Raw genomic sequence first — 272,290 nt, 5'->3', positions numbered from 1 at the left:
ACCTTTCCTGTATAATATTCTTTATCCATCTTTTTGCATTTCTCTAATCAATAGTGATTTAGAGCATTTTTTCATATGATTGTAGATAGCTCTGATTTCCTCATCTGAAAACTGCCTGATCATATCCTTTGATCATTTATCAATTGGGGAATGACTTGTATTCTTGTAAATTTGACACAGTTCTTTATATATGTGAGAAATGAGACCTTTATAAGAAATGGCGTGCTGTAAAATTATTTCCCAACTTTCTACTTTCCATCTAATTTGGTTATATTGGTTTTGTTTGTTCAAAACCTTTTAAATTTAATATAATCAAAATTATCCCTTTTTAATCTCAAAATGTTCTGTATCTCATTTGGTCAAAAATTCTTCCCTTTTCCATAGATCATACAGGTAAACTATTCCTTGCTCTCCTAATTTGCTAATTGTATCACCCTTTATGTCTAAATCATGTACCCATTTTGACCTTGTCTTGGTATATAGTGTAAGATGTTGGTCTACACCTAATTTCTGCCATATTGTTTTCCATTTTTCCCAGCAGTTTTTGTCAAATAGTGAGCTCTTATCCTGGAAGCTGGAGTCTTTGGGTTTATCAAACACCAGATTATATAGTTGGATTTTTCAAAGTAACACAACTCTATATTTTCTTCTTTTTAAATTCTAGACTCACATGCTCCATTTGTAGTATCTGTTCTTAGATGTAGGTAGTGATGGACTAACTTAGTTGACTACCCATCTAACTGTATGTCATGATGTAGATAATAATCATCCTTCTTGCATGTGTGTTTTCCTGTGTAGATTATTAGGGTGATTTCTTTCAACAGTAGTGTACCACATTTTTCACAGCTTCACAAATGAATTAAAAATATAGAGAATATAAGGCCCCATGATGTTAGTTATTTTAAAGAACATTCACTGATTGGAAAAAAAAAACCTTTGCATCATATATTCCTGATGAGAGTCTGATATCCAAGATGTTTAAGACCAAGATCCCCAGTGGATAAGTAGTCAAAGGATATAATCAAATGGTTCTTTTTATTTATTTATTTTTTATTTTTTGTTTATAACACTCAGTTCCACAAGTTTTTGAGTTCCAAATTTTCCCCTCTCCCTTTCTCCCCCCATCCCCCCAAGATGGCATGTAATCCAATATAGGTTCTATATATACCTTTGCATTAAATTTATTTGCACAATAGTCAAGTTGTAAAGAAGAATTATAACCAATGGAATGAATCACGAGAAATCAAATAGTTCTTAAAAGAGTAATTATGAACCGTAAGAACTATAATAAAGACTGTTCCAAATAACTAACAAGAGAAATGCAAATCAAAGAACTTTGAGGATTCACCTCACATCCAGCAGGTTGACCATACCTGCACAACTTGGCAGTAGGTAGGGACCAAAATTAAAATAGGCTAAACCTCTCCTGGTCGTAGATAGGTTTTTAGTGGCTCACTTTCCAAGTAAAGGTATAATTGATGATTAAACAATTTTACAAATAAGCCATATTTAAAAAAGAAATTTCAATATCAATTAATTACATTTAAAAAGATTTTTATTTATCATGAAGTCACATTAATGTTAAAAAATTTCTTTCCTAAGTGGTACAAATTTCAAGACATTTTGCAGGTTTTCTTACTGTTTACACTTAGTCGATAGGACATATTAAACATCTTATCAGCAATCAGTTTATCATACTCCCTAATCATGTGTGAAATAGCTTTCTTTAGAAATCTGAAAACTAGTAGCTGCCTCATTTTGAGTTTACTTTCTTAAAAAAACCATTGTTTCCCACTGAGATTTTTCAACAATTTGAACATTTTAATTTGTTTTTCATTGGTGTCCAATTTGCTTAAGTCAGTGTGTTTTTGTTCAAAATGTCAACAAGATTGTAGTCCTTTGGAACAGCTATTGCTTCTCGTGTAAGTAAATAAATATCTATTTTTCCACTTCAGATTAAATACTATATTCTGATTCGATCTTCCATTTCTTTTTATCACCCATTTTACAAAGTCACCCCCAAAACTTTAGTGTTAAAACCAAAAAAATCTCCACAACTGCTCACATACAAAGAAATGCTCAACTGAGTGTCTGACGTTGGAGGGAGCACCAGACACTCATGTAACTTGGAGGGTGGTCGCACAGCAAGGGAGGTGAGGAAGCCTTCACATTGTTACTCATCCCATAGTGGGTGTCAGCTGCATTGGCACGAGGCTGAACTTACTTTGTCCCTGTTCAACACCAGTAATGACCAAAAACACAGCGAAAAGATAGAATTCTTGCTTCTCTCAGACTAGAGACAGACTGACAATGGTTGGTTGCTGTGGGTCACTTGACAAACAGGAGAGAGTGCGCAATAGAACCCACCTGCCAAGTTTCATGGCAGAGTTTCCCAGAAGGTGAGTTAAGCAGGGCACGGACAAAGCGCTCATTGCATCTTTACTTTCTTTTACATCCGCTACATTTTTCGCAGGCTGCCCAAAATCTCTGACAGGCCACAAGTGGCCCATGGGCTATGTGTTGTGCAGGCCAGAAGTTGACAAAGGTAACAAAAGGTGAGAATAATTGATGTCAAAGAGGCTACAGGAAACAAGGTATTAGCATCGACTAATGCTGTTAGCATCTTGATTTAGTCTAAGCTTTCAGCAAAGCAACTTGAAACAAGATGAGTGCCTTTTGACTGAGGAGTACCTAAACCAGTTGTGGTACATAAATCTCAGGAGATCTCAAATTTGTTTTTTGAGCTCCAAGGATGTAGTTGGCCTTTCCTTTCCTCTTCTATGTACATCAGTGAGTCAAAACCATTTACTAAATGCTTACTGTGTCAAAGCCATGGGACACAAAGAAGGGTAAAAATAGCTCCTGCCCTCAGAGCGCTCACATTCTAATGGAGGAAATAATGGAGGTCATTTCAAAGGGAAAGCCACTAACAGCTGGGGAGATCAGGAAAGACCCCTTGCATAAGGTGCCATTGAAGGTGAGACTTGATCCGGGGAAGCTAAGTGATAGACATCAGGGAGGAGGACGGTCTGGGTATGGAGGGCAGTCAGTATGGTGGCATGGAGGTGGGAGATAGGGTGATGTGTTCGAGAAACACCAAGTACGCCAATGTAGCTGGATCATAGGGTCCATAAAAGGAAATAAAGTATAAAAGACTGGAAAGAAAGGAAGGGTCCAAATTATGAAGATCTTCAAATACCAAATAGAGGACTTTATATTTGAGGGGAGAGTGAAGGGAGAAATGACATGACTAAACTTTAGTCAAAATAACTTCGACAGCTGAATGGAAGGTGGCTTAGAAAGTGAGATGAGATTTGAAGTAGTGAGACCAATTATAAAGCTAAGACAATGGCCCAGGTGGGAGGGGGTGAAGGCCTGTACCAGGGTGGTATCCGTGTGCCTGAAGTGAAGAGGATGTGTTATGAGCGTAGAAACAAGATTTAGCAACAATAAATGGTCTATATGAGGAGTGTTTGAGAGCGAAGAGTCAAGCATGGCCCTGAGAGTACACGCCTAGGCTACCTGGATGATGCTGGAGCCCTGGACCATAACAGAGAAGTTTGGGAGAGTTTGGAGGAGAAAATAATGAGTTCTGTTTTGGACATGATACATTAGAGATAACTATGGGATATTCAGTTCAAGATAGCCAAAAGATGGTGATGCAAGTTATAGCTCAAGACAGGATCTAGGAGTCATTCAATTCAATTCTATAAACATTTATTAAGTACCTACTTTGTGTCCCATGCTGTGCTAAGTGCTAGGGATACAAATAAGAAAAAGACAATCCCTGCCCTCAAAAAGGGCAGGCTGAAAACAGGAGGCTGAAAAGCAGTGGGGGCTCTAGGGAGTACTTGACTCTGGGGTGCGGAGTTGAAACCAAGCAAGAGATGCTAATAGGAAATGGAGAGTTCCCCAGAAGGTTCAAATCCCAGCCCTTGGGAAGAGTTTAGTGCTCCATCCCTCTAATCAGTCATCCGCATGATTACTGATTCCCCAAGCTCTTGACAAGGGCCGAGTGTTTTCTCTGCCATTTCAAATGTACCCACTCCCCCACCACCCACCCCACTGTACCTAAGCCTAAATAAATCAGTATCCCTCCCACCTCCTCTGCCTTATTTTCTCTCTACACTCTCTGGGTGAACCCACCAGCTCCCATGGATTCAGTTATGGTTGTTATGTAGATGATTCCCAGATCCATATATTTTGCCCTAGGCTTTATCCTGAAGACTAATACCCTTATTATCAAATGCCTATTGAATATTTCAATGTCAACATGTCAAAAATACATTATCTTTAAAAAAAAAAAAACATTCCCCCGCCTTTCCCCAACTTCCCTATTACTGTCAGGGGCACTATCATCCTCCCAATCACCCAGGATCATAAAGTAGATGTAATCCTTGACCTCTCATTCTCACTCACTTAACATACCCAATTTTTACCATATCTTGTTTTTACCTTTACAAAAAAATTTTTCCTATATGTCTACTCCTCTGCTCACACAGCTCTTGGCCTAGTTAAAGCCCTCAAAAGCTCTCCTCACCTCCACCTCTTAGAAATCGTGGCTTCCTTCAAAGCTCAGCCCAAGTGGCATTTCCAAGAGACTTTTCTTGGCCCCTCAAACTGCTAGTGTCTTACTCTCTGAGACTACTATCCATCACTCTCTACTCTTCACAATGCTTAGGGCACAGCAAGTGTTTAATAAGTGCTTGCTGCTTAGTTGTTTGTTCAGTAGGTGCTAAATTCAATTGATTTTAAAAGGAAGCATAAGGCTCAGAGTAGTTTCTCTTTGGTTATAGCCTTCACCTATATCAAGTAGGTGGCATATGGGGGTTTAACATTTAGATCAAACTGGATCAATTAGGCACCATTGGCCCTAACACTGAACATTTACAACTCTGATTTATGCAATTATCAGAAAGTAAACATATGGTACAACATAAGTGATGAGGGAGAAAAAAAAATAGAAACCTGTGTTTGACTTCTCTAAGTGTTATCTCCTTAGTATATTCTTTTCTAAGTAGCCAGTTAGCCCAGCTGTTTGGAAAGTGATTTTAGTGAGGCTAGGTCATGGGGTTCAGTCCCCATATGGGTCAATTGTCTTAGCTGCATTCTGTAGTTACAGACTGCACCTTTAACCCCAGCCAGCTGTTTTATGAATGCAAATTATTAGTCATAAGAGAGATCAGGCAGAAAATTCGTGGCTGTGTCAGTTCAAATCAAATACACCACTGGAAAAAACCAACTCAAAACACATATCTTTTGTAGCTAAAGATGACATAATTATATCAATAGATTCACATTCCTATACTGAGAAGAGCCTTGTTTATTAACAACATAAAAAACTTGAATGCAGCTACTTTTAAAATCTTCAACACACTATCTAACATTGGTAGTAATGCTATCATAAATACAAACAAGGCAGTTTTGTTACTAGCATGTTAAATTTAATACATACTTTTTAAAAACCTTTTCAAAAAGTTCACAGTTTCATATTCAAACCACTTTCTCTGTTCTTTTAATATTAAAATATTCATATTTGGCGATTTCGAGTCCATACGAAAAGAGAAGATTTAAAAAAATAATTCTAACATAAAGCTAGACTATCACTTTAGAGTTAATCTATCTAAACACTTGAACCTGTCACAACACATTAGATATTAGCATTTTTTAAAAATCATTTTAAACAATAATATTAATATATAGCTATTTTTTCTTTTTTCTCCTGAAGCAGTTAAAAGTCAACAGCTCTCACCAAGTTAGGGTTTATGACTTTCAAAGGTGTGTGCTATTTATCGCTGGAAAGAAGAGTGCTCCTTAATTTCCATCCTTCTAACTTTTAAAGCGCAGAGGATCATATATTTAAAGATGGAAGAGGCCTCAGAGTCCATTGGAGGCAACAAGGTGGGTCAACACACAGAGTACTGGACCCTCAAGAAATCCAGAGTTCAGATTCAGCCTCAAGACACTTCCTAGCCCTGTGGCACTGGGCAAATCACATAACCTATATAGGCCTCAGTGTCCTCATTTGCAGTATAGGGATAATAATAGCATTTACATCCCAGAGTTGTTGTAAGGCTCAAATGAGATACTTGCAAAATGCTTCACAAACCTTAAAGTGTGATATAAATGCTCACTACAATTATATTATTTCAACTGTCTCATTTTCCAGATGAAAAAACTGAGGCTCAGAGAATTTAAGTGAATTGTCTAGTTAGCTAGCTAGTAAGTCACAGAGCTGGGATTTAAACCCAACTCCTCTATCCTCAAATCTAGCAGTAAATACTGTCTTGGAAAATTTTGGATTCTCTCAAGGTAATAGAAGAGCTCAATGAACACTTGACAATTGATTCTGATGAGAACATTTCACTAAATAAAATTGTATGGAGGTGCCCTGAAATAAATTGCGGTTGATAACATTCTTCACCACGTTAGTATACGCTATATCAGGGGTGGGGAACCTGCGGCCTCAAGGCCACATGTTGCCCTCTAGGTCCTTAAGTGTGGCCCTTTGATTGAATCCAAACTTTACAAAACAAATCCCCTTTATGAAAGGATTTGTTGTGTAAAATTTAGACTCAGTCAAAAGGCCACACCCAAGGACCTAGAAGGCCACATGTGGGTGCATTTGGGGTGCATTTTCCCCACTTCTGTTCTATATTATCCAAAGTTAAATGGAACTGAGGATATTTTGAAAGATTGACTAATAAAGAATACCACGAAATAGGGTTTTATTTCTGAGAGAAAAATTTAATGTTATTTTATACTCATGGAAGTAATTTAATTTCAATTTAATGTGAGGCACTTGTTTCTCATCTAGACATTTGCTAAGATATGGTATGGTTCCTATACTTTAAACATTCACACATGAACTTTTGGTACCTTTGAGGTCTGAATAAATAAATATTTTAACTCTCGAAATATTTAACTTTTTTCTAGGGGGAGATCTGGACTGAGTTAGCCTTTCTCATTACAAGTGGACACCTGTCAACATAGCATTTTAGAGACACCAGGGAAGTTGACCTTCACCCCTTTCATATCACTATTTTATCTCCCCTATGGCCTGTGATTGGTACCTGAAATTCCATTCCTTTGGAATTTAAAGAGTTTCGTTGTTGTTGTCTTTTGGGGTTTTTTTTGGAGGGGCGAAGGCAGGGCAATTGGGGTTAAGTGACTTGCCCAAGGTCACACAGCTAGTAAGAGTGTCAAGTATCTGAGGCTGGATTTGGACTCAGGTCCTCCTGACTCCAGGGCCAGTGCTCTACTCACTGCGCCACCTAGCTGCCCCATGGAACTTAAAGAGTTTTGAATATTTAAAAGTCCCTTATTATGATTGCCCTGAAATATATGTGCTGAAAACATACATTTAATGCCAATATTCTCCCTGTGATGCTATATGGCTGTTAATCATGTGCCACCACAAACTTGGAAGAATCAGAATTACTTATAAAAAAAAAGTAAGGGAAAGACATATGGCATATATAAGTAGGCCATAGAATGACTGTCACATGAGAAATGGTGTGTAAAAACTATCATCAAGAACATGTAAGGCTAGAAAATGAAATTGTTTACAAGTCATGTAGAAAGAATGTGCAAAGTAGGTGGCTAGCCTGAGTCAGAGGTGTGTTGGAGCTAGCTTGTGCCATCTTAAAAGGCTCAATTATTAAATTTTCAGTGTGAGCACTGATATTTCAGAAATCAACAAATTTCAAATCAGTGCTTGATTTATTGTTTTGTTGATTGTCTAAACTTCAAAAAGTGATGGTGAAAATGTTAATAATGCAGATTAAACTTTAAAATGTGTTATATATATTTTGCTTTTTATTTTGTTTTGTTTTCCTAGAAACCAGTTGTTAAACATTTAGCAATACACCCCAGGTCCAAGTGCTACATTGGTAACAATCAAATATCAAAAGAATGAGAAGTAGCCCCCCACAGCATTTGGGCTGAATTCTTTTATAAAGAGAGATTTTATGGAAAGTTGTGGACAAGAATCATATAGGGTTTGCAGGCTTCATCTGTTGAAGGGATATCTATCCTGATTAAATCATAGACCTACTAAAGCCCAAGTCAAAGGGGTAAGACTTGAAACCAAGGTTTCCATGCTTTTTGTAGACAACATTCCTCTCGTCTTTTTTTTTTTAACAAAACTTATCTCTTGACACACTTTTCATAAATAATCTATGTACAAAATTTCTTATCCCATATTTTATTAAAGTAAAATTAAGAATTTCTCCTAATTTTATAAAATCATATGAATACATCTTAAAATAAAGATAATATATAGCTATTTATATATTGATGAAAATCCTTCATAATTTTCTATTTTTTAAAAGACCTGTGATTTTGTTGATATTGGGAATTGCAAATGAGGAAATTCCATCTGCCAATTCCGATTGCCCCCTGCAAAGTAACATATAGTCTTAGGGAGTACATTCCTAATGAATTAAAAATATAATATTAATATTATTGCTGTGTTGAATGAGCTTGTTTTTAATTGCAAAGATTCTCAAATCATGGTAGCATTAAGGTGAAGTGAGAAGAACTAAGAAAACATTGTACACAGTACCAATAATACTGTATGATGAAGAACTGTGAATGACTTAGCTGTTCTCAGTAATATAATGATCTAAGACAATCCCTAAGGACTCATGATGAAACATGCTATCCGCCTCCAGAGAAAGAACTGATATTGTCTGAATACACACTGAAGCATGTTATTTTTCACTTATTTTCTTTCTTTCATTCTTTTTTTTGTTCAAGTCTTCTTGTACAAAATGACTAATATAGATACGTTTTTACATGATTGCATATGTATAACCTTTATAGGATTATTTACCATTTCAGGGAAGGGAGAGAGGAAGGAGAGAGGAAGGGATAGAATATGGAACTCAAAACTTAAAAAAAAATGTTAAAATTGTTTTAACATGTAACTGGGGAAAAAATAAAATATAAAAAGCAAGTTAAACCAATTCAAATATTTTTAAGCCACAAAATATGGCTGAACTTTTTATTTTAGGATTTTAGTGATAATATAAATTTCAACAAGAGAGACTTATATCACCAAAACCTTTGGGTAACTAAGAAATAAAACATTATTATATCTTAAAATGCCAGCATTGCAATTGTTGTTTGCTATTTTGCTTCAAACACTAATTGAGACTAATACTCTTCTTTATAACAGATACTCTTATTTTTTCAGAGTTGTTACTCCTGTAACAACTTGAAAAGCTACATATGGCACTTTATTCATATTTCTTTCTATAAGCTACTGCCTGTGTGATTGCCATAGTGATCGACTTTTCCTAACTCTGCAGTCGGTCATCTTTGAGGCAACACCAGTGGCCAATCAGGAGCAGTCGCATTATATCAAGATGCATGTTGCTCACATTACCCTTATTACAGTTGTAGCATCCCCAAATTTCATGAGACTACATTTATAGCTAGTGCTTCTAGACTTGCATTTTATCCTGATGGCATTTGAGCTCCTTCAAATTCCAATACAATTTTCCTGACTTACGTAATTTTCACTTTTAAAAAATCAATCAACAATGTATTGAAATTTTCTCTTGCCATTAGTAGTTTTGCAAAGTAACAGATCTTCCCTAAGATCATATTCAAAATATTACATACAATATGTAAGCAAATGAGCATCTTTAATAACTCCATTGTTGCTTCATCCACTTAGAATACAAAATAGATTTTAGTTTCTTAATTGATGAAGAAAGTCCTCAGATGTATGAGCAATTCTTCTTCTGACCATATGATCAGCAAGTATAACTTTTTGAAACTTTTTAGCATGATTCAAGAAGCATCCTTGTGACTTTCATTGATTTTCATATCACTGGATAGACACCCAGTGCTTCTTATTGAATGCAAGCAATCCTTGTGTTGTTATAGGCATGATTTGTTGGGTTTTTTTAAGTTTGCTTTTGAATATTTAAAGCATATGATTTCCTTTGGAAAAATTGTCTTGTCAACTTACTATGCATGTACACTTTTAGGATGTCATTTCAATTTATTGGATTTCATGCTTTCCATAGGTAAAGCATTTTTAGTAAGTAAGCACAGCAGTATTTCCTTTTAAGTGGTACTTGTGAATTCCAGTAATGAATAGATTAGATCTTATTTTCTAGTTTTGGGCTTTATGACTTTTATGTTGCCATAGTTCTGCCTTGTAAATTGTTTCTCTTATTATTTTTGCTTATACTAGTTTCAGTGGCTGCAATGGATTTTTCACACTTACTATTTTTCAAGCTTATCCATCACAAAAGAATGTTATTAGACTTTTTAAAAATTAGAGATGATAAAAAATTTCAGACCATGCAAAATTAATTGATGAATTTTCAAACAGTTGTTTATAGCCATTCTTGAGTTATTTTAGTTCTTTAAAAGTTACTATTTCTTTCTGGAAACTAGCTTCTTATAATATACTTAGGAAAGTGAATGATGTGGAGAAATGTAGCAGATATGGTATTTTTAACTTTCACATAAAGACTGACTTCAAGTTTACACACTTCGCACTCAGTTGTAGCAGTTGGTATGTTAACACAACTCATTTTTACATACCACTCCTCATACACTGACTGATAGTAATTTGGACAGATTATACACACCAGCTCAAATCTGAGTCCCTTTGGGCATATTGTATTAAATAATTGCTATGTGGCATTCACTTTGTATTATAGCAAATTTGTTATGTTAGTCTCACTTTTATGGGCTTTGATTTGAACTTCATTTTCGCTGAAAAAAGATGTGTTTACATAGTTGTTATACTTGAAAGTATCCAATAATTTTGGCCATTACTTTATGGGGAAAATGAGACAGGTTAGGGATTGAGGTGAAAAGAAGGGAGAAGTAGGGCCCTGAAGTTTGGAAATCCTTCCCTAAGTAATTAACATTTGGAGACAATTGACAATTAGTTGACCATTAGCTAAATGGCAAGGTCTTCTTTTGAAAGTGGAATGCAGGAGAGAGATCTCCTTTTTCTTTTCCTTAAGTGGGTCTTATCAGGTCTGATGAGTTTGAAATATGAATAGTCAGGTCTGCCTTTCCAACACGTCTAAGAAAAAAATTTGTTCAAAGATGTAGGATTGTATTTCAACACTTCAAGGATGTGTGTTTTCATTGGTGTGGTCTTGGGTTGCAGTGACTGGAAAAAAAAAAAAAACAGCTTGATGGCCAAGCTTCTAGGGATGAGCCTCTGCAAACTTAATTATGTTGATCTTTTAAATGGACACGCAGTTCATCTCTGGGCCCACAGTCAAAGCTGGTCCAACTTGGATCTTCAACGACCCAGGCTTCTACATCTTGATAGATTTTAAGAGTAAAACATAAGTAAAGGATAAGATTTATAATTTAGTTTAACATATTTATTGTTTAGTTTATTGTGTTTCTAGGAAACAATCACATGAAGACTTTAAATTCACTCTATTTTCTTATAGCTATAGTCAGATGTATTCTATGTAGAAGAACACTTTAGAAATAAGAAAATTATTTTTCTATTTATGATATAGAAAATCATCTCAAGATGAATCAGGAGCTCAGGATTGGAAATCAAGAAATCTGGAATTTTGTCCTAAATCTTTCACTAACTTGTCGTACAACAATTATTTCCCCTCTCTAGGCTTCAGTTTTGTCATCTGTAGAATGAGAGTGTTGGAAGAGATCAGGAACTCTTCATCTGGCATATGTGAAGTTGTTTTTGAACTATGTTTTGATACCTGTATTTTAATATAACTGGTTTCCTTTGTAATCCACTGTTTTTTATTCTATGCATTTGAAAACATTATTCTGAGCAGGGTTTTATGGCATGGACTGCCAAAGAAAGTCCATGACACAAGAATGATTAAGACCCTTGACTCTCCAGGGTCCTTTAGAACTAACATTCTATGGTTATATGGTTCAATTGGATTATCATTCTCCTTGGGAAAGAGCCAGTGATGATGAAAACTGCTACTAGAAGATAATTTCTTCACCACAATCCTCATCTGATTTCTCTTCATGCCGTGGAGATAATTCTGGTTTCTTGAGGGTTATGTCGATGGAGTGAAAACTCTTGACAGGTGCCACCAAATTGAATAGGCTTCAAGTAAAAGTCTACTGATGAATAACAGGTATATCATCTATATCATCTGAGGACCAGCATAGCAAAGTATGGTGGGTTTCCTCACCAGCCTGGCAGTCACAGCAAGTCTGGAAGACCTTTGACTAAGTTGTAGACAGGCTGTAATGTGTTTCAGTGAAGGGTCAACTCATACTGACTAAATCACAGATCCACCTTTAAGCATTGAGCATTAAAGAGATAATTCTCCAGAGAAAACAAAAGGTTTTAAAAGATCATTTTTTTCCATTACACAATTTAAAAGCCAAATACATCACATAACATTACAGTAAAAATTCCAACTTTTTTCTTTTATTCATGAAGTAACCCAGGAGATTACAGGGTACACTATATTAAAACATTAATGTTTTATGACACTACTAAGCCATCCTTATCACTTTATTAGGAAACAATTATGTTATTCTGTCTTTCCAAAAAGAATCAATTTCAATTTAATGAAACTTAAAAAATAATCCCGCCATGTATTTTTGGCTTTATGTCATGTTTTTTGTCTAGATAGCATATATACACATAGAAATAGAGAAAGATCACATCAGTCTGAAAACCATACAAATAGTTTAATGGTTACACAATGCGTTCTCAGAATAAACATTTTCCATTCCCATAATTATAACAGGCTTTATTAAAATCAATAGTTAGAAGTCAGTTTTTTATGCAGCTATGAATAATAGAACTAGCCAGTTTTATGATTGTAGTGCTTGCTTCTTAAAGAATTTTAAATTTGTCTTTACGGAAATTTTAAATTTGGAATGTTCATAGAAATTATACTGATAATTCACGACTAAATCATGATGGCTCAAATTAAATAATTTTAATACATTATATTTCAAGCAAAATTAAGGAATCTGTTGCTAGGTTTCTTATGTAGATATGCTAAAGAGTTTTCCCTTCTACTTGCACTAGGGCCCAAACTTATTGAACCTCTGGACTTTGTCATAAGGCACTTACTTCAATATTTCATTGGATCTCTGATTTTATCAATGTTGATATTCTCTCTAGTAGTACAGATCACACAACCTGCCTGCACCTCCTGAACCTATACAGCAATTACCCATGTCCCTGTGTGACCTTGAGGAAGTCACCTAATTTATCTGATTATATATTTTGATAACTGTATTTTCATTATCCTCATCTATAAAATGAGAAGAGTGAACTAGTTAACCTATAAGGTTCCTCCAGATGTAAATCTTGTGATCTCATGATCTTTGAATGAATTCTCCATAGAGGATCTATGTAACATCATTTAGGCCTTACTCTACAGTTGTAGGGTTTTTTGTTTTCGTTTTTTAACATTCTGTGAGTACCAATATAAGCGTGTTCCTAGTTTTTTTTCTTGCTTTTACGTGTTTGTGAAACTTTCTTTTGTAATTTTATTTTTTCTTGAATGGTATCTTTTGCAAAATTTCTTGGGCACAAGTCATTGTTATTCAATCAACAAGTATTTATGAAGTACCTACTGTATGCCAGGCATTGACACCCGGGATACAAATAAATGAATGAAACAACCCACTCACAAGGAGTTTGGTAGGGTTTTGGAGAGCAGTGTCTAGTAGCATATACAGAGTACTCATTGTCTATCCATATGTACCCAAAGGAGCCAAGAGATCTTTTTCTCCTTCCATTCTAAAGAGAGGGGGAGAACTGAAACCTCTCGAGAAGTGAAAGGCATGTGCATGTATTGAAGGTGTAGTTGAGAACAGAGAACTCCCTGCTACTTCAATGAATAAGAATGAAATCATAGCTTCAGTAATACATAGAGGCAGGGAGATTGTTTCTAGCCCTCCTTGCCACCAACCACAGGGGCCACTGTAGGCTGAGTGGTGGACAATTTCTTGGCACCATGAAGGAGAGACTCTTCTTTCCACCATGAGGGAGATATCCTGGAGAAACATCTAGGGCTGACCCCCTCCCACTCCTTACACCCTTGAAAAAATCAATCAACAAGCATCATTTAAGGGTTTACTGTGTCTGTCAGGTAGTGTGCTGAGGATAGAAGATACAAAGGAAAACAAACATAGTCCCTAACCTCAAGCAGCTCAATTTTTTTTTAATTCAATTTTAGTTTCAGTTCTAAAATAGCTCTCTTCCTTGTCCGTTCTCCAATCCTTTGAGAAAGCAAATAAAATGAAGTCCATTAAAAATATATATAGTCATGCAAAACAAATTCCTTCATTAGCCACATTCCAGAAAGAAGGAAATAGAAGAAAAAAGGAAAAGAAAATACACTTTGATTTGCTCTATGATACCATATTTCTTCATGAATCCTTTAGAATTATGGTTGGTTGTTTTGTTGACCAGAGTTTCTAAGTCTTTCTAGGATGTAATGAACAGAGTTGATTGTCTTTACAGTATTGTTGTTATCATATAAATTGTTCTGATTCTGCTTACTTCATTCTACATCAGCTCATACAAGTTGTCCCGGGTTTTTCTGAAACCTTCCCCTGCTTCATTTCCTACAGCACAGTAGTATTCCATAACAGTCATATAACTTGTTCTGCCATTAACCAATTGATGGGCATCCCCTTGGCTTCCAATTCTTTGCTGCCACAAAAAGAGCTGTTATCAATATTTTTTGTACATGTGGTTCCTTTTCCTCTTTTTTTGGTCTCTTTGGTTTTTTAAATTTCTTTGAGCATAATAGTGGTGTTGTATGCCATTCATTTCAAAGAGGACCAATGACATCACAGGGTGATGTCTTGACTGGAGCATAAATTGGGTTTAAGTGAGGCAGAGTTGCACAGTCATTAGCCTCTCTCTTTCAAGGTCACAGAAGTCCAGTGGCAGGACAAAAGTTAGGATGACTGGTGATGGCCCAGGATGCAGTGGATGACCTTGGCATCTTCGACATCTGACCAAGTTCTAAGCACTCCACAGTCAGCTGCCTTGCTGGCCATTGAAACAAATTGTTCTCATCTACCCATTCTACCAGGGGAAGTCTTCACATGCTTGGGTAGATAGCCCCCTAACTCACCAGCAGGTTTAAGGCCTGTCAGTTACCCTTAATCTGGTTTAGCCTATCTGCTGAGATGATTTTACTGGGGTGTGGACGTCGTGCATGCTACAGCTTCTTGGAGCCACAAGTGAGAGTTGGGTAGAGGTGGATATGAAAAGTCAATGAGCAGCCATGAACAGGGCTCAGCAAGCGCTTGTAGCAGAGATGCTAGTCTTCATTGAACACCTCACGCACCCCTAGTAGTGGTATTGCTAAGTCAAAGAGTATGGAGAGTTTAATACATTTGGGGGTATACTTCAAATTGCTTTCCAGAATGGTTGGATTAGTTCACTGCTCCACCAACAGTGCATAAAAAGTACCTGTTTTCCCACTATCTCTCCAGCATTTGTCATTTTCATTGCTTTGGTTGACTTAGCCAATCTGGTGGTTATGAAGTGGTACCTCAGAGCTGTTTCGGTTTGCATTTCTCTAATAGTGATTTAGAGCACCTTTTCATATGGCCATTGATAGCTTGAATTTCTTCCTCTGAAAACTGCCTGTTTATGTCTTTTGACAACTTATTAATTGAGAAATGATTCTTGACTCAGTTCCCTGTGTATCTTTTTTTTTTTGGCAAAAAGTATTTTTTTTTGACATCTGAGTAAGTGTTGACTCCTCAATACACGGCCTATAGCATTTTTTCCAACTTATTCATCAGCTTGTTGCACTGCGCCTTTCTCAGAAACAGATGCCATCCAAAAATTTTCTGATATCCTTGTTTTTGACTGTGGTGGCCTGTTGGATCAGGGCAGCTGAGCTTGAAACAAGTTCAATATCATTTCCTTCAAGAATTAACTCATTTGGGGGGTGGGGCTTGAAAAACAGCACAAGCAACACCTGGGCTCATGTGCATTCTTCAGATATATTTTTCACCTAAGAAATTTCTGATTTCAACAAGTGAGCCATTCTCTTGAATAACAACATTGATGGGGGAAGTGAGCATACATAGACCTCATCATGTAACGAAAACCCAGAGTAATGCCTTTGATCATGTTTTGTACATGACTATAGATTGTGTGCATGGTTACAAGTTCTTTTCGATTTCCCCACCACTTGTCCACCCAGAGCAATTTTTTTTCTTTCCAAGGAGACTGAGCTCAACATTGATATGGTTGAAATCCCTATGGAGGATTCCTCTGGGCCCCTTCACAATAACTGTGTGACCCTTAAGAGAGATGTCAGCATTTTCTGGGATGTCTATGGTCTGGTGGCTTAGAAAGGTCTTCGTTCTGTTAGTGAATGGGCCAAAGAGAGAACATCTTCCAGTTCCCTGTATATCTTAGAAGTAAGACCTTCAGACCTAAAACAATTCCAAAGGACTCATGATGGAAAATGCCATCCACATCCAGAGAAAGAACCATGGAATCTGATTGTAGAGCGAAGCAGACTATTTTTTGTTTTGTTTTGTTTTTTCTTTCTCATGGTTTCTCCCATTCATTATGATTCTTTTTTACAATATGACTAATGTGAAAATGTGTTTAATAGGAATGTATTCGAGCCCATATCAGATTGCAGGCTGTCTTGGGGAAGGAGAGAGGAGGGAGGGGGAGAAAATTTAAAACTTCAGGAAGTGAATGTTGAAAACTAAAAATAAATTAACTAATAATAAAAAAGTAAGACCTTCATCAGAGAAATTTTCTCTAAAGATTTCTTCTTAGTTTCCTGCTTTTCTTCTAATTTTAGCTGCATTGGTTTTATTTGTGCACAAACTTAAATTTTATATGCTCAAAATTGTTCACTTTATCTGCTATGAACCTTTCTATTTCTTCTTTGGTTGTGAATGCTTCCCTTATCCATATATAGATCTGCCAGGAGGTTTCTTCTATGTTCCTCTAATTTGCTTATGATGTCATGTCTAAATCATATATTCATTTGGAGCCCAGCTTGATATTCGGTGTGAGGTGTTGGTCTATACCTACTTTTTGCCAAACTGCATTCATGTTTTCCCAGTAGTTTTTGTCAAATACTGAATTCTTGCCCCAATACCTAGGATCTTTGAATTTATCAGACACTAGGTCAATGTGCTGAGTTTCTTCTATATATTGTGTACCTACTCTATTATACTGATAAACCTCTCTATTTTTCATGCAGTACCAATTGTTTTGAGAATTACAGATTTGTGGTATAGTTTGAGATCAGGAACTGCTGGGCTACCTTCTCAAATTTTTTTCCATTTATTCCCTTGATATTCTTGACCTCTTGTTTCTCCTGATGAACTTTATTATCATTTTTTTCCAGCTCTATAAAGTAGTCCTTTGGTAGTCTGATTGACATGGCACTGAATGCGTAAGTTAATTCAGGCAGTTTTGTTATTTTTATTATATTAACTCAACCTACCCATAAGCAATTACTATTTCTCTATTTAGATCTGCCTTTATTCTTGTAAAGAGTATTTTGTAATTGCATTGATATAGTTTCTATTTGTGTCTTGGCAGATAGACTCCCAAGTATTTTATACAGTCTCTGTAGTTATTTAAAATGGAATTTCTCTTTCTATCTCTTCCTATTGAATTTTTTTGGTGATATCTAGAAATGTAGATGATCTGTGGGGGTTTATTTTATATTCTGCAACTTTGATGAAGTTGTTAATTGTTGCAATTAGTCCTCTAAGGAAGCCATCATATCATTTGTAAAAAGCAATAGTTTTCGTAGAAATTTATCTTGACCTACAAGAAAGGAAGGGGAAAGGGGATGGGAGGGGAGTGGGGGGACAGAAGGGAAGGCTGACTGGGGAACAGGGCAACCAGAATATACGTCATCTTGGAGTGTGGGGGAGGGTAGAAATGGGGAGAAAATTTGTAATTCAAACCCTTGTGAAAATCAATGCTGAAAACTAAATATGTTAAATAAATAAATTTTTTAAAAAAGCAATAGTTTTGTTTCCTCTTTGCCTATGTTTAGTCTTTTAATTTCTTTTTCTTATTTTATTGCTATAGCTGCTACAATATTGAGTTATAATGGCGATAATGGATATCCTTACTTTAGTCCTAATCGTATTGGAAAGGCTTCTACCTTATTCTCATTACATATAATCATGGCTTTTGGTTTTAGATAGATCCTACTTATCATTTTGAGAAGAGCTCCATTTCTTCCTATGATTTAAAAAAGTATTTTTGATAGGAATGGGTGTTGTATTTTCTCAAAAACTTTTTCTGCATCTATTGAAATTATAATATTTGAATGATCTTTGTTATATATTGCTGTAATCTCCTTGTTCATATTTTATTTAAAATCCTTGCTTTAATATTCATTAGGAAAATTGGTATATAGCTTTATTTCTGTTTTGACTCTGCCTGTTTTAGTTATCAAGATCGTATTTGTGTCATAGAAGGAATTTGGTGGGACTCCTTCTGTACCAATTTTTTCAGATACTTTATGTTGTATTGGAATAAATTGTTCTTTAAATGTTTGGTAGAATTCACTTATAATCTATCTGGTCCTGGGTTTATTTTCTTTGAGAGTTTGTTTATGGCTTGTTCAGTTTTGTTTTGTTTTCTTTTTTTTTATGAAAATGATCCATTTTATTAACACTAATAATTGAACAGTACATAAATGCATTTTACAATTCAATTTCTCTTGATATGAAACCAGAATATTGTGCTTAGCATATATCTGAAATTATTTGGCAGATATACAACCGCTTTTTAAAAATTTTATACTGGATGTCTCAAAGACATCTTACACTCAGAATGTCCCAAAATGAACTAATTATCCTTCCCCCAAAACTTTTCATTTTCCTAATTTACCTGTTATTCTAGAGCAGGTGTGGGGAACCTGCAGCCCCGAGGCCACATGTGGCCCTCCAGGTCCTCAAGTGCGGCCCCTCGACCGAATCCAAATTTGTTCCATGAAGTTTGGACTCAGTCAAAGAACCGCACCTGAGGATCCAGAGGGCCAAACGCTGCCACAAGGCTGCAGGTTCTCCACCTCTGTCCAGAGGGTATCACCATTGTCTTAATCACCCAGTATTGTGATCTAGGTGTTATCCTTAGCATCTCATTCTAGCTCCCCATAACCAAATTGTCACCAATTTCTTTAGTTTCTACCTCCAAAACATAGGTTATGTTATGGAGCATAGGCTTCCTTTTCCTTTTTGACACTAAATTTGACACCTACTGGTATAGATGAGACTCCATAAAAGCACGCATAGACTATTGCAGGAGCCTGCTGGATGTTTTTCCTGACCCAAGTCTTTACTCACTTTATTTTTTTTTTGTATTTTTATTTTTTTTAAATTTTTTTTAATTTAAATTTATTTATTTAAACATATTTAGTTTTCAGCATTGATTTTCACAACAGTTTGAATTACAAATTTTCTCCCCATTTCTACCCTCCCCCCCACTCCAAGATGGCATATATTCTGGTTGCCCTGTTCCCCAGTCAGCCCTCCCCTCTATCACCCCCCTCCCCTCTCATCCCCTTTTCCCTTCCTTTCTTGTAGGGCAAGATAAATTTCTACGCCCCATTGCCTGTGTATCTTATTTTTTAGTTGCATGCAAAAACTTTTTTTTGTTGTTTTTGAACATATATTTTTAAAACTTTGAGTTCCAATTTCTCTCCCCTCTTCCTTTCCCACCCACCCTCCCTAAGAAGTCAAGCACTTCAACCTAGGCCACGCATGTATCATTATGTATAACCCTTCCACAATACTCATGTTGTGAAAGGCTAACTACATTTTGCTCCTTCCCAACCCATCCCGCTTTATTGAATTTTCTCCCTTGACCCTGTCCCCTTTCCAAAGTGTTTGTTTTGATTACCTCCACCCCCATCTGCCCTCCCCTCCATCATCTCCCCCCTTTTATTTTTTTTTATCTTCCTCCCTCTTCTTTCCTGTGGGGTAAGATACCCAACTGAGTATGTATGGTATTCCCTCCTCAGGCCAAATCTGATGAGAGCAAGGTTCACTCATTTCCCCCTCACCTGCCCTCTCCCCTCCTCCCACAGGACTGCTTCCTCTTGCCACCTTTATGAGAGATAATCCACCCCATTCTATCTCTCCCTATCTCCCTCTCTCAGTATGTTGCTCTCTCATCCCTTAATTTGATTTTATTTCTTTTACATATCTTCCCTTCATCTTCAACTCACCCTGTGTCTGTTCTCTCTCTTTTACATATATATATATATGTATATACATATATAAAAACACACATATATACCTACATACACATGCATACATATACACATAGATACATACATACACATTCACTTATATATATACATAAACATATATATATGCATATTCCCTTCAACTACCCTAATACTGAGGTCTCATGAATCATACGCATCATCTTTCCATGTAGGAATGTAAACAAAACAGTTCAACTTTAGTAAGTCCCTTGCAATTTCCGTTTCTTGATTACTTTTTCATGCTTCTCTTCATTCTTGTGTTTGAAAGTCAAATTTTCTATTCAGTTCTGGTCTTTTCACTGAGAAAGCTTGAAAGTCCTCTATTTTATTGAAAATCCATATTTTGCCTTGGAACATGATACTCAGTTTTGCTGGGTAGGTGATTCTAGCTTTTAATCCTAGCTCCATTGACCTCCGGAATATCGCATTCCAAGCCCTTCGATCTCTTAATGTAGAAGCTGCCAGATCTTGGGTTATTCTGATTGGGTTTCCACAATACTCAAATTGTTTCTTTCTGGCTGCTTGCAGGATTTTCTCCTTGATCTGGGAGCTCTGGAATTTGGCGACAATATTCCTAGATTTCTTTTTGGGATCTATTTGAGGAGGTGATCGATGGATTCTTTCAATTTCTATTTTGCCCTGTGGCTCTAGAATGTCAGGGCAGTTCTCCTTGATAATTTCTTGAAAGATGGTATCTAGGCTCTTTTTTTGATCATGGCTTTCAGATAGTCCAATAATTTTTAAATTATCTCTCCTGGATCTATTTTCCAGGTCAGTGGTTTTTCCAAGGAGATATTTCACATTGTCTTCCATTTTTTCATTCCTTTGGTTCTGTTTTATAATATCCTGATTTCTCATAAAGTCACTAGCTTCCACTTGCTCCAATCTAATTTTTAAAGTAGTATTTTCTTCAGTGGTCTTTTGGACCTCCTTTTCCATTTGGCTAATTCTGCCTTTCAAGGCATTCTTCTCCTCATTGGCTTTTTGGAGCTCTTTTGCCATTTGAGTTAGTCTGTTTTTTAAGGTGTTGTTTTCTTCAGTGTATTTTTCAGTATTTTTTTGGGTCTCCTTTAGCAAGTCATTGACTTGTTTTTCATGGTTTTCTCGCATCCTTCTCATTTCTCTTCCCAATTTTTCCTCTACTTCTCTAACTTGCTTTTCCAACTCCTTTTTGAGTTCTTCCATGGCATGGGACCAGTTCCTGTTTTTCTTGGAGGTTTCTGTTGTAGGCTCTTTGACTTTATTAATTTCTTCTGTCTGTATGTTTTGGTCTTCTTTGTCAGCAAAGAAAGAATGCAAAGTCTGAGACTGAACCTGGGTGCGTTTTCGCTGCCTGGCCATATTCCCAGCCAACTAACTTGACCCTTGAGTTTTTCAGTGGGGTACGACTGCTTGTAGATTACAGAGTTCTATGTTCCATGTTTGGGGGGGAGGTGCCAGCTCTGCCACACCAGCACTGCTCCTTCCCCAAGAACCCCAACCCGAACTGGGCTTAGATCTTCGGCAGGCTGTGCACCCCTGCTCTGATCCGCCACTTAATTCCTCCCACCAGGTGGGCCTGGAGCCGGAAGTAACAACAGCTGTAGCTGCCCCACCTCCGCTGCCCCCCGGGGCTGGAAGCCGAACCACGAACTCCTTGAACTCCTTCCACTCCCGCAGCTTTTCCCACTAACCTTCTCCGCAGTCTTTGGTGTTTGTGGGTTGAGAAGTCTCGTAACTGCCGCAGCTCACTGAATCAGGGCGCTAGGGCCCCCTCCGCCCGGCTTCTGGTCTGGATGGTCCACGCTGCTCAGGCTGGGCTCTGCTCCACTCCGTTCCCAGCACCCAGCTCCCAGCTCCGAGCTCCGTGTGGGATAGACCTCACCCAGAGACCATCCAGGCTGTCCTGGGCTGGAGCCCTGCTTCCCTCTGCTGTTTTGTGGGTTCTGCCATTCTAGAATTGGTTCAGAGCCATTTTTTATAAGTTTTTGGAGGGTCTCCGTAGGGAGCTCACACTATCCCCTGCTTACCAGCCGCCATCCTCAGTTTTGTTTTCTACAACATGTTATTTAAGTATTCTGTTTTCTGCTTTGTTAATCTGGTCAATTTATATTTTTGTAAACCTTTATCTATTTCATTCATATTGTCAGTTTTATTGGCATATAATTTCATGAGAAAGTTTCTAATAAATGCCTTTATTTCTTCTTCCTTAGTTGTGAATTCACCTTTTTCCTTCTTGATATTGGCAATTTGATTTTCTTCTTCTTAAAAATCAAATTAGCTAATGACTTGGGTATTCTATTTGTTTAAAAAAACAGCTCCAAGTTTTATTAGTTCAATGGGTTTTACATTTTCAATTTTGTTAATCTCTCCTTTGATTTTTTGAATTTTGGTATTTAATTGAGTATATTTAATTTGTTGTTTTTCTAGGGTTTTTAGTTATGTGCCTGATTCATTGATCTGTTCTTTCTTTTATTGATGTAAGTATTTAGATATAAATTTTCTCTTAAGTACTGCTTTGGCTGTATACTACATATTTTAGTATATTGTTCATTATCTTTAATGACATTAATGATTGTTTATATGATTTGTTCTTTGACCTCTACATTTTAAGTAATTTGGTTTCTAATTAATATTTAATCTTTACTTCAAAGCCCCCCTTTTAATATAATTTTTATTGCATTATGGTTAGTAAAAGATGCACTTAATATTTCCACTTTCCTGCATTTGTTTTAGGTTTTATGCCCTAATACATGGTCACCTTTTTGTGAAGGTGATATGTACAGCTGACAAATACTCTTTTGTTTTCCTATTTAGTATTCTCCATGGGTCTATCTTTTCTAAAAATCTATTCATCTCTTTAATTTCCTTCTTGTTTATTTTATAGTTAGATTTATCTAGATCTGAGAGGGAGTAAATTGATGTCATCTGCTATTTATACTTTTATTGCCTATTTCTTCTTGCAACATTTAATTTAAAAAATTTAGATCCTATGCCATTTGGGGCTTATATGTTTAGTACTGGCATTAATTCATTGTCTTTGTTACCTTTTTAGCAAAATGTAGTTTCTCTGTGCATCTCTTTTAATTAGGTTTATTTTTGTTTTTGCTTTTTCTGAGATCATGATCTTTTATCCTGAAACATAATACATTCTGTGCCATCCTCTTATTTTAACTCTGGATGTATCTTTCTTTTTCAAGTGTGTTTCTTGTAAATAACATATTGTTGGATTCCGGTTTCTAATCCAATTTGTTCTTCTCTTGTGTTTTATGACTAAGTGCATCCCATTCACAGTCACAATGATAATGACTAATTGTATATTTTCCTCTATCCTATTCTCTTATACTTTTCCTTCTCTTTTTCCCATCCTTTCTTTAAGAGTCTCTTTTCCTTCTGACTACTGCTTCTGTTGGGGTGTACAGGTATTCAGGGAAGATGTTTTTTTAGGGATGTTTTCCATCTTTGGTGTCCACCAGCCACCCAACTCTCACCTATGACTCCAAGAAGTTGTAGCATGCAACAGAGCCACATACTGGTAAACTATTTCAGGCTAAACCAGATTGATGGTAGCCAAGCCTGTTGGTGAGTTAGAGGGGTATCTATCCCAAGCATGTGAAGACTTCCCCTGGCAGAATGGACAGATGAGAACAATTTGTTCCAAAGGCTATGAAGGCAGTGGAAGCAGGTACTGTGGAACACTTAGAGCTTGGTTAGACATAGAAGAACCACTGCCAGTTGTCTTGTATGACTCTGCAAGACAGAATGAGGCTGATAGTTTTGTGCAACTGTGCCTCACTTAAATTCAATTTATGCATGAGTCAAAAAATGTCACCTATATCATTTTACCATTTTTACCTACCTCAGAGTCCTGTGACAACAGGCATGTGATGAAGCAGCAGATGTGGTTACACTGGGAACTGTAGTCACAAACTTGTGCACAGGTGGCCCAGAACATAGGATTATCTCCTCATTGGACTGAAGTGGGATTTGGCAGCCCCTTGGCTATATGAACAGCCTTTTTTAAGGACTGCACAGCTCACATCCTGGTAAGATAATTTTCTCCGTTCTTCCTCATCCTTCCCTTCTCTCTTAATGCATTCCCGTTCTTTATCCTTCTGTTCCTCTTTGGAGATCATCCAAATGTAATAGAATCACACCCAGGGCATCTGTCTAATTAGACTCCTTGAATCCCGGGGTCTGAGATCCCTAATGATGATAAAATTCTTGTATCATCTCCCCATGTAAGAATGTAAACAGTTTACCCTTGTTTAGTCTTCTATGGCTGCTCACTCATGTTTTCCTTCTTACGCTTCTCTTCAGTTCTGTGTATTTCAAATTTTCTACTCAGTTCTGATCTTTTCATCAGGAATGCTTGGAATCCTCTATTTCATTAAAGATCTATTTCTCCCCTTTTGGGTTATATTCACTTTTGCTGGTAGGTTGTAAGCCTAGACCCTTTGCTGTCTGGAATGTTGTATTTCATACCACAGGCACCCAGAAAGAGAATTTAAGCACTGAAAAATCAGAGTCAGTACCACACAAGATTTAGCAGCTACCATCTTATAAAGGAACAGATACCATAGAGTGTGATATTGCAAAGGCAACAGATATAGGTCTACAACCAAGAATAACTTACCCAGCAAAACTGAGTGTAATTCTGTGAAGGGAAAAATAAACTTAGAATTAAATAGAAGACTGTTAATGCTCCCTACCTTTTAACAGAGAGATAATGGACTTGAAGTATAGAATGAGACATATATTTTTGGATGTAGCCAGTATGGAATTTGTTTTGCTTGACTATGCATATTTGTTACAAGGGTTTTCTTTTTCCTTTTCAGGGGTGGGGGAGAAAAAATAAATTACTTGAAAAAATGTTGAAAATAAATGTTTTAAATTTTAATTTTTTTTATTTAGTATTTTATTTTCCCCAGTTACATATAAAAACAATTTTCAACATTGGTTTTTAAAACTTTGAGTTCCAAATTCTCTTCCTCCCTCTCTCCCCACACCGCCCCCCCCATTGAGAAGGCAAGCAATTCGATATAGATTATACATGTGTAGTCATGCAAAACATATCCATAATAGTCATGTTGTAAAAGAAAACAGACAAAAACTCAAGAAAAACAAAGTTAAAAAAAAAGTATGCTTCAATCTGTATTCAAACACTATGGGTTCTTTCTCTGGGGATGGATAGCATTTTTCATCATAAGTCCTTTAGAGTTGTCTTGGGTCATTGTATTGCTGTGAATAGCTAAGTCATTCACAGCTGATCATCTTACAGTATTGCTATTACTTTGTACACAGTACATTTCACTTTGCATCAGCCCATGCAAGTCTTTCTAGGTTTTTCTGAGCGCGTCCTGCTCATCATTTCTTGTAGTACAATAGTATTCCATCATAATCACATACCATAACTTCTTCAGTCATTCCCTAATTGATGGGCATGCCCTCAATTTCTTTGCTCTGACAAAATTGCTGCTAGAAATATTTTTGTACATATAGGTCCTTTTCCTTTTTGTTTTTTATCTCTTTTGGGATACAGGCCTAGTAGTGATATTTATAGGTCAAAGGGAGTATGCATGATTTTGCAGCCCTTTGGGCATAGTTCCAAGTTGTTCTACAGGAAAATCATTTTTTAAAAGGGAAAAAAGTAGTAGGATGTAAAGTAGTAGGATGTGAGCTCATCTTCTATAGATTCACTGAAAGCATCATCTGTGTAACACCAGTAGCAGTAGTAGATAGAATCACAGGAAAGAGATTCACCTCATCCTGTTTCCATGTGATTTTGATCTTCTCTTTTACTTCTCTATATTTTGAAAGCTTTTTTTTTGTTCTGCATAGCTTGTATCGTATATGTATTTAAAATATTTATTTATTATATTTAAATATAATTCTTAAATTTTTAAGGATCAATTTTTTTTCTGTGATAATGATCCAGTTCTAGTACACTATTAGTTGAGTTCTCTAGCATATCTTGAGTGAATTTGTAGAATGAGAATTTGTCATCTATCAGTCTATGAAAGATAGTGAGCTTCTGATGTATGATTCTAGCTAACAGGTCAAGTTTTTCTGGGTATTTGTTAGGTGATAAATTTTTATAGCCTGCAGTGATACTTTATACAATTTGTCCCATTTTTTAGGTGATCTACATTGGAGACCTTAAAAAAAGTTTTTTGCAATTTCTGTTGTCAATGACATGAGCCCAAATTATGATCATAAACCCCTCCATTTCCACAAGCAAATCTGGATGACTCCACCATTTGCTTAATATTTATTTCCTGACATATTGTTGGTTGATTCACCCATGAAGAGCCTTTAATTCCATTCTTGTACTTTAATCCTTTCATAGTCTCCGCCCATATCACTGTCATTGTTATATTTATTGTTATCTTTCAGCTACATAAGCATTGGTGACATATATGCCTCGAAAGGAGGTGGTTGTAAGGAACATCCCTGTTGAAATGAAAAAAACCCATGTGATTGTTACATTTGTTTGAATAGGTCAGGTTGGAACTGTTTCAGTTGCGTGCCAAATCTTTGTCTGATATTTCTCTTTGCTTCTGACTTGGTGTTAATTTTTATCTTTTCTCTGATAAGTCAATGATCAGACTCCACACAAACTGCTGACTTGGAAATGACCCTTAGGGTGATAACCAGTCATTTCCTGTATACTAAGATAGTTAATTTCATTTTTAGCATAGCCATTTGTGATCATCATGCCTGGCATCTTCTGATGCCTCTTTTGGCACTTTCAGAAAGCATTAATGATATACAGGCATGAGGTTTCTAAGTAGCCTCTTAGCGTTTGGCATCCATTTATTAAAACTCAGCTTAATAAAACAAGATGATCCAATGTTCCATAAAGAGATGTTTTCTTTTAGTCTCATTGTATCATAGATCTGTAGCTGGAAAGAACTTTAGAGGCCATCTGATCAGGCCTATTCACTTTTATAGATGGAAGAATTTAGGCTTAGAGAAGTTAAGCAACTTACCTAGTATTACACAGTATAGGAGGCAAGTTTGAACCTTGGTTTTGCTAACTCTAAACCCAACATTTTATCCACTATGCTACACTGGCTTTGGGACTTTAAAAAAAATTTTGTCAGTTCCTTTATTGGACTCTCCAAAAACAATCCTTCCATTTCTCTGCCATTTCCTTTTGACTTTTGATTTCATTTACCATGAGAGTGCAAATATTGTTATAATATAGTGATATAGCAGTCCATGAGATTTTAGACTAGGATCTCATGTTTAGAGTACCAGTAGTATATTCACTTCTTCCTTAGCCAGTCTCTTCTAAAGTCTTCTAAACAAAAATAATTATAGCAGCTTTTTTTGTTATTAGTAAACAGCTAGAAGCAAAATTACAGGATTATCAATCACTTGGGAAGTGGCTAAACAAAGTATGGCATATGAATGAAATAGAATATAAATGATGAAAAGAACAATTTTAGAGAAACCTTTGAAGACTCATAAGAACTGATACAGAGTGAAGTAAATTATCATTTTAGATAGTATAAAATCTATGTGATTAGCACCCTCTGCCTCCTTTTCTGTCATTCTGCTACTGTCTTTGTAGAAGAACGGTGTCATGTAGGAATGAGGGTCATATTTTATTTGTCTGTGCTTAATGGTGTTGCCATGGCCAAAGAATTAATCTCCCAATGGTTAGCCTAATGGTAATGAGCCTTTCTGTACTTAGATGTGCTAGTCCTCAGAAAGTACAGTCCAGTTTTGTACCTGTACTATTAAAAAATACATGGTATGCAAATAATAATGGCTATATATATATATATATATACACATATATTTCACTTTATGGTCTACAAAGCTTTACATATATTATCTTGATCTCACACACAAACGTACACATATATACCTGTATATCGACATACATATGTAATTGCCCTTCATTTTGTCTTACTCAACAGACATTTCCCCTTTAGATCTCCCCCCATTGATCCCTCCCTTATTAAAAAAAAAAGTTAATCAAAGCCAACTAACCCAATGACCATATCAGACAGTGTGCCTTTCTTATTCAACAAATATATATTTCTGTCCTGTCATTACTGAAAGGAGGGAGGTATGTTTCAGCATCTATTTCAGAGGCCAAGATTTGACCTTTGTTTTTTAAAAAAATGAAAGTAAAAATTGCCTGCTGTTAGTTCAAGGGTACATCAAATAAGACATTTCTCTAATTTGCGCAATGATCCCTAATGGGAAAGAATGCTTACAGAACACTTTCTCATTATGAATAGATATCCATCTTTGAGAAATCATACATTTTAAACTATAATAAATTGCTTACAAATAAAAAATATGTTCACACCTTAAGCTTTATCACAAAATTGTCTTAAATAAAGAAATAATTAAGAATGAAGTAACATACCCACTGTGTCCTGTTTCCATTTGCACAAAGTCACAGACATCTTGGTTGATTTAGACTTTGGAACTTTAGTCTTCTTATCCTGTTTGATATGCCTTTCTTTTTTCTTTTCTTTTCTTTCTTTTTTTTTTTTTTTTTTTTTTTTTTTTTTTGCTGTGGCACAACTCTGCTGTATTATAACTTACTACAAGCCTGCTTTTGTTCTTAGCAAATCATCTTATCAAATAGTAATTTCAGACCTCATTTATCCTATTGTAACAATGTCAAGCTGTGAGTTTTAAACAGTCCTTCTCAGCAACTGATCATTGTTTCTATCCAATCATTGCCATCTAGTCTTCCTCTCTAGAACTAAATGCCAACATTGTTGGAACTCCATACTTACTGGTGGTTACCTAGGCAATTTCACAATGCTATTTTTTAGAATGTTTAAAGGTTGACATTCTTAATACTAGATTCTTTTTTAAAAAATATATTCATCTCTGCATTTTTGTAACAAAATATAAGTCTTCATCCTGATAATAATAATAATAGCATTTATATAATGCATTAAGGTTTGCAAAGCACTTTAAATATGTTATCTTGTTTGATAATAGACTAGGTAGTAGATAGTAAAAATAATTCAAAAGATTTGCTAACCCAGAATATAAAATTAGGCATAAAATTATTATTTTTGATCCTTTGCGATTTTTAGTATTATTTAATCCATTTCAACAAAAAGTTAAGTGTCAAGGAAGGCTTTACAAAAATTGATCACGGGCTAGGGTGTAAAGAACTTATAAATAAATGTAGAAAGGCAGAGACAAACACAAATAGCAATCTGTAAAGGAAACAGGAACAAAAGTTATAAACCTAAATGGAGACTAAAGACCCATATCTCATATAATGAGTGATTCAAAGAACAAATCAGTGAAACAAAAAACATTTATAGCTTTATATTATTATATATAATATTATAGTATATAAAATTATATCATAGTAAAGATATTGGCAATAGTAAGTCAATATACCAAATAGATAGGATGCAGAAAAACAATCTTTAAAGGAAAATGTCTATCTCTTGAAATTTGGTAAAAGAGAGAACTGCTTTGTAGAAACTGCTTTAAGTTTGAATTAATTCTCCCTAGGGGCTAAGATGGCATAAGGCAGAGTATATATGACCCCAGGTATTGGGGAAATATGTTTATTTGTACTTGTATTCTTGTTATATCTCCTCAGTAAATATCCCTTTGCAAGAGCTAATTAATGTTAATGCATAAAATGATACTGGGGCACTAATCGCTAGTGACTGATATCGGGGAGAATATATCATTCCTCTCCACGCTGCATGGCAGCTTCTCTTCCCAGACTTTCTCTTCAGTGCCCCAGAAACATTTCTACCCTTGACATTTACTCTTGTCCTGAACTTTATAGTGCCCTCCACCCTCAGGGTCCCTTTCTCTGAATGGCTGGTTCTTCCCAGAACCTCTATTTTAAGGAAGATGCCCAGGGAACTCACTTTTTCCTTCCTCTCCAGGCCTCACTTTTTACTCCTCCTGGACTTTCTCTATAATGTGCACACTTCTGGTATCTTCATCTCCATCCTCCACCATCTCTGTTTCCTGCTTCTTTTTATGTATTGATCTTCCCCCATTAGAATGTAAGCTCCTTGAGGTCAGAGATTGTACTTTCTGTTTTTATTTGTATTCCCAGCACTTAGCACAGTACCTAGAATATAATAAGTGCTTAATACATGCTTGTTGACTTTACTGACTGGAAAAGTTTCCTTTAGGGGGTGGCGATTATTAAAATAAAACAGGCAGAGGTTAGAAGGGAGAGTATTTCAGGTGTGGGAGACAGCTCTTATAAAGGCACAGGGACAAGAGATGGTGCATTATGTGTGAGTTTACAGCAAGTAGACAAGTAAGGTTAAACCACAAAGAGTGAGGGAGGGGGAAGGGAGGGGTCAATAAAATAGAAGAAAACTGGAAAGGTGGTATGGAGCCAAAAGAGGAATTTATGCCAAACATTTTATATTTGCTCCTAGAGGTAACAGGGAGCAAGACTGGAGGTAAGCAGATAGGTTAGGGCCGATACAGGTAGATTTGAAAATCATAAGTATAGAGACAATCATTGAATCCATGGGAGCTCACTAAGTAAATTAATGTAGAGGGGAAAATGAAGAGGTCCGAGGACAGAACCCTGAGAGACACGTTTGATTAGCAGCCATGACCTGGACATAGATCCAGCTAAAGAGACTGAGAATAAATGGTCAGATAGGAGATCAGGAGGAGAACTGGTATAGTGTATTGAAAACTTAGAGAGAAGAGGCTTATCATGGAGCAGAGTGTGATTGACAGTGTCCAAAGCTGCAGAAAGGTCAAGAATGATAAGAATTGAGGAAAAAAAGGCTATTAGATTTGTCAACTAAAAGATTATCAGTAAATGACGAATGCTGGTGGAACTGTGGGAAAATAAGTATACTAATACACTGTTGGGAAAGTTGTGGGCTAGTCCAACCATTCTGGAAAGCAAATTGGAACTATGCCCCAAAAGCTTTTAAATTTTTCACACCCTTTGCAGACCCCACTCCAAACCATTTTGAACCCCCAAGACCTAAGAAAGGCCTAAAACATGGATTGGTCAATCAGGAGAGGCATTTCGACCCACTCTGAACTTAACCTACCATAATACTTCATGTGCTCTGGCATAACAGACATGCTTTGCTCTCTGAGTGAACCCAAAATGCCCCTTCCTGTGTCAGCAACTACGAAGCCAGATGAAACTGACAAAGCGCATTCTTCAGTTTATGACTACCAAGGACAAGGCATCTTGACCCAGACACTGTCTTGAATAATGGGATTTTTCTTATGTTATATTATGTCATGTTAATGGTAAAAGAAACACAGACATCCTGGATCTGTAATTTCAATTGACACCTTGACATTCTCCTGTCTTATTGTATTTACAACCTATCCAATTAAGAAATTTCTCATATCATGGTTTACCATATGGAGACTATAATTTTTGCCTGACATAGGCATCCTGAACCAGGAAGGGAGGAATGGGTGAGAGGGAATTGCTCTGAAGATATAAGGCCTCTTGTCTGTCCATTCTTGGGTTCATTTTCTTACAGTGAGCTCCCATGTGTATCTTATATGCATGTTCTACAAACTTTGAGAGAAATAAACACTCACATGCAGCCTAATACTGTTTGTCTCTAAGAATGAACTTAGTAATGGTTGACACCTTTGACCCAGTAATTCTTCTACCAGACCTATACCCCCCCAAAAGAAATAGGGAAAAGACCTATATATACAAAAATATTTTTTTTTGACAGGCTGTCAAGTTTTATTGTATAAGCCAAATAGAAGGGTACTATGTACAGAGGAGATAGGGGAGGATCATTTCTTAGTCTCCTCCTCCTTAGACAAAGTCTTGATGATCTCCTCTTTCTTAGCCTGCAGACTCTCTTCCCAATGCTTTCGTGCTTCCTTAGTCTGGGACCAGCGAGCTTCAGCCTGGTCAGCCAAGAGCTTCTTCTGGGCCTTGTCTGCCTTCAGTTTATGAATGTGCTCCATGAAGATCTGCTTATTCTTGAACACATTTCCCTTCACCTTCAAGTGCAGGCTGTGGTACATGTGGCAGTCAATCTTTTTGGATTCCCAGTATCTTCAGAGCAGACAGTACAGAATCCACATTAGCCTCATCCATGTCACCTTCTCAGGCATACGAGCATTGGCAGTACCTTTTCTCTTACCAATACCCATGTGCCTGCCCTTCCGCTGAGCCAGAGTATTTTTCCAGCATCTGGCATGAGAGTGCACAGTAATGGGCTTCCGGATGATCAGCCCATCTTTAATCAGCTTCCGGATCTGCTGACGGGAATTGGTGTTGGCAATTTCATTGGTCTCATTGGGGTCAAGCCATACCTTCTTCTTTCCACATCGAAGGACACTAGAGAGGCAAGCCTCTTCTGAAGCCTGAGCATACTCATGGCTGCAGCCGCAGAGTGGAAAAGGAAAGGTGAAAGAACTCAAAAATATTTTTAGTAGCTCTTTTTGTAGTGGTAAAATATTGGAAACTGAGTGAATGCCCATCAATTAGAGAATGACTAAATAATTTATGGAATATGAATAGTTCCAGAAAAACCTGGGAAGGCTTTGAATGAACTGATGCAAAGTGAAGTGAGCAGAATCTGGAGAACAATTTCTACAATAACAATAATTTAAAAGACTTAGTAACTGATCAACACTATGACCAACCACAATTCCAAAGGACTCATGGTGAAATAGTCTGTGCATCTCAGATAGAGAGCTGATGTACATAAATTGAAGATTGAAGCATTTTTTTTTCATTTCTTTCTTTTTGTTTCTTTTTTTTTAGAAACAGATAACATGGGGATTTATTTTGTATGACTATACATATTTGTTATGGGTTTTGTTTTTCTTGCCTTCTCGATAGAAGGGTGTAATAGTAATTAAGGTGGGACTTTTTGCTTTTCTTCTTTTAAGTGCCTTTAATGATTCTGGCCTTTGTTTGAATGGGGCAGATAAAGTGGGATCTTTTTGTCTTGGTTATTTCTGAGCACAGAGACAATTGGGAGTCATTTGTATGTGATGTGGTACTGGGGATGGGGAACTATCCCACACCCAGCCTGGGTGAGGTCAGAGCCCTCAGGGCTCTGAACAGGTTATAATTGAGGACAGCTTGGTGTTTGACTTGGGGGACACACTCATGGAAGGAGTGTTGAGACTGGGTAAGCAGCTTTACAACTTGGATGTTGGTTCTTCTCTGGTAACTATGCATTGTGATTTGAATCAGACAAGATCTGTCTGTTGACATTTGTAATTTGTTTGTATTTGCTCTGAAGTTCAGGGTGCTGGCTTTTCCCCCTGAACTAAGTGAATGATATTTGTGTGTTGGTTTGAAATAAGATTGCTAACCCCTTAATGCTACTTTCCTGAGTAAAGCAGATCAAAAGAACCTGTGTTGGCAGCTTTCTGGGTGCTGGTTGTTGGTGGATCTTACACCCCCACAGCAGCTGCTAGCAAGATTGTTACTACAAAGGGAGGAGGAAGATAATTCAGAACTTAAAACAAAAGAAAATTGGATTTGAAAAAAAAGAGAGGTCATTAGGAAGTTTGGAAAGAGCAATTTTGATGGAATTATGAGGTCAGAAACCAGATTGTAAAGAGAGTGAAAAGAAAGGAAGTAGAAGCATCGATTATAGATGGCCTTCTCAAGGAGTTTAGCCACAAAATGGAAGAGAGATATGGAACAACAGCTAGCTGGGATGGATGAATCAAGTGAGAGTTGTTTTGAGGACAGGGAGATGTGAGCATTTTTGTAGGCAGTAGGGAGGCAGCCAGTAAATAGGGGAAAATTGAAGATAAACAAGAGAGTAGGGATGATAGAAGGGGCAGTCTGCTGGAGAAGATAGGATAAAATGGGATCACTTCCATGTGCAATGAGGTTTGTCTTGGGGATGTGAGAAACGTGGTTTTGGCGATCACTGGACTTCCTAGGCAGGGCCAAAGTCCTGAAGAAGAACCCTGTGATAATCCCTAGGGAAGGCTGTACAGACCACAGGCCTCCCAGAGGAAGACCAAGTGGTAGCCATCCCTTAATCTGTGGGGATCACAGGGCCTCCTAGGGGTCAGACCCTAAGGAAGACCCAAGTGATGGCCCCTTAGGATGGCAGTAAGATCACAAGGCTCCCGAGACAGGGCCGGAAGTCCCATGTGACGTCCCCTTAAGAAGGCCATGCAGACCACAGGGTTCCCCAAGGGAATCCAGAGTGGTAGCCCTCTTAACACCGCAGTGGGGATCACAGGACACCCCAAGACAAGATCCAGGAGTAAGCCTGGCGAGCTTCCGCTGCCTGTTGCTTCCCTTCACTTGACCTTAGGAAAATCCATGTGATTTGCCCATTTGCACCCGAAGAATTCAGGACCAGAGTGGGCAGAGGAAGGCATTTTATTACGCTCCCCGGGAGAGCGGGTGTAGTGCTCGCGGGAACACTCACACTGATACAGCTGCAGGAGCAGGGGTAACCATTCCCTCCACTCCTGCTAGAGTCATGGTTAGTTTACAATCTTTGTTTTTTACATAGTTTTCCTAGGTTATACAGTTTATATAAATAGGGTAATAAGGATACAGAAGCAAAAGTGAAGTTAATTAGATTTTCCTTGTCTTAGTTTAGGATTAAACTATATCCTTTTACTTCCCCTACTTTCCCTCTTTAACATATGCAAGTGATGCAAATCAGTAGGCCTGGATTCTTGACCAAGACCAGACCCTAGATAAGCTTGAACAGGTTCAAGTGGGTTTGGCCTCTCTAATTCCCCAGACTGCCTTCTCAAAAAGTATGCACATGCGTACAAGCCTCTGACCTCTCACCTGACCGACCTTGAGGCCTGGTCTCTGCTAAAGCTGGGGTGGGGGAGGGCAGGGAAGCACACCTTTACTTCTGTGGAAACAAAACTCCTCCTCCCATTTCTTACAGGGAGAAAAAGGACCACCTCTTCATGTGAAATGGGTGAAGGTGGAGATGGAAGCAGAAGGTCTCTTAGGGATGTGACATGAAGAGGAAGAGGTTAAGGGCAAGATTCTCAGTTGAGAGGGCGGAGGGAAACTATGAGAGGTTTAAGGAGGAATGAAAAGGGTTGGAAAAGCCACTCTAGTGAGTGGGATAGTCAACTAGGGAAGTGTAAAAGGATTGCCTGGCTACGTTGAGGGCCCAGTTGAGATTACATAGCATAAATTTGTAGTAGATTTAGCCAGTAGCATTTTATGAATTTTCTCCAGCTTTGGCAGCTTGTTCGTGGGAACAAAGGCAGTTGATGGTGGGAATAATCCAGGGCTAAGACTTGGCAGGACAAGATTAATGATAGAATAAGGGGGCAAAGGAATCAAGAGAAGAAGACAGAGTAGTGTTGAACTGGTTCATCATGAAGTCAAGATTGGGAATGGAGGACAGTGTAGACAGTACAAGGCCTGGGAAAGAACTACAGGGGTTGAATGATTGGAGGTCATAGTGAGGATAAAGAAAAGATTTTGAGGTTGTAAGGCAGAGGAAGGGTTGGAAGGACAATAAATTGTGATCAGATAAGGGAATTTCAGAAGTCATGAACATGAAAGTGGTACATTTGTGGGTAATGGAATCCAGGGTATGCCTACAGAGGTAGGGTGGAGAAATAAGATATGGGAAATGAGAAAGTTGAAGAATTGGGAAGTTAGGATGTTTGAAGTAATATGAATATGTATGTTTATGTATTTTGAAGTTCCTTAAGGAACTTCAAGGGACAGCTAGGTGGTGCAATGAATAAAACAGTGGGCCCAGAGTCAAGAAGACTCCTCTTCCTGAGTTCAAATCTGGCCAAATCTTACCAGCTGTGTGACCCTGGGCAAGTCACTTAACCTTGTTTGCCTCAGTTTCTCATCTATAAAATAAGCTGGAGAAGGAAATGGCAAACCACTCTAGTATCTTTGCAAAGAAAATTCCAAATGGGGTCACAAAGAGTCAGAGACAACTAAAAAATGAACAACTACAACAGAAGACTCCTGAAGGCAGTAGTTGGGGAGGAGGGAAAGATTATGAACTTGTTGAAGAAAGAAGGAGTCATTAGGCAAAAGCTACAAGAGTGTTGATTGGATGATGGATATGAATTGAGTGAACCTTAAAGGAGAAGTTGCTGAATGATGGTGGTAGAGAGTGAGTTTGGAAGTGTCACTGAGGAGCAGAAAGTATTCCAACTGCTACACCTCAACAAGTAATTTAGGCAGAAATAGTGAAAGTGCAACCACTGCTAGAAATGGTGGCCAGGGAGGCTATGTCATCAACAGGAAGCAAAATGTCCATGGTAGTAGCAAGGAGTGGTAAAGAAAAAGATTTATTATGAAGCAATTAGTATTGTGTTACCTTTGGAGCAAGCATTCCTGAGAATATAATATAGGTTCTATGGCTTGCAAGTGGGGAGTTGGGAAGATTGGAGGGATAGGAATAAGGAAATAGACTGGGGGGACAGGGAATGGGGCTTGAATAATGACAACCAAGAGTTTAGATCACAAGGATGGGAAGGGTATGACTAGATAGGAGTTTGTTAGTTATTGACAAATGAGTTCAGGTGGGTTATCAATGTCACTAGAGCCTTCACCTCAGGATGGAGTTTTCAGGGTGTTAGGCAACTCAAGCAGGGGACCAGTGGTGGGAGCTTATGGAATGGAGTTTTTCTCCCTTCTCTGCAGGCAGGCCAGGCCAGGAGACAGGCAGAGAGATAAGGATGCAATGGCATCTCTGTCCCGTGCAGATAGGAAGACACCAGCCTAGGACATTGACACATGATGGTAAGAGCCAGTTTTCTCTGAGCATTAGAAGATGGAAAGAGATGTTAAGATGATGAGATATAGGAGGAAGGAAAGACTCCCCTTCCCCTACCCATTCCAAGGGGAGATAATTAATTCAGTTTTGGAGCATAATTGCCCTGACTGTATATCAACCATATTTTAATTTCTATAATCAGTGGGTTCCAGACTTGTACCTCTTTCTACCCAACTTCAAGCTTAGAGCACTCAAGAGATTAAGTGACTTGCCCAGGGTCTTAAGCCAGTATGTGTCAAAGGTGGGACTTGAATCTAGATCTTTCTGGCACAGAGGATGCTAGGTGGTACAGTGTATAGAGCACCGGGCCTGGAGTCAGAAAGACCTGAGTTCAGCTCTGGACTCAGGTGCTTGTTAGCTGTGTAATGCTAGACAAGTCACTTAAATGCTGCCTGCCTCAATTTCCTTAACTGTAAAAGGGTGATAATAATAGCACCTTACTCCCAAGGTTGTTGTGAGGATTAAACGAGATAGTAGTCATAAAGCATTCGGCACAATGCCTGGAACATAGTACTATACAGTAAGTGCTTAATAAATTTTTATTTCCTTCTTATGGCCACCTCTTTGTTTAATACTCTGTTCTGCCTCTTCTTTACTATCTTGAAAAATCAGAATGATTACTATACGGAAAAGAGGTTTCTCTAGTTCATTAAATAATCAATATTAAATAAACTAAAATAGAGACTTGAGCCAATTAATTAATGAAGAGGATATTATAATTTTATTAATAAGAAATAAATTATCCTAACACACCCCGGAATCACTCTAGAGCTTGGGAGTTAATAAGAGAGACAAGTAGTAAGCCAAATTCACAAGCAAGAGCAGCTAACCTATCCATTAAACATTCATTACATTAACATAAAATAGTTATGTTGGCCATTTCCCAATGGATGAGCATACACTTTGTTGCCAGTTGTTTGCTACAGTGAAGATTGCTTCTGTGAATATATTAATATGTGACACATTGTGTTTCTATTTTTTATGTTCTTGAGGTACCGACTGCTGACTCAAAAGTTATGGACAGGTTCATGACTTTTTGGGTATTGGGATACATTGTTTTTCACGATGGTTGGTCCACTTCCTAACTTCAACAGTATACCAGTGTGCTTGTCTTCCCACAACCCCTTCAACTTTGATCATTTCCATATTTTTTCAGCTTCGTCAGTTTGCATGGAATAAGGTAAAAACTTAGAGTTGTTTTATTTTGCATTTTTCTTACAATTAGAAATATGGAACATGTGTTTTTGTGCTCATTTGTAGCTTACAAATTTTTTGAAAACCATTTGCTTGTGACCTTAGAGGCATCCTTCACTCTTGACTCTCACCTTCTCAGTACCCCTTTATAGTCTTTAAAATCATTTAGGAAAAAAAATTTTTTAAATCATTTAGGACCACACAAAGAATTTTCGCTTATGTGAGGTATATGTGTGTATGTACACATATATGTGTATATGTGTGTGTGCATGCATGTATGTATAAATATATCTACACAATACATATATGTGTGTATATATAATGTATATAGCTATTTACCATATTAGAGATTAACACATCTTCATATTATTATAAAAATAGTTTGTATCTCATGGACCCCCCTGAAAAGGTCTTAGGAACCCCCAGGGGCCCCCAGAACACACTTGTGGAACTGCTGCTCTAACTTTTCTCTTCAGGCTTATTATCCGTCATTTCCATTCCTGTACTTTATGTTTCAGACAAAATGGCCCACTTGCCAGCCTTCCTATATAACATTCTGACTCCTACTTCTGCCCTTCCATAGGCTGTGTACATCCATGTGATGTTCTTACTTCTTACCTCCATCTCTCAGAGCCTGTCGCACCCTTCAAGGCTCAGCTCATATTCTCTCCTTCAAGAGGCCTTTCCTGATCCCATTCTCCCCCTCCAATTAATGACTCCCAAATTACTTTGTATTTCTTTTGTATATATCTCATGTTGACTTACGTGTAAATGTGTTGTATGTCCCCGATAGAATGTAAGTTCTTAATGGCAGGGACTTTCTATTTTTTGTCTTTATATCTTCAGGAACTAGCACAGTTCTCGACATATAATAGGTTCTTAATAAGTGCTTGTTGATTAACAGCTAGTAAATGGCAGAGCCAGGGTCCTCTGACCCTAGATGTAGTGCTCTACCTACTACATCATGGCTGCCTCTTTTCACATCAGTCTGGAAATCTGACTCGTCAAATATTATACTTTGACCCTCCTCATGATGAAATGTCTCAAAGTGAACTGTTTGGTTGGAAATGATAATATAATATATTAACCGGATAGATGAAATATTTTCAGATAATTTTAAAGTTTTAATTCTTTACTAGATACAAAGATGAACAGTGATTAATTTTACAAATTAAAATATATAAAATATATCTTGACAATGGTTGGTAGATGATGTGATACAGGTTATTTTTTTAGGCTATTTCAACTTAACATTTTTTGACTTTAGCATCGTAATTCATTGCCACTTTCCCCTAAATCAAGTAAGCTTTGTGAAGGAGCCTGCCACAAATTGCTATCATTACAAGTCTTTTATTCTTTTCTCTTCTTATTTCTATTCCAATAAGCATGAAGGGAAAACTGGTTTTCTGTGTGGTGACCTGAATGGGAATCTGAAAAAAAGGCATGAAATTTTTAATAAACAAAATAATTTTTAGGGTCACACAAATGTCACCATGGAAATAACAGCATATATTCTTACCATGGAAACTTTCCTAGGTCTTATTGGCCTGAAATTATTACCTTGTATCTAGATACAAAAATGAATGGGATAATGTCAACAAAGTAATTTAAGTTCCTTAGGAAAAAATTTGTAATAAAAGATGTTTAAAGGGATTAATATGGTGCTCCATCAAATAACTATCCAAAATTCATCCAGGTAATTTGGAAATTAAAATTCTTCCTTTGATAAGACCAGGAAGTTCAAAATATAGATTCTCAGAAATGAAATTCTATAGACAATACTCATGATCTAGATGGTACATGTAGAACAGATCTTTTCTTTAGCAGTTCTCCTTTTTTGTTTGTTACCTTTATGCATTCATTCCATAAGTATGGAGTTCTATTTAACATGGCCAAAAATTGTTGACTACCATATATTCCTGTAGATTTATTTTTTATCTGTCTAAAGACCCCTTCTCATGGTTCTTGATCATATGTCTTGGGATAAGTAAATAAGACCATAATTATGGAAGTTAACATTGCATAGCCTAACTGTACTTCTTCATAATTTTGTAGGTAGCTCTGGAAGCGCAAATATGGGGTGGAAGCGGGAGGGGGAGAGAATTGATAAAAATAAAAAAAATATTTTTCCTTCCTTTTAAAAATTTTTTAAAATGTTTTTCAGTCATCAAAAATCGACTTTCTCATCCTCTTTCCTCAATCCCACCCCCATTTAAGAACAAAAGTGAAAAAAAACCCTATTAAAAATGTAACCCAGGGGGCAGAGCCAAGATGGCAGCTGGAAAGCATGGACTTGTTTAAGCTTTCCCCCAGATCTCTCCAAACACCTGTAAAAATGGCTCAGAACAAATTCTAGAGCAGCAGAACCCACAAAATAGCAGAGGGAAGCAGGTTTCCAGCCCAAGACAGCCTGGATGCTTACTGGGAAGGGTCTATAGCATGGTACTAGGAGCAGAGCACAGCTTAGCATGGGCCACACCAGGACCAACCAGACTGGGAGTTGGGTGGAGCAGGCCTGAGGGCCATGAATCATTGAGCTGTGGCAGTTACCAGACTTCTCAACCCACAAACAGCAAAGACCATGGAGCAGGTTAGGGGGAAAACTGCTGGATCGGGGGAGGGTGGTCCAGCCCCAGCCCTGGGGGAGGTGGAGTTGGTGCTGTGGTGGCAGCAGCAGCAGCAGGAAGCTCCTGCAGCTGCTTCCAGAGCTCCGGCTGTGGCTGCTTCCAGAATCCCTGGATCACATGTGGGAGGAATCAAGTGGCGGATCAGAGCAGGAGTGCGAGGAGCCCTTTGCTGGTGCAGAGGCAGGTTTTCTTGCTTTGCCCTACTTGGATCTGGGTCACGGTCCTGGTTGGCAGTTCTTGGGGGAGGAGGAGCGCTGCTGTGGCAGAGCTTGCAGTGATGATGGAGTAGAAGTAGCTCTGAAAACAGCAGTGCAGCTCCTAAAGTTTGGAACAAAGTACTCTCTACTCTACAAGCAGTCATATCCTGACAAAAAGCTCAAGGGTCAAGTAGTTAGCTGGGAACATGAACAGGCAGAGAAAAAAGAACACAGACTATTGAATCTTTTTTTGGTGACAAAGAAGACCAAAACATACACCCAGAAGAAGTCAACAGAATCAAAGAGCCTACATCAAAAGACTCCAAGGAAAATATGAATAGGTCTCAGGCCATGGAAGAGCTCAAAAGGCATTTGGAAAAGAAAGTAAGAGAAGCAGAGGAAAAATAGGGAAGAGAAATGAGAGTGATGCAAGAAAACCATGCAAAACAAGTCAACAACTTGCTGAAAGAGACCCAAAAATACTGAAGAAAATAACACCTTAAAAATAGACTAACCCAAATGTCAAAAGAGCTCCAAAAAGCCAGTGAGGAGAAGAATGCCTTGAAAGGCAGAATTAGCCAAATGGAAAAGTAGGTCCAAAAGACCACTGAAGAAAATACCACCTTAAAAATTAGATTGGAGCAAGTGGAAGCTAGTGACTTGATGAGAAATCAAGATATTATAAAGCACAACAAAAGGAATGAAAAATGGAAGACAATGTGAAATATCTCATTGGAAAAACCACTGACCTGGAAAATAGATCTAGGAGAGATAATTTAAAAATTGTTGGACTACCTGAAAGCCATGATCAAAAAAAGAGCCTAGATATCATCTTTCAAGAAATTATCAAGGAGAACTGCCCTGATGTTCTAGAACCAGAGTATAATATAGAAACTGAAAAAATCCACAGATTGCCTCTTGAAAAAGATCCCAAAAAGAAAACTCCTAGGAATATTGTCGCCAAATTCCAGAGCTCCCAGGTCAAGGAGAAAATATTGCAAGCAGCCAGAAAAAAACAATTTGAGTATTGTGGAAACACAATCAGGATAATACAAGATCTAGTAGCTTCTACATTAAGGGATTTAAGGGCTTGGAACATGATATTCCAGAGGTCAATGGAGCTAGGATTAAAACCAAGAATCACCTACCCAGCAAAACTGAGTATATGATACTCCACGGGAAAATAAAATAGAGGACTTTCAAGCTTTCTCAATGAAAAGACCAGAGCTGAATAAAAAATTTGACTTTCAAATGCAAGAATCAAGAGAAACATGAAAAGGTAAACAAGAAAGAGAAATCATAAGGGACTTACTGAAGTTGAACTGTTTTGTTTACATTCCTACATGGAAAGATGATGTGTGTAATTCATGAGACCTTTCTCAGTATTAGGGGAGTTGAAGAGAATATACATATATGCGTATATATATATAGACAGATGGCACAGGGGGAGTTGAATATGAAGGGATGATATCTTAAAAAAATAAAATTAAGGGATGAGAGAGGAATATATTGAGAGAGGGAGAAAGGGAGAAATAGAATGGAGTAAATTGTCTTACATAAAAGTGGCAAGAAAAAGCAGTTCTGTTGGAAGGGAAGAGAGGGCAGGTGATGGGGAATGAGTGAATCTTGCTCTCATCAGGTTTCACTTGAGGAGGGAATAACATACACACTCAATTGGGTATCTTACCCCACAGGAAAGTAGGGGGAAGGGGATAAAAAAGGGGGGATGATAGAAGGGAGGGCAGATAGGGGGAGGAGGTAATCAAAAGCAAACACTTTGGAAAAGGGACAGGGTCAAGGGAGAAAATTGAATAAAGGGGGACAGGTTAGGATGGAGGGAAATATAGTTAGTCTTTTACAACATGAGTATTGTGGAAGGGTTTACCATAATGATACATGTGTGGCCTATGCTGAATTGCTTGCCTTCTTAGAGAGGGTGGGTGGGAAGGGAAGAGGGGAGAGAATTTGGAACACAAAGTTTTAAAAGCAGATGCTCAAAAGAAAAAGTTGTTTTTGCATGCAACTGGGAAATAAGATATATAGGGAATGGGGCATAGAAATCTGTCTTGCCCTACAAGAAAGTAAGGGGAAAGGGGATGGGGGTGGGATTGCAGTGACAGAAGGAAGGGCTGACTGGGGAATGGGGTAATCAGAATATATGCCATCTTGGAGTGGGGGGAGGATAGAAATGGGGAGAAAATCTGTAACTCAAAATCTTATGGAAATCAATGTTGAAAACTAAAATATTAAATAATAATATATGAAAAAAATTTTTAAAAAGTGTAACCCAAACTAATTTGGTATGCCCATTATGCCTAATGTTGAGGCCTCTGTGTCCCCTACCACATCTGTAGGTGTACCCTCTTTTGTTTTTTGGGGTTTTTTTTGCAGGACAATTGGGGTTAAGTGACTTACCCAAGGTCACACAGCTGGTAATCATGTCAAGTGTCTAAGGCCGGATTTGAACTCAGGTCCTCCTGACTCCAGGGCTGGTGCTGTGCTCACTGTACCACCTACCTGTCCCTGTGTACCCTCTTTTGATTGGCTGCCTATATCTTTAAAACTGGTGAGATAGAAGCAGTTGCTCTTTTTGGCTACAGCTTTTTATTTCTCTCTTTTTTGTCCACTTTTATCTTCTGCATCTAGAGGGTGAAGATGGATGCCATGAACGAACCTGTGTGAGGGGAAGGATTTCTTTGCCCATCTCTTCTTCTTTTACTTGGGGGAGAAATAGGCTTGAAGGGTTTGTTTCTGTTCTGTATTGTTTGTCCTTCCCAGGCGCAGGAGGTAATCCTTATTGACTGGAAGTTTGAGCCATGGTGACCTTGAAGCCAGGATTGCAGGTGGGGTGGTGTAGCCAGATAGCCTGGCGAGGAAGCCCTGAGAAAATGGAGGTTTTGGACTTGGAACCGGGACTACGCTATAGGAACTGAGGTAAGCTATGAACCCAATCCCTTTCCCTACCCAGAGACTAAGGTAGGATAGTGCAGGAGGGAATTATGCCCCTCATGTGTTGGGGGAGTAAGTTTGTATATTTGTGATGATACCTTTGAGTAAATATTTCCTTGTAAAAACTAATCCAACTGTTAGTGGCTAAATGAAACTAGGATGTAGGGGTCCACACCCCAGCAATTGAAAGAACATCAGTGGAGAATGGAGCCATTTGCAGAGACTAGACACCCCTCAGATCCCCTTAAGAGTGCCAGAGAACTATAGGGGAGTAGTGAAATCTTACTCACCTAGCCTTCAGGCAGTGGGAGCCAGAATAGTCTGTGTTACAAACACATGTACAGTCAAGCAAAACAAATTTCCACACTGACCATGTCCAAAAAAATGCCTCATTCTTCACTTTGAGTCCTTCACCTCTCTCTCAGCATGTGGGTAGCATATTTCATCATTCGTGTTCTGGAGTCACAGTTGGCCATTAGACTGGTCAGAGTTACTAATTCTTTCAAAGTTGTTTGTTTTTATCATATTGTTGTTTTTGTATAAATTATTCTTCCTGTTTCTCTTCACTTCACTCTACATCAATTCATATGTCTACCCATGTTTCTTTGAAATCATTCCCTTTATCACTTCTTACAGCATAATAATATTTCATCACATTTGTATACCATAACTTTTTCAGCCATTCTTCAATGTGTGGGCACCCCCTCAGATTCCCATTCTTTACTACCTCAAAAAGGGCTATAAATATTTTTGTACTTCCTTAGTTATAGTTTATTTTATTTAGGAATAATTCCTCCCTTAATCTACTCTTCCCTAATTTTCCCTCTGCCTTTCTCCCCTTTCCTTTCTAATTCCCTGTTGAGGAAAATGTATTTCTGTATCCATCTCTGTGTGGGTGTATTCTTCCCTCCTTTAACCATTTCAGATGAGAGATTCAGGTGTCTGATGCTCCATCCCAACCCCTCCTCCTTGATTGTATAGATGTCTGTTTGCATACTCTTGATTATATGAGATAGTTTTCCCTAACCTTCCTTTCCCTTCTCCCTAGTATATTATCTTTCCCCTCTCTTTCCATTCTTATCTTAAGATCATCAAGACATAACAAAACCACTCCCAGGCCTTGTCTAATTAGACTTCCTTTATCATCCATGATGATGGAGTTCAAAAGGTATACAAGTATCCTATTCCCATAATTGAATATAAGCAATTTATTCTTGTTTAGTACCTTACCATTATTGTTAATTTCTGCTTGCTTTTTTTATGTTTCTCTTAACTCTTGTGTTTAAAGTTCAGTTTCTCTGAAGCTCTGGTGTTCTTATCAGGAATGCTTGGAAGTCCTCTATTTCATTAGTTCATTTTTTCCTCTGTAGCATTATATTCATTTTGCTGGGTAAGTTATTCTTGGCTCTAAGCCTATATCCTTTGCCTTCTGGAATATAATATTCTAAGCTCTCTGTGCCCTTATAATGGCATCTGCTAAATCCGTGTGATTCTGACTATGGTACCTTGGTACTTTAATTCTTTCTGGCTGCTTGGATTTTGGGTATGATATTTATAGAAGTTTTCATTTTGGAGTATCTTTCAGAAGGTGCCTGAGAGATTCATTCTATTTCCACTTTGCCTTCTGGTTTTAAGAGATCCTGGGCAATTTTATTTTAAGATTTGTTAAAATATGATATATAGGCTCTCTTTTTGGTTGTAGCATTTAGATATTCAGTGAGTCCATCATATTCATAGTTTTCCATTTCTCAATATGTTTTCCAGTTCAGTTGTTTTTGCTATGAAATGTCTTACATTTTCTTCTAGTTTTAGTCTCTTATCTTTGTTTTAATATTTCTTGTTGTTTTACAAAGTCACTTGCTTCTATTTGGTCCATTCTGATTTTCAGTGAATTTGTTGCTTGGACAAAGTTTTATACCTCTAGTGCCAAGCTATTATTTCCCTTTCTAATTCTTCCATAATTCTTTTACAATTTTTTCTCTCTCATTTCATTTATTTAAAAAAATTTTAACTCTTAAAAAAATTGCTTCATATCTTCTAGGAATCTTAGTTGAATTTGTGCCCAAGCTATGTTTTTCTTTGTAGCATCATTCTCTTCTTCTGGGTTTATGTCTTCAGTGTCCCCAGTCATTATAATAGCTTTTTATGGTACAATTTTTTGCTTGTTTGTTCTTACACTTCCCTTTCTGCTTTTGGACTTTATGTTAGGGCTAGGCTCTGCACATTTCTGAGGGGGAATGTCTGGGCTGTTCTGCTGCTTTCTTGGGCTACTGAGTATTGTGTTATTCCAGAGTTCAGGCTAGAAAAGTTTTAAAAGCTTACAAAAGCTTAAAGTTTTCAGTGCTCTCAAAATGGTCTGATACAAGGGAAAATCTGATTGCTGCACCACCCCCTCCTCCCATCTCAGTCTGAACTCTTCAAGTTTCTTACCTGAGTTTGGGTTTGAGCAACAGGCCTGTGAGCTTGCCGCATTTGGAGTTTCAGTATACTGCTGTTGGACTCAGTCAGACAGAAAGTTTGTTGGTTCAGAGTGACAGAACTGTAAGCTTCTCTTTGATCTAGGAATTCTGCCATGGTTATTCTTCTGAAGCCTTTTGACCAGACTAGATCTGTAACTGAGACTGTGCTCTCCTTCTGGCATCTGAGTCACAGAGCTGCTGCTTGCTTTTGAGCTTGCTTAGTGAACAGACTAGGACCTGTGATCATACCTCACTGTGGAACATCACCCCTAGGTACACATCCCCTACTCAGTCTGCCAAGGATTTGTGAACTGGAATTGGTTAGTGAGTGACAGACCTGCCAGTTGGCACCAACTCCTGAACCTTGCCAAAATCCCTTTGTGCTGGATCTGGGACTTCTTCCCTGGGCAAATGTATTTACCTTTATATATCCCAGGCAATTCCCTATACTTATCTATTAAGTACCTATCGAGTACTTAACTGTTGAGATCTACACCAGGGAAGAATTTCAAATTCTGGTGAAATAGAGAGTGCAATTACTATTACCAGAGCTACTGGCCCAGGGACTTGGAGAACCCTCTTTCACTAAGGGGGACCTAGCTCTGGGTTCAGTAGAGACTGAGTATATTTGTAATTTTCTTTTCTTCTTTGGCTCATTACACATTTAACCCAGAGTACAATTCATAGGACAAGAGTTTTAATTTAATTAATCGATTGACTGATTTAAATAACTCTTAGCTTTGGCCTGTGTCTAAGATCTCCTCAAACAGATTATCAGAGTACTCAGTGTAAAGAGTATATCAGGTATAGGACAGCTATTATTTCCTCCACTGCAAAAGAAATGCATAAGATATAAAAGACTCATAAGCATGATGCTATAACTCATTACACATTATACTTTCTTGAGAGGTTGATAATCAAAATATGAAACACTTTGTGGGAATGCTGAACAAGCCTTTCACCTTTATCATGATTCTCTACTGTCTGAGTGAGTCACTCATATCTTCCGCTGATCAAGGAGATAGTTTATATTCCTGTAAGTAGTCATATTCTCCTCTAAGAAAAATTACAGTAGCTATAGGAAGCATTTCTTCCTAAACAACCAGCACCCAAGTGCAGGAGTTGGTGACTTTTCTAACTCATGAGGATGTGGACAACACTACACCCATCTCTGAGTTTCTGTACTGTCACCTTGTAATGGTAATCAGGGTGGGACTTTTTTACTGTTTTCTTTTTTGGAATGCTAAGGCAATCAAGTACCTTTGATGAGTCTTGACTTTCAAATGTAAGGGCAAGCAAAGTGGGACTTTTTGCTGTTTTTTTTGTTTGAGTGCTTCTCAGCGCTGAGGTAATCAAGTACCTTTGATGAGTCTTGCCTTTGTTTCAATCAGGAGTCTTTGATTGAATCAAGAGTCTTTGATGACCTGCTTAAGTCACAAGAAAGCCTAGTTCACATGGGTTTGAGTCACAAGGTTGTGATACCCTCTGACCACGAGAAGGGTATATATATGATCTGAGATTGGCATTTCGTTTTGGGGCTCTCACGCACTGGAAGAGTGTTGTGTGATTTGACCAGACAACACCCTGGGTAGCCATCTCGGAGCCCCCAGCTTTGAAAAACCCAGAATTTGTTGTTTCTCTCTCTGGTAACTATGTGTGTATTGCTATGGATAGACTGGTTTGTATTATTTGCTCTGTTTATATAATTTCCACTTGTAATTTCTGTTTGTATTCTATCTGAAGTTCAGGGTGCTGGAAAGCTTTTTCCTCTTGAATTAAGTGAATGGTATATGTATGTTTAATTAAAGTAAGATTGTTAGCCCCTTAAAGTTGCTTTCCTTAGAAAAGCAGATCAAAGAATCTATGCTAGTAGCCCTTCTGTGTGCTGGTGTTATTGGCTTTGCACAGCAAGCAGCAAGCAGCATTGTTGTTACACACCTGTGCTTAGGAAACAAAACAAGAAGCAGAAGAGGCACCTGGGAGTTTAAAATCTAGTTGCTGGCACATGCTGGCACATGCTATTACTACAGACCATAACTGCCAGAAAGTAGAAAGCCCTTCCCTGCCCTTAAAGGAGATGAAAGAGAAAGCTGTCCTAACCCAAGCCAGGTGTTCAGAAGAGAGCAAGAGCAGAAGTTGTCTCTACCTTTAAATTCCACTGAGTGGATAGTTCTTGCATTTCAGGAATGATCCTACTTCATAGAGCCCCAACTGGAACTTCCCCGACAACCCCCAGGCAGGGGAAGGTGTCAACACTTAGAGATCAACCAGAGACTAACCAGAGGCCTCTGATTGCATGTGCCTTTTATCAAGTTGCCAAAGCATAAGCCTCACTGAAAGCAGCTGGGCATATTCCATAGGATAGTCATTTTCACCCCTGTATTCCATATGTTTACATGAAAGAAAAATCTTTAATTTCAGAGTAAAGATCTCATCATGTGGCTACATCTTAGGGGACTGTTTGCGACACATAGATACTAAGTGACTTGCCCAAAGACACAACAAATGAGAGTCAGAACTTAGATTTTGTTGACACTCTATTCACTGCACCAAATTGAAAAAAAAATCCATTTATAACAGTCATTTGCCAATTTGAGGCATCATAAATAGTTAGCCATTGAGAAAAACAAACACTAAAAAGAACTATTAATTGCAACCTTTGTTGACAATACTAGTAAATCCCCATCCCCACCCTCACCATATATTGCCACCCTTGTTATGCTTACGTGACATGACATGACATTCAGCCTCTTTGGGGGTTACATCATTTAGGGGATAGTTTAGCACATGAGTCAAAGACCAGGACTATGAAACTCAGACAACTTGGTTCCCTCCAGTTTGAACACCAGTAAAGCCATACATCTAGAACTATGCTTTTCAGCTCTTAAAGCCTCAGCACTGTGTCATCAAAACCAGGAAAAGTAAAATTTATAATTCCACATCTGGCTTTCAGTGGTGGTTTTGACCTCAACCTGTAATCAGTCTTTGGTAGGAATTAGAATGCAATCATTGTGTTGCTATCCTATTCTGCTGAAACGTGTCTGTTAGTCCTATTTTGCAAAGTGATTATAAATAGGTTTCTCAGACACACACACTTGTGAGGAGAAACCACACCAAAAAAACACATCCACCAGCTGGGCCTCTCCAGACAGATCAGAATCAAAACCTCTACTTGGTTGGCACCAAGCACACTGGGTGTTTTTGAAATGAGTCTTATTCCTGTTTGGCAATACACATATACTGGCTACGCATAAAAAGGACATGTTATCCTTACTTGGCAATGTATACAAAAGAAGTGGGCTTCCTGGACAATAAAACCTCAACCTTCATTTAAGGCTTCTTTCTCAGTCTTCTGCTGAATTAAGGAGAGTGATTGTTGCCTTTACAAATGGTGATAAATAAGGGCATCTATAGTGAATATAAAGCTCTCATTTGGTATTAGGTGCAAAGTTAACAATTCATAAAAGTGTGGGCCATTTCCTACTAGAAAGCTAATGAGGTCCAGGGCTATGGCAGTGACTTTGCTTAAAACAGGATTCATGCACAGCCATCCTCGGGGAATAGAGAAGGAAAAAGGCAAGTTATCATTCTGTCACTTTGCCAAAAGCCTACACTGACCTTGGCAAGTGAGTACACTTCAAAACTCCATCCATGGGAAGGAAATTGTTGATACTGTCTGAAACGGTTTCCAAGTATACTCATAGCCAATTTGTGCAGTTTCAATATGCTAGAGCATGCTTTGAGTCTAGTGTGCTCTAGAAAGACACACATATACACATATACAGCCTTATACTTAAAAAATATGTATACAAAGAGTTGTCACAGGATGTGAACAGTTTTACATTCCTCTCTTATTTTTATTGATAGCTTTTATTTTTTAACATCATTTTAATTTACAAATATATCCCTCCTCCTTCACCTACTCTGAGGGCAGCTAGGTGGCACTGGGATAGACTGTTGGGCCTGGAGTCAGGAAGACCTGAGTTCAGATTCTGCCTCAGACACTTACTGTGTGGAAGGAGTGGGAGAGAAATAGGTTTAAGATGAATTGAAGTTTGTTGTCTATGGAACAGGCATTCCAGAAGGCACAATGGAGGGAAGGGCTGATTGGAGTTAGGCTAAAACTTTGGGGTAAGAGGATTGAAAGGGTTGGGAATGAGGAATCAGGTGATAAGGGGTGAAGGAATGGGATTTGGATTATGATCTACAAGAGTTCAGAGTCACTGGCATGTGAAACGTATGATCAGGTGTGAGAATGTTCATCGCTGAGTGCAGAGCACCACTCCTATGTCCTCAAAGGACAGGTACAGCAGGAGATGGGAGGCCTGAAGTTGAAGATGAAGGGAGGGTTACTCTTCTTTGCGTTAGAGGTTCTCTACATCTGGGTTGGGAAATTTCGGGGGCAGCAGGAGTTGGAAAATGCCTTATGCTGATACAGATGAAAGTGGTTGTTTTGAGGCAGACAGAAGATACCCCGTCTGGTCCCTAGGAGCCTTTCCTTGAGGAACCTACTGCCCCCTGCAGGAAATGGAAAGCTCAGAGTGCTAGCACACTCACAGTCTGAAGTCTTTCTCGCCTAAGGAACAAATACTGGTTGAAGGATCTAGGCATGTTTAGCCTGGGCAAGAGACTTAGGCTGGGCATGATAACTGTCCCCCGCCCCCCACCGCTTCCATCTACTAGCTCTTAACTAAAAACTTGGCTTCCCCCAATGACATGCTTTCCAGTACTGGCTATATCTTCATTCATTCTCCTCTGCTCACGGGTTGAGGCGGGGGAGTTGAAATGCTCCCTGCTTTCCATCACCACTTCCAAGTTCTCCCCTCTTCCTCCACCATTCAGTAACCTCTCTGTCTCAGCTTCCTCATCTGCAAAGTGAGTGAGTTAGACTGGAAATCCTCTGTGTAAAAGCATATGCAATTGTTTCCCACTTCTGGAAAGAAGGGGAAGAGTGAGGTACCTTTTCTCAACTTTTCTCCAGGGCCGGGTTTGGTCATTATGATTGCATAGTCTTCCTTCCTTCCTTCCTTCCTTCCTTCCTTCCTTCCTTCCTTCCTTCCTTCCTTCCTTCCTTCCTTCCTTCCCTCCTGCCTATTTCACTCTGAAGCTCATAGATTAGACCACAATAGGTCCCTGCCCAAGCTCCGCTAAATGGGTGTATTTTGGGCCCTCCTGACTCAGAGTGAATGTCATTGGTAACTTTTTCTTTTGACTAGCAAACCTGAGGGTCTTTCTCTCCCAGTTTGATTTCTTTTTTCTAATTAAAGGGGCTACCCCTTGACTCACTTCTTAAAGAGGCCTATTTTTACCTCACTCAAAGTGAGAACCTGAAAGGGCCTGAGCCTGAAAAGGCCAGGGTCTCCCAATGCATCCTGGGCCATCTCTAGTCGTCCTGGTGAATATCAGGCCACTGGACCCAGATGGCTCTGGAATAGAGAGTGAGGCTGGTGGCCTTGCACAGCCCTCCCTCAGTGAAATCAAAGTCAACTACAAGTCATGTCATCATTTTCCTGATGTCATGTTCCTTTTCAAAAAAGAAGGATGAACACAAAGGCCTTCGCGGTTCTTGTTGCTCTCCTCTGGATACGATACAATTTGTCATTGCCCTTTTTAAAATGTGGTTCCCCAAAATGAATGCAGTAGTTCAGATGTGAGATGACCAGGTCAGAATGCAATAGGACTTTCAGTTCCCTATTCATGGAAGTTATACCTCTTATAGTGTAGTCCTTCCCTTAGTGTAGTATCTTCCCTTCCCCTTCTCCACCTTGATTTGAGGAGCATCTTGTGAACTTTGGAAGGTCATAGGATTTTGAATGTCTTACTCTTATTTGAATCTATTATTTTCCCCTGGGAGCTTGCCATTAGCATCCTAACAACATCCTTGGATTAATTAATTAATTGATTAGGACAGATGAAGTAATATCTGCATTGGAAGCCAATGACAAAACAGGGGAACTTCATGAGTACCCAATGAAGGGGAAAAAAAGAACTTCCAGCATCCAGGAAACATGAGTTATCCCTTTGCCAAATGTGTTCTCTAGGCTTGTACTTGAGTCCACTTTTCCTAGACATAAGAAAGTGTGTCGTAGACTTTGGGTGGGGACAAGGGGAATGCTTTGTACAGAGCGTTCTTACTATACAACCATGATATATTTCTCCTTCTAAAAAGCTAAAGTCTGGCTGACTAATAGATATGAAGTGAAAGTTATGGGGGAAATTCTGCACACTGATAGGCACTCACAAGCAATCATATTATAAAAATTCCACACACTGATAGGCGCTGACAAGCAATCGTATTATAAAGATACCCTCAAACACCTCTAGGTAATCTAGAACCCCAAGGGGAGGTATAGTAGTTATAGTCTAGTGACCCAGCCTCCCAGTACAAGTGGGTGTTGAGAAAGAAAATCTAAAGCATGTACTACTTTTATAAATCACTTTGCAAACCTTAATTCAGTACATAAATATGAACTGTTACTGTTATAAACTGCTCATTCTCAGAGTACATCAACCAGTAAATTGAGGCAAGTGAAGTCATCCCACTCTCAGGAGGTTGTCCTCTCTGACAAAGCCTCTACAACCAAAGCCAAGCAGAGGAATTTAGGGAATATTTTTGGTTTTTCTTTGTATCCCCAGAGTTTGGTGCACAGTAAGTACTTCATATGTGCTGGTTAATGGACGGATGGATTATTCATAACATGCAGAGGGAAAAAGGGGATCATTGTCTTAATTTTCATTTTTTCCTTTGCTGCAAGAGTTTGTGTCCTCTGGGGCTCAGTGTTTGTAATTAATATTAAAAAGAGAGAAGGGAAAGCATCCAGTGTTCTTGAGGTTAGTTGGTGACTTTGAAAAACTAGATTATTTACTTAAGAGATTAGCTCCCAAATGAAATAACAGATAAAAATAAGAACAAGACATTCAGCATTTCAAAATGTTCTGGGCTTTAAAAAAAGTTCTTGAAAATAAATGTTCATAAATCCAAGACAAAAAACTTTTCAGCATTAAACTTCTGTCTTTCTGTTTCTACTAGACATTGAAAAAATACCGAAACATGACAAATTCCCAAAGTATGTTTTTCTAACCACTGTGATGTTTGCAAGCAGACAGAGTCTATACTAGTTCCTGTAAAAGAAAAGGTTGAGAACAGCACTTACAGAGTAAGCCATAGGTTGATTTGTCCTTTGTCTTTGACTCTTGTGTGAATATGGTCTAGCTATCTTGACAATTCAAGACCAGAGACCAGAAGCTGTGGTTTAAATTTCTGTTTTTGTAACTACAGTACTACTGTGTTCTTACTATCAGCCTGAGATTCCCTGCAGGGTATCTAACAGCTAGAAGGGACTATTCAGGTCAACCCATGCACTTGGTCAACCCATACTTGACCAAAAAAGAAGTCCATCTATGACCTTGCTGACAAGGTGTCATCCAGCTTCTCTTTAAGGATCTCCAGTGAGAGGTAACTCTCTACTTCCCAAAGAAACCCATTCTATTTTTTGATAGCTCAAATTGTTTGGATTCCCACCCCCCCACCCCCACCCCACACTCCCTTACCTGAAGCCTAAACCTTCTTCCTGGCAACTTCCAAGAAAAATATCTTATAGGAGGTGATACTTGAGCCAACCCTTGAAGAGAGGTAGGAGTTCCAAGAGGTAGAGGTTATGAGAAAAAGAATACCAGGCTTGGGGAATAGAGGTGGGAGATGAAATATTGTATACACGGAACATTGAATAAGTCGGTTTGGATGGAATGTAAAATATGTGAGGGGGATTAATGTGACATCAGTCTAGAAAGATAGTAGTAGTTGGTGGTAATACGTGTAGGAGCAGAAATAGTAGTAGGAGGAGGAGGAGAAGGAGCAGGAGGAGGAGGAGGAGGAGGAAGAGGAGGAAAAGGAGGAGCAGCAGCAGCAGCAACAATATATGAGGCAGCTAGGTGGCACAGTAGGTAGAATCCTGGGCCTGAAGTCAGGAAGACTAATTTTCCTGAGTTCAAATCTGGCCTCAGACACTTACTGACTTTTACTAGCTGTGTAACCCTGGGCAAGACACTTAATCCCATTTGCCTCAATTTCCTTATCTGTAAAATAAGCTGGAGAAGGAAATGACAAACCTTTGTCAGTATCTTTGCCAAGAGAACCCTAAATGGGGTCATGAAGAGTCAGACAGGACTGAAACAACTGAACAACAAAAAACAATTCATAATATAGCTGCTTATTATAAATATAGGTAAGTATAGACCTGATGAAGGGATTCCTCTGAAAATATGTAAAACTGGGGATAGATTTTGACAGTTTATGAAGTTATTCAAGTCAATAGTATGAACCTGATAATGCAGCACATAATTTTTTAAAGGCTACAACTAAAAGTTTATGCTTCATGGCAAAGTTATAAAGAATTATCTTAGCAGTAGCGTCATAAAGGGCAGTCATACAGTCTCCATTTTTCTCCATACAACTTTTTAGAGGGCTCTTTGACCTCTATAGAGAATGGTAGGTATGACCCTGTAGTCTAAGGAACAAAAAAGTCGTTCGTAGGAGCCAGGTTCCTAAAGCAGTATTTATTGAGGATCACGAGGGCTAACCTGGAAGTGGAGCCAGAGTAAAACAAAGAAAATTATCGAGGTTCACTCCTTCCTCCCAGGCTACAGCCCTCCCCTCCCCCCCCTCGCCCCCCAAGGATTACAGTCCAGCCCCAAAAGATAGAGGTGAAAGGATACAAACAGGCAACTTCCAAAAGACCATAAGCTATCACTAACTGAATGAAAGAATATTCCAAATCATTAAGAAAACAAAAGTAAATTAAAACACCTCTGAAGTTTCACCTCAGCCCATCAGATTGACAAAGATGACAAAAAGTGGTAAATGTTGGAGGAAGTGTGAGAAGCAAGGCATTCTAATGCTCTATTGTTGGAGCTATGAATGGGTTCAACCATTTCGGAAGGCAATGTGAAAGAATACCATAAAAGTCACTAAATTGTAGATGGCATAGTAAATAGGGAACTAGACTTGCAGTCAGGAAAGCCTGAGTTTGAATCCTGCCTCAGACACTTACTAGTCCTGGAAGAAGTTAAATGTAATGGGCAAGTCACTTAACCCTGTTTGCCTCAGTTCCTCATCTGTAAAATGAACTTGAGAAAGAAATGGGAAACCACTCCAGTATCTTAGCATAGAAAACTCCAAATGAGGTCACAAAGAGACTGAAAAATAACAACAATACTGCCAGAGATTGTGCTATGAGATGAAGGTACCAAAAAAGTTTAAGTAAATAAATAAAGCAAAAGACACACTTTGCCCTCAAGGAGTTTACAATCTAATGGAGGAAACAACAAGCTGATATATACAAAGCAAGCTCTATACAGGAAAATTGCTAACATTCAGACAAGTTTGGTTCTCTGTCCTAATTTCAACCTTTATATATCTCCAACTAACCCCTGGCCTCTCAATGTTTGAGGAAAGGTCGGGAATCAGGAAACATGTAGGTAAAAGAAGCAAACAAAGTACATTATACAGAATCTGTTACTAAACAAATATAGGGAGGGGAAGTTGGGAACAGAGAATACTTTTTGGGAGACTTCTCTAGGTCCTTGAAGAAGTAAATGTAATGGGCAGCCTCTGCCTGAGTCTTTTGTACCTACAGAGGCTTGATAACCTACCTCACTCCCTTCTCCATTACAATTCTGACCTCATTTCAGTTTTTCCTTTCCACAGTTTTTCCTTTTCCTCTGGTTGTCAGTGCTTTCCAAATTCACCTGGTAAATCTCAGGCTAATAAAGATACCACCTCCCTATTCCTCACTTCCACTCACCCCTGTCAAAGACTGTATATTTGTCTTTTAAAACTTCCATGAATGACTCAAGTCCTCACAGCTTAAAGATCGAGATGGTTCAAATTATTTTTAGCACCGAGAAGAGAATGTTTGTTAATCTGAACTTACAAATCCCAGAGTGCCAATCATTCCTCAAACCCATGTTATAGTAGGTGTCCCAGAGTGCCAATCATTCCTCAAACCCATGTTATAATAGGTGTTTTCCCCTCATTATTCATAGCTCTCATCAGGAGAATATTGGTTTTGAAAAAATGGGCTTTTGCAGTGGTGTACAGCTTGAGATGATCAAAATTACAGAAAGCACTACATTTCACAAATACAATCTATCTCTACTCCCTCCTCAGTTTCAGGCTAGTTCATTTTCTATGATCAATCAATTAATCAATAAGCATTTAATAAGCACCTACAATATGCCATGTGCTGTTCTGAGTACTATGGATGCAAAGCTCAAGGAACTTACATTCTAAGCAAGGAAATACCATATACATATGTTGGCATATACAAAATTATACAAAGTATAATAGATACAGGATAACCTTAGATGAGAAGATGCTCGCATCAGGAAAGACTGAGAGAAGACTCCTTTAGAAAATATTGCATATCACACAAAATATTTATACCAGTATTTTTTTCCCCTATTCTCCAAGAGCTAGAATTGGTGTACATGTCCATCAGTTGAGGAATAGCTAAAAGAGAAGTCAGCCTGTTGTAGTGGATAAAGTGAAGACCTGGGTTCAAATAGTGCCTCAAACACTTAGTGTATAACCCTGAGGAAGTCATTAATCTGCTGTGGCTTTGTCTCCTCAACTGTAAAATGGGGAGTTTAATGGCCTCTGTAGTCTATTCTAGCCCAAAATCTATAATCCTATAAGTATATTATTATATAAGAATAGCAGAATATTACTGTAAGAAATGATGAATACAAAGAAATATGGGGACTTATATAAACTGATTGAAAGTGAAGTAAGCAGAACTAAGAAAATAGTATGCACAGTAACCACAACAATGTAAACAGGAGAAAAAAAACAGCAATTTTAATTTTAATAAACAAGCTTGATCCCCCAAAAGAGATAAGAAGACACCTTCCTGCTCCATTGAAGAGGTGGGAGACTAGTTTTGGAACACTGAGTATAATGTCGGACTCTTTTTTTTTTCCTGTGTCATGGTTGGTGAATTTTTCTCCCTTTTTGCTTTGGGAGTTGGCTCTACAGAAGGGGGAGGGAGGAAAACTGTCTTGGGAAATGTAGGTGATATAAAAATAAAGTATTAATAAAATATTTTTTAATGCAAAAACCAAAATATCATATATGCCTCTTATAAAATAGAGTCTGATAAGATAATTTTTAAAAGAAATGCCATTATGTTGCATTGCAGTTTAAAATAACTAGCGTGTTCTAGAGAAAAATATTTCATCTTTAAATTTTAAGTTTTTTATTAGCTTTAAGTGGATACAAAATATTTTATTTCTTTGTGGATAAATTATGGAAAGGGATTAGGTGGGAAAAGTGTTTTGCAGAGTTATAAATGTCCAAATAATAAAAAGAAATATATAATAAAGTTATTTGAGTAGTGAAAAAAATCATATAAATAGAATCTTAAAGTTATTTGAGTAGTGAAAAAAATCATATAAGTAGAACCTTTAAAGCTAAGGATTCTGCCAGGTGAGGTAAGGAAGAACATTCCAGGCATGGGAGACTGCCAGTGCTCATGTATGGAGATGGGAGATGAGGCATCGTAAGAGAAGCAGCAAACAGGCCAATATGGCTGCACCCTACAGTGTGTGAGGAAGACTGGAAAGGCAGAAAGGGACCAGGTTGTAAAGAGCTTTAAATGCCAGACAGAGGAATTTATATTTGATCCTAGAGGGAGCTCTTGGCATTTATTGGTCAGATCTGAATTTTAGAAAAATCACTTTGCTAAATGCATGAAAGACGGATTGGAATAGGAAGAGGCTGAGATGGGGAGACCGTTAAAAGGACTATTTCAGTAGTCCAGAGGAGAGAACGTAAGGATGTGAACAAGGGTGGGGGCTATGCTAGGAGGATGTAACAGTGGTGTTGTGTAGATAAAAATGACAAGATTTGGCAACTGCATGCATATGTAGGGTGAATGAGAGTAGGATTTGAGAGTGACTTTGAGGTTCTGAATGTAAGTTACTGGAAGGATGATGATGACATACTGAAGATGAAAAAGAGGTAGGGGTAAGAGATTAGGGGAACAGTGAGATCTTCTTTGGACATGTTGAGTTTGAGATGCCTATAGAATATCTGGTTCTAAATGTCCATTGTCAGTTTATGGTGTAGTTGAAATTAGAGAAAAGTATTGAGATTTGGGAACAATCTAAAGAGAGGTCACCAAGTGAGAGAGTATAGAGATAAAAGAGAAGGAGCCCCAGAGCAGAGCTTTGGGAGGGGGGCAGAGATATGTTGGTGAATGTTTCACAACTAGCTCTCTGGAAAAATAAAATGTACACATGACATACTTTTAAGTTTCATCTGCATTATTAATATTTCCTCTATTACTCTTTTAAAGTCTAGACAATCAACAAAAAATAAATCAAGCCCTAATTTATAGCTTTTGTAAATTGCTAAGGTGTAAATCCTCACACTGAAAATTTAACAATGCTGGTATGAGCTCCAGCACACCACTGGTTGGTCATCCCCAGATAGCGGGCGTGATTTGGATAAAGATCCAGGAAAGGGAGTGGTCTGAGAGTGGTCAGACAGAAAGGAGAAGAACCAAGAGAAAGCATTGTCATGAAAACTCAAAGAGGACACGGGGTGGTTAACAGTGTCAAATGTAGCAAGGAGGTCAAAGAGGATAAGGATGGAAGAGATCCTTAGATTTGGCGATTATTGGTAACTTTGAAAAGATCAATTTTGGTTGAATGGTAAAGAGCCTGTCAGGTGTCTTTTGACCAACTGTCCTACTGCTAAGCAACTACCCCAAGGAGGACAAAGAAAGAGAGAAAGGTGCTATGTATGCAAAAATGTAGCAGTTCTTCTTATGGTAACAAAGAAATGGAAATACAGTATGCTAGCTAGCTGGACAGAAATGACTGATTTTGATAATTTGACCAGTATGCTTTTTTAAAAAATCTACTTTGTTACTCTAGTTTGGACAAAGCTCTTTTCATTGCTATTGATTTCACCGAGGATGCTTTGTAGGGATCAGCTCATTAATTAGAATGACATTGATAATCTGTGAATAGGAACATTTGGAGAATCTTAGATCATATGCTTTAGACCTAGAAATGGACTTCTTGTTGTTGAGTCATTTCAGTCATGTCTGACTCTCCATGATCCCATTTGGGTTGTTCTTGGTAAAGATACTAGACTGGTTTGCCATTTCCTTTTCCAGCCCATTTTGTAGATGAGGAAACTGAGGAAAACAGGGTGAAATGACTCGCCCAGGGTCACACAGTTAGTAAGTGTCTGAGGCTGGTTTTGGACTCAGGTCTTCCTGACTCCAGGCCTGGTGCTCTAAGAAAGGAATTTTCTTAAAAGAAAGATCATCTAGTCCAACTCTCTCATTTTAAAGATAAGTAAGCAGAAGTAGATAAAGGTTAAATAATTTGCTCAAGGATACAAAGATAGAATAATAGACTTAGTACTGGAAGGAACCTTACAGCTTATCTATTCCAAACTCCCTATTTTACAGAAGAGGAAACTGAGACCCTAAGAGGTGAAGTGACTTGCCCAAGAAGCACCTGAGTGGTACAATGGATAGAATGCTGGGCCTAGGGTCGGGAAGACATGGGTTCAAATCTCACCTCATGCACTTATTAGTTATGTGACTCTGGGCAAAGTCACTTAACCTCTGTTTGCTTCAGTTTCCTCGACTATAAAATGGGGATAGTAATAGCATCTACCTCCCAGGGTTGTTGTGAGGATGAAATGGATACTGTGCATAAAGATAATATTTATAACATTAGCACAATGTCTGGCACACAGTAGGTGCTATATCAAAGCTTTTTCCCTTCCTTTCCCTTCTGTTCCCCCCAAGATCATCCAAGGAGGAAGTGACAGGACCGGGATTCAAACCCAGGTCTTGATTCCAAATCTAGCACCCTTTTCACTCTACCATTTAGTAAAGGGACTAATGATATCACAGGTGATGTCTTGACTTGTCCATGAATTGGATTTAAGTGAGGCATAGTTGTGCAAAGTCAAACTCTTAACTCCAAGTCCAGTCTTTTCTGCTCTGTGCCTTGTATTATTCTATCTTGTCATTGAGAAAGGAAATCCTTCCTTTGCTTGAACCTTATGCAGAACATCTTCTATGACACTGTTGGACACTCTGGATGAGCATATGTTTCTCTGTTTTATGTTGTCTGTGTTGCCAAAATATAATGGATTATTGAGCAAAAACATATATAGTCTCATTTGTTATTGAATCTTGTATACTTTTTTATTTTTATCTTTTTAATTTATGGAATAAAACAAGCATTTCTATAACATGGTATAATAAAAAAGATGATTGCACATAAAACCGCAAATATGTTATGTATAACTTGCTATTCCTTTTAAATATATAATAAAGTTATCATGTAAATTTCATTTTTGTCTCTTTCCTTCTCTGCCCAAGAGATAGCCACCATTAGACACAAATAGGTATATACATATACATAGATACGTAAAATTATTCTAGACATACTTCTATTTATCATTTCTTTCTCTGGATGCAGATAGTGTCTTTCTTCATATGTCCTTGGGTATTTATAAGTCAAAATGCCTTATTCACTCAAAGTCATTCTTAAAACAATATTGCTGTTACTGTATACAATGTTCTCTTGGTTCTGCTCATTTTGCTCTTCATTATTTTGTGCAAGGCTTTCCATGTTTTTCTAAGATCATTGGGTTCATTATTTCTTATAGCGTAGTTTTATATGTGCAAACTCCTTGATTGAGGTACTCAAGTTTGTGTTTTATTCTATGAAATCAGATGCTCTCTTAAAATAACTACAATGATAGCCTGTTTCCTTCTTATATATTCACCAATGGTATCATTAATATGTACTTAGACTATTCTCATCAAGAATTTGTAGACATCTTCTCCTTTACTTGTTTTGTGTTAAAATCCATGTACGATCTTTTCCATTCTCTTGAGAGTTTCCCCTTTTCGAGATATAAAGTGGCTTCATTTCTGAGTCACTTCACTTTGTTTTTTCCTTTAGTATGGATTTTTTTCTGTTTGTATTGATTTGTTCAGGTCTCATTACTCTTCCCCGTGCCATTATTTATTTATTTTTAACGTTCACTTTTGAAAAAATGTTCAGTTCCAAATTCTTTCCCTTCTTCCAGCCTCTCCCATACCCATTGAGAAGGCGAGCAATATGATAACCCAATGCCATTATTTATCTAAGTGCCATTGTTATGTCTTCGCAAGTACTTAAAATAGAGTGCTACAGAATGCTAGCAAATCTGTTTTATTTCATATGTGTTTGCTAGTTTCATCTATAGATGTTCCCAGAGTAATCTGCTTCAGCTGGATCTCATGCAAAGGTCTCTCTCTTTTTTTTTTTGCTTTTTGGCAGGGCAATTGGGGTTAAGTGACTTGCCCAAGGTCACACAGCTAGTACATGTGTCAAATGTCTGAGGCTGGATTTGAACTCAGGTCCTCCTGACTCCAGAGCCGGTGCTCTACTCACTGAGCCACCTAGCTGCCCCCAAAACTCTCTTAAGGCTCCTTTTCTCCTTAGCTGCTTTTGGTTTGTAACCCTGAGGGGGATGGTCTGCATTCTCAATTTTTCCTTCCCACCAGAAAGGGGTGAAGTTGAAATACTGACAGACTATGTCTCTACTGAGCCAGCAAGGAGATAGAACTTTCTACTCTAATCCTTCCTAGATCCCCTTCTGGTGAAGGGATGAATTTTTTTTCTTCCTGTACCAGTGCTTGCTCCTATGGAGATACCATGGCTCCAGTCAGCTTTTTCTTTTAGTAGAAATCTAAGCAACCTCTGAGAAGCAGCTAGGTGATTCAGTAGATAGAGCTCCAGACCTGGAGTCAAGAGGACCTGACTGCAAATCCAGCCCCAGACATTCACTAGCTGTGTGACCCTAGGCAAGTCACTTATCCCTGTTTGCCTCAGTTCCCTCATCCATAAAATAAGCTAGAGAAGGAAATGGCAAATCACTCCAGTATCTTTTCCAAGAAAACCTCAAATGGGGTCATGAAGAGTCAGACATGACTGAACAACAAGTGAGCTATGAGTTCAAGTTATTCTTGGGAGAGTTATATGATTATTCACAAAATTAAACGGTGACAGCCCCCAGGGCTGTGTTTTAACTTCATGCCAGAACTTTAGGGACCTAGCACAGATAGTTGACCTTTTCTGAATTCTCATTCTCCTAGACCGCTCTACAGCCTTTGGCACTGTTGATCATTCTTTCCTTCTTGATATTCTCTGCTCTCCAGGTTTTTGGGGCACCACTTTCTCTTCCTCTACCTCATCTAGATCATAACCTTTAACCTTAGATGTCCCACAGATTCTGTCCTGGGCCCTCTTCTCTACTATTCCCTCTGTACCTCTTCATTTGGTGATCTCATCAGCTTCCATGAATTTAATCACCAGACATTCTGCTGACCTCCAGTCTTACATCTCCAAATGCCTTTCAGACATTTCAAACCGAATGTCCAGTAAACATTTTAAACTTAACATGTTCAAAACCAAAGTCATTGTCTTTTCCCTTAAACCTTCCCTTCCCCCCTTCCCTATTGCTATAGATACCATCCTCACAGTCTCTGAGGCTCACAACCTAGAAGTCATCCTTTCTTCTCCCCATCACACTCCGCATATCCAATCTGTGGACAAGGCCTGTCAGTTTCACTTTTGCAACATCTCTTAAATATACCTCCTCTCTTCTGACACTGCCACCACTCAAGCACAAAATCCTCGTCGCCTTATGCATTAGCTCGATGCTTTAGCTTCAGTCTCTCTCTTCCTACTCCAATCCATCCTCCTATCAGCCACTAAACTGATTTTCATAAAGCCCAGATCTGATCATGTCACTTCCTCCACTACTCAATAAACTCCAGTGGCTCCCTATTACCTTCAGGATCAAATACAAATGCTCTATTTGACATTCAAAGCTCTTCATAATCTAGTCCTCTCCTACCTTTTCAGTCTTCCCTCAACATGTACTCTTCCGTTCAGCGACACAGGTCTGCTTGATTTTTCACAGACAAGACTCCCCATCTCTTGGCTCTGACCATTCTCTCTGGCTGTCCCACATGCCTGGAATGCTTGTCTTCCTCCACTTCAGCTACTGACCTCCCTGTCTTCCTTTTAAGTCCCAGCTAAAATCCCATCTTTTAAAGCAAGTCTTTCCCAACCCCCCTTAATTCTAGTTTTGTTGTTTAGTCATTTCAGTTGTGTCTGACCCTTCATGTCCCCATTTGGGATTTTCTTGGCAGAGATGCTGGAGTGGTTTGCCATTTCTCCAATTCATTTTATAGAAGAGGAAACTGAGGCAAAGAGGGTTAAGTGATTTGCCCAGGGTCACAGTTAGTAAGTGTCTGAGGCCAGATTTGAACTCAGAAAGATGAGTCTTTCTGACTCTAGGCCCAGCACTGTATCTACTGCACCTCCTAGCTGCACCTTAATTCTAGCACCTTTCTTCTGTTAATTATTGCTTATTTATTCAGTTTATAGCTTGTTTGTATATATTTCTCAGCATGTTGTCTCCTTCATTAGGTTGTGAGCTCTTTGAGGACTGATACTGTCTTTTGCCTCTTTTTCTATCTCCAGTGCTCAGCACAGTGCCTGATACAGGCAGGCATATAACAAATGTTTATTGATTGATGGGATATACAAAAACCCTCCGGGTAATCCCCCCATGTAGATACCATCTCAAGAAATGAGCAATTATAGATATAGACAAAGCATTTATTATGCTGCTTACTAGTGCCAAGCATAAACTCATTAATAAAAATGGAGTCAGGCTTATAAGTTATTATATACAGTAGTGGGTAGAACAAAAGACGACGTTGTTTCTGGCTTTTTAGTTTTGCCTCAATTGACTAGGGATGGGAGAGAGGCAGGGAAAAAGAAGATGTTCCTCAGCTTCTTAACTGCAAATGTGGGGAGAGAAAGGATGGAGGAAATAGTGAGTGTATAAATTCAATAGATTCCATAAGCAATTCAAGGCAAACACATTCAAGCAAATCACAAATTCTTTCCAGGCAGATCACTCCTTAAGCAATCAATGAGCCATATGAGGACCCAACTACTCAGGATTATAGTATAGCCTACAGTGACTATAGGATAGTCCATCTTGGGTAGTGGTGACCTTCACTGGCAATCAGCTCACACTGCTGGAGTGCCCATGTGCAGTCTGTGTCCCTCTCCTCACAGCTTCAAAATCCCTTCCTCTCTCCTTTTATCTGGCTCTTACCTTTTAGCATCCTTCAATCTCTCCTTCCAGCTGAGAAGACTTCACTTCCCAACAGTCTCCAGATGGGACTGCATGTTGTTTTGCAAGGCCATATTTCTTGTAAACTCCTAGTATCCTCTTCAATGATTTGAACATGAGCTTGTACCCTAAGCAGCTGTTGGCTTCAGTTGCCACATCTCTTCCTTTGTCTAGGAGATAATATTTACTGCTCAGGCAGTTTCTGGTTTCTTTTGGCAAGGGAAATGTTTTGCCCTGTTACTACTTCTCTAAGAAACGGTGATAGTCAAAGTCAAGGTCTTTGCTTTTGGACATTTCTCATTTTTTGGAGTCCACAATTTACTTTGAAACAGATGAGATGAGAGCTACTATTCTGTACACTATCTTCTTATCTTTATCTTTCCTTTTACTTTGGTGTTTGTTTTTAAATCAATAAATATTTAAGAAAAATCTATTGCCACCATTAGAAAAACACCTCTGAAGGCATGCTGTACTGTCATTTTCATATACAAAGGACAGCATTTTCTGTGTTCACAGTGATGAGTAGTATTATCACTATGGTGGCCATTAATGCAGAAGATGCGTTCTGGGAAAACTCCCATCTGTGTTTATCCCTCAGGTCATGAATGGGAAGAGAGTACTCAAAGAGGGTTGAAGGACTTTTTCAGCTAGAGAATTTCTTCTCTTTACAATTAGAATATTTGTTATTCAGTAAGAAATTTTAACGAGCAGACAACTTTAACAAAATTACCCTACAATTTAAACCATTTGTACAACGTACCCTCTAATAGTCATCTTTATGAAGGTTCTTACTGGTGTAACAGCAATTACTCTGGCTCCTACTGCCTAAGGCTAGGTGTGTTACATTTCATCCCTCCCTGATACCATTTAGGGACATTGAGGACATCTAAGTTCTGTGCTATTTGCTCTAGTCCCCATCCATAGTGTTCCTCAAATTTTAGGAGGTACCCTGTACCCTAGTTCCATTTAACTACTTAACCTCCAAATTAGTTTTTTTAATTTATTTTTTATTTTTAGTTTGCAACACTCAGTTCCACAAGTTTTTGAGCTCCAGATTTTCTCCTACTCCCTCTCCTCGCCCATCCCCACCCAAGATGGCATGTAATCTGATATAAGTTTCACACATACGTTCACATTAAACTTATTTTCACAATAGTCAAGTTGTAAAGAAGAATTATAACCAATGGAATGAACCATGAAAAAAGAAGAAACAAAACCAAAAAAGAAAAAGAAAGGAAAAAAAGAGAGCAAATAGTTTGCTTCAATCTTCATTCAAACTGTAATTCCTTTTTTTTTTGCGGGGAGGGTGGAAGGCAAGGGAATTGGGGTTAAGTGACTTGCCCAAGGTCACACAGCTAATAAGTGTGTCAAGTGTCTGAAGTCAGATTAGAACTCAGGTCCTCCTGTCTCCAGAGCCAGTGCTCTACTCACTGTGCCACCTAGAGGCCCTGGGATTCTGTAATTCTTTCTCTGAATGTGAACAGCTTTTTCCATCATGAGTCTTTTGGAGCTGTCTCAGAACCTTGCATTGCTGAAAAGATCCGAGTCTATCAAAGTTAGGCATCACAGATACTGTTGTCTGTAATAGTGTATAATGTTCTCCTGGTTGTGCTCCCCTCACTCAGCATTAGATCATGTAAATCTTTCTGGGTTATTATGAAGTCCATTTGCTCCTCATTTCTTATAGCATAATAGTATTCCATTACATTCATATACCACAACTTGTTTAGCCATTCCCCAATTGATGGGCATCCCCTTGATTTCCAATTCTTTGCCACCACAAAAAGAATTGCTATAAATATTTTTGTACCTACTGGTCCCTTTCCCATTTGTATGATCTCTTTGGGATACAGCCCTAGAAGTGGTATTGCTAGGTCAAAGGGTATGTACATTTTTATAGACCTTTGGGCATAGTTCCAAATTGTTCTCCAGAATGGTTGGATCAGTTCACAGCTCCACCAGCAATGCAATAGTATTCCAATTTTCCCACATCTACTCCAGAATTTATAATTTTCTTGTTTTGTCATGTTAGCCACCGATTAGTTTTTACAAAGGAGTATTTACATTCAAGGAATAGCAAGAGTAAACATACAAACATTCCCTTAACACTTTGGACATGGTTCCCCATTCACTACCTCATATCTGGGGAGGGGAATTAGGTTTTACCTAATTAGGCATTAGGTTTACAGTTAAATTTAGTTCCAATATGGCATACTCTGAAATTTCAAGTCCAAAGCCCCTGTGGGGCTCAAGTCCCATGTAACCTACCTCCTTAGGGCTTCACTACTAGGCTGGCAACAGCATTCAGCCAGGGATCCTGCCTCCAAAATTGCTATGATAGACTCCCATGTCCAAAAGGATTCTACCACTAGCACCTAGAATTGAAAAGGACAAATTAAACAGACCAAAATAAAGTCTCAAGACTCTTTGGGGGGTGGTGGTGGCATAGGATAGGAGAGAAGAGGGGAAGGTAGCTCTTCTCCTACTCAGTTGGTTCATGGTACCATGCTATGGGTGAACATGATTTCACCCCTCTCTGGATATTACAATAAAGAAAGAAAGTGCTCTAGGCTAAAAGTTTTTCAAGCTGCCAATAGAAAATCTACTGTTACATAGTAACCCAGTTTTTGATAAACCCAAAGATCTCAGCTACTGGGGCAAGAACTCACTATTTGACAAAAACTGTTGGAAAAACTGTAAAGAAGTCTGGCAGAAACTAGACAGAGACCAGCATTTTTGCCATATGTTAAGAAAAGCATAAAAAGGGTACATGATTTAGACTAGGACTGTCCAAAGTGCGGCCCAGATTGGGATTCATGCGGCCTGCCTACAAGCATAGAAATTTACATAAATGCTTTGGTAAACAAAGCTGAGCTACCTCAGAGCTCTCACTAAAATGGCAAATCAAAATATATTGTCTATTGTTTCAATAAAAACCTAAGGTTGAACAGCCCCGATTTAGATATAAAGGGTGATACAATAAGCAAACAGTGGAGCATGGAAGAAATTATCTGTCAGATATATGTATAGGGGAACAATTCACAACCAAATAAGAAAGAAATTTCTGGGAATTAAAATGATAGTTTTGATTACATAAAATGAAATTTTTTTGCAGAAAAAAAACCAATGCAGTTGTTGTTCATCCTTCATTCTTGAAGAGGACCAATGATATCATGAGGGTGACGATTTGCCAGTAGAGTGGCTGTGCAAAGTTATCAGCCTCACTCTCTCCTCCAGAGTCATCTGAGTCCAGTAAAGTCAAGATGACTCCCAATGAAGCTAAAACTGGAGGAAAAGAAGGAAACTGGAAGGAAGACTCTTTGTAGCAAATTTCTGTAATAAACGTCTCACTTCTAAAATATATAGGGAACTGAGTCAAATTTAAAAGAATAAAAGCAATTCCTTAATTGATACATGGTCAAAGGATATGATTAGACAGTTTTTAGAGGAAGAAATCAAAGCTATCAGTAGCCATTGAAAAAATGCTTTAAATCACTAACAATTAGAGAAATGCAAATTAGAGCAACTCTGAGGTATGACCTCATACCGCCAGATTGGCTAAAATGACAAGTAGAATATTAAATGCTGGAAGGGATGTGGGAAAACAGGTACAGGTACACTAATGCCTTATTGGTAAAGCAGTGAATCAGTCCAGCTGTTCTGAAAAGCAATTTGGACCTCTTCATACCCTTTGACCCAGAAATACTGCTACTAGGCCTATACCCCAGAGATCAAAAAAAGGGGGAAAGGGCCTGTATGTACTAATATCTATATCTGTAGATATAGCTGTGTGTGTATAGATAGAGATGTGTGTGTGTATAATCTCAATCATCAATATTTATGGTAGCAAAGAATTAGAAACTGAAGGGATGCCCATCAATTGAGGAATGGCTGAACAAGTTATGTATGAATTCAATGGACTACTATTGTGCTATAAGAAATGATGAAGGGGATGGTTCCAGAAAAACCTAGGAAAACTTGTATGGATGAATGTAGAATGAAGGGAGGAGAACCAGGGCAACAATTTATCCAGTAACAGCAGTACTATGAAGATAATCAACTTTGAAAGACTTAGTAACTCTAAGCAGCACAATGACCAACCACAATTCCAATGACTCATGATGAAACATGCTCCCCACCTCTAGAAAGAGAACTGTGAACTCAGAGTTCAGAATGAATCATATTTGCTTGTCTTTCTTTTTTGATTTTTTTAAAAAAAACATAGCTAACATGGACATTTGTTTTGCATGACTGCGTATATGTAATGGTTTCTATTTTTCTTGCCTTCTCAATGGAGTTGGGGAGGGAGACAGTTAGGGAGAGAATTTGGAACTAAAATTTTTCTAAATTGAATTAAAAAATAAAGTCTAATGCTACCCACATGGTAGGAGAATGCAGAATGTCTTCTCCCAAAAGCTATTCCCTCTGTCTTAAGTGATCTAGGCATGCTCAAAGCCAGCAAATTGGTGAAGATGACACAAGATGGGAATTATCAATGAGAGGTTGTGGAAAGACAGGCACACTAATGCACAAATGATAGTTTTGTAATTTGGTCCAATCATTCTGGAAAACAATTTGAATTATCCTACAGAAGTAGCTAAAGCATCCATATTCCTTTACCCAAAGGAACCACTGATTGGCATATACTCCAAAGAGGTAAGTGATTAAAAAAAAGAGAGAAGAAGAAGAAGGCTCCATATACATCCATATACATTTTTAGAAACACTTTTTGAAGTAGCAAAGAATGTAAACAAAGTATACATACATTGGAGGATGGCTAAGCAAGTAATAGTACATGAGTATAATGGAATGTTACTGCTGTGTAAAAAAAAAACAACAAAAAAAAAAACGAAGAACATGAAGACCATAGAGAAGCATGAGAAAACATAAACTGATGCAAAGTAAAATGAAAACAAAAAAACTATACAAAAATGACTCCAGCAATGTGAATGGAAAGAATAACAACAAAACAACTGAAACCGAATGAATGTTGTGAAATTATAATGACTGAGATTAACCTCGAAAGGATACATGAGAAGGGAAACTATGGGTTCTTAGATGGGTAGTTTGGGTGAACTGTTTTCTCTCTGTCTCTGTCTCTTTAAAATAAGTGATTTGGCAGGGGGGAAGGGTAGGGAGAGGGACATATTGAGAAATATTGGTGATACAAAAACAAAAATTTTTTTTTTAAATTTAAAAACCAAATGGGTCAAGAATACAGCCTTCCTACCCCTGGGATAAGTAAAAGAAGTTAGCTAAGAAATTTTACTCTTTCATCCAAGTTTTATATGAGCTAAAGCATATACCTCCCCAAACTAGCCCTTGGAGTTTCTGAGTCCTTTAGACCAAGGATACTGCCATGTCAGATTAGCCCTCCTGCAAATGCCCTTGACTCTGAAAGAATGATCTGAAAATGATAACATCATAATGCTCTTCCGTTATTTGAAATGCCTTGTCCCACCTGGGTATTTGGCTCTGTTGTTAGCTTATGGTTGTATCACCACTTCCATTATGTTTAGGTCTGTGCAAATTATTTTATTATTATTATGTCGTTATTTTATTATCATTTTTCCTCTTCAGTTTTCTATGTCCCACGTGTGGTGGGAACAATATCTGAATTTCTCCCCTCTTGTAGTTTAGGCTGGTTTTATCTTAAAAGGTTTTGAGAAATTTCTCCAGAGTTTGTTGACTCAGGGGACTAAGGCTCAGACTACTGACTTCACTTTCTCATTACCTGAGTACAAAAACATCCACTAAGACTTGTGGCCACCAGGTCTTCGTGGAGATTTGGCTGGAGTATCACAATTAGTAATGCAGGTTATGGGAGTTTGGCTCAGGTGAATCAACTTGAAGTGTCCTCAATGCCTCTTCTCACTGACTGTCCTTCTTCTATGACTAAAACTACCAGGGCATTGGCCTGAAAAAGGTTCAGCCCAGAACCACTGGCTTAGTCTTGGAACATAATGAGTTTCTTTAAATGGGAGGCTGGGCAATGCAGAAGAAGGGGATTGTTCTTGTGGCTTGTGGCCATAACTTTTGGAGATACTTGTAGAAATGGTGGTTCCTTACTATGAGGCATCCCCGTTCCTGAGATTAAATTAGAGTAAATTTGCCTGCTTTCATTTGTTGAGAAGAGAATGTACTGTGTCCTTAAAAACTATATCTTGAAGAGATTATTGTATTGTAGGCCCTCCATCTTTCTTGGGCTTTTAACTTGGAAATTTAAGACTCCTCCAGATTTTCCTAAGTGATCTCTTCAGAACCTAGTTTACCTTCAGCAGCAGCCTTGTCAGGACTGAATTTGGGGAGATGAAGAAAAATGTCTATAATTAGACTGGAACAAACTCAGAAGAACTGCTCAGCCCTTGCAGAGAAGGGGTAACTTTTTGTTGTTAATGTTATCACCCAACTGCCTCAAGGGAGGTCTCTTGAAAAAAGACCTCTCCCAGTCTTAAGAGAAGGGAGGGAAGGAGAACAAACATTTATTAACCTCCTGCTAGCCTGCGAATAAGCTCTTTTATTATTTTATTTGACCCTTATTTGAGTCGCATTAGAGGGAGTTATATTTGTGTAAAATATTTGTTTTTGAATGCCTTTTTGGAAAGGACAATACAGCTGAACCAACTGTCCTCAGTCCTATAATTATCTATGGACATAGCTAGCGTTAAAGAGTGGCATAAGGGACTCCAACTGTGAGACAATGCAAACCAAAGCAGAACCCTGGAATTTTAGGATTGTCTAACAACTGTGCTGAAGAAACTGAGTTCTGTTTGTTTTTTGAACTTGGAATTTGAGACATCAACCACAATTTTGCCACAAGGATTTTGTTCTGAGTCTTTGGTGCTAGCCATTGGGGAAGTGCCTTAAAAGACACTGCTAAATTCCTCCCAGAGACATTTATAAAATTAGGGGTATGCACAAATGTGCCAATTACAACCCCATTTAATTAGCTGAGGTCAGGCAGGGTGTTGCCTCAATTTAAAAGCTCTTACTCCTAAACTGTGACCTATAGTTCGTTCTCTATTGAGAGGCCTCTGAAAAGCATAGAACTCAGGCCCCAGAAACATTTCCCCAGTCTTAACAGAAAGGGATACTGCTTGTGTATGGGAAATAGAGCAGAATGTACTGATCTAGAGGAGTCTGAACACAGGAGGGCAGTGGCAGCTCAGACCCCCTAGTGACCTTCTTTATAGATTCTGCAGAGTAAAGTCAGGCCTGAAGTGGAGTGGAGTGAAGCTCCAGCAGTGGCTGGGCAATAAATGCTCAGGCCCACAATAGTACTCTGCTCCAACATAGAGCAGAAGAGCTTCAGCCTTAGTAGTTAGTGGTGGTTGTACCAAGGGTGGGCAACCTGGGGCTTCCAGGCCACATGTGGCCTTCTATGACCTCAGGTGCAGCCATTTGACTGAGTCCAAGTTTTACAGAACAAATCCTTTTACTAATGGGATTTGTTCTGTGAAGTTTGGTTTCAGTCAAAGGGCCGTATGTGGCTTCAAGGTTCAGGTTCCCCACCCCCGTAGACCCTGGCAGTGTGGGCTTCAACTTCTGGCTGGAGGGCAGTAGGCAAAGATACAGACACCATCAGTAGTGGCCAAGAACAGGCAAGGGATATGGGTCCTACCAGCAGTAGTCGCAGTCCAATGGCAAAAGAATGGGCAGGCCCATTGTAACTCATTGATTATTGTAAAGTAAAACTAATTAGCTGTCCATGTTGTTGCCAGCATGGTGATTATATACATATATATACATATATACATATATATATATATAATGTGTGTGTGTATATATATACACATATATATGTGTGTATGTATATATATGCACACAAATACATATACACATAAACATATACATACACACATATACATGTATACATACACACATATATGTATATATATATATACACACACACATATACCTCCACTCCAAGGAGGGCTTAGAAGACAAAGGGGTGGTGTTATTGGGAGGGAGCTTAATTTATGGCAACAAGGGAGAAGTGAAAATATCTAAGCAATCTACAGTGAAGTAGGACAATTCTTCAGAGGCCTTTCATGGGCAAAGATTTTGTATTTCATCTGAGTGACGGTATAGGGCAAGGCTGAGCAACCTTAGGTTTTTATTGAAACAATAGACGATATATTTTGATTTGCCATTTCAGGGAGAGCTCTGTGGTAGCTCAGCTTCATTTACTAAAGCATTCATGTAAATTTCTATGCTTGTAGAGGGCCTCATAAATTGCACTGCGGGCCGCATGTGGCCTGTGGGCCACATTTTGGACAGCCCTGGTATAAGGCAATTCTCTATGAACTGTGATGAGGATCAGAAATTATGAAGGAAGTGTCATTGATGTTTCTGTTATCGCTTCTGCTAAACGGTTGCCTTTTTACATTGAGAGACCCACTATAAACTGCAAAGATTAGGCATCACCCACTATATGGACTTAATCATTTAGCTTGGTCCTTCTGGGAACTGTTACATTGTTTTGTTTTTGTTATATTTCTGTTTTAGTTTTTCTCTTTGTCCTTTAGTGCTGCCTGTATCAGGCTTCTTGAATACCATTGGTCAGAGTATACCAGTAACAGACTCCAAATCATTTAAATGGTAGAAAATCCTCTGGAAGACCTCAAGGATTTTACCATTAAGAAATGGAGTATGGTAGGAGCAATATATTAACCCACACCTCCATTCAGTTTTGGCTAATATTTTACTTAAATATTATTTGAGACATTTCTCAAGATTTGGCTGGCTCAGGGAACAAGGACTGGGACTCTTGATTTCCCATGAGTACAAAGCACCATTGTGAACCTTGGGCAGGGTGTTCTATGAGATTTGGCTGGTGGATCACAATGGGTAATACAGGCAAGGGAGTCGTGCTCAGCTGGATCAGCCTGAGGTGTCCTCAATGATTATTCTTGTTGAATATCCTCCTACTATGACTAAGTAAACCTCTATTTTGTTAACTGTTCAATAACCTATGTCTCATTTTGTTCCAGTGTTGAACCTAAACTACTCAGATAAGACTCCTCACAGAAGACCACACAACACTACAGATATATAGCAGCTAGCTCATTTCCAAGAAAGAGTGGGAGGATAAGGAACTCAGTTCCCCCTAACTTCTCTATAAATGTTGTTAAGTTTTCAGTTCCCAGATAAAGGAAGAAGGGTTACTTTTGAACAGCCACACATTCTTCCTCTATTTGCCTGCTATTAAAATTCTACTGAAGGCTTTGGACTCTGAAGGGTTAATGAAATACAGCTAAATTTTCTAAGTAATTATAGATTACTGTGTTACCTCTAATTCTTTAGCAATGTTCTTTTCTTGTCAAAGTAACTAGCAGGTGTCTCTGTGGAAGGCAAAGTTGTCTGGCCATTACTCATTCCTTTCCACTCCCTCTTCCCTTTTGGAAAGGGGCAGAGTTGATCCTCCCAAGACACACCTATCACTTCCCATATGACTGATTCAGGGCGTGACTTTTTTTGGTCATCAGCCTCTCTTCCCTGCACTGCTTCCCCTCTCTCTTTCATTACAACAATTTGCTTGCTTTTAACCTAGAAGCAATATAATAACCCTCAGGTCCACTTCTATTTCTCTATTATTTTATTATGTTGTATTTATATATTATATATATATTACACATTGTATATATTTTATTTATTAATATGATTATCAAAGCTGAGAGCCCCCAGTTATGAAAAATGAAAGATTTGTATCTCTAGCCTATTTAAATTTTAAGTATTTCCACCTAATCCTTGGCTTCCTCTATTCCCTTTTACTTGGTATATAATAACTATACAGACAAGCAGGACCCTCTCCTACCAGCTTGAAAATAAACTTTTTATTATCTCTTTTGAGTCACATTACAGGGAGTTATATTTGGGTAAAATATTTGGTTTTGAATGGCTTTTTGGAAATGACAATACAGCTGACAATACAGTCCTATAATTATGTATGACATAGGATTAAGGAATATTAAGCATTAAAACATAGCATTAAGGAGTAGCATAAGGGACTCCAAGTATGAGATAATGCAAACCAAGGCAGATCCCTGGAATTTTTGGATTGTCTAACAATTATGCTGAAGAAACTGAGTTTTGTTGTTGTTTTTTTTTTTTCAGGGCAGGAGAGGATCCTAGGGGATATATTTAGGGGCAGGTATCTATTCTGCAACTTCCCTTGTAAAACCCTGTGATACTTACATACTATAAATATATAAGTGTTATTCTTCCAATAAAGCCTTTATATGAAGTATCTTTATCTCATCTTCTCTTCTTATAGAAGAGTTGGGCCCCTGAGGAAGGCTACATCCCCCCTGCTCCTCAGGATTCTAGGAGTATTCCAGAGGGGTTATAGGGATATCAATTGAAAATTTTTAAATTTTAAAATACATTTTTATCTATTTCATTAAATATTTCCAAATTACATTTAAAAGTTTTTTAACATTCATTTAAAATTTTTTGAGTTCTAAATTCTGTCCCTCCTTCCTACCCCTCCTCCACTACTTAAGAAAGCAAGAAATATGGTATTGATTATCCTTGTGAAATGATGCAAAACATATTTCTGTATTAGCCATGTTGCAAGAGAAAGCACACAAACCACCAAAACAAAGAAAAATAGTTTTTAAAAAAAGATAAGCTTCAATCTGCATCCAGAGTTCATCTCTTATAGTATTTTTCATTATGAACCCTTTAAAATTGTCTTGGATCCTTGTCTTGAGCAGAGTAGCTGAGTTTTTCACAATTGATCATTGTTACAATATTTCTGTTACTGTGTATAATATTCTCCTGGTTCTGCTGACTTCACTTTGTATCGGTTTGTATCAGACTTCCCAGGTTTTTCTGAAACCATCCTGCTTGTCACTTCTTATAGCACAATATTATTGCATTGTAATCATACTTATTCAGCCATTCCCCAATTAATGGGCATTCCCCTCAATGTCCTGCTACCACAAAAAGAGCTGCTATAAATATTTTTGTACAAATAGGTCTTTTCCCATAATTCTAAACTGTTCTTCAGAATGGTTGGAGCAGTTCACAACTCCATCAACAATACTTTAGTATTGGGGATATCTTTCTAATGCTATTGGCTTAAGCCTCTTTTCAGGTGTGTTCTCCTCAATGTCAATTACTAGTTATGGTTAGCATCTCTCTTATACTATTGATACCCTTCAATAATTAGTGACCAATTAATTTTAATTAACTTCTACAAAGAGAAATTTACCAAGAAGATATAGCATGAACAGAAGTTACCAAGCTTTTCTACTGAGAAGATTAAGATTGATCCTCTATCATTTTCTTATTGATCTTCTTTACAATTAACTGACTTTATCCTGTAACTGCTTAAGTCATGGTTCTTTGTTTCTGAACTTGGTCCAGAGTTCAGCTAGCCTATAATAGGTTAAGTTTAAAAATCTAGCTATCTCGTTCAAGTTGGGGAATGTGTGAGAAAGCAAGAGAGTTTGGGCCACCAAGCTATCCTTCAAGGATGTCTGGTTTGCTGTCCAAAAGTCTGGGTCACTCTCTCACACCTGGACTCAAACAATGAGCACTTCTTATTCTCATAAGAGAAGAAGGGGTTGGGGAGGGTCACTGCTAGTCCCCATTACCAAACTTCCAACCAATCACATTCCCTGGGTCTCAGCTCTGTAACCAATCATGTTGCTTTTAATCCCATGATGTAATCTACCCTGTTCTTTTCCTTGTTTCTATACTCCCCCAAAACCTATAAAAACGGAATTTGTCTACTTTGGCATAAATGGTAACATTGACCCATTTAGTGACAGGTAGCATGCCCCTGTTAATCAATGTTGTCTTGCTTGGATATCTGCCTCAGTTTAAGTATTTATTCAAATTCAATTGTAATACCCCTAACATTTAGGGCATTTTCTCCTTTATACTACTTTGGTCCCTGGGGAAAGTGTTGTTTGTTCTTCGTACTTGAAGAGGACCAATGACATCATGATGTTCCATCAAGATACAGTAGGTTTGACTGTAGCTGATCAGTCCAATGTGAGCTCAGAAGGCTCTACCATATGTTGGCCACAAATAGACCATTTTAACATTTGGGATGGACATGTCTCTACATTTGCACATCTCATGTTTCATTTGTGCTACTTTGATTCTGCTTTACTCATAGATCACAGCACCTTTTTTGATGTGGGCACACATGCTGGGCAATCCTGTGCCAGCATCTCCCATGTCTTACAATTAATACTAAAGTTCTTCAGAGAGACCTTGAGAGTGTCCTTTTTTGAGCACCATGTGAGTGCTTGCCTTGTGTGAGTTCTCTGTAAAAGAGTCTTTTAGGTAGATCTATGTTTGGCTATGCTCTCTATAGTAGAGTTTGAATGATTCACAGTTCAACTCAAGAAAGTACCTCAGGATCTGGTACCTTATCTTGCCAGGTAATCTTCAGAATCTTCCTAAGATAATTCAAATAGAAGTTCAGTTTTCTGGCATGGTGGTGGGAGACTGTCCAGGTTTCACAGGTATACAATAATGAAGTCAGCACAATGGCTCTGTAGATCTTCAGTTTGGTATGCAGCCTACTCTCCCACACTCTCACAATTTTTCTTTTTTTTTTTTCCTTTTTCTTTTCTTTTTTTTTTTTGGAGGGGGGAAGGCAGGGTGATTGGGATTAAGTGACTAGCCCAGGGTCACACAGTAAGTGCGTCAAGTGTCTGAGGCCAGATCTGAACTCAGGTCCCCCTGACTCCAGGGCTGGTGCTCCACTCACTGTGCCACCTAACTGCCCCTCTCACAATTTTTTCAAAGATAATTCCACTTACCATTGGTACATGGAATGTGCTGTGCTTATGGGCAACACAAAATTCTAGTAGACTTGAAAGATGAACAGCTCTTGTTTTGAGAGAACTCAGAGGTGCCAGATCCAAATAGCAGCCCCAAATAGTCAGCCCCCAAGGCTGGCAAATGAAGTCCAGCTTAAAGAAGTTGGAATTGGATTCATGTTTTTTTTCTGGAGTAGCCACCGTAATGAAGAGCTCTGGGAGGCTGGCATAAGTTTCACAATCAGAACTAATCTAGTCAGCAAGCTTATATGCCTCCCAAGAGGAGTGAATGACAGGCTCATGACAATGCGACTGCCATTTGCAGGAAAGTGCTATTCCACCATCATCAATGCATATGTCCCCACCATGATGAACCTGATGAAATCAAAGAAAAATTGTATGAAGACCTAGACACCCTCATTGTCAGTGTCAAAAGAGGACAAGCTTGTAAGTCTGTGTGGTTTTAATGCCAGAGAGGCACAGACTGTCACATATGGCAGGGAATCCTTGGGAGGAAAGGAGTCAAAAACAGCATCTGCAGTGGTCACTTACTACTGAAGACTCATGCATCTCATGACCTTCTCATCACCAATGCTGCCTTCCATTTACCTAAATGCAACAAAATGTCATGGATGTATCCTTGAAGCAAGCACTAGCATTTAATAGACTATGTCATTGTAAGGAGAATAGACAGGCAAGATGTGAGAGTGATGAAGGTGATGTGTGGTGCTGAATGCTGGACCAATCATAGGCTTATCCTCTCCAAGCTAAACATTTGTATTCAACAAAAGCAGAAATTCAAGGGGAACTCAACCAGATAAGAGCACTGAGGAAAGGGTGGAAGGGTACAAGCTAGGGTAGTGGTGAAGCAGACATAACTACAAAGCATTTGTCACAACAAGCTCACTTAATGAGGCAAAACTAATGGATGAGTTGCTGTAACTCCCTCCTGGTTGCCTTAGATCCATTGTTTTGCTAGGTCAAGCAGGTCACTTGGGACTTGGCTCCTTCTCCAGGCTTAGCTGTCCACAAAATCTGACATGGACTCTAGCTGCTGGACTTGTGGCTAGCTCTTCTGACTTTTCAAAGCTCGCAAGATTGCAGCCTCGTCCAATACTCCTTAAGGGCAGAAAAGAACAAATGCAGAGAAGCAAGGAACATAGATTTGTATTTACAGGCTGCTTATATGTATTTACAAGTTATTTGTATTTACAGGTCCTGGTGGGGAGATTAAGGCTTAAACCCTTTCTCCTTACTGAGAGCCTTTATAGCATGTCTTCTTCACTTGAAATAGCCAGTCAAGAAAAAAGGAAAACCCTGACCTGTTAGTGCTTCTTAAATGCATGCCCCATTCCAACTCAGTAACCAACCAAAAAGTCTGTTTCATCACCTGATGAGCACACCAGAAAAAGTCATAGCTGTGCATTCTCTGAACCCCACATGGGGATTGCAACAGCTGAGCATGCTGAACATTCTGATAAGGACTGGGCTTGACTAATCCCCTGTTACATGAGTTTTGCTGAAGAGAAAACTGCCCAAGGTCATTGACTAGGCTCAGTGGGATTCAAACACGTCTCTTAACTCTGAGTTCAGCTCTTTTTCTACTATACCAGGCTACCTCTTTAAGTTTTAAGTTGAGGACAGTGAATCCATTTTTAATTCTCTTGAATTTAAGTTTTAAAGGAACATTCCAGGCAGTTGAAAATGAGAGATTGAATCTGATGTTCAGGTTATATAGGACTTCTTTTGCTTTTTCTGGCATTATAGTGCCTGCACTAATTGACCTTTTCATCTTATTTTCCACTAGATTTTCAGAATAAAACAGTTTCTTGCTGAGAAACAGAAGCAAAATTATACCATCTCTTAGTGGATTTGCATGAAAACTGGAGATACGATCAGATACTACTCAGACACTGGTAGAAAAACCAAGTTGGATTTATACAAATGTGATGACATATTTGTTTTATACCAAGTCTAAACACCTTACTGTGTCGCCGCTGATAAGAAGTAAATGCTACTACCTTCCCATCTGTGAAGCTGTTTATTAAGGTACAGACATAAAAAACTTGTTGAAGAAACCAACCTTGCTATTTTCTTTTCATGCATTGTGTTGATAAGTTCAGTAATAAACAGGTATGTGATATTAAGAAAAGATATACTATAGCAATGTAGGTTGAAAGGAAAAGAACTACAAAACAAATATCCCCAAATTTAAAAAAGAACAAGCCTGGTCGAAAGAAGTGCTTCCACCTACTCCTTTGCAGAGGTAGTATGGGAGGGGAGGTCCATAGATGTGGATCATTAAATATGGCAGATTTTTTTTGATGTATTGATTGGCTTTGTTGAATTCCCTCCCCCCTTTCTTACTTTCTTTTCTAAAAAATGTGTTATAAAGGGTAGTTCAGTAGGAAAGGTTATGAGGAGGGATAATAGAGAGAAATCTAGGTGGTGTTTAAAGGAAAGATATCAATTAAAAATCTATTTTAAGAGAAACATAGGAAATTGACACAGATACACCTATAAGGCATTCCCCAATAGATGTGGTCAAAGAATATAAAATTTTCAAAAGAATAAATACATACTATCAATAACCATATGAAGAAAAATGCTCCAAAACACTCTGAGGTATTCTGTCACACCTATTTTGGTAAAGATGATCACAGAGGATAGCAACCATTTAGAGAACAGGGAATAAAGAAGGTGGGGGTTGGGGTAGGCAGTGGTCATCCCATAGCCACCAGCAGTGCAGCTGTAGGAGCAGCCAGTGTCTGCCACATCTGCAGTTCCTTTCTTCAAGAACATGAGAGAACTTGTGAATGAACAAGCTGGGAGGGAGGCAAGCCAGTTTATTCGAAATAGCAAGGCACAGAGAGAGACACACAGACACACATAGACACACACACGTACATGCAGAGAGAGAGAGAGAGAGAGAGAGAAGCAGCATGAGCCAAGCAAGTCAAACCATCCTTACCTTGACCACCATTTCTCCTCAGATCCTGATGAAGAGGGACAAGGACCCTAAGCTCAAGAGCCTTGGGAATAGCAGTGCCCCCCTAAACTACCAAACCTACTGCCAGCCCAGCCCCTAAAGCCATCATTGAGGGAAGAAATCTTTATGGAGAAGGGGCCAACCCTCCCCATCACCACCAGCAACAGTTGATGACTGATGGTCAATTGTTAGCAATAGCTATTGAAGATCCAGAAAAGAAAGTTCTTGTCTTCAAAGTCTTTGGCACTGACAAATCAGCCAACTAATCAATAAACATTTATTAAGCATCTATTATATATTATGTGCCAAGCCCTGGTAATACAAGGAAAGGTAAAAGAATCCCCGCTCTCAAAGAGTCCATGGTTAAATGGAAAAGACAATATGCAAACAGCTATGTACAAATGAGCTGTCTCTATGAGATAAATTGGAAATCAAGAGAGGGAAGGCAATAGAATTAAGAAGGATTGGGAAAGGCTTTCTGTGGAAGGTGAGATTTTAGCTGAGATTTGAAAGAAGCCAGGAAAGCCTGGAGGCAAAGATAAGGAGAACATTCCAGGTATAAGGAATGGCCAGTGAAAATGCAGAAAGAGAGATGGAGTGTTGGATAGCCAGTGTTACTAGATTTAAGAGAAAGGATATGAGGTTTCAGAAGACTTGTAAGGTGAGGGGGGCAGGTTATGAAGGACTTTGAACACCAGAGGATTTTATACTTGATCCTAGAGGTAACAGGAAGACATTGTGGTTTATTGAATGGGGGGGGGATGGGGCAACATGATCAGATCTATGCTTCAGGAAAATTACTATGTCAGGTGAATGGAGGATGGACTAGAATGGGAAGAGACTTGTGGCAGGTGGACCAACCAGCTGGCTAGTGTGATAGTCCAGGCATCAACTAATGAGAGCCTGTACCAGGGTAGCAGCAGTGTCAGAGTAGAGAAGGGGGCATGTTTGAGAGATGTTATGAAGCTAAAGTTAAAAGGCCTTGGCAACAAATTGTATATATATATATATACAGAGAGAGAGAGAGAGAGAGAGAGAGAGAGAGAGAGAGAGAGGAATTCAAGATGAGACCCAGGTTGTGAGCCTGGGGGACTGGGAGGAATGTGGCAGTAAATTTGAGAATCATCAGCATAGAGATGATAATTGAATCTATGGGAGTTGATGAGATCACCAAGTGAAATAATATAGAGGGAGAAAATAAGGCCCATAACAGAGTCCAAATGGTTCAACAGCAGAAATTGATACGATTTTATCAGTAAAGATTACATTAAAGAAGAGGCATTACCACGTGGTTTGCTACTGAACTATAAGGACAGTGGGACTTTTCTATCTGACTTGCAACTGAAACCTCACATATGCTTTATCTTCCCTGTTAGTAAGCTCCTTAAGAGCAGGGACTGTTTTCTGTTTCTACTCCCAGTGCCTAGTAGGATGCTTTACATGTAGTGAATGGTTAATAAATGCTTTCTTCATTTATTCATTCATTCAGATAGAAATAGTTGCTTTTGAAGGTGCTGTAGGATGAAAGGCATGCTAATACATCATAGGTGGAGTTGCGAATACATCCAATCATTCTGGAAAACAATGTGGAATTTTTAAAGAAATCATGAAACTGTTCATTTCTTCTTTCGCCTAAGGAATCCTCTACTATACACAAATCCTGAGCAGGTCTAGGACTGAGGGAAAGGTTACATATATACCAAAATATTCATAGTATCACTTTTTTTGTGGAAGTAAAGAATTGCAAGCAAAGTAGGGGCCCATGGATTGGAGAAGAACTGAACACCTTGTGCTATGTGAATATAATTGCTCCATTTGCCTCACCTGGTCCACTATTCCTGGCAGATCCCAGCCATGCTTTACTCAATTCTGTGTTCCCTGACCACCTTTTTGAAAACTTTGCCTCCTGGACATTCCTAGAGGATTTTATCGCTTTTATCTTTGGAGATTCTGCGCTGGATTGACACTGTCTTGATGCTTCACTTGGTCTACTATTTCAAGTAGACCCTAGTCTTCCTTTTTTTCACACCCCTCTCCAGTTCTGGAGTCATGACGAAACAAAATGTCACTCCACCTGGTAAGGATGTGCCAATCTACTCCCCTGTGACCCCACTCATCATTCATGTAACTTTTCAGACCTTCCTGGCCACCACTCCGTTTGTTTTCTCCTTCTATTAAAATGTGATCTTCTTGAGGGCAAGGACTTTTTTTTCTTCCTATTTGTGTTTCTAGAACATAGTACTTGCCACATAATAAGCACTTAATAAATGCTTCTTAATTAATTTATAAGAAACTACGAAGGCCTGTATGAACTAAGGAGAATAAGGAAAGTGGATCTAGGAAAACAATATCTACAATGAAATGAAAGAAAAAAAAAGGTAACCGATCTTGTATTAAATGTAATGAACAGTTGTGGTCCCAGAAAACAGATGAGAAAACACAAAGGAGAGTAAATGTGAGGAATGCTGTATCCATGCATATTGTCATCCCTCCTCTGGGTTGCTAGGTTTAGCTTAACTTTTGTTTTTAATAAGGAAGGGTTTTCCCAGTGGAGGTGGGGGAGCCACATGGAAATGATTGTGCTGTAGAAAACACATCAATCAAACTTTGAAAAGAAAAAGAAAATGAGAGAGAAGCTTAGGTAAGAGAGAGCACAAATGTAACTGTGACAAACCTGGCCTCTACTTCCTGAAGGTCAGGTATGCTACATTTCACCCCTTCCCTAGGGTTTTCTCTTACCTTTAAGTGGTCTGGGAGTCTCTTTACTATTGGCTCAAGCCCCCCTATTAGTGTTCCTCAAATTTTAGTGGTCTCCTGTACCCCAGTACCATTTAACCACTTAACAGATTGATTTTTACAAAAGAATATTTACTTCAGACATATAACCAGAACAAACATATAAACATTGCCACAACACCTGGGGGATATAATAACCCCCCTCTCTTACATCCATATCATCTCAGTCTCTGGTGAAGAAAGGGAGTTAGATTTTCTGTTTAATTTCATTCCTATAGTATGCCCTTCTAAGTTCCAAGTCTAGTGCCCCCCTGGGTTTGTGTCCTGACACCCTGGCTTCTCAGAGCTTCCTTGAAGCAGGATTCATCCTGGAATCCTGCCTCCAAGGTTGTCACGGCTCTATGGCCAGCATCTGGGATATCCACAGCCTGTAACTAGAACTGAAATGGACAAATGAAACAGACTAAAAACCAATAAAAGGGGAAGGAAATAACCTTTCTCTCACACAACTTCTTGATACTTATCTTGACTATACCAGTCTGGTAGTTTTAAAGATGAAGCTGGTTCTGATTACACAGCCAATGGAAAGAAAGGGGCAGCTTGCACCCACAAGGTGGGGGAACAGAATACCTCCTCCAAGATGCTTGTCCCTGACTTCTCCCACAGGTGTCTCCATCTAATGTGATCTGGGGCATGTGCAAAGTCCTGTTACAACTGGTTATTTAATTTTGTAGATATTATTTAACTTGTAGGAAGGGTTGATAAGGGAGTTCTTTGTTGAATTCAATTTGATGATGAGTTTTCCCCAGCAGGATATCCAGACTTTGGAACATTGGATAAACACTTATCCAAATAGAATATAGACATACCCATTGTCACTTGGTTGAAATGAGGAAAACCAACCCAAGATTGGGCCTCAGTACTTCCCCTTTCTTCCCAATATGTATAATTGGAAAATTTATGCTATAGCGTGTAGTCCAGATCAGTTAATTAAAAAAAAAAAATCTTATGGGAGCTATCCTGACTCCCCTCATGCTTGGCAAATAAGTAGCTAGCTTCTCCCTCTCCTTCCCCTCAGTACCAGATGAACCAAAAAGAGAGGCCCTTGGAGTGGATCAGAAGGGCAGCTAAGTGGCACAGTGGATAGAGGGGGCCTGGAATCAGGAAGACCTGAGTTCAAATTTGGCATTAGACACTAGCTGTATGACCCTGGACAAATCACTTCACCCTGTTTGCCTCAGTTTCCTCATGTGTAAAATGAGCTGCAGAAGGAAATGGCAAACTACTCTAGTAGTTTTTGCTAAGAAAATCTCAGATGGATTCACAAAGAGTCAGATACCACCGAAATGACCAAAAAAGTGGATTGGAAGACAACTCCTCACTATTCAGTAAAGGATCCAACCTTCTCAATATGTCAAATCCCTTTTGGTAGAGTTCCACATGCCTTAGGGGTTATTGTCTTTTTGTTTTTAAGGGAGACAATCTGACAGTGAGTTATGATGGCTCATCTAGAATTACTTGATTTTTAAATCTGATCTGAACTGGTTGCTCTAGGGTCACACATACACGTGGAAAGATAGTAGTGGTGGTGGTGACTACATGACGTCCAATCCACGCCAAGTGACAATGTAACTTCCATGCTTATTTCCTCCTTCCTAACTTCTCCCTCTTACATACTGTTAATAGTAGAAGCTTATGAGACTACCCAGGCAACATGTAGATAGAAAAGGAAGCAGTATTTCTTCAAGGGGATTTTTTTTTTTTACTGTAGTTAACAAAAGATAAGGATATTCTTTTTGAGAATACTGCATTGGAGAGTTAGGATACTATGGACTGTAGGATTTTTGTCAATCAGGGATAGCCTCCCTGTCTCCAAACACTCCAAGATACCACTTGTTTTTTTTTTTTTTTGTGGACTCCCACAGTGGAGAAGTATTTCCTTGGATTCCAAAGAGTATTTTAAAGTCCACTTCAATGGTTATAGGGAAACAAGGTCACAGTTGTCTTGCTGCTGAGGGCTTCGGGGTAGGGGTGAGGGGGGAGAAGGAGGTGAGGAAAGGTGGTGGAACCAGGAGGTCGAACTTCAGAAAACAGCCAGTTCTGACTCTCACCACGCTCAGTTCAGAGATACACTAATACAGATAAATTATACCCATAGATCACCCCGACACTCGGCTAGCTCGGACTGCGTCGAGAACACAGAATGGCCTTTCACTGGGGCTGAGTTAAGTTGTCGAGATTTGGGGCAGTGGGCGACGAAGAGTTGGGGGTTTGGACTGCAGCCTTGTTTTGAGTTGGGGTTATCACGTGTAGCAGCGGAGGTGTCTCAGTTTCGGGTGCCAAGGGGACCCCAGAGGGCGTTCCTGAGAGACGCGCTGACTTCTGGCTGGTTTCTGGGCTAGTGAGCTCGTTGTAGAGTTTAGGGTCCGAGAGCTTGTAGACCCCAAGTCTCGGAGGGAAGATTAGCATTGTAGACATGTGATTGTCCGCGGCGGCTGCTGTGGAGGCTGTGGTAGTGGTGGTGGCGGCGCTGGGGCTGGGGCTGCCCAGAAATAGCAGCAGCTGGTTTCCGCTCCCTGGTTGGCTAAGAGAGAAAGACAGAGACAGAGAGAGAGAAAGGGAGAGAGCCCGACCAGTAGAGAGGAGCCGGCGGCGGCGGCTGCGTTGGTTGCGCGGGACACCCGAGAGACTCCTCCCGGAGAATGCAAGCCCCCTGCCCTGCCCCAGCCCCAAGCAGATGATGGCGATACGCGAGCTGAAAGTGTGTCTTCTCGGGGTGAGTCCTGGCGCCGGAGGCTCTTGCCAGGGGAGACGAGCGAAGGGGACCGGCTTTTTCCAGCCGAGAGGGGGCGGCCGTGGCCTCGAGACCCCCGCCCCTATCTCGGAGGGAGGGGGGATGCTCCCGCAAGCGTCCCACTAGCCCCCCGTAAGCCAGGGGGCCTAGACTCCCCTCTGGCCTTCGTCAACCCCGTTCCCTCCCCCCGCCCCAGCTGGGGTCCCGGGACGAAGCGGGCTCAGGGAGCTTTCTTGGCTTCTTGCCTGTCTCTTTTGGCCACCTTCCCTGGACCGGCTTCCTGTAACTGGGCTGCCCTGGGACTGGAGGGTCCCTTCGGGGAAGCGTGCCCCCGGAACCGCTCTCCATCTGCCAGCGAGGGTACCGGGGAGTCCCGTTTCCATCTTTGGAGCGCTTTTCCCTCCACTCCTTCCTCCTAGCCTTGTTGGAGGGGCTTTCTCCATTGCCTTTGATAATTTCCTTCCGGCTGAAAGTAAATTAGCTTTCATAGCCTGAAATCCTCTTTTGTCCCCCTGGGAATGATTTAGTTTATTCAGTTATTTACTTTTTTAAAATACCGAGGTTAAGCTATCCATTAGTGTTTTTAAACTTAGAGTACGGCAGTGGTTGGGAGGGTGGATAAAGAAAGTATGTGGTTGGTCTGGAAGCCTTTTGTGTCGTGGATAAAACAGCGGGCTAAGAAAGTCTTCGTTCCCCGCCTCCCCCCCCCCCCCCCCATAACTACTACTTCCCCTCTTTCTCAAATCTTCTTTCTTAGCATAAAGAAGAACTCTGTTTAAGCTGCCAATGATGGAAAAGCCAGTGGAGTGGCTGGCCTGTGTCATTAACAAGGAGGGCCACTCCGAAAGTTCCAACGGGACATTCTTCCGGAGTTCAGTATCTAGGGCTTTTCTATTTGATCTCATTCCGCCTCGGAATCCATCCCTGCTCCCTACCTCAAAGCTGGTTTTTTAAAAAGAACTGTGTCCTGGTAACCCCCTCCCCCACTTCTCCCTTTCCCCTTGCAAAGATGCAGCAGCTTTTGACATCTGTGGACTCCTGCTAGTTGGGTCCAGCCAATCTTGTCTCCAAGAAACCTGCTTCCCTCCACCAACAAAAGCAGCAAAAGAGAACACTCATTCTTGTTAGCCTCAAAGAAATGTTAACTATGAGTTGTCAGTAGATTTCCCAGAAGTGAATAAGAGGAAATGATCTTTTAAGTCTCTATCCACCCTGTGGCTTTTGTAGGGAGAAGATTAGGATAGACTCGTGTTTACAAAACTGTCGTGCCCTCTGGACTGTGTTTTGAGGAGGGTTCTAGAACCTCTGTCTGGATTGTGTGGCTTAGTTTAGCCTTATCTTTACCTTTGTCATATCCTCAGTAAAGACCCCCTCAGCCTCTTTTACCCAATTGTGCAAAGTTATATGTTTGTATGTTATTCTAGTCTATCTTTAGTGGCTTTTATCAGAATGCACATTGGTAGATTCTTTTTCCCCCTCATCTTTAGGCCAGGAATTCTAATATTATCCAGACATAAATTCCAGGAATTTTATGTCTCCTTTTGAGGGATCATTTCAGTTTCAGAAAGACTATCAAGGACCTAGAAGGAATGTGGTGCCTTAAGTAGTTGAAAGTATTGGAAGCATACTTAGGTTTGTATGACTAGGGCTGGCCTTAGGGAAAGCTATAAAGTAGGCCAAATTTTCACCACTCTGTTTTGTGACTCCCCTTTGACCAAGAATTTAGACAAAAGATTGTAGGATTTTAGAACAGGAAGATATCTTAGATATAATTTCATCCAACCCTTTCATTTTACAGAGGGAAACTGAGGCCTCAAGAGATAAAATGACTTGTCTGAAATCAAATAGGTAGTGGCAGAGTCTTAGATTTGAATCCAGGGCTTCTGATTTAAATCCTTCTTTTTGTTTTGTTTTTAGGAGGGTGGAGGCAGGGCAGTTGGGGTTAAGTGGCTTGCCCAAGGTCACACAGCTAGTAAGTGTGTCAATTGTCTGAGGTCGGATTTGAACTCAGGTCCTCCTGGCTCCAGACTCAGTGCTTTATCTACTATACCACCTAGCTGCCTCATCTGCCCTTAGTCACGCCCTTCTAGATATAGTCTGGTTCAGGGCTTCTTAATTTGGGTATTCAGACTTCCAAAGGGTGTGTGGATAGATTGGGGAGGGGGGGTCCGATGAACTTGGATGGAACAAAATATCTTTATTTTCATTAAACTTTAACTGGAATATAGCATTTCCTTCAATTATGAATTTTAACATTTCATTAATTTGAGAAATCTTTACGTTTCACCAAACTGCTAAAGGAGTCCATGACTCACAAAAAAGTCAGTAACTCCTACTCTAGTTAGATAATGGTTATCTGAAAGTATGATGCCTAAAATTACGTATACAACGCTCGCAGAATTATAGATCCTCTTGGGGTTAATAGCATTTTATCTCCCAAAGGACCTCATTTTCTACTGCTAATTAGAAGGCCTGAGTACTATTCTTCTCCTGTTGTATGATATTGTCACTTATATATAAAAGGGGGATAATAATACCTTACCTGTAGAGAGCTGGACTAGGAAATCTTTTGAAATCCTTACCAATATTACAATCCATAATTCTATCTCTTGTAAACCTGTGATTCTAAGATGATTTTTAGTTAATCTGGGAAATTAATTTGTATAATGGGAGTTCCACTTTGCTGTTTCATCAGGACGTGGAAATAATAATGGGTTTTTGAAGGATATGACAGTGAAGTGTAAACTTTGGTGCGTTTTACTGTACTAGAAAGGCTGGCTTCTAATGCAGTTGAGTTTGCTTTCCAAGGACAAGCTGAACTAAGGATGGAGAGGCTCATCGCCAGTATGCTGGCCATTCATTAAGTGATGGATTCTTTGGTCATGGCAACACAAGAAGCAAAAGAAAAGTGCAAATTGGCCCTGTGTCAATCCTCAGTGACCTTTATCAGCTTCTGTAGTCAAAATGACAGGGTAACAGAGAGCAGATAGTGCCACGGATCACGTAATTTACAGAGTTTTTCTAAACCTTAACTTAATTGTTGATCCTTTGTGTGGTCTTTGCTATAAGATCTCAGCCAATGGGCTACTGAAGAAACTGAGTTGTAGCAATATTGTTGTTTTTTTTCCTATAAATGAAACTGGAAGGCATAAGGAAGTTGCAGCCAAATGTAAGGATGGCTCACAGACTCTGCTTGTAGAGGCGAATAAAGGAATAGGGTTTGTTGTGTTCTCAAAGTCATCAAAAAGGAGGGAGTTTGTTTTACTTAACTATCCATATTTCTTATAAGAAATTGGCTTTTTCTTTTTTCTCTCCAATGTAGTGAGGAATGGGAGGGAGAAAAATTTTTTTAAAAATTTAAGTAATAGAGAAGTTGGGGGTGTTACAGATGTGGAATATTATAAGCACTTTTACATGAGGTCACTATTGTTAGTTTTGCTCAGCTGTTTTACTTTATTACCAGAGAGCTATCTTTGGAGAGAGAAATCCATAAATGTTTGTAATATAAAAAGAAAACACATCAATAAAACTTAAAAAAAGATTTGCAAAGTATTTTATAATAACCTCATGAGGTAGATATTACAGATGTTTTTATTCCCATTTTCCAGATGAGGAAACTTGAGCTTAGAAAGGTTGAATGACTTGCCCATTGACACAAGTCTAGTAAGTGGGAAAGGCAGAATCTGAAGAACCCAGGTCTTCCTGACCTCACATGCAATGTGCTGTCTCTACAATGTATCTCTATGAATTGTGTGCAGAGAGAAATATAGGAGAAATCATAAATACTAGAAGAGGAGGAAAGACAGTCATGTGGCAAGAAAGTATGATAATGGTTGGATAGCCATTGTGCTACATTGGCACTCACATAACGTCAGGAAACTTAAGAGGAAGTGCCCCTGAGTGGTAGGTAGAGCCTACCTGTCAGACTTGTGGATAGATTGCAATCTCTTCTACTGAAATTATCCACACTGATGAGATCATAAATCCATTGAAAAAGTGAAGAATAGAAAGGAATTAAAGGAGATTCCCGGGTTTTATTCTCTTCTTCCAAGTAACTTGTGTATTTTATGGCCTTCTGGAGACAATGTCTTACCTTTGTTATCTAGTTTATTGGAGGGACTCCAGTGGAGGGAGTTTCAGGTAGGAGGTGAAGTGCAGTGTCCAAGAAATTTTTTCCAAGGTGGAGCCTTGTAACACCCCTCTAATCATCCACCTTGGACGCCTGCCTATTCTTCCTACTCCAGGTTGGACTGACCTTACATGTTATTATACCTTTCTACTTTATTTAGACCGAGCACAAATATCAACACAGTGCTTATTTGTTGAACACCATTCCATGGTCTTGTAGTCTTGAAGGCTCTTCTAGGCACATAGCCTCAGGTTCAAAGGTTTAGGTTGAAAGGCCATTTAGCCAACTATTTTTAAGTACATTTTCTTGATTTTTTTTGTCTTTACATTGCAATCATTTTCCATTACCTCTCCAGATAGAATCACTACTTGGAATTCAATGACAGTGATAAAAACAAAACAAACTGCAAACTAACAATTAAGCAAAAGTGTCCCAAAGGAAAACCTATTACTTCTTCCCCTCTGTCCCATCTCTCTGCCATGAGAAAAGAGGTATTTTTCCTTATCTTTTCTCTGGAACTTTCAGTGTTTTTTTCCATTATTCATAGTTCATCTTTCTTCTAAGTGATATTTTAATTCATATTATCGTAGTCATTGTGTATATTTTTGTTGGTTCTGCTTAGTTTTCTCTGTATCAGTTCACATAAATCTTCTGAGGTTTCTCTGAATTTCTTATATTCTTCATTGCTTATTATATAATAATATTACATTATATTCATTTACCATGGCAGGTTTTTTTTTAGCCGTTTCCTAATCAGTGGTCACTCATTTTGTAGATCTTTGCTGTTGCAAAGAGTGTTTGTTTCTATCTTTGGCTTAACACCATGCCTGACACATAGTATGCACTTAATAAATGCTTACTTATCAATTGATTCGACTTTCTCAATGTATATGCTCAGAAATGAGATTGCTGGTCAAAGAATAAAGACAGCATAATCACTTTTTTAGTGCTTACTTTATTTTTTTTTAAATTCTGAATTTTAGTACCAAAAAAGGACCATTTCCATATACATAGGAGGAAATAAAAAGGGGATGTGTATCTGTGACTTTCTACTTTATATCACTTGATACACACACACGCACACACATACACACACACATATATGAATTCTCTTTTTTTGTTTTGTTTTTTGGGGGGGGCAGGGCAATTGGGGTTAAATGACTTGCCCAAGGTCACACAGCTAGAAATGTGTCAACTGTCTGAGGCTGGATTTGAACTCAGGTCCTCCTGACTCTAGGGCCAGTGCTCTACTCACTGCACCACCTAGCTGCCCCGCATATATGAATTCTACACATTGTTTTCCAAAGCGCTACTTGTCTGTGCTTTCTCCTGAAATTCCTTCTATTCTTTTCTGTACATTTTAAAGATTGTTTTAGTGGCCTTCTTTCTTGACATTAGTATTGCTAACTTCTTGCCAAATCTCTCCCCACTCCCAATTAACTGAGAAAATAAAGAAAAACATTCTTTATGACAAATAGAATAGTCAGGCAAAATGAATCTGTAATGTGGCCATGTGAAAAAATATATGCTACTTTCTGTTCCTTGTGTCTTTCCTCTCTCTGTCAGGAGAGAAGTAACATGCTTCATCATAGGTCTTCTGGATGGTCACTACATTGATTGGATTTCTTGAAGCTTTCAAGATCATTTTTAAAAAAATCAATGTCTGTTCTTGTATAAATTGTTCTCCTGGTTCTGTTCCTTCACTGTCAGTTCATACCACCAAGGATTCTCTGAAATCATCTCTTCCATCATTTGTTAACAGGGCAATAATGTTCAGTTACATTCGTGTACCGCGATTTGTTCAGCCATATCCCAGTTGTCTAACATCTCTACAAAACACCCTCCTAAATCTGACTTCTCTCATCTCCTCATCAGAAAGCTCATTTTGCTTGCTGATATTCCCTCAGAATTCTCCTCCCTCGTAATGACTTCTGCTTCCCGTCTCTACTTTTTCCCTGTTGACTTTGATGTTTTTCTACATTACTGTCTTTGTGTTCATTTGTTCAGTTCTCCTTTGTCCGTTTTAGATAAGAAAGAGCTTCACTTAATACCCATTCCTCTTCTCACACTTTCCAATTATGAGAAAGAGTAAGTTCTACTCTCTTCTTCCTTTTTGATAACAGTAGAGTCCTTCTGTTTCCCCTCTTCAACCTCCTCCTGTAGACTTCCTCCAATTTCCCCTCTTCGGATCCTCAAAAGAACTATTCCTCCTCCAGGACCTCTTTTTCCCCTTATTTGGTTCTCAGTATGCTTTGATAACATTAAGGTTCTCAAGGAACTCTTATTTTTTATCCTCATATTAAAATGTTAACTCTAGAATAGATAATCTTCCAGCTCCTTTCAACTGCCCAAATAAATTTAGTTTTTTAGGATTTTTCTGGATCCTTGTGTAATTGCTACCCAGCTCTGGTCTTTTCATCAGGGATGCTTAAAAGTCCTCTATTCCATTAAAGATATATTTTTTCCATGTAGAATTATGCTCAACTTTGCAGGGTGAGTTATTTTTTCTTTTTTTCTTTATTATTTTTAGTTTTCAACATTAATTTCCACAAGATTTTGAGTTACGAATTTTCTCCCCATTTCTACCTCCCCCCACCAAGATGGCATAAATTCCGATTGGCCCTTTCCCCAGTCTGCCTTCCCTCTATCACCACACTCCCCTCCTTATCCCCTTTTCCCCTTACTTTCTTGTACAGTAGGATAGATTTCTATACCCCATTGCCTATATATCTTATTTCCCAGTTGCATGTAAAAACAACTTTTTTTTAACATTTGTTTTTAGAACTTTGAGTTCCAAATTCTTTCCCTTCTTCCCTCCCCACCCACCCTCCTTGAGAAGGCAAGCAATTCAACATAGGCCACATGTGTATTGTTATGCAAACCACTTCCATAATAGTCATGTTGTGAAAGACTAATTAAATTTCTCTCCATCCTATCCTGTCCCCCTTTATTCACTTTTCTCCCTTGACCCTGTCCCTTTTCAAAAGTGTTTGCTCTTGACTACCTCCTCCCCCAATATGCCCTCCCTTCTGTCATCCCCTCCTCTTATCCCTTTCCCCCCTACTTTCCTGTGGGGTAAGATACCCAATTGAGTGTGTATATTATTCCCTCCTTAAGTCAAATCCAATGAGAGCAAGGTTCACTCATTCCCTTTCACCTGTCCCCTCTCCACTTCCGTTATAACTGCTTTTTCTTGCCACTTTTATTTGAGAGAATTTACCCCATTCTATCTCTACCTTTCTCCTTCTGCCTCTCTCTCTCTCTCTCTCTATATATATATGTACATATATATATATATATACATATATATATATATTCCTCTTTCACCCCTTAATTTTATTTTTTTAGATATCATCCCTTCATATTCAACTCACCCTGTGCCCTCTGTCTATATATGTGTATATTCCCTTCAACTACCCTAATACTGAGAACGGTCTCATGAATTACACACATCATCTTTTCATGTCGGAATGTAAACAAAACAGTTCAACTTTAGTAAGTCCCTTATGATTTCTCTTTCCTGTTTACCTTTTCATACTTCTCTTGATTCTTGTATTTAAAGTCAGATTTTTTATTCAGCTCTGGTCTTTTCATCGAGAATGTTTGAAAGTCCCCTAATTTATTGAAAATCCATATTTTGCCATGGAGTATTATATACTCCGTTTTGCTGGGTACGTGATTCTTGGTTTTAAGCTAGCTCCTTTGACCTCTGGAATATCATCAGGGTAGGTTATTTTGATTGTACATCTATATCTTTGGACTTTTGTAATCTCTTATTGTTTATGGTAGAAGCTTCTAGGACATATGTGATACTGACTGTAGTCTCTAGGTACTTGAACTGCTTCCCTCTAGCTACGGGCAGTATTTGTGTTTGACCTGAATACTCTTGATTTTGGCTATGACATTCCTAGTGCTTTTCCTTTTGGGGTTTGTTTCAGGAGATAATTGACAGATTCTACCTATCTTTAACAGATCTAGTCAGTTATCACTGATGATTTCCCAAAATATAATAATGCCCAGGCTTTTTTTTTTAAATCGTTTTTTGGGAAGACCAGTGATTCTTAAATTATTTCTCTTTGACTTGCTTTGTAGGTCATTTGTTTTTTATATCAAGTATCTTATATCTTCACCTATTTTCTAAATCTTAGATATTGTTCCAATATGTTTGCTGTTTCATAGAGTCATGAGACGTAATTTCTGTTTGGACTATTCTGGTTTTCTGGGATGACGTTTCTTGAGTAAAATTTACCATTTTCTCTTCTAAGCTATTTATTTTACTTCCAATTCTTTTCTCAAGAGCTTTTATTTCATTTTAAAGCTCTTGCTTCATTTTTTCTTGATATTCATATAGTTTTTATGGAAAATCTATTTTTCTTTGATTCTTTGAAGTAGTTATGGATCTTTCTGTTGGAGTTCTTTAGATTTACAATAATTTTTTACCATTAATTAGTGTTTTCTTTAATTTACTCATCTCTCCAGCTTTAGTTCCTGAACTGGGGCTTTGTGCCAGAGCCATGCTTAATCTTCTGCTGTGCTTTTGATGTTAGTATTGGTGTTAGCTGGAAAAAGTCCATCCCTACTTGGTTTCACGCTCAGTCATCTTGGTTCTTGGTACTAACCTCTATCCTAACAGTAGTCTCAGCTATGTCTTTGAGGTTCAAAATACTACATCTTCAGGGTCTTCTCTGGATTCTCAGGACATAGTACTAGGGACTTCAGCATCCCTGGGCCTGGGGTGTCCTGATTTGAGCCCTGCTGCTTTATGTTCTGGTCTTTACTGCTGGTTGCTGCCATTTGCTGGCCTGTCCAAGCTTCCCACCCCTAAAGCTTTCCCAGTACCCTTGAGCTTTTTCAGGGGAGACCTTTACTCTTGCTGCTATGCAGCAGGGTGGCATAGTAGATGGAGTGCTAGACCTGGAGTCAGAGTTCAGATCTGTCCTCCATACCTACTTAGGTGTGTGACCAATTGGTCTGTCTTAGTTACCTCAGTTGTAAAATGGGGGTTAATATTAGCACCTACCTGTACTTGCAGGTGCTATGTAAAATGTTTATTCCGTCCCCTTTCTCTTATTCATAGTTTCTAGAAAATAATAGGTACTTAATAAATGATTGCTTCCTTCTTTTTGCCTCGAGACACAGAGCTTTGGAAGCTTCTTGTCTCTGGCTGCCTCTGGTTAAACTGGAAGATTATCCTGCACTATTTGTTGGTAGGCCTTGTGTCCTATTGCCTTTGGGCCTCTTCTATCAGAAGTCACTGTAGGTTCTCATTGGGTTTCTTGATCACCATTCTGTCTGGTGCACACTTCAGGGTTTTGTTGGAGTATGTATTTGGGAGCTGGATGGTCTGCCTCCCATTCAGGTGACCATCTTACATTTTAAACACTTTCCTTGCATCATTCCAAATTGAAATCCAATACTTACTCATTTTCTAGCAGATAAAGAAAGAGAAACTCAGAGAAGTTAACCCATTTAACTCAGAGAACTTGCCCAGGGTCATACTGGTAGTAAGGGCATAGTCAAGATTCAAACCCAAGTCCTTTTACTCCAAATCCAGTGCACTTTTCATGCTATCTTTGGTAACCTTACCTTCTACTTAGTCTATGTGTCAATAACCTCTAACCTATGCCCTCTAACCTACATCTCTCTCCTGATTGGCCTTTCTCAATAGAACTATAAACAATTGTGGTACCTACCCATTGGGCTATCACCTGAAGTCTCATTTATACCTAAAGATGAGGTATACAGTACTCCAGAACTTCCATGTCGTTTCCTAAACACCCAGCCACCCCAGTAGATCTAGTGGTGTGGAAATATCAGCTCATGAGACTCTACTAGAGTCTACCAGAATCACAACTGGTCAAGTGTTCAAGTGGTTTAATGAAGATTTGGAGCATTATTCTAGGCTAAAACTCAAGGCAGAGACACAAGAAATCCAGGCAGCCATCCTTAGCTACATATTTATAAGGGTCTCCCCTTATCTCAGTAACAAGGGTATGCTGGAGCCAGCTGTAACCAGTTAAATTATCAGTGTGAGCATTTTTACCTCAGAAATCAGCAGATGTTATAAATCAGGACTTAATTTATTGCCTTGTTGATTATCTAGACTTAAGAAAAAGATATAGAAAATGTTGATAATGCAGATTAAACTTGAAAGTGTGTCCTGCATACATTTTTTAGAAAGTTGGTTGTTAAACATTTATCTGCACATCCCTGCTTAGTAATATCTACCTAGAGGCCTTTATTTCTGAAATTGGGGACCCATGTTGCTGCCTCAGGTAGTAATGGGGCATATTGGCACTCTTTGAACTACCTTTATCTGTCTCACCTAACCTTGGGATACCCGACTACCGAGGCCCTTGATTTTTTTATGTTTCCAGGATTTTGTAGTGCATGGGATTGTCTGAGCTCCTGGTATTTCATAGTGACCACTAGGATGGGATTGGTATGGAACATTAATGGCCAGTGAACTATCCTTGACTAGCTGCTCAATGGTCTTGGAAATCCAAGGATTCAAGAGCATTATTTGGGTTTACTTAAGTTACCTGTTGAAAATATTCTACTTCAGGTTTTCATCTCTGAAGTTTTCTTGAAAACAAGTTAAACAAGTGGCAGAAGGTTTGATGAACTTGTGAGTGTACTGTCGACCCCATACTCAGTATAAAGAAAACCAGAGGAGTCAGGAATGAAAAAAACAGAAATGCATCTTTAATATGGAATTGCCCAGGGATGAGTACACTGGGACACTTCGAGTATTGAGTGCCCACCTGTATAGGAGTACAGAGTTCTATTTAAAGACTAAAGCAGGGGTAGCTAGGTGGTGCAGTGGGCGGAGCACTGGCCCTGGAGTCAGGAGAACTAGAGTTCAAATCTGGCCTCAGACACTTGACACACTTACTAGCTGTGTGACCTTGGCCAAGTCACTTAACCCCAATTGCCCTGCCTTCCCCCTACAAAAAAAAGAGGAAAAAAAAGAAGACTAAAGCCACAAGGGGAATGGGGGAAGGGCAAAGGGGCAGTTTGGGGGAGGGGAGTTTTTTGAACAGATGGAACAGGGAAGCAGGATGTTGGTGCAGGTCACATTCCTAGGATCAGTTTCGGATGGTTTAAGGTGGTCCAGGCTGTTCTAGGCACAGGGTTCAGTCAGAGGACAACCCCAGAGGTGTTTGGCTAAGAGCAAGACTTTGGTCTGTGGTTCTCTTTGGTGATTGGTCGGCTCTGGTCTTCCTCTAGAAATGGGAGTTCTTCCAGAGCTTTAGCAGAGTCAAAGTCATTTTCATAGTGTTTCCTGAGATGATCATTCAGAAAGGTAGAGTTGATATGGTGAGCAAAACTTAGATGAAGTGCCTTTGTCAGGCATCCACAGCCACAGGCCTCTCATTTTTGGCTGTCTCATATGGAAAGTACAGTTATCCCTTCTACATCACAACTTTACCCATCGTGGTTTTGCTGTATCATGGGTTGGTGTAAGAAATGAAATGGGAATTTGGGGGAATTTTGCAGAAGCAGCAGGCAACACATGAAGGCTGGCAGACAACACTGAGCCTATGACCAAACACAGCTCAAATTTTACAATAAGGTACTGTAAACACCCCATAAAAGAGAAAGAAAAAAGTCAGACTTCTCTGATACAAAAAAAATTTTACTCAGATTTTCTGGGGCACCACACCCCTAGCCCCTGAGATGTGGAAGGGATAAATGTAAAGTGTTATTGCATGCAGTGGTTTAGATCTGTAGTCCCTGCTACAAGGCTGAAGCTGGTGGATCTCTTGAACTGGGGAGTACTCATGGGTATTCAGCACTAATATGGTAAGTACTTGGAAGGAGGAGGGCCACTAGGTTGCCCAAAAGGGGGCTAACAGAAAAAGGGTGGAAATGGAGCAGGTCAGAGCTCTTGTAGAATCAGTCATGGGATTGAGACTATGAGTGGCCACTGCACTTCCATGCTTGATGAGAGAGGGAGACCCAGTAAGGGAAAAAAAGAAAGAAAAGAAAAAAAAAGAAAGCAAAATGTCAAGCACATAGGTTGTTAATTTGTACAAGTACTAGGAAATAGCTTGGATTTTAACTTTAAAAATAGTGATTTAGAAAAAAGTGACCCAGGGACAGAGCATCAGGCCTGGAGTCCTGAATATCTGAGCTCAAACCAAACTTCAGACACTTACTGTCTGTGTGACTCTGGGCAAGTCACTTAAATTCTGCTTGCCTCAGTTTCCTCATCTGTAAAATGAGAATAATAAAGCAATCCCAAGATTGTTGTGAGGATCACACCTATTGTTAGGCATTTTATTATCAATTATTATTATCTTTTAAAAACCCTAAAAAAAGCAGCCTATCAAACCCCAAAAGTTTCCCAGTATGCAGGTTTTAACACCCACCACCACATGACATGGAGAAGGAGGTATAAGGGATTTTCTCCTAGTTTATTATTTCTTCTGTAGTACATGGAGATGGATATGTTTAAAAGCTCCTTCCGGTTGGAATCCTGGAGTTTTATATTTGGCCTTTGAGTTGTCTTGACAACTAGCTAACATAGACATTTCTACAGCTTCCAGGCTGACAGGCCCAAATAGAGCACAAGTTTTCCTCCTCTCTCTCCTCTCTTCTTTTCTTCTCTTTATTAGTAGTTTGTAGAAACATAGCCCTTTGTGATTTTATTAAAATTCTGTTGTGGCTCACAAAGGAGGAGTAAGAATCTTGGTTTCTTCCCAGTACCTTTTCTACATTTGTATCCATCTTGTGTTCCAGAAGCCAGCTGTTTTATTAGGACTCATTAGAAGCTCTTCAGCAATATTTGCTTCTGATTGAATGTATCTTTCCCTAGATTAAGTTGGATGCATTGTGGACCCCCATGGTTAAGAGTTGGTGACCTGTGGGGTGGAATGTTGAATGCCTCTGCCTTCCCAGGTTGCTAGAGTGAGCAAACCCTCAACTATTGTCCCATTTCTGCTGTGAAAATAGCAATAATTCCAATAGAAGAGAGGGACTTTGACTTAGACGTGGCAGATTCCCAGTGTCTATAATGGAGTGGTGATGATGATGATGATGATATATTATAGGACTAGACCTGTGATTTTATTGGTGTAGGACTGTAGGTACTACCTAGGGAGGGAGGAAACCCTCTTCCCAACTCAGGACTTGTTTTTTATGTTAAGTATATAGTACATTTAGTATATTACTTTCAAAGCTTTTCTGCTTGTCTATGTTTTCTTCTGAATTTCTCTTCAATCCTGTGGATTAAAAAAAACTCGATCACCCTCCTTTCTTCTTTTGTGACAAGACTATTGCCAGCACCTTCTTTATGCCTTATCTCCCCAATCAAAAAAGGAGAAAAACAAAATTTTAAAAATTACAAATGTATACATGCATATAAACCTGTGTTTGTGTGTATAGATACACATATATTATGTCTATGTGTATATAGATGCACATGTATTATGTCTTTGTGTGTATATATATGTGTGTATGTATATTACACACACACACACACACACACACACACACACACACATATATTCAAGGAAAACAAATATTGGTCCTGTTCAAAAATTTGTCTCTCATTCTGTACCTATCAGGAAAAGTGGGTAACTTGTTTCATCACTGGTCCTCTTGAGTCATGGTTGGCCATTTCATTGAACAGATATTTAAAGTGTATTGTTAAGGAGATATGTCCCGCCGCTTTAACTTTTTTTACAATCAGATTGTACAGTATGATGGACATGTCCACACCAGATTAGAATCAGCATAACATTTGTTCTGCACACGACAGTATAAAGCAGTATTAAAGAAACATAGAAATATAAAGATAAAGATAAAGCCTAACAGAGTAAAAGAAATATTTACATGCATCACCAAACCAGGGAAGCACCAGCATCTGGGTTCACATGCTGGGGAGTCCCTTGATTCCAGCTCTCAGAGTCCTGGCTGGGAAAATGTCTTGGGCAGAGCATCTTCCCCACAAGTGAGACACAAAAGACTATAGCAATTTTTCCAGATTTTATCCAATTTCCAACAACGAAGAAATTGGTGCGGTGTGATTTAGCACCTGATTGGCTCAGCACCAGAGCACTACATGACTCAGCACAGGATGTGTTATGTCTGGGGATTGGGCCAGAGTTCAAAGGAGCAAGACATCTATGATCGATATGGCAAAATGTCTGTGTTCAAAAGGACACAGGATTGATTCCATATATTCCTAGAAGAGTGGCCACCTCTTCCAAGAAGAGGAATTGGCCAGGTATAAGCTGACCTTTTAGTTCTGGGAACGTTGCCCTTGTTCCAAGGAGAAAGGACAACACATGTAATCATGTAGGCTTATAAATGTACAGGGAAGATCTTTAATATTTCATTAACACTTCAGCGTTTCAAAGTTGTTTTCCTTTTAAATGTTGCTATTACATAAATAGTTCTGGTTCTGCTTATTTTAATCAGTTCGTATAAGTCTTCCCAGGTTTTCCCCAAACTACCCTTTTCATCATTCCTTCGTTATGGAGCAACAATAGTTCATTACATTCATATTCCATAATTTGTTCAGCTTTTATAATTGGTAGATATGCCTTTAGTTTCTAGATCTTTGCTACAATAAATAGAACTGTTATTAATATTTTGTAAATGTTGTTTTTTCCTCTCCTTTTTCTATTAATCCCTTGGGGGGCATACAACTGATATGGTATTACTGGATCAAAAGGTATATAGTTTAGTGGCTTTTGGAGTACAGTTCCCAATTGCTTTCTATAATGGCTGAATCGATTCCTAGTTTCACTAACAGTGTACTGTGTAACTGTTTTTCCTCAGTCTCTCCAACAACTGTCATTTTCCTTTTTTAAAAATTTTTGTCAATATGGTAAGTGTGGGGCAGAACATCATTTTTTAAAAATTTAATTTCTCTAGTAGTTATTTGAAACATTCCTTTTAAAATTTTTCTTTTTTTAATATGACTGTTGATAAGTTGAATTTCTTCTATTGACAACTATCTATTCATGTCCTTTGATCATTTAACTATTGGGGAATGGCTTTTGTTCTTATCTGTTTGAATCAGTTCCTATGTATCTTGGACCTGGGACCTTTATCAGAGAACTATTGCAAAGGTTTTTTTTTTCCCCCAGTTACATGTTTCCCTTCTAATTTTAATGGCATTGATTTTGTTTGTGAAAAACCTTTTAAATTTTATGCAATTAAAATTGTCCATTGATTCTCCGTATTATTTTTTTGGTCACTCATACTTTCTCTACCCATAACCTTTTATACTTAAGTCATGTATTCATTTGGGGCTCATCTCTTAAAATGCTTTCCAGTTTTATGGGCTTTCGTCAAATAGTGAGGCAGGAACAATGAAGGCTATATTTAGCTTTAAGAGACTGGTTTGGAAAGTCCTGTAACATTATTGCTACCTGTAACTTGAAGCACTTTTCATTTCAGGATCCTTTGCCATGAAAACCCCAAATGGGGTCGTGAAAAGTCAGATGTGACTAAAACAACTAAACAGCAATTATTAAGACAAAAATTTCAGGATAAGATCTTAGAGTCCAATCTTTTCATTTTACAGATAAGGAAACTGAGGTACAGAGAGGTCAAGTGATTTGCCTAAAGTCACACAGATAATAAGTAGCAGAGCCAGTAATTGAATCCCAATTCTTGGATTCTCAATCCAGCATCCTTTCCACAATACCGTGCTTCCTCCCTACACCAAAAGAATTTTAAAGACTTGACTAACATTTAAATTTATTGTTAATCCTACTCACCACCCCTGAGGAAAACTGGCAAAATAAAATGGGGGAAATCTAGGATATTAAAAAAATAGACTATTGTTTTTATGAACCTAGTTTTTCCTGTATCCATGCTCCTCTCTCTCCCAGAGGGCCATTCCTTATAACATAGAATTTAGAAAAAAGAGAGGTGAGAAAAAAATTCAGCAAAACTGATCAACACTTTGAAAACATCCCTCTTGTATACAGTGCTCTGCATTCATAGACTCCCACTTCTGCAGCAGAGTGGAGAGGCATCTCCCCCTGTCTTCTCAGGGAGTTTAAGTTTGTTCTTTATAGAAATCCAGTATATCTTAACACTCTTAGGGAACCAGCGCACTGGAAGGGGAAGGGCGAAGGAGACGGTGTTAGTTACACACATTGTCCTCATTCTTTTCTTGTTGCTCCTCCTTCATTCTCAAAGAGGACCAATGGCTTCATGAAGGTAATGTCTTGACTTGCAAGTGAATTGGCTTTAAGAGAAGCACAGCTTTGTAAAGTCATAAGCCTCCTTCTCTCCTCCAGAGTCATCCAAGTCCAGTAGTAAGACATAAATAATAATAACGATAATAATAGCTAGCATTTTTATAGTGCCTGCTATATGCCAGGCTCTGTGCTTAGAGCTTTTACAAATATTATGTCCTATGAGCCTCACAACAACCCTAGGCAGTAGATGTTATTACTATTCTTATTTTATAGAAGAGTAAACTGAAGCAGACAGATTAAGTGACTTGCCCAAGTTCACATAACTAGTAAGTGTCTGAGGCTAGGTTTGAAGTCAGGTTTTCCTGACTCTAGGTCCAGGGCTCTATCTTCTGTCTTATGTAATGAGTGCTGCTTTTGGAATTAGGAGATCCAAGCTCATATTCTGGTCGACACTATTATATCCTGCACAAGTCACTTAACCAATTTAAGCCTTAATTTCCTTATCTATAAAGTGGGTATTATAATCTAGGCACTGTTGATCATTTAACAAGCACTTATTTAGCACCAACTAAGTGCCGTCCGTTGTACTAGACCCAGGGATACAAATTAAAAAAAATAGTCCTTGCCCTCAAGGAATTTATATTCCAAGGGGGAAAGGCAACTATGCACATATATAGGTATATACAAAACACATGTAAAACAGATACAAGGTTGACTCGAAGGGGAAGACACTAGCAGCTGGGAAACCAGGGAAGGTCTGATGCAGAATATGGTACCTTGACTATTGAAGCCAACCAGGAATTCTAAGAGGGTGAAGTAAGGAAGGGTGTTTGTGGCAGGTTTATGGCACAGTCTGACAATCCTTCTTAGTCTCCTTCACTGGATCTTTGTCCAGGTCATGCCCACTAATCATAGATGTTCCTTTAGACTCTGTGCTGGGTGGGACCTCTTCTCTATTTCCCTTGGTAATCTCTCATTGGTTTCCATGGAATCACTTATCATCTCTATGGAGATGATTCTTAGATCTATTTATTCACCCCTAACAACTCTCCTGGGATCCTCTCACATCTCCAACTGTCTACTGGACATCTGGAATTGAATGTCATATAGCTATCTCAACATGTCCAAGATGGAATTTCTTATTTCCCCCTCCCCCCAACCTTCCCCTTGTCCCAAGTTCCTGATTGCTGTTTACGTTTTCACCATCATCCTAGTCACCCAGGCTTGCAGCATGGGTGTAATTCTAGACTCTTCACCCTCTTTTGCTCCACCTCCATAACCATTAAATTGTTTTTTAAATATACTATTTATTTCATTAAATATCCCCAATTGCACATAAAAATATTTTAACAATCATTTAAAAAACTGATTTCTAAATTCTCTCCCTCTTTCCCACCCCTCCTCACTTATTGAGAAGGGAAGCTATTTGATAATGATTATATGTGTGAAGTCATGAAAAAAAAATGTCCATATTAGCAAAAGAAAACACAGACAAAAACCACCCAAGAAAAATAAAGAAAGTTTAAAAAGTATGCTTTGGTCTGTATTCAGAATTCACCAGTTCTCTCTCTGGAGGTGGATAGCATTTTGACCAATTATTTGTTAAACCCTGTTGATTCTACTTTTGTGTTATCTCTTGTATACTCACTCTTCTCTCCTCTGACAGTGTCACCCATCTCATGTCTGAATTATGTAGCCTTCTGATTCGTCTCCTGACACATCTTTTCCCACTCTAGTCCATCCACCTGTAATCCTTGCTACTAAAGGAGGCTGATGTTGGTGGTGGACTGCTTGAGTTTGGACATTCTGAGCTGCAGTAGGGCTAAAGCCCTATTGTACTAAGTACCCCACAAATCTGGTGAGTCCCTTGGAGTATGCGGGGTTGACAATAAGTGGCATAGGATTTCAAGGGAGGGAATTCATTCAGTTCCAATGAACAGAATGAATTTGAAATAGACCTTGAAAGATGGTCAGGCTTAAATAGATAAGAAAGTGAAGGGCATCCATGAAAGTGTAAAGGTTGAGGAGGGTTGATGAGGGGGGGGCAGTAAATAGACTAGTTTGACTGGCTCTTGGATGTAGGAAACAGTGAGAAATGAAGCTGGAGTGAAGGCTGTAGAGGGTCTTGAATACTAAGAATTTACAGTTTATCCTTATCAGGAATGATGTTCCTGATTCATTTATAGTAGAAGGCAAGGCCCAGTAGAGATTTGTTCTGATTCACTCACTGCCATCATGACAGACAACATATATTTCCAGTATAATTGACTGGGTTAGGGCTGTAATTTCTAGCCTAAGAATTGAAAGTTCATTTCTTTAGTGCTAATAATGGTCCAAATAAAAGAGCTAACTATAGACTAATACAATTTAATACTGAGTCTCCTTTCTACAACCCATTGACTGTAGATATTATATGACTTTTTAGGATAATAGGATTTCATGCTAGAAAGTAACCCTAAAGATTCTTATAATACCAACTCTTGTTTTATATATAATGAAACCTAAGCCTAGAGAGGTGGAGTGATTTGCCCAAGACCATGTAGGTAGTAAATAGCAGAGCAGGAATTCCAGCCCATGTCCCCTGACTTCATATATAGTGCTTGCATTCCAAAGGTGATTCAGTCCCTGGGCACCACCAGGTGGATTACAATGGTATGTTCAGAGGTGTATTTACTTTCTGCAGAAGAGCTGTCTTTAATAACAAGATGGCAGTTCTGTAGTCCTTCTAAAATTTGGGGATTTTTTAAGGGGCATGGGGAAGGTATAATTTGTCTGAACAGCTAAATCCCAGCCCTAAAGCATTGATTTGTATAAAGTTTAAAGTACCTTTATAAAGTATATAAACCATGGCTCCATGGTTCCTGGCAGAGTTTCCCAGTGTGGCAGACCATTGCTGGTAAAGTACAAGAAACTTAGGTTCTACAGGTTACTGAACAAATGGCCAACGTCAGAGAAGCCTGAATCTGATTTGTATTGAATGATTTTTTAAAAATTCTAGCTTACTTTTATTTAGTGCTTTATGATTACAGAGGGCTTTCATGCCTTATCTCATCTAATCCTCATATCAATCTTGTGAGGGTAGGTAGTATATAAATTTATTTTCCTCATCTTACGGATGAGGAAACTAAGTCTCTGAGGGATGAAATAATTGGCCCAAGAGTTCCATATCTAACACAGAGTTGGGACTGTTTTTTAACTTTATGTGGGCCACAGTTTCCTCATCTGCAAAATGAGGAACCTTAGATGACCTCCAAGGTTCCTTCTGGTTCTATCCTGTGAACCTATGGACTAGAATCCTGATTTCATGGTTCTAGGTCCAATGCTGTTCCCACTTGCATCATACTACCCTTTCCATAGACTTCATAGAGTTAAATTGTCATCTCAGGGTAGCCTTTTCACTTTTCTTCCTGATATATATTTTTTGTGGTCAATTATAAAGCCTAACCTTGATTGGCAGCTGTTACCATAACTGCTGTCCAGGAAGCAGAGATTTTTCCTCTTCCACTCACCCCAAAAAAACAAACCAAAGCCAAAACCAAAAATACCAACTCACCCAATCCAATGGATCCCTGGCATGGATATTTATTTTAGAATGCTGTAAATCCTTCTTATTTGAGACTAATTAAGAAGAAGCTAGTTTGAATTATAGAATGTTGCAGCATGGTGTAAAGGAATGATCATTGAGTCACCTGAATTGAAATCTTATCCTTGCAATTTACTAATTACCAGAACTTGGGTAAAACCCTTATCCTATGTAGGCCTCTATTTCTTGTAAAATGAAGGGGTTGGTCTAGATCTCCAAGATCCTTCTAAGAATAAATCTTTTGTATTATGAACATAATCACAATCAGCATGCAAACATTCCAATAAAAAAGAGAACAAAAAGATGGTAATATAGGAGCCTATGGACTTTTGTTATATGTGGGTTTTTTAAAAACATATCTATAAAATTTATTAGAAGCAGCATGATATACAGATGATAGAAAACTGGTCAACAAGCCAGGAAGGCAAGTCTTAAAGATTATAAATTACAGTGAGGTTTAGAATCTGCATTTGATAGAGGAAATTTCTTAGTCCAGAAATTCCCTCTATCAATGAGATCACAAGTTCTTTCCATTTTTCATTGGTGTTAAATAGGGTGGTAACAAAATTGTTCTATTTGTGTTCCCTTAGAGGCAAATAGGTAGTGTAATGGATTGAGACTTGGGCCTAAGTTCGAATGTGGCCTCAGATACTTACTAGCTGTGCAACTCAGGGCAAGTCACTTAACCTTGTTTGCCTCAGTTTCTTCAACTGTAAAACTGTAAAACAGCACCTACCTCTCAGGGTTGTGAAGATCAAATGATATAACTGTAAAAAGCACTTAGCACAGTTCCTGACATATAGTAGGACCTTTGTAAACATACATGTTTATTCCTTTTATCTTTTTATTTTTTTCTGTGTATCCAAAAAAATGACTTGATGTTTTCTTTTTTTCTTTTCTTTTTTTTTTGCATCTCTGCTAATTCAGTCTGCTAATTCACCACTCATCCCCTGTAACAATTAAGTATAGTTAAGAAAAACAAATCAGCACATGTGGCTATTTGTAAAAGTGGGCAGCTAGGTGGCACAGTAGGTAGAGTTCCAGGTCTGAAGTCAGGAAGACTCATCTTCCTGTGTTCAAATCTGGCCTCACACACTTACTAGCTGTGTGACCCTGGGCAAGTCACTTAACCCTGTTTACCTTAGTTCCTATTCTGTAAATGAGCTGGAGAAGGAAATAGCAAACCTATTCCAGTATCTTTGCCAAGAAAACCCCATGTCGGATCAGGAAGAGTCAGGCAGGACTCAATAACAGCATATTTCATTTTGCACCTGTAGTCTACTGCCTCTCTGCCAAGAGGGAGGAACCGTGCTTTATCATCTATCTGCTGAAGTCATAATTGGTCACTGCATTGATTAGAGTTCTTAAACTTTTCAAAGCCCACCCACCCTGCCCAGGAACTTCCAGCTCTAAATATTATAGTTTTAGTAGATTAATAGAATCTTAGAACCATAAGGGACCTTTGTTGTTCAGTCTTTTTCAGTCATGTCCTACTCTTCGTACTACATACTAGCTCTACTTGAGAGCCAGTCATTCACTGGGATTGTCCATGACTCCTGCTTTTTCAATTCTTTTTCTTCCGCTACTTCTGACTTTCCAGCCACATCAGGGATCATTCGTTTCTCTACCAGATAGGAGAGAGGGGAGGAAGGGGAAAATGGAAAGCCAAAGAAGATAGTAACAAAAGATAGGACATCCACATATCATCACTTTTGTAAATAATGAGCAATTGGGATTTTTGTCTTTGGATTTTATTCATTCATGATTTTTTGTTCCTCCACCACTTTTAGTAATTAATAACCAATTTAGAATCCATCTTTTTTGGTGGAAATGTACCAAATGTGACCTGTGTGGTGATCCAACAAATAGTAAACTATCATAGATTGCATGTGAGTTTGGTGATAAAAAAATCCCTCCCCAAAGTGTGCATATTACATGATAATAATAATTTTCCTGTAAAGTTATAAGGTGTAACTGTAAACATTTAATGTGTTAATGCTGGCACTGAACAATGATGCCAGAGGTTTCATTAGCAGGTGTAAATTTAAGCCACCTCTAAAGGGAAGAATGTAAGTACCTTGAGCGTAAGGACCATTTCTTTTTTATCTTTGTCTCTCAGATTGCTAGCACAGTGCCTTGCATGTAGCATATGTTTGTTATAAGGAGTCAGTGTGGTGCGGTGGGAAGAGTATTGGATTTGGCATCAGAGGACCTGGGTTCAGATCCTAATTCTGCTACTATTCATGTCTTCTGGAGCAAAGTTACCACCTCTCAACGTTTTAGTTTCCTCATCCACTAAATTTGTGATTTGGTTAGCTAATGTGATTATGTGTTAAATGAAAAATAATAGAAATATTTGATAAATTTTTTTAAAAAAGAACATAGTAATTGCCCAAAGGCAGGTTTAAAAAATCTTGAAATTAGGAAGTAACCACTAGTGGAATTGGTCTAGGTAGAAAAAAAGCCTTAGGCTAGAGTAATAGAAGCACTGAGAAGAACCTGGAAAGCTGTCAAGTTAGAGTTTGGGTTTTGACAGGAGCAGTTCCAATCTAAAGCAAAGACGACTTTAGGGCCCCAAAACAACTAGTTAGTACATGAGAGAAATAATGCTGGCTTTTACAGGAGTCTGAAGAGACTAACAACTGAGATTGTAGGATTGCACTGATTGATATGAGATGTTGAATGCTGTTCCTAAGTCATGCCCAACTCTACATGACCCCATGGACTTTTTGTCCACGGGGTTTTCTCGGCAAGGAGTAGTTTGCCATTTCCTTCTCTAAGTGTGCTTCCATTTTACAGATGAGGAACTGAGGCAAAGAGGGATAAGTGACTTGCCCAGGGTCACATAGCTAGTAAGTGTCTGAGTCTGTATTTGAACTCAGATTTTCCTGACCCCAAGACCAGTGTTCTATCCGCTACACATGTACTTGCCCCCAAGATGTCTAATAGTCTGCTAAGAGGAGCCTGATTGTTGGGCTAACTTTTGTCGAGGTTAGTGTGTCTTAATCAACATTGTGATTGTCTACCTACATTTAGTATGGCACTGTATCTTGACTCAGTTCATGATGCTTTCCACATGACACATACTGTGCAGGGAGCATTGTGTGGGAACAACTAAGTGATGTGAGGCTTAGGAATGAATAGCTCACAAAGCCATGAGATAATAGAGACCGAACAGAAAAGAAGCTAAGGTTAGATGAACTGAGCGATGGCTGGAGAGGGATCTCCTCAGTACCTAGGCTTTAAGTTATGATAGGTTTATGAGTTTGCATCAACTTCTGGAAAAATAAGCAAGTGATGAAAAACCACTTTTCCAACATCTACAGCACTTGTATATTTTCCATGTTGTAAATCTTTCTTCATTTTTTCCACTTCTTTGTGAATGTGATCACTTGCATTGGATTACATCCAGAAAATACTAAGTCAGTGGGATTCTAAAAATGACAGATGAACTGAGTTCCAGATACAGCTAGTCTTCTTAAAAAGACATTTTCCCCTTCAGTAATTAAGAAGATCTAATACAGAGTGCTCATGTTATAGAGTGGTTTAAAATATCCGAAGCATATGCCTGGACATTATTATAATGAACCAAGAAAACAAAAAAATGCACCTTGGTGAGAAAATATAAACATTTCTCTTAGTGGTGATAAGAACTAAGGTAGAAACACCTGAAAAATTGAAAACCCACTGCAAAAATTACAAAATAAATTGTAGTATTTGTGCATTATTTTGTCTTTGAAAATTAACTTTATAACCAAGAAGTATTGATTTAGTGCTTTTTTTCTGTGTCAGAGATATAGAGACTATATGCTATTTAAAGATAGTGTACGGCATGATACCCGTCCTCAAGGATCTTGACTCTATCAGGGAGGAGATAAAATGCGTCTGAAAGAGTTAAATGTAAGAATGTTTGACCAAATATGAGTGAAATGTACAATAAGTGGCTACAAGTGGTAAGAGAAAAAGTCTCTCTGTGGGGGCTAAGGAGAGATCTGTGTTGGAGCTGAGATTTGAGTCAACCCCCGTGGAATGGCTCAGATAAGAAATGGAGGACAGGGAAGAGAATTAGAATTAGAATTAACTACAAAGGACATATGAAGAAAGAAGCTATCTGTTTCCAGAGAAAGAATATATTTTGTGTCTAATGGTGTCTAATCTGGTGTCTAATGTGTCAAATCTGGGTGGGGGGGAAGGGAAGAAAAAAAGAAAAAAAAGAAATTTACATGATAACTATTATGTATTTAAAAGGAATAGCAAGTTGTACATAATAAATTTGCAGTTTCATGTGTAATCATATTTTTATTGTACTGTGTTATGAAAATGCTTGTTTTATTCCATAAATTAAAATAAAAATAAATTTTGAAAAAGAGAGAGAGAATGGGGAAGATGATGTTTTAAGTGGAGGAAGGTAAGGTAGCAGTTACAAAAGTTTTTTATGTAAGATTGTGATTTTAGATCTACTGCTTACCTTTGCTTTACTCTCCCTCCATTGCTCCCTGTAAGTTTAGGAAGCAATAAGACACAGTGCCCTGTGTCCAAATCCTGGCTTTGGAGATTTGTTGTACTCCCTTTCAGGTTTGGTGATGCCAGGGGGCTGGGAGATGACAGAAGGCATGAAAGGAAAGGGAAAGAATGTTTCTTCTCTCCCAGACTCAGAATCCTTAGCAAGATAGATCTTTACTCTGGTTACCTTAGCTACTTGACTTTAAAAGTGGAAGTTGGGGTGAGGCTGAAGCAGAGGGAGGGGAGGAGCCGGTGAGCTCGTTTGCCTGGTATTTCGGCCTCTGCGATGTTTTGCCCTGGCAAGCTTTTTTTTTTCTGGAGGGGTGGGGAAAGCAGAGGGCAGGGCATCCTTGGCTGAGGACTGAGGTATGTTTGTCAAGCAGTACCCTCCCCAGCTCCAAGGGGAAAAGTGAGTTACTTCTCCTATTCTTTTTAACCTCTTAGAGGAGCTAGATAACTAGACAATGGTAGAAAAGAATAAGCATTTTGGGTAATAACTTGAGAAAATAAGTTACCTGTGTGAATACCTGAGAGCTTAGGATAATTAAAATAAACATCATTATGTCTGGAAACCCTGGTTAATCTTTTCAGAGGCTTTGTTAAAAAAAAAAAACAAAACATGAAGAACACTCTGTGTAGCAAATTCTGAATTGTGGATGGGAAAGACAGTTGGCCCAAATGCTCATTTTAAACAACCAGGAAATGGTGGAATCAGGGATTTGGCTTGAGAATTTTCTTTCATTCTTGGTTTTAGTGTTCTTGAACTGCTTCCAGTGCCTTTCCTTTATTACTTTTTTCCCTCAGAAATTTCAGGTGGAATTATTTAGTGAAATGAGATAATTACCTTCTGACAGAACTGTCCTTACACAAAAGGTTTGGGAAAGCAGTAACAGGCTACTAGTAAACTGTTTACTGTGTTTTCAAAATAACAGTTTCTTGGAAGATTTTTTTTATTAATACTTGGTTTTAAACTGGGAATATAAATCTCATTCATTTTGGCTGCTTTTCAGAACAAGTTTTAAAACTCTGTGGTCTGTATATATTTGAATCACACTTCCCTTTAAATGGACAAATCTCGCTCCAGATGGTATGTAAATATGGTTGCTGCTTATTAAGCTACAAAAGTCATTGGATGGAAGGTTTGCATAGCGAAGTTACCAACTCAAACCAAAACCTTGTTGACCAGAGAAAACTCTTCTGGTCAGCTAAAGGGTATTAGGTCTTCATCCCTTCCTGATCAGCCATTATAGCTGGAATAATTGAAGTCAGAGAACAATTCAGGGCCAACAAAGCCAAAACTAAGGCACCTAACCAAAGAAGCAGGTAGGTACCAGGGTTAGTTAAAAGGTTGGCATAGGAAATATGGAGGTGAAGATGTAAAGTAAGTGCAAGAAATGGAATGTGATCACGGATTCATGTGACCAAACCCAAGTTAGGAATACTGGAGGTGAATATGAAGGAATTGGAGAACCTACCGCAAAGGGTTGATTTTCCACAGGATTAATTAACAGCAGAAAGAAAAGAGGAAAGGGGACTTTTTATACCTGGATTCATTTAGGAGAATTTTCACCTTTTTCTAGACCCTGGTTTGCAGGTTAACCTACCTACTAGTTAGCAGGCTCCCAACAAAGGGAAAAGAATTGCAGGCTCTACTTTTTAATGAACCTCAAGGGCTCTCTTGTACCAGACTTTCCAGCTGAAAGCAGAGGTGAGGTCAAACTTAAAATTATAGAATTCAACAAACTTTTTCCTACTAAGAAAACAGTATTTCAGAAGGATTGATAAAACTGCAGGTTCTTGGAACAAATGGCCTCTGAAGGTCTCTTCTAGCTCTAATTTGTATGATATTTAGTTTCTTAGGAGAGGTTCAACAGAGAATGATAAGAGATAATGGGGTGGGGAGGGGAGCAGAGATCAGTTGTAGCTGGGGGAATTAGGGGACCTTTCATGGCGAAATGGACCCAGAGCTGTGCCTTGAAGGAAGAGAAGGGTTTGAATAGGTGAATACAGCAACCCTGGAACCAGAGGAGACAAGGAGAGGTCTATTAGGTTAATTTACAGCTTTGAGGTAAACTTTCGGTAACCAAATGGAAATCATATCAGCCAAGTGATTGTCCTCTTTTAAAGGGGTAGAAGGAGGAAGAAGAACCCACAGTATCACCTTGACCATCAGTTTGCTTAAGGTGAAAGTGAGCAATACTTATCACCTGGACTGAAGGATGGTTTGCTAGAGCGAAGGGCAGTTTGCTAGGCCATTCTGTGTGGTTTAGCACATCAGCTTCTGACTGTGGATTAGCCATTATTATTTGAGAGCTGTTGTCATGCTTTTCCCTCATTCATCTAGCAGCTCCTCCCCTGGCTTCTGCTGACTCTGATTTGAGCACCATGAAAAACATGAGGATCGGTAGCATAGACTGTGCCCCACCAATTTCCCTGCATCTCTTTCCGTTTAATAATAATTGCTACATTTATATAGCACTGTGCTAAGTGCTTTACAGATATTCTTATATAATCTGAGGTAGGTGTTGTTATTATCCCCGTTTTACAGATGAGGAAACTGAGGCAAACAGAGCTTAAGTGACTTGCCCAAGCATGAGAAACAGCTAGTCAGTATCTGAGGCAAGATTTAAACTTAGGTCTTCCAGACTCCAAGTCTAACGTTCTATCCACTAAACAGCCTAGCTCTCTTGGGCATATATGGCCCAGAAGCATGGAAACATTGGCAGTGCTCGCTGTGTGGTCAGCTAGTTCCTGCCCTTTATTGGTTTCCAGGTTTGGGTTATGATATATGGATCCAAGAATATTGAGGGTAAGATCATTCAGTCAGTCGACAAGCATTTATTAAGAACTCATTATGTGCCAGGTCCTATGCTAGAGCTGGGGACGCAAGAAAAGGGAAAAACACTCCCTGCCCTCCAGAAGCTCATATTCTAGTGGAAGAGACAACGCAGAAAACAATTCTGTACATAAGAAGTATATACAGACTCAATCAGAAGTAATCTCAGAGGCAAGATACTAATATTAAGTGGACCTGGAGCATGCTTTTTGTAGAAGGTGGGATTTTAGCTGAGACTTGAAGGAAGTCAAGAAATCCATCCAGGAGGTGGAGAGATGAAAGGAAGCTCTATTCCACTGGACCATGCTGCTCCTCATTTTTTGCTGTATTAATTCTTTTCTGTAGATAAGTGAAAAATTGTTTTGGGCAGGGCACTTTTTATGAACATGGGACTTGCTTACATCTGCAGCCTGAAATATACAGCTGTTATGATGAATCAATGAATGAAAAAGCACTATGCTAATAAGCACTAGAGATAAATAGAAAAGTCAGACAGCCCCTGCTCTCAAGGAGCTCACCTTCTAATAGGAAGAGATAACAAATCTAGATTTCAACTTCGAGTCAGATAAAAAAGTCCTATGATCCTTAGGGTGCAATAGCGAAAGAGATGATAGTGGTGATGTATCTTTTTTTTGGGGGGGGGTCATTTCCACTGATACAATCAGTGGATTTGACAGTAGCAAGGACTTTGGTGGCCAGAACTTTCTTTTCTGGATATGCAGCTGATGTAGCTGCAGTACCTGCAGAAGCAGTTGCCAGGCTGCATATTTCAGTAGATGTTCAATATCAATTTATGGATGGGTAAGTGATAAAAAAAATTCTCTCTTGACTGCATGTCCTCCTGTCATTTCCAGCTCCCTTGATCTGTCAATTCAAAAATGTTTTAATCTCTCTTTGTCCAGTTTTAAGTTTTATGAGGATTTACAGTTACTGAGAGAAACTAATGGGGCAGCTAGGTGGTATAGTGGGTAGAGTGCTGGGTCTGGAGTCAGGAAAAATCATCTTCCTGAGTTCAAATGTGGCCTCAGACATTTACTAGCTGTGTGACCCTGGACAAGTCACGTAACCCTGTTTACCTTGTTTTCCTCATCTATAAGCTGCAGAAGGAAATGGCAAACCACTCCAGAATCTTTGTGAAGAAAACCCCAAACGGGGTCAGAAAGAGTCAGACATGACTGAACAACAACAAAACAACTAATATGGCATTATTTACATAAGAGGTACTCAGTTAATATTTATTGATTGTGCCAATACTATATTTGATGGGCACTTATTCAATGCTAGTTAATGTTATTTTTTAATAATAATGATGATGATTTTGAGGGGCATAGGAATGATAATAAAGATGTGCCATTTACTAAGTTCCTACATTTCTCTCCAAGTATAGTGGTGAATTTATCCTTAAAAAAATGTCCACAATTTTGTTTCAGGTAACTGTTGGCCATTTGTTTCTTTCATATTGAAAATTACTGATTTTTCTTGTAACATCTGAATTTGTTTTGGTAACTGAATATTTTGGGAAGTATTTACAAAGGGAAGTGTGAGGATCACTAGGAGCCACCATGGGTTCATTAAGAACAGATTGTGCCTGATTAACAGCATTTCCTTTTTGACAGTTATTAGATCAGTAGAATGCTTCAGACATAGTATATCCGAATTTTCACAAAGCATTTTACAAAGTTTCTTATAATATCTTTGTGGACAAGATGGAGAAAATTGGACTGGATAGCCGTACAGTTAGGTGGATTTGAAATGCCTGAATGATCAGACATGAAAAGTGGTATTTGGTGCAACCATGGTGAAGTAGACAAAGCCATGACAAGGAATTTTTACATTTGGCAAGAAGGGTACCTCAGTTTGGGGAGAGGCGGGGCAGAAATGTATTCTAGGTTACTGACTCTGGGAGGGAGGTCAGGTGGAAGAAGGAGCTTACCCCCCAGGTCATCTGGTAGTCGTTGTTGGGAATATCTCATCCTCGCCGTGCATTTATGTATTGAGTCACCTGAACTTTTGCTTAATTTATTATATGTTTGTGTGCAGGTATGCATATATACATCACACATAATGTACATATATTGTTCTGTCTGTCCTCTATCTATCTAATCTACCTAATATATGTATAAGGATAAGGGCTAGATGTGTGATTTCACTGTTATATGGAACTCTAAGATGAGAGAAATCCTCTATCCATGCAGGTTGGCATCATCTCTGCGATTTATAGTCATAGAGAGTTGTCTGGGGCCCTGAGAGGTTAAATAAATACCTTGGCCAGGGTCACCCAGCCAATATGTATTAGAGATGGGGCTTGAATTCAAGTCGTCTAGGCTCCAAGGACAGCTTTTTATGCATTATTATGCCACACTGCCTCTCATGTTTAATGTATATGATATATATGTATGTATACATATATGCATATGGATATGAATATTTTGCATAAAAAATTTAAAGAATTGATAGATGGATTTACATGTCCAGAATCTAAGCCAGTTAATTGGTTTTAAATAGCAAGCCAAGGTGACACTCATTATTATGACTTTCAACTGATGATAGATTATGGAACATAACAAGGTCAAGAACATTAAAATTCAAACACAATCCTGTGAAAAGTGCAGTTCCATATGTCAATTTAATCATACAACTCTTTTTGCCAGCATAGCTGCTGACTCCATCTGTTTCAATTTTAAGATTCACTCCAATCATCCCTTCATAATTGGTTTTAAAAAAAACCCAAAACACCCTTTTTTCCTACAAGCAACACAGATGATAGTTTGTGGCTTGTTTTGGGGGGAGGGTTGGGAGGGTAGAGGAGTAGAATGAATGGGTAAGACAGAAACTGTATTCTCAGCTCAGAAGATATAGTGCAATGCTGGTTTCTCTTTGGGAAACAATTTGCCATCTGACATTCATTTCAGTCTAAGTTAGGCAGTGCTGAAAAATGTTGTAGTTCCTCATGACTTCCTAAGCAAGTCACCCTCTGGCTCTTCTATTCCACCAAAATGTAGTCAATACAGAAAGGTGTTTACTTTGTCATTCTGGTCATGCGACACTACCAGGTGTCACAGGAAATGAATCTTCTATCAGTGACCATTTGGCAGCAAAAAATGGAGGCAAGAACAAGTTGTTTTATAGCTATTACGCAATTTTAAAGGATGATCATTGTTTTCCCTGTGAGTGGTTGAAAATACTACATAACAAGTAAGGATAACTAAATAGGTCAGAGATCCGGCTTTCCTTTTTTTTCTGTGTAGTTGAATGGTTACAAATAGTGTTTTGTCTTCCTGAACACTCTAAACAGCAAGACAGGATTACCAACAACTAGGTCTTGGCATGTAGCCAGTCCACCAGCATTTAAGTGATACTTGCTGCTAAAGCAACTCTACTGGGCTTTCCATATGTGAAGAATGGGGGACACCAGGACATCTAACCAGCTGCTTTTTGGCAATCAAAAGTAGGAGAGCTGCCCATGGGATGGGGCAAGAGCAACACAACAAAGCATGAGTTCAAATGATGTAGTGAAGCTTTGGACTGCTGGGGAAACTGGTAGATGGGCCAGCCTAGGGTGAAATCCCCAAATGGGGGATGAAGAGAATGGGAATTTGAAGAAATTTAGTAGCAACAGCAAGGCTCTGGAAATGTAACTCATGAATTTAAATTTCACTTGTTCAGAGTTTATGCTAATTCAGACAGGAGCTAGGCTAAGATTGACCTCGGTATGATTCTTGAAAGAGGGTCTGCTGTGCAGATGAATGGTGTAAGTGAGATTATAAAATGATTTTTTTTCCTCCTAAGTAGGTGATCTACTGTTTTCAAGCCTTTTAGAAATAATCATTTTATATACAAACTGTTGATGCTGCTTTGTTCGAGGTGCTGCCTTGAAATTATTGGCACAGTGGATAGAAGGCTAGGCCTAGAGTCAGGAAGACCTGAGTTCAAATCTGTCTTTAGACATTTACCTGGCTTTGTGACCTTGGGAAAGTCACTTGACCTGTTTGCCCCCGTTTCCCCAACTATAAAATAGGGACCATAGTAGTACCTACTTCTCAGGGTTGTTGTGAGGAACAAATGAGATGATATTCGTGGAGCACTTAACACCATATGTTGGCACACAGTAGTTGCTGTATAAATACTAGCAAGTATTATTACTAATTTAGCCCAGCATCCATTAGGCAATAATATTAGCATGGTTTGCATTGCTATGTATACACGAAAGTAATAAAAGGGTATTTCTTTGAACATATTTTATAATTCAAACTTTAGCCATCAGTAATTTATTGAATACCTGCTATGTCCTAGGTCCTGCGTCAGATGGAAGGGACCCAAAATCTAGAAGATGATTTCCCTTTTCCTCAAGGAGCTTTCAGTTTAATTAAAGAGATGAGATGTTGACAGAGAAAGGTAAATCACAAACCGATGCAGCTAGAGCCATAACTAGGAAGTATTTGTTCCTAAAGCAAGGGGTGTTGCGCATATGTGAGGAAGGAGCTTACCTGGAGTGTAGCTGCCAGTATCTCTAGGATACTGTGAGGTTTCTGTGATGCTGAAGAACTTTCTGCTTTTTGGGAGGTTGAGGTATAAGAGAAGTATCCTCAACTGCCAGGAGGAGGAAGCAAATCTCAGAAAAGGTTGCTGACCCTGAGGGTAAGACTGGGCAGAGAAGAATTCACCTGAGATGTTGCCACTGGCTGGGAAGAATTCTCCTGGGGTATGATTCTTTTTTTTTGAGGGGGGAAAGCAGGGAAATTGGGGTTAAGTGACTTGCCCAAGGTCACACAGCTAGTAAGTGTGTCAAGTGTCTGAGGCCGAATTTGAACTCAGGTCCTGACGCCAGGGCCGGTGCTCTGCTCCCTGCACCACCTAGCTGCCCCGGTATGATTCTCTCATTGCCACCATCCCCGAAAGGTTGATTAGCTTAGATGAACCCCTAAAATATAGGCAGAAACTAACCTACTCAGACTAGTTAGCATTCTTTAGAAGAGTCCCAAATTGGCATCTGGTGATATCCTTCCAGTTTAATGGCATTGATTGTTATTCATATTCTCCATTCATTCATTAGAGGCAGCTAGGTAGCCCAGTAGATAGAGTGCCAGGCCTAGAGTCAGGAAGACTTGTGTTCAAATCCAGCCTCAGAGACTTACTACCCGGGTGATCCTGGGCAAGTCAGTCTCTGTGTGCCTCAATTTGTAAAATGGGGATAATAGTGACACCTACTTCCCAGAGTGAGGCTCAAATGACAGAATAATTATAAAATACTTTGCACAACACCTGGCACATTGTAGGTCCTGTATAAATATTAGCTATTATTATTATTACAGGCATTCCTTGGAGATTTTGTGGGTTTAGTTCCAGACCACCACAATAAAGTGAATATCCCAATAAAGCGAGTAAGATGAATTTTTTGTTTCCCAGTGCATGTAAAAGTGATGTTTATACCATACTACAATCTACAAATAGTATTATGCCTAAAAAAACAATGTACATACCTTAATTTAAAAATACTTTATTGCTAAAAAAAAAGTACTGACCATCACCTGAGCCTTCAGCAAGTTATAATCTTTTTGCTAGTAGAAGGTCTTGCCTCAGTGTAGAGGGCTGCTGACTGATCAGTGTAGAGGGCTTGTTGAAGGTTGGAGTAGTTGTGACAATGTCTTTAAAATGAGACAACAGTGAAGCTTGCTTCATCTTTTGACTCTTCCTTTCTCTTGAAGACTTAGAGGCCATTGCAGGGTTATTAATTGACCTAATTTCAATATTGTTGCATTTCAGGGAATAGGGAGCCTGAGGGGAGAGAGAGAGAGAGATGGGGCAACAGCCAAGTGGTGGAGTAGTAAGAACACACATTATTTATTGATTAAGTTGCTGTCTTACCTGGGCACGGTTCATGGTACTTAAGAATAATCACAACCATAACATCGAAGATCACTGATCACAGATCAATGTAACACACATGATCATGAAGAAACAGTTTGAAGTATTGGGAGAATTACCAAAATGTGACACAGAGACATGATGTAAGCACGTGCTGTTGGAAAAGTGGCACTGATAGACTTGATTGATGCATGGTTGCCATAAATCTTCAGTTTGTAAAAAACTCAGTATCTGTGAAGCGCAATAAAGCAAATTGCAATAAAATGAGGTGTGCCTGTATTTCAGCAAACATTTATCAGACTCCTGTGATGTGAAATGCACTGACATATGTCCCATAGTACATTCTACTTATTTCTGCCATGTGGAAAAACTAAAGATTGGTGGACATGAAGCTTGGTGCTGCTGGGCCATCAGTTCACCACTGTACACTACTTCCTCCTCTCTCTGGTCCTTATGCATGGATATTGTGACTTCTATATGGAGGAAGATTTTAGGGAACCATGTAGAAAGCTTTGCTGAAATGTCCTATCATTATTTTTAAGCTTTTTTGTTCAACTTGAAGTTTATCCTCCTTTGAGATTGTGTTTCAGATCTCTTTTACTTCTGTCTCTGCCTCATGTAATCTGAGGGACACAGAACATACTCCATATTTTTTATGGCAGCTGGGACTATGGGAATGATGCCTAAATTGGACAGGAGGGCTTTTTTCAGTTCACTGGTTAGTATGCCTTTTGAAAGCTAAATATGAGCCCTAGATTTCAGCCAGGACACCGAGTGAAATATCTTTAGGCTTAGAAGTTTTCTTTCTGTTATACTCAGATTAATATACTGTGATTTCATCTTTCCTTTTAATAATCTCCTTGAATTTTTTTCTCTTCCATTCTGTATATCATCTTGTATAAACAGATTTTATTTCTTCCTACAAATATTTTGGAACATTCGTCACCTGTGTGCTTCCCCCAGAATGTCAAAAGGAGTTATATTTGATAGTGGAGGCAATAGGGAGCCACAGGGATTTACTTAGAAAGGGAGTAATATGTTCAGACACATGAAAATCATTTGGCAGCTCCTCCATGCCTGGGATACTCTTCCTTACATCCCTCTGGCTTCCTTTAAGCCTCAGCAAAAATACCACCATCTACAGAAGGCCTTTACAGTTTCCACAGCTACTATAACCTTCCCCTTTAAGGTTTCCTTGCAACTACTCTATGTATCTTGTATGTACTCATTTATATTTATTCATGTTATCTCCCCCCTTAAAATATAAGCTCCTTAGAATATAAACAGGATGGTTTTTGTTTTTTTTCTTTATATCTCTCATTGAAGGTCTTCAAGAAGAGGCTGGATGTCTCTTTATTGGTATGTTATGATGTGGATTCCTTTCAGGTGTAGCTTGAACTTCAGATTGTTTCTGAGGGCCCTTTCAGTTTTAAATTCTTTGGTTTTGTGACTTTTACAAGGTCACACAGTGAGTAAATATCATAGGCAAGAGGTACGTCTCGATCTTCTGAGTCTAAGACCATTGGGTGATCCTATTTTAGGGGCAATATCTTGGGATTATCTTTTGGTGCTGTAAACCCCATCTTGGAGGCACCTTTGGGAACCATTGGGAACATGGGCAATCATTATGGAAATGGGCAGCGTCACAAGGAGAGTGGTCAGTTCTATTCAAGTGTTCTCTGCTCAGATTGCTTGTGTTTAATGCTCCTGTCTGATGAAAAACATTTTCTACATCTCTCCAACACTTGCCTGTTCCAGGTGATACTTTCCCTGTCTCAAGTGTACCTTTCTTTACATTGATATTGTTGGTACATTTCTTAGTAATTTATGTGCTAGTGCCTTAGGACTTCTTTCTTAACTTCTTACTTCCTTTCAAGTTGGGTGATTTCAGATAGATGGTGCTTAATTTGCATTATTATCCTGCAATGACACAATCATTACAGTAAATTTCTCATCATTGGCCAAATGCAAAATACTTCCTTTGTTTTGTCAGGGTAGTTGGACAAGCAGAAGACTAATATTGTTATGAAGCAGCTTCTTTTGGATCACATTGTCCAAAGACTAGCAGGAAGTGGTCAGAAAGATTCTTATGAATTTCTGTTTTCTGATATGGGCTGAGGGAGAAACTTTGCAAGAATAAGATCTCCAAAAGTAAAATTTATTGCCTTAGAAAAATGGAGGATTCTTCCCACCATAGCTTTTCAAGCAAAAGTTGAATGATCATTTGTTAAACATATCATAGTAATGATTTTTTTTTCCAGTATGGGTTGGACTAGATGTCGAAGTGCTTTTCAACCCTAAAATTCTGTGAATTTGTGAAATATTTAAGTTGTGTGGTGGTAGATCTTTCACTAAGGAAAAGGCTAAAGAATAGCTCTTTAAGTCAGAATCTTGGTAGGTAATATACCTTGCAGTCTTACATTTTTCACTTAGGGGTTTTAGAATAATTTATAAATAATTAATATAGCGTGAAATTTCTCACTTCTAGATTCTGAACCATGGCAAGTGATTTCTCAAACCATATATATATTCTTTCTGTAATAGACTGAATGCACTGAGAGGAGAAAGGGAGGGAAGCTCAAGAAAGAATGAGGATAAAAAAAGTTCATCCACCTGGCAATTTTGATAAAGTCCTCCTTCCTTAGGTCTACATTGCCCATTCTCCACCTCAGGAGGGTGATTCAGGTAGTGTCCTTTCTTATATTGCCCTTCGTAATTATTGTAACACCTTACATTTGCATTGGATGGTAGGAGTAGCCACGTTGATGAGATCGCATATCCACTGTAATATTGCTTTGTTGTATTTCTGTGTCACTAGAATCAGAGAATCCTAAAGTTAGAAGGGGTCTCGGAGCAGTATTTCCTTCTTGAAGCCTTCCATGATAGGGAACTCACTCTATGAGGAGCCCATTCTATATTAGGCCAGCTCGAATTCTTAGAAAAAATTAGAAAGTTTCCTAGAAATATTTTCTTTTTATTGAATTCATTTATGCTTGCCAGGGAGAATGGGGGAAGAGAAGGGAAGAAACATTTATTAAGTACCTACTATGTGCCAGGCCCTGTACGCTTTACGAATATCATCTCATTTGATCCTTACAATTGAGGAAACTGAGGCAGGCAGTGGTTAAGTGACTTGCCTAGGATCAATTTGAACTCAGGTCTTCCTTACTTCAGACCCTGCAGCTGTTACCCACTGCTACCGTACCCTTTGAGGCCATGAAAAGTAAGTCAAATTTATTTTTGATATGATAACCTTCAAAAATTGAAGACACTTATTATGAATCTTCCTTTCCCCTAGCCCCTCACTCCACATATACACACTTATGCTTCTCCTGGTTAAATATTCACTATTCTTTCAGCTGACCTTGGCATGACTATCCTACCTCCTGCTTCTGGAAATCTCCAAGCTAAACAGCAAGAGGAGCTTATCATAAGAGGAGGATGAATGAATGAAACACAATAAGAATGTTTCGTCAGTCCAGAGTTCCTTTGATTTTGATACTACTTTTCCTATTAATGCAGCCCAGGATCCTCAGATTGAAGTTTTGGCTGCCAGGTTATACTGGTGCCTCATTCCATTTGTAGTCCAGTAAAAACTTGCAAGTCTATTTCACATGTTGTAGTATAGCCTCTCCTATGTAATATTTGTGAAGTTGATTTTTTTCAGCCCAGAGCTAGAGCTTTATATTTTATTCCTACTGAATTTCATCTAATTAGGCTACTCTTTCAATGGGCTTCTGACCTTGGTGTTAATTATTTTTTTTGACATTTTGAAATTCTTGTTTTTCTGAGTTTAACACCCAACATATATGGATATTTGCACATAAAAGAAACACAAAGAGGATTGCATATGAAACTGCAAATCTCTATTGTGTATAGCTTGTATTTTAAAAGTACAAAATAAATTCGGCATGTTAATTTCTTCTTTCTTTTTGATTTTTAAAGGTTTTTTTTTTTTACAAAGGGATATTTACTTTCTCCTTACCAGTCTGGAGGAATAGGCTCAAAACCCATCTCAGTTCCTGGGTAGCATGAGTCCCACCTAGTTCATGGCCAGCTATAACATGACTTCTGGACAAGGCCTTGGCTAAGCTTCCACTGGTCTGGCTACCTGAGGGTCCCTTCCAGAGGTTACTCCTTGGTCCTTGGGACATTGATCCTGCACTGACTGCAAAAATCCAGTCAGGATTTTAAGGAAGGGTTCCCACATCAGCCACATTCAATGCTTTACTTGTCTACGAGCGCTGTTCCTGACTCTTTGGGCTTCTTTCTCCACTATTTCATGTTAATTTGATAACCATGTCATCTATGTCTCTATCCAGTTTGGCACATCTAAGGTTTTAGAGGGTGCTTGAAACAATTTATTTTCTGACATATTTTAAGTGTTCTTCCTCCCCTGAAAACTTGCTTACAAGATCAGTTTTTACTTTGTAAAGAACAGTAAACTTGTCCAGACTGTCATAAACTCTATAAATTACTGTAAATTGCACTAACACGACTAATGAGGCTTGGAGAAGACCTGGGTTTCACTTCTTCCTCTCACATTTCCCCACAAGTAAGTTAACTTCTTCCAACCTCAGTTTCCTCATAGAAAAAAAGTAGATTAGTAATAGAATTAGTACCATCTATCTTACTGAGTTCTGAGGAAGTTGTGCTGTAAAGCAGAAAGCCCTATGGAAACGTGAGCTATTTGGGGCATCCTGGGCAAGGCCCTAATTCATCATCTTGGTTCAAACCATTACTTTTACAAACGAGGAAACTGAAGCCCAGCAAGGTCGTCAAATGAAATAATATTTGTAAAGTGCTCAGCATGGTGCTTGGCATATAGTAGGTACTTAATAAATGCACCTCCCCTCCCACTTCCTTTTGTCCAAAGCCACATAGACAGCAAAGAGTAAAACCGGGAATTCATTCAACCCAGGTTATGTAACAACTAATTTGGTGTTCTTTCCATTTCACCACTGGTGTCAAACTCAAATCGAAATGAGAGCCACTAATTGAGGATCCCAGTGGCAGCATATTGACTTAATTTTAAAATGTAGTATATCTATGATCTCTTGTGTTTTTATTTATTTTGTTAAGTATTTCCCAATTACATTTTAATCTGGGTTGAGATTTACTTAGGAGTATTGCAGGGGGGTGTGTTTGACACTTCTGCATGATATCACCCTGATTCTCAGTCTTACAAGTGTGATCACCCTGCCTTTTGTATCCCCAATGCAGCACAAAGCATTTTGCAGTAAGTAGGTGCTTCATAAAATTCAATTGAATTAAGATTTCCTCCTTGTTATAGTCTTTTTTCTTGTATTTTTAATGCCTTGAGGAAGAAAGATCAATAGATTGTTTCCTCTAGATGAGTGGCCCCATTTTTATTTTGATCCAGATGTGTACTCTCTGTCCTGTCACTAAACCTTGTACTTTAATGTTTTATTTCCACAGCACAAATCAATCAGGGCCTACCAGGAATCTAGTCTGGGGGACAGTTTTACTTCTGCCGTATATATTCTGTGATACTGTGTGAATGAAATGAAGAATACAAATACTTTTTTTTTTGACAATTTAACCCTAAACCCATTTTTGCTTAAATATCCAGATTGAAGTATTTTATTGAATTTTGTGAATTTGGTTCAGTTCTGCACTTAGCTTTCCAAATATATATATATATATATATATATATATATATATATATATATATATATATATATATATACATATAGTCATATAATATAAGAAGTAATGTTACTTTATGAATGTACTACAATTTTATTATAGTTAAGACTTATAATAACCACTTTTATTAGAAAGAATAAAGATGATAGATTCAATGTCTCTATTGCATGTCTCAATCACTTTAACGTAGGTTAAAACATTCTTTTCCCTGTAAATTGATATCAAGTGTTTACATATTTCTTAACTAGCTTAAAGTCTTATAATTCCCTAGAGCTCCAACTGAGACATCAGTTGACAAATGATAATATAGGTAATAGGAAAAGGGACCCTTTTTGGTACCCAAATGAATTAGAAGGCCTCAGGTTGTCACTCCTCTTCCTCACCTATTCACATTGAGTTGGGAGGTAGATAAAAAGATTATGGCATAGCTGAGTGGGTGTGGGAAGCCACTGGAGATAAAAGTCTCTTTCCCTTTTCAGTTATTGGGCTCTGAGAAAACTGCTTACTCAGCCCACATGCAACACCAGCTTTGTGACTCATTCCCTGACGCATTTCAAATTAGGGAAACAGCAGAGGAGGCTTTGGCAGTGGCTCTGACAGCAGCGCCAGCTGCTGGGGTAGCAGCAAATTTTGTTTTTCTTATTCTCCAGACTTCCTCACTCTCCTTGCTTGTGGTCACTTAAACTTTACTCTCTCGCATCTTAAGTCTTTTTTTGCCTACCTCTGTTTTAATGTTATCCCTGAGTTAGTATCCTACAGGTTTGGTAAAATAGGGTCTCCCGTGGTGTCATTCAGAGCTCATAGAGAGTGTCAGGAGACCAATTTCACTACTGAATTGTATTGCATTTCTTCCAGGTAATCAGAGGTCAGCTTCACTGTCTATTTTATTAGCTTTAGGTTCGTAGCCTTGAATAAAGTTAAGTATGTAATACTGTTACCTTGTGTCTTGTTCATGAGCAACATCATATTGTCATTATATGGGTTGCCACTTTCACTTTTTATTTTTATTTATTTATTTTTTGGAGGGAGGGGGGAAGGCAGGGCAATTGGGGTTAAATAATTTGCCCAAGGTCACACAGCTAGTAAGTGTGTCAAGTGTCTGAGGCAGGATTTGAACTCAGGTCCTCCTGACTCCAGGGCTGGTGCTGTACTCACTGTGCCACCTAGCTGCCCTACTTTCACTTTTTATGTCACCTTTTATGGAATTGTTTGTTTTTGCTTTGCTTTATTTCCCATATAACAACATATTTCAGGACCATCTACATGTAAGGGTCAAATAATTAGGTTTAATTAACAAAGAGACTTAATTTAGATATAAAGAGGAGCTTAATTTTTAACACATTTTTATCGATATTTTAAAATTTTGGGTCATATTCATTTCCAAACACGTTCTTCAACCATCCCCTAACCAGTAACTTAGCCTTAATAATAAAGAATAAAAATAATAGAGGAAAGTAAAGCAGTTCAATAAAACTAACCACGTCATTAACTGAGTCTGGCAGGATATGCAGTGTTTCATACCCATAGTCCTCTATTCCTGCAAAGAAGGGAACTAGGTACTTTTCCTTATCTCTTTTCTGGGACCAAGCTTGGGCATTATAATTACATAGTATTCAATTTAGTTTTGTTACTGTTATTCTTTCATCTGTATTGTTGTATGTAGGTATTGTATATGTTGTTTTTCCTGACTCTGTTTACTTCATTCTGTATCAGTTCTTTTCATATTTCTGTTTTTCCATGTTCTCCTTTCTTATGGCACAGTAATATTGCACTGTATACATATAGCACAATTGATTGAACTGTTCCCCAGTTCATGGGCATCTACTTTTGTTTCCAGTTCTTTGATAGGATGAACTTCCTTTTAACGTGTGGAAGACACTAGGAACTTCTTTTAAAATCCTATTGAAATGTCTCACTGGTTTTGTACTTGAATGGAGGCAGGCATCTATCTTCCACATGCACCCCAAAAAAACCTCACACTGATAATGATCAAGAAATCTAATGAGAAATTACAGTGACTTCATCCACTCCAGAACTGCACAAAATTTCAGCCAGAAGCCCACATGCAATATGAAAAGAACAAGAAGGACAAGAAAAAATGACAGAAGCCAGAGACAACTATAGCCGGTAAGCCTCTGTATCTGGAGAGAGCAAGGCAGAGAAACTCAAGGTGATTGAAAATTTTCAGGGGACTTTAGAAAATTTAGTGTGGGTGTTGGAAGAACTATTGTGTATCAGGAGACAGTCTTGGTGTGGCAGCACTTAGACCAGGGCACTACAGACTCAGGGCTCTAAAGTATCTAGAACTTTGCCTTGAGATGCTATAGAGAGCTCTTACAATACCTCTCCCTGGGTACAGAAGGGCCTAGAACCTCCAAGTGCTATTGGCATAGATATATCCTCAGAGGTGGAAGAAGGTAAGGGAATAAGCATTTATTAAGTGCCCACTATGTGTCAGGCACTGTGATAAGCACTTTACAAATGAGATAATACTTTTGTTTGATCCTTACAACAATCCTGGGAGTAGGATCTATTATTATCTCCACTTTATAAGTGAGGAGACAAGAAGACAAGGGTTAAAGCGACTTGCTCAGGTTTACACAGCTAGTAAATGTCTGAGGATGGATTTTAACTAAGTTCTTCCTGATTCCCAGCACTCTATCCATTGGGCCATCTAGCTGCTTCAAAGTTTTTGCCACAGAAACTTAGGTGACCTAAATTGAGACCTAGTAGGGTCAATCATCTCCCTCTCTCCCCAATGTACAACAGAGGCAAAAGCCTGAGCCTAGCACAGAGCCTCAATTCAGGTGAGATTGCAGATATGAGTAAACAAAAGAAGATATTGACTACTATAAAGATTTATTATAGATCTAAAAATCTCCAAAAGTCTAACCTCAAAGAAGATACTAACTCCATAACAGCTTCAGAGACTCAAAAGAAAAAATAGATTTTGCACAAAGACTACATGACTATCTGGAAGAAATGTTGCAAAACATAAAAAAAAATTAAAAGCTCTACAGAAAAGAATTAAAAGGACAAACAGTTTAGAACAAAAAGTGACAAAACTTAATCCATGTTACGAATTCTCTGAAAGTTAAAGTAGACTAAACCAAAATCAGTAGCTCCATGAGGCAACAAGAAATATTAGAACAAAATAAAAATATTGAAAAAACAGAAGAAAATGTAAAGTATCTCTAAGGTCCTAGCTCTACACCTTGAATCTTATGATCTAGCAACAAAAACAATCCTGAGAACATGTCAAGGAGTTATAATTTAAGAATCATTGAACTCTCTGTAAACTATAAAGAACAAAAAACCCTGGACATTTTATTTTAAGAAATTATAAATGAAAGTTGCCTGGCTCTATTAGAACTAGAGGGAAATGTGAAAATATAAAGAATCTACCAGCTACCTGCTGAAAAAAATACCATAAAGGAAAAGTCCTGGGAATGTCATATCCCAAATCCAGAGCATCTTGACTGAAGGAAAGACATTGGAAGCAACCAGAGAGTTCACTTGCCAAGGAATCACATTCATGATTACACAAGATGTGGCAGATTTTGTTATAAATAGGAGGAGATCTTAGAATGTGACATTCCAAAAGAACAAATGAGATGGACATATAACCATAAATTACTTATCCTGTCAAACTGAGTACAGCCCTATAGGGAAAAAACAAATATATCTTCAATGGAATAGAGACTTTCAAGAATTCCTAATGAAAAGACCAGAGTTGGGTAGATTCTTTGAAATGAAAATATGAGTCACGGGAAACCTAGAAAGGTCATTTTATTTGGGCAATTGAAAGGGTCTGTATACTGATGCAGTACTAATGTTCTCGTTGGGGAATAGAAACAAGTGTCTTTCAAAAACCTTAATGTCTTCAAAGGATATTGAAGAAATTAAACAGGACAGATAACCTGAGGGTTAGAATGGTGAACAGGTTCTATTCTTACGGTTTTAAGAAATGAAAGAAGATGGAGGATAAAAGAAATATACTAGGAGGAAGAAGCATGGGGTGGAATATATTTCTCATAATTGACATGCTCAAAAAGAGACATATACAAATATGGAAGAAGGAATGGAGAGTGGTCAGCATTTTTTTCTTACTAAATAATTTTCTTTTCAATTTATCTTAGTACAAACAATTTTGTGGCTTTGGCTGGCAAACCAACACATTCACACAGAATAGTGTACTTTACATTTTAATGAAAACAGTTACATATCTGGAATTTGTGTTCTGGTCATTGCGAAACAAAGGACACAATAAAGAGCATTGGAGATGCAGTAGAGACTTGCTGCTACTGGAAATCCGACTGGTCTAGGACTAGAATCACCTGACTGTAGTGTCAAGCAGCTCTCCAGGAAATAGCCAGTGGTGCAATGGATAGAGCACCAGGGCTGGAGTTGGAGAGACCTGGGTTCAAATCCAGCCTTAGACACTAGCAGCATGACCCTGGGCATGTTACTTAACTTCTGTTTGCCTGAGTTTCCTCCTCTGTCAAATGGGAATAATAATAGTAGTTACCTCTCAGGGTTGTTGTGAGAATCAACTAAGATAATAATTATTAAAGCTTTTATTACTATGTGCCTTGGCATAGGGTAAGTGCTATGTAAATGTTAGCTGTTATTGTTATTATTTAAAAAAAAAAGAAAAAAAACAAACCTCTATTTGTCCCAGTTTCCCCATTTGTAAAATGAGGATAATAGTAGCACCTAGCTCAGGATTGTTGTCAGAATAAAATGAGACGCTGTATGTAAAGCCCATTGCAAACCGTAAGACAGTATATAAGTGCCGATGATGACCATTGTTATTATTATCCCAGGCCTGCTCCAGAGATTTTTCCTTTGGTCAGCAGCGTGACAGGATACTGCTGGTGCTAGTTCCACATTCTGGTTGACCTTGGGTTCCTGGCCTTTTGCCTGTATGTTTTGCCATTAATTGATATAATAGAAAATTGTTCTTAAGCAGAAGCATCTTGCCTTGTGGTGCAAATTCAGGTTTGGCAAGTGCAGGGACTCTAATAATATCTTTGCTAAATATACTTTAATGTACCTCAGCCTCCTTTCCATTTTTCCTTGTCCAAACAGGTACACAAAAAGACCCAGGGAATCTCAGGGTATATACAATGTAGCTTATATTACAGGCTTGTGGTGAGAAGCTTGTATTATTTGTTACAGCCTTCACCATACCAATATGTACTCATGCCTGGGTGCTAGGGGGCGAGGTAAATAGAGTGCTGGGCCTTGGGTCAGGAAGACTTGAATTCAGATGTGACCTTAGACATTTACTAGCTGTGTGACCCTGGACAAGTCCCTTAATGCTGTTACCTCAGTTTCTTCATCTGTAAAATGAGCTGGAGAAGAAAATGGCAAACGACTCCAGGATCTGTGTCAAGAACCCCCAAAAGGGGTCATGAAGAGTTGGACACGATTGAAACGACTGAACAGCAGCAACTCGTGTTTATCATCCACTCTGGAAATACCATTTTTATAAATTTTTAATTTAATTTTTACAATTTCTGATGGGAGCCAGATTTATGAGCTAGAAACGATTGCGTGGAATTGGTATTGAAGGTCATCGGGAGAGGAGCATGATACAGAAGACCCACTGATGTTGAAGTCTGAAAGACCTAGATTTGGATTCTATAGCCATTTATTAAGGGCAAATCATTTAATATAGTGTCCTGTACCTTTTGAAATTAAGTTTCCTCGTCTGTAAAATGGGGATAATTAATAACTGTAGTACCTACCCTATGGGATTTTGTGAAGCTCAGGTCAAATAATATGTGTAAAGTGCTTTGTATGCTTTAAAGTGATTTGAAATGTCAACAATTCTTTTTGGGGGGATGCTGTATAAAGGAAAGACTTTTCTTTTTATTTTTCTCACTCAATAGTATTTTTTCCATTTACATGTAAAGGTAGTTTTCAGCATTCACTTTTATAAGATTTTGAGTTCCAAATGTTTTCTCCTTCCACCCACTCCCTTCCCCTCCCCCAAGGTGGCAGGCAATCTGATATAGGCTATACATGTACAGTCATATTAAACATATTTTCACATTCGTTGTATTGTAAAAGAAGAATTGACACAAAAGGGAAAAACCATGAGAAAGAAAAAACAAAAAAAAGCAAAAATAGTATGCTTCTATCTGCATTCAGATTCTTTCTCTGGGTATGGATAGCATTTTACATCATGAATCTTTTGGAATTGTCTTGGATCATTGCATTGCTGAGAAGAGCTAAATCTGTTGTAGCTGATCTTTGCACAGTGTTGCTGTTACTGTGTGCAGTGTTTTCTTGGTTCTGCACACTTCACTCAGCATCAGTTCATGTAAGTCTTTCCAGGTTTTTCTGAAATCTGCCTGCTCATCAGTTTTTATAGCGCAATGGTATTCCATTAGATTCATATACTACAACTTGTTCAGCCATTCACTAATTGATGGGCATCCCCTTGATTTCCAATTCTTTGCTACCACAAAAAGAGCTGCTATAAATATTTTTGTACATGTGGGTACTTTTCCCTTTTTTATGATCTCTTTGGGATACAGACCTAGTAGTGGTACTGTTAGATCAAAGGGTAGACAGTTTTATAACCCTTTGTTCATAGTTCCAAATTGCTCCCCAGAATGGTTAGATCAAGTCACAACTCCACCAATAATACATTATATATATAATGTATATAATATATACATGATAACCCAATTTTTCCATAGCTTCTCCAACATTTATCATTTTCCTTTTCTGTCATATTAGCCAATCTGATAGGTGTGAGGTGGTGCTTCAGAGTTGTTTTTAATTTTCATTTTTCTAATCAATAGTGATTTAGAGTATTTTTATATGACTATAGATAACTTTAATTTCTTCATCTGAAAACTGCCTATTAATATCCTTTGACCATTTATCAATTGGGGAATGATTTGTATTCTTATAAATTTGACTCAGTTCTCTATATACTTTAGAAATGAGGCGTTTCTCAGAAACACTAGCTGTAAAAATTGTTTCCTAACTTTCCGTTTTCCTTCTAATCTTGTTTTCACTGGTTTTGTTTGTGCAAAACCTTTTTAATTTAATGTAATCAAAATCATCCATTTTGCATTTCATAATGTTCTCTATCTCTTGTTTGGTCATAAATCCTTCCCTTTTCCATGGATCTAACAGGTAAGCTATTCCTTGTTCTCCTAGTTTGCTTATAGTATCAATCTTTATATCTAAATCATGTACTCATTTTGACCTTGTCTTGGTATATGGTGTAAATGTTGATCTGTACCTAGTTTCTGCCATACTATTTTCCATTTTTCCCAACAGTTTTATCAAATAATTACTTCTTATCTCAGAAGCTGGAGTCTTTGGGTTTATTAAACAGTAGATTACTATAGTCATTGACTACTATGTTGTGTGTACCTAACCTGTTTCACTGATTCACCACTCTGTTTCTTAGCCAGTACCAAATTGTTTTGATGATTGCTGCTTTATAATATAGTTTTAGATCTGGTTTGGCTAGGCCACCTTCCTTTGCATTTTTTCTTCATTAATGCCCTTGACAACTCTTTTTTTTAATTCCCTTGATATTCTTGACTTTAACTATTCTTATTATAGGGCAGAGTCATGGAAGAGCTTAACTTCATGTTAGTGAAAAGTGGTGGATGAACAAACAGTTGAGTTGTGTTTCCTAATGAAGGTGGATGTGGATTACACATTTAGAGAAAGTCCATGTCATCTTCTTTGTGCTCTGAGTTTGTACAAACCACTAAGTGAAGAAACATGTTTCCTTTACATGCATCTGACTAAATGATTATCTGCAAACTTCTGCAACCCCAAAGCTTACTTTCTGCTTCTGGGGAACAGAGTACTGCTCCCCAGAGTCAAAGTACAGTTAAGGGAAAGGATCCAAATTGAAAGCAGAAGGATGATTTCACTCATGGAACAAATTATACTATATATTGAAAAACGCACATAATGGCACAAAATCCATGTGCTTAATAGAGAGCCAATCAGTTGTATTTTTCAGAGGTTAGAGTGTAACACTGAAAACATCTTCTGAAAACTTGAGCATGAACAGAATCAGTGTGGGAACTAATTTCTTTTGTTTTTTTTTTTAAAGTGAACTTACCGGCTCTGACTTAACATTGACCTTATCCCATTGTGTAGGTTAGATACACTTGAGCATCCCCTTGTTTTTACTACAGTCAGGCAGACTGTCCATATCTGGGGAAGTTCTTGCCAGAAAAGCACCATAGCTTTTTTTGTCTTTGTTTTTTGGTCAATTTTCCTAGTGAGAAGGGAAGCTGACCTTTATGTGTGAACACTGTGTTTCATTCTGAACATCCAGAAGATGGCAACCATGATGGTGAAGGACTCTGGGACTACATCACATGTGGATTGGTTGAAAGAAGCTATTTAGTCTGCATAAGAGAAGACTTAAGGTGGAAGGTGGAGTAGGGAGGACATGATAGTGCTCTTCCTAGTAGAAGAAGACATATAAAAATGGCATTGGTTTTGGCTCCAGAGGCCAGAGCTATGAGCAATAGGTTGAAATTACAAAGAGGCAAATTTAAGCTTGATGGCAGGAAAAGTTTCCTAACAGTTAGAGCTCTCCCAAAGGGGAATAGGCAACTTTGGGAGGTAATAGGTTTGTCCTGATCGGAGAACTCTTAAGTATAAGCCAGGATGACTGCTTGTTGGGTATGTTATACTAGGCATTCATTTTCTAAGTGTAGGTTGGCCTAGATGGCTGCTGAAGTCTGTTCTAGCTCTAAGATTCTGTAATTTTAAACTACAGATAATTTCTCTAACAGCATCAGCATAGCATACTATATTTTTACAAAGGTGGCTATTTCCTTCTACAATGCAGATCGCAATTCATCCATGCCTCCCCATCCAATGTAATTTTTAATTTTTTCCATTTATCTATGTATACACACACACACACACACACACACACACACAATCAATTAAAACATATTTCCCCTATGTAAATTTTAAACACATCTTCAGAAATGTATTCAGAAACTTTCTCATAAAGTTTCTATCTGTGTGATCCTGGGCAAGTCACTTAATCTCTGTCAGCCTGAGTTTCTTCATCTGTAAAATATAAGTAATAGCACCTACCTCCCAGGATCAAGTGAGATCGTATTCATAAAGTACTTAGCATACTTCCTGACCCATAATAAATATTTAATAAATGCTTGTTTTCTTCTCCCCTTGTTAATTCTAGGATCAATTTATTGTTCATTTGTGGTGTCTTTTTTGATCTAGCACAGGAAAATGTCACAACTCTCTTTTCGCTCAAGTTATCTGACATGCCTATACCAAAATAGATTATTTTCTTTGAAAAATATACTAAAGATAATCTTGTTTGACAGCCCTTTAATCATTAATGTCAAGCAAGGCATAAGACAAGGCAATACATGTTCACCAAAGTGTTACTGTCATGGAGGAGATCCAATGAGGAGTCCATATTGAAAGAGGGATTCCCTATAGATGTTGTAGTCCTTTGGGTCCTCCTTGGTGGGGGACACTTTGCTGTTGGCATCAAGCCATGGAATATTGGCAAGCCTCTTCGATGAGATCAATATCCTTTCGAATGAGTTTGACAACCATCTACAGAGGAAAAAAAAATAATAGCAGATAACAATTATGTAGAGCTTACTATATGCCAGGGAATATTAGGTGGCGCAGTAGATGGAGTGCTGAGCTGGGAGTCAGGAGTCTTCCTGAGTTCCAGTCTGGCCTCAGTCACTTACTAACTGTGTGACCCTGGGCAAGTCACTTAGTCCTGTTTGGCTCAGTTTCCTCAGCTCTAAAATGGCAAATATCTCCAGTGTCTTTGCCAAGAAAACCCTGAATGGGGTCACTAAGAGTTGGATATGACTGAAGCAACTGAACAACTACACTGTGTGCTCAGCGCTTTGCAGTTATTCTATCACTTGATCCTTATAGCAATCCTGAGAGGAAGATGCTATTATTATTATTGCCATTTTACAGATCAGGAAACTGAGGTAAACAGAAGTTAAGTGACTTCCCTAGGGTCACACATCTGGAAATTGTGAGCCCACATTTGAACTCAGGTCTTTCTAACTCCAGAACCAGTGCTCTATTCACTGCCTCATGAATGAATGAAGAATGTCTACCATGCTTTTAGAATGGTATAAATGTTTTGGACAGATATTGCTGTTGAAGAAGAATATTCTCTTCTCTATATTTTGGGCACAGGCCTTCCAGGAATAATTTTATTAGTTAAATTATTCTAATCCTAAGCATCTTTGCCTGGAGAGAAATCCATCATGCCTTTGAAAATCTCTTATCCCAGTCTCTGAGCCCAGTCACAATTTGTAGTATTCCCAAAGACAGCATTCCACAATAAGATATAACACAGTTACATAGTTCAGACAAAAGCGCAGTTGAGATGTTAACTCAGAACAGAGCATGGTCACCTGACTTTAAGCCTACCCTCAGGAATATTTTTCCTAAAAGCATTGAATCCTTCTTTAGACACTCTCTCCAAGGATTCTTCCTGGTCAGAAATGACTTCAAGAGATACTGCTATTAAGCAAATTAATTAGAAACTTTTTTCTCTTAGTCTGATCCTTAGTCTGTGATCACTTCAGGAGATCTCCCTGGACTGGACAGGCCTTCAATAAGAATGATGTTTAAAAATGTCTTTGAAGGACTTTGGGAATTAATAGTTAAAGAATTCGTGGTTAACGTTTCTCATTCAGGTGAAACCCAGGACTTTAGACTTAAGTGTTATCCTAATATTATTTTGTAATGAATAGCCAAAAGAAGAAATGCTTCCATATTGCAAGTGGTATAGCATATTTATTTTAAATCAAAGGTTCTTAACTTGGGATCCATAAATACATATTTTTTTAACATTTTTTTAGCTTTCAGTATAATTGGTTTCCTTAAAAACATGATTCTGAGAAGGGGTCTCTATTCGTGGTCAGACTTCCAAAAATGTACACAGTAAGTCAATACAAAAAAAGGATTAAGAACTCCTGAGCTAATTAGTCATTCTCTTTGAGTAGTTACAAAATAGAGTGTAGCTGTCTTATTGGATAGGGGTGGGGAGTAGGCAATTTCTTCCCTTTTTTACAGAAATAAACTTGTTACTAAAGAAACATTTCCACTTGTTTTTGATATCTTACAGTAAATGTGGTTTCACACTGTTGATAGAAGATAGATTTATGCTAATCCTAGATGTCTGCTTGTTGAAGAGAAAGTGCTGTGGAATAAAAATAGCCAGCATCAGTTTGCATAAAATCATACATTTGCATGATCACTAATTTAATAGTGAAATACCAAAGCATCCAACTTTGTTTTGAGGACGAGAACCCTTCTCCCTCCCCCTACTTCTTTTATCCTCTCTTCATCTCAGCTTTTGTCTTTTTTCCATAGATAACACTCTTGTGTCTCTGGTCTTAGGATGGTTTTCTCCTAGGAAACATTGAGTCATGAATTTGAGACTGTAGTAGGGATGAGGAAAGTATAGTGTCAAGTCAAGACGACAAGCATTTATTAAGCACCTTTTATGTGCCAGGCACTGTGCTAAACACTGGAGATACAAAGAAAAGCCCCAAATCCTCCCAAACCAAAACCCCGAACGCCAAAACAGTTCCTGTTCTCAAAGATCTCACTGTTTAATGGGAGAGACAAAATGCAAACAGTTTTGTATAAATTAACAAGATAGGTAAATTGGAAATGATAGAAGACAGAAGAAAGGCTCCACCATAGGTTCCAGGGGGTGGTAGGACATGGGTGGCAAGTAATTGAACCAGAAGTCTCATTGATGATTGAATTGAATTATAGTTTAGCTTTAGCATTTGCTGACTCTTTGACTTTGGACAATTATTTTAATGTCTCTGAGCCTCAATGTCCACAGCCCTAAAATGGGGATAATACCTGTTCTGGCTACTTCACTGGGTTCTTTTGAAGATCAAATGAAATAATACATGTTGAAAGGACTTTGATGTAAAGGGAAAGTAAAGAACTCTATTCCTTTGGTCAGTTTCTTCTGAGGTGAAATGACGGTCATACCCTTGTACAGTCTCACCATGATCAATCTGTTTTTTTGGAAGTAGGCTAGATAGAAAGATTTCACTGTGATTCTTTTTCACAAGGTAAAGAAAAAGATTAGTTAAAAGAAAACTACAATGTGTGACAGTGTGTATTGACTTACTGTGTACATGTCATTTCTCCCTGTAGAATTTATGTTCCTTAAGGGTAGGAACTCTATCTCTGTGCCCCTAAGGCATTGCCTTAATAATAACAATAATAGTTGGCACATAATAAATCTTTGTTGAGTGGCTGAATAAATGACATTTGATCAGAAAAATTGATTTGGAAATCTAACATTGCTTGGGTGTGACTTGAACTCACAAGGAAGCATTTAGATAATCTTCATCTTTTATCATTGGAGAAACAAACAAATCACTTATCAAACACTTACTTTATTGAATTTACCCTTAGCTATAAAATAGTTCTTCACAGGCACTTGTAACATTGTTCGCGTGGCGCATAAAATTTCTAGATCCATGGAAGATAGTATCCTTTTTTTGGGCGACCCTAACTAAAATGCCTAGAACTTCCTAACAGAAACTGGTGGACTAACATGTTAGTCAAGATGGTGTTCAGTGGCACTTAGTCATTCTGCACCCTTTGTCCCTTAGGGAAAACCCTGAAGAGATTGTTTTATTTCCTTGTATTATTTCTAGCATCACAGTGCCATAGAAATAGTATATGCCCTATGATAATGATGACTCAGAGATAAGAAATCCTGTAGAGGAGGTAGCAACATAGTAGATGTGCTCTGGTGGGTCTCAACTCTCCTTTCTTGAGTTTTTCCATTTTCAGCAAAGTGTGTGTCTTTTTTAACAACAATTTTATTGATGTCTTTTGTATATTATATTAGTTATTTCCCAATATATTCCCTTTCCACCATGAGCAAAGCCAAGTGACAGAGCAAATAATCTAATAGACAGCTCACAAAATATAATCTCTGGTCCCCCACCCCCATCTCCCACTGATTTCCGAAGAGGGGGAAATATGTGTTTTTGCTTCTGTTCTCAGGGATCAGAACTGGTCATTGAAATTAAACTGAATCAAGCTGCTTTTTAGCGTTGTTTTTATTTGCATTATTGTAGTCATGTGTATTGTTCTGGTTTTGCATCACTTAAATACAAATCTTCACGTATTTCTCTGAATTTCTCAAATTTTTTGTTTTCTAGTTCATTTTTGAATTGTTGTATTCCAGTGTCAGCTTCATTGACTTGCTCCAGTCACTGTATTTGACAAGGGTACTTATCTATTGATCTTGACCTTGATTAGCAGGAATTTCCTGTTTTGATGTAATCTTTTAAATAAGAGTTTGTTTATATTTTTTTAATATAGGGTAGGCCTGCACCCCAGGATTAATGACGTGTTGTTTACTCCTTAACATTTAGAATGTGGCAGTGTGTTAACAGCGGAATTGTCATTGGCTCTGGCATTAGAGAACATGGATTCAAATATTACCTTTAATACTACTTGTTTGACCTTGGATAAATTATTTAATCTTCCTGGTCTTCAATTTCCTCATTTGTAAAATAAAGGGATTGGACTAGGTGGCTGCTGAAATTCTTTCCAGCTTTAGATCTGTGATCCTAAGTGTCAAGGGAATATTTAAAAAAGACTTCAAACCGCGCCCCCCTTCAGTTTACCTTAGGTGGAATGGATGAGAGTGCTCCCAGAGAATAGCAAAAATCTATTTCTGTAAATTGAATGCTTACTTTCCATTAGGCTAATAATTGGGAGAGGGGTACTAGAGTTAGATGTGTAGTTCTCAATTCTTCTCTGCTTCTCTTTCTGTCTCTCCTTACCCGAGCTATCATAGGTTTTTTTGCATGTTTGTTCAGGTAAAGGTTTTATAATGAATCATCTTAATTTTTGCTCTGTAAACCCTTAGGGGTGGTGATCAGCAGTTGTTATGATGGTTACCATATCATTCTCACCAACATCTGCTCAGAGCTTATTTCTGAATCTGTTTTTGTACTTACAAAGTATTGCTGCCTTTGTTGTTGTTAAAAAAAATTAGCCATAGTCAGTGTCTATTTTCTTATTCTGCTGGCCTGTCTTTTAATAAGTTGTTCCTTGTCAGAGAATTGAGGTCAGTAGAGTAACCCTTCTGTCCTAGGTTCTTCCTGACTCAAAGGGACTGGTCAATTCCTGAACCTTCTACATTCAAGGAAACACTTTCAGAAACAAGATGGGGGAAGCGGAGCCCTGGTGGTGGTTCCCACTAAAGGTTCCTGTGATGTACAAGCGGAGGGGGGGAGTGGGGAAGGAGAGAGAAGCTACTTCTTTAAAAAATTTTTATTATTTAACATTAATTTAAAAATGTTTTGAGCTCTGAATTCTCTCCCTCCCTTTTCCCCCTCCCCCACTCATTTAGAAGGCAAGAATGTGATATCAGTTATACATGTGAAATTATATACAACATATTTCCATATTAGCTATGTTTCGCAAAAAAAAAAGCAAGAAAAATAAAATGAAAAAAAATTGTGCTTCAATCTGCCTTCAGAATCCATCAGTTCTTTCATTGGAGGTGGATGGGATTTTTCATCATAAGTCTTTTGGAATCACCTTGGATCATGTATTGATCAAAATAGTTAAGTTATTCACAGTGACCATTGTACAATATTGCCATCATTACATACAATTTTCTCCTAGTTTTACTCACTTCACTTTGTATCAGTCCTTTTAAGTCTTCCCAGGTTTTTCTGAAACCATCCTCCTCATCATTTCTTATAGCACAATAGTATTCTATTGCATCATGTACCACAACTTGTTCAGCCATTCCCCAATTGATAGGCATCCCCTCAATTTCCAATTCTTTGCCACTGATGGGGTGCTTGTGCTTGGACCCTAATTCTGACAGCCTCTGCTTGGGTGTCTGTGCCTGAACCCCAATTCCAAAACACGTGCAGTTCTAAAATTATATTCTGTCCCAGGCAGTCTCTCTCTAGCTAAAGGGCAGTATGCCCCAACTTATCTCTGCTCCTTCCTCAGTAAGCAGCTATACCTATCTATAGATTGATTCCCAGATGCTGAAAATTGACTGTACTGAGTCATGACCATATTTACTACTTACTGACCTTTCTAATATGTATCCTAGACATAGTATTTTGTCTAACAAGACATTAGATGAGAAGCTATATAGAGATTCCCCTTTAGTCCGATAGTTAACTTAGTGAAGTTTCATAGTAAAAACTATACCCCCTAGTATACCCCTCTATTTCCCAGGGAACTCTGGGTAATATACCTGTGCAGTAGATACTAAATGTGCATGTTCCTTTAAGAACTAACCATTCCTTAACCATGCCTTAGCCACTCCCTAATCCCACCCCAAAACACCTAATTGACATATTTCCCCCCTAAAACCCTTTTATAAAAACTTCCCCTGCACCCCTGAAAGGTTGCAGTTTCCCTAAGAACTCTTGCCCACTGTAAAGCATGAAATCAACTTTGCCAACTTGACTTAAGGATTGCTTGGGTCCATGAATTCCTTCCAGGCAACCTTGCCCTGGAAACTTTGGTTGGGGATCCCTGAATCACTGGTTTTCCCCCCTCAACACCACCACCTAAAGAGGTGCCATAAAGCATATAGGTCTTTCCCCTTTTTCTTTGATCTCTGTGAGATACACACTTACAAAGAGTACCCACAGTTTTATAGCTCTTTAGGCATAGTTCCAAATTGTTCTTCAGAATGAATGGATCAGTTCACAATTCCACCAACAGCTCATTAGTGTCCCAATTTTTCTGCATCCTCACCAACATTTGTCATTTTCCTTTTCTGTAATATTAACCAACATGATAGGTATGAGGTGGTGCCTCAGAGTTGTTTTAATTTTTGTTTCTCTAATCAATAGTGATTTAGAGCATTTTTATTTGACTATAGAGAAGCCATCTTCCTATACAAGAGTGTTAGCTCTAAAATGGAGGTGAGGAAAAAGGCAATTCTATTATGTACATATATATCTAACATATAAATATATATATATATATACTTATATGTAAATATATGTCTACTATACTTCTGTTAAGTTTTCCTCTTTTCCTCCTCTATGACCATGCCCTTACCCTCCTCACCTACTATGTTAAAAGCTTTGGTATATGTTTGTCTGGTCCAAATACACTTCATCTTGGAATGTTTGTTACCATTCTGCCAGTGGCAAGGTGGATAAACATTCAATTATTCATCCAGCTGATCTGCTTGGCATAGGAAAGGTTCAGTGATTTCCTAAAGGTTACAAAGATCAATATAGGAGTAAGATGTTGATTGAGTGATTTGGTGCATTAGAGGACTGGAATTTTAGACTTGTCTCTGTGGCCTTCTAGCTCTGAGACTTTGGAATGGAGATAAGCATTTATTAAATCCTTAGCTTTATAGATAGTGTTAAGTGCCAGGCACTTTACAAATATTATTTCACTTGATCCATACAGGCTGTAAGGTTGATCTCCATTTTATAGTTGTGGAAGCTGGGACAGGCAGAAGTTAAGTGACTTACCCAGGGTCACACAGCTTGTAAGTGTCTGAGGTTAAATTTGAAATCAGATCTTTCTGACTCCACGTCCAGAACTCTGAATACTGTATCACCTATATAGCTGCCTTTGGGCAAGTTCATTTGTCTCTCTGAGGCTCAGCTTCTTCATCTGTAAAGTGGGGATATTGTTTGTACTACTTACCTCAAAGGAGGTCAAATAATCAAAGGATTATTTGATTCCAGAAGCATTTATTTAATGCCAGCTATGTTCAAAGCACTGTGCTGGTTACTGGGGATACGAAGATTAAAAAAAGAAACAATCCCTGCCCTGGGGAATCTTATATTATGTGGGGAGGAATGACGTAGAGAGCAGATGTGTTCAACATGTCCTCAAGTAAATAAAAACTTTGTAACACTTTGCATGCACTTGGTAATTTCTAAATGGAGAGAGTATTGAATGAGATAATGCCTGTAGACTGGCTATGAGAGTGAACTATGAAGTGTGTATAGAAGGAGCCTGGAATTAACAGCCTCTGTGTTTATATCTTCTTTGTTATCCCAGTGAGTCAGCCTGTATGTAGACCAGTGTGGTGATGATATCTAATGACAGAAAGCTGTAATTGAAACATCAAAAGGCATTTAATAAAATGACATGATGCTTAACTAAGGTAATGGCTTCTCAAAGGAACCTAGAATTCATGAAATAAGATCCAGGAAGGAAATTCTAATATTATCTTCCTTGTGCTGTGTTATGACCTTCGGTGCTTTGTGCTATCTTTGAATGTTGATTCTTTTGTGGGAATCAGTGTTTTTAATTCTCAGCTCCTTATCAGTGCTCCAACTATTAAAAGAAATTTTCTTCAATTAAAACAGTGTGTTTAAAACAGAGTTTTATTTTTTAGAGGCTAAGTCCTGAATACTCTTTGTGGCTTTAAAGGGCACATAGTCCTTCATGATCTTGGATATTGTCTTTGTCTTTGAGTCTCTCGCTTTACCTTAACAATTAAATTACACAGTGACCATCAGTTTCAAATTTATCCACTCACTTCTCTAAAGCGGAGTATTCAAATAGGATTTCATAATACTTTCACTCTGAGGCAGAATTAAATGTAGTCAAGGATTAAGTTTGGGATTCATTTTTCCTTAAATAGTACAAGAGAGAGATCTTCAGGAACCTTATAGGCATTCCCTTGATTTTCCTAGTGTTTTAAGGAAAAAAGGAATGAGCATATTTTAACTTCATTTTACAGACAATTTCTGCATCATTCAGGAGCACCAAGCTTGGTAGAGGATGGAATATGTATAAGGGACTGGTGCCCAGTAGCTCCATTGTTTTATACAGTAAGCAAATTTTTCATTCAGGGAGTCAGTATCCTGTGTCTTAATAGTTTGAGCGCCCAGCCCTAGTTGCCTAACAAATTAGTTTGCATATATGTTGCATGTGAAGAAATAAAGATGCCGGAGGGACATTGTTTCCTGACAGGAAGTGTTTCTTAAGTAAAAAACTGTGCTCATTTTTGGCCAGGGGGCAGCCCCTTCCGAAAGTCATTAAACTAAAAAGTCTGCTTAACCACAGAGAGTTTGTACTTTGGGGCAACTTGTTCTCTGAAAAATGTCAAGGACTTACAATAACAAAAAACGAGAAGTTCTGGAACTTTCCTTCCTCTTTTAAAAAAATCTTTTTTCCTCCCCTCTTTCTTTGGTTGCTGAACGGAAATGGAAGGGGAAGAGTAGAGGTGAATGACACAAAAGACAGTGTGCATCCAGGATCCTAAAAGACAAAGAAACTTCTTTTCTTAGGATTCGTCGCTGCAAAGGGCACAGTTGATCTAGCATTTACATCCTCACTTCATTAATACCCTCAGCTTTCTGTAGCACTTTGTACCTATTCACTTAATGACTTAAATTTAACAGTGCTGTGCTGCCTACTCTTCTTTTGTCACTGGCCAGGGTTCAGGTTAGCTTGAAACTTTCTGAATTAGACCACTCATTGACTACAAACTTTCTCAGGAATCTGCTTATCTTTGAGGAAAGACTGGCACACTATTGCATTATTGGTGGACCTGTGTATTGGTCCAATTATTTTGGAAAGCAATTTGGAATTGTTTTTAAAAATTGACTAGGGATAGCTAGATGGTGCAGTGGATAGAGCACTGGCCCTAGAATCAGGAGAACCTGAGTTCAAATCCAGCCTCAGACACTTGACACTTACTAGCTATATGACCCTGGGCAAGTAAGTCTCTTCACCCTAATTGCCTCAAAAAAAAAAAAGAAGAAATTGATGAAAATAGCCATTTCTGTGGACCACAGAGTCCTTTGCTAGACATAAACCCTAAGGGGGTCAATGACAATATATACCAAAATATTTATAGGAGCATTTTTTTGTGATGGCAAAGAACTGGAAACAAAATTGATGTCTGTTTGGGAGTGGTTAAACAAATTGGGATACATGCATGTAATGGGATATTACTGTGCTTTATGAAATGAAGAATACGATGAATGCAAAGAAACATGCAAAGACATATAAATAGATGAAATGTGAAATAAGCAGGACCAGGAAAATGAATTTTTTTAAACAAATATTTATTAAACTATTAGTATGTGCAAGGAACTATGCTATTCCCTTTACAAATATTATATTGTACAATCCTCACAACATCCCTGCGAGATAGATACTATTATTATCCCCAGTTTACATATGAGGAAACTGAGCCATATAGTTTAGTGACTTTGCCTAGGGTCACACACCTTATAAGTGTTTGAGACTGTGTTTAAACTTAGGTGTTCCTGACACTTAAGTCCTGGGCTCTAGCAATAGAAACAACAGCAAATAGTTGAAACTGAATGCTGTGAAATTATAATTTCAAAGAATTATAAATTCCAAAGAAGAAATATGAGACAACTCTTCCTCTTTACCTCTTTGTAGATGTGGGGGACCATGATTATGGGATGTTGTGTATAACATCATTTTGGATATATTGGTTAGTTTTACTGAACTTTTGTTTCCTTCTGTTAAGAAGGAACTAGGGGTAGAGATAGAATTGGAAATGTTGAGGATGCAAAAACAAAATCTATCAATAAAAATTTATTTTAAAATAAAGAATTTCATTACCCAAGAATACATAGGCCAAAAAAAAGCTATCATTGGATGGAGGCACAGTTTTTATTTAGAAGGCATGATACCACCCACTCTTGAGTATGGAAATATGCTGGGATGCAGAATGAGAGTGGGTCAGGACAGGCCTTTTTAAAGGCAGAATGGTGCAACAGGGGATGGGGGAAGAACTCTAATGGGCAGTGTAGCATTAGCCTGCTCGTTGCCTCTTGCTGTTTGCCTTGGAGTGGGGAATTAGGGATGAGGTGAGAAGGGAGACCTGAATAGTCAGGCAAAACTCATTTTGGAGGAACCCAATAGGCTTTTTTCTAGTAATAAAGAGACAGGGTTATACAGAAACATATGGATCTGATCTCAGGGAAGGGAGAACACTAGCACTAATTGGAGCAATTAGAAGTCAATTAGCATCAAAAAATTTCACATGCTATTGATAATTTATTGAGGAAGAAAGCATCAGTGTAAAAACTTATAGCATTCAATTTAATGTGAATATTTCCACCAGAGGTAGGGTAGCACGGTGGATGGGGAGGCCTGAGCTAGGAAGCTAGGAAGACCTGGGTTCACTTTTCTTCTCTGACACACATACTAGCTATGTACCCCTAGCCAGATTTCGTAACCTCTTAGGATTCTAAGCAACTTTATAAGTTTGTAAATTTCAGAGAAGATATGAACCTACTTGGGAAGGAGGAACCCTTTCACCTGGGAGTTCCCTATTCCACTGAAATCACAGGTCTACTTCCTGTCCCTGCTTATAGCAGAGATAATTTCAAAATAACATATTCCGAAGAATTTAATTTAGAATTTGACTTTTCACACATGTATGTCCTGTCTCCCAGCTAATTTGTAAGCAGCTTGAAGTCAGGGACCTGGTACTCCTACATATATCGTTTTGGGCCTCTCACAAATCCTTGCACACTAGTAAGCACATTCCAGTTAGATTGGTTGAATGAACTAATGAATGAATGAAACTTGGTTGAAGACAAAAAGAAAATAGCCATTACATATTCCTGATAATTTGTAATCTAGCATGAATAAAAGAATGAAAAAAATTATCGAGCGTTTATTTTACTCAAGTCACTGTGCAAAGCGCTGGGCATATGAATATAACCAAACAAGACAGTCCTTACCATCAAAGAGCTTACATTCTGATAGAGGAAGATGAGGGGATGGTGGCCAGGAAGGAGTGTTTCGGAGGAGGGAATCAGAGGGAATTGGAGCCATTGGGCAAATAATTGATTTGTTCTTTCCAGGAATGTCAGTTTTAATTTGATTGCTACTCTCAAGAGCTAGAGTTGGAAATTCTAGAGTAGAAGGAGGGGACTTGCATTGGCTTGGAGATGGTTAGGAAGTAGCACGATGGATCTAAGGCTGGCCAAGATAAGATGAATGAATGCTCACTGGGCTGAGCTCAGGATCAGTCACAGGACTGGGGCCCTGAGTTCTGGTTCATTATGGGGAAAGTCGACAGGGGCCTAGGTAAAACCCCTGCTTCATCTATATCCCTAAAAGAAAAGTGTTTTTTACTTGTTTTTCAAAAGCCTTTTAAATTTTTTATGCTTTTGAGATCACCAATGTTCATGTAGCTGTAGACCATATAATAAATAATAGTTCACATCTCTATCGATGGTGTAAATTTTTGTCTGAACCTCTGATTTAATCAGCATGGGGAGTGTTCTAGTGAGGAAACTCTGCCAATACAAATAATGACTGTTCTACAATTTAGGGTATTTAGAGAGTTGCCTGAGTCATTGGGAATTTAAGTCACTTGCTTAGGGTCACACAGGTAGCAGGAGTCAGAAGTAGGATTTGAACCCCAGTCCTCCTGACTGAGGCTGGCTCTCTCAGCTTCCTTCTTGCTCTCCTCTAGATAGATGTATATATCTATTAATGAATGAATGAAAGAGTGCTTATTAAGTACTTACTCTGTGCAAAGCACTGTCCTAAATGCTGGAGATTCAACTAGTAAATGTAATCAGTCTCCTGCATTCTGATAAAGGGAGACATCATGCACAGGAGGTGTCAGCTTCAACGCACATGGAAAGGCTCAGTAGGTCCTTAGGTCCTTTAGAGTGGTAATGCAGGTGGTAATGCATCACCTTTACTGTTACTTTCACTGAGCAGGGAAGGGGGAGAAGGACTCTGCTGCTCCTAGGCCTCTTAGACTCAAGGATCATAGACTATCTCCATCTAGGTCTGTGGGGAGGTGGTGATTGAGTACAAGTGGTGATTTGACTTGTCTGGCACTTGTGCCCCCTGTCTCTCCTCCAGGATGCCTTGCTGCTTCAGGCAGGCTGGCTTGTGACAGTTGATGGGGATGGCTGGCCCCTTCTCCATGGGAGTATGTACATATGTGTATAATACACATGTACATGTATATAAAAACACATAAAATATAAATATATGCATGTATGTAATAATTCAGAACATAAAAGAATGTTATCCATGGTGTTTAGGTCCTAGGTTAGCCCACAGTGATTCATATCTAATGTGCGCTGTAGTAAAGTTTTACTGTTTGTCTTATCATGTGTGGGGGTGACCCTGGGTTTCTGAAGGCATCATGACTGGAGTGGAAACTTTGGCAGGAGTGACTGGAAAGTCAAACAGTTGTTCAGAGACCTCGGCCGAGATAAACTAAGAGGCTTATCATCAGGTTGGCTAAGGGAAGGTCAACCATAGAACTTCCCGAAGACTTCTCACTTAGGTGTAGGGAAACTTCAATTTGGTTAGGCACAAGTACAAAGTCAAAGTCTTGGTAAATAGTATTATACAAATAGTACTAAGGAACTCAAACCATTATGGATATTAATGTTCCAAAAAATGTATTCAGAGTTGCAACCTGGAATGTGAAAAATACAACTTTTCTATTGCTATAAGTGGACTTGCCTCTTCTTTCCTTCATCTCTCTTCCCTAATGCCGGGCAGTGGGACAGGGATTCTCCCAGTTCTAGGCCATAGATGGGGACTGGGAAGGTGGAGAAGTGGGTGTTCAGGGCAGGATAGAAGGTAAAGAACCAGGAGAGGAGGAAGTGAGAGGCGAGGACTGTAACTCAGAAGAGGAGTGGATGGGAGGTACACTGTGAGGCCTCTTGCTGGTGAAAGATGCATTGCAATTTTGGGTTGACTTCCCAGTCAGCCCCTTTATTTGCTTCCCTGGACCTCAGGCATTGACTTGTCTGCTTCTCTTCCCATTGCTACCATCTGTTGTTTTCAACCAGGGTTTCTCCTCTCCTTGGCCCTCGTTGGAAATGTAACTTAACCACAGAAGGCATACAGCCCATTGTGGAGCAGGGTGCAGTCCCACAGTGTTTTTCCTTGTCCTTTGTCCCCAGGCAAGAAAGCACACAGCTCTTTGTAGGTATTTTTAAACATGATTTTTCTTTGGTTTGCTTTTCTCTCTAATGAATGTGAGAAGTAGACAATTTAAAGACTTCTTTCTGTGGCAACCTCCTCTCCTCCATAGTTTTCCCCTCCTTCAACCCTGTAGGGAAAGTTTCACCTGGGTACTAAAAGCATGAAATAATGTTTCAATTACAATGCAAAGAAAAAGCAAAGATTCTGTACTGAGTTTTCCCTTCCGGGAAGAGGCTGAGGGCTGTGGGGTTAGTCTGGAAAAGCCTGAGGCTGCTGGTGAGGAGAAGGGATACTGAATTGAAATGGGGCTGGGGTGGGGAGGGATGGGAATGGGACTTCCTAGGAGTTTACCTTCCTTTGCTCTTGTTTCCCCTCCTCCCTTACCACCCTAATCCTGCTACCTCAGACTACACCCTGGACCAGCCCTGAAACAGCTGAGAAGTGGGGCAGGGTGGGGCTAGCAGTTTCAGGAGGGAGAAGTGATAGCTGATAGGAGGGGAGGGAGAGGTCCCAGTGGTCACCAGGCCTGGGAGGAAGGGCTGGTTGTAGCATATGTAGATTGGGGCTCAGTTTGTACTATAGTTTCATTCCATTGCAGAGGAAGCACATTAAGAAGGAAAGTGACTGATTAGATCTAGGTTCTTAAAGAGTTTCACTGTCAGTGCTAGAGCTATTCTCCAATTTTCCAGATTCCCAGTCCAAAGTAATTAATATTCAGGATTAATTCTATGACAGGAACCTTACTTCTTCTGACCTCACTCAGATTCTTGTGTGTACGACTGAGGCTCCCTAGTGGTGGCTTTGTTATAAACTCAGTCAAGGAAGAGGAACAAATGACTGAGAGGGAGAATTCTCTGGAGGTATCCTTCCTCCTTTCAGAAAACGTTGGCTGGAATGGGGCCTTTTCATCTTAGGTTTATGTCAGTAGCTTGCCTTTGAGGCTCTGCAGTGAGGGAAGGGGGAGGGTGTGTGAATTGTGCAATTTCCTAGCCTATCTCGGAACTGAGTCTAACTAGGGCCTGCTGTGATGTACCTCCCGTGCCATGCTCCCCACCCCATTGGGGTGTTTAGAGTCTAGATATAGATCTTAGAGTCATGGATTCCTCTGGCAGTTTGGTGAAGCCTTAGGACTCTTTCTCAGATTAATATTTTTAAATGCATAAAACAAAATACATAAGATTACAAAAGAAACCAATTATGATGAAATTCGCTTATCAGAATATTTAAGGAAACAAATTCGTGGACCCCAGGTTTAAGAACTTTTGGTATAGAGACATCTAGTAGTTCTGGGATCACCCTGCAACTTTTTCTCCCCAAATGATACTTATCCTGGGGCTATTTCTCTTGGGGTAATGTCCCTGGAGGAAAACCACACTACTTATTTACCTTTAACACTTTTATACAAGTGTTATACAAGCAGTAGTATACAGGGTAAAGAGTGAAATCAGATAACCCCTAATTTCCAATCCCAGATCTCCAGTAATAACAATACATTTTTATTAAGCACCTACTATATGCCAGGCACCATGTTAAGCACTGGGGCTTACAAAAAGAGGCAAAAGACAGTCCCTTACCTCAAGGAGCTTACAGCTTGGGGGAGACAATATACAAACAAATATATACAAAGCAAGCTATATACAGGATGAGTAGGGAAATAATTAACAGAGGGAAGTCCCAACTTATAAATATGATTAAAAAAAAAAGGACAAGACCAGTAATGTCTGTCATTTTTCCACAAATTATAGTGGCTTTAAACTGAAGTCAGAACTGGACTCTCAGATCTCTTGAGAGTTGGGTTGCTCAGGTGCCAGCACTAGTGATATTTCTTTTTTTTTTTTAGTGATATTTCTATTGTACAAATATTTTTCCCCTGAAATTTCTAGCTGTGAAGCACTTCAGTACTTCAGAATGTAGTTCTCATTTACTCCATATTCCTTGTCTGCTAGAACAAGTGTTGCATTCAGTGCTATTGGTAGAATGATAGATGGATCTAAAAATCTTCAGTAGCTCATATTCTGTGGGCAGTTTCTGTTTGGGTTCCTTGATATTTAAGACCTTAATGAAATAAGGAGGGTGTTCATAGTATTTCAAGTTTCCAATTTATGTTAAAGGTTAAAATGGCAAAGCAGTTTGATGTAAGTCCCAGAAAGTTTTGGGATTACATCCCCTCTATAAAATTTCTTATGAGTCTATATTTTAGGGTTTCTAAACAGTTATTTTTTAGCCCCAGGAATACCTCTTTTCACATCTGGGGTCCTCAGAAATGCTACCCTAGGTTCAAGGTGAGTTAGGGGAAAAAGTGAGAAAGTTAGGGGAGACAGTACAAGTAGCTAGGAGGCCATGACAGTAGTTCAGTTATGAGTCAAGTATTTTAGTAATTTTTGCAAACTGGTGCTGCTTTGAGATTTAAGGGACTCCTTTGGGATGAGGTAACTAGGCAGTGACCTAGAAAGACAAAGGTTGTTGTAGACAGAGGCGGGCCTAATAGGTGTTATAAAAAGACTCAGGCCCAGTACTACTTGGCCACAGTGTGTCCTGGTTCTCTTTATTCATCCATTAGGCTGGTGCCCTTTTGTAACTTACACCTACATTTTACAATTTATCTTTCCTCCTACCCTTTCCAAACTAACCCTCATAATAAAGAATAAAATGTTCCACAAAACCATCTAATATATCAAAAAAAGTTTAATCTTATTGTGTTTAGTTGTCAATCAATAAATATTTAGTAAGGTCCTATTATATGCCCGGCTCTGTGCTGAGTGCTGAGAAAGATGTTGTGGTTTCTTGGTCAAGACTGAGTGTCCGTATGTTCAGAACCGCTCTTCTCCTCAGAGGTAAAGGCTCTCGATTCAGTGGTGGATATAAAGCTTTGATTCAGGTGATATAGCTTTGTCTGTTGGTCTTTATTTCTTTTTGCATTTTTTCTATGTAATTAAAGAAGATCTTTGCCCCCCTTTTAAGTTTCTTTTCTTAGTAAAGTAGATCTAAGAACCTATACTAGCAGCCATCCTGGGTATGCTAGTGTAGTTGCCTTACAGGGACTTGGCTAACTAGACCTTAGGGCATAGCTGAGTATTAGCTGTGCAAACAAAGAAGGAAAAATTTACTACCCCACAAAATTGTTTTTGTTTTTTTTTTGTTTTTACTGAATTATATACTCAGTGGATTTCAGAACCAAAACCAAAAGCCAGTCACCAATTGTTACCTTGTTTCAATCAGTGGCTCCCTGATTTGCATATTAAATTGGAGCAACCATAATTTAGGGTGACTGGGATGCAACACTGTGGCACACAGAAAAACCCTAGGTTTTAGTCCTCACCCTTTGTCTTAATGGCTCTGTAATCCTGGTCAGGTCAGTCCCCCTATTCATGCCTCGGTTTCCTGATCTGTAAAACAAGAGGTTTGGGGTTACATTATTTCTAAGGCCTTTTCCAGCTTGGATAATTTGTGAATCACTGATGCTTTGATTTATTTTAGACAGTGCTACGTAAAGATGTGTGGCCTAAAAATGGATATTTATAACCCTTTTTCACACTGAAAGATTTACATTGGGTTTTCACTATATTTGGAGAGAAATTTAATCTAGCATAGAATCCAATTTATGCCCAAGTTCAGGCGGACAGAGCTGACAGGAATGGCTGTTCAGAACCCCTAAACTGGGAGTCAGGAGACTTAATTTCTAATTCTGATTCTGCTGTTGTGTGATCTCAGGTTCCTTAAAGGCAAAGGATAGGAGAGGAGTAGCTAGATGATCTCTAAGCTTCCTTTCAGTCTTACCATTGTGTCTAAACCAGTGATTACACTAGTGTGGTTAGAGTGCTGGACCTGAAGTCAGGGAGACCTAAGTTCATATCCTTCCTTGGGTGCTTACTAGCAGTGTTACCCTAGACAAGTCACTTATTCACCCTCTACTGCTTAACTGATAATAACAGCAACTATTTCCAGGGTCATTGGGAGGATAAAAATGAAATAAAGTTTGTAAAGGACTTTATAAACCCTAAAATGTTAATACAACTCTCTCTCTCTCTCTCTCTCTCTCTCTCTCTCTCTCTCTCTCTCTCAAAGAGCTTTATACAAATGCTATTACCAATGCAGGGAAGTAATAGTTCTTCAGCCTGTGGCCTGAGAGAGTTGTCTGGCAAGTCTTCTGATTCCCAGTTTAGAGGTTCAGTTAGTTCCGTTAGCCCGAACTTGGCGTAAATTGGCTTCTCTGTTAGATTAAATTTCTCTTCAAATAAGTGAAAATCCAATGGAAATCTTTCAGTGTGCAAAAGAGATAAATCTGCGTTTTTAAGGCTTCCCATCTTCATATAGCTTTGCCTAAAATGCATTATAACATCATAGTTTGGGTGCCTTGTCCAGGGTCACACAGCTACTGTGTGTCAGGGCCTGGACCTGCACCTAAGGTCTTTCTGACTCCCAGGCCCATTCTTTATCTACTACTTGAGCCTGCTTCTCTATACTCTGTGTTTACATGAAATCAGGAAGGGAGGAGGGGGAAAGCTCTTAAATAAGTGGTGAGATCATCAAAGATTGAATGGGTTTCAGTGAAGAACAGTGATCAGTAAACTCTCCTTTCCTATTTTTTTTTAATATACCAACTTCTCTTCCACCTGCTAGATTCTTTGATTCTTCTTGCTTTAATTTTTTCTGTTTTCTGCAGATTAGACTCATGAATGAGTCACCCAGGAGTTTTCCTTTTGCACTTATCCAGTGTGTCTCAGATGATACTGCAGTGGGAGGTGGGTCAGGTTAAGACATCCCAGAACTAAGGGATTCGAAAACTGATGGGGATGGGGAGGTACACCTGAATCCACAGTCCAGGTGATCTTGTGTAGGGTCTTTCCCTGGTGGCCAGGAGTGGGACAACAGTTCTTTTAGGTAAATTGAGGCTTGTGGTGGAGTCGGTGAGCTACCTGTAGTTCTTGGTGATCTCTCAAAGCAGTTAGCCAAGGTGAGGGGGTGGGGGAGGAAATTTGGTGCAGATCTATTGCAGAATCTTTTCCTTCTCTGGAACATTTTCCGATAAACATCAAAACTCAATGACTGAAAGCTCCCTTTTAATTCATTTTATTTTGTGTCATGTGAAAAATATGAGAGATACAAATACTAAGAGTTAAGTTGTGAAAAAAAAAAACAAGCAAGCAAGTAAGCTTTGGCTTATTTGGACCGGCAATTAACTTGTTAAATCCAAATTCAGGCAGACAGAGCTAGTCTAGATATTCATAACACCTCAAGTTTGAGGTTGGGGGATGGAGAGTAGAAGACAGGGAAAAGGCAGAATGTCTTAATTGACTTTCCCCCTCCCTCCCTTAACATAACTCTGCTCCTTTCTACCCCTCCAGTCCATGTTAAATGATATTCTGTGGGTTGACCTTGCAGAGTCTAGCATACAGCCTTTGGGATTTGATGTGTTGTTTTCAGCTAAGCCCTTGGGTAAAGCAAATTGATCTGACTTGCCTCTAAGGCAATGCTTTTCTGTATTATAAAGCCGTGTAGATATATAATAAAAATTCAGAGATTATCTATTCCAACACTTTAATTTTATAGATGAGGAAACTGAGTCTCAGAAAGATTGGATTGCTCAGTCACGCAGTTGTGGGGGTGGAATTCAAACTCTGTGTTTTACATAGACTTTGCATCAGAGGAGATCCTTTTAACTACAGCCGCCCAGAGTGTTCTGAGCTTGGCAGGTCCTTTTCTTTTAAGGGCGTTTAATTCCTTTACCCATTATGTCATTGATAAATATGTATCTTCAGCTAGGTGGTAAGGCAGATGGAGCCTTGGACTTGGAATCTGGAAGACATGAATTTGAATCCTGCCTCAAGTTGTGCAATCAATTTACCTGTAAAATAAGGATGATAATAACACCTACCTCACAGGGTTATTGTGAGCATCATATCAAACACAGTGCTTTGTAAACCTTAAAGATTGATGTAAATGCTGGCTATCATCATTATTCAGTGGTAACTGGGAATAGTCTGTGGTTACCTCTCCAAATGGTACTGGGGCTGAAATATCTCCATATCCGACCTTTGATAACTCTACAAAGTCTGTTTTGTCTATAATCCGACATGAGCTTGTGAAAAAAAAATACACCTAAATTTCATTTTGGTTTTTGGTGTCATGCTTGGGAAAGGAGAAATTTAAAGTTTTAAATTTGGATAACCTGATAACAGATTTGTATTAACCCAGTGATGTTTAGGATTTTACCTTTTGGCTTGTTGGGTTGGTAGGGTATCAAAGGAAGGTGATAGCTCATGGAAGAAGAAGCTCTGACCTATCTTTGCCCCTTCTGCAAGATGTATTAAGTTCTCTGGCCAGCACACCATCTACATAAAGTAACTTAAACAGGAGCTTAGTTAATGCTCAAGAGATGGGGTGGGGTGGGCACAGAGGGAGGAATCAGAAAGCTGGGACAAGGCAAGTTACATCCATCATCCTGACCAGGAGCTAGGCTTGGGGGACTCAGGCAGTTAATTAAAAGATTTATTGAGTACCTTCTGTGTAGAAGGCACCATGGTAAGCTCTGTAGGGGGATACAGCATTGTGGATGGGTTAGTATAAAGTGTAAATATGACCATGAGTTGGTGTGCCTGTTCCCCTAGGAAGCTCACAAAGTAGTTCGGATGATAAAACATTTTGCCTATTGAAAGGTAGCTAATAATATTAGGCCACAAATAGTGATAAGTGCCAAATGAGCAGTAGAAACACTAAATTCTACAGAACTCTATCAGTGTGAAAAGGAAGGAAATTGTTACAGTTTTGGGTAGAGCTTAAGCTGGACTCTGCGGGTTGCATAGAATTTAGGTAAGTGGAGAAAAAGGCAGAGGGCATGTTGGGCAAGGGAACATTCATTTCATTTGCCTTCTGGGCCAGAAGGGACTACTAGATGTAATGAATGTAGTTCAAAACAATTCCTAAATGGCCAAGAAAAATAGATGACTATCAGTTAACTTGGACGCTTCCTTCCTTTTTCTTTTTCTTCCTCTTTCCTTTTCTCTCCTTTGTAGGAGAAGAAAACCCAGGCAAAGCTATTAACTATTTTGAATTGCCAGTGGGGATAGTCATTCTGTTTATCAGAGATAGCATTATGGATGGGTTAGTATGAAGTGTAAATAGCATAGAAAAGGGGTCAAGCATGTAGATGGGTCACTATTTCCCTTGAATTCAGTATTGGAGACTCTCTGATTTGGACTGGGCTTCTTTTCACCCTCTCCTCTTATCCTTTCCCCCATGTTCACCATCTTAGCAGCTGAAGGACAAAAGAAAAGGAGTTGTAGCTGTCCTTGGCACATCCCTTTTTAAAGGATGACCTCTGAATTATTTTCCTTTGTAACTAGCTCATTTATTAACTAGTTCATTCATCAATCGTTATTAGGCATCTAGCACAATACTAAAGGATGGGATTATAATAATAATTATAATAGTATATAGCACTTACATAGTGCTTTAGGTTTGCAAATACACACACATTTCATTTTTATCCTTATTTCATTTTTATCCCTTATAATGTAGGTGCTGTTATTATCCCCATAGATATAGATGGCCAACTGAGGCTGAGATAGATCAGGTGACTTACCTGAGATTCTATAGCTAAGGAACTCAGTTCCTCCTGGTTCCAAGTCCAGAACTCTATCCACTGGGCCATCTAGCTGCTTAATATGAAGATAAATTAGATAGGATCCCTCAAGGAGCTTGCAATCGATGGGTTGAAAAGACACATACACAAGTAATTAAGACACAAATGAGAATATGATAAATGCCTAAGAAAAATGCAGAAAAAGAATACACTGAAACATAAGAGAGAAATAATTACCAGCTGGGGAAATCAGGGAACATACCTTGGAGGAGGGTAAAATTTGAGGTGGGCCTCTGGTAGGTAAGATTGAGATAGGCAGAAGTGAGGGCAGAGGCCATTTCATTTATTCATACAAATGGAATGTTTGTCTAGTTCCTACTTTGCTTTCTGGGGTTTACCAAGGTGAATAGCACAGTCTTTATTGTCAGGGAATTTACAGTCCATAAGAAGGGATGACATATACACATAATTGTAATAAAAAAGAATGTGACACATGTATAAGAAAAAAGCATGATGTGAGGATAGATGAGAGATTCCAGGTGGTGAAATTTAGGGGATGAGGGTAGGCATTCCTATTTGAGAAATTAGGTCTGAAACCTAGTCTTTCACCCAGATTGTATAACTATCAAAAGGACTTTCCTTTAGTCTTGTTATGAAATTTAAAAAAAAAATTAAAACTAGGACCGACAAGGCTTTCATGAACGAAGTACCATTTTCAACATATTTTTATTTCGTTAATATTTCCCAATTACGTGTTAAAATTTTAACATTCATTTTTTTAAAATTTGGGTTTTAAATTCTCTCCTACCACACCCCCTTCCTTGAGAAAGTAATTTGATGTCAATTATGCATGTAAAGTTATGCAAAACATTTCCATATTAACCACCTTGTGAAAGAAAACACAGAAAACAAAACAAACAAGAAAAAGTTATGCTTCAGTCTGCATTCAGAATTCATCCATTCTCTCTCTGGAGGTGGATAGCATTTTTCATCACAGGTCCTTTGTGATTGTCTTATACCATTATCTTGATCAGAGTAGCTAAGTCTTTCACAGTTAAACATCCTTGCAATATTGTTATTACTGTGTACAGTGTTCTTCTGTTTTGCTGACTTTACTTTGTATCAGTTCATATAAGTCTTCCCAGGTTTTTCTGAAACCATCCTGCTATTCATTTCTTTTAGCAAAATAGTATTCCGTCACAATCAGATGCCACAACTTGTTTAGTCACTCCCCAGTTGATGGGCATCCCCTTGATTTCCACTTCTTTGCCACCACAAAAAGAGCTGCTCTAATGAATGAAGTAAGGATTTATAAAGTCATGTTTGAGGAGGTTGTCCTGGTGACAGCTTGCCCTACCTCCCTCCATTCTCTTCTTTGCCCTCTCCCTGACTTTTTGTATTTAAAAACCCTGCCTTCTCTGCTGCTAGCTTATCCTGAAACTTCCTGAGGCCTCCTTACAACAACAACTGTACCCAGCAATTGCCTACCGTTCCTTCCTTCTTCCCCCAAACAGATCAAACCAAACAAAACCATCCACCCATAAAACAGTAATTAAACCAAAAACTACCTCTTCTGGTTTGGAAGGAGAGATGATAACTAGTGGGTTCTCAGAGCTCCCAAGAGGCTTAAGTCACTTTTTAGCTTTTGAGGCTCCCAGTCCTAATTTAAAAAAAATTAAAATAGGACGGTTCTACAACTGAGATATAGTTAGAATTTTAAAAAGCTTATCAAATGCTTTTTAAAAAAAATCTTTTTGTATGGGGTGGGGCAGGGAATCTACCTTTTGTGGCATGTTGAGGCAGGTTGAGACCCACCTAACATACCTTTGTTGTAATTTAGTCATTTCTGACTCTTGGTGACTTCATTTGGGGCTTTCTTGGCAAGGATACTGGAGTGGTTTGTCATTTTCTTCTCCAGCTCATTTTACAGATGAGGAAACTGAGGCAAATAGGATTAAGTGACTTGCCCAGGGTCACACAGCTAGTTAGTGTCTGAGGCCAACTTTGAACCCAGGAAGATGAGTCTTCTTGACTCCAGGCTCGGCCCTGAATCACTTAACTGCCCTTTAGCCCACATTGAATGATAATAGCTCTTTTTACCTGCTTACATTTATGGTCTCCCTTGAACTTGAGGACCAGGTCACATGGCCTCCTTGCCCTCTTAGAAGAAGAAACACGATAAAGTGGGAAGAACTCTGGATTTGGAGTTAAAGGGCTTGGGTTTGAAGCCTAGTTCTCCTTCTTACTAGCAATGTGACACGTGGTGAGCCACTTATATTTTCTAAGCCTTCATTTCCTTACTGTAAAATCAGGGAGGTAGACATGATGATCTTGAAGTTGTCTTGTAGCTTTAAATCCTGTGATCCCTCTAATTGGCCCTGTTGCCAGCTGGCACATTTTTGCCATTGCTGGTAGCTAGGGATGGATGGGCCAAGGCTGATGGAAACTAATGTGTATGGTGTTCAGGGTGACATTAGATCACTGGTGTCACGACTCATTTGGAACCAGCCAGGGGAGGCAAGAGCCAGTTTCACAGAGATGAGGTAACATGATTCCTCTGACCTGAACAAAGTCAGTTTCCAGTTTCTACCTACCGGCTTAGAAGAAACTATAGCAAGGATATGAGCACCCACAAATGACTTTAAAAACAGCCACTAAGGAGAGGAAAAAAGCACTGAGCCATGGTATAGGATATTGTACAGTGCTATTAGCTGGAATCCGGCCTGACTGAGCTCAGAAATAGCTGCAGCATTGATCTGGGACCTTCCAAGCTGTTTGTAAAAACTGTTGTCACCCCCTCTGAGCTCTGTGCATTGATTTTGTACACTGCAGATAAACAGCTTTTTTTTTTAATGGAGTTTTATTATGGCTCCTGAGCTAGAGGGAAGGAAACCCTGATATCGATTTGAGGATTTGTCTTTGATAAGAACCAGGCAGGGAGGATACCTGGGAAAGCTGATCTCTGTAATTCTTCTACAAGTATCATTTTAGAAAATAGTCAGGGACTCCCAGACTTCCCTATAAGGCCAATACATCTAGACGTCCATTCCTAAAGGAAGGAGGGCATTATCACTTCTTTTCCTTTGTAAGCCCTAAAGACCCTTCCTTTATATTCCTCTTAGATGAAAATCCTACAGTATATCCATTATGTATCAAATTGAAAACTTTTGGTTGTGACTTCCCTGAACCCACAAAAGGGAGTTGTCCAGGAGTAAGCCTATTCTTTCTTTTGCTTTCCTTTTTTCTCCTAATGGATAGCTGGTTTTAGCCACAAGTCAACACAACCGCATTCCGTTTTCAGCCACCCCTAAGTTCCTCTTTGTTCCTCTCTTTTCTCCCTTGAGGCGGTCTATACCTGCCTTTCTCCTAGAGAAGAACTAATGGCTAATGTGAAATAATCATCCCTTCCCTTGTTTTAGTCCCCACTGGTCTTGGCTTGTTGGCATCAAACTCCCACTCTCCCTAACACATTGATAGTAAATAGTAATAACAATTCGCATTCATATAGCACTTCAAGTATGAGAAATGTGTTCACTCTGGAAAGAACTACTCGTTGTGAAGCCATGAAAGTTCTCGTTTTATTTTACATTCCTAATGAATGGGTAACTCCCTAATGGAATAAACTTGCTGAGACAAATACAAGAGTTTTTATTTCCTGTCCCTGATTCAAATTTCCCCCTTGGTTCCCTGTTGGCTAGGCACAGTTTCCTGAACTGCCTATTTCCTGTTCTCTTTTTTGATATGTTTTCCCTTCCCTTGTCATGTCATTTAAATTAGCTTGCTCTGCCCTAGGGGGCAGGTGTTGGGTAATATTAAATAGCTCATTTAGCATGCATACAAGCTTCTGGATCAGAAGCCTAGTTCTGCTAGGTCACAGCTCTGATTAAAACCATTCACCTCTGACTTACATCCTGTTATCACTAATCCTGTGGAAACAGAATACCTTCTTTTGTTTCTCACTCAAGTTTTCCTGAGTTTTTTCCTTTACAACAAACCTTTGAGGCATGTAGCATGAGTATTGTTATCCCCTTTTTGCAAATGAGGAAACTGAGGCTTGGAGTGGTCCTGGGGTCATAATTTTAGAGTGGGGAGGAGTCTTAGAAGCCATTTAATCTGACTCCCTCATTTACACATGAGGAAACTGAGGACCAGGGAAGTTAAGTGATTTGCTCAAAAATCACACAGCTAGTAATTACAAGAGTAGAGATTTGAACACAGGCCCTTTAACTAAAGATCCTATATTATTATTATTATTCTTTCCATAGTACTACATTAAGTGGCTTTTTCAGGGTTACACTGCTAGTGTCAAATCTAAGATTAAAATCCAGGTCTGTTTTTCTTTCTAGCATTTTTCCCATTAATCTGTCAGTCAATAAACTGTGCTAAGCACTGGGGATACACAGAAAAAGGCAAAAGACAGTCTCTGCCCCTCAAGGAGCTCCTCTACTAATGGAGTAGATGACATTCAAATAACTATGTGCAAATACGCTATATACAGGATGAATGAGAGACAGTCAATGGAGGGAATGAGGCTTTGGAATGAAAGAGGACTATGAAAGACTTCCGGAAGAAGGTGGAATTTTAGTCAGGACTTGAAGGAAACCAGGAAAACCAGGAGGTGGAGATGAGGAGGGAGAAAATTCTAGGTGTCAAGAGGACAGCCAGTGAAAATTCCCCAGGTTGGGAGATGTAGCGTCTTGTATGGGGAACAGTAAGGAAGTCAGGCTTATTGGATCACAGAGTACATGGAGGAGATACATACCACATTTCCCCTATGTTAAAACAAAATAAAGTCTGATTGTGATGAACAATATTCTTTAAATGGGAATATAGAATTGGTTATTTTGGGTGGTTAATATCTTGGTCCCTTTTTTATTTATCTTTTTGCTCAAGACAGTGCTGCAAATATTTGAAAATTATGTGAACAAAGCAAACGCTTTTCATTGGAGTTATTCAAGTTAAAGCTAGATGACCACTTGTTGGGTATGCTCTAGAAATAACTTTTTTTAGGTATGGGGTGGGCTAGGTAGTACCTGAAGTCTCTTCCAATTCTGTGTTGATACTGGCTACCAAGAGTCACCCCAAAAAAAGATGCATGGAGAGAATTTTATAATTTTTTTTTGAGGCATTCAGGGTTCACTGACTTGCTGAGCATCACGCAGCTACTAAGTGTCCGAGGCTGGATTTGAACTCGGGTCTTCCTCAATCCAGGCCCAATGCTCTATCCACTTCACCACCTAGCTGCCCATGAATTTCTTATAATTTTTAGTTTTGAAGTGGTTGCCCAATAGAGTAAAAAATAGGGAAAACTTATCAGACGTGAAACTTTGCAATTAAAGATGTAATCGGGCAATCATTAGATCCTAAAGAAAAGAATGTTAGAAATGCAGAAATCTGAACTGAGATGCTGCAAGTCTGAAAGTGATTCTTGGAAAAATAGCCAGCTTGAGATAATTTTCATTTTGGGAAGACCTAAGTTCAAATCCTGCCTCAGAGGATAACTAGCTGTGTAACCCTGGGCAAGTCACTTAACCTCTCATTGTCTCCAGTTCTTCTACTATAAAATGGGGGTAATGATAGTGACTACATTCCAGGGTTGTTGTGCAGATTGAATAGGATAATATTCGTGAGGCGCTTAGCAGAGTTCCTGTGCTAAGGCACTTAATAAATGCTTGTTTCCTTCTCAGTCACCTCTAAAAACATATTTGCTATGATCATCTGAACTGAAAACTTTTTAGCCCTAGTTTAGATTCAGCAGTCTCTGAACTTATCTGTGCTCTCATTAATTTCTAGGATACTGGGGTTGGAAAGTCAAGCATCGTTTGCCGATTTGTGCAGGATCACTTTGACCATAACATCAGCCCTACCATTGGGTAAGTAGAATCAGGACTAAAAGGACCTTGACGACTCATCTTATTTATTTCCTTGATTTAAGATTCCTCCAGGCTATTATTGCCCTTTATATCACGGTGCATTTATTTTATGAATATCCTGCATTTACTCATCTGTGAACATTTTGTACCCTCCTAGGAGAATGTAGGATTTTTTGAGGACAGGGACTGTCTCACATTCCTCAGGCACATGCCTGGCATGTAGGTTCTTAAAAAATGCTTGATTGTTTGTTCTTAGCTGTCCATAATTTGTAAAATGAGTGAATGAATGAAAAAGCACCTATAAAGTGCTTTTATTTATTGAGTGATTATTAAGTGCATCTATTGACATGCCAAGCATTGTGCTGAATTCTGGTACTATACACATGAGCGGGGATGCCAGTTCCTTCCCTTAAGGAACTTACATTTTAGGAAGGGAAGATGAGAACTAGAGGGGTGTGGTGGCCAGGGAAGTCCCAGTGATGGTCATTGGACATATCAGTTGTCATAAGACAACTGATTGACATGTCCTTTCCAGGAATGCTAGTATTGATGTAATTATGTTCTTAGAGTTGGAAGAATTGTGAGGGAGAGAAGGTTACACACAAATGGCATAAAGACAGATAGGAAATAGTGTGATGAGACTGGGATGAATGCTGACCAATCAGAAGCCTAAGGTCCTGATGGAGTGGGGAGCTGGGGGGAAGACGTTTCTTGAATTTTGTATTGGAGGTAGAAGCTGGAGTGCAAGAAAGGGAAACCAACAAGATGACAGGGAAGAGAATGAGCCAGATGAGAATCCATTCCATGTTTAGGTTTCACTGTCCCATATATCCTTCTGTCTAGTCTGCATCCCACATGTGCTGTTTAAGGCCATTTCCTTATTTCCAGGTAGATGGCTCTATATAGCACACCCTTGTTTTCTCCAGGCAGGACTTGATATCGAGAAAAGCGAAAAAAAAAACAAAAAACCACAACAAATAACTCCCTAACATGTCCTCTAAGAGCAAACGTGGGTAAACTTATCCATGCATGCTTCAGATTTCTTTGGATATCCTGTGGAGCAGACTGACTCAACCATTTCCTCTCCCTTTCTGGATTAATCCTATGCCAGCAATTCTTCTCTTCTTATATTTGGGTGTGCTCATATCCGGAAGGGTGGTGGTGGGTTTATTTTAACTCCCAAGATACCGCTGTTCTTTGAATTCAGAGTGATCTTCGTTTCTTTCCTATATGGCCCTCCGCAGATGTGCCTCCAACATGCTTTCTTTTCAGCATGTTCTTAGACAAGTAAAGCAGGTGATTTTATACATACACATATAACATGTACATATAATATACACACTATGTACATAATACATGTACAGATTACATACACGCATTGCATATATACATACACAAGAAAAGGGAAAAAAAGAAACACTTACAACAGTGGATTGTACGTAGTAAGTGCTTAATAAATTCTGTTGAATTTGGTGTTGTCGTTTAGTCATTTCTGACCCTTTGTGACCCCATTTGGGGTTTTCTTGGCAAAGAGACTAGTGGTTTACGATTTCCTTCTGCAACTCATTTTACAGATGAGGAAACTGAGGCAAGCAAGGTTAAGTGACTTGCCCAGGGTCACACAGCTAATAAGTGTCTGAGGCTGGGTTTGAACTCAGGAAGATGAGTCTTCCTGACTCAAGGCCCAGCACTCTACCCGCTGTGCCACCTAACTCCCCTTGTTGAGTTCACTTGACTTGAATTTCCTCCTATTTGTATAATGGGAGCTTTGTTTCCACATTGCTGTCTAATTGATAGTTTCTTTTATAATTATGTAGTTTACTGCTTTGAATTCCAGTGTGGTGCTCTTACAATAGTTTTGCTTTGGGAAGAGACCATAAAAACTTCATTATTATCATGGTTTTAAAATTGCTTTGTTTTTTATATTATTCTTCCTTCCTCCATTCCTTCTCTCTCCCCTTCCTCCCCACCCTTACCATATTTGGATTACTTTTACATGGGCACAAAAGCCATTTTAGCGACAAGTGTGGCTACTAATCAAGTCTTTCAAGACCCTTGAGGTGTAATTGCTTTTTTCTACCATCTCCTTAGGTGCTTCTCATTGTCCTTCTCCTCTTCCATGTTTTCTGGACATGTTCAAATCATCTGGTGAACTACACAGTGTGACCTCAAACCTGCAATTTCCCTGCTTTTTAAAAGACTTCTTGTCAACTGTAGTCTCTTTGCTTGCTGCTCTCACAATTTCTAATCACACGGCGCCGGTCTGTGACAATCTGAGGGTTGCTCCTGACTACACTTCCTGCTGGACTCCTTTTCTGCCTCCATCTCACCCCTCCTTGTCTCTGTTTGCTTCTTTTGCTTGGTCTGTCTATACTCCTGTTGTCGTCCGTCTTTGCTGGAAATCTGGATGAACCTGAGTTTTCTGGAAATGCATAGATTATTTCAAAGTTTCACTTTAGCCAATGAGGGAAGAGTTCCCACTAATATCTTCTATATTCTTTTTTAGGGGATGTGGGATTTCATCGATATGAGGATTTCCAGTATAGAAACTTCCTCAGCTGACATAGTTCAACAACTCCTCTATACATTTTAGTCTTATAGTTGCCTGGGGGGACTGAAAGATTAAATGTCTTATTCCTAGTCACACAACCAGGTGTGTCAAAGGCAGGGCTCCACCCCAGATCTTCCTGTTTCCAAGACTGACCCTTCCTGCTACTCATTATGCCATACTGCTTCTCAATCTTATGTTATATTGATTGTATTTCTGGAGGAGCGTGGGACCTTGGAAATGTCAAACTATTTTGAAGGTGCTAGTTCCCCTATCTGAAGTGCCAGCAGTTAGCTAAAGAAACTCTTTGTCTCTCTCTATTGCTGATGACACTGTGATGATCTAGCCTCATGCCCTGAGCCTTGCCGCTGACTTTTGATCAGTTTCATGGAGATTTCATTTCCTAGGAGAAAGCCTTGGTTCAGGAGAACATTTATTGAGATCTAAGGCTTTCTTCTGTCACTATTTTCTACACTTCCTTGCTCCTTACACCCTAACTTAAGGCAATGAATCTCCCAGCCTTCCGTGGTCCCTGAGCCTCTTTGGCTCTGTGAGTTTTGAGATCTCTTATACTGGTGTTATGGAGGAGAGAACCCTGGGTTTGGAGTCAGAGGATTTAAGTTTGAGATCTGGTCTGATCATTTCCTAGTTGTGGGACCTTCTGCAAGTCATCGAATGCTTCTAGGTTTCAGTTTCCTCTCTTTTGAAATGAGGGGGTTGGACTGAGTTGTTTTCAGTGTCTCTTCTAATTCTAAAGCCTGTTGTGCCTAGTTACCTGTCCCCCATAATTTGTTGTGGCTGCCATGCAGTTGTATGACTGTAATTATATCTTTCTTTCTTTTCCTATTCCTGATATTATGTACTATAGACCACAAAAATGCTTTCTAAAGAGTTTATTAATAAGGAAAAGGAATACATAGAAATTCAGAAAGGTTATCAGTATAAAATAATTAGAAGTTTATGTAGAAGGCTTCCCAATCCTAGACTTCTTCCTTCCTTCCCTCTCTGTTTCCTGCCTCTCTCTTTTCTTTCCTTCCTTCCTTCCTTTCTTTCTTCCTTCCCTTCTTTCTTTCTTTCTTTCTTTCTTTCTTTCTTTCTTTCTTTCTTTCTTTCTTTCTTTCTCTTTCTTCCTTCCTTCCTTCCTTCCTTCCTTCCTTCCTTCCTTCCTTCCTTCCTTCCTTCCTTTCTTTCTTTCTTTCTTTCTTTCTTTCTTTCTTTCTTTCTTTCTTTCTTTCTTTCTTTCTTTCTTTCTTTCTTCCTTCCTTCCTTCCTTCCTTCCTTCCTTCCTTTCTTTCCTTCTTTCCTTCCTTCCTTCTTTCTTTCCTTCTTTCTTTCTTTCCTTCCTTCCTTCTTTCTTTCCTTCTTTCTTTCTTTCCTTCTTCCTTCCTCCTTTCTTTCTTTCTTTCTTTCTTTCTTTCTTTCTTTCTTTCTTTCTTTCTTTCTTTCTTTCTTTCTTTCTTTCTTTCTTTCTTTCTTTCCTTCCTTCCTTCTTTCTTTCTTTCTTTCTTTCTTTCTTTCTTTCTTTCCTTCCTTCCTTCCTTCCTTCTTTCTTTCCTTCTTCCTTCCTTCCTTCCTCACTCCCTCTCTTCCTTTCTTCTTTCTTTTTTCTAATTTAATATGCATGAATTTTTATTGAATTAAAACAACTTTGGAGGGAAAACAATATTTAGATGCCTTTTAGCTTCTAGATTCTACTTAGAATTTTGTTTTCAATACTGAATAAAGTCTACTGTTATCAGTATGTTTTCTAAGATGGGAAAAAAAATCTTATCTGAAAGCTGTTGTGCTTCAAGAAGCTTCCAACTTGTACATTTTATTTACTTTAGCAGAGTAATTGAAAAACACCTGAAATTATAATTAGCTTTCTAGAATCCAAGAGATAATGTTCCAGTTTGCAGAATCTTACTTTTCCTCCTAGGCACTCATTACTTTGTTATTTTAACATAAGAAGGCAAGAAGAGATAAAATTCAATTTTGCTGTTTCTACCAACTCTGACAGAAAGAGGTTGAAATTAAAGCTTAGTTAAAATTAGGTTTCTGACCAATTAGACTTTCTAAACTAATTTTAACTAAAATTTCTCCCACTTAGCTTGCCCCTTATTATACTCTTGAAAGAGAATTTGCCCCAATGCATTGTTTCTTTTTGCCATCAAATTGGATGGTTTCTTCAGTGGAAATGGAATAAGCTTTTATATAGCACGTACTATGTGCCAGGCATTATGCTAAGCACTTTACAAACGTTATCTCATTTGAGCTTCACAACAATTCTGGGAAGTTGGTTCTGTTATTATCTCTATTTTACATTTGAGCAAACTGAGGCAAAGAGGGGTTAATTAACTCACCCAGGGTCACACAGCTAGTAAGTGCAGCTGAATTTGAATTCAAGTCTTCATGACTCCAGGCCCATAACTACCTAGCTGCTTTGTTCACTCTCAAAATATTCCATGCCACATTTAGATTGGCTTATCTAATTGCTGTGGACTGAGTTTATTTGCCAGTTCTATAATTCTAGGCACCTTCTGAACCAGTTAGAAAAACTCTTCGTTTGCCTGGCACATTTTTGCTTGTTCAAGGCACATTCTTAGCTAATCACTGGCTACCTCACAAAGACAGATTAGAAAGATAGATCGGCCTGCAATAAGGAAATTCTGCTAAAGCAGTCCTGCCATTATCTCAAAAATGATATTACTGAAGCTGTTCCAACAATCTACAGAGACGAGCTCATCTCTCCTGGGCACAAATGATTCATGAAATGGTAGAAAGTCAGGGAGCCTTGATAATAGAAACTACATTGTATGATAATAGGTATGGTGTTATGGTTCTTTTATCACTTGTACTTTGAAGTCAATATTATGATAAGCTCTTCTATGGATCTTGGAAACATTTCTTCCTGGATTGCTCAGCTTCCTACAGTTCAGTGCTTTAGATAGGCCCTCGTTTAAACGATTGAAAGAAGTACTTAATTGCAGTGGAGCAGAAAGGGTCCAGGACTTGGAATCAGTCAGTCATCAAGCATTTTTTTGACTACTATGTACCAGGCATTGTGCTTATATAGGTATTATGGGGATCCAAGGATAAAGCTCCCTTCGAGGAGCTTACATTCTAATAGTCAGCTGAGATTTAGATTGATTCTTACCTCTGACATTAGCTGTATGACAGTGGACGATTGACTTATTTGTAAAATGTAGATGACAATACCTGTAATGCCTACAAAATAGACATATGAGGCTCAAGTATGATTATATATAAAAAAATACTTTGTAAACCTTGAAACCTTTTACTTTGCAGTTATTGTTATGATCTCTCTGGATCTCCCTTTTCACTTTTCTTTCAAGAGGGGTACTTCTTGTCTGCACTGAGTTTTCCAGCAAATTCAATTCAGGAAATATTTATTGAGTACTTATGTATAATATTCCCACTGGTTACTGAAGGAAATACAAAGTAAATACAATACTGTCTCTGCTGTAAAAAGCATAAAATGCTTTGAGTCACTTTGGTCTCTAGGCAGAGTAGATGAGGGAGATTGGAACTGGAGAAAGCTTCATGGAGAAAATAGCCCTTGAGAAGTAAGACTGGAAGGATACCAGGAATTTTTGTAAATGAGGTGATTTTCTCTATCATTTCTCAAAATGAACAGTGTGCAGTATTCAGTCTTCGAGTTTGAACCAAGTGGAAGCTTATGGATGGCCATGCATATTGATGTGTATAAATTAGTCATTTATACTCATTTGAGGATAGAAGTGATATTTTAAAATCCCTCTTTTCCTTACCCTTAAAGAAATAGATTGATATTCCTCTCTGCCCTCCCCTCAACACACATGCATACAGGCATGTACATGCATACATCCACAAGCTGTTTTGGACATTTATACACTTAGGCTCCTCCTAGATTTAGACTGCCTTTTAATTTTATTTCCCAGTTATTTATTGAGTACTTATGAGAGCAGCTAGGTAGGGTAGTGGATAGAATACTGGGCCTGGAGTCTAGAAGACCTGAGTTCAAACTTGATCTCAGACACTTGCTGTATGATCCTGGGCGAGCCATTTAACCCTCTTTGCCTCAGTTTCCCTATGTGTAAAATGAGCTGGAAAAGGATATGGCAAACTGCTTCAGTATCTTTACCAAGAAAACCCTGTTCAGTGGTGTCGCACACGACTGAAAACGACTAAACAAAAAAAAAAATCACGTGTAGGGCATCGTAATAGACACTTTGGTCACTTTTACCCCTGCTGTTAAAACTCATTTGTTCAGTTGTTACTGATGGGAGCTAAGGACATAAAGTTCATGGATTAAATTTCCATTTAGATTTGCTCCATTCCATGGTCATGGTCTATATACCTTAGTCTTGCCATCTTTTTTTTTTTTGGCACAGACTACTATTAGCTATTATTGTTATGGTTTACAAAATGCTTTATCTTAATAAAAACAATAGCCAAAATTTAAATATCTTCAGAGTTTTCAAAGCACTTTAACATATTATGTCATGGAATCCTTACAACAACCCTGTGAGGCTGGTACTATCATTATCATTCCCTTTTTACAGATGAGAAAACTGTGGCTGAGAAACTTTGCTGTGGGATCCTCAGCAAAGTTGTTTGTGAGGGTCGCACAATGAGAGAGTGTCTGAGACAGGATTTGAGTTAAGATCTTCTCACTGTAAGTTATGGGCAGCTAGGTATATGGCCAATGAGATACCCACATCGGCTGCTATGAATATGCCGGCTTATTCCCAGGTTTGAATCGCAAGATATAACAAACTTCCTTCGTTGAAGATGAAACCAAGACATTTATTCAAACACTAGAAAGCCAAATCCTTCATAGTAATAAAGTAGTCTATACACATTATCAATGCAGGAGGCACTGCCATCTCCAAGCCTTTTTTCCAATCAGGCTTCCCCACAAACGAACTACCTTAAGCAAAATCTCTCCCTCTCTCACTCACGCCCCTGCCCTGCTCTCTCTGCCTCCTCTCTCTCTCTCCAAGCTCCAACTCACTCCAGCTTCTTGCTCCACCCCTTCAGGAAGCTCCTCCTATCACAAGCTCATGGGACTCAGGCTTCCATGTGACTCAAGCAGGTCACATAGGTCTAATATTGGGCAAGAAAGAGCTTCCCATTCCATTAACAATACATTAACAATACACTAGGTGGCGCAGTGGATAGAGAAGAGTCAGGAAGACCCATCTTCCTGAATTCAAATCCACCCTCAGACACTTGCTAGCTATGTGACCCTGGGCAAGTTGCTTAACCCTGTTTGCCTCAGTTTCCTCACCTGTAAAATGTTCTGGAGAAGGAAATGGCAAATCATTCCAGTATCTTTGCCAAGAAAACCCCAAATTGGTTTATGAAGAGTTGGACACGAGTGAAAAACTGAACAGTAAAGTCTGAATGCTTCACTTCCCAATATAGCCTAACTGTCAAATTTTTAAATCTTTTAAAGAAAACTTTGTCTCTTCCCTGTTGCTTCTGGCTAGTATTTTTGTTTTGTTTTCTAATGCCAGTATCATAAAAGAAAGATATAAGGAATAATGTCAAAGCATAAATCCGGGACTTTCTGCAAATTGTCATTAGCTGTCATAGGAAACATCATCCTATGGCCTAGTAAGGCTTGTTCCATCACTAAAAGGGTTAATGCTACATCTTCAACTATAATTAAAAGTAAAAAAATCTTAGCTGTGCTAATGAAGCAGATTGCTTTGACATTTTTGCATATCTGTGTGTACATATCTCTCTCAATCGTAGCAAGGAGGGCCTGTCACTTGCCTGCCAGATTTTGGCTTCTGTAGAAAATGGAATCATGATGAGCTATATTGCAAATACTAAATCCCCAGTCCTCCCACTCACCTACCCACTCCTTTCACAAACCCTTTGGAGTTTCAACCAGGAGAAAGAAACTCAAGAGCATTTAAGATAAAACTCAGGCTATGCTCCAAACGACCTTTAGTTCACTGTACTTATTACAAATGTTGTTATAATCTTTGTGTGTCAGAGGTGCTCATTTGATATGAAAGACCCAGGTACACCCTGAGAAATTTCTTACTTCTCTGGCTCATTCTCCTGCTCTGTGCATTTAAATTCCAGCCAAACTATTTGGTTCAACTAAACAAAGATATATTAAGCACCTACTGTGTGTCAGGCTAGAAATTGTGATTGTTTGTCCTTCATTTTCGAAGAGGATCATGACATCAGAAAGGTGATGCCATGAGTTGTAAGTGAATTGGGTTTAAGTGAGGGAGGGCTGTGCACAGTCACCAGGCTCACGCTCTCCTCTGGAGCCATCTGGGTCTAGTGACAAGATATAGATCAAGATGACTGGAGATTGATTTTTTTGGTTGGAGATTAAGAAAAAAAGGCAAAAGACAGTCCTTGACCTTGAGGAGCTTACAATTGAATAGGGGAGGCTACATGCAACAAATACATACAAAGCAAGGTATAGATGGAATAAATAGGAAATACTTAAAAGATGGAATTAAGACTACTAGCTGTTCCTTAAATCATATGTGCTTTTTCCTGTCTCTACACACTTGTGCTGCTACTCCTTTCTGGGGAATGTCTTCCTTGAAGACTCAATTCAAGGTGCAACCTCATCCCTGGGGTCTTCCCCATTTCCCCAGCTTAAGGTGTTCTCTTTTTCCTCAAATTTTCCTAGAGGCCTTTGTCTGGATCTCCTTTGTGCCTATCTCATCTTACCTGTATTTTATTCTTTTGGATTTAGGTCACGACTGCCCCCCACTATGTAAGTTCTTTGAAGGCAGGACCCATGTAATTTTTTTATGTTTGTATTCCTAGGGCTTTGCATAGTAGGCACTTCACAAATGTTTATTGAATTGATTGAATTCACAAATGGTGGTCAATATGCACCCCAAAAGTTAGCCATAGTTTTATCTCGGTACTACACCGTGGTATAGAATGCAGTGCTATTTGATCTGAAGGTGATACATTTAGAATCATAAAATTTTATGGCTGAATAAACTGATGTCCAGAAAGGTGTGGTTAAGGTCACACAACAAATTAATTATAGGACTAGAAGCCAGGCCTCACCTAACTCTCAATATGATGCTGTTTCAACTAATAACTTATGTTTTCTAATCACTTTAAGGTTCAAAAAGAGCAATCCTCACCACAACCCTGTGAATCAATTAGTACAGATACTGTTATTCCCGTTTTATAGAAAGCTGAGGCTCAGGGGGTTGTGACTTCCCCATGGTCACACAAGTAATCCATATCATAGTGGGCCTTTGAGCCAAGAGCTCTGGTTTTAAATCAGAATTCTTTCTTATACAGCAAAGTCCCTCTCACTTCTTATCTTCCTCTTGTTAGTGGAGCATTTCTAGTGTCGGCAGGATTTTTAACATTTTCTCTTTCCTAAATGCCACTGAAGGAGTACTTGGCTCCATGAGTGATTGGATAAATCCCAAACAGTCCCATCCCCTAAAATAGAGTTCAAGGGAAGAAATAGCCCTGTGGGGTTTGAATCACCCCAACATGGTTGACCCCAGAGGGATTTAGGGAGGATCAGAGTGGAAGGGATAATTCAGTAAAGGGGAGAAACCATTGATTTTGCCAAGCCCCTAAACACATGGGAAGTACTGACATGGGCTGGGAAGATATAACTCTAGTGCTGGGATGAAGAGGGTATCAAACTGAATATAACTCTGACAAAACATGATGTTGCTGATCACAGATCCAGTCAGAGGTATCAGGGACAAATTGTCTTTGTGACCACTGGGCTTGCTTCTGTGTAAAGCCAGAGTTGAGCAGAACTGTAACACTATGTAGAAACTCTGTGGGGCACCTCATTTGGCATCTAAAGCTGGGGTACTGAGAGGCCAAGAAAAGGAATGACTGTAGAAGATCTCCAAATAACTATAGGATTCACTTCTGACTAGAATTCTGCCATCGTAGACCTTCTGGAGAAGACATCACAAACCATCCACTGGCATCTACAGGAGGAACAGTGCTGAAAGACAGAGGGAAGCAGCCATGGCATCCAGCAGCCAGGAATTATTTACAAATCAGGAATTCATTTATTGTTTTGTTGATTGTCTAGACTTCAAAAAGTGGTGGAGAAAATGATGATAATGCAAATTAAACCTCAAAGGATGTTGTTTGTACATCTGGTTGTTAAACATTTACCAATACACCTCTGATCAAAGGCCAAACAACACATGCAGGAAGAAGAGGAGGACCCAACCCCGCTGGGGCTCAGCAGGCAGAGCAATGCTGAGCTGATGGACAGAGGAAGTATAAAGTCCAGTGTAGACAAGAACCACCAAGGGGATTCAGCTCAGGCTCCTAAAAGACGCAGAAAAAAGACAGGTCTTGAGGAGCCCCATCAGAAGCACCAAATAGGCCTCTGGATAAGCATTCTTAATAATATTTACATTATTCATCAATCAGCAAATATGAAGTGCTCACTATGTGCCAGGTACTGTACTAAGCACTGGAGGGTACGAAGAAAATCACAAACAGTCCCTGCCTTCACAATCAAATGGTGGAGACAACATGATATAAACAGGATAAACTGGAGATATTCTCATAGGGAAGGCATTTATCTTAAGGGAAACCAGTTTTGTTTTCCTTGACCTGTAAATAAACTCATTTGTTCTTTCAGTATTGTGAGCCACATACAGAGAATTGGTGATAATACCAATTCAATTCAATAAACATTAATAAATAATTCATCATAATTTATAAATAAACCTTTCCTAGGTGCCAGGCACTATGCTAAGTGCTGTCAAATAGTGAAGTTCCCCAGATTATTCAAGTTTAATCCAATGATAAAAGTATGACTGCTGAATAGGCTACTTGTGGGGTATGTATTACCCATCATTTGTAAAATTCATTCAAACTCAATAAAAATTTACTAAGTACCTACTCTATGCAAGGCCCTCGGCATACCAAGAGTGAAAATGGCAAACTTCCTGCCTTCAAAGAATTTACATTCTTCTGGGGGGATAGGATATGAACCTAGGTAAGATGATATGCCAGTAAGGTGAGGTGGGGCTGGGCGGGGAGGGGATGGAGGAGGGTTGGGAAGGAGAAATCCAGACAAAATGCTGTAGGAAAATTTGAGGAGAAAGAAGACTTTCAGCTGGGAAGATCAGGGAAGGCCTGAGATGAGGTGATGAGCCTTCAAGGAAGAAGAGGATATTCCCCACTGTGGGGCAGCCTGCCTGAAAGTACAGAGACAGGAAGCAGCATGTCTGATCTGATGAACAGTTAATAGTCCACTTTGGCCGGAATGTGAAGTACACAGAGGGGAGTAATGTGAGTAACACTGCAACAGTGATGAAGGGCCTTAAATGTCAGGCCCTTTCTTAGAGGCAGTAGAGTCGACAATGGTTTTTGAGCAGGGCAGTGGGAGGATAGATTGGAGATGAGAGTCCCTGTGATATACTTTCCCAGCTGCAATTTTGTATTTGTGTATGTGTGTGTTTTTTAAGTTAGATGGCCATTATTTAAATTTTCCTGGACAAAAAAATAACAGAGGGAAATTTGTAAAAACAGTCAAACAGAGGGCATTGCAGCTGAAACTATTAGTTTAATGATAATAGCTCACATTTCTATAGCACTTTAAGGTTTACACAACATTTTAAAATGCCTGCCTATTGAGGGCCTGTCTGATTAGTTGTCCAGAGTTCCCTTTGTAGAACACAGCTCTCTTTTTTGGGGGAAAGTCTTTAGGTGTGTGTGTGTGTGTGTGTGTGATCATGCCCAGTGAAACTCACAAGCTGGAAAGGTGGGGGTACACTTCCACTTCGTTAGTCAATTACAATGAAACAACAATTTTCTGCATTCATTATGAGGTTTCTGTTAATTTATGAGCTGTTCTATGCTTATTAAGAAGTTATTCAGTTGTTTTCAGTCATGTCTGACTCTTTGTGACCCCATTCGAGATTTTCTTGGCAAAGACACTGGAGGGGTTTGCCATTTCCTTCTCTAGCTCATTTTGCAGATGAGAAAACTGAGGCAAACAAGGTTAAGTGACTTGCCCAGGGTCACACAGCTAGTAAGTATCTGAGACTGGATTTGAACTCATGAAAATGAGTCGTACTGACTCCAGGCCCAGCACTCTATCCACTTTACCACCTAGCTGCCCCATTATTAAGTATATTCAAGACCAGAAGAATGTAGGTAGATTTTTTCTTTTCTCTTTTTCTTTCTTTTATTATTTTAATTTTTATATAAAAATAAATTTTATATATTATATATGTTATATATAATTATATAAACATAAAAATTGTTATTTTTTTATTTTTTATTTTCATTGGGGGGTGGAGGAGAAAGCCACTCAGTGTAGGGAAGCTTAAGGAGGTAGTGAGGCAAGGGGATAGAAGGTGGAAAAGGATATCTCATTGCCAGGGCACACCATCTGGGGCCATGAGTGGGGACTGAGTGGGGTTGGATGGACAGAATAGTCATGAGTCATGAGGGAGGAGCTCAAACTGGGGTATGCCAGCAAGGTTTAGAGTCCAAGAAAGCAGGTGAGAGTTGGAATTTAGAGGTGGAGAGGCCCTATGTGAAGCAATAACATGGTATACAGGCATAGATTAGTAAGATTTCAATTTAAACAATATATGAAGAAACACATGGGCAATGGAATCTGAATTAGGAGACTTGGAAACAGCATCTCAAAATCTCGAGTGGGCAGATGGGTTCGTAGAACAGAGCTACTTAGGTATGCTTTTGAGCCTAGGACTGAAGCTGTCATTCTTTTACCCTATTTTTTGTTTGAAATAGTTTTGAAATAAATTTAGTTGATTTCTTTTGTTTTTTTTGTTACCTACATTTCTCAGTATATCCTTCCCCTTCCCCCACCTAAGAGCCATCCCTTGTAACAAAGAAGAAAAAAATGCAGCAAAACTAACACATTGAAAAAGTCTGATGTATTCAGTATTCCCCATCCATAGCCTCCTCACCTCTTCAAAGAAGATGAGGAAATGCCTTTTCATTTCTGCCCTGGTTTTAAGCAGCCTTCTTGGTGCTAGGCAACTCCTGGCATGAGGTAGGGTTCTGTGAGTACTGATCATTGGACCAAAGGGGTAGGGCCTCTGGTGAATATTTGAAATTCTGATATTTAAGGAATATGGTACAAAATAGGAACTAGGAGAGAGGCAAGGAGAGAATGTGTTGGCCATTGAAGAAGACATACCTTGTGAAAAGGATGTAGAGGGAATTCTACACTTCTTGTGAAGTCTTTCACTACTTTAGGGAATTGCCCCCAAATGTGTCACCTTGCTATGAACCTCCCCAAAATTATCTGGCCCATGGTTGATAGATACAGAGTCTCTCCCTGGATCTGTACTCAAAGACGTCAGCTTGACTAGGCCTTCAGCAGTATCTTCAATAAATAGTCAGAGAACTAGTGAACTAGTGCTCCCTTGGCCTTGTCTTCAAGAACCCAGGGTCACACATCAGGGGAGGACCTTAGGATAGGGAAGTCTTTCATATGAAACAAGAAAGAGCAGGTGGCATGTATGGATACAACCCAGGAAAAATGAGGAAGAAAGAAAACCTTCAGTGGCATGCATCATCATTTCTTGAGGATCCTACGTGTTTATTATTGGGCAGGAAATAGGAATATTTGTTATATCCATAATTCAGTGGATACGGAAGTATTATCCAAAGGCTGGAGAATAGAGATAACAGCATTTTTTTCAGGTGCTGTTAGCTTTGAGTTTACTCACAACACAGCACTTTAGGTAGGCCCATTTGCTGTTGCCGTGACAGTACTGTAATGGTATCAGCATATTAACCTACTTGGGAGCCAAACTTGCTGAGATATTGGATTCTGTTTTCTTTTTAAAAAATCCATGGTTTATTCTTTTTCAAGAGCTGAAAAATGTTACGCACACAACAGCAAGACTGCTGAAAACACAATCCATTGTAAAAATTCTTTGCTAGCTTTTTTTTAACAGACCATTACATGAGTGTGGAAGGCCCAAGATTTTTTCAGAGTGACACATGACCCCAACTGGCCTTTTTTCTTCTCAGGAAACTAGAGTCCTGCTGAGGAGTAGAGTGAGCTTGTTTGAAGCATAGTGATTTATAAGACTAACCCAGTGTTGATTCTTAATTCCAGTGCCTCTTTCATGACTAAAACTGTGCCTTGTGGAAATGAGCTTCATAAGTTCCTCATCTGGGATACAGCTGGTCAGGAACGTGTAAGTACCAGTTCCTATAAGTTTCTTAGTCATTGTTTTTGTTTTTCAAAGACATTTTTAGAGAATAATGTCATTTAGGGAACTTGTCTCATCATCAGTGGGGGGAAAATACTAAGAATAAAAAACACCATATGCTATGTGTCTCTCTCTGTATTTACTATTGAGACATAATTATACTTGATAGAGGTGGAGAAGAATAACCTAGATAAATGAAACACATACAGATGGACATAATCCTTATTTCAGATAAGGTGAAAATGTTAGCTTTACCTCCTCAAAGTGGATCTTATAAGTGCAGAAATAGATAGTGTGTGGCATCATAAAGCAAGTCCTGGATTTGAAGTTCTAAGTCCAGTCTGTCTGCCGCATAAAAACACTACTGTGGCCAAATCTGTTAACTTCTCTGAGTCTTAGTTTCATGTCTAAAATGGGAAATAATCATTAGCTTTTTTCACAAGCCCATTTGGAGGATCAAATGATATATGAAACTCCTTGTAATTGTGAAATGCATTATAAGTAAGTGAAGAAGTCAATAACCATTTATTTGGTGCTTACTGCATGCCAGACGCTAGAGACTAAAAAAGAGGCAAAAGACTTTCCCTGTCCTCGAGGAGCTTACAATGTAATAAATGTGAAGTATTTTTGTTCTTTAAATACTCAAGGATCTGTGAGTTTGACCTGCTGATTACTCTTTCGTTGATATAGATCCCTGGCCCTTTACAGCTTAGTAGCTGGTGGTCCTTAAGAGTTGCTATAGCTAGTCATTACCCTGATGCTGATGGGATGAGTGTTTCCAAATTTAGATTGGTCGTTGACAGTGGAGATGCAGTCCTTCACCAGATCCACATTCAAATACCTTCTAGGTTGTTAGAAGCCATTAAAGCTTATGTTCCACTGACATAATCTTTGAGAAACCAGTGTCACCGTCATACCCAGACACTCCATTAGTGGAGTGGTTTTCATTAGAATAGGAAAATTGACCTCCTTTCCCTTGTCTTGTCCACGTCATGTTGGAAGTACTAAAATTAGCAATGATAAAGGGATAGGCAACAGAGTACAGGAAAGGAGAGGGACGGCAAATTCATAAATTGGACCACCAGTAATTGAATAATTATGTTGCTTTATGTAATTTTAATTTTGGGTGAGGTCTATTTCAGACTAAATTTCCTTAGTTTTATATGTTAGAATATTTTTAAAAGATATTCTTCTTTCATTAAAAATTATTAGATCTGCTTTCCATCCTACGAATGCTAATCACATCAGTGTGGAAAAAGAGGGGGAATCAATAAATCCCAGTATAACCCAGCAAATCCTGGTTCTCATTTTTATTAGTTAGCTATGTGACCCTTTAATCTTCCTCATCTATGAAATGGGGGTGATGCTTTCACTACATATCTCAAAGGGCTATTGTGAGGAAATTGTGTTTTAAACCTTAAAGTGCTATGTTAATGTGGATTATTTCTTTCTGCTAAATTTTTATTGTTATACATAATTAATACCAATTTCCTGAAACTCTGGGCACCCACATAACCACTTTCTGGGACTACTTTATTTTTCCTTTTCTTCTGGTTATGCTTTTGTCTTTTTGGCGACAGGATCGCCCTATCTCATGCTGGAAGGGTAGTGCTACTCACAGTCGTGAACCCAATGCTGAGCATCATAGAAGCTCTACTCTGACTAGTTTCCAACCTGGTCCAGTTTACTTCTCCTTAGGCGGCTTACCGTATTGGTGATAGACATATTGCAGATACCCAATTGGCTTTAACCCTAACGTAGCTCAAAATTCAAACAGTCTACCTGTTTCAGCCTTCTTGAGGAGCAAGAATTGGAGGTGTGCTTTATCACATCTGGCCAAATTTATTATTATTATTTTAAATACATATATATTATGAACTTTAACCAATAACAGTACCAATGAAACTTAATGTTATACATTTAAAAAATTAAACCGGTTTTATTTTAAAAATTAACAAGCACTTTTTTACCTTCTCATTCCATCTGCCATCGAACAACAACTATAGTAATAATAGTAAAGAAAATTTTCATGACAAATAGGAGTAGGCCAGAAAAACAAATGACTACATGTCCAAAAATGTGTCTCCACATTTTGAGTCCATCACCTCTCTTAGAGTAGGTGGGGATAGCATGCCTCAGTATCAGTCCTTTGGAATCATCATTTGTCATTCTAGTGGTCAGAGTTCTAAAGTCTTTCAAAGTTGTTTTTCTTTAAAGTGTTGTCATAGTATAGATTGTTCTTTTAGTTCTTCTTACTTCACCCTGCATTAGTTAATTGAGATCTTCCTTATTTATCCTGAAGCTGTTCATTTCATCATTTCTTGTAGTTCAAAAATATTCCATTACAGTCATGTTGTTTAGCCATTGGCCAGTAAGTGGGCGCCCCTCCTATTTTCTAGTTTTTGTTTTTTGCTGCTATGAAAAGAGCTGCTGTAAATATTTTTTTACACATAGATCCCCTTCTATTTTCTTTGCTTTGGTGTATAGGTCTAGTAGTGGTATAGCTGGGTCAATGGGAACAGACAGGTTAGTGACTTTGGGGACATTCTTCCAAACAGTTGTACACATGTATATAGCACTTTCCAGTTTACAAAATACTTTTCTCACAACAACCCCATGAGATACTTAGGTTAAGTATTATTATCAAACCAGTTTTGCCAGATGAGAAAAGCAAGGCTCAGGAAGACTATTATTATTTTTGACCAAAGTCACAGAGCTGAAAAATTTCAAAGCTAAGATTTGAACCCAGATCTGATTCCAGATATGGGACAAATATTTCAGAGTACAGGTGTCTGCCTTGCAAAGGGAAAAGGATGTTGATTTGATTTTTCAACAAAGTGAAATCTCTGTTTGAACTTGACTGCTGGGTATTTCATGTCTGCCTGATTGTTTCATGACAGCTTTTGGAAGAGCTGGTTTATTTTGATGAAACTTGTCACTACGCTGACAAAAATTGGTACCATGTTACAGATTTGCAGTTGAATTCGTCATCTTGAAGCAAAATAATGGCTAGTCAAAGTTTCCAAATGAGCCATATTTGCAACTATTTTTAATGGACTTCACTGAAAACAGGTGTGGAGAGGCCACAGAGACATATGATTACATTGATCAAAGCTTTGTTTTCTTCCTTAAACTCAGTCAGGTGCAAATATTTAAAAGGTGTGACTGTAAAATAAAGATAGATATTGTTTACTTAAGGAAATCAGTCTTATGCTTTATAATCATACTGTTTTTTTGTGGAAGAGTATTCTGGTGTCATAATCAATTGTGGAGTATTAAATTTTTAGAATTAGATGCTATGTGAGAAGCATTTAGTCATCCTTTATGATTCCTCTGATCTATTTAATTCCTCCACAGCAATGATTTAATTATCGTTAAGCTTGGCGGAGGGTTTGCCTTGTTTTAGTTTGAAGTCTTTCCAGCAATGAAAATTCCTCAATCTTTTTGGCAGTTTGTTGACTGCCTTAATTGTGCTTGTAATGAAGTGGCCTACTGCTTAATCTAAAAATAAATTTCTTGCTACAGCCCATGCCCATCGTTGTTTGTTCATTCTCATTAATTAATGAAAGATCCCAGTTCTTTTTAGCATCCTTTTATGTCTGTAAATATTTGTCAGTCCTTCTTATGGCTCTAGATTGTACTTAGCCACCATGATTTGTGCTAACTTCTTTAGAGCCATTTAAAAAAAATAGTATGGATCTAGAGTTCCATCTTCTTCTTCTGTAAATAATGACAGTTCTTGACCCAGTTTATTGCACATAGAAGGTCATTAATAACACTGAGTGCTTCATCCGATCGTAGCATTAGAATTGGAAGGAACTTTAGAAATCACCTAGTCCAGCCCCCTCATTTCACAGATTAGAAAAATGACTTTCAGAGAGGTGAAGTGAATCTCTCAAGGTCACACAGGAGGGCAGGGATTCAAATCTAGGCCTTCTGTCTTCAACTGCAGCTCTCTTCTACATAGCAAGTGGACCATTGTAATTAATATACTATTATTCATAGCATTGTTATTATCTAATAATTACTAGAATAATTCTCTGTCACATTTAATGCACATTTCCATACTTTCTGCTTAGCTCCACCTTGTAAATATAAAGCTTGGTCATGGGTTTTATTTATCGCCATCTTCAGAAACATATGTGTGTGTGTTATATATATTTGTCTTTTAGGTGTTGTTATTCTTGAGTTGTATCAGTCATGGCTGATTCTTCGTGACCACATTTGGGGTTTGCTTGGCAAAGATACTAGAGAGGTTTGCTGTTTCCTTCTCAAGCTCATCTTACAGATGAGGAAACCGAGGCAGACAGGTTGAAGTGACTTGCCCAGGGTCACATAGCTAGTAAGTGTCTGAGGCCAGAATTTGAATTCACCAAGATGAGTTTTACTGACTCCAGGCCTTACTCTTTATCTACCTACCTAGTTGCCCTGCACCCCAGCTTATATATACATAGATGTGTGTATACACACATATATTTAATATATGTAGATAACAGAAAAGCAGGAAACAAAATAAATAAATGGAACAGCAAAAATGTATATATGTGCAGTAAAAGTCATACCTCACTCAAATTTGAAAAATCCTCTTAGAGATCATATTTTCAGGCCTTTTGGTTTTGCAGATGAAAAACCTGAGACCCAGAGCCAGAATATCACACAGCCCAAGGTTACACAGCCCAATTAATGATAGAGCTAGAATTTGAATCCCAATCCCTGACTCCAAAGTCAGTATGTTCTTTATGCTTCTCACCCCTCCTCCTTAAACTGTATGAGCTCTGGCTTTTTCACTGGAAATGATAAAACCAGACTGAACTATGTTAGTAATGTTTAAAACAGCTGGACCCACCCTAAGCGTTACTAGTATGGCTCCGGCTCTACTTTCCAGCCTTGGTTTTAAATGAACAGATATATTTTCCACACAGGGCAGTTGATGACAGCCTTTTAATATCCAGAACAAAAGACATTTGGCCATTCTGAAATTCCCTAAAGCTTTCTGCTTCTCATTTCATTGTGCATGCTGTTGCACCATTTAAATGCCTCTGGAATTAAAACAGGTTGGCGTCTGCTATCAGAAGCATCCCGTTAGGCTTTTCCAGGATGTCTGTAGCTCCACTCTCAGAATATCCAGCAGGAAATGTGATGTCAATCTAATGATAAAAATGACAACTAATAGGAAAACCAGGGGTGAAACAATTTCTGTATATAGTCTCTTAGTATCATCTTTTCCTTTTAATGAGGTGCTACTTGACAATGAAAGAAATATTTTAAAAGGACAGTCTGATGATATTGAACAGAATGGAACTGTTTGGGTGGAAATCCAAGAATATCTTTGTTTAAAAAAAAGGGTTTCTCATGTATGGGTGTGTGTATGTATGTAGGTATGTAATAAAAAATCCTAACTATAGATTGGGAGGGTTCTATTTTCATTTTTTCTGTTTTGGCTGTTATTGGGGAATTTTCAAAATTGTATTCATAAGAGTAAATTTTTATGAATTTTTCAAGTACAAGTTAATTTCTATAAGTAATAAAAAAGATAGCATTTTTTCCTGGTTACTTTAGGGATTTCCTGCTTCTCTTCACCCTTCATTGTTGCCAACTACAGATTCAGACAGTCATTAGATATAGGTCTTAAGTGACAAGAGGCAGGTCTTTTGTGCAAAGACTACATTTAGAAATCTCTCAACAACAACAACAAAACTGACTTAAATTAGGTCTGGTGGAAAGAAAGCCCTTTTTTCTGGTTCCTTGTATTAAAATTCATTTCAAACATCTGTGGAGTAAGATGAATATGGCATTACAGGGGCTGCTGTTTTCTTTTTTTAATTTAAATGTTTAACTTAGTCACTTTATCCTTTTTACCTTGCTTGTGCTTCTTCTTCCCCTTAAATACTCATGCTCTGAATTTGAGAGAGATTGATTTTGAGAGATTTTTGGCTTACCTTTTTTTTCTATATGTGGTCTTAGCTTAGTGTTAGCTTAAGTTATGATTGGTTCTCTTTTGTCTCTCATACCTTAGAGGGGGCCAGCTTTGTTCTATCCTGTATCTTGGTTTCTACATCTCTACAAATGCTTTATCTTCTTTCATTCTTACTGTAACCCATATATTTATGGTAAGCCATGAAATTTTACCAACACAAATTTCCCAGGTACCCAGGGTCAGTTAGAAGAGCAGCCTTAGTAAGGGTTGTGATTGTCTTTGCAAGGCTTTTCAATTTGCTTTCAGTCCTCCTGAAAGGATGAGAAGCATCCTGCCAGTGGGTTGGAGACTGGATAAAATATTAAGTGGTTGTGGTTGTGGAGTTCTATCTATACCTACTCCGGCAGAAAGAGTCTTCCTTTCCCCTCTTCCTCAGTCATCCTATGACTTTAAACCTTTGGGGTTTTTTTTTGGTATTCTTTTCCTGATAAACACCAGTGAGGTTAATACTGACATCTACTTTTAACCTTCCTGGATAATCCATCCGGGAGCTGCTGTGGTTGGCAACTGCATTAACTATAAATGCTGTCATCAGCACTTGATCCTCATTCACTATCAGCATGGAGAATACTAAGTACTTACCTCTTTAACCTCTGGATTGTGTGGCGCCAGTTACTTTTCTTTTATCTCCCTGAGATTTATTGGTGGATGGGAAGTGCAGCCTTCAGCTCAGAGTTGTGCCCCATCCTGCCTCTCTATCCCTGCCCCCTCCCCCACCAAATTTTTTTTTCAATTTTAAAAAACATTTTCTTTTAAAGTTCTGAGTTCCAAATTCTGTCCCTCCCTTCTCCCTGAGACACTAAGTAATCAGATATAGGTTATACTTGTGCAATTATGTAAAACATTTTCGTATTAGTAATTTTGTACAAGAAGACTCAAATAAAAGAAAAAATGAAAGAAAAGAAAGTGAAAAATAGCATACTTCAGTCTGTACTCAATAAATATCAATTTTTTCTCTGGAAACAGATAGTGTGCTTCATCATTAGTCCTTTAGGATTGTCTTGGATCATTGTATTGCTGAGAATAGCTAAGTCATTCACAGTTCTTCATTGAACAATATAGTTGTTACTATGTACAGTGTTCTCCTGGTTCTGTTCACTTTGCATCAATTCATGTAACTCTTTCCAGGTTTTTCTGAAATCATCCTGCTTGTCTCTTCTTATGGCACAATAATATTCCATTACAATCATATACCATAGCTTTTTTAGCCAGTCCCCAATTAAGTCTTTAAATGTTTAAATCTCGCCCCTTCAGCTGTCTTTTTCAATGAATTCATAAAATACCATAAACAGGGGAGTATTTGAATTTAAAGTTTTGCAAGTCACCAGAGTGAGCAGTTTATAAGCAGAAAAAATGAACTAACCATTATTAGATTAAAACTGATGGATTTTTTACTTTTGGCACTTTCTCTCAAGCTAAAATATTTCTAGTGAAAGAATTCATCCTCAAAATGATTTCATTTTCAGATGATTATTTCAGCAGTATTTTCTTACTTGATGTAGGTGTGGGTTGACTAACTAAAATGTTAATTAAGGATAACAATAGGATGATAGTTTAGGCTATTGGGGTAGTCCCCTAATTGTACTTCCTGCCTCAAGTTTCTCCTTACTGTAGTAGCCATTAGATTTGAAAATCCTTCCCACCCATTAATAGACCATGTGACCTGCTTACATCACAGGAAGCCTGAGTCATGTGGTAGGAAGAGCTTCCTGACAGGAAAAGGAAGTTATGTCACAGGAAATGCTAAAAGAGAGAGATGTTATGGCTACTAATGGCTGCTAATGGCCGCCTTCATGATAGTTAGAACTGAACAGGCTGACTTAGCTGTGCTGTGAGTTTGTCTTGGGGAAGACCCCAGGAGGAGGTCAGATAGATTTTGGGATGGTGAGGCTCCATGTTGTGACATTGTGCATTGAATGTCTTACTCCTCTGATAGATAAGATAAATGGCTTGTGGGATCTGGTTCTCTGGTGTCTGAATAAATGGTTTACTTCTTCGACCTTCTATGCGGAGAATCTTGTATACTTTGTGATACAGAACCACATCGGCATTTTGACCATTATCATCTACATTGTTACTATTACCTTACTGTTTTACCTACTCTAGTCCATCCTCTGTGTCACTGCCCTACTCCCTATTATCTCTAGAATCAAACATAACTTCCTTTCTTTGTCATTTAAAGCCCTTTACAATCTGGCCCCAATCTACTTTTCCATCTTTATTATGTGTTACTTCCCTTCCCACATTCTACAATCCAACCCAACTGGCTTTCTTGCTGTTCCTCATATGTAACGCTAGCTACGCTAGTCTCCTCTCCTTCACACTCTTTCATAGACTTAGAATTCCCAATTTTCTTCAAGACCAGATGAGGCACCGCCTTCTACATGAAGCCTTTTCCATCTCCCCAGCAGCTAGTGCTTTTCCTTCTCCTTCCAAATTACCTTGTAACCATCTTATGTATAACTATGCATGTGCATATTGTCCGCTGGGGTTAGAATGTAAGTTCCTGGAAAGCAGAGACTTTTTCGACTTTTGCCTTTGAATCTCCAGTACCTAGTATAATGTCCAGAACAAAATGAATACTTAATTTCTCATTGATTGATGGATAACATGATAACATTAGTGTAAATGAAAAGAAAAAAAACCCCATTAAAATGCTATCAGACTCAGATTAATTTCAGTGACCTATCTTGGTCCCACAGAAAAGAGGAGAAAAATTGTCTTCCTTTTCTTGGCTAAAAAGTGCAGGATGAAGGAGGGTAGAATCTGGGTATGGAATGGTGCACATACCATTGAACAGGGTTACTTCGTTGGTTGACTTTTGCTTCAGTCTTTCTTGGTTTCAATGAATGAAGTATAATGAGAATGAATTGATTCTCTGGTTTAAAAAAAGTTTTAAAAATTATAAGAATAATCAGTTGGAGTGGGACAGTAATTCCTCTCTATCTCCTTTGCCTTTCCTACACCTATTTCAGTCCTCCAAAAAATTACCCCAACATCTCCCTCCCAACTCACTTGTAAAACTCAAGATTTGTTTTTAAAATCCTGAAATAGTTTCTATAGGTAATCCACCAAGAGCTACAAAATTTGTGTTTTATGAACCTTGATTACCTAATGTTTTTTGATGAATCTGCCTATTGCCTGTTTTAGGGCTTATTTTGAGAACAGAAGCCAATTTTTAGGAGTCTCCAAAGGTTAGATTCCTTGAAGGGGTTGTGTGCTATAGAAGTCCCATTTGGCAAAATGGTGTCTGGTGTGGTGCTATAACTGAATAGGCCCTTTCAAAACCAAAGGGAGGCCACAGGTTTGTATCCTAAGTGATGTCATCCAAGTCAGCCAATATCTGGAGTGGAGGTTAGGCGCTGGAAACATCAAAAGAAGTTCAGAAGTAAAGCACGGTTGACCTTTTTGTTGTTCTTTCTTCTTAATAATCAGAGTGTGGTCTGTGGTCCAGTTCTTCACTCTTCACAAACACCATTGTTTTAACAACCCAGCTAGCAGCTTCTGTGGGGGCGTAAGATGCACCCAGGACGCTGCCGGGATGCTGGAAAAGCACAGGTTCTTTTTATCTGCTTAAGCAAGGAAAGCACGGTGAAGGGATTGACCAGCTTACTTTAATCCAGCATTCAGTTAGCATACAGACAACATTCATTTAGTTCAGGGGAAAAACGCCAGCATTCAGTTAGCATTCAGTTAGTTCAGGGGAGCATACAGACAAGCATCAAGAGACAGACCAAATACAGATTCATTGACTTACTTCAGGGGAAAAAACCAGCACCCTGAGGTTCAAAACATTCATTTAGTTCGGGGGAAAAACAAACCAGCACCCCGAACCTCAAAACCAAAACACAATCAAATTACAAATATCAACAGACAGACCCAATACAATTCATAGTTACCAACATCTGGGCTCGCCCGAGAGCAAGGGCTGGCCCAGAGTCACGCTTGCTTGCTGCTGCTCCCCACACCAACCGGAAAAGGAAAGAGAGAGCTTCAAGCTGTCCTCTCCCCTCTTATAGAGTTTTTGACATCATCAAGCACCACCTGAATGACCAGGGCCGATTGGTTCTTGACTTGGCCCCTCCCCCTAGCGTAGACGTTAACACCTCCCCTCAGCCAGCCCCATGACTCATCACACAGGAAGTTGTCTGCTTCCTGGCATGCTCTCTGGGCTTCCTGCCCCAGAAGAGCAAGCCACAGTGTCCAGAGGCTCAATGAGGTAAGCTGAGTCATTCAAAGAAAACAAAGGCCATTCTGGTTACAACCATCCAGAGAAATAGGGAGTTAATCAGGTACATGAGGGACTTTTATACAAAGTGCATGAGAAAACATAGAACTCTTAAATGAATTAATTTTTCCTTTCTCCTTTGCCTGCTCTGAAACTACTGACTAGTAAGTAGAACAAGGTTGGCTGATTTCACTTACAACAAACAAAACACAAGCTTGATGCTGTTGCTGCTCCTAAGTTTCTGCCAGAAAGGAACTACCCTACCCATCTCTGCCCTGTTGCATGGGCCTACAAGTCTCAAGATGAATAACATAAGAGCTTTTTTGATAAGAATTTCAAAGCCTACCCTTGAAAGAAGTAAAATCCAAGAGCTGAAGTGAGGAGGAGAATAGAGGGAAATTAATCAATTTGGGCTTTTTTCCCTTTTACCAAAGACAACAAGCTATGGGACAGTGGAAAAAGATGGAACCGGTAAGGTACTGAGAATCTGAAAAGAAAATTTTTTAAAATGCTTAAAATTAGATATAGACTATGCAACAGGATCTGGATTAGGGGTGAGTGATGGGGATGAGGGTGGGAAATGTTAACTTTGTTTTTTTTTAATTAAACTAATATTTTGACAAACCAGGCAGCTAGATGGTGAGTTGGATAAAGTGCTAGGCCTGTAGTCAGGAGTTTACCTGAGTTCAAAGATGATCTCAGATACTTCCTAGCTGTGTGATGTTGGGTAAGCCATTTAACCTCTGTTTGCCTCATTTTCCTCAATTGTAAAATGGGGATAATAATAGTACTTACCCCCCATGGTTGTTGTGAGGCTGAAATGAGATAATATTTGCAAAGTGCTTAGTACAGTGCTTGGCGCAAAATAATAGTTGCTTAATAAATATGAGCTATTATTATTATTAGGAAATTGATAAAGCACTTTAAATTATTAATTATTATTGGTACTAGTACTGTTATTACAGTTCTTAGTATTATTGGCACTAGTGCTACTACTAACAGTAAACTCAAATTCTTTAGCATCATAATTTTTGGGGAACTGTCTTAGGATTAGGTCTCTTTGTTACCTCAGTATACTACCCAAGATAGACATTTTTTAATGCTGAATCTGCTCGATAGCTATAGAAGTTTCCATCCTTTAAAAAACATTTATGATAGATGATACCATAAGCTATAATAGTAATAGAGGCTAAGTTTCTATGTTAGAGGAGAGAAACTTTTTCTAAAGGGCCAAAGCAGTGAATGTGGAGTAAATCCTAGGGTGACTGGGAAGGAGGCAGAAGGGGAAGGCATTTTGTTACATGATGATGGCTAGCATTTTGCTAGCTGCAGAATTTACTGATTGGGTGGAAGGAGGGTGGTGATGGACATGCTCTATATACTGCGGTGAATATCAGAACTCCTGAGGGAAACTTAATGAAATAGAAGGAGACAGAGGAGAGATAGTAGTGATAATGGATAGGGAGACAGATGAGGAATAGGAGAGAAACTGATCAGAGTTCTTTACAAAACTGCGGTGGTGCATTGTCGTGTTTAGTAACTGATCTCAACCTTCTGGCTCTTCTGCGTTACCTCCCTGTCAAACCACTTTTCCTTCTCCTTTCCAGAGGATGGTGAACTGCTTATGCTTATCTCTTGATTGTTCCTAGTCCTCCATCTGCCCTGATTCGGGGCTGGCCTGCATTACCTGCCTATTCTCATAGCCTGGGGAAGGATATTTGAGGGGAGGCTCTCTGTAAAGCTTCTTCACAACTGGGCTAATGATATTTTATTAGTTTGTGTTTTTGTCTGGGCTTCCATAAGTAGCTTCTAATTACAAGGCTTTGCCTGTGTTTCTTGCGCTGCTGCCAGCTTTCCATTTTGCCACCTTAGAGAATTCTGTGACCAAGTTGACAGACGACAGCAGAAGCCCGATAGCAGCTTTCAAGATCAAAGAATTTGTGTGGCTTGTTTTTGTCTTCTATTATGACACTGGAGAATAGAATTTTTCAGATTTTTGAGGGAAATGAGGGTAGTGAGTTCTGTAGAGCAGGCTTAGATGTAGATGGAAGGGCAGAATCTCAGTGAGGGTCCGTTCTGGGGTCTGGGAATCTCACTCAAACTGGAATTTAAAGTGAACAGACTTGCTTTGGCCCACCAAGATTCTGTTCTTCAGATGTTTAAGCTTAATGACTACAGGGAGCCAAAAGAAGACTGTTTGAAACAGACTTAATTATTGGAAAATGATTCCTTTCATATTTTATGAATATTCCATCTGCAGGGGCACACTTTTGCTATCTTCTCCTGGTTAGTATTTTAGACTTATTCTTGGCTTCAAGATGTATTAAAGTGTTGAGCCCTGCCAATTTGAAGGTATAGATGCTGGGCATAGTCCCTCGGAGTTTTTACATATACTAGAAGTTTATTAACAGTTGCTTCATGAATGATATAGGTGTATATTTTTCTACCCACTATTTGATAGAGTGTAAGCTTCTTGAGGGCAGGCAAAGTTTCTTTTTTGTATTCCTGCTGATGTACAGGGATAGTAAGTACTTAATAAATGCTTATTGATAGATCGTAATGTAAATGTTTACCGGTACATTTAAAGTAATATTGCTTACCTGACATACCTAATTTTTTAATAGTTACTAGACATATTTCATTTCTTTTTTTTTCTTTTTGATAGGGTGTTTGGGCCAGGATATTGCTATAAATATAATTTTTACCTGGATTTAAGAAAGCATTTGAGAAAGTCTCTTATGCTTTTCTTCTGCACAAGAAACATAAATGTGGGCTGAACAACAGGACAGGTACACGGATTCATTATTACTTCAATGGCAGCACCCAAAGAGTAGCTATTACTGGTCCAATACCAAATGGGAAATTTACAAATGATACAAAGTTGAAAGACATATAACATAACAGATAATGGAGTTATGTTCTAAAAAGGTCTTGTTAAGCAATACTGACTTTTAATAAAATGAAATGATAGATTTTCCCTCACTGGAGGACTTTGGCAGAGGTTAAATGACCACTTTCTGGGAATGTCATATTCCCAGATTCTTGTTCAAGTATCAGTTGGAATAGTTGGCTTCTGAAGTCTCTTCTAAATCTGAGATTCTGTTACTCTGGGATTCTTCTTTGATACTTGAATCAATCTTTGTTTTCATCAATGTGGGTACTTCCTCTGGTGGTAGAGATAATAAACCATACATGCATTTTCATATTAGGCCTCTTGTTTATGTTCTCCCATGACTTTTTGACATAGAGACCAACCAGCATATTGGGAGCCTTTCTCTCTGTCTCTTGATATTGTATCGGTATGTAAGCAGTATGTTGGTTGTCTATGTGTTATCCTTCTCTTCTGCTGTCTGAGAAGCACATTCCATTCTGGTCACATATATCTTTGGTGGTATCTTTTATATTACTTTTTGTGTGCAATTTTTTTCATTAGTAATAAGGTACCATCTATTTAGACCCTAAAGCGTAGATCCAACTGTGTCACACACACCCCTCAATAAGCTCCAGTGGCTCCCTATCACTTCTGAGATCAAATACAAAATGCATTGTTTGGCATTCAAAGCCCTTCATAACCTAGATCCTCTCCTGCCTTTAAGTCTTTTTATATACCTCACTCTTTCTCATGTACTCTTTGATCTAGTGACACTGGCCTCCTTGCTATTCCATGAACAGAACATTCCATCTCTCGCTGAGGTCATTTTCTCTGGCTGTGCCCAAAGCGTATAATACTCTCTCTCCTTAACTCCACCTACTGACTTCCCTTGGCTCCTTTTAAGTACAACTTAAATCTGATTTTTTTACAGGAAGCCTTTCCCAGCCCCTCTTAATTCTAGTGCCTCCCCTCTGTTATTTTTTTCAATTTCTACAGCTTGCTTTGTAAATATTTGTTTGATGTTGCCTCCCCCATTACAATGTAAGCTCCTTGAAGGCTTGCTTCCTTTTATATTCCCCAGTGTTTAGCACAGTGCCTGGAACATGGTAGGTGCAACAGTGTGTATTGATTGATTGATTGGTCCACCATTCATCTCTTTGTTGTTTTTTTTGGATGATGACCCATAAATTTGTTGCCTTGGAGATTGTGGTATTTCCCAGTTCTCATATATATAAACATATATATATATGTATACACAATATCCATTATATATTTGAGTTCTCTATATATGTGTTCTCTCTATATATTATACATATAATATATATGTTATTATATATTATATGTAAAAATATATTTCCCAGTTCATATATGTGTATATGTATATACACATATATGAGTTCTCTAAATATACATATAGGATAACTAGAAGAATAGTGGAGCTGAAAGGATGGGGTTTTTTTTTGTTTGTTTCGGGTAGAAGCTTGAGGTGATTGAAAATACTGTAGACATTGCAATCCAGCATTGCAATCCAAATAAAGTCAAGCCTGTTCTTTTCCTCCTTTTCAATTCAGAGACAAGCTCATTATCTACTATGTCTATCTAAGGTTTTCGTGCAAGTGTACCTTTTATTCTGGCAATTGCCATTGTATTTTTTTCTGTGTGGATAGTTAGGGTTAACTATTTTGCATATATTACTAAGTGTCTATTGAACACTTCTAACTATCTTGACACTCTTCAGGTACTTCAGACACAACGTGTCCAAAATGTAACATCTCCTTCAAATTTCCCACTTTTGGTTAAAGGCATAAATAACCTCTAGGGAACCCTGATTACTGCCCTTTCCCCCAGTTGTTAGTGGATGTTACCTCCTCATATTTTCTTGTGCTTGTGTGTCTGTGTACTAATTGTATTCCTCTTTCTTTGAAGGCAGGGACTGGTTCATCTTTTTTGTTGTGTCTCTAGAACCTAGCACAGCAACATGTGTTATTGTAGGTACTGTGAGAAACGTGGTTTTGGGGATCATTGGACTTCCTAGGCAGGGCCAAAGTCCTGAGGAAGAACCCTGTGATAATCCCTAGGGAAGGCTGTACAGACCACAGGACTCCCAGAGGAAGACCAAGTGGTAGCCATCCCTTAATCTGTGGGGATCACAGGGCCTCCTAGGGGTCAAACCCTAAGGAGGACCCAAGTGATGGCCCCTTAGGACGGTGGTAAGATCACAAGGCTCCTGAGACAGGGCTGGAAGTCCCAAGTGATGTCTCCTTAAGAAGGGTATGCAGACCACAGGGTTCCCCAAGGGAATCTGGAGTGGTAGCCTTCTTAACACCGAAGTGGGGATCACAGGACACCCCAAGTCAAGATCTGGGAGTAAGCCCGGTGAGCTTCCGCTGCCTATTGCTTCCCTTCACTTGACCTTAGGAAAATCCATGTGATTTGCCCATCCTCACCCAAAAAACTGAAGACCAGAGTGGGCAGAGGAAGGCATTTTATTACGTTCCTCAAGAGAGCGGGTGTAGTGCTCACTGGAACACTCACACTGATATAGCTGCAGGAGTAGGGGTAACCATTCCCTCCACTCCTGCTAGAGTTACGGTTAGTTTATAGTCTTTGTTTTTTACATAGTTTTCCTAGGTTATACAGTTTATATAAATAGGATAATAAGGATACAGAAGCAAAAGTGAAGTTAAAATTAGATTTTCCTTGTCTTAGTTTAGGATTAAACTATATTCTTTTACTTCCCCTACTTTCCCTCTTTAACATATGCAAATGATGCAAATAAGTAGGTTTGGATTCTTGACCAAGACCAGACCCTAGATAAGCTTGAACTGGTTCAAGTGGGTTTGGCCTAATTCCCCAGACTGCCTTCTCAAAAAGCATGTGAATGCCTACAAGCCTCTGACCTCTCACCTGACCGACCTTGAGGCCTGGTCTCTGCTAAAGCTGGGGTGGGGAAGGGCGGGGAAGCACACCTTTAGTTCTGTGGAAACAAAACTCCTCCTCCCATTTCTTACAGTACCTACTAAATGTTGGCTGAATTGAATCAAATACAGGTTCTTGCATCCTAGGGCAAAGTATAGAAAAGTCTGTGAGGGAATACTACCTGTATACATTATTACTTGGGTTCCCACAAAATATGGAAAAAAATGGGAACCTATTCTTTGACTTCTGTCCTATATTTTCTATCTTGAGGGCTCATCATATTTCCTTTATTCTTCAGATATTTTTGGTCCCTTAGATCAGTAGTCTTCAATAATATTCTTAACTTAATTATAACATTTGTTTTAGAAGAAGTTTGATGTGAATGTGGAAAATGATAAAAGGAGCTAATATAAATACGAATATAACAGTGTAGGAGAGACTATGATAGATTTTTTTTCCTCACATAGGGCTACATTATTTTCTTCAAATGTGAAGAACTATGATCACGTCTGATAGGAAAAGAAGATGAGTTAGGCCTGTGTGTACATGGATTTTAAACTTTAGATAATTGTCATTTATGTGCCAACAAAGAGAAGCAGCAAGGTAGAGTGCAGTTCAATGTCTCCATGACATCTGAGCAATCAGTAGCCTCAGTTTCTTCTTCTGTAAAGTGAGAGGATTGAATCAAGAAAGTCCCTTTCAGCTTTAATTTTCTATGAGTATAACTGAATTTTAAAAAGCTCGCATTTTAGAGATGGCATGATATTCTGTATGGAGCACTGAACTTGGAGCTTGAACACATGGTTTTGAGTTCCAGCTCTGACAATTACTAGTGTTTTAACTGTGAGCACATCATAATCTTTCTTAGATTCAGTTTCCTCATCTGTAAAAATGGAGATACTAAGTGTACATATGTGTGTGTGTGTGTGTGTATGTGTCTGTATATTTGGAGAAAGTATCTGTTTATATTTTATCATTTCTTTCTGTGAGAGGAGGGCAGAAGTTTAGATAAAACTTCAGGGGCAAAGATTGTCAGCTCTATCCTACCCCTCCAGTATTGCTAATTGAAGCCCCAAAATAATGTTCATGACTTCAGTGCTAACTCTCATCCATGGGCAAGTTGAGAGTTAAAAGGAACTTACTCATCTTATCAATCAAATTCATGGGGGGAGGTTCTTATTAAGAGGGAAGTATAGTATTCAAAAAGTTAGACTTGAACTCAAGAACTCTGCTGTGCTGGCTAGGTATGACTGTAGGTCTGACTCACAAAAGAGACAAAATTGTTCTGAGGCTTGTTCATAAAAGAGTTGACTCACAATACTACCCTCTGAGGAATAAACCGCCTAGTAGATACAGTTCAGTAGGGAAGCGGCAGATGGCAATAACGTTTCAGTGGTGAAGCAGCCTAATAGCAAATTCATCAAGAAAGAGCAGATGGCAGTAAACTCTCAGTGGAGAAGCAGCAGATGGCAGCTCAATAGAGAAAGCAACACAGTAGATGACATCATTAATTATGTGAGGAAGCAGCAAGAGGCAGCTTCAAGGGGCAGAGAGGTGTTTCAGCTGGAATGCAGCCCTAGAAGTATGAGTTGTCTGGATTATGAATATCCCCTTTCTCACCAGTAATATGAAATCTGTGGGAGGCAGTATCCCTGACTGTATTCCCTTTGTTATTTCACTTGCTATTCTGTGTCCTCTAGTTTGGTCTAATTAAAAAGGACATTACATTGAGACTTGTGAGCTGTGGTTTTGATTAGATGCTGATGCAGAGAGTACCTGGAACTTGAAGGTAGGGGATACTTGGGCTAAATGATTTGTATCATACCTTGCCAAAAGAGTAAGAGGAAGGAGAAGGGATAAAAAGGTCAGGTTGCTTTAAATCAAGGAGACTTTCTAATAAGATTTTTTAACTCTATATATCTGGAACTGAGATGGCCAAACAAATGATCCTGGAAGGTGGTTTCTGATGGATTTTAATATACCTTTGTGCAATCTGGATATCATGGTTTTTGTTCAGACTTAGATTTCTACAGTTTTTCTGCCTAGAGAGTGGGTCCAAATAAAACTTGCAAAGCATTTGCTGAATGGCACTGAAAGAACCCTAAGACATAAAACTTTCCATTCACACCCTGCCAGCTGAGAATGTTGGGAATGTCAAGAATTTTCTTTTTTACCACTTCCCTCTTTCTCAGAAACCCAATAGTAGCCTGGCCTTGTTTTGATTTCCTGCTCTTGCTTCTTTTTCATAGTCTAGGGTTTGAGGGTTGTTGCAAGGTTTCTGATTAAGTTCACAGGACAGGAGGCAGCCCTGAGAGTGGACCATAGGGATCTATACAAGCCAAGAAAACTTAGAAGGCAAGGTTTCAGTCTCAGTGTAAGTGGGTCTCCAGGGACAGACTATTCTCTGAAAAGTGAAACGCATAGCTAAGGTCCAAAGTACATTGCCAGAGGATTCTAGCTTGATTCTCTCTCATTTGTAAAGGTACAGCCCAGCTGGAGCCAGATGTTCATTCTAAGCTATCATTTATTTTCCACCACTGTTCATTTTTTACATGGAACATCAATATGTGGAATTTTGCTCTTATAGAATTTATGATACCACAGATTTGCATTTAAGGAATTTTTGCTGAGGCTCTTGGGGTGATCTGAATGGATTAGAAACTTGCCTGGGGCAGTGTTGGGTCTTGGCTCTCCTCCTGCCCCTCCAATATATGTGAACTCTTGCTGGAGTAAAGCTTGGGCTAATAAAGAATGCCATTACACCGTCATTTATTTGGAGATTACTACATGCCAGATATGGCGATAGGCTTTGTCCTTCAGTCAGTTAATAAACATTTATTTAGGCCCTACTATGTGCCAGCCACAGTGCTGAGCACTGGGGATACAAAAAGGGGCAAAAGAGAGTCCTGCTTTACGAAAAAAGGAGCAAAAGAAAAAAAGTTCCTGCCCTGTAGGAGTTTGCATCATTTTGCTGGATGTAGAGCAAGAGTTATTAATGGATTGCCAAAAAGTCTGAAGATAGATTTCAGGGAGTCCATGACCTTCCATAGGAAAAAAAATTTATTACGTGTTTGTTTTTCCTAATTGCAACTGAAATTTAGCATTTCCTTCAATTATGAATAAAAAGAAAACCTTCCCCATTATTCTGAGAAAGAGTCCATGGGTTTTACCAGACTGTCAAAGGGGTCCAGGACAGGAAAAAGTTAAGAACCTCTAATTTAGAGAATGGAAGGAGAAAATGGAAGTTATGCTGTAATAGATGACAACTAGCTAGAGAAGGGAGAATGCAGGGCTTCGGTAAAAGTGAATTCCCACCGTCATTAGGCTGGAGCTCCCCTTTTGTATGAAAGGCCTGCTCTGATCACAGAACAAGTCATGGAAATGCTTGGGAAATGATTTAGTCCAACCACCACGTTCTACAGCTGAGAGGAAATCTAGAGAGGATGCAGAGACAGCAAGTGATGGGACTGGGACAAGAACCCAGATTTTCTGACTCTTGTTTTAGGGCTCATTTTTTCTACAACCCACCACCCCATCCCACTGTGGTAGCTTAGAGAGCTGAAACAAGTGAGCCAGGGACCTAGGAGGGACAGATTGGGAGGAGTTAGAAGAGAGGGAGGGGCAAAACTTTAGTACCCCTACTCTAATTTATTGGTATGGGAATGATTTTTTTTCTTTTAAGTGTTAATAATAAAGCAATTAGAAACAGCATTTAATACTCATAAATTTGCTTCAGATAACTTTAAAATGACTTAGCATTTATTTGAATACTAAGCTATCTGTAATTGTAGGGTTAAATTGATTGAGTTAAAAGAGACATTAGAGATCACTAAGTTCAACCTCCTTATTTTACGGCTGAGGAAACTGAGGCATGGAGGAGTTAAGTGACTTGCCTGAGATCATATAGCTAATATTTGTAGGTTACTTTGTGAGATGTAGACATTAGAGAATGGAGAATGTAGGGTGGTATATATTAGAAGAATGGTTTTCTTTTTGTTTTTTAAAATAGAGACTTAGTCTGCTGGGACAAGGGGGAAGGATTAGAAAAGAGAATGAAAGGATTGAGGCTGACCTTTCCCTCCACTCCAGCCTTATTCCCTGAGGAGTATAGAAGTCAGGACTTCAGGCTTTGAAGTTCTGGAGAGAGCTGGCTGGGGGCTTGTCAATGACTTTGGGAAGTCTCTGAGGCCCCCAGAATTTTAGGGTCAGTAGTGATTTTTGAGGCATTATAGTATAAGGACAAAAGCACTGGCCTAGGGGGGCCAAGAGACTTGAGTTAGCTTCTTTTATTTTTACATCACTTACATTTTCCATCCCTAATAATAGAAATATCCTTTATAACAAAGAATAAAAGAGAAAAAAGCCAGATCACCAAAAATAAACACATTGAAAAAGTGTAATGTTATATCCAGTGTTCTATACCCATAGTCCTCCACTTCTGAAACAATATAGGAATATGACTCCTTATATTTCTTCTCTGGCATCAAGCTTGGTCCTTACAATTTTTTAAAAATTAAACATTTATTTTTTTCTTTCAATAAAAATCTGCCTTCTTTTTCTCCTCTCTCCATTCCTCCTCCATTGGGAAAGAAAGAAAAACAGAACCTCAGTTACAAACAAGCATATTCAAACAAAATAAATTTTCCCTATTGGCCATGTAAAAAATAATCTCATTCTTCATTTGGAATGCATCACCTGTCTGTCAGGAGGCAGGTGGCATGCTTAATCACGAGTCTTCTGGAATTATGGTTGGTTATAATTTCACAGCATTCAGTTTCAGTTGTTCTGTTGTTCTCTCGATCTATATTATTGCAGTCATTGTGTATATTGCATTCCTGGTTCTGTTTGTTTTGCTCTGCATCTGTTTATAGATCTTCCTTTGCTTTTCCATGTTCATATTCAGCATTTTTTATAGTACAATGATATTCGATTACTTTCGTGTAATGCAAGTTTAGATATTCTCCAAAGGACTTCTATTTTGTTTCTACTTGTTTGCTAATAGAAAAAAAAATGCTGCTATAAACTGGTATATGTGGGACCTCCTTTTGTCATCTACCTTCTTAGAGTATATGCCTAATAATAGGATCTCTGGGTCAAGGAGTAAGGACATTTTTAGACTATGCTTTAAAATTTTTTGTTTTATTTTTTCAATGAACTCAAATTTATTTTCTCTCACTCTCACCTTGGTCTTCAAATGAAAAAGAAAAAAACTCTTGTAACAAATATGCATAATCAAACAAAACAAATTCATACACTAGCCATTCTCAAAAATATACATCTTAACCTGCACCCTGAGTTTATCATCTCTCTTGTTTAGACAATGATTTTTCAAGTCCTCATTCCATTTCTGAGACACTGTGATTGGAGGGGAGTGAGTAATTATAAACAAGCAGATCATTTATTCATTTTTGTAAAGAACACTAAGGAAGGAACCCAAAGTATTTGTTTTAGGGAAAAAGACTAGCATTTCAAGAATCCCTGTGAGGTTACCTCTGAATAATTAGAAGGCGTCTGAAAATTATCTGGATGGACAGTTTACTAGGCCTTCAGGCTGTTCTGTTGTATAGCTGGTGAAGAAAAACTGCAGATTGGCATCTTTTGTTCTAGTCCTGAGATACTCGACCTTTCAAGGACAGGTTTTTTACATACTCCACGTGATTATGTTTTACTTCCAAATGGCATTTTAATTTGATTGCTCTCACTCCCCTTTTTCCCTAAATACATTATGTCATTTTGTATATTAACGGTACTTGGTGAACTTTATTTAATATTCGTGTTAGGTCAGAAGTGATTTCTCTTTCCAACCTACACAAAAAACTATCCTTTGGTCACAGCTGTGGGTTTTGGTGGCATACCTCTTTAACTTTTGACTCATTAATAGTCCAAGTCCCCAGCAAAGAAAAATCTTTTGAGGAGGCTCCGCAGCAGATTTATTTTTAAAATGATTCCATTTCCAGGAAGGAGCTGAAGAGCAATGCATTATAAACAGAGTACTCTTCAATAATTCATAAGACAGGCCCACCAATGGCCATTTAAGGGTCAGTTTATGGCTTAACCATTGTAGACGAGCTCTCTCTTTTTTTAAAAAAATCTGTCCTTTGCTGTTCTTTCCATTTGAGCTTCTATCAGGGTAGCTTCCTGAAAAGTTTACTTTATACAGTCTCTCCTGCTTTGGGTGCCTGGATAGAATATTGCTGTGGGTGGCTGCTTTTAAAAAATAGTCCTTGTGTATAACATTAGCTCAGCCAGGTTGTTTCATGTGAGTCTTCTGTACTGAGCTTTGTGAGAAGTGGGTTGCACAGAAATGAAATTTGATTTTCCCACTTAAAAAACAACTTTTCTAATTTTCCTTTCACATCACCAAACAGCAATGATTGACATTATTATTATTATTATTATTTATTAGCACATTCTGACATTTGTATTTACTCTGTATAGACTTTGTATCTTCTTACTTGTTTATTCTTTTCTGCCCCCTCCCCCCTCCCTCCAATAGAATATAAATTTCTTGAAGGCAGAGACTACACAAGTATTTCATTACATTACATTTTTTGCTTCCTCTGGGATGGGTTCAGTCTGATTCTTCCTCTGTACATGAGGGGAATAGGCTGGCCCAAGACAGATACCCAGGGATAGTGGTTCAGTGGATAGAATGCTGCGCCTGGAGTCAGGAAGACCTGACTTCAAATGTGGTCTCACATACTTCACTTACTAGTTGAGGTTGTCAGGTATGCAGGGTTGTCGTAAGGATTAAATGAGATAGTTGTAAAGGACTTAGCCGAGTGCCTGGTACACAGCAGGTGTTATATAAATGCTATTATTGTTACTATTATTATTAATTGGTGTTATCCTCATTCAACAAATTCATGTTTGTTGAGTGCCTAACACGTTCCTTGCAATGCAGGGGACTGAGAACAAGCCAAGGACAAAGAATAAGTGTACTAAACAGATTAATCCCTCTTCCAGGCCACAGCCCTTAAGATACTTAAAGAAAACTATCATGTCATAGGACTGTAGGATTATAGATTTTGATCTGGAAGGGACCCTTGGGGTCATTGAGTCTAAACCCCTCCCCCCTCATTTTGCAGATGAGGAAATGGAAGCTGATTGAGGTTAAGGCCTAAATACCTCTAACGGGTATGTTTCATGAAACTGTAAGAATGGAGCAAGCAAACTTTAAAGACTGATTGTCTACAGCAGACCACATCTTTGTAGTCGTATCATAGTCTGAAAAGAGCTGAGAACATGAGATCTAGGAGGGCTTATTGTTTATTGATTAACCCCCTCCCTCAAATTTGCTATAGCAAAATAGAAACATGTATACTCTCCTCCAACAATGAGTCTCTACATGATAATATCTCATATATGTACAATACATGATAATACATGATAATATATTACATGATACCATCTCATGTATGTACAGTATTCTTTGACAAATGTAATCACAGAGATTGTTCCATGATCATCTCATTATTATCTTCAAGCAAAGCATAAAACATAAAGAGAAAGTGCTCACCACTGTCACGAAAGATGTCTTGGGCAAGGTCCAAATTGAAGAGGGACTCTTTCTAGATGGTGAACTGGAGGGGATATCTTTCAGGTCCTTCATCGCTTGTGTATGATTTTGTGCTGATTGCATAAAGCCACCCCACCCAAATATTACAGAACCAGGTCCTCAGTGAAATCCAAGAGTATTCAAAAGAGATTAGCTTAATAATCCATGTAGAAAAAAATGCTTGAAAAAGGCCCTTAGATAGACTGTGCCATGCAGCTAGGTAGCTGATCCACTGAACACATATAATATACTCAATACATACATACATCTGGGATAAGTAACACAGATGGACAATGAGTGAGACTCAGAATTAAATGGAACAAAAGGAGCAGGGTAGTTTGCATTTGGGAAATTGTGCACATCTTTTAATGATCCCAAGTGACTCCCCAGTGCAAAGATCCATATTTTCAACATAAATGTTCTCTTGTTAATGCTCTATTGTTGTAAATCTTGGAGAGTAACACAAAATCTGAGCGATTAAAGTTGCAGATAACCCAGAGAGAAATGGAGATTCACATAATGAAAGCAAATGGACTGTAACACAAATGTGAGGATGAATTCTTCTTGCGAAGTGGTGTAAGGGATTTTCTTTTTCAGGAAAAGTTTGATTTAGAGGTCATGACAGACAGTGCCCCATTGGTATACTTCAGTATCAAAGAGACCAAGAGGAAGGTCTTCAGTACATTGGTAGGATGATCCTGAAACTGAACTGAGACCACCTAGGTGGTTCTCTGGTCTCACAGAGAAGTGACTGGATCAGGTCAGAGATATCTCAGGTTGATCTTCTTTGGTCAGATCATATCTGGAACATTACATTCAGTTTTAGGTAATACCTTTTAAGGAATACATTGATAAGGTGGAAAGTGTCCTGAGAGAGAGCAACCAGGATGATGAATTGTCTACAATTCATGCTGTATGAGGGTCAGTTGAGGAAATGGGGATGAAGAGAAGACATAAAAGTGTACATAATAGTTGTTTTCAAATGTTGTATAAACTGCCTTGTGGAGGGAATAGATGTATTCTTCTTGGCTCCACAGGGCAAGGCTAAGAGCAGTGAGTGGCAATTGCAAAAAGTTAATTCAAAGTTAATCAAATTAGATTTGATTTCCATAAAACTTCTTAATTACTAGAGCTAGCCAAAAGTGGAACAGGCTGCCTCAAGGGCTAGTAATTCTCCTTACTTGTCCTGTAGGTCATAGATCCTTTTTCAGGTACAGGCTGATCTGAAGTTCCTTCTGACTCCTCAGATTTCTGTAATTCTGTGACACCAGTCTTGATCTAGGATTTAACTAATCTGGTCTGGTCTGGTCTTTGTAATGCACCCGTGGCATTTTCTCATGGCATTTGATTACTCTGACCTTGGATACCATGGCCTCTTGTTCTAAGCAACAGATGATTGGAAAAAGTGAATCAATTATCATTTATTAATATTTCCTCTATGACTGAACTTACATGACTCTTAGTTTCCCAAGGAGTGTATTGTATGATGGATACAACATGCCTTTTTGGGATCTTTAAAAGAAACACATTTTTTTTTCAGCTGCTGGCTTCGTCTTCCTTTTGAAACCAAGGATAGGAAATAAATTTTGTTTTGAGCCTTCAGGAAACAGATTTTACAAAATCATAAGAACTTTTCTAAGTCTTCAGTGTATAGTGTCTTTCATACTGATTGATTATAATGACTTTAGAACACATTTAATTCTTTAAATATTGCAGCACCAGTTGTTCCCCAGACATTATTTCAGCTTTTTGTCTGCAGATCATCAAACATGCAAACAAATCAAATTAGAATGCACAAACAGGTGTGTGTTGTTAAATTCTGGAACATTATTCTTTATTCTGCAAACAAGAAAAACTGTGACAGACCTTGAATCTCTCCTAGGACTGTAGAAAAATATCAGTAATTGGAATCATGGAGTTTCTGGCTTATAAAATAGTGATTAATAAAATTGAAGTGCTCTGCCCACCACTCCTTCCCTCTCTCTCCCTCTTCCTCTCCTTCTCCCTCTCCCTCCCTCCATCCTCCCCTCCCTTCTCTCTGTCTCTTTGTCCCTCTCCCTTTTTCTCTCCCTTAAAATGTACAGGGTGTTCCTAAAGTCTGGACACATAGGCAAAAATGCATATTTTCAAGAAATGAAATGGATGAAATTTTCAGCAACATTTTATTTAATTGAAATAGTAACAAATAACATCTTCAATATGATTTCCATCATTTGTGATGCAAAAGTTGATGTACTTTGCAAAATTTACATGAACTCAAGGCAATAACTCCACATTTCCTATGTGTCCAGACTTTAGGAACACCCTGTATAATATGATATTAAAATAATATACTTAATATATTATTTAATATTTCATGTATATGTATGTGTGTATATATAATATACATATATATGTGTGTTTATGTGTATATATACATACACACACACACACGCATATATATATATATATATATATATATATATATATATATATATATATATATATATATATATATAGGACCTTTCTTTCCATGAGGAAGTCAGACAATCTAACAGAAATTAGTCATTTCAGCCACTAACTCTTTGCAATGGTTCTGCTATATAACTTGAACAAATTACTTAACCTTTCTGTTTCTTAGTCTGTAAAACCAGGGATATGATTTTTGACCTTTCTGGATCCTGTGGGGAGTAGAAGAAGGAAGTGATTTTTAAATGTTTCCTGTTTTATAGAGCTTTGTACCCTTTCTTCAGGAACACGTGCTCTTGAATCAGCAGCTTGGTTGATTCCTTTGATTAAACTTTCTTCTGCTGACTGGTGGCACTACTCTTTGGCCCTGGACTGACTTTGGGTTGTTTGCTTTTTATCTAATTCCTCTTTTACTTTTGACACCCACCCCCCTCAACTGTCTTCCCCCCATGAGCCCCTCAGAGCTTTTGTTGAAGTAGCTTCTCTGAATTGGGCTGAAAAAAATTGTCAAAATAGAGGCTACATTTAGGGGATTATAACCTATAAATAATGCTTCTTGTCTATCTAGGGCACTGCATGGGGACCATGGAGAACTTCAGAACTTATAGGCAGGAAGTATATCTTTGTTGTCTTTGTAATCCTTGTGCCTGCCACGTAGTAGGCACTTAATAAATGCTTGTTAATTGATTGATTCCCATGGAGCACAGTGAACCTCCTAATGACATGTAGGAATTTTTTCTAGGAGGAAATTTTAAGATTCTAGTATGTGTATTCTTCCTCAGATTTTCAGTTTTTATGGTTATTTTGATTGATGAAAAGTGGTATCTACCTCCAGAAAAAGAACTGATAAGAGTTGAATGCAGATCAAAGTATACTTTTTAAAAACTTTCTTTTTCTTTTTTTGTCTGTGTTTTCTTTCACATATGGAAATATGTTTAGCATGACTTTACATGTGTAAGCTATATGTAATTGCTTGCCCTCTCAGGGAGTGGGGAGAGGAGGAAGGAAGGGAGATAATTTGGAACTCAGAATTTTAAAAAACAAAAGTTGAAAATTATTTTTACATGTAATTTGAAAAAAAATATTGAAATGTTCACATTTAAAAAAGAAAGGTATTCATATATTGTTTCCTAAAGGAGGGAGATTTGAACCAGTGTTCTGACAGTCTGTTAAACATTGTGGGATTTTAAGACCATGTTTTACCTTTTGTAGCCACAAAACAAAAGTAATTTAGCACTTCTCTCTGTGTACAGATTCAACGGTCTCTGCTATTTTAAAAAAATATTATTTTCTTGATGCTTTTTTCCTTTGTATTACAATCATTTCTGTACTGGTGCTGCTAGGTGGAGCAGTAGATAGAGTGCTGGGTCTGGAGGCAGGAAGATCTGAATATAAATCCCACTTCAGACATTTATTAGCTGTGTGACCCTGGACGGGTCACTTAACCTCTGCTTCAGTTTCCTCAGCTGTAAAATGGGTATAATGATAGCACCTACCTCCTAGGGTTGTTGAGAGGATAAAATGAGATAAAATTTGTAAAGTGCTTTGCAAATCTTAAATCACTGTATAAATGCTGGTTGTCATCATCATCATCATCATCATCATCACCACCTCATGATCATCATCATCATCATCATCATCATCACCACCTCCTTTTTTCCCAGGTTGCTCTCTGCTATCTTTAAATAGCCACTGTACGATATGTAACTCTAACAGGTTTGCAAATGAAATACCTTTTCTGGACCCAGTCATGCTTTTTTCAATGAGGCTAAGTAATCTCAATGACCTCCGTAGGAATTTTGCTTCATTCAGAGCTGCAGAATTGGCCCTTACTGTGTTTAAGAATACATTTTGGGCAGCTAGGTGGCACAGTCAGTAGAGCACCGGCCCTGGAGTCAGGAGAACCAGAGTTCAAATGCGGCTTCAGACACTTGACACAAGTACTAGCTGTGTGACCTTGGGCAAGTCACTTAACCCCAATTGCCTTGCCAAAAAGCAAAAAAAAAAAAAATACATTTCAATGAATTTATAACTGATCTCTTCACTTTCCAAGTTGGACTCAACAGCCTTTCCTGAACTGAGACTTTGTATACAAATCTGCCAAGTGAAAAATATGACTGTCTGTATTAGGGATAGTTGTTCCCCTCTTTCTTTTAATATTTAAGTGAATTTCTTCTTGCTTCATAGAAATTTGGTATTTAAAACTTCAGGGGAAGAAAATAGATTTGGTGGTCTTCACTGGTAAAAGGAGAATGAATTTCCCTAGTTGGAGGGTTCTAGTAATCTAAAAGAAATAAGGGGAAAGTGACAGTCATTTAATCAATAAATAGCTGTGTTGAATATTCATCAGGTTCATGGGCTCACTATTAAATCCTCAGGATGATGTCCTTATAATAAAAATCTCTGGGCTGCCTTGCTTCCCTGCTCTGCCCTGCCCTGCTCTCCCTTCCCTTCCTTTCCCCTTTCCTTTCTTTTTTTCTCTTTTTTCCCTACCTTCCTTTCTCTCTCCTTCCAATTCTTCCTTCCTTTCTTCCTTCTTTTCTCCCTAATAAGAATCTTTTCACCAATGATGTTCTTTTTGTTAAGTCTTTTGAATGACGTACTTTCTATTCTATGCCTTTTTAGGGTTCTTAAGATGGTCCAATATTGTACGGAGTCAAACTAGTCTAGGAGTGTTTTTAAAGTCTCTAATCTCTGCATTCTCAATGGTTCTTCATCAAAGGTCTGGTGATACTTGGCATTCTTCTGTCACCCTATCCTAGATACTTTATCTTTTCCCTTGCTATTATACCATTCTCTTGTCAATGATATAGGAAAGTAAAGTAAGATGGATTAAGAGCAATAGAGAAAAGAAAATGCTTTTTGAAACACATTTTAAAATGAAATTGAAATTTTGCAGTCGCCAAAGAAGAGACCACAGGGTTTTGTAGGTATATGCAGAACACTGGAAAATGTTCAGAATTTTAAAATTATCTAATATAACTTTTGGAGAAATACCAGTGGAAACCACTATCTCACACAGATTTGGAACTAGAATCTTGCATTTGGTCTGAAACTACATTAAATGCATTTTTTGGGTCTAATTTTATTCATCCTTCCTTAAACAGTTCCATTCATTGGCACCCATGTACTATCGGGGATCTGCGGCAGCTGTTATAGTGTATGATATCACTAAACAGGTAAGACTAGCCAAATTGAGAAATAATATCATATTTCCTCTTACTTAGTATATTAGGAAGGAAGGGACACACTCTCTTGCTTGGGTCTCTCAAATGTACAGCAGTGGAGTTTATTAATATGCAGCCTTGCATTGGCAGGAAGTAATGCTCCTCAGGAGCCAAAGTGGGCTTTTCCATATTGCTTTTATTTCCCAAAGGTCTCAGTGCAGGTAGATACACATCCTATCCGGAAATAAATGAGCAAACCAAACCTCATAGAGATCGGCTGCTTATTAACTTTAAGAAAATATTTTACTCCGAACATTTATTTGTAGATAGAACTTTGAGAGTGTTCTTGACCAGGTTTTTCCTTTTGAAGGCAGAAAAGAATTCGTTTTGCAAAGATTTGCACATGGTTATAAAATTCCTTTTTTTTGTCAATATTCCTATGGCCATTATTACAGGAAATTTATGATCTTAAAACCTAGAGGTAATATTTATGTGTGTATGTATATATGTATATAAATATACATATGTATATAAATCGGAGAAAGTGAGGTTATAGGATGTGCATTAATGGATCCTTGCAGCAATTTGCTGACATTTTATTTCTCTCCTACAAATTGAATTATTTACTTCTAGTTTTGAAAGGCTGACTCAGAACACTAAGACATTAGTTTAATGACCCATCACTGTTACCATTTATGAATTTGTGCCACTTTTTGCTTCTGTGTTCTATGTTCTTTGGCTCAAGGACTGGAGGGAGGGTGTGAGTGAAGGGCAAAAAGGAAAAACAGACATCAGAGCACATAAGCTGTTCTTCCTATTGAAGCAAACGTGAAAGGATCCCTCCATCCCAAGCAGGATATCATCAGTCCTGTTATCTGTATTTTTATAGTGTAAAGGATACAACTTTAGAGAAATATTAACATACAGAGAAAAGTGTTAGTAGAAAACCTTTTTACTTTTATCAGAGGTTTAATTTTATTTTGTGAATAAGTTTCATATTTCTAAAGTATTATTGAAGGTTTTTGTTTTTTATATCATACTCATTTCCCAGTTGCCTTCTCTCCTCCCCTCACCCTGACCTTAACATAGAACCCTGTTTTATAACAACAATGAAATCCCAATAACACAAAACTGGCCAATACAGTAACCATATTTGATAACACTTTTTTACTATAGTCCTCTACTTTTCTGTTGACAAGAGGCTAGTGAGTTGAATGTTTTGGATTGTGTGAAAGGATGAATTATATTTTCAATGATAGTTTTCTATTTACATAATACAGAGAAGTAGTACTAGTCACATTAAGAGCACCACGTGAAAACTCTTTCTTCATCAAACTGTAGTGCACTTATAATGGCAAGAGAATGTTGGATTTTAAAGAGATCCCAAGAAACTTTATGAATAATTTGCTTGTACTTTTGATTTAGGATTCTTTTAATACTTTGAAGAAATGGGTGAAAGAATTAAAAGAACATGGTCCAGAAAACATTGTAATGGCCATCGCTGGAAACAAATGTGATCTCTCGGATATTAGGTAATATATATATACCTATATATATATACATACATATGTGTATATATTTACTTATGCAGGTGCAATTATAGATTATCCCATTAATACTTATGTGCAAATTGAGAAGATTATGCCAGTGGTGCTACTTCTTAATCTAATCACTTATTTGACTAGTGTCTGATCTTTTCATTTTGGAACCTTTAGTCCAACCTATTTATTTTAGAGATGAGGAGACTGAGGTCCATAGACATCAAGTGACTAGTCTAAGGCCACGTGGCTACTTTACTAGAGGAGCAAGGTTTCCAGACCCTTAGTCCAGTGGTCTTTATTCTATTAATCTACCTTGAATAAACAACTATAACTTTGAGACTGAGTTTATCAGTGGAAAAATCAAATCTGCCAAATATTGGTCGACATTTGCTGTGATGCCTAACAGTGACTCAGTTATCCAACAGTCAGATTTAGAGCAACTTCAGATTTTCAGACATAGCTGCATACCTCGCAGGAAGACCCTGATCAACCTTAGCTATCCAAAATATAGTTATGTATCTAGAAGGAAGGGACAAAGTCTTTAAAGGATGAAAAAATGTTTCTATGGACATTCTATTCATTCTGCTTCTGTGTTTTCCCCCTCATCTCACTGTCTCCTCATAAATAGCTTTAGACATTTGTAATGTGGGTTTTTAGGTCTCCAACTGAAATGAACACCAGCAGGCCTGAGTACGTAGGTATCTGATGGAAGTACTCTAAAATGAATTGAAAGCGGCCAAGCTGGATGTGTAGAAAAAGGTCACAGCTTCCAGCTAAGATACATCTCAATAGTGTGCCAGTTTCATTGAGGTGCTGAGAATTGTTAAGGGAAGCTGTTGAGGCTGAGCAGTCTACAGCAACAAGACTATCCACGAAATTACTCCTTTACCCATTGAACAAATAAAGTATCAATCCCATGTGTATTTGTATACTCTGCCCTTTGGAAATCCCAGGGACTAAAGGTGTACATATATACCTAGAAACAAATATACTTTGTGTCTGTGTGCATTTTATAAATGGCAGAGGTAAACAGAGTTAAGGTTTGTCCAGGATCACATACTTAGTAAGTGTCAGGGGCTGGATTTGAACTCATGAGTCTTCCTGATTCCAAGCCCAGTGCCCTATACACTGCACCCCCTAGCTGCCCTCTTACAGCTAGCTTTATCTTTTCACAGGTGCAGTACTCTTAAATTATAGAAAACTGCCCGTATGAAAATTATAATCAATTATTGCATGACATGTAGTTGAAAATCCATAGAAAGAGGAAGCAAATTTGTCCAAGCGAGAAAGGCCATGATCTCCCCCTGCATCCAGGGCTATCTTCCATTGTTCTGATCTATACCTTGCCACTGGACCCAGATGACTCTTTAGGACAGTGTGAGATTGGTGACTTTGTACAGCCCCCTTTCACTTAAATCCAATTCACTTGCAAATCATGGCATCACCTTCCTGATGTCCTGGTCCTCTTTGAGAAGGAAGGGCAAACAACTACAACAATTTCATAAATGCCTATGAACAACAACAACAAAAAATCACATTGGGACTAATATCTTACAAACAATAAATGTACTTTATTCAAGTACATCCTATAGTATTCCTCCTGTTCACTGTGAAATTCCTAGGAAAAAACCATCGAGGAACATCACTTATATTTTCTCACCAAGGTCTATTAATCTCCAAATCTGACGGCTTTTTCTCAGACCTTGTATTTCTTGACATCCCTAAAGGATTTGACACCATTGATCACCCTCTCCCCCAGAAATCATCTCCTTGGCTTTTCATGATCTGCTGTCTTCTGGTCCTCCTACTTGCCTCGAAACCTTCTTTCATCCTCTTCTGTGGGATCGTTACCTCTGTTCTGCTCTATATGCATGGCTGTACCACAGGGTGCCATCCTGGGACCTGTTCTCTTCTGTATCTGTTCTTTCAGTGCTCTCATTGGTTCCCATCAGTTATCATATCTAGGCCACTGATTCCCAGATCTATATATCCAGCCCCAGTCTTTTTCTTGAACTCCACCCCCTTATCACCGGCTGTCTATGGGACATCTCCAAATGGATGTCACACAGGATCTCAAACTCATGATGCCCAAAACAATGCATTTCCCTTCCTCCAAATTCTCTTTCTTCCCTAATTTCTCTATTTCTGTTGAGAGTATAATTGTCCTAGGTTGAAAACTCCGGAGTTTTATCCTCAACACTTCTCTTTTCCCAAATTATTCACATTCTCATATCCATCAGAGGCAACCAGGTGGCATTGTGGATAGAGTGCTGGGCCTGGGGTCAGGAAGACCTGAGTTCAAATCCTCAGACACTTACTAGCTGTGTGACCCTGGACAAATTATTTAACTGATGTTTGCCTCACTTTTCTCAGCTGTAGAATGGGGATAATAACAGCACCTACCTCTCAGGGTTGTTGTAAGGATCAAATGAGATAATATTTATAAAAAACATATAGCACAATGACTGGCATTTAGTGGGTGCTGTATAAATGCTTATTGCCTTCTATTATGGGTTGTCAAGTCTCTTGATTCTACCTCCATAATGTACCTCAAATCTGTTATCCATTCCTCCTCCTATTTCTCTCTCTCTCTCTGTCATCACATAGCCCCCACCCTAATTCATGTCCTCATCATCTCTTGTTTCAACAATAACCACTAATTGGTCTCTCTACCTCTAGTCTTTCCCAGTTCTTTAATGCATCCTCCAGGTAGCTTCTAGTGATCTTCCCAAAGCACAGTTTTGACCAGTTCACTGACCTGCCTGAGAACCCTACTGGCTCCTTCTTGCATCTAGGATAATATGTAAATGCCTCTGTTTGGCTTTTAAAGGCCTTTATGGTCTGTTTCCAACCTACCTTTCCAGGCTTATTTCACATTACTCTCCTTCACAAACTGTATATTCCAGCCAAGCTGGGCTGTAGTTCATTCCACATAAGATGATAGTATATCCTCTCTCCATACCTTTGCACAGGCTGTCTGAAATGTGGTCCTTTGTCTTCTCCACATCTTAGAATCCTTTGTTTCTTTGAAACTCAGCTCAAGTTCCATTTCATATAGTAAGACTATCTGGATTCACTGCAGTTCCTAGTACCTTCTCACAAGAAATTATTTTGCATATACATTTTTCCTACCCCTCCTGCCTTCTATAGAATGTACATTTCTTGAGGTTACAAGCTGTTTTATTATTTTTTCTTTGTATCCCCAGCATCTAGCAAAGTGCCTGGCCAAAAGTAGGCACTTTAATAAATGATTGTTGAATTTGAAATTCAATAAAGTGATAAGGTTGGCAGCACTGCTGTATGTCTCCATGACCTTGATCAGCCCCTCCTGCCTTTTAAAGACTCAAACTAATTGATAGTAGAACATCTATTCCTTGAGGGTATCAGGGTCAGCGTCAGACCTCAGGCTTGATTTTTTTTTCTATGTTCTTCAAAGAGTCAGAAACAGGAAGGGCTTTCTAGCTTTGTTATGCAAATGAGATTGGGTGAAACCCAAGCTAGAGTCACGCAACTGGAGGCAAAACAATCAAACAAGGAATATACATTGGGAGAAATGGAGGTATTCAATAAACACAGGGGATATATGTGTGTGTGTGTGTGTGTTTTCACATACATACATATGGCAAAAAAAGAACTCTTAAGCTGTGGTATAGGTTATTTTTTTTTGTTACACTTTAATAGTAACACAAACAGCTTCTTCTTTAAGTGTGAAATACAGCAAAATTTGTATGGCAGGTGTATTTTAATATAAACAAATCTGATAGATTTATATCGAGGATAATCAGAAGGGTCTCTTTACTTCATAAAAAAGGTTAGAGATGCATTGTAGTATAGTGGAAAAAGCAAACACCTCAAATTCAAGTATCAGCTCTGCTTTTTATTACCTTTGTGACCTTGGCCAAGTCACTACCTCTTTCTGGGCTTCAGTTTCCTAATCTATAAAAATGAAAGGGTTGGACAAATTAATCTCTTAAGGCCCCTTCCAACATTAAGTCTAGAATTTGTGATAAGATTTCTTTAAATAGCAAGCTCTTAGTGTATTTAGAATGTTTCAAGTTTACACAAAACTATGTAGCTTTGTTGGGGTTTTTTTTTAATTTTTTTGTGCTTGACCTGTCCCTCAGAATTGTACGTTTGGACTACATATATCTAACCCTTGACCCTGCGACACCCTAAGGAGTTAGCAGCTCTTAACTTCTCTCTCAGCACCTCACTGGTAATTTCATTGTTATGGGGGTTCTCTCCCCTGACTCAGATTATAGACTCTTTGTAAATTGATAGATGGAATCCGAGAGCTGCTGAGGCTGAAACAAATCATTACCTTGAGGCTAGCCTGGTGATAAACGCTTTAAAGTTAACCTTGGGGGGGAAAACATTCAGTCTGTAGGTAAGGCCCAGCAGTTAGTAAATTGACGAATTAGGATCATGTTTACACATCCATGATCCATTATAATCATTGGTTCCTTGAACTGTGATGTCCATAATTTATCATTATTGATATATATATATATGTATATATATATATATATATATACACATAATAGTAATATTAACAATAATAATAACTAGCATTTATATAGTGTTTTAAGGTTTCCAGAATGCTTTACAAATATTATCTCATTTGATCCCGGCAACAACCCTGGGAAGTAGGTACTATTGTTATTCTCATTTTATAGATTAGGAAACAGAGGCAGAAAGAGGTTAAATTAACTTGCCCAAGGTGAAACAGTAAGGCAAGTAGTAACAATGTAGATGATAATTGTCAAAATGCCTATGTAGTTCTGTATTGCAAAGTATACAAGACTCTCCACAAAGAAGGTAGAAGAAGAAAACCATTTATTCAGACACCAGAGAACCATATCCTATAACCAAATGTTCAGTTTCCACAGCCAGTCAGCCCACTTGATCATAACAAGGAACTTAAAACACCATATCACAACCTGGAAACTTACCATCCCAAAACCTCTCTGACCCCCTGCTGGGGTCTCCCCAAAACAAACTCACAGGACAGCTAAGTCAGTCTGTTCAGTTCTAAAAATCACGAGGGCGGCCGTTAGCAGCCACCAGCAGCCATAATATCTCTCTGTCGCACTCTCTCTCTCAGCAGCATTTTCTGTGACATAACTTCTTTTTCCTGTCAGGAAGCTCCTCCCGCTGTGTAACTTAGGCTTCCTGTGACATAAGCAGGTCACATGGCCTATTAATGGGTAGGAAAGATCCTCAAATCTAATTGCTACTACACAAGGTCACACAGCCATCAAATTTGTTAACTCATCTCCCTAATACCAACTCTAGCACTCTGTCTACTGTGCCACCTAACTATACATATGTTTCATTGTGTTTCATAAGAGAACAACTGTGCCAGAAGTAACCTAGGGCATACAATTATTTCTTCATTAAATTTGTGAAGTTTTGAATCCCTTTAACTCCTTCCCTAAGTAATTAGTTGTTTTGTCTGCTAAGTGGTTTCAATTCAACTAATGTTTATGAAGTATAGTAAAATGTCTATTTTATATTTACCCTTCTGAATGTAAGCTCCATGAACTCTCATTTTCGTATCTTTTCTTCACTTTATAGATTTTCTAGTCCTTAGATCTGTGCATAGCATGTGCTTAATAAATCAAATTAATTCATTAATATAAATATTATTGTATAAGGTACTGTATTTGGCCATATGGAGGAAATAAGGATGAATTAGACATGGTCCTATCCTCAAACAGCTTCCAGTATGATAAGGGAGATAAAACATGGACACAGATATATATATATATATATATATACTGGAAGGTAGGTTATAATTAGTACTGCAAAGCAGGTATAAACAAAAGTGATTTGAAACTATAAAGAAAGGAGAGATAGATTTTTGTTAGAGGGATTAATGAAGCTTCATAGAAAGAGATGGCGTTTAAAGAAGGCCTTGAGGTATGTGTTTTCCACAGGCAGAGATAAAGGTTGGGGAAGACATCCAGGGAGAGAGAGAAAGACAAAGTCAGGGAAAGCATAAAGGATGATTTTTCAGAAAGGTGGTCCTCAGCTATAAAATAATCATTCTTCAAATTAGAATAAGATCCTAATTAATTGTTGAGCTGCCATTCCCAGAATCCTAAGAAGGATAGTAACTCTCTTGGGATTATAATTAAACCATATACTCATAATTTTCCCTTTACAGATGGGGTTAGTATATTCCAGAATTATTCCTTTCCCCATCACTCCATATGAGAATGTGTTTTATTTTGACATTTGATCTTTTTCTTTCTTTTTTTTTTTTTTTACTGATATGGTCCTAGATAGAGTTCTGGGGAATTTGTTATTACACAGAACTGTCAGCTATGACCCTTCTGGAATCTAATGTAACTTTAGTCCATTACTTGATATGGCAGCTGTCACCCTTGCCACTCAGAGATTCATGAAAATGCGTGACATATCACAGAGAGATCTCTACACCTACCTAGTGTTCATTCACCAGGAATAGGAATTAACATCAACATCCTTCTCTGTCAGAAGGGAGGGTGACTTACAGACTTACCTGACTATGTAATAATGCCTTTTAAAACTAAATTCTCCTTTCACTTATGGCATAGTGCTGCCCAGTTTAACCAATCCAACAATCGTATATTAAATGCCTACTATGTGTAATGCACCAGGCCAGGCACTGGGGAATACAGTGACCAAACAAAACAACAAAACAAACCAGTCCTTGCTCCCTAGAAGCTTAAATTCCACTTGAGTTATACAAGATATAAATGAATTGCTAGATATATGAGTATTTGAGGCTAGAAAGAGCATTACCGTGTATTTAGTTGGTATTGTTGTTATCTCTGCCACCTGTACTAGCTGAGGTGATCCCTTTGGTCAGACAAGATGAATTCTTCATGTTCTGCATGGCATACTTGTATAGTTAAATCAAGCATTCCAAGTGAAGTAAAACTCCTACCTGTAACTGAATATTAGAGGTAGGCCTAGATCATCTTGTAAGACTTGAGGCATGATGTATGTTGTCAAAACGTGTGCACCGGCTTATCCCTGAAACAATGAAACATAGAGCATCCTTGCTCTGGAGAGGAGTTTATAGGGGCTTAGACAGAATAGAAGTTTGAGGATGCCTTTATCCAGTCTCATAGGCTAGCTGCCTCACTAAATAAATATGTAATAAAGAAGCAAATAATGAATTTGCATCGCTTCTATTCCCTTGGTTATTTTGGCTTGCAGGAATGTTGGAATCTAATTCCCATAAATACCATGATAGACAGTACACAGTGCTCCAGGTTTTGCTAATCCATATATGATTAAACTAAAATTAAATAAACACTGAAGAATAGGCCTCTCACACACACACTTAACACCATTTGACAAATTGCTCTGTTTCTTTGGGATTTCAAAAACCTCATGTCAAGTCGTGGAGTGTTGGTTTTTAATAACAACTAGAGATACCATGTAATAGTTTATGTAGCCCTGGGTCTTAGCCAGATCTTTGGGTTTCATTCAGAGCACTGCTGCCTTTACTATAATTCAAAACCAGCCGGCTCATCTATAATTCTTGGGATAGTTTCTTTTATTTACTTTGGGATCATCTAATAGTTTTAAAGGAGTAAAGCTTTAAAAGTTGACATGCTTCAGATATCGTGAGGTTTCCTATTTATTGGACTTTGAGGACAGGAGATTGTCAACATTTTTATGAAAATCAGCCTACCATTGCAGTGATGGGCCTTAAGGTAAAGAAGTGGGTGGCAGTAGAGATGGCCCTATAAAAGAGCTAACATAATTCTTATGTTGGCAGCTCATAGAAGATAATATCTGTGAGCAAAGGGGGTGAGTTAATAGAAGCTAGACAGCTCAGAGACATTTAGGGAGAGTAGCAAAGGTACTGGTGTGAATGAGTATGGTATGTGTGTGAGATATTAAAGAGACTAGTCTGTCTAAAGGTTTGTGTTGGGAAGTATAAAATAATACAGTTGAAAATGTGACCACCCGGGTAGAAAAGGTAGATTTGGGACAAGTGGTTGAAAGACAAGTGGAAGAATTTGGACTTCAGTAGATCAGGGAGACATTTTAAATTCTTGAGCTGGAAAAGGAAAACTAGAAGTGCTAAGTAGCAGGGATCAGAGAGACTAGAGGCAATAACTCTAGGTTAAAAATCAACAATTAACAAATATTTATTGTGATTTAGTTTGCACTACAATGACCCGACAAGTCAGAAGGACAGCATAGAGACATTACAACTACAACTTGTAATTTTCATTTAACTTTACTATCATGAGTCTTTTATAATTTATGTTCACTACATCCCTGTGAAGTAGGTAGGTAGATTATCTCCATAGTCCAAAAAAAGAGGCAGCTAGTTGGCACAGTGGATCAGAGTGCTAGACCTGGAGTCAGGAAAACCTGAGTTCAAATTCAGCCTTTGACACTTCCTGGCTGTATGACCCTGGGCAAGTCATTTAACCCATCTGCCTTAGCTGTAAAATGGGGATAATAATAGCACCCATCTTCCAGGGTTATTTAGAGGATCTAATAATAATAGCTAATATTTATATAACATCTACTATGTGCCAGCCACTGTGTTAAGTTCTTTACGAATATCTCAAGGTAATATTTGTAAAACATATTATAAACTTTAAAGTATTATATAAAGGATAGCTGAAATAAAATAAAAAAAACAACTCTAGATTATGCCGCTTTGACACCCAGATGTTAAAATTTTCCTGTGCAATTTGGACATGGGAACTAGAGGAAGGGGAAAGGGAGAATTTTCAGGATTTGGGACTTTGCAGTCCAGACATTGTTTTGAATCTGGTAACTCCCTGTTGCCTCCAGGATGAAATATAAGCTGCTGTCTGGTACTGAAAGCCCTTCACAATCTAGTGTCTGCCTACCTTTTCAGACTTATTGGGTGCAGTCTGCATTCTAGCTAGACTGTTTGATTGGCTTTTCTTCAGGAACAAGGTACCACCCTTCCTCTTCATGCCTTTACTGAGGCTGAGCCCTCTCCTGTGCCTGGAATGCACCTGATCTTTCTGATGCCTCTTGGAATCCTTTGTCCTCTTCCAAGTTCAGTTCATGTTCTTCCTAAATGAAGCTTCCTCTGATCCCTTGAGCTGCCAGTACTCACCAGAAATTACTGCATATTTACTTGTTATTTTTAACTTGAATTAAGACTTTACTGTTTGTATTTACTTATTATATTTTATGTTTTCTTATATTTAAAAATGCTGTTGTCTTAAAGTAATTTCATTTCAGTTTTTCTTTGTATTCCCAGAACAGAGCACAGTTCCTGGCACATTATAGATGCCTAATAGAGTCTTGTTGCTTAATTCTTGCAACAGATGAAGACTAAAGTTAGAATTGCCAGATAGCTCATTAAATCTATAATTTCTAGGCAGACTTTGGAAAATGGAATGGAGCCTATTCAGTAGTTAATTTTTCTGCATTGATTATGAACATTGTATATCCAACATTCAACCCAACCTCAGAAGTGATGATTGGGAACTTTAATACTTTTTGATGTCCTACAAACTTTCAGAATTGGAGATGCAGGATGGTAAAAACCCTAGATGAATCCAGATCAAATATTTAATAACCCTCAAGCATGACAAACAAATGCTAAGACTATCAAAAATCAGCAAAATTCTAAATGAAATATCAAATTATTGGAGTATCAGAATCAAACACTGATCTTTTCCTAAGGTCCTTTCTTATGAGTATAGCAGACTCCATTCATGGAGTGAACTCTAAACTCCATTCATGGAATGCACTCTAGATCCCATCCATGGAATGAACTCTAGATGCCATTCATAGAATGTACTCTAGACTCCATTTATAGCATGCATTCCCTTTTTACCTCTCTTTGAAAGAATATCTAGTTTCATCAAAGGTCAATTAAAATTCCACTCCTTGCATAAATCTTTTTTGGATCCCTCCCTCACAAATTCTATTGCCTTCCACCTAAAAAATTATCTTTATTTATTTGGTATATATTTGGCACACACTAATATGTGTGTTTGCTATCTCCCACAATAGAATGTGAGCTCCTTGAGGGCAAGGACTGTTTAATTTTTGTATTCTCTCCTAAAACAATGCCAGGCCCTTAATTGATGTTTATTAATTTATTGATAGATACTAATTTTTGCTGACATGTCTTGCATGGAAAAGCAGTTTATATGAGGTCATTCAACGACAGTTGGTAACATGTTGGACTACAGGGAGGTTATCTTTTGCTGATAGTTGGTGCCAAGAGACTGAAGTAGGTGACTGCACATCTGCTGGTTAATCATGAAAGTGGAGGGAGCAAAAAGGAAGGTCAGGGCCTCTTAAGAGGACTGAATCTCTTTCTCAACCAGGCCCACAGATGGCAGATCATTAGGGTCATAGGCTTTCAGTTTTAGAAGGGACTTGAGAGATCATCTGGTCCAGACCTCTGGTCCAGACTGAAGAAGCCCATAGAGGTTAAGTGATTTGCCCAGGGTCACACAGATAGTTAAGTAGCAAAGGCAGTATTTGAACTCAGGTAAGGCCAACACTCCATCCAATCCTATGGTAGACAAAATGTGGCTTTCAAAAGTGTCACTTAACATAGTGTTACTGAGGGTCAGCTTTAGATACAGAAAATTTTTCCAGAAGAGCAAGTATTCATTTTCCTTTCAATCTGCATGCTGCCCTGAGTTTCCCTGGAGTTTCTATCATGAATTCCAGGTATCCTAGGGATCATTTTCAAGCACTGCATTTTTCCAGATGTTTGGACTCCTAGCTTAGAGTCTCACCATCAGATAGTGGGCTGAAATAGGAAGAGGAGCCATAAGAAAGGTCTACAAGGGATGAACCCCAAAGAGTGAGGGAGAAAAGGTATAACTGTCAATTCCTGAGATCTGGACCTGAGCAGTTCTTCCTAAGCCATCCTCTTTCCTAGATGTTACCTTCACTTTCCTTAATAAAAAAAAAAATTTTAAACCCTTTTATTGATGACTTTTGTCTTTATATTACAGTCATCTGCCCCTCCCCTGCCACTATCAAACCCTTACTTGTGACAAAGAAAAACAGTTAAGCAAAAACATCTGGTACAAAAACCTCATCTGACAAGGCATACAGTCTTTTGCCCTAGTAATCCCTCACCTCTCTGCTGTGAGGGATGGGGTGTATTTTGGTATCTCTTCTTTACACGACCTTCTTTGGTTATCTTCATTTTCCGCCCAGAGACAGGGTATGAATCCTGTTATTAAAAGCAATGCTCAAAGGCCTTGTTCCTTATAAACTTTTCTTTATGTCAGTTCCTTGGGGGAAGGGATTGTTTTGCTCTTTGTATTCCCAGGCCTAGTGTAATGCTTTGTTCCTCATAGATACTTAATATCTATTTGTTGAATTCAAATAAAAAAATAAAAATCTTTTTCTTCTCCGGGAACTAGGGTCTGCTTTCAGACCTGGGGTGTTTTTCCATGAGAAAACACTCAGTCTAAGTCTATGGTGTGAACTTGACACTGTGGCTTTGGTTGCAGGTAAATAGTAGCTCCGGGTCCACATGATTAAGCAGGCAGGGTCTCATGGGAACAGGTTCTCACTCCCATGATAGAGATGTTGAGTGGATTAGCTACAGGGTTCTATATATATGCTAAGTATAATTGGGTCTTTTGGTATAAATGTAGTAATTATTTACTAGCTTAAAAAGTTCTTTCTGGTCTTTGTTCTTCCTCACAGGTAAATTGCATCTAGCATCAGTAAAAGTTTATTTTTAAACATACACGTTGCTGCTTCAAAACTATCTTTTAAGAGTTCACTTCATCTGTGTTACATGAATATCCTGGATATTTAGAGAAAATATAAGAGGTAATGGGAGCATAACAAACTCTCATTATCCACTTCGGTGGCTGTCCTTGGTATCAGGGAAGGCTATAAGAATCTGCTTCACCACACACAACAGCCTTCACACGCATCCCACAGCTTGCCTCTGCAGGATTTTGATGGAGTGTTGTGAATATTTCCCATCATTTTTGGCCCAGATACTTTAAACATGTGGGATGGTGGTGGCAAAAACTATTCCACCAGACATTTAACCATCATGTACTGCTCACTGTTGCCATGCTACGATATTGCCAGCTTATTTGCCATTTTAAACTTGACCTTGGATAGGGACCATGACAGTGGGAAGAGGGTAAAGAGGGAGGAAAACTTTTTCCTTTTTTTTGGATGGTAAATGTCAGTTTCCCAGAGTATGGCCTATTTTGAAATTTCTGTATATTGTTTATATTTTAGGGGTTTTTAGAAACAGATTTTTAATACAATGCGTGTGTGAAAAAACATACCTTCCTGTGTTTTGGGGCAATAGGGGAGGAATTCAGAAGATCATATTGACTTTGTTACTGTAAAAACGCCCCCTGACGTATGTTTATTTCATCCTGCCCTAGATGTAGCAGACCTTTCTGAGGTGTTACTCCGTATGTGTAAAATTATAAAGCAGGCATAGGGAGGGCCTAGGTGACCTCTGACATGCCAGTTTCATTATCAGAATCATTCTGTGATTCTAAGTGTAATGATATTTTTAGCCAGAGTCTTGAGAAGTATGACCTGTGTTACTAATTAGGGGAGCCTCAGAGGACATCTGGAATAGTTCTGTTTTAATGGTTAAGCTGGGAAAGGGCTTGGAATGCAACCTCCTTCTGAAAGGGAACCTTAATCATCAAAACTCCCATTCTCATATACAGCTTATGGGACTATAGGATTTAATATTAACCTACATTTATATGGTATTTTAAAGTATACAAAGTACTTTACATACATTCCCTCATTAGTTCCTGAAAACAACCCTGTTAGGAAAGTCCTGCAGGTGTTTCTGTTCTTATTTTAGCACTTGAAGGTGCCTTAGTGATAATTTAATAAAAATAACAGCTGATATTTATATAGCAGCTGAAAGCTTGCAAAACACTGCACACGTTATATCATTTAATCCTTCTAAATCTTTGAGTTAAGAACCATTATTTTCCTCATTTTATAGACGAAAGGAGGTAAGAGAGGTTAAGTGACTTGCCTGTGGTCATATAATTAATAAGTATAAGAGTCAGGACAGAAGCCCAGTACTTACCACTACGCCATCTTGACTTTCTACAGGGTGACCCTAAAGTCTGGGCACATAGGCAAAAATGCATATTTTGAAATATTTGGAATATTAACAGACCTTAGCCCCCTTGACTTCTTTTTCTGGGGTATGCTAAAGGAGAAGGTGTACTCAACGAAAATCACGGATACAACCCACTTGATTGAACTCATAAAGAGTGAATGTGCTAAAATTGACGGCAATGTGGAGCTATTGCATCGAGTTCACATGAATCTTGCAAAGCGCATCACCCTTTGCCCCACAAATGATGGAAATCATACTGAAGATGTTATTTGTTAACATTCCAATTACATAAAATGTTGTTGAAAATTTCATTCGTTTCATTTCTTGAAAATATGCATTTTTGCCTATGTGTCCAGACTTTAGGAACACCCTGTAGTATGACTCCTGCATCTTACAGATGATGAAAATGGTTCCTAGAGAGGGGAAGTAATATACCTAAGACCACATGGAGAGTAAGTAACAAAGCCTGAATTTGAATAAAGGTCATAGGGTCAATTATAGATTTAGATTTGGAAGGGGTCTTAGAAGATGGGCTCATCACACGGCAAGGGTAAGGGATGACAGGTGGACAGCAAAAGCGCCTCACTCATCTCTTCACAATGACTAAAGAAAGTGAAGAAGGCCTACAACAAGTTGGGTGGACTCCCTATAATGGACTTAGAGTTGGATGTGGATAACAATCAATCACTAAGCATTTTTCACGGTTCATTATTGGAATCATTCTGTGATTGTAAGCATAATGATATTTAGCTCCCCACTTTGAGCCTGAATCTTAAGAACAGTATGGCCAGTGTTACTGATTAGGGGAGACTCAGAGGATGTCTAGAGTAGTTCTGTTTTTAGCACCTATGATGTGCCAGGCACTGTGCCAAGTGTGGGAATACAAATAAATGTAAAAACATGGTTTCTACCCTCAAGGAGCTCATGTTCTGAAGGGGAAGACAACATGCAAACAACTATGTACAGATAAGATATATACAGAGTAGGTGGAAGGTAATCTCAGAGGGAGTCGCTCTCAGTTGGTGGGCTCAGGAAAGGCCTCCTGCATAGGATGAGATTTGAATTGAGTCTTGAGTTGCAGAAGATGGACAGGCATCGATGGGTTGCAATCAACATCATTGGAAGAAAGACTCAGTTGAAGAGATCCCAGATCCATTTGAGTATCTGACTATCAGGACTGAATGAGTCAAGGTTATTGATCTGAGTGGCAGCACCTGAACTGTGGGTCTCTTAAGCAACCCAGGATCATCATAACATCTAGTGCTAGAAGGGTCTAAAGACCAGCCAACTCTCTTTTTAGAGAGGAGGAAACTGAAACCCAAAGAGTTTATTTGATTTAACTACAGGCATGTTGAGTTCTCTTGGGTAACAGAGCAATGGAGCCATTATTCAAACCCAGATTTCCTGAATCTAAATTTTACATTCTTTGTTCTCTACTACAAATGCTGCTGGAGGTAGAAAAATTCCTTGCCTTAGAGCAGAAATTCTTGACCTGTCATCTGTGAACTTGAGCTTAAAAAATATGTATTTCTTATATCTTTGTTTCTATGCAATTGGTTTCCTTTTGTATTCTGCGCTTAAAATATTTAAATTAAAACATTAAAAGCATTTAAATATGTTATTCTGAGAAGGGGTCCATGATGCACACAAAAGATTAAGAACTACCTCTCTAGAGCTATTTTTTTTAAATTTCCAGATGTCTGCTAGATATACCATCTGAATGTCTCACCAGCATCTCAAACTGAATGTTACCCAAACTGAACTTACCACGTTACCCTCAACACTTGACCCTGCCCCTAATATTGCTCTTTTTATTTAAGGCATGATCATTCTCCCCAGGACCACGTCTCATAATCTCAAAGTCATTTTTTGACTCTTTCCTTTCTTTCATTTCCCATATCCACTTTGGCTTTGGCTATTTTTTTTAGCCATGCCTTCTTTTCCATTTATGCCACAATATGTCTACTTTCATCCTTCACAACATCTTGCCTTAATGATTGGTCTTAATGCCTCCAACCTATTCCTTCTCTAATGCATCCTTCCTTCACATCACTGCCTATAAAATCTTTCTAGCATTTTGTCAGTCTTCTACTCAGAAAACTTTATTGACTCTCTATTAACTACAAAATAAAGAGGCAACTACAAAATAAAGGTGCAGTGGATAGGGAGTTGGGAAGACCCAAGTTAAAAATCTGGCCTTAGACATTTACTTGTCTGTGTGATCTTGAGGAAGTTACCTAGACATTCTCTGCCTCAGTTTTCTTAACTGTAAAATGGAGACTATAATAGCACTTCCTGCCCAGGGTTGTTGTAAGGATCAAATGAGATAATATGTATAAAGCACTTAGAACATAATAGCTTGGCACATAGTAGGTGCTATATAAATGCTGGCTGTTATTATTAAATATAAACTCCTAATCTTGACATTTATGGCTTTTTGTAATCTGGCTCCCAAGTTATTTTTCTAGCCTTATATTAAATTCCTTCATGTGCCCCATGTTCCGTCCTCACTTGGTTATTCTCTGACTCTTGTTCTTTTCCTCTTCTGTTCTGATTCTATACCTTTGCTCATGCCTCCCTGTAATGTTTATGGGGGGGAGGGGCATATAACATCTCCCTGCCCATAAATAGGCCTCATGTGGAGTCCATTAAGGGAAACATGCTTAGAGGAAGGCTTGCACACCTTTTGTTAATAAACTAATTAGAAAATGAGTCAGGTTGTGATGCCTTCTGGCTCTGAGCCTATTAGCTGAAAGAGTATATATTTTGGAGAAGTGAGCTTTTGCTTTCGGAGCTTGCTTATGAAAAAGATGTTGTGATTTCCTGGTCAAGACTGTGAGTGGCAGTATGTTCAGAACCCCTCGACTCCTCAGAGGTAAAGGCTCTCTTGATTCAATGGTGGATGTAAAACTTTGATTCAGGCAGTAGAGCCCTGTTGGTCTTTATTTGTCTTTGTATTTTTTTCTGTGTAATTAAAGAAGATCACTGCCCCCTTTTAAGTTGTTTTCCTTTGTGAAGCAGATCTAACAACCTGAACTAGCAGCCATTCTGAGAATGCCAGTGTGGTTGCCATTACACTTCCTCCTGCCCCTATTTCTTTACAACATTACCTTTCATAGCCCTCATCAGGCCCATCTGTTGGAATCTCCCCTTTTCTTTAAGGACTGACTCAGTTGTCACTTCCTCTGTGAACCCTTCCCTGATCACAACCCATTTTGAATTGAAATTTATCCCTCCTGTCTTAAATTCTTTTGTGCTTTGCCTAGGCTTTTTTTCTTCACAGTTATCACATCTTCTTTCACATTGTGATTTTTTGCGTACGTGTCTTTTCCCCTATCAGACTCTAAGCATTTTGAGGACAAAGTTTGTCCCCCAGTCACCTCTGTAACCTCAGCACCCAGCACAGTGCTGCATACAGTAGGCATCTACCACCTCATAAGTTTTCTTATTGCATTTTTAGATAATTCAAATTATCCAAAAGTTCTCAGTTTCCTTAATAACTATGTGAGCTTTTGTGAAGCCAAACTCCTCTCTTTGGCTTTTGAAGGCCTTCACAGCACATTTCCAACCTCGATTTCTAATCTTTTTTTATACATTACTCTGTTTTCTGAACTCTGCAAACTAACCAAACTGCCTCCTTGCTCCTTCTCTCACACAATGTCCCATCTCCTCTTTCTGTACCTTTTTCACTGGCTGTCTCCCAAGTCTGGAATGCTCTCCTTCCTTACCCACATCTCTTAGAATCTCCTATCTCATTTAAAACTCAGCTCACATGCTACTTTCTGCAAAAGCAAACAAACAAAACTTTCCTAACTTCCTGCAGCTACTGACCCCTTCCCCAAGTTGTTTTTTATTTTTTTTTGGTTTATATTTCTTATATGTGTAGATGTTTTCCTGTCCTCCCTAAATGGAAGGTAAGCTTTTTGAGGGCAGGCACTGTTCCCCTTTTTTCTTTGTGTCACCAGTGTCTTGCACAGTGTCTGAAAGGTAGAAAATGCTTAATAAATGGTTGGTGATTCATTGTATTCTGTTCTGGGTGCCACATTTTAGGAAAAGCATTGTCAAACAAAACCTCACGCAGAAGAGTGTGACCAGATAACTCTCTTCACATTCTTCCTCCCTTTAATTTCCTGTAATTTGTTTTTCAGATGTGTCTGACTCTTTGTGACCCTGCAAACCACTGCAGTATCTTTGCCAAGAAAACCCCGAATGAGGTCACAAGGAGTTGGACGCAACTGAAAATGACAGAACAACAAGAAAAATTTCCCACAAACACATTATTTGCATAAGTATGTGCTCTAGTTTTGTCTGCTTAGGAATACTGTCTTCCAGAGGAAGGTAAGAAATAGCTATAATTCTGTATAATTATCTTTTCCCTCCGATCAGTCAATAGTCATTTTAAGTGCCTGCTATGTGCTAGGCAAAGTGGTAGGAACTGGACTCTACTAGAATCTTCTGGAGGGCAGGGACTAGGTCTTTTATTTCTTTTTTTATCCACCTCAGCACTTGCCATGGTACCATCTTCATGTATACTTGCTGAATGAGTGGAGAGGACACTTCTATCATGCCAAGGATGGATGGGATGAGAGTGGTTTTCCTAAATACTGAGTTCTTTACAGATTATTTCTATATGTGTTTTACCTCTTTTCCAGGGAGGTTCCTATGAAGGATGCGAAGGAATATGCTGAATCCATAGGTGCGGTTGTAGTCGAAACCAGTGCAAAATGTGCTATTAACATTGAGGAACTCTTTCAAGGAATCAGTAAGTAAATGACCTTTTTTTTCCTCCTCTGTGTGTATGTATTTTCAAAGCTGTCTTAGATTAGATCAGTAGCCATCAAATGGAACTTGTGCTCTGTCAGATAAAGAACTCAAACCTGCAGCCTTATGATCTTTAAGATGACTCCTGCTCCAAAACTGCGATTCTGTATTCTCACCCGTTGATCTATGTAAGTGAACAATGTAGCATAGTAGCGAAAAGAAAAGAAGAAAGAAAAAAAGTCAATGTGATCTTAGGCTCCCTTAACAGCCACGTTTCCAGAACGAATTCAGTGGTAATCCCTCTGTACATGGCTCTGGTCATACCCTATCTGGAGTTTTATGTTAGGTTCTGGGTACCACACTCTGGGAAGGGCATTGCCAACTGGAGTACCCCTGAGGATGGTGACCAGGATGGTGAGAGGACTGGAGACCCTGCAATATGAAGATTAATTGAAGGAACTGAGGGTATTTAGTTTGGAGAGGAGAAGAGTTAGTAATCATATCATAACTGTCAATAAGGATGAGTGGTAGATTTAGCATAGTGGATAGAGTGCTGGACCTGGAGTCAGGAAGACCTGTCTTCACAAGTTCAAATCTGACCTCAGACACTTAGTAGCTGAACAGCCCTTGGCCAGTCACTTAACCTGTTTGCCTCAGTTTCCTCATTTGTAAAATGAGCTGGAGAAGGAAATGGCAAACCAGTTCAGTACCTTTGCCCAGAAAACCCCAGATGGGGTGACAGAGAGTCAGACATGACTGAAATGACTGAACAAGAAGATTTAGATTAAGTATAAGGACAAGCCTCCTAATAACTAGAGCTGAGCATGGAATGGAGTTTCCTAAGAAGGTTCCCCATTCCTGAAGATCTTTAACATTCAGCTTAAATGAACATGTATCAGGGATATTGAAGAGAGAATTCTAGTTTAGGCTGAATGAGATGACCTCTGAAGTCTCTCTCAGTTTAGAGAATCTGTGATCTTTTCGCTTCATCATAGGAGAGGGACGTTGTGATCAAGTGGAAAGAAAACTGAATTTAGAGTTAGGAGAAACCTGTATTTGACTTCTAGTTCTGACCTTGGGCAAACCATTTAACCTCTTTCAGCCTCTATTTCTTTATCTGTAAAATGGGGATAATAATGCTTATAATAACAGCTAGCATTTATGTAGTGCTTTAAGGTTTGCAGAGCATTTTAAAAACATTATTTCACTTTATCTTGAAATTCACTCAGTCTGTTAATAGTGATTTATTAAATACCTACTATGTGCTAGGCAGTCTGTTAAGCACTGGGGATACAAAGATATGCCTTCCTTTGAGGAGCTCACAATTAATAGGGGAGACAGCAAACAAACATATATGTACAGACAAGCTATATACGTAATAAGTTGGAAATAAATAATGGAGGAAAGGTGCTAGAGTCAAGAGATACTGGGAATGACTTTCTGTAGATGATCACAACATCTTTCTCCTGTGATGAGGTGAAAGGATCACAGAGTCTTTGAACTAGGAGAGACCTCAGAGGTCATCTCATTCAGGCTGAACTAGAATTCTTTCTACAATATCCCAGATACATGTTCATTTAAGGTGATTGTTAAAGATCTTTAGAGCTCTTTGTAGATTTTAGTTGAGACTGATAGGCAGGAGGTAGGGATGAGGAGGGAGAGCATTCTAGAGTTGGGTGATAGTCAGAGAAAGAGCCTGGAGCAGAAGGATGGAGTGTCTGATTTATGGAACAGCAAGGCGGCAGTATCATTAGATTAAAGAGTATGTGGGGAGGAGGGGATGAGATTTAAAGAGACTGGGGTGGTGGTGGGGCAGCTAAAATACTCCCCAGGGTTGTGAGGAAAGCCTGTGAACCTTAAAGGACTAAGTAAATCTCATTATTATCCCAAAATGTCACAAAATACTAAAAACAATAAAAATCCTCAAAATAATTTTAATTTGCTTAAATTATTTTAAAAATTACATCGAATTCCTAAAGCTTATTGTATATGCCATACAGAACTTTCTGTGTTTAGGGATCTCAGGGCCACTTTTTTGGTAGCTCTTGATGGGGAGGCTAAGAGGCAGATGCCAAGAATCAGCCATGATAAGGTAAATAAACAAAGCAAAAATACCTAAAACCTCTAGTAACTACTATTACCTGATTGAACAATGGCAGAAAATCCTGTCTCCTCCCCAAAACAAACTGGAAACTAGGTGGAGCAGCTGTTCATAAAAGACTGTCCTCACTACTGAACAGCTAATTGAAAAAGTCAGTTTCCTTCTCCATCTCCTGCTTAGTACCTTGTTATCCTTTTGGTTTTTTTTTTTAAATTTTGTTTTACCACGAATGGCATTTGCCAAAGGGTAAAGTTCTGGGATGGACGGCCTCTTAAGTATCTTCATTTGTATCAAGCCAGCTTTCCTGAAATACCTGGTTATTGTCTTGACCAACTCTGCCAATGAAGTTTTCTGTTCTGGCCTATGGTGGGAGGTACTTTTTGAACAATAGCCCTGGGAGCCTCTCCAAAGGAATTCTTAAAAAAAAAAAAAGCATATATGTGTGTGTGCGTGCACACACACATATATACACATACGTATGTGTATATATGTGTGTGTATATGTGCACACATATACACATGTGTATGTGTATAAGTGAGTGTATATGCGCACACATATATACACATGTGTATGTGTATATATGTATATTTATTTGTGGTTAATACATACATATGTGTATATATAAAATATGTTTTTATATGTGCATATATACATACGCACATTTTAAATATTTCCCAATTTTAAAAGTTTTTAAACATTCATTAAAAAAAATTTAAGTTCCAAATTCTCTCCCTTTCTCTGCCCCTCCCCTACCTCTTGAGGAGGCAAGCAATATGATATCAATTCTATGTGAAGTCATGTAAAACATATTTCAGTATTAGTCATGTTGCAAAAGAAAACACACACACACATACGAGAAAAATAAGGAAAGTTAAAAGAAAAAGTGCTTGCTTCCGTCTGCACTCAGAGTTCATCAGTTCTCTCTGGAGGTAGATAGCATTTTTCATCATGGGTTCTAAAGAAACCTCATTCAGTTATAATTGACTTACTCAGGGATTCTGCTGAAAGTAGAAGTAGCTGGGTGAGTCTTGGACTGAAGACAATTGGGTATCCTCCTCAAGGGAAGGCTCAAAGCTTAGTGAGCAGTTGTTTTCAAATTGACTGGAACCTGACAACCCCAGAAGGGAAGCTCTTTGGTTTGATATTTGCGCCTGAGATCATTGTTGGCCTCCCCCAGAAAAGCACAGGGGGAGATTGGGTTTCCATTGAACTAGTTTTTTCTTCATTACTTTAGACTCAGAGATCAGTACTCACAAAAGGGAGTCTTTTGTTTGCTTGTTTTGGCCTTAACAAGAACTAGCTGGATTTAGAGAACCGTGACCTAAAATATGCTATATGGAGAATTAAAAAGGAATGTTGCTAAGACCTCTGTTATCCCCTTGTGTTCTTTAGTTCCTTGTAGTCAGTTCCATCTTCTCTTCAACCCTGGTTGCTCCAAAGCCAACATAGTATAAATAATTCTGTGAAAGGATTCCTTTCCTGTTCTCACTTCATATTCTCCATAGTACAGGAATTTTGCAGAGCTTGTTGACTTTGGCTGTTGAATTCCAGGATGATGAATTATTGGAAAAAACCCCAATTCCCACATCACCATTTCTTTTCCAGTAAAGGACTATGGATTTGATGTCTGGGTTTGAAGGATTAATTAAGCTCTTCTTCAGGTGTGTAATTCCAGCCTGTTCTAGTTATCATCCGAGCAATTGCAAGTTGAATTTGTTACAGTAACTCTCCTGCTCCCTAAAGTACTAATTTATAATCTTGGGGCCTAGGACACTTGTCCAGATACTGAATGATTTCATTTATTGTGGGTAGTTTTATGCAGGTGACTAGTAGCCACCTAATGAGATACGATGATCAAATGATATAATGCGTGTAAAGTACTAAAAGCTTAAATTTTATTAAATAATTTTGTTGTTGCTATTACCACTAAATTATTGTAATGGCTTTGTTATATACCTTAAGTGCTATAAGTATATTTAAATGTTTTAGTGAGATTCTGCCATTAGTTCTGAGAAACCTCCTGAGACAAGGAAGACCCATCATTAAAATAAGTAATAAAATAAGGACCTCAGAAGAGATGAATGCTGTTCCTCCTAGGCCCATGTACTATGAATTTATTTGAAAACATTAAGTGGTTACACTGTGCCAGGCCATACAGATTCAAAAGTGACACCATTCTGAGTCTGAATGAACTTACATTCTACTAGAGTATTAGTTTACATTTATGTAGCAATTGAAGGCTTGCAAAATGCTTTGCATACATTATTTTATTTAGTCTTCACAGCAGCCCTCTTTGGTAGTATTATCATCCCCATTTTATAGATGATGAAACTGAGAATTAATTTCATCTTAACTCTACCCACCCCTTCCAGTGTGCCCTCTGGAATGCCTGTTTGATAGGCAACAAACCTCCCTTCATCCTAAAACTCTTCTTCTACTCTTTTCTTCTATTAACTCTTACTGAAACCTGGCTTTCCACTGATGGCACAGCCTCCTGAGCCTCCCTTTCCAGTACTGGCTGTACCTTCACTCACTCTCCTCTACTCACTGGTCAAGGCAGGGCAGTTGGAATACTCCTTGCTCCCTATTGCCACTCCCAGGTTCTCCACCTTCCTCCTTTGCTCTGTAACCTCTCTTCCTTTGAGGTTCATGTTGTTCATATCTTTCATCCCATTCCTTCCTCAGTGAATTTGATTCCTGGCTTACAGTTTTTATCTCTTCCCCAACTCCTGCCCTTAGAGTAAGAGACATCTATCTATCTATCTATCTATCTAGACACACATACATACATATACATACATACATACATACACACATATATACATACATATATACACATACACACATGCGGGCGCACACACACACGCGGGCACATGCACACACATACACACACACATACACACACACATACACACACACATACACACACACACACACACACACACACACATACACACATACACACACACATACACACACACATACACACACACATACACACACACATACACACACACATACACACACACATACACACACACACACATATAGTTTCTCCCTCAAATACCCTAACCTCTCAGTTCCTCTGCCTTCCATGAGGTAGGGGTGGCAGCATCATAGGAGAGAAGGGGGCACACTGGAGAGATGCTACAAGGTAAAATCAACAGGCCTTGGCAACACATATGGATACGGAGGGGTGAAAGACGGTAAGGAATCCAGAATAACTCCTAGGTTGTGAGTCTGAGAATGGTGTTGTCTTCTACAGTGACAGGGAAGGTAGGAGTGGCAGGGAGGGTTTAGGGGGAAAGATAATGGGTTCTATTTAGGACATATTGAGTTTAAGATGGCTACTATACATCCAGTATGAGATGTCTGAAAGGCAGTTGGAGATGTGAAATTGGAGGTCAGCAATGAGATTGGGGCAAGAAAGGTAGATTTGAGAATCATCATGGGGGCTCCACCCCATCTCAGCCATACACAAAGATAGCTATACCATTGATCTTGCCATCACCCATAAATATACCACCTTCATGTTCAAGAATTCCAAAATCTCCTTATCGTACCACAATCTATTGGCTTTTTACCACTTCCTCTGTCTTCTCCTATATAACCCTACTTTTCATCCTATTACCTCCAACCCCTTGACCCTTCAATTCTTTCCCAGGCCATGTCCCCAGCACTAGCCACTCTCTCCTCTTCTTCCCATCTTGACTGCTTGGTGAACTAGTTCAACTCTGTACTGGCCTCCTCTCTTGAATCCCTAGAGTCCTGACTACACCCACCCAACCTTCAACCTCAGATTACTCCCACCATTTGTGTGGCCTTCATGCCTACACATGTGCTGCTGACCTAAGGTGGAGAAATCACCTCTGGCCAGGTCCACATAGCCTCAGCTGGGCCCTCACTGCTGCTAGGCACTGCTACTGTACATCCCTCAAACCCACTATCCCATTCTCCACAACAGCTTCTCCAAACCTCTTCATCCTGCCTCACACTTTCCCAGGCTTCCTCTCTCCCCACTCTCTCAGCTGAGAATCTTACCCCATATTTTACAGGAAAAAATTGAGTCCATTCACCTTGAATGCCCTTTTCTCCTCTCTTCACGATCTCTTCTCACTCAGGTGCCTTATACTACTTTCTTCTCCTTCAGCCCTGTTTCATGTGATGAAGTCACCTTACTCTTTACCAAGGTTAACCCCTCTACTAGTTTAAGTGATCCCATTCTATTCCATCTCCTCCAACAGATCACCCCCTCTGTCATCCCCACTCTTTCACTTATTTTTAACCTCTCCCTCTCTACTGACTCATTTTCTGCTACCTACATACATGCCCATATCTCCCCATCCCCTATTGCAAGATTCACTTGATTCTTCCGTCCCTGCAATCATCCTACATCTCTTCTGCCCTTTGTAGCTACACTCAAAAAGCTGGTCTACAATAGGGGCTTCCGCTTTCTCTCTTCTCTCACTTCTTAGACCTTTACAATCTGGCTTATGACTTTATCCTTCCACAGAAGCTGCTCTCTCTAAAGTTACTAATGATCTCCTAATTGCCAAGTCCAGTGGCCTTTCCTCAATCCTCATCTCCTTGACCTCCCTGAAGCCTTTAATACTGTTGATCACTCTTTCCTCCTTGGCACTCTCTTCTCTCTGGGTTTTCAGGACACCGTTCTCTCCTGGCTTTTTTCCTACCTATCAGACCACTTCTCTGTCTACTTTGTTAGATCCTCCTCCAGATCACAGCCTCTAACCTTAGTTGTCCCTCAGGGTTCTGTCCTGCTAGTAAGTATCTGAGGCCAATTTTGAACTCAGGTCTTCCTGACTCCAGATCCAGTCTGCTGTGCCACCTAGCTGCCCCAACCCTGAGGGTAGAGACTATCTTTCGCCTCTTTTTGTATCCCCAGCACTTAGCACAGTGTCTGACCTGACACATAGTAGGTACTTAATAAATATATATTAAATGAATGAATGAAAGGTTAAGTTACTTGCCTATTATCAGAGGTAGAATTCTAGCCCAAGTCTTCCTGCCTCCAAGTATAGAATTATCCACTATACCATAATGCTTAAATTATTTATTTGCTTACTTTAGCATAATCTAGATAACTAACTTTGGAAGTTTATTATTGCATTCATTTATTCATCCAGAACATATTAAGTGCCCACTATGTGCCTAACTTGGTGATAGGTGTTGGGGAATTTTAGTAAAACAGAGTCCCTACCTGGTGGCATTTACATTCCAGTAGGAGGGTGTATGTGCCACATATATAAATAGCTGTATTTGAAAATATCATCTATGACAAATGCATTAAAAAGGTGCAGAACAAAGTGCTGTTAGGGTGATGATTGTTAGCAATCAAGAAAAGCTTTACAAAAGAGGTGATATTTGAGTTGGACTTTAGGAATCCAGCAGGCCGGTTGTCAGGCTAAGTAATACCAGAATAGAAGTATTAAGTTTATTGGGGCTGGGCCTCCATAGGACAAAACAAAGGATAAGCTGAACAAATCTTCGAATAAATGAAATAACGAAATTTCTATACCTTGTTTTCCCTTAGATATTAACGTATTTCAGGAAAACATGGGCTTTTGCTTATCCTGCCTGAGTAATCGGGCTTTTTCTGAATGCACAGTAGATGCATGATTTTGCCCATCTTATGTTTCAATTAAGCAGCATTTTTTTAATTTATCCCACTATGCCTTTCACTTGTCACATGAATATAAAATATAGTTTTGAGCTATGTATCCCTTAATGTAATTTCTGTCTCTACACACACACACACACCCCTCCCTCTCTCTCTCTCTCTCTCTCTCTCTCTCTCTCTCTCTCTCTTCTCTATTCCTTCCCTCATCTGAATTTCCACAGGATGAGCCCTAACTTTCTAGAAACTTTAAAATACAGTTACAGGCATATCTAAGTTGAAGGTAACTGGCATTTTCAAGTACTTTCCTGCTTGCATTACATATGTTCCACTCTTGGTCTTAAAATAGAACTAGACACTGCTGACACCTATGTTCCCAGAAGCAGTGTCCCAAAGAGAAAAGGCTTGAAAGAAATGGTACCAAAAAACCAATTAAGAATGAGTGGAAAAGAAAAAATCTACATCTTCTGAAAGTGTGCTGCGTTAAAAAAATGTTATATTGATTGAGATGAAGAAACAGATGTCTCTGTGTTGCATTTCAGAAGTATTTGTAAACCAGAAATGAGGCCACTGTATGTTCTAACGATGAGCTAATCTATTTGCTAACTGAAAACGGCTAACCAGCATATATTTTTTAAAAGTCTCAGGCTACAAGTACATAACAACGACTTGAAAAACTGCTCTGGTTATTCTAGTGTCAGATTCCAGTAAAGGTACTTAATACTCTATGTGTTTGACTTACATAATCTATTTATTGTCCTTGGAATCTGTGGGCCTGATTAGGCCCTGACTGGTAAAGTTGCCAGGCATCCTGGAATAGAAGTTTTTCTCCAAGACAGATTTCAAAATCACTTCTTGTTTCCCATCATTTTCTCTCAGTGCATATAATTTGTTCTCTTCTATGTATTCTTAACCCTGTGTTGGTTTGTTTTTCTTCTTGGGTTCTTGACATTAACCTTGCAAGCCCTGAGAGGTTTTAATACCCTTGATTTGGGTGTTAAGGAATGTATGTGTTTATCCCTTTAGATTAAAAAAGAAACAGATTTTTGGTTTAAAAATCAACCCTAACTGAACATTTTTCCTTCTTGGTCTAGTAGATAAGAATGTGGGCTGCTGATGACATGTGGCTGTGAGTCATGGAATACCACGGTTTCTGATGAATGAGAGTTGAGGGTTGCCTGAAGGACAGTAGGGATGCATGATCAGTGGGAGTACACTGCAACACTCCACTAATATAAAGAATTGCATAGAAGAAGCAGCTTAAAAGATATCATCAAGGAACTCTAGGGCCAGAAAAAGAGGTATATTAGTCATATAATAAGGAGGGGGAGGGATAAGTGAAGAACAGCCTTTGTGCTTCATTGGTTTCCATATGTCAGAAGACTTAGAGGATAGCCCCCAGCTCTTTGGTTGGACGTACTGTGAGGATTTATAGGAAGGCACCAACAACTTATAGAGGATGTGAAGTTGTGGTTGGGCTCTGACCAGTTCAGTGAGTACCCACATGGATAGAATCACAGATCTAGTGACATATTGAACCATATGATTAGACAAATAACCTCCTATTTCATTTTTGCTAGCTTGTTACAGAATGTCTTCTGAATTCCTTGAAAGGTTTTCTAGACGTGATTAAAATTGCTTCTCTATCCCAACATATCACCTGCTTGCATAAAGGGGTTTAAGCGCATGGTTTCTGTGTTTATATAATAGAAAGTGCTATTCTTATTCCCACTTTTCTGTTTTTGCTTCTGCTTTTCCAACAGCCTAGAATGCCCACCCCTTCCTTTTTAGATACTAAACTCCTATCTATGCTTCAAGACCCAGATCAAGCCTCAACTCTGACTTCCTGTCTGCCTTCCCTTGCTACTCTGGCCCACAGTAATCTCTCCCTGTTTAGACCTATCCTACATATTATCTGCATCCATCATTGGGACACTTAATTGTCATTGTTTTATGTTGCGCTCTAATTGTTTCCTATGGATGGGATGTCCTATATTTGAAGAACTAATTAAGATCCTCTTGAGTTGTATAATCCTGCAGTTTGTTTTAGTTATTTTTTAAGCAACTGGGAGTTCAACTCATTGCAGTTATTTCCTGTGTCTGTCTTGTCTCCCAGAGAAATTTCAGGCTTCTTGATTCAGAAGCCTTGTCATGCACTTCCCTTGTAATTCCTATAACCCTGAGCCCACTGCTAGGTCCTTGACGTAGTAGATGCTCAACAAACACTTGCAGTATGGTGGCCTTTACAGAAATATTCAAAAGGCCCTAATAAATGGGAGGTACGGGGTGAAGAAGGGAGCCATCATTGGGCTTCAGACATTCACATAATTAGGGCACGGTGCGGCCAATATAGCAGGGAGCCTGCTGATGCCCTATTTCCCTGCTTGTTACTGAGCTTGTTCCCAATAACAGGCCAGCAAAAGAGAAATCTCTGCCTGACTGATGTGAAGTTGTAAGGCTCCTAGAGGATCCCTAGGCTTGGAAAATATTGGCTCAGAAAGGACTAAAATGGGAATTGATAGAGGTATAAATAAATCTTGCATTAACCATTCTGTTGAGTCCGTGTGTTCATAGTGACATGAAGACTCCAGCAACGTGGTATGGTGAAATGAGTGCTAGACTTAGATTCACAACACTCAGATTTGGGTCTTGGCTTTTCTATTTTTAAACTTTGGGGCTTTAGGCAAGATTCTCAACTTCTGAAAACCTCAATTTCATTATGTACAAAATGTCACAAATGGTGATATGCATACTAGATATCTCACAGAGATTTTGTGAGGATCAAGTAAGGTGGGAAGTCCCTGTGCAGGTGTTTTATTTAGCTCTATACAAGTACATTATTATTCTCATCAATTTAGTAAATATTAAGCACCTACGATGTGAAAGGAAGACATTGTGTTAGCTGCTGGAGATTTAAAAAAAAAAAAAAAAGATTACATAGCACCCAGGCCCTGTGTTGAGGGAATCTTAGAATCTAATAAGAGGCAATAAAACATGTAATCAAGTGTGTTAGAAGGCAGATTGTGATCAGTGCAGAGAAGTGATAAAAGCAAGATGTCAGTCAACAAACAAAAGTGCTTGTTATGTGTTAAGCATTATGCTAATTGCTGAGGCTACAAAGAGAGGCAAAAACGTTGTCACTAATTTTAAGGAGCTGTCATTCTAATGGGAGAGATAATATATAAGTAAGTACACGCAAGATAGCTGTATCTGTACATTCATAGAAAGAGGAAGCCACTGGCACCTTGAAGGACTGGGAAATACTTCCTGTAAGTAGGTGGGATTGAGCTGAGTCTCGGAGGAATCCACGGAAACAAAGAGGGAGAGATAAGGGGGTCGGATTTTGAGGGCTGGGGAGATATTGTGTTAGAGGAAGTGAAGGTGTGCTGGATCATAAGAATATGTGGAGGGGTGTAAGGTGGGAGGGAGCCGGGTTATGGAGAGCTTTAAATTTCAAACAGAAGACTTTATAGTTGATCCTGGAAATCATAGGGAGCCACCAGAGCTCATTGAGCAGGGAGGTGATAGCATTAGATTTAGAAAAAATCAATTTTAGTGGTTGATTGGAGGATGGCTTGGATTGAGGAGAGACTTGATGTGGGAAGACAGACCAGTTAGAAGGCTGTTGCAATAGCCTAGGCGAGAGATGATGAGGGCCTGAATGAGGATTGTGTCTGAGTGGAAAGAAGGAAATGTATATGAGAAGTGTTGTAAAGGTAGAAGTCAGTCAGTTACTCAACAAGCATTTATTAAGCACCTAATTTGTGCCAGGCACTGTCCTAAAGTGCTGGGGATATAAAGAAAGGCGAAATAAATAATCCTTGCTCTCAAGACACTCACAGTCTGGTAGGGAGAGACAACAGGAAAAACAACTGTTTAAATAAGAGAGATACAGGATAAATGGAAGAGAATCTAAGAAGGAAAGTACCAAGACTGAGGACTGGGAAAGGAATCTTACATAAGATGGGATTTAGCTGAGGAAGAAAGCCAAGAAATGGAGATGAGAGAGATAATCCTCTAAAGGGGACAGACAGTGAAAATGCCTGGAATGCCTTCTTCAGGATGCTGCAAGGAGCCCAGTGCCACTGAAGCTTAGAGAGTGTGTGTGTGTGTGTGTGTGTGTGTGCGCGCCCACGCGTGCGAGCGCATGCACTTGAGCAAGGGTGGGGGAGGGAGGCATTTGCAATACAGTATAAGAAGATTGGAAAGGCAGAAAAATCTGGAAAGACTTACATGAACTGGTGCAAACTGAAGTGAACAAAAGAAACAGAACATTGTACACAGTAAAAGCAATATTGTACGATGAAGAACTGTGAATGACTTAGCTATTCTCAGCAATACAGTGATCCAAGACAATCCCAGAGGACTAATAATGAAGCATACTATGTGCTTCCAGAGAAAGAACTGATACTGTTTTAATGCAGACTGAAGCATGCTATTTTTCACTTTCTTTCTTTCACTCTTTTTCTTTTATTTGAGTCTTCTTGTACAAGATGACTAATATGGAAATGTTTTACATGATTGCACTTGTATAACCTATATCTAATTGCTTACCATCTCAGGGAGGGGGTAAAGGGAGTTGGGGGCAGCGATAGAATTTGGAACTCACAACTTAAAAAAAAACCAAATGTTAAAAATTATTTTAACATGCAATTGAAGAAAAATAAAATATTCAATAAGAAGGCTGAAAAGGTAGGAAGAAACTAGGTTATGAAGGAATTTAAAAGCCAAACAAAGGAATTTATATTTGATCCTAGAAAGAAGGAGCCACTAGTGTTTATTGAATAGAGGGTGACATGGTTGGACCTGAACTTAAGAAATATCAGTTTGACAGCTGAATGGAAAATGGACTTGAGTGGGGAGAGATTTAAGGCAAGGAGACCAACCAGCAGGTCATGGCAGTAGTCAGGTCTGAGGTGATGGGTGGTTGTAGTGTTAGAGGAGAGAAAGAGGTTGTATATGAAAGGTAGAAAGGAACAACGAGATTTAGTGATGGATTTAATATATCAAAAGAGTGAGGGTAAATAGTTGTGTATGACACAGGTTGTGAGCCTGAATGATTGGGAAGATGTCACCAGAAGAGGAGATCAGGGAAAGCTTTGGAATTTTAACCTATGTGAATTTGGTTTTAAAAGAGGGGAGGGATTGCTAGAGATGGGTGGGTAATGGGATCTCAGTTTCAAGAGCAGGGGCTAAAGCGAGCAAAGCAAAGGCAACAGATGAGAATGGGGGATATGTGATAAGGTAAACCATAGACCATGAGAGGTATTGTGAAAGAATGGCATTATTGTAGCAGAATGTGCGATTAAAAAAAGGATTTGATGTCCAGTGGCCCCAGCATGATGAACCAATGTGCTTTGTTGTGACCCAGTGCCAGGGAGAAATTGCCAGTTTAGACAGGTCAAATTTAAAGTCCTGAGGATGTGCGAGCTTAAAGAAGGGTGTCATGGAGGTAGAGTTGACACAGGCTTGTCAAAGGATTGACTATGGAGACTGAGATAGAAAGGAACAAGGTCAGGGTTTTGAACCTGAGTGACTGGCAAGATGGTGGTGCCCTCAACAGAAAGAGAGAAGACATATATACCCATCTGCGTAGATATTATGCAGTTGGGTAATTAGTTCCTTTCTCACTTCAAAGAAAGCCTTTATGTACCTTTTAAGGTACAAGAGGGGTTTTCTTTAAGCAAGGGAGGGAATTACAAAACAATGACCATATCTGACGTTGATTCAGTGATTCAAGGCCCACAAAGTTCTTTCTATGCTTTGTCAAATAATTGGTTCTCATATGATGTAAGGAAGTGGCTAGGGCAGCAGATGCAAAAGTGTCAACCCTCCAAAGACATTATCTTTTTAAATTTCCAGACCTCTCTCCTAATGTGGGTTGGACCAGGTACTGCACTTGATACCCAAACAGCTAATGCTTCCACTCCTCTCCACTCAGCTTGGCTTTTACTGCTAGCAGCACACTCCAAATCTAGCATTCATAGCTCAGTCCCTATTAACACACACAAATCTCACAGTAAAACACAATAAATTTCAAAGTTGAGACCAGCTTGCAAATGTTTAAACTACAAATATGATTCAAATTTACATTGTAGTTACATCTAGAATGTCCCTAAATGCCTCAGCTGCATTCTTACCTTGGAATACCCCTCTACCTGATCAGCCCCTTCTTGCAGGCGTTTCTCCTAGGGCCTCCGTTTGGAGAGAGCCATTCTTCATTCAGCTAGTGGCGCAGTAGATAGTGCACTGGTCCAGGAAGACCGGAGTTCAAATCTGGCCTCAGACACTTAGATCCTGGGCAAGTCACTTCACCCTGGTTGCCTCAGTTTCCTCATCTGTAAAATGAGCTGGAGAAGGAAATGGCAAACCACTCCTGTATCTTTGCCAAGAACACCCCCAAATAGGGCCGCAAGAAGTCAGACAAAACTGAAATGGCTGAACAACAACAAACATTCCTTCATTCCCCCCTAGTTTTGCTTGTGACTCAACTTCAACACTATTTCCCTCTTCCCCACCCTGTGCACTTTCCCCTTCCTTCCTGCTTTTCAGCTCTCTTTTTGTGTGTCTTTTCCCATTAGAATGTAAGTTCCTTGAGATTAGGGTCTGTCTTTCTTTTTGCTAGCTAGGTGCTTCATCGATCAAAGCATTGGACCTAGAGTCAGAAGACATAAGTTCAAATATGACCTCAGTCACTTACCAGCCTTGTGACCCTGGGCAAGTCACTTGTATTGGCCTAAATTTTCTCAACTGTAAAATAAGGATCATATTAGCACCTACCTTCCAGAGTTGTGAGAATCAACTGGGATAATATTTGTAAAAAACACTTAGCACAGTGCCTGGCACATAGCAGGTACTTTATAAACGAATTCCCCCCTCCACTACTCCCTCTCCCACTACTTTACTGTAATGCTTGACCTATTTTAAGTTTAAAGAAGACCCGAAGACTGTGCCACAATGGTTACAACTCCATTCACCAATAGGATGCAGCAATTGGTTTTTTCCCTCTGATTTATATACACACACACACACACACACACACACACACACACACACACACACACACACACATATAAAATTCCCCCATCCCCCTAATTACATGTTAAAACAATTTTTACCATTTAGGTATTTTAAAGTTTTGTGTTCCAAATTCTATCCCTCCCTTCCTTTCCCCCTCTCTGAGATGGTAAACAATCAGATATAGGTTATACATGTGCAATAATGTAAAACATTTCCATGTTAGTCATTTTGTACAGGAAGATTCTAATAAAAGAAAAAGAAAGAAAGTGAAAAATAGCGTGCTTCAGTGAGCAATTGATATTAAATACAAAAACTACTTTCCCAACTGGTTCACTCTCCATCTTGGCTCCTAGCAAATACTGGATGGGACACTGGCATCTGCTGCTTTTGTTCCCCTCCCCCCTACAAAGAATAATTAAGCTGTAGTCCAGGGGTGGGGAACCTGTGGCCTAGAGGTCTAGACTAGAGCTCTAGCCACTTACCATCCCAGGCCACAGGAAATATCTTTAGCATATCCTTACCCCTCATCCTAAAGGCAAAGGAGCCAGACCACTGTGCCTGCTCCTGGTTTGGACTCTAGCAGTTTCAGGGTTTCGCTTTGGCTCTCCAGGTCTGTGACTGGGCAGTTATGACCCTTGGATATTTAATGACTGACAGCAACAACTGACCTAACCCATAGTCTTTAAAACTACAAGGTTTTCTTATTAGATCATTTTTAGGAATGTCAATTGAGTGAATTGCTCATCATCTGAGTAATTCCCACAAACTACCCAACAATTGCTAGCCTAGGATAGGGGACCTCAATTCCATTTTTCTTTTCCTTGAATAAATGTCTTTTTCATCCAGAAGGAGAAAGAGCACCACCTTGTCCTCTTGACAATTTTTTCTTTCTATGTTTTCCATGACCTTGCCCTCTTTTGTTTACCCTGCTAGCTGCTAAACTGTTCATTCTCCTTTGCTGGATCATCATCCTTCTCTGACTCAGTCTATGGGTATCTTCCCAACCCTGCCTAGGTCTTATCCTGAGTCCTCTTCTGTCTCTTCACACTCACCTTTGGTAATCTCTGTAATCTTTTTAATTCTATATGGGATCAATTGTCTTCTCAAAGGTGATGACTCCTAAATCTAGGGAGACAGCCCTAATCCTTTTCCTGAACAGTTGGATTGTTTGCTCCATGTCTGTCTCTGAAAGTCCCACCAGTCCCCATGTCAAACTCACATTTCTTCTAAAACTGATCCTTCTTTCAGACTTCCCTGTGTCTACTGAGGGTATCACCATCCTGCCAATAAGCTCCTGTGGCAGATTCTTGCACAAGACAAGACTTGACTTTGTACCTTTTCATTGGCCATCCCGCATGCCTAGAATGCTCTTCCTCATCCATCTTTGCCTCGTGGCACCTCTGACTTCCTTCAAGACTCAGTCAGATCCCATAGTCTAGATGATGTTTTTCCTGGTCACTCCCGCTTTTAGCGCTTTCCCTCTGAGATTACTTTTCATCTACTCTGTATATATCTTGTACGTATTTTTTTTTGTCCTGCATGTTAACTCCTGTATTAGATTGAGGGCAAGGATCATATCTTTTGCTTTTCTTCATATTTCTAGGACTTAGCACAGTGCCTGGGCTCCTAGTAAGTACTTAATAAATGCCTATTGACTGACGTTGCCAGTCACTGCATGTTCGCAACCTTGGAGACATCCTTAATTCTTCCTTTTCCTTCACTCCACACATTTAATTAGTTACTAAATCTTGTTGATTTCTTCTCTCCAGCATATTTTACATTTGTTTCTTTATCTCCACTCATGCAATCTCCACCCTGGTTCAGATTTTTATCATCTTTCTCCTGGATTAGTTCAATCGTGTTGGTTCCAGTCTCTCCCCTCAGCAATTCAGCTTCCAAACAACTGCCAAATTAATATTCCTAAAATGAAGATTTGATCCTATCATTCTCCTACTCAAAAACCTTTGTAGCTTGCCATTGCTTCTAGTACAAAATACAAACTACTCGGGCTGTCATTTAAAGTTCTCACCCACCCACCTTTCCAGTTCTATATTATATTACTTTACTTCACACACACTCCATTCCAATCCAACTGACCTGCTCTCTGTTCCCCATACATGACTTGGCATCTCACTCCCACGTCTTTGCTCTGGCTATCCATCAGGAGCAGTTCAGCTATGTCACCTCTCGGGGTTCAGAGTACCCTGAGGGGTTTGTGGGTATCGTTTTCTCTGCCACTATTGACTCAAGCCCCCACTCCCTGACTCTCACCATTGTTAGGGTCCTGTAATTAGTGCCTCAGTTCCATTTAACGATTTAGCTTCTACTAAGGGTTTGCTTCAAAGATGTAACAAGAACAAACATATACACATTTTCCTTAAAACCTCTGGAACATACTCCCACCTATACCACTTTGATCTCTGGGGGAGTAAGCATAGTGCTTAGCTCACTTCATACTTAGTATTGGTCCCACCAAATTCATGTCCAAAGGTGGCATCACTGATGAATAAGTCCTCATTTCACGTTTTGCTGTCATACTTCCAGAAGTTCTGTACTAAAGTTTGTTCTTCTTCCTCTAGACATCAGCAGTGAGTTGGTTAAAATACCCAGCCTGGATTCAGATTCCTAAATTCCTGAGGCTCACTCTTTTATGATTACTTTCTGCACCTAGAAAAGGATAAATGAAAAGACAGGCTGTAGACCCATTTCTCAGGGTCTGTTTGACCACAGAGCATTCTAGAAGGGTCCCCTAATGCCTCTGAATGTGTCTTACTGGATACCATTAAAATTCTCCCAGCTGCTAATGGAGCAAAGAAGTTGCTGAAGCTGATTAAAGTCTTTTGGAAGGCACCAATAGTTCTGACTATGCAGCAAATTAAAAAAAAAAGCCCTTTTCAACCATGTGGTTAATCAACTGGAACCAGTTAAAGCATGTCCATACATACTCCACAGTCTTTCCAAGGCACTTCCTTTATGTGTTATCTTGAGTCTCCCAGAAGCCATTTCCCCAATTCCCTCCACATGGAGAGGCTGCATCATCCAAGCAAGCTGGTGGAGTCTGTGCATGTACTACACCCTCATTATACCTATAATTAATCAAATGGGGTTCATATTTTCGTGGAGGCCCTGTCATCCAAGGGAATCTGCCTACAGGGTAGTTGGAACAGAGGGTTCTACAAAGGGGAACAAGGAACTGGAATTCTAAAATGAAAACAGGGATTTGCAAATGGGGATCTCTCATAGTATTATTCAGGACACTGTATCTATTAACACCGAGGGCCTAGTTTGCATGCCTAGAATGTCATCTTATTCATGCTGTCAAACTTATGGAGGTAGGGGAGATGATCTGTGGATAAAGAAGGCAACAGCTGTTACCAAAGAGCCACAACTAGGACACTAACCTTTATTCCCACTCTGAGGTGTGTGTAAGCATTGTGAATATTCAAGGAAAGCCTGAATGTCTAGACTGGTTTGGGGGATTGGTTGGTTCTATTGCAGTGGCAGGACAGTATGGATTGAAAGGAGGGAGAGCAAGGAAAGCAGGTAAGACTTCTTTGTGATGGGTTGGTGCAGGGCTTTGGTTCAGGACAGTACTAAGCTGGAGAATCCAGAGGAAGGCAAAAGGAATGTTGGAGGGCTTCTAAGTCATGCTATTTAAGGATCATTTAAAGGAAAGGAGGGTGTTTAAATAAGAGAAAACATGGTAGGGTGGGGTTATTATAGCTGTCATCAGTTATGTGAAAGGCTAACTTATTGTAGAGGGATTTGCCTTGTACTGCATAGTTCTGGAGTGCAGAATCAGGACTGATAAGTTTAAGTTACAAGAAGACTGATTTCTTCTCGGTGTAACAAAAACCTTTCTAACAATTAGTGGCATCTAAATCTGCTTGTTTAGAAGGCTTCAGGCAGCGGCTGCATGGACATTTGTTGGGACTACGGGAAGGGGATTCTTGGCCAGGTAAGGGTTGAACTCCGTGGCCTTCGATGTCCCTTGCAAATCATAGATTCTGAAATTTTGGTTTTCTGGGTGATTTTCCCACTTCTTGTATATGTATTGTCCTGCGTTGTCTATGTGTCCGCTGAAATGTTGTTCATTGGACAGTGCCTGAGGTCTTGGCATCGAGATCACTAAGGGCTGGGTTATGCTGGGTCTTTGTCACAAGGTCAGTGATAGCTATGTCCTTGAGGATACCATCTGAGCCTTTCCTTATTCTCTCAGCTGCTCTTGGATCAGAAATCACTGCATCCTAACATTTGGAATGCTTTTGTTCAAGCAATACTTCCATCACCTGTACAGGCAGTGAAGTTCAGGGTGGACAGCCAAGATCCACCCGTTTCCATTTCCCCAATAACCCTCAGAAATTTAACTTTAAAAAGCAAATACAGCTATAAAAATGCTCCGTGAATCATATATAAGAGGAATATATGCAAATTGAATAAAGAGGAAACATAATGATAGAAAAATCTGAATATTTTTGTGTGAAAAATACTTAGAATTTTGGATTACTTGGTAGGTGCCTTCAGGGAGTCTCCTCTTCCCCTCCTCTTCCCCTCCTCTTCCCCTCCTCTTCCCCTCCTCTTCCCCTCCTCTTCCCCTCCTCTTCCCCTCCTCTTCCCCTCCTCTTCCCCTCCTCTTCCCCTCCTCTTCCCCTCCTCTTCCCCTCCTCTTCCCCTCCTCTTCCCCTCCTCTTCCCCTCCTCTTCCCCTCCTCTTCCCCTCCTCTTCCCCTCCTCATCCCCTCCTCATCCCCTCCTCATCCCCTCCTCATCCCCTCCTCATCCCCTCCTCATCCCCTCCTCATCCCCTCCTCATCCCCTCCTCATCCCCTCTCCTTTTCTTTTCTCCTCTAGACCTGACTTAACCTTGGTAGACATTACATTGACAGATGTTACCTAGTCAGTACTACAGTTCTTGTACATTTCAATTCAGTTCAGGTAAGTTCAAGAGGCATTTATTAAAGCACTTGTTGTGTGCAAAAACAGAATCAGATTACTTCTCTTTTTTTATCCCCAGTGCTTAGCATGGTGCCTGGCACACAGTAGGCCCTTAATTAACATTTCTTGATTGACTGATCAGCAGAGTCAAAATGAGTTACAAGCAATCATCTCTTACCATTTGTAAGAGTGTGAATGATTTGTGCAGCCAGTGTAACAAATTGCAATTTGGCAAAGATGAACCACATGGCTCACTATTATAGTCATTATATTAAATATGTACTGCTGTAAGTTGGTCCATAGTGAACATTAGAAGTTAACCATCTAAGCTGTATTGACCATGGTGGAGGCCATCTTTCTGGCCGTGCATAGTCACTGTCTATGGGTATGTGGATAGGCTGTGTAAGGAGGAGAAGGGAGGACAGAGTAATTGACAAAGGGGAGAGGAATGGATAAGAGAGAGAAGAGTAAAAGAGATGGTGCCTGAAATAGGCCCTTGATGGCAGTGAAAGGAAGGAAGCAACAGAGGGAAAGATCCACTTATAGAAGAAAGAAAAAAGAGAGAAAAAGAAGAGAAACAGAAAAAGAAAAGCCCTAATAGTTTGTATAGAGTGACAAATCCACTTTATAAAGCTTGCACAGCTTTGGAATTCTTGTTTCTATCGAGTCCTATTCTTCAGTGTTAGTATGAGGCCAGATAATAGTCCTGATTCTTATATGACAAAACCTCCCTCAGCTGGAGACAGGACCACATAACACACAATTTATTTGATTCTACAATGAAATAAAAATTCCTCTAAGTGTGCACTTCTGTAGAGATCCATATTAGGCTGCGTCTGTCCTAAATGCCAGCCTCACATGTACAGGTATTGAGTTCCCACTCATTGCTGGTTTAATTTTAGTTCTGTGCTCGTGTCTTCTTTGCTGGCCATATCAGACTTCACCCAGGAATCCTTACTCCTATAATGTCCATTCTCTTCAGAAGAAATTAACCCATACATAAAAATAGCAGGAGCAAGAATAATCTCCTAATTGCCATGTAGAAAAATGTCAAAGCTGATTCACCATTAGATTATTTTGAAGGTCTGGGGCCTGCCCTTTCAGTGGGATTGGTTAATTTAATCTCTTGAGAATAATTACTCCAGTTTCTCCACTGCTGACTTCTTGCATTTATCAAGGTAGCAACAGTGGCCTGTGTTGGGGAAGTTTAGAATATGAATGAGGCCACATTATTTATTATTTCCAATGTCTTCCTGACTTCTGAATTTTCTTTATTTCAAGAGTAGTGTTCTTCCTTTATTCTACATAGACTATGAGCTTAGGTGGTCAGCCCCTTTTTTCAAGAGTAAAATATTGCTCATTCCTAGAAGAGTGGGTTGATTTAATAAACATAACAGACTCATCAAATCAGAGGAGAGAAATAGAAGCTTTAAAATAAAGATAGGTATAGTTAACTACTGAAAAGTGTCAATACTGCAAAAGCTTCTTCAGAAACAAGGAGAATGATCAATGAAGTAAAGAAAGAGAAGAAAGAACAAGTAATATGACAAAGGAGATATATGAACCATGTAAAGAGGTGACCTGCCCCCAAAATTCAGTAATACAAATGGAAAAAATTGGGACAAGGCAAAGCACAAAAAGGAAATGGTTTCTGTTCCACCACGTATGACAGAAATCTAGCTGCTAATAAAAATTCTGCTTAGTTTTTGTTCAGTATAATTATTTTCTAGCCACCTAGGTCATACTTGTGTTGAAATTCCACAGGCTTAGGTCTTGTTTTCATGCATTAAATTTCTGAAGAAACCCTTAAAGGCTTGGGTTTTTTCAAGCCTGTTAACTTCCCAGAAACCTGAACTTTTAAAATCTTTTTACTTTTCCCAGACAGACAGAATCTTACCCAATCCAAATCTCATTTTTAAAAATACCCTAGAGCTTTTTCACAAATATGTCTTGTTATTAAGGTAGAGTACTTATAAGGTATTTTATAAGAACAGAAACATACAGATGATGTTCTGAACCTCTTCAGATTCCTTCAGCTTGCCCTTCCCACATGTAAACAATATTGATTTAACACTGTTCCATGGTGATCACCTTGGTGCAGAACACTATGTATGGCCTTTTGCCAGATTCCATTCTTTAGTGACTGGTGTACTTGACCTTGGAATGAATTGTAATGTCTTTGACCATGGGATAGGAGCCCTTGCTCCTTTTTTTTTCTTCTCTAGTTATTTATATTCTCCTTTTAAAAGTGCAACTCTTCTTTTATTAGTTGATCTTCCTCTTTTTATACTCAGAAGAGAAAGAATTTTTTCTTTCTTTTTGTATTTGAAGTATGAATATTTTCAAGTCACATGTTGGTATCTTTTAAAAAAAACAATCACTGGGCCAGTAGATCAAGGGAATTTTGCCAGGGGTAGGGAACCTGTGGCCTTGAGGCCACATGTGGCCCTCTAGGCCCTCAAGTATGGCCCTTTGACTGAATCCAAACTTCACAGAACAAATCCCCTTAATAAAAGGATTTGTTCTCTAAAACTTGGACTCAGTCAAAAGGCTGCACCCAACGACCTAGGAGGCCACAGGTTCCCCACCTCTGTTGTGGACTCTGTTTATGTGAATTTCAATGGAACTTTCAAGAGAATCAATAATAATATCCTTATGGACAAAATGGAAAAAAATGTGAGCTGGATGATGGTAGTCAGGTGGATTTATAATTAATTGGGTGGGCCCATATGGAAGATTTATGGAAGGAGATGGACAAGAAGTCACACAGGATAGGCAAGCATAGTTGGATTATAATCAGCAACTTTGGAGGAAATACATTGATGAGGTCCATAGATAATGACGATTAGCTGAATGAACATATTCAAATCAGTTAGCAAGCGTTCATTAAGCACTTTTAATATATGTGAGACACTCAGAACAGTGGTGATTAACATCAGCTTGGACAGAGTTCATTTTCCTAATGGCTATCACTGGACGCGATCCTCTTTCTTGTCCATTTCAACATTTTATCAATTGTTAAGGGAAGACAAAGAAGGCATGGTTATTAAATAGTGGATGACGCAAAGCTGGGAAGGATAGTTAGGAATCAATATTCAAAAAGGGATGAGATGACTCTAACGAGGATAAATGTAAAGTCTTGCGCTTAAAAAATCCATACAAGTACAGGATGGAGGAAACATCAGCTTAATAGCAGTTGCTGTGGAAAACAACAACAACAACCCACAGAGGTGTGAGTTGTCTTCAAGCAGCTGGCTCAGTATGAGTCAGCAGTATCACATATCTGATCAAAAAACTAAGGCCATCTTAAGCTGTGTTAATAGAATTATAGTGTCTGGGAAGTGAAGGTGATAATCCTACTATACTCTGTGAAAGTTAAATTATGGGGTGCTATGTTAAATTCTGGGCAACACATTTTAAGAGCAAAATTGGCAAACAAAATTCAGTAGCCAAAATGGTGAGAAGTCATGGAAACAGGTCATGTATCAGGATTGCTTGAAGGAACTGAGGATGTTTGTCCCAAAGAAAAAAAGGTTTAGGAACAACTTGGTAACTGTCTTTAAATGTCTGAAAGTTTCTTATTTACATTAGGTATACAAGACTAAGAAACAAAGGAATACAATGGCATAATAGTTGATAAATCCAAGGACACCTACTACAGGGGTAAGGACTTACCATCTGACAAACATTGCTGGGAAAATTAGAAATAAGTTTGGGAGAATTTAAACTGAGACCAATATTTCACACCATGTATCATGATAAGTTTCAATTTGATATATAATCCATATTTTAAAAGATAATATTTACAGGAGAAGGGGAGATATATTTCATAGCTATGGATAGAATTCTTAACCAAGATGATCGCAAAATATAAAATAAACAATTTTGATTACATACAGTTGAAAGGTTTTGCATAAACAAAATGTGGTTACAATTAGAAGGGAAAAATGCATCAAATATCTCTATTTAAAGCCTGAAATCTAAGATACAGAGTGTCCCAAAAGACTTAGTGCAGTAGGGATCCCCTGTATCCATATAAGGAATTGATAAAACATATAAGAACAAAAACCATTCCCTAATTGATACGGTTGAAGGATATATCCATACAGTTTTCAGAAGAAGAAATGAAAGTGATCAACAACCATATGAAAATTGTCCAAAAAATCCTGGGAAGACTTATATGAACTGATACAAAGTGAAGTGAGCAGAACCAGGAGAACATTGTACACAGTAGCAGCAATATTGTATGATGGTCAACTCTGAATAATTTAGCTTTTCTCAGCAATAAAATGAGCCAAGACAGTTCTGAAGGACATATGATGAAAACTGCTATCCACCTCCAGAGAAGGAACTGATGGAAACTGAATGCAGATCAAAGCATACGTTTTATTCTTCTCAACATATACTTGCTCTATGTTTTCTTTTGTAATATGGCTAATATGGAAATATATTTTGCTTGACTGCACATTTATAATCTATATCAAATGGCTTGCCTTCTCAAGGAGGGGGAGTGGAGGGGCAGGGAAGGAAGGAGACAGTTTGGAGCTCAACATTTTAAAAAAAAGAATGTTAAAATGGTTATTTCATGTAATTGAGAAAAAATAAAATATAATTTTTAAAATCTTCCATCACTAATAATAAGAGAAATGCAAGTTTAAACAATTCTTTTTCTACATTATACCCATCAGATTGACAAAGATGACAAAAAATGAAAATGACAGTTGTTAGAAGTGGTGGAGCTTTTCTCTAAATCAGTTTGGGACTATTGGATGGGGGAAGTTCCAAGAACTGAATTAAGAATATCAGTTATATTGAACTTAAGTGTGTGAAGTAATGCTTGTGTGGGAACTAAGGTGTGTGAAGTAATGTTAAATAGAGTAGGCAGTCATCCCCCACCTGCAAAGCAACACCTAGTGAGGCAGGTTTAGAGCAGTGTGTACACATGTACATTAGTGTAAAGTGGTTCTAAAAGGACCTGAAGGTTGAGTGTGAAGAAGGTTCTATATATCTTTCTTTAAAAAACCAAATACAAAAAACTACCAGCAACAAACTTCTTCCCCCCACCCACCCATTTGTATTCTTTAAGATGTTTAGGGGAAAAAACCCAAAAATCTGTTCTCATTTCTATTTCTGTACCTAGATCCTATTCAGCCTCAAACCCGGCTTCATAACTTGTTTAGGCATCCACTAGGACATGAGGGCCTACCTAATGCAGGCGTCTTGCTACCAGCCTGCCTTCCTCTTTCCACCTCTTGCTTTTGCTCTGGGAATAATATTCAAATCAATACTACCGTTGCAACTGGAAAGGTCATGATAATCTAGTGCTTTGTAGGTCCATTCACAATCCCTCAGCAGAGATTCATAGCCTTTATGTGTCATGGAACCTTTGAGAGTCTGGTAAAGCCAATGGATACCTTCTAAGAGTAACATTTTTAAATTCATAAAATATAATACATAGGATTACAAAGAAAACGAATTACATTGAAATTGTTATTAAAACATTTTTTTTAAAAGTTCACAGACATCAGGTTAAGAACCCCTGACCTAGACCAAGTGTCGCTTACTTGGACATCACTTTTTTTTATATATGGTGTATTCCCTAATTAGGATGTAAGATCTTAAGGGCAGGTACCATCTCATTTTTTTATTTGTGTCTTTACATTCTAACATCTGATAAATGCTTAGTAAATGCTTATACTTTTTAAGAAGCCAGATTCTGAAAATGTTAGAAATCTACAGAGGTTATAAAGGAAGGGTTAGTGAATATATTTAACCAATCTCATAAGCCCATTATCTTCCTTTCTTTGCTCTTTCTGTTCTTCCATAGAAAGAGCAAGTAGGAAAAGCTGAAGGGGCATTTTTTAATCAGGACACATGGAACAGAAAGTCAATTTTCTTTCCTTGTGAAAAGGGGCAGAGAGCAATTCTGACAAATAAAAGGATTGCTCAGAGAGATAAGTGGGCATATTAAAGAGGCAAATTAATGCATTAATTCATTTGACAAATATTGAGTGCCCACTATGTACAAGCCACTGTGCAGGATACAGAATTACATAAGACCTGGTTTCTGTCCTCAGGGGGCATTCTCGTTGATGAGTTAAATGCATACTTGTGCCCTGGAAAGACGATTTTAAAAGAACATTCAAATAGAGTTTTCTGCTTAGGTCTTTGAAAATAACTGGGATTAGATAAAGTGATGATTGTTCAAAATTCAAGTTTTGGAAGGAAGCTAGCAAATTGTAGGTTTGAGTCTTTTTTTTAACTATTGAACTAAACTGTAGGTAATGTCATTTATCTTTAGTGATTAGTTCATATTTGTGTCTTTTATTTCACTAAAGGTCTAATTTTTCATAGGAAAAGTATAGTTGACAGTGTGACTTTGGGCCTCAGTTTCCTCATTGATAAAATAAACCTTCTGAACTGAGTAATTATTAAGATCCCTTGTCTTTGCTATAGTTCTATGATTAAGACTGAGTCATTTGCTGTTGTCTATGCTCTTTGTTGTTTTCCATGCCTAGGAAGGATTTAGCTGGTTGGTCCATGAAGTCATAAGCTAGGCACCGTTATTCACGCGGGGATAGCTGTAGCCATTGTGATTACGGATAGCATACCTAAAGTATGATAGGCTAATGACAAGGCTGGGGCAAAGATATAACCTTTCAAAAATGATAAGGAATTAGAGATTTAATAGTATTTTTATTATATGATTTTTTAAATGAAAATCATATAGGACAGTGCAGTTACCTCAGTTATTTGGGGGTGATTAGTTTATTGACTTAGCTTAGGACCCTAAGTAAAAATGGTTATGTAGTTGCTTAGTTTTGATACAAGGCTCTGTCCTATATCCTTGCCAAGTTTCCCTCTCTTTTTTTTTTTTCATTCTGCTTTCTACATCCTCCCCATCTTTATTTTAGGGTCAAGGCAATGTAAAAAAATTATGTATGGTCTCAATCAATCAATAAACATTTATTAAGCTTCTACTATGTGTCAGGCACTGTGTTAAGCACTGGGAAAACTAAAGGAGGCAAAAGACAGTCCCTGCCTTCAAGGAGTTTACAATCAAATGGAGGAAACATGAAAATTAAAAATATATATATGTGTGTGTGTGTACACACATACAGACACACACACATATAGACTATGTTATGTGGTAGATCACAAGAATGAATTTTTATATGTATATGTGTGTACACACACACATACATACAGATAGACAGACAGACACACACATAGACTATGTTATGTGGTAGAACACAAGAGTGAATTTTTATGTATTTGTATTCAACAAGGCAAAAGAGAATTTGCAAAATCAGAAATAGTGATAGCTCACATTTATGAACTATTTTACCATCTACAGTCTGCTTTCCTGTGAAACAAGTAGTATAGCTATTGGAATTTCCATTTTAGAGACAAAATCTGAAGCTCAGAGATTAGGTGACTTAGCCAGGGTCACTGGACTATTAAGTGACTGAGCCAAGACTTAAACCAAGTCTCCTGACGTCCAATCCGGTGTTCTTTCCACTGTACTATATTGCTTAATGCCAAGATAAAATAACAGTGAAAACTACCAAGCCTCAGGCTGGGTTATAACTTAAATTTCAGTGATTATACCCTCCTCACGTTGCTTGGACTTAGCTTGTCCCCATTATCTCTTCACTCTGGCTTTCTCCTGGTTTCCTCAAAAGAACACTGTTCTTCATTCCAGGGTACCCCGTGCTGAATAAGATTGCATCCACAGAGGTTCTCCAGGTTATGCTTACTCATCATTCAACAACCCCAGCTTCATTCTTATAAGAAAGTCTCCTGATTGGTCAGAGAATCGTTTACGATTTAGAGCTGGAAGGATGGTGGGCTTTGAGGACCCAGTGTTCACATTCCTACCTTTCTTCCCTTGCTAACTTCCACCTCAGCCTTCTTTTATTTTTTTTTTAATGAGACATATTGTTTCAACAAGGTGGTTCCTAGAAGTAATTTCTCCTACCATTTCAGATATGTGGTTCTCTTCGATTTAGAGTCTTATTTGCTCGGGGCCACTTAGTCAATATATGTCCTCTGTCTTACTAAGGAAAAAAAATAAGAATACAAACATGTAAGATATTGGTTTTACCACCTAAAAAAAATAACCCATACTGACACATATTCCATTCCCAGAGTTTTAAAAAAGACAATCCAATTTCTTATTCTCCTCTCCATTTTTTTAAATCTCCCCCCGCCCCAAATTTCCCATATATCTTGCCCATTTTTTGTTTTCTTTCTTTTCTGGAGATTCTTTCTTTTTCTTGAGTTCTCTCCTACCTCCACACTTCTGTTTGGTGGTCTTTTGACTCTCTGTGTCTCCTGTTACTGCTATCAAGGTGTTGGTAACTGAGAAGGAAGATTAGTCTTTAAATATATTGATATCTTTTGTATTCACATGATCTTCATTTCTAAATAGGTCAAACCCCCTCCTCCCCATAGCCAACAAGCCATCTATTATAACAGAGGATAAACAAGAAAACAGTTTGGTGAAACTAACCAAATATTTAATTTAGTGTATGCAATATACCATGCCCATAGTCCCCCATCTTTTCAAAGAAGGAAGGGACGGAGGTACACTATCTCATTTCTTTTTAGGGGGGCAAGCCAGGTCATTTTAATCACACAGTTTGGTTTACCAGTTTATATTCTTTCTATTTTTTTTAAACTACTGACAGACATATTCCTTAAGAGGAATTTGGCTTATTTTATTTGGCCCCAGAAAGCAAAGTTAGGAGCAATGGGAAAAAGTTTGAAAAGAGGCAGTTGTAGGCTTGATGAAAGGGAAAACTTCCTAACAACTAGAGCTGTTAAAAAAAAATAGGGGGGTGGGACAGGCTGCCTCAGGCTGGAGTTGGTTAACCCTCAGGAGATGTCTTCAAGCAAAATCTGGATGACCACTGCCTCAAGCATGTGGAAAGACAGGGTTGTATAGTACATGGAGTTCTGGCCTCAAACTCAGGAAGTCCTGGATTCTACTAGCTATGGGACCATGGTCATATTTGTGTCTCAATTTTCTAGTTTTCAGATTGCAGATAGCAATATTGGAGTACCTTCCTCAAGGAGTTGTTATGAGGCCCAAAAGAGGTAATATCGGTGAAACACTTTGTAAACCACCCAAAAAAGTGCCATAAGAATGTCACATTATTATTAAGCTTCTTGAGAGAAGGATTTTTTTTATGTGTGTTTAAATCCCTTGCATCCAGTATAGTGCCTTACACATATAGTAGGTGTTTAATAAATACTCGATGGATTGGATTCTCTAAGGGATTCTTGTTCACTTCAAATTTGAGGTGGACAACATGGCCTCTGTGGATCCTTCTAACTCTGAGGTTCTGTGAATCTATGTTTCTCTGATTTTAAGTAGAAGGTTAGTTTTGATTAATGAACCGTCTGAGTCCATACCCCACACTTAGCAGTGGATTCTGTAATATTTGCGTTGTATTCTAGTGGTTTCATGTGAGTCGCTTAGGCAGTAGGTGCTGTTATTAATCTCTATTTTATAGTTGAGAAAACTGAGGTAGACAGGTTAAGTGATGTGCTCAGGGTCAAGCTAGTCAGCTTTAGCAGCTTAAACTTGCACTAAGACTTGTATAACATAGTAATGACTCCTATCGATATAACCCCAAACTACACATCTTGAGGAAGAATACACCCTGTTATGAAGACCAAGCAGCTGGAATTCTTTAGTGACTTAGTATGGCAAAAGGAGGAGAAGGAAGCAACCCCTCCAAAATATGCTTTAAAAGACTCACGATACATATACAATCAACAAATAACTCCTCTCTCCTTCCCTCCCCTCCCCAATATACATCTCTGCTTTCACCATCATTGAGTCGTCATGTGTGTGACTGGCTCTGCTTGCCTAGTGATAATCCCCCCAGCCCCTCGGCTACATGTTGCCTTCTGTAATATTTTCCATTGGTTACTACTTTTTTCACTGAAATACTTCTAATATTCTTGCTGCCCCTAATGTTTACCCTTTCAGTTCTGTTGACCAGGGTTATCTTTGAAGTTCATCACAACAAGATTTCACTAATATAAAAATGGTTCTAAAAGAGATGAAAGGAGGGAGTGGGGAGAAACATTGCCTCAGATCCTGTACCTCACTAAAGATGTCTTTGGACTTGAATAACAGGACATTTTGAAAGGTATACAGTTGTGAGGCAATGTGGTGCAGTAGAAAAAAATGCTCATTTTGGAAGGAGACATGCATTTATTAAATACGTATTATGTGCCAGGCACTGTGCTAAACACTTTACAAATATTATCTCATTTGATCCTCGTGTCTACCTGGGGAGGTAGGTAGTATTATGAATTCTCATTTTATAGTTGAGGAAACTGAAGTAGAAGTTAAGTGACTTACCCAGGGTCACACAGCTAGTCAAGTGAGTGAGGCTGGATTTGAACTCAGGTCTTCCTGACTCCAGGCCCAGGGCACTATCCCCTGGGCCACCTCACTGCCTCTGGTTTGGAATCAGAGGATGTGGATTGGAATCCAAGCTCTGTTCGAGCCTCCTTGTGGTATTTCATGTCTTTCAATACGGGGAAAGCATGGGACTACATTGTCTCTGAGGTCTCTTCAAACTTAGCATCAGTGATTCTGTCGCCTTCAAGTACATAATAACAGTTTATGAGAAAGGGAGAGTTTGTTCATTATTAATGACAATTATTATTAATAAACAACAAGGGTCACCTATGATTAGCAAATTCGTGAACATTTATCAGTTGTCTAAAGTAATTGTAACCATACCAGTGAGCAAATTTTTTTGACGGAATAATGTGATGTTCTGCCCATGACAGAAAAAAAAGGATTCTTTTGACAGATCTTTGTCTGTCAGGAGGAATACAGATAGAGGCTCCCTAATGGAAAGTTAAAGGAAATATAACGCTGTCCTTATGGCATATTTCTTCCTTTGCTCACATTCCCTCCTCCTCCCTCTCTTTTCCCCTCCTCCTCCTCCTAGTTTTGAAAAGGAAATACAATTTTTTTCCTCCACATAATTTTCCCTTTGGCAAGCTGCCATCAAACAGCCTGATCTCTGAAGGCCTAGTATAATTTAGTGGTCGCAGCTCCAAGATAGGATTCTTAGCATTTAACATAACACGTTTTGAGGGGAGAGGCGGATTTCTGACTCGTGGGGATTTCACGACAGCAGTTGACACGAAAGGCCTTTGCGCTGCTGGCTTTCTGGGCACAATTGGGATTCATGGAAAGAGCATATTTGTGGGGTTTTTATCTGTGTTGCACTGTGTTTGGTGAGGCCAAACTGGGGCAAAAGCAAAGATGGAATTTATGTGTTTGAGTTCTCTTACTTCTTGAATGGAATTTGTTTTTTCCTCTTTGCTGAAGAAAAGAAAATCTGAAAAATCCTACTTGTTTCTGATAAACGTTAGCAGCTCTAATAACCTAAATACCTTACCCATTATAACAGAAGATAATCTAGTAAAATCTGCTTTGGGCAACTGAAAAAAAATGCTATTACATTTACATAGCACTCTGCCATTTGTTGGGAGATTAGCCGAATAGATACATTTATTCTGAGGTAGAGTTTTGGTCCTTGGGACCAAAATCACCACATGTTAGACCTTTTGGAGGTCTAACTTTTCAAGAGGACATTTTCATATCTTACAAGACTAAATATCTCTTTCTAAATATTTTATTTCATCCCAAAGAATGTAATTTTTATGAGTCTTCTTTTTTAAACACACTTTCTCTTCCTAACTTCTGTCTCCTCCCCCTGTTTGCTCCATCCATCTTTCACTCTTAGCACTTTCCTTTTTAATAAATAAGTATAACTAAGCTAAACAAACCAACATAGGCCGTATTTGAAAATGTATGTCTTATTTTGCACCTATAGTCTACCAGCTCTCTGCTGATAGAAAGGAACCATGGTTCTCCATTTTAAATAACAAAATTCTTGAGGAGAATGAAACATTTATAGTCATCAGAGACACTCTCAAGAGACACATTTCATATTCTTTTTACTAGATTTATTGATTCGCCAAACATTTGCAGGAACAGCTCACCTAACATTAATTAAATAAAGATCTGTGATTCAATCTTTACTTGAATTTAAGAAAACACAAGGAGCACTGATTTAAAAAAAAAAAAAGGAAGAACTGATATGAATGATATGACAGTGGAGTTCTCAGCCTTAGAGTTGGTCTTGGTTGTTATGCATATATGTCAGTCTGTCAATAAACATTTATTGCATGCTTATTATGTATCAGAAATTAGGCTATGTTCTGAGGATACAAGGAAAGGCCAAAACATGGTCCCTACCTCAACGATTCCACATTCTAATGGAAGAAACAACATGCTAATAACTACACACAATATGTAGGCTATGTACATAGTTATTTTCATGTTATCTCCTCCATACACACACATACCACAAATACACACACACACACACACACACATACAAATGAAAGGTAATCTCAGAGGTAAGGGTAAAGAATTTAAAAAGACCTCTTGGAGAAGGTAGAATTTAAATTGTATCTTAAAGGAAGCCAGGGAAGCTATGGGGGTAGAGATGAGGAAGAGCATTCCCAATATAGGGTACAGCCAGCAAAAAGTCATGGAGTCAGGAGATGGAATCTTGTGTTCAAGAAACAGCAAATGGGTCAGGATAGCTGGATTGTAGAGTATGTGGTGGGGGGTAAGGTCTAGTAAGACTAGAAAGGTATGATGGGTCCAAGTTTTGAAGTGCTATAAATGCCAAAAAACATTTTATATTTGATCCTGGAGGTACTAAGAAGCCACTAAAGTTTATTGAGTGGGGGCAGGGGTGGGGTGGGAAGGGAGGTCACACGATCAGACTTGGATTTTAGGAAAATCATTTCGACAGCTGAACGGAGGATGGGTTGGGGAAGGGGAGAAACTTGACACAGGGAGACCAACCAGAAGGTTATTGCAACAGTCTAGGTATGGGTGACAAGGGCCAGAATCAGTATGATAGCACTGTGAATAGAGAGAAGGGGACACATACAATAGAAGTTCTCAGGGTATAAAAGGCAAGACTTGGCAACAGATCGTATATGTTGGATGAATGAGAGTGAGGAGCTAAGGACGACACTAAAGTTGCTATTCTGGAGAGCTATAATAATAATAAAAAAGTTGGGCAGGAGTGAGGATTGGAGGGAGGAGACAGATAATAAGTTCTGTTTTGACTTGTTGAGCTTGAGATAACTACAGCACATCCTGTTTGAGATGTCCCAAAGGCAGCTGGCAGTGCAGACTGGAGGAAAGGCTAGGGCAATAGGCAGACAGACAGACAGACAGACAGATAGATAGATCTGAGAATCATGTGCATAGAGATGACAGTTGAAAGCATGGGAACTGATGAGATCACCAAGTGAGATAATATATAGAGAGAAGAGAACCCAGGACAAACACTTGGGGAATACCCATAGTTAACGGGCATGCCTTGGATGAAAATCCATCAAAGGAGTCTGTGAACGAGTAGTCAGTCTAGTAGGAGGAAAATGAGGGGAAGGCATTTCCAGGGAAACCTGAAATAGACTATCCATATGGAGAATATGGTCCACAGTGTCATGCTACAGATGAGTTAGTAAGGATATGGACTGATAAAAAGTCATTAGATTTGGCCTTTAAGAGATCATTGCTAACTTTGGAGAAAGAAGTTTTAGTTGAATGATAAGGTCAGAAGACAGATTGCAGAAGGTTTTGAAGTGAGTGAGAGGAAAGAAAGTGCAAGCATCTAATATAGATGGCTTTCTCAAAGAATTTAGCTCAGAAGGAGAGGAGAAGTAGTGGAATGTAGCTAGCAGGGATGGCAAGATCAAGTGAGGATTTTTTTTAAGGATGGGAGGACATGGGTGTGTTTGCATGCAATAAGGAAGTAGGAAGTAGAGAGAATGAAGATTGGAGAGAGTGAGGATGACAGAGCGGGCAATTTGCTGGAGAAGATGGGTTGGGATAGGATCAATGGTAAAGGTTTCTGAGTTGGCAGGGAGAAGGGTTATCTCTTATGTGAAATAAGGCAAGAGGAGGAGACAGCAGGAGAAAGATATCTGTGTGATATAAGATAAGGAGGGGAGAAGAGTGAACTCTTAGCAGATAGTCTTGAACTTTTTTGGTGAAGTATGAGGTGAGGTCCTCAGTTGAGGGAGTTGGTAGATGAGGTGCTATCATAAGCTTGAGGAATATTTAGAACATTTGCTATTGTGTAGAATTGATTGGGGAAGTGTAAAAGGACTGCTTTGCTGAGGGCCCACTTGAAATTATGTAACATAAATTTGTAGTGGATTCAGCATGATTTTGTGATTTCCTTCAGCTCCACTCAGCAATGATTTCTCAAGAATAGAAATGAAGGAGGTAGATGGTGGGAACAATCCAAGGTGGGGCTTGGTAAAACATGATCCATGATAGGAAAAGGGGAAAAGGAGTTCCAATGTAGAAGATACTATAGAGTTGAACTAATTCACAAAGGGGTCAAAATAGGGAAGGGAGAAGTGTAGACTGTACAGGGGCAATGGCTTATGGAAGAACTAGGGGTTGGAAGGATTGGAGGTCGTAATGAGAATGAAAAGATTAGGGGTTGTAATACACAGGGAAGGATGGAAATCCATTGCAAAGTTCATGGACATGGAAGCAGAAAACTTGTGGGTAATGATAAAATCAAGGGATTGACCCATCTCTGTGTGTAGCCTAGGTGGAGTGGAGGCGTATTTCATGAAGACAGAGTAGAATGAGGATGTGAGAGCTTAGAATATTTGACTAGGGAATCAGTGTGAGTATTGAAGTCTTGGAAGACTGAGCCAAGCAACTATGAATGAACTATGTATGTGTATAACTATATAATGGATATTACTATTTTCAACAACACTGTAAAATAAAATTGGTTATCTGAAGACATCTCATAGATTACAGGCACTGGACTTCTGTTTAGACTTTGCATCTGTGTCTGGCAGAATTAGGAACTAGATACTGAAATAAGGCAGTTTTAATTTCTTAAAAGAAAACTCTCCCTAACAATTAATGCTGCCCAAAAGTTAAATGTGCTGCCTCAGGAAATAGTGAATTTTTGTTTACTGGAGGTCTTCAAGACAAGGCTAGATAACTATATATCAATTAATCAATAAACATTTATTAAGTGCCACCTATGTGCCAGGCACTGTACTAAGCACTGGGAATACAAAAAGAGGCAACAGATAGTCCCTGCCGTCACAGAACTTACAATCTAGCCAGAGGAGACAACATGCAAACAAATGTATACAGGAGAAGTAGAAAACAATAGAGGAAAGGCACTAGACTCCAGAGGAGTCAGGGAGAGCTTCCAGTAAAAGATGGGATTTCAGTTTGGACTTAAAGGAAGCTTGGGAGGTCTGTAGGCCAAGTGAAGGAGGGAGAACTTTCTAAGCATGGAGGACTGTCGAAGAAAATGCCTGGAGTCTAAAGATGGTATATATTTTTCGAGGAACAACCAGGAGGCCAGTGTCACTGCATCAAAGAGTATGTGCCAAACAGAGCAGTTTGTATTTGATCCTGGTGGCAATAGGGATCTACTGGATTTTACTGGTGGTTAGGTGAGGGAATGAGGTGTGGGACGTGGTTGGACCTTCGTTTTAGGAAAATCACTTTAGTGACTGAATGGAGCATGAATTGGAGTGGGGAGAGACTTGAGGCAGGCAGACCCACCACAGGACCTGCATTAGAGGGGAGGCAGTGTCAGAGGAAAGAACGAAAAATATTCAAGAGATGTTACAAAGGTGAAATTGCAGATCTTGGCAACAGATTAGATATGAAAGATAGTGAGGAATCCAGGATGACTCCCAGGGTGCGAGCCCGAGGGAAAGGAAAGGTGGCGTTGCCTCTACAGTAATAGGGAAGATAGGAACGGGGAGAGGGTTTAGGGGAAAGATGATGAGTTTGGTTTTGGATATATTAAGTTAAAGATGTTGATTGCACATCCAATTCAAGCTGTGTGAAAGACAGTTAAAGATGTCAGGGATGTTATGGAGATGTTCCTATTCAGGTTCAGGTTGGACTAACTAGATAGCTTCTGGGGTTCCATTCAGCTCAAGATTCTGTGATTTTTACTGGTCAGTTTTATATGATGTATTCCTACATTTCTTTCTATCATAAGGAAAAACTCTTTCAAACCCAAGAAAGTTGATCTACTATGGATGGGGGCCTTACAGTAATTAGAATAAGGGAAGCCTTTCCTGATTCCACCTAGTTATTAGCACTCTCTTCCTCAAATTATATTGTATTAATCTGTATAAATGTTGTACATGTGGTGTCCCCCAAGACTCTCTTCTGCGGCCCATCCATCCACTTACCCTTAATAACCTCCTCAGTTCCAATTGATTCAATTATCCCTGTGCTGAAGGCTCTGAAATCTATATACCCAAGCCTTAACTGCCTGCCAAACGTATCTACCTGTATGTCCCATAGACATCTCAACATCCCTTATACGTAATTTATTACATTTTTTCCCTTCAATTTTCTCTTTCCTCTAGACTTCCCCATTTCTGTTGAGGATACCATCATACTTTCAGTCATATAGGTTCACAACCTTGGCACTATCCTTCCCTCTCTTCTACTTCAGATCTATGTGCCCAGCCCTAGTCTCTCTTCTGAGCTCCAGCCCTACCTTACCACATGACTCTTAGACGAACTGAATGCCCCATGAGTATCTCAAATTCAACATATCCGAAACAGAATTCACTGTCTTTTCCTCTGAACCCTCCCCTCTTCTGAACTTTTGTATTACTGTCTAGAGTAGGTTCCATCATCCTCCCAACTGGCCACACCTGCAACCTTAGTGTCATCCTTGGCTCCTCACTCTCACTCACCCTACATATCTAACCTTTTGTCAAATCCTCCTTCCACCTTCAGAACATCTCTCATCTGTGTCTTCTCTCTACTCACAAAGTTGTAACTTCAGTTCACATCTCTCCTAGACTGTCACAGTGACATTCTAGCTGGTCTCCCTGCTACTAGTCTTTCCTTACTCCAGTCCTTGCTGCTTAACTGCCAAGGTGATTTTTCTTTTTCTTTTAAAAACTTATTTTTTTTAACATTTTAACATTTTTTAAAATTTGAGTTACAAATTCTATTCCTCTCTCCACTGAGGAATATGATATCAAATATATATATATATATATATATATATGTGAAATCATGCAAAAATATTTCCATATTAGGCATGTTGCAAAAAAAGCAAGTAAAATTTTAAAAAGAGAGAAAATAATACTTCAGTTTGTACTCAGTTCACCAGTTCTTTCTTTCTTTCTTGTTGGATTGCATTTTTCATCATGAGTCCTTTGAAATCATGTTGGATCATTTTACTGATCATAGTAGCTAAGTCTTTCAAAGTTGATCATGATTATAACATTCCTGTTGCTGTGTACAGTAATCTCCTGGTTCTGCTCACTTCAGTTTGCATCAATTCAGATCTTCCTAGGTTTTTCTGCAAGGTGATTTTTTTTTAAAGCATAGATCTGACCGCCTTCCCAATGAGTTCTAGCAGCTCCCTATTACTTCCAGGATGAATGATAAAGTCCAGTGTTTGGCATTTAAAGCTCTTCATAACTTTACTACCTTTCTCATCTTCTGATACTTTATTCCCATCCATGCACTCTGATTCAGCTCTACAGGCCCACTTGAAATTCTTCAAACATTATTACTGCCCCCGTCTCTTTGCAAAGGTATGTCACCCGTGATGGAAATGTTCTGCCCCCTTCACTTTATCCTCTCGGTTTCCCCATTTTCTTTTGAGACTGCCCAGGTGCCCCTCTTCTACAAGAGACCATTTCTGGTTTATACCAGCTGCCTTTTCTAATCAGATTGCCTTCCAGCTTCTCTGTGTATATCGTGTACTTACCTAGTTATCTGTGTGTTGTTTCTCCCATTAGAATGTGTACTTCTTGAGGGCAGGGATTGTTTTTTGCCTTTCTTTGTATCCCCAGCACTTAGCCTAGCACCTGGCACCCTCAATAAAACTCCAAACTAAAACTCCAGAGAATAGTAATAGCTAATATTTATATAGCACTTATTATGTGGTGGGCACTGTGCTAAAATGTCCTTTGATCCTTACAACAGCCCTGGGAAGGTAGGTGCTATTATTATCCCTATTTTACAGCTGAGGAAACTGAGGCAATCTGGGGTTTAGTGACTTGCTCACACAGCTTGTAAGCATCTGAGGCCAGATTTGATTTCTGGTGTTCCTGACGCAGGGCTCGGTGCTTTATCTACTGTGCCACCTAGCTTTTTAGTTAAACTGCTGTGTAGCCACATGGCCCCCCATATTTTACTTATTAAGTTGATTTTTAGAATGCAACTGTAATAACTTCGCATGTATTGAAATTATTCCCTTTTCAGTTTTTTCACAATAGAAAGGGCATGGGATTTTGAATCATAGTACCTGGATACTTTGACATGTAACCTTGGCAAAATTGTTTCACCTCCTCTCTGGGACTGTTTAATGAAGTATAAAATAAGGAATGGATTTGATAACCTCTAAACTCCCTTCCAATTTAAAATATATGGTCTTATTGTTTGGGCAAGGTCATTCAACTCATTTTGAATCTACCAGCAAAATTCACCAGCATCCTAGTCTATCTACTATGCAGAAATCCCAATGAGAGAGTGAAGTAGGTCTAGGGTGGATATGGGAGAAGGAAAGATTGGACATGGGAAAGGTGGGAAGATAGGGGATTAGAGCTAGAGTGTAAAATTTTTCACTCTTGATCTTAGGAACGGTACTATTCTGAAAGATGGTGAGGTCTAGGTGTGATTGGCCCAGTGAGTGGCTGAAGTGGGATGGATCTCATTGAAATCAAGAAAGATAATGGTCTTTAGAATGAATTTGGTAATCTTGGAAGATGATAGCAGGGCGGAGAAGACTCAGTCTAGGGAGGTGAGGGACTCTCAGGTCTTTAGAAAAGAGCAACGAGGCAGGAATGCAATCAGTCCTTTCTGTTGTTTGTGGAAGTATAAATCTGTTAGTCTTTCCTATCTTTATGGGTCTACTAAGTTATGGAAGGGCTTTATTTTTTTTTAAGGAACACCTTTCTTTTCCTCTACTAATTCACTGAAGTACACATCATCAAAATGTAAATCATAAAAATCTCTCCCTTTGAGCCGTTGTTTTAAATGGAAGGGAAACATTTGGCTTTTCTAGAATTTTCTTTCATTTTTATTACTATTTTATACTCCATATAAAAGCCCTAGGATAAGTGTTACATTTAAAAATAAATCATGGATCAAACCAAGAACTTTACTTTCATTGAAAATGAAAATATAATTGAATTTTAAGAGTCTTCTTACATGGTTTTGCAATAAATGATTTCTATGTTTTGATAGCCATTCAAGGAACGGTGGACTAAGAGTTAATAAATGTTACTGAAATGCTATGAATATCCAATTGATTCCTTTTTTGGAAAAAAAAAAAGCAATTGGGAACACTTCTGAAAATTTCTGATAGAGATCATAGTACATTTGAATCCTTCAACTATTTTTTAAAGTGAGCTAGGAAAAAAAATGAGCAGAACCAGGAAAACATTCTACACAATAACAGCCATAGTGTGCTATACTGACTTTGGTACACTTAACCCTTCTCAGCAATGCAAGGACCTAAAACGATTTCAAAAGACTCATGATGAAAAATGCCATCCACATCCAGAAAAAGAAATATAGAGTCTGAAGGCAGATTGAAGCAGACTGTTTCCTTTTTTTGTTTTATGTTTTTTTTCCTCATGGTTACTCTCATTTGTTCTAATTCTTCTATACAACGTGACTAATGTGAAAATGTTTAATAGCAATGTATATGTAGAGCCTATATGAGATTGCATGCTGTCTTGGGGAGGGGGAGAGAAGGGAGGGAGAAAATTTAAACCGTATAGAAGTGAATGTTGAAAACTAAAAATAAATCAACTTATTAAAAAGTAAAGTCAGCTAGGCTTACTTGGAGCTGGGGTGATGGGAAGAGCTAGGGAAAGAATAAAAATGAGCAGGTGTTAGGATAAATATGTGGCGTAAAGATGGAGGGAAGAAGTGGAAGGTAAGTAGGAAAGAGAAACACTGTTAGGGTTAGTAGAGGATCATTAGGATGGTTTTATAAGAATCTGTGTGAAGGGATACTGACAGGAGAAAAACTCAAAAACCCAGCCTTGACTTTCTTTTATGTTCTAGGTCGCCAGATCCCACCCTTGGATCCCCATGAAAATGGGAACAATGGAGCAATCAAGCTTGGGAAGCAAACACCACAAGCAAGCAGGCGATGTTGCTGACCCCATATGATAACATCTGATGTACTTGAAGAACTCAAATCCCATTTTCTTGTGCACTGACTGAAGGACTTCCCACTCTTGGTGACTTAGTGCCTTGTTTAAAAAAAAAATCCCAGCTCTACATTATGAGAAATATGTAGGCATCACAGCCAGAAAGTTTCCCTGGGAAAGGATTTTGCAGAAATTCTTGAAAAATCCTTAGTCATACTATTTATATTGATGGATTAGATTATACCAAATTCATCTTGCCCCTCCTCCCTCCCTTTCTCTCTTACTCTTACAACAGTGGTTTTTACTGAGTGGGTGAAGGAAGGGAGTGGGTGGATGACAAGTATATATTGAGTTCTCTGTTAAACCCTCCCGATACTTAAGTTTTGTAAGAAAGAGGATGTATTCTTGTTGACTTAGTTTATGTGGGGGATTCTGGGTTGGGTCCTTCCTCTCTGACTTCTCAGTTGGCCTGGTCACACTGCAGGAATCTTTTTAGTGCCATTGACTTTGTGGATGACTTAATCAGTCACCAGTGAAAGTTAGCTAGTGAGGAAATAACTTGTTATTTGGTTTTTTAGAACTGAGCCTGTTTTTTTATTTTTAAATTTTAGATCTGCTCTAAAAATTTTTTTTAAAGGAAAGAAATAGAATTTCGCCCATACTTCCCACATCTTCTGTAGAGAACAGAGGAGTATTATCCAACTATTCCCCAAATTACCGGTCTGAACAATTCACTGAAAAAAAGAAGGGAAGATTTATTTGAACGAAAGAGAAGGAAAGGGGACGGAAGGAACAAAAGAAAGAAGGAAGAAAAGAAACAGAAATCCCTGCTTTTTTCCTTCGGTGTTTAGCATTGCACACATTTTGAGTTTCGGGTACATGTAAAGTGACAAGCCTGAGAAAATTGCTGCAAATAACTTGGAGGTTAAGAAGGCCTCATTTCTGAAAAAGAGACAGAAGGCATTTCTATGTAAGAATGCATATCAGCAGACTAAGGTAGAATAGAGACATTTTAGACATTTTTTTAAAAAGTACTACCTACTGCATGTTGTCTTGATGGGCAAGGAACTCAATGCACAGAGTATTTCCTTGCTAATAGAATCTGTCATGATTTCTTAATCAAGGTTGAAAATTGAAGTAAAAGAATCTGCAGATTAAAACTATAGGACAAGCTTCTGATGGGGGGAGATTGGTTAGATTATTGAGCGATTAGCCAGAGTGAGTGGCAGAGGCCTTAGGCTTTTAGACACTTTAAAACTACTAGACAGAAAAAGGCATTAAAAAAAATATATCCTGTGGACTACACTCTGTCAATGCAATACTCCCATCCTATTTGCACAAAGGGTAGGCCTTGGTCTGGCCTTCCTGATCCAGATTCCTTGGCTTCTTCTGTAACATAAAAGGATTTGAATATCTTTTGTCTGGATCCAGTGGAGGGAAGAAGTTAAGTCTGAGAAGGGTAAGGAGAAAAGGTAGTTTTCCCCTAAGTCCAAATCTTTTTTACATTCCAGGTTTCTTACCAGTCTAGGATCAAATAGTGGTTGACCTCTCACTGAGGCTCAGATTGGAACAGGACTTTTAGAACCTCTCAGGTACAGTACCCGTGGTAGGAGATAGTGGTTAAAGTTGGATCAGACCTTAGAGATCGTTGAGACAAACATCCCTCATTTTTTGGGTGAGGAAAATGAGATCAAATTAAGTAATTCACCCAAGGTCACATACCTAGTAAATAGGAGAGGTGGGCTTTGAATGTAAGCCTTTTAAACCTTTAAATCCAGCTGTCTTTTTACCATACTGTGGGAAGAAATCCTACTCTCCCCAAAATATTTAGTCAGGCACCATGAAGTCAAGGGAAACTTGATCTCGTTTTGACCCTTCCATAAGCACCTTAATTGTGGTCTAGAAAGCAATCATATCATTCACAAAACTAGCTAGTGGAAGGGACTATAGGGAACATCTACTCCAACCACTTTGTTTTGGAAAGGAGGAAGGAAAGGCTCAGAAAAGGTAAATGGTTTGTCCAGGATCATACAATTTCAGAGTTAGGAGAGAAATTAAATCTTGACTAAACATCTGGAGTTTTCAAGTCTTAGGGAACAAACATATTACCATCCCCATGATTGTTTAGTTCCTATTACACTCTGATTCTTTTTTTCCTGGGCTGATGAAATGAGTTATGTCAATGGCCCGAAGAAGCATTTACGGAGGGACCAACATGGATGTCACAGCCATCCCTCTTCTATGGTTTAAAAAAAAAAAAGGCTGTATATGGAACAGCAATCAAGGGGTAGATGAAGCCAAGGTGACGATAAAGATCTTTTGAAATAAAAAAAGATTTTTACATATAAAAAAGGCAACAAATAAAATACAAAAGATTATTAAAAAGATTACAAATGACATTACAAAAGATTACAAATAAAAAAGATTTTTTGTTTTTGTTCACCACACACACAGCCAGTTTGATACTCCAACTGCATTTCTGAAATTGGTAGAGTTGGTTTGTTAGTTCTTGAATCTTAGTGGCTGGAAAGGACTCCATCCATTCTACCTTTCTTGGTACAGATTTGAGTCTCAGTTATTTCGGACAGAAGCAGGTCCATCACAAATAGTAAAGAGGGATTCTGGCTGTCTGGGAAAAGACTTTATGGGATTTCCTACATTGTCCATAGTCCACAGTCTGCACTGAATTTGCTTGTAGGCATGACATAGATCTGCACATCCTTCTGGAAGTAAATAGTTTGATATTAGAAACTGAAGTCAGTTCTTTCTGGGTGACATGCAGATCTTTGTTGAGCCTTACTTCTTTCAGCACAGAAACCGAGTGTCTGAATTATGCTGGGACTAGAGCAGAGAAAGTAAGGAATGTGTCTGTCACAAAGGGAATTACACTGGACAAATTCTAACATAAAGGAGGCTAATTCTGATGACAGAACATCAATATTCCCCTCCCTTCCCCCAAATTAATGGAATCAGGGCTCTCTTCAAAAGGGAATAGGTTTCAAAGTGATTGTCTTTACCTCTCTGATACTGTTTCTTTCTATCAGAAGCAGTTTGGGGGGAGAAAAGCCATAATCATCACTTAAAAAATCAGGAAGGAGCTGGTAGAACATGGTTCAGCAAACACATTTATTTACATGTCTATTGAGCCTTCTCAGGAAAGTACCTAGACCCTTTTGAAGAGTCAAGATTTTTCATGAGAGCCATTTAAAAAAATCAGGGTAGCCTGAGTTAACACATAAATAGTGTTGTATTACAAGGTGACCTTATAGAACAATGTGCCTCCAAACTCTGGCCAGAGCATTAGAGGTGACGTAACACCATTTTAATCGTTCCCCATACTTCTCTTCTTCCATCCCTTTTTTCTTTTCTCCTTCCATTCTTCCTTCTCTCCTCTCTTCCTCTCTCTATCCCTCTCCTTCCTTCCTTCTTCTTTTCCATTTTTCTCTCCCTGCCCCTTCTCTATCTCTTTTCGTGTACATATATACATATATAAATATGATTTTACATTTCTTAAGCTAACATGTTATACCTTTCATTGGCTGAATCTGGCTTACAGATATCTATTGTATATTGTAAATATGAATTTTTATAGTGCCCATTTCACATTTAAGAACAGAAAGGCCAAAGACAAAAGGTAGCAACATGCACGAGGTTGATGTAGATACCTTGTTGACTTGCCATTTTTTAAACTTGAAAATAGTACATTAATGATACTAAGTGTGCATTTTCCATTCAGGCTGCAAGATTTTAAGGGCCCCAAATTAGGCATTCTGTCATAGTCAGCGGGTACTGAAGTTGTGCCCCAAAGAGAATCTCTTTCCTTACAGGAGATATGTCCAAGTGTTAGTCAACCAGCATTTATTAAGTGACTAATATGTGCCTGGGACTGTGCTAAGTGCTGGGGATGTGAGTGTGAAATGTTCCTCCAGACATAGCACTATAACATGTGATAGCTGAAAACAAGCATCTATTGGTAGATTCCTCACTTTACATCGCTACTCAAGGAATAGGGCAAGTTGAGTAATAGGTTAGAAAGCTCTGACATGTATGCAGACGTATGAAATATATCAGTGATATATGTTTACTATTTTAACTGTCTTTTAAACCAGATCCATTGTTCCAATGTCAGCATTATGTTTTGCCATGCATATTGCTTTCTCTCTTGTGCTTTTGCAAAGGCTTTGACTGGGCTGGACCCAGTTCCTGCATAGGGGGGATGCTTTTACAATGTCAGAACTTCTCTCCCTTTCATTAAACAGTAGTGCGTTCCCAACCTCTCCTCACAAAAATCACCAAATTCCAACAACAGCAACAAAACTGTACCTGTTATTTTGTTTTTAACATACACTGATTCATACTAATAAATATTTTAAGAATTACCAAATGTTGTAATCTTTGAGAACTCTGGTTAGGTCTAAGCGCTTGGCTACAGTTGTCAAAGTGAAGCCTCCTAAAATCAACTTAATCCAATCAATTCAACAAATATTTACTAAGTTTACTGACTTATTACTACGTGCAAGACACTGATCACTGTGCTATTAGGTAGGTATATGAGATCAGGGAAGGCAAAGGTTAGAATATATAACAAGTGGGCACAGAATTTCAGTTTTTAAGGATTTATTAGCTAGCAGAAATCAAGTAAGATATTTCATGAGTGCTAATTTACTCAACCTACATAGATACTCATTATCCCTATATACGTTGTTTTAAATTCTGTTGTTATTATTGGTCAGTGAGTACACATGGAAGATAGAGTTACCACTTGGAGGAGATGGCAGATAAACAATAATCCAAGAAATTTAATTTGTACAAAGCACAGTTATGCTAGATAGTAGAGGAGATACAAGATCTAGATAGCACATAACCCCTGATGTCAAAGTTAAAGTCCAATAGACATAACTTGTGCTATGAAGTATCGTAAAGTATGATTCATGATGAGTGTACAAAAAGGGTATGAAGTTCTATTGGAGATACACAGAGAGAAAGGTCATTAGTAAATAGGACAATCAGAGAAGGATTCCTGAAGAAGGTAGGTAGGAATTTAAAGATAGGAATAAAACAGGTAAGAATGGGACTGGGCAGAGCATTTCAGGCATAAAGAAGAGCATGAACAAAGGTAAGAGGATGGGAGACTTTGGGGTTTATATAGTTGGGTATGTGTGCTGGAGCCAGCTTGAATCAACCAAGAGAGCCAATTGTCAAACTTGTGAGCATTTATACCTTAGAAATAGGCAAACTATAAATCAGAGGTTAATTTATTGTTTTGTTGATTATCTGGACTGAAAGTGATGGAGTAAATGCTCATAATGCAAATTAAAGTTAGCAAGATGACAGAGAAAAGGCAAGGACTCACCTGAACTCTCCCAAATTCTCCTTCAAACTACTTTAAAAAAAAACACCTCAAATTCTGGAGCAGCAGAACTCATAAAATGAAGGAGTGAAACAATTACCCAGCCCAAGACAACTTAGAAAGAAAGGTCTTTTGCACTGGGCTGAGAGTGTAGTGCAGGCCGTGGACCTCTATACCAGGCAGCTGGTAGTAGCCATACCCAGTGCAATCCAGCAGCAGGCTGTGGGGGCAACTGAAATGGCAGCAGCGGCTTCCAGAGCTCTCAGCCCACAGATGGTAAGGGGGTCAGACAACTAGTGCAGAAGGAGATTACATTAGTCCTTTTGCTGTCACTGGGTGCAGGACTCTGTTGCATTGCCCATGCTTGGATCTATGTCGCAGTCCTGGGACAACTATACACAAAAGCCTCAAAAAAATGTGAATTGGTCTCAGACCCAAACAAGAATTCCTGGAAGAACTCAAGAAGGATTTTAAAAATCAAATAAGAAAGGTGGAGGAAAAATTAGAAAAAGAAATGGGAGTGATACAAGAAAATCATGAGAAAAGAGTCAACAATTTGGTAAAGGAGGCACACACACACACACACGCACACACACACACCCTGAGGAAAATAACTTTATAAAAAATACTTTAAACAACCAGAATAGGCCAAATGGTAAAAGAGGCACAAAAATCCACTAAAGAGAAGAACTCCTTAAAAAGTAGAATTGTCCAAATGGAAAAGGAGGTACAAAAGCTCTGTAGAAAATAATTCCTTGAGAATTAGAATTCGGCCAATGGAAGCTAATAACCTAATGAGACATCAAGAAACAAGAAAACAAATCAAAAGAATTAAAAAACAGAAATATCTCATTGGACAAGCAACTGATCTGGAAAATAGATCAAGGAGAGATCATTCAAGAATTATTAGACTACCTGAAAGTTATGATCAAAGAAAGAGCCTACATGTCATCTTTCAAGAAATTATCAAGGAAAACTGCCTTGATATTATAGAACCACAGGGTAAGATATAAATTGAAAGAGTCTAACAATCACCTTCTGAAAGAGACCTCAAAATGAAAACTCCCAGGAATATTAGAGTCAAATTCCAGAGCTGCCAGGTTAAGGAGAAACTATTAAAAGCTGTCAGAAACAATTCAAATATCATGGAGCCACAGTAAGGATAATACAAGATTTAGAAGCTTCTACATTAAAGGATTTGAGGATATGGAATATGATATTCCAGAGGGCAAAGGAGCTAGGATTACAACCAAGAATCACCTACCTAGTAAAACTGAGCAATCTTCCAGGGGTAAAATAGACATTCAATGAAATAGAAATTTTCAAGCATTGCTGATGAGAAAAAAAAAACAGCTGAATAGAAAATTTGACTTTCAAATACAGGACTCAAGAAAAGCATAAAAGATAAACAGGAAAGGGAAATCATAAGGGATTCAATAAGTATAAACTGTTTACATTTCTACATGGGAAGATGATACATGTAACTAACTCCTAAGAACTTTCTCATTATTAGGGCAGTTTATTCAGAGTTGCTTGAAGGAACTCACAGGTTTGAGCTGACTATGATGAGATGATATCTAAAAAATAAAATTAAGGGGTGAGAAAGAGGAATGAACTGGGAGAAGGGGTAAGAGAGAGGTAGAATGGGGTAAATTATCTCACATAAAAGGCACAAAAGAACTTTTACAGTGGAGGAGAAGATGGAGGAGATGGGGATGAGTGCTTGAACCTTATTCTCATCAGAACTGGCTCAAAGAGGGGACAACATGTACACTCAGTTGGTTCTAGAAGTCTATCTTACTCCACAGGAAAGTAGGAGGAGAAAGGGATAAGAGAAGAGGAAGACTGATAGAAGGGAGGGCAGACTGGGGGAGGCAGTAGTCAGGAGCAAAACACTTTTGAGCATGGACCAGGTGAAAGGAGAGAGAGAGTAGGCTAAACAAGCAGTAAAACAGGATGAAGGAAAATACACAGTAATCATAACTGGAAAATTTTTACAGCAAGTTTCTCTGATAAAGGCTTCATTTCTCAAATATATGGAGAACCAAGTCAAATTTATAAAAATAAGAGCTATTCCCCAAATGATAAATGGTCAAAGGATAAGAACAGGCAGTTTTCAGATGAAGTAAACTATCTACAGTCATATGAAAAAAATGCTCTAAATCACTATTGATTAAAGAAGTGTAAATTAGGTACTATCAGAGCTACCACCCCATACCTATCAGATTGACTAATATGACAGAAAAGGAAAATTAAAAGGAGGGGATTGGGGAAATTGAGACACTAATGCACTGTTGGTAGAGTTGGGAATGGATTCAACCTTAACAATTTGAAACTGCCCAAGGGGCTATAAAGTCAGGCAGACCCTGTAACCCAGCAATGCCAGTACTAGGTCTGTATCTCAAAGAGATAAAAAACAAAAAGAAAAAGGTCTTGTGTGAACAAAAATATTTATAGCAGCTCTTTTTGTAGTGGCAAAAAATTGGAAATTGAGGGAATGCCCACAAGTTGGGGAATGTCTGAACAAGTGGCATATAATTGTAATGTGAT

The 272,290-nt window shown here is 38.7% G+C and overlaps 1 protein-coding gene and 2 pseudogenes across 1 annotated transcript; 1 reads left to right on the top strand and 2 right to left on the bottom strand.

Moving 5' to 3' along the window:
* Positions 1–15,760: 15,760 nt before the first annotated feature.
* On the bottom strand, positions 15,761–19,063 carry LOC118836218 (annotated as a pseudogene).
* A 12,865-nt stretch (positions 19,064–31,928) lies between these two features.
* Positions 31,929–32,583, bottom strand: LOC118829947 (annotated as a pseudogene).
* Positions 32,584–85,507: 52,924 nt separating this feature from the next.
* On the top strand, positions 85,508–267,795 carry RAB31 (RAB31, member RAS oncogene family). Its single transcript, XM_036759640.1, has 7 exons — positions 85,508–85,914; positions 161,047–161,126; positions 175,760–175,841; positions 204,966–205,037; positions 206,451–206,557; positions 224,321–224,430; positions 264,302–267,795. Exons 1-7 carry the CDS (start codon positions 85,876–85,878, stop codon positions 264,397–264,399), a joined length of 588 nt encoding a protein of 195 aa, XP_036615535.1. The 5' UTR covers positions 85,508–85,875; the 3' UTR covers positions 264,400–267,795.
* Positions 267,796–272,290: the final 4,495 nt, after the last annotated feature.

This window comes from Trichosurus vulpecula, chromosome 1 (genome assembly GCF_011100635.1).
Source record: "Trichosurus vulpecula isolate mTriVul1 chromosome 1, mTriVul1.pri, whole genome shotgun sequence".
Taxonomy (NCBI): Eukaryota; Metazoa; Chordata; class Mammalia; order Diprotodontia; family Phalangeridae; genus Trichosurus; species Trichosurus vulpecula.
The sequence above is the reverse complement of the archived record's forward strand: the minus strand, read 5'-3'. Positions and strand labels throughout refer to the sequence as shown.

Coding starts and splice junctions, on each gene's coding strand:
- RAB31 (XM_036759640.1), top strand. CDS start 85,876: ATGATGGCGATACGCGAGCTGAAAGTGTGTCTTCTCGGG. Junction 85,915..161,046: donor TGAAAGTGTGTCTTCTCGGG/GTGAGTCCTGGC, acceptor ATTAATTTCTAG/GATACTGGGGTTGGAAAGTC. Junction 161,127..175,759: donor AACATCAGCCCTACCATTGG/GTAAGTAGAATC, acceptor TCTTAATTCCAG/TGCCTCTTTCATGACTAAAA.